This window comes from Peromyscus californicus, unplaced genomic scaffold, assembly GCF_007827085.1.
Source record: "Peromyscus californicus insignis strain IS unplaced genomic scaffold, ASM782708v3 Scaffold_3__1_contigs__length_106647218, whole genome shotgun sequence".
NCBI classification, from domain to species: Eukaryota; Metazoa; Chordata; class Mammalia; order Rodentia; family Cricetidae; genus Peromyscus; species Peromyscus californicus.
The window spans coordinates 18,787,207-19,075,564 of record NW_026294551.1 but is presented as its reverse complement, the minus strand read 5'-3'; the positions used below and the strand labels follow the sequence as shown (position 1 = coordinate 19,075,564).

The window sequence follows — 288,358 nt, the reverse complement described above, 5'->3', positions numbered from 1 at the left end:
ACAGATTTATAACCCACAGCCATATCTATAATAAAAACTTGTAAGTTTGTAGCAAACCAATTATGAGGTAAAAATTGATGAGTCTTCATTTATTACATACAGTGTGACATTTTATTGCCCCTTTCATGTGTCGTGTGCTCCCCTTATGTTGGAAATGTTGAATGACAAAAGATACATGAAATCTCCCTCTCTCTCTCTCTCTCTCTCTCTCCCTCTCTCTCTCCAAAGACAGGTCACTTTATTATGTAGCTCTGACTGTCCTAGAACTCTGTACACCAGGCTGGCCTCAAATTCAGGGATCCCCACCTTTCTGTCTCCCTAGTGCTGGGACTGAAGTTGTGCACCACCAAGCTCAGTTCATGAAACATAATTCTTTCTGAAAATCTAAAAAAAAATGTTCAAAGTTTAAGGGTTTCAAATAAAGGACTGTAGATCTATTCAGTGAGACATATGCAAATAATACTGTTAATAATATAATAACCACTGAAGTGTTCATCAAGAAAGAACTCAGATTAAGTTCAGCAGATTTATAAAAGCTAGCAGGGTTGGCAAAACAGCTCAGTGGGTGAAAGGGCATGCTGCCAAGCCTGATGACCTGAGTTTGATCCCCAAAACCCATATGGTGGAAGAAAATAACCAATTCCTGCAAGCTGTCCTCTGACCTCCACTCTTTGGTTTGTTTGCACCTACACACACACTAAATAAATTTAAATGCTAATAAATAAGAGCTTGATCTAGTCATATCAGTATGGACAATAAGTCTTTAAGATAAGATGATTGTAAAAGGAAAAAGGAGCCAGGCGGCGGTGGCACATGCCTTTAATCCCAGCACTCAGGAGGCAGAGCCAGGCAGATGTCTGTGAGTTTGAGGCCAGCCTGGTCAGCCTGGTCTACAGAGAGAGATCTAGGACAGGGACCAAAAACTACACAAAGAAACCCTGCCTCAAAAAACAACAACAACAAAAAGGAAACCTAGTATATTAAGTATCTGTTTTTGGTAAATTAAAAGCCACATAAAAGAAGTAGCATATGCTGTTCGTGAACATAAGAAAAAGAATAAAATCACTGATGTGAGGGTGGCAAGCTCTGAGGGTGAGAACAGATGTAGGCGCTTTTGATTCAGCTTGTTTATAAATCAATTATCTGAAGCACATATATTAATTTGAATCCTAACACTGAATGATGGTACTCTTTATTTTTATGTGTTTGCAATATTTCATAAATAAAATAACTAAGAAAAATAAGTTTTTTCCCAGATGTCAATAATTTAATGAAACTCATTACTTATTCATTCATTCACACATTCAACAAACAATAGGCTATACAATTATAATGGTCCATAGGAAATCAAGAAATGAAACCATGGGCCATCTACAGTGGGAAAGAACACAATGAGGGCTGTAACTGTAAATCTTGGCTGATTTAAAGATGTGTTGTTTTCTTCTATGGTATCTATGATAAATGGAGCCTGAAGACAGTACAAAGTGAGATTGGTCATTAAACAAGGATGCCAAAGGATGCTCTTCAATAACTGGAATGGACGTAAGAAGTAGAAAAGAGTTTGTCTCCTACTTCTGCTTAAGGGAGTCCCCAAAGCAAAAGGTACATGTTCCAAGACACCACATTTCAGCTTTACACAGAAAACAAATTACAAAACTATGAGTTGTCTTCTTGAAAAAAAAAAAAAGAAAAGGAAAGTGCCTCTACCTGTGCAACACTAGGTCCCTGACTGTCTAGGGTCTTACAAGGGTCTTCATGACCAAAGAGAGAATTGGAATGGAAGCTCTTGTCAGTCCCTTTCAAGTCTTGAGATTCTCAAGAACAGGCGAGACAATAATAATACCCCCCAAACACTCTTTGGCCAGTTTTGTTATACTAAGCTAAAAAGGATAATTTTAAGAAATTTCAGAGAAACATTACTGCCTTTCCCCATCTAAATTCTATTTATAAGTTCTGTTTGGCTCTAAATGAATTAGAAAAGATATAACCAATAAAGTAAGTCCAGTCTCTAGATTCCATGCTAGGAAATAAATGCAGACAACAAGGCAGGTGTGACCGGCATGGTGGCAGCTACTACTACAGCACCTGGAGAATCTGTTTCCATTCAACTCGCACCAGACAACACCTGCACAGCCAAGTGACATGTGATACCTAAATAGGATCTGGGGTGTAGACACAGAGAAAAAGAAGTCTCGGGCTTTTCTAGCATGGGGTCCACCATGAACTTGGGTGATAATATAGCTAAGCAAAGAGTTAATACACATTAAGCAAGAGGTATTGCTGTTGTTTACTTTTTTCAAAAAAAAGCTTTACAGATGTTGTAGCAAGAATTTTAAGTGAAACTGCTCTTTAAAGAAGTCCATGAATCGGGGCTGGAGAAATGGCTTAGAGTTAAGAGCACTGTCTGCTCTTCCAGAGGACCCAGGTTCAGTACGGAGCACCCATAGGGCAGCTCACAACTATCCATAACTTCAGTTACAGGGGATCTGACACCCTCACACAAACATACATACAGGCAAAATGCCAATGCACATAAAATAAAAATAAATCATTTAAAAAAAGAAGCCAATGAATCTGTTTGGGCCCGGTGGTGGTAACGTCTGTAATCCTAGCAGGAGGATCCTGAATTAGAGAATAGCCTGGATAACATAAGAGTGGGGCAGAAAGATCATAAAACTACCCACCCACCTCCACCATACACAGTCACTTTGTGTGCTGACTGCCTCTGACCACCATGAGCAAGACAGGGCTTGGGAGTTAAAGGACCTCAGTTGCAAATCTAGTTCACCGACGCAAGCTGACAGTCACTCCACAAGTCACTTAACTCAAGGGTGCCTGTCTCAACTGCACAACTGAGCTGCTAATGGTAACAATCATTTGAAAGATTACAGAATCCAATGCAGTATGAAAATGCTGTGTAACCAAAACAGCACCCAGTTAAACTGCTGTTATTTTTAAAGGAATGAGTGTGGTGGTGCACATCTTTAATCCCAACACTCAAGAGACAGATCTTTGTGAGTTCCAAGCCAGTCTGATTTTCATAGTGAGTTCTAGGTCAGCTAGGGATACACAGTGAGACTTACTTTATCTCAAACACACAAATAAATAAATAAGTAGTGGATTAACCGGGGTGTGGTGGTGCTTACCTGTCATCTTAGCACTTGGGACCAAGAGGCAGGTAGACTGTAAGTTCGAAGCCAGCCTGAGTCACACAGCAAGTTATAGGCAAATCTCAACTATACAGGGAAATCCTGTCTTGAACACACACACACACACACACACACACACACACACACACACACACACACACGCACGCACATATGCACGCACGCAGTGGCAGTGGCAACCACCTGGTGATTTTCACGTCTTCCACTCAACGTCTGTAGCTAGTCTTTACCTCATAAGGCTAACTGACAAACTGGTCTTGAGATAATAGTTCTTAATACTAACTACTCATTAAAACCACCTGGAAAGCCTCTTCACTAAAAAGCTCTTTGTACCTAAGACCTACTTAACCTGCACTTCTAGAGCTGAGATCCAGAATGACAGACTGGACAACACAAGGAACAAATGAAAACCACCTTTGCAAACACAAGAATCTCAAAAAACGGAAGCCTGGCTATTTGCTTCTCTCTAAAGTTCACCTTAGTGGACTATTACTGAAGTATAAAATGTCTTGTTTTTCATATGTTTTTCATTCACTTCATTTTTTTCCCATTCATTTGGTGCTCAGGACTTTTTCACGTATATGACTTTAAATAATTGATTTAAAGTCAGTGTACTTTCACAGTAAGAGATAATCACAGATTAGGTTCAAAGTTCTAGAGAGATGAGTGTGTTCTGATGTGTTATGTTTCGTCAATTCAGCAACTAGCATACTAACCTCAATGCACTGTTAGGCCCATGTGCCCTGCTAGGTAAAGGGTCTGTTCTTAGTAATGTGAGTGTGATTTTCTGTTTCATTCCTTTTCCAAGTGACTCACTGGCTAGTTTTTTGTTTTTTGGTGTTTTTTTTGAGCTCTTCCTACACTTTTTTTATATAATAAGCAAACTGTCATTATAAATTAGTTTCCTTATTTTCCCTCTCCCAAATCAAACACTTCGTTGCCAAAGTAAAAAGAAAACCATTAACTTAGAATATCAGAAAGAAAATAGCCACCATTCCTTTTGTTATGAGTTTACTAGGGAGGCCAGATGACTAGTTTATTTCATTTTCAGACCCAAGGAGTATGATTTTCAGTGTTGTCGAAAGATCAACAGAAAGTCCTTAAATTAGCATAGGTATGGCTCCTTACCATATGCCCAGCTACATAACACAGCAAGCTGCCAAAACACAGGACAGTATGAATAAAGGCAACTAATTTAGTTATGAGAAGCTAACCTAAACTTCAATTTCCCTAAAGCTAACTTGTAATCAAGTATGACTAACACTAATAGTCTATATTGCCTGCATTTCTTTGTGTCACAAAAATACGTTCTTTACTATCCAACCAAGAACACAAAACACTTTTTTTCATACAACTCTGACACCCCCACTAAGCAATGAACTAATGGGGCACAAGCTTCGTCAACGGCTTCTCTGTTCCCGAAGCTCTACCAACCCGGAGGACTAAGCTGCCAGGCGCTGGACAAAGTACTATAACCTGGGGGATGCTCCTTGTCCTTCCCAACAGGCAGTCACGGCTTGCAGCAGGAGCTACCCGGCCCAAGACTTCGCGCCCAGACCGGCCCCCTCCCGCGGCGGACAGCCCGCGAGGGGCTGAGAGGTGCGAAGCAGCCCCGGCGGAAACGCTCCACCTCCACAATGGCAGTCGCCAAAGCCCCGAGCCCCAGGGGCCGCCGCCCGGGCCGAGCCCAGCCCGCTCCCCGACGCAGCCCTCACTTGTGCGTTTGTTGGTACAGCGGCTCCATGACGCCGGCCGAGCCGGCCTGCGGCTTCCTCGGAACACGTCCTCACAGCCCCACTTCCGGCTTCCGACTTCCGGTCTCAGGACCCGCCCTTCTGAGTAGGGCGCCCGCGATGGCGCCTGGCCCGCGGTGGTTGTGAGGTCGGAGAAGGGGTTGAGAGACAGGAAAGCAGTACGCGGGGCGATGGGTGTGGCTCGAGGCTTGGCCCAGCCGGGAGACAAGCGGGGAGGCTTTTGCTGAAGCCCAGCTTCAGGTTTGAATCAGGTATCGGCGAGGACGGTCGCGAGGTACTGACGTCAGAGCCTCAGCAAGAAGTCGCAGGCGACTGTCTCTACAGCTCTCTTCAGTGCGTTCTCCGGCTTGACTTCGCCTTAAAGTGTGTAATTACGGGTCAGGGGATTTCGCTCCTCAACGCGAATGCTTTTCCTCTCTCGAACTTGTCCGCCCACTAGTCTTCCCATCTCCTTCTGTTGATTTCCGTTAAACCCACAGTGAGACAGTAGTTAGCATTTGTCCTGTGTGACGTGGAACAACCAAATTCCTCCTGTTCTTCGAGAGGTTGGACTAGAAAAGGAAATACGATCTGTGTGCAAATAAACAATTCCAAAAGGTAGAAAATCCCAATTAATGCAAAGATTATGAACTGAAAACTGGGGTTGTCGTCAAAGGGGAATTTTTAAAAGACATGAAGGGCGGGTGACATTTTGGATTAGGATTTGGAAGGGTTCAAACACTTGTCTTCACCTAGGCCCATCTCATTTCCATCCATCTAGGTTCTTATCTATAGTTCCTCCCAAGGGAGGAGTTGTTCCTCTTCCTTTGGTGAGTTGAACCTTCTATTTTCCTGTATCCTGCATCCCTCCCAGTTTTGAGTCCCAAGAGACTGCCTGCCCATATTCGTTCTTTCCCTAACATTAAATTTCCCACTTCCTCTCACATTTACTGAACATCCACTATGTACCATGCACAGATAATGTGGGATAGGAAAGCAAGCAAAACACATTACTGAAGTTTCTCTCCTTGCTGTCTGTTGAGAAGGTTCATACCTTGAATCTAAATTAGCAATCAACATTTAGGCTATCACTGATAGAAGGACCATTTCCCTGGAGAGGAGCAAGAGGGGTTCATGGATCCAGAAGCATGGGTATAGGGTCTTCAAGAATCAGTAGAGGGTTTGATGGGGGGCGGACTGCATTTCAACTATGGTTGAATGGACAGTGTGATTGGGGAGGATTAGATAAAGGGCTACTTTATTAGATTTTTAGTACTTCACTGGTGAGGAATGTGCAGTGAAGTATGTGTTGTACTTGTATGTATTGGTAGAGTTGTTCTTGGGTTGTGTGGGACCCCAGGTAAATATTTTTGTGGGCCTTGCTGTAGAGGCATTTTGATTTTAAGTTGTATTACAAAATTCATGACCCCCTATGAAGAACAGTATGAATAAATAACAGAAAAAAGGGGCTTCCATATTCATTTATTTTGTAATAAATACAGCAAAGACTCCTTGCAGTATTTATACATCACAAGTCCCTATTTGGGCCTGATAACTCTATCTGTTCTTGTCCTTTATTTTTGAATGTGCTATTTCTGGCCACCATGAAAAAAAAAAAAGAAAAGAACAAAGCTGTTATTTGTAATGTCATGGCTCTTCTGTCTACATTGGTCTCGGTAGCTCTTCTTGACTTTCCAGTTCCTCATGCCATTTGCTTAGTGCTGGCTACGATGTCATGATGCCGCGTCGTCCCCCCTCTGCTGGTGATTACTGACTCCGTTCACTCCTGTGCTTTGCTAGTGACAGCAGGAGTTGCAGGTGTTGCCTAGAGTCCTGTGCTTGCTAGTTTCTTCTCTCATTGCTGTGACTCACACCCGACAAGAAGCTACTACTTAGGAGAGGGAGGGCTGATTTGGGTTCACAGTGTGACGAGGTGCTATCCATCCTGGCAGGAAAGTCATGGGGGCAGGCAGCTTCATGGTGCTGGGAATGGGAGGCAGCTACTTGCTACATCTTAGCAGACCAGAAAACAAAGAAAGGAGAAGGCTAACACTCTGTTGGCTTTCTCCTTTTTTCTCTTATTTAGTTTGGGATCTCAACCCATGGGACCGTGACACTCATATTCACAGGGAGTATTCTCCTCTTCGTCAGTCCTTTCTGGAAATACCCTCACAGACATACCCAAAGGGGTGCCTCACTTGTGTCCTCGGAGTTTCATCTTTCTCATTTATATGTGTGTGCCTGGCTATGTGCTTGTGAGTGCAGATGCCTGAAGAGACCAGAAGAGTGCATTGGATCCCCTGGAATTGGATTACTGGTTACTGGTGGTTGAGTCATCTGATAGGGGTGCTGGGAACTGAACTTGGGTCCTCTAGAAGAGCAACAAGTAGTATTAAGTGCTAAGACATCTCTCCGGCTCCCTTGAATGTTTCTTAATGCAATCACGTTGGCAATCTAAAATTTGCCATAAGAAATATTCACAAACACATCAAATTTAATTAGGAATTTTGTAGGATTAGTGTACAACAGTGTAGTTTCCACTGCATTCCTAGAATGTGATTTTTTTTTCCCCCAGCGTTTACCGCATCCTGGCTTCCACACACTGAAACCCGTTGGTAGAGGCAGGGGGAAGATTGGTTAGGGTGGCTCTGGAAGAGAAGTCCTATTCATTTAAGAAATATCTGACTCATACCTGATGCAGCTTGAGACTGACCCCATAGCTCGTGAAGGTATCACATTGATCATAAGGAGCAAGCCGGGTGGCAGTGGTGCACGCCTTTAATCCCAGCACTTGGGAGGCAGAGCCAGGTGGATATCTGTGAGTTCGAGGCCAGCCTGGTCTACAGAGTGAGATCCAGGACAGGCACCAAAACTACACAGAGAAATCCTGTCTCGAAAAACCAGGGGGGAGGGGGGAGGAATAGAGGAGATTGACTGCAAAGGCCAATTGGCCTTAGAAAGTAATAATATCAAATGGAAATAGACATGGCCACTGCTGGAGGGCTTCCAGCACGTAGTGAAAAGCTGTAGAGGCCCAAGTTCCTGTCCTGTGACACTGAGGGACACGGTAGAATGGATGATGTTTAAGCTACTGAATCCTGGGGAGAGGCATTGAGACAGTGTCTCAGTGCTCAGGATGGCCTCTAACTCTCCATCTTCCTGCCTCAGTCTCCTACATGCTGGGATTAAATGTGAGTTGTCATGTCTGGCTTAAGACCCTTTTGTTATGTAGCAAAGCAGTTATTTGACCTGAAGGAGTTCCTTATCTAGTCAGGACATATGAAAAACCAACAATGCGTGATAGCATATAAATTTGCCATGGGGGTAGGGGCTGAGGATGCAGCTCAGTGGTAGAGCATCTGCCTGACTTGCATGCATAGGCCCTAGACTCTATCCAGTACTACAAAGGGAGAGGTAGTGAGAAGATACAGGTAGGGAAGAGATGTTCTTGAACCGTGATGGGGGAGGCTGTTCAGAGAGATAGGATTTCAGCAGGACCTTGAAGTACATGGATGATGTGTAGTGAGGCAGGCCAGAGTATCCAGGCAAGTGGGGGGTAAAGTAGGGGTATCCTCTCTGGCCGTGCTCCCATCCCAAATGTAGTAACCTCAGCTCTCTTCACAAGGGCCTCTGTGTCTTCTGGCTTTTGCATCTACTGTTCCCTGTGCCTCTGACACATTTCCCTCTGCCTCAGGCCTGAACAGTCCCCACTTATTCTTCAAGCCCCAGCTGTGACGTCACTCCCCTGGGGAGCACCTTAGAGGCCCAGGCTGTGGATGCTCACTAACCCGTGTTATTTCCCCTTGCACCTTGTACTTCCTCTTGGCTCTCAGAAAAGGTGTCTCAATTCTCTGTCCACCATCCTCAGGGAAGGAGATGCATCTATGTCTCTGCATAGCTCAGAGCCTAATAAGAGGCAGTGCTCATTAAATATCAGCCTCCTGGGGTGGGGATGTAGCACAGTGGTAGAATATTTGCCTAGGAAGTCCTAGATTCAATCCCCAGTATCACCAAAACAGTCATCTTAAATGGATTTCATGTAATAACTCATTCTCCCAAGTATTTTTCATGGCTCTGTGTTACAGAAACTGAATTACTTGAAAATTGGTTTTTAGGTGATTAAAAACTGCCCACATCACAAGGCTCTGGCCTCTGTCCCAGCACTGCAGAAGCATAAAACAAAATCAACAACAAAACTCAATCCACAGTAGGAGAGCCATCCTCTATGCAAAGTCAAAACTTAACAGGGTGCAGTGCTGGATAAATGCCTCCTTTGACTTTAAACACAGTCATAGTCACTTCTCATTCCGTGCCCTCATCCCCTGCTGGGAGGCAGGACCAGCATCACCACCCTGCTTGTCGTCACAGAGACACTGAGCTGCAGAGAACTTAGCCTGATGGCCCGAGCTGACTAAAGGTGGAAGAGTACAAGGACCAGACTAGAGTCACATGCCACCCTCCAGGCAGCCGCTGTATCATCCTCCTGCCTTATTGACTCAAAGTGCTTGTCACAGATAAACAGGACACCTCTGGATCGGGTCTGCTTTAGACAATAGCTTTCATCACCCCCTACCTAAGCCAGAGAGACATTGCCTGGCCACCTCTGGGTTTGCTCTGACCCCTTGGATTGAAGCTGAGCAGACAGCGGGGTTGACAGATCTGAATTCAGAGACTGCAGCGAGCTGAGAAAAACATTCATCCTCTCCCCAACCTAGGACCCACCAGGTGGAGGAGATGTTGCCCCAGGTGCTGTAGAGGTGGAACTCAGTCTCCAAGGAAACTGCCCTCTCTGAAGAGTCTTTCCCCAAATAGTCTCACATAGCCATAACAGCCAGAAGCAAGGCAGAGAGAGAAGGGACCCGTCTAAGGAAAGCCAGTGTATTGTAAACAGGATAAAAGGCATTGGGAAGCCCCACTTACCACAGGCTAATGTGTCCCCAGGTCACCAGAGAGCTGGATGACCTACCAGCAGCCCTGAGTGAGGGAAAGAAAATTCCTGATCAACCCCCTTACCTGTGCACAGGACGAGGGCAAAGGTCTTGCTTTTTATTTTTCTAAATGATTCCCGTGGTCCTTTGGCGTTCAGAGGGACCACACCACAGCTTCTAGGAGGAGCCCTCTCCTGACTAGAGAGATGGTCTTTGGTGTCTCCTGGAGCAGGCAGCTGTCTATATGGCGTTCTTGGAAAGAGTGCAAGTCTAAGGAAAGGAGGCTTGACTTGGGCCTGAAAGAGAAATGTCAATCAGGGTGCTTAAGCGTAATGCCTTGGGCCTGGGGAGTATGGCTTCATGGTAGAGTACCAGCACGCACAAGGCCCTGAGTTTGATCCCTAGCACTGGGGTGGGGGTGGGGGGGAGGCACTGTCAATTCATTCATTACAAATCCTTACTGTTAGTGATTGTATCTTAATAAAGAAGGAAACAGGCTCAGAGGGACTGAATAAGAGATCCGAAATTGTTGATCTCATGGTCCTAAAGCACACTGCCTAGCACTAGCCGACAGCCACAGGCGGCTGCTGAGCACCTAACCTGTGGCCAGCACAAATCAAACTGGGATGTGCTGTGCCCCGTCCCCCCCAGGAATCAATGCTCACCCAAAGCCTTGTTCATACCAGTGAGCGCAGGATCTACTACTGAGCTCCACCACAGCCCTTACCTTCTGATTTTCTTTTCTTTCTTTTGTGTTTCTCCTAGAAATGTAAGGATACGGCCCACCTTTGCAGCTCCTGCTGCCTCAGCCAGTCAGCCTCCACTGGCTTGGAGCACACTTTTTTTAGGATCGATTTATTTTTATTGCATGTGCCTGGGTGTTTTGCCTGCATGTTTTTCTGGGCACCAAGTGCATGCCTGGTGCCCACGAAGGCCAGAAGAGGGCATCAGGTCCCCTGGACCTGAAGTTACTGGTTGTCAACCACCATGCCAGCACTGGGAACTGAACTGTGGTCTTCTGCAAGAACAGCAGATTCTCTTAAAATGGCTGAGCCAGCTCTCCAGCCCCACCTTTGGCTCCTGGAAGGCATAATGCTATCTCTCTTCTTGCTCTCCTGCTCCCTCCCTTCCAGCCTCACTGAATCACAGACTTTGCCCTGAGTTCTTCAGACCCCGTAATCTCTACAGCAGGCTCTTTCGAGATCAGGGTGGGGTGTGTGGGCAATCAGCAAAGGTTTCCTGTTGAACATGAATGAGGCGTCAGGGTAAGACCCAGAGGAGGGCAAGTGCATAAATAAAAGTTAAGAATGGCCTCAGTTGGGGTGGTACAGGTGGCACAGGCATAGGACCCCCACTTGCCTCTCCCTGATGCTGGTCTGCTTAGGTTTCAACATGGCGCTTTCAGTGATAACTCTGCAACTGCAGGGGTCCAGAGCTAAAGTCTTAGCAATCCCAGAGTGGTCTAACCCCCCTGCTTCTGGGGCAACCCCCCTTTCAACACCCACGGAGACAGCCTGTGCTCCCCAAACACTCAAGCCCCAATAAGGCAGTTGCAAGCCCTGGTAGTGTTGGCCAGGAGCAAAGTCCTCTTCCTCCCTTGCCCCATGCCCAGCCGTCGTCCCTCCAGGAGACAAGCTGCACTAACGGTGATAATCTTGCAGCTTTGAAGGAAGTACCCTGGACCCAGAGGCATGAGGCCCGAAAGAAACCCACTGAGGAGAGGGCCAGACAACAGCTATCCCTCAGAGGCCTCCTTCTTGCTGCAGGCCATGGGGCCAACATGTCCCAACACTGTCAGGCTTCCTTGCACAAGCCAGACCTCACAGAGTGAGGGGGACACATGAGGAGGGGGACATGAAGCTCGACAGGAGGATCGGGACTCATCCATCAAGAACCGTCAAACAGCAGGGCCATAGCCTGCCCCAACGCTTGCCTTCTTAAAGGAGCCTTCTGCGGCTCACCCACCCCCAGCACCTTAGCCTCCTGGAATCAAGCACATTCCATAAGGGGGGATTAGAGGGTCGGCAACCCGGACTGGCCCCCAGCCTGCTCTCCCACAGCGCTAGAACCGAATATCCCCATACCCCCACTCTCAAATGGAGCTGTGGTTAGGAGGCCCAGGGCAAAATAGAAATTGATGGGGCCTTTCTGTCTGCCCCTGTTTTAAAGAAAATAGCAGACTTTGAAAGGTAATCTTTATTACCTTTTTGTTGTTGTTGTTGTTGCTGAAATCAGGAAAGCTGAATTCTACTGAGGGTCTCCAAAACCTTGTTTTTGTCAGGAGCTGGGGCTGGAGAACAGGAAGCATCCCTTACAGAGGAATAGAGGGCAGAGGACCAGCTTGGGGTGTCCTCCCCTCCCAGCCCAGCACCTGTACCTGCCGGTCCTCCTGAAGCTTGTGGGCAGCCAGCCACAGGTGCATGAATACAGTCCTGTTTTATAATGCTGTTTCACCTGCCCTGACTTCAGTTACACATGGACAGCGATGGCCACAGAATATTAAATGGAAGATTCCAGAGATAATTCATGCTTTAGTTTGCCTTTATTATAGTATATCTTATAATTGCTCTACTCTGCATTTGGTTATTATTGTTCATCTCACTAGGCTGAGTTTATAAATTAAACTTCACTTGATCTCAGCCAAAAGGCAGTTATAAATTGAACTTTATGAATAGGGAAAATACAGCCTACGTAGGTTTCAGTACTCTGTTTCAGGCTTCTATGGAGGACCCTCCCTGCCAGGTAGGAAAAGAGAAGCCTTGATTGGGAGTATGTCACCCTGAGAACAGTTTGATCCCAAGCCTGGCGCTTGCTCACTGTGACATCAGAAGGGTCTTGGGTTCAAATCCTGGCTCAGCCTGCTGCTGCCTGTTGACCTTGACAGACTACTTGGATTATCTAGACCACCCTCCGCCAGCAAGGGTTTCTAGTACATTCCTGTATAGGGAAAAGCCACCTTGCCTTGCCACAAGAGAGACCCCTGGTTTGGATCAGTGGTTGTTGGGGCATCCTTAAGCAAGTCTCATGACTACTCCTAAAGATTTGTTTTTATTTTTTATTTGTATGTGTGCGCAAAAGAGGGTTGGGATCTCCTGGAGCTGGAGCTACAGGGGTTTGTAAGCCATCTAACGTGGGCGCAAAGAACTGAAGTTGAGTCCCTTGGAAGAGCAGCAGATGCTTTTAACTCGTAAACCATTTCTTCCGCCCCTGAATGACTACCCTTGAGAAATTTATTTCTTCTCTCTCTCTCTCTCTCTCTCTCTCTCTCTCTCTCTCTCTCTCTCTCTCTCTCTCTCTCTCTCTCTCTCTCTCTCTGTGTGTGTGTGTGTGTGTGTGTGTATGTGTGTGTGTGTGTGTGTGTGTGTCCTGAATGAAAACACGTATTTGACAGTACTCATCTTAATACAAGGTTGAATAGACTATGAGATGGAATTCGTTACTCCAGCTCCTAGTTCTCTCCTCCATTGCTCCACCTCTCTCGGTGTCACAGTAAGAGCCCCAGTGGTCCTCAGTGCAATGTAGCTGCGCCATAGTTACAGGCGGATCTCCCAAACAGTGGACTCCAGGGATGTGCTGGCTTGGCACACCCGTGACACTCAAGCACTGCTTTTGGAGGGGAGGCTACATGGTCGCCTAGAGCACCAATGCTAGCTTCTGTATGTGCAAACCTCTGCCTTTCCGCTTCCTGGATAGATGATCTCAGAGTAGCTGCTTAACCTCTGTGTGTGTGTCTCAACCTTCTCGTCTGTACCCTGGACTCAATGATGGCACCTTTACCAAAGGGCTGTCAGGAGGTTTATAGTCATTCATACATAATAATGAAGGACACCAGAGATGTTCACAGTCTGTCAGGCCTTTTGCCTTCCCAGTCCTGTTAGGACAAGGAAGTCCTTGCTGATCCTATGCCTCTGTTCTTATGGGAGAGGCAAAGGAGCCACACTCAGAAGGGGCCAGTATGAAGAAGGTCTCTTGCTCAGCCTCTAGGCCTGGTCTCCTACCCCACCCATTAGCCCTGGTCCCACGCCAGGCCTGGACTGGCCCTCTCAGGAGTGGGGGCTGGGCTGGGTGAACCACACTGCTCAGGAAGGGGACGACAGGCAGGGAAGGGCTTTTAACGCCCAGTGGCAGCACAAAGGTGGCGCAGGAGGAGCTTCCTCTGCAGGAGGAAGGGAGAAGGTCGGGACCCATATCCGGCCCTGCCTCTTCCTCCCTGAATCTGTGGAAAGATGGCCTGGCTGCTACAGTCACTGCTGGGCGGGGCTTTCCTTCACCCTGGGGCAGGTCCCTTGGAAGACCCTTGTGGACAGGCTGAGGCATACAGTCACAGGCTCGGATCCTGTCCTCCCTCTTGCTAGCACCAACACGTATCCACATGGACACAGCACAGGGGCTGCAGGATGAAGCAATTGATTAATGGCTTGACTGACCTACGCTGCAAAGCTTCACTATCTGGAGGCACAGAGGGCTGCTGGAATGATGCTTAGCCAGTGTTCACTGTCTGAGAGTCAAGGTCCAGGCTCACTCTTTCTTTGTGCTTGATATGTGTAAAATCACCCTGCAGCACAATGCTGTGGCTTCTAAGTGTTGTCTATCCTTGCTGGAATCAGTTATTCCAAGCACTATCTTCACAGGGGACCTCTGGATTCTGTAACAGGCTGGTTAAAAGTCATGATCATTCCTCTAAGGCCAATGAAGTATCCCTCTTTATCCCACATAGAAGTAGGCTTTGGGACAGTGTAGAACTATTCCAGGACTCCATATCTACATCTTTTATGATGGAGTTGGGCAGCATCTGCTTTGTGTGTCAGGAAGGGAAGGTTCATGGAGAGGGTCTTCAAAGCGATGGGCAATCCCATCACCAAAGGAGAGGCAGAGTTCTGCCAGAGACCCAAGGCAAGGGTACTGTCTATAAGATCTTTGCTGGGATCCAGTTTTTCCTATCAGACCCAAGGGGGAGCAGCCCTATGTTCATGTGAAAGCTTCAGGCATTGCGTTTGGAACTAAATGCCCTCCAGTCCACTCTGATTTGATCAGGGATATAATGAGAACCTGAAGAGCAGGTTATAGAACTCAGTTCTATCCACTCACCCATTCATCCACTCACCCCTATCCACCCATCCATCCATCCATCCATCCATCCATCCATATATACATCCATCCACCAACACATATTCATCTATCCATCCATCCATCCACCCACCCACCCTTCTATCCATCCATCCTCTCCATATACCCATCCATCCATCCATCCATCCATCCACCAACACACACACCCATCCATCCATCTATCCACCCACCCACCCACCCATCCATCCATCCATCCATTCATCCATTCATCCATCCACCCATCCATCCATCCAGTACCCACAACCTGGTTTCTTGTTGAGTGCTGGAGATGGCAGAGAGAAGAGACCTGTAGCCCTTACTTTCCAATAGTTTCCCAGAGATAGACAGTATTGCTTAGGATGCAATGCCTGAGATGACTAAAAAATAAGAAAAATATCCTTCTGTCTTTTTGCTGGACTAGCCTCCTAAGTCATAGTGTTATGTCATGGTGTTGAGACGGTTGTCACACATTTGGAGACTGTATGTAAATAGTCAGTAGTTTCTTCTTGTGAACCCCTTGGAAGAAGAAGCTTTCTCACAGTCCCCTACAGCTTCTCCATTAGCTGGCTTTGGCTAGCATGCTCCATATGCCCATACTTAAATCCATTTCCTTGAAAGAAAAGGGATGGCCACACCTGACCTGAGTGAGTAGTTAGGTATGTGGTCAAAACTGGGATTCTTTTTATCAAGAGTGGGGAGCTAACTATTGGGTTGGTGACTCATGGTGTCTGTTGGCATCCAGACTCAAGATTGATGTGTTTTGTGTTTCTTCCCTTTCCCAGAAACAGCATGGCTAACACATCCCTCACTTTCTGGGTCCCCTACTCTTCCTGTTTGTTTTTTTTGTCCTGGAAGGTCTGCTTGGCCCCAAACCACTAAGTGTTTGTTGTTAAAACTTGGCCAAGTGAAAACTTCCTGCTATCACATTTTCACACACACACACACACACACACACACACACACACACACACACACACACTTCCCTCCCCTAGCTTTCCACTACATTACTATGAACCCTACATATAACCCTGCATATGCTACATATGCATTGGCCCCTCCCACCACAGATCTCCAGATCTGTTCCCCACAGTGTTTGTCAGAGCAGAACTCTGAGAATCTGTTTCTTTCTAGATAAATTACAACAGAGACCAGGTTTGACCTCAGCGTCCAGGTTTGACCTCAGCGTGGGCAAATAACACCCAAGCTCCCATGCCCTCGTCCTTGCCTGGCCCAGGTACAGAGGCTTACAGCTGGACACCATAGAGTGAACAAAAGGACTCGTGGGAAGTGACTCAGGCTCACTCAAGTGCTTCTGCACACAAAGGTCACACCCCCTTAGGATTCTTGGAGCAGCTTCTCTCTTGTAAGACATCTATGAATGCCCTATGCTGCACCAGAAATAAGTCCTTTTGTGTAGAGCCGCTGGCTCTGTGTGACGGGCCTGGTCACACCCTGTTCACTTCCCGGGCTGTCCCATGACAGCCCCACTGCCTGCCTGCTATGGTTTAAGTGGGCTAGCCTTAGTCTCCAGACCCCTCTACTGCACCCCTTCCTCTTGTCTTCTCTCAGAAGTCAGTTTGTTTCCTAAACCCTTCCTTGAGGCCGGAGTCATCCTTCCATCTTTATTTGATGTCTTTTCATTGCATCACACCTGATCAGAAAATACATTGTTACACGCCCTTTCCCCAAGAACACAAGCCCGTTAAGACTCGGGACTGTCTTGATCCTCGGTGGATCTCAGGGCCAAGAGGACAGAGTTTGGCTTGTAGATGGTGCTCAGTTGTGCGTAAGTTAGTGAATTTCTAGTCCATCCACTTTTCTAGGATGAATTAGGAAGGAAGGTTATAGAAAGTACCTGCTGGGGATTAATTGTGAGGCCATCCTCCTTCCCCTCGAAGCCGAACACGCCAGAGGAATGCTGGAAGAAGCAGAAATCGATCATCTTGTAGATGTGTCTTCTTCTTCTCCATCCTGTTTTTGTTTTGTTTTGTTTGTTTGTTTTTTCGAGACAGGGTTTCTCTGTGTAGCTTTGCACCTTTCCTGGAACTCACTCTGTAGCCCAGGTAGGCCTTGAATGCACAAAGATCCACCTGCCTCTGCCTCCGGAGTGCTGGGATAAAGGCGTGCACCACCACCACTCGGCTCCTTCCTGTTTTTTGAGGTGATGGTGCTTTCAGGAGCTTGGGAAGCAGAAGAGGATGAGAAGAGGTTGTGAAATCATAACCCTATTAGATATCCATCACACCAAACCGTAGTGCTACTGTGCCGCTACTGGGCCATGTGGGTGCCATGCACATCACTGGGCTCTACAGATGAGGATGCGGAGTCTCCTGGAGGTCAAGTAACTAAGGAATGGTACCTGCCTTAGCAGGATGTAGCCAAGGTTGTACTCTCAAAGGGAAAGTCAATGCCTTTAACCATCTCTTTAGACTATTCTTACACCCAGTATAGGGTTACTGCAAGAATTAAATGCACTAAGAATCTACCCACTAAACAGCTTTCTAGCATTCACTAAACACCACTCTATTGAGCTAACACAGGTACATACATGCACTCTATTGAGATAACATGGGTACATACATGTATGTGCATGCATACACATACATACATACATACACACACACACACACACACACACACACACACACACACACACACACACACACGGCCACTCTTGAAACACACATCTCAGTCATTTTTAGTATCTCCAGAGAGCTCTACAGCCACCACCACTGTCTACAGCATCACCTCTTCAAAACCCCCATACCTGTTCACAGCCCTCTATTTCTTCCTCCCCAAGTCCTGTGCAGCCACGTATCTATTTTCTGACTCCGGGCAATGTGGATGTTGGTGAGTTTGTAGTGTTAAGCATTGGCCCTATGATGTCAGTCTCCTGGCACAGGGCAGACACTGGAGCTGGACGTGAGAGGGAGGAGGAGACTGAGTTGTCTCTGATTTAGCTGACCCAGGTTTTCCGGGACCTGCAGCTGGCTTGACTCTGCTCACACTTCTTTGAAGTTCTTTGTCTGTGGACCTCCTCCCTTCTACACCAAGAAGCTGTGGGTGCTCTGTAGTCTCCTCAGGAACTTCTTTGGGAACCAGTCTGGGGCATTTTACTTGAAGCTGCAAAGCCAAGTGAGGGCAAGAGGTCCAGGGTATCCCTAGGAAAGGGCTCTGCCCTCAGCCAATTCCTGAGTCGTGTAGGAGCTGACAGGGGTGGTCAGGCCAATGTTATGCATCTGTCTCTCTACATACTCCCAAATGGGTCCTGAAATCTAGGAAAAATAAGGAACAGTGCATGGCTGGGGCTGCCTTGCAGCAGGGAGGATGTCAGAAGGCATCACCAAGTCTGAGGGTGGAGTAGCAGACAGAACAGGAACTCATAACTTGGACAGCCATCTGGCTTTTCTGTATTTGCACAATTACTAGGGCATAGTGGAGACCAGATTGATGGGTGCCCCAACTCCTGCCCCATTCCCCACTCTCTTCCTCAGGCACCTGTGGCTTCTAAAAAGACAAATGTCGGGGAGGGACATTAAGCATCATCTGTGTTATGGATTTGAGGCTCCTGTGCCAAAGGGGATCAAAGAGACCTGCTTGATATATCAATATACTGTTAAGAAAATAAGATCTGGGGCCAGCAAGGATGGTTCATTGGGTAAAGGCACTTGCCATGTAAGCCTGCTGCTGTGACCCAAATTCAACATTCAGAACCCACCTAGAGGTAGAGAGAACCAAGTCCATGGAATTGTCCTCTGACCTCCTCACAAGTGCTGTGGCATGCATGCATCAGACACTCACACTACACACACACACACACACGCTACACACGCCACACACACACACACACACACACACACACACACGCTACACACACAGTGTGGGGGGAGGAGGGAGAGGAAGAGAGAGAAGAGAAATTTAAATAATAATAAGGATTAGGCATGATGGCACATGCTTCCAATCTTATCACTTGGGAGGCAGAGCCAGGCAGAGCTTTGAGTTCAAGCCAGCCTAGTCTACATAGCAAGTTTCAGACTAGCCAGGGCTACATAGTGAGACCCTGTCCAAGAAGAAGAAGGAGGAGGAGGAGGAGGAGGAGAAGAAGAAGATCCTTTAGAGAACTCACAATCTTCCTGAACAACTTCAAACAGGTGCCTATTGAGGGAATCAAGCGTACCATCCAAGACAGGAACCAAGAGTACAGCCAGGCCAGGTTCTTACTCCAACCTGCAAGGTGGACACAGTTGTAACCATCCCCACCTCATGGCTGAAGAAGCCATAGTACAGAAAGGTGCCATTTCTTGTAATACCCTATTTGCTTGGGGTCAGTCCATCTCGCCAGCCTGCACTGGTGGATCCCTGGGCTGCACTTGTGCCTAGTTGAATTTTTTAGAAGCACTCTGTAAGGCATAGACTGTGTGTAGAAGTTAGTTATTATAAGTTGTTGATGGGCTGGGGAGCAGGGTATCCCAGTCAGCAGCCTCTGAATTGACCGATGGCTGAACCCAGTCTGGGCGCCCTGCCCTGGGAGCAGGGCGGTGCCTGGAGATGGATGGCCCCATGTCCTCTCGGCCTGGTCCTGCGGAAGCCTAAGGCCACCTTCCAATGGTACAGGACTATGGTACAGGCGGGGGTTGCTACAACGGAGGTGGGATCCAGCAGGTCCAGGCAGGTCTACTGTGCTGAGGCCCAGTTGCTCTTGGTGGCTGGGACATCCCAGAGAAGGCAGGCAAGCACGTCCTGAGCCCAGGCCCCTGCCCGGGAGGCCCCGCTAATGACCCTGTGCATTCCGGCCTGCATGGCCCGGGAATTGGCTGAGGGCAGAGCCATTAGCTGGAATCCTCCCAATGCTCACACATCTGAGTGGAGGGGTGGGGGGAGGAGGGAAAGGTTGAAAAAGAGCTAATTATCGCTTTTATCAGAGCGGTGGGTTGATGGGTCCTGCCCGAGGGCAGCTGGAGCTGCATTAAAGATTAAACGCCAGGTGAGGGGGGAAGCAGGGCTGTCATTCCACAGGAGGGAGGCCAGTAGGCTGCCCCACGGAGACCTGGTGGCTTTCGGCAGCCTTAGATCTGTCAGCCGAGCCCTCTGTCCCAGCGCCCACCACCTCCACATTCCATCAGGGACCCCCACGGCGCTCAGTGCTTCCGCCACTGTGAGAAGGGCCGCTGAAGTCCACGTCTGCTCCCTCAAGGGATGCAGGGTCGGGGCAAGCCTAATTACCCAATTGGTAGGTTTCCTGGCACTTGTCTTGGGGGACTTAATGACTCCTGCACGTCATCTAGTGACCTCGTGTGTCAAACCTACATCAGAATTGTATGGGGCCTGAAAAGGACCTGAGAACAGGTGGTCTGACCTTCCTTGTTTTTACAGAGGACTGTGGTCCAGAGAAAGAAAGGTCCTGGGTCAATCAAACAGTAGGAACTTAGTCCCATGAGACTCTGAGTCATTTCAGAATGGAGCTGCATCTTCATGCAGCACTTCAGTGAACTGTGGTGATGGAATTAGGGTGGTCAAGGCCAGGGACTTCGTCATACCATCACAACCCAGCATTGTTTGTGGACACTGGGCTTTCAGTGAGTGTTGCTTGTGTGAATGATCTTGATGGTTAAGAGAGCAGGGCAAGCATTCTCCTCCTTATGAGGACTTCCTCACTGGCCAAGACGAATGATAGTCAGGAGCCGGGGCAGGATGATCTCTGTGAGTTTGAGGCTAGCCTTGTCTACATGGTAAGTTCCAGGCTAGCCAAAGCTACACGTGAAACCCTGTTTCATTTTTTAAAAATGAAAACAAACAAACAAAGCAAAGCAACAACAACAAAAAAAGAATGGATGAAGGTGGGTATCATCATTTTAAGCTCTCAATGTGGAGGTGGACACTGGGCTGCCCGCAGAAGGGTGGCTTTCAGGCTGAGGGCTGTGATAACCTGGCTGAGTTAGTCTTCACTGTGTACTCAGTGAAGATGTCCACCAAGGGCTGGGAGTGTAGTTCAGATGGTAGCAGGCTTACCTAGCATAACAACGCTCTGGATTTGCTTCTCGGCTTCACATAAAACCGGGAGTATTGGTGCTTGCCTATAATCCCAGGATCGGGAGGTGGAAGCCAGATATTAAGAAGTTCAAGGTCACCTGTGCTAAATAGAGATTTCAAGGCCAGCCTGAGATATAAGAAGGGGAGAGAGGGAGAGGAGAGAGGGAGAGAGGGAGAGAGGGAGAGAGATAGAGAGGGAGAAAGAGACTTCTACATCTACCAGAGGCTCTTAACACTAGCTCCACCAGGGACCCAAGCCCTGCCTGGCCAACCCAGCTGTTCTGAAGACTCTTCTGTAGCTCAGGAGGATGAATCAGGCTCCTCTTCTTGTCTTGCTGAACATTATGCTAACCTCTCTAGAAGGCTCTGGAAGAAGCCTGGACTTATACTAGTTGATGATTTGGGGCTTCCAACCACAGTCCAGAACTTAAAAAGAAAAACTGTAATTAATTTTTTTGAAAATTTTATACATATATCATACATATATCCCCCCCCATTATCTTTCTCTAGCTACCCTGGGGGTTTATCTCCTCCCATTTCTCTCCTAACTTCATGCTCTCTTCTTTCCAAAAACAAACAAACAAACAAACAAAAACCCAAACCCCACCACTAATTAGTATTGCCCATATATGCCTGGGTGTGGGACTATCCACTAGAACATGAGAAACCTACCAGTGGCCACACCCTCAAATACGGAGGATTCTCCCTTCCCTAGTGGCTTTTGATTGTCAATAGCTCCTCAGAAAGGGGTGGAGCTTTGAGACTCCTCCCCCACCTATGCTGGAATTTTGGTTGGCTAGATCTTGTGCAGATAGCCACAGTTTCTGTGAGTTCATGAGTATATAGTGTGTCAAGAGAGCATTTCACAGCATTTCTCCCCATTTTTTGGCTCTTCCACACTGTTCCCTAAGAGGATGGGGTGACAATGACGTCCCACTGAAGGCCACTCAGTCACCAATTCTTCAAACTTTGACCAGTTGTGGATTTCTGCACTGACTGCTGCACACTGAAAAAAAAGCTTCTCTATCCCAGGTTGAGGGAAGCCCAACTCTATGGGTATAAACATAAATATTTAGAAGGCAATTTGATAACATGTACCAGGCAGAACTTGTTGGATTTTCACCTCTCCCCATGGTGAGATCTCACTGATAACTTGTAGGTAAATACCTACCAAGGAAGGACAAGAGGATCTTGGCCTTCCCCACCTCCTCACATATACTGTCCCATAGGCAGATACCTGCAGCCCACACTGATCTGAGCTAGCCCAGGAATTGCCTGTCAAACCATAATGAATAAGTCTGAGTAAGGAGAGAGAGAATAAAAGGAGAAGAGGTACTAGCAACATGGATGGTCAGGGAAGTCAACCAGCATGATGCAGATGTCTAAGAAAGCTTTGCTTTCTCATGAGCATGTGCCAGCATCCTGGGCTGCAAACTTTAGCTCTTGTGGTCCCTCCAGAGCCCTCACTGCACAGGTAATTAATCTTTCAATTGCTCACAGGAGGACTTGATTACATGCACTCTCCTACTATATTGTAAACGCCGAGAACAGTTTTGCTTACCTCTAAGTCCCCAGCACCTGTCCTGGCATATTGAGGGACAGAATAAATATTGATTGAAGGTTAAAAAGGGAGGAGGGGGCTGGGCGGTGGTGGCGCACGCCTTTAATCCCAGCACTCGGGAGGCAGAGCCAGGCGGATCTCTGTGAGTTCGAGGCCAGCCTGGTCTCCAAAGCGAGTTCCAGGAAAGGCGCAAAGCTACACAGAGAAACCCTGTCTCGGAAAAAAAAAAATAAGGAAGGAAGGCAGGGAGCAAGCAAGCACCTTTTGAGGAATTGAGGCTGATGAGAGGCAGTCCTGTGGAGAGAGGAATGGACAGTCAACAGGCACCTACTAGGAAACTGGACACTAGGGGAAATGGATCTGATGGGGGAAGACTGGATGAGGACGCCCTTTTCTCAGGGAGAGTTGGGACATCTCCTGTGGCTGGGTCCAGAAGGTTTATCAGGAAGAATCAGGTGGAAAGAGGGGGAAAGGGGACTACATTTTCAGCAGACTGACACACCGAAGGCACAGAGGTACCGAAGGCACAGAGGTACCAAAGGCACAGAGGTACCGAAGGCACAGAGGTACACGTGTAGCCAGTGTGTAGGACAGATGAAATGGCTCAGGTGGCTAGGGTGTGGCTGTCTTGAGGAGTGTTGGAGATGCAGGCTTGGGATACTGGTTGGATGGTCAGGAATTGCTGAGGAGCTGGGGACAAATGATGACTCATGGTTTGTTTTTGAAGCAAGAGTGTGACATGTCCAGCTATGGAGAGTAAAGGGGGACTTTGAAACCCTGAGGCCTGACGGGAACCTCAGTAGAAACGGGTGTTACTTGGTTTGCAGCCAAACTCTGGGTTCTCTGAAGCCCCTGCAGAGGGTAGTCCTCCAGCTGACATGATCAAGGCTCAGAGGAAGACTGCCACTGTGGTAGGGATGCACTCCACATTGTGGAAGACCTTTCTGGATGCATGGCCATCAGGGTGGGTGGCAGGGGACGCATCTCAAGGCAGGCGATTTCTTGGTTCCCTGTACATGGAAACTGTCAGTCTCTCAGCTGGAAGGATGGCTTGAGATGAGAGAGATTGGAGAGGCTTAGATGGTGTACCCACTTCCCACTTTCTAGCTTGTGACTCTGGGCAGGGCACTGCATTTTTCTGTTACCGTTTCCTAACCTGTAAAATGGTGATAGGGAGATCCATCTCTCAGAGCTACAGAAAGAATTCAACAAGAGGAGGTGTGTAGACATGCATACAGATAAAACACTCAGGCACACAAATGTTAAAAACAGATTTTTTTAAGCCAGGCAGTGGGGGTACACACCTTTAATCCCAGCACTAGGGAGGCAAAAAGGCAGGAGGATCTGTATGGGTTCAAGGCTAGGCTGGTCTATGCATAGAGAAGAACTTGTCTCAAAACAAAAACAAAAGAAGAAAAGGTCCATGTAGTCCTCCACACAGTGGTGGGTCCACTGGATGGTGGCCCACAGGGTGGTGGCCCACTGGATGGTGGCCCACAGGATGGTGGCCCACTGGATGGTGGCCCACTGGATGGTGGCCCACTGGATGGTGGCACACTGGATGGTGGCCCACAGGATGGTGGCACACTGGATGGTGGTCCACAGGATGGTGGTCCACAGGATGGTGGTCCACAGGATGGTGGCCCACAGGATGGTGCCCCACAGGATGGTGGCCCACTGGATGGTGGCCCACAGGATGGTGGCACACTGGATGGTGGCCCACAGGATGGTGGCCCACAGGGTGGTGGCCCACAGGATGGTGGCCCACAGGGTGGTGGCCCACAGGATGGTGGCAGACTGGATGGTGGGTAGCCCACAGGATGGTGGCCCACTGGATGGTGGCCCACAGGGTGGTAGCCCACAGGATGGTGGCCCACAGGGTGGTGGCCCACAGGATGGTGGCAGACTGGATGGTGGCACACAGGATGGTGGCCCACTGGATGGTGGCCCACTGGATGGTGGCCCACTGGATGGTGGCTACAATGACAACTGTCTTCCTCTGGTCCCCACATTTGATGCTCTCTCTCTCTACTCTTCTTCCACCTACTTCTCTTCCTATGAGCTTTGCCCAAGGTTACTTAGGGAAACTAAGGCTGTCCAAATCGCTGTCCAAATCGTGTGTTTCTATACATGTTCATGTACATGTACATATGTGTATGTGCACATGATGGCTGAAGTACAATCTCTTCCATTCCTCAGAAATCATGTATCTTTTTATCTGTTTCTGAGAAAGAGTCTGGCTAACTCAGCTAGATGAGTGGCTAGTAAGTCCTGGGACCCTCCTGCGTCTACCTCCCCAACACTGGGATTACAGGCTTGTGCCACTGTGCCCCGCACCTCAATCAGACATAGATCCCCACACTCACGCAGCAAGCACTTTGCCCACTGATCTGTTTTCCCCGGATCCCATGGCAAGAGTCTTGAAGCTTAGTCCCGAGAAGGCAGGCTAGTGGCAAAGTCTGTAAGGACTCCCTGTGGGCAACATTGTCCAAAAGATGTCACATCTGGGTCTCCAATAAACAGCCTCAGGTCAGGGACTGGTTTTTGCCAAGAGTCTCCCTAAGGCAGAATTCCACAACTTGGGACTCCTTTCAGATTGGATGTCCCAAACATGGTCCCCAGCGGGGTACTGTCTGGGAACTCTGGGCTAAGTCTACCCCTGGCAATATTGCTGTGCTCCCAGGAGCTCCCTCCCTGTTGTCAGCCTCAGTTGTTGTTGGCCTTCTGCGGAGGGTCTGCTCTCCTTCTCCCACAGAGCGGTCCTTGCTTTCACTGGGAATCCCACCACTGCAGCAATTCTCAACCTGTGGGTCGCGGACCCTTTGCCAATCCTCTATCTCCAAAAATATTTACAATATGATTCATAAGAGTAGCACAAGTACAGTTATGAAGTAGCAACAAAACACTTTTAAGATGGGGGGCGGTCACCACAACAGGAGGAACTGTATTAAAGGGTCACAGCATCAGGAAGGTTGAGAGCCACTGCACTAGGGGAACACATAGATCTGCATTTTCCCTCTCCAGATCACCCTCCAGCTGGGCAGGCCCTGCCCCTCGTGGAGCTCTTTAGGCAAAGATAGGAAACCACAAAAATGTTAAGCTGAGATGAAGGAACGTAATGGGCTCTAATCTGAACTGACAGCGGCATTATTAGCCAGCAAAGGGCCGCAGGAGCAGCAGGGATAGGCAGGGAGGGAGGGGGAGAGAGACGGAGGACAGAGGGGGGGGACAAAGAGACACAGCAGACTTGAGGATGAGGCAGAGCCTCGGGGCTTGGAAATGCAGGCAGGGTTGTGGCTACTGCATTTGGCGATCCCAGCGATGATGCAAATAATAGCAGCTGAGAGGCTTGGTTAGATAGGACCTTGTGCCTGGCTGTTTGAAGCTGTTGCACTAGCAGATGCGATTTGCATGATGTAGGTGTTAGCACTCACTTCCATGTTTTATAAATGGTAGAGAAATTAAGACAGAGGGACCCAGCAATAAAGAATGATGATTCAGGTATCAAGGCCATGGGCTGGCTGCTCACACACAGTCAAAAACAAAGTCCCTCTCAGGACTCAAGGAAATGCACAGTGTGTGTGTGTGTGTGTGTGTGTGTGTGTGTGTGTGTATAGGGTGCATGCATGTGTTTGTGTGTTGTGTGTTTACATGCACAGAGAGACCAGAGGTCAACGTCAATGCCTTTCTCTTCGATCTCTCTCCACCTTATTTGCAACAATCTCTCATTGAACTTGGAGCTCGTTCATTCAGCTGAAAGTGGCTGGATGGCCACCTGCAGGGATCCAGCTTTCTCCTGTGCCCAACACTGGGGTTACAGATGTAAGCCCTGTCCAGCTCTCACATGGGTGCTGTGGAACTGAACTCCGATCTTCTTGCTTATATAGCCGGCATCTTACAAACTGAGCCATTTCCTCAGCCCCAAGAGGGGAACTCAGAACCAAGACGAACTGAAGGAAGGGCTAGATGGAGCCCCTGCCTCAGGTTCTAGAAGGAAAAAAAAGATGCCCTTCCTAGCCACAGCTAAGTATGGCTCCTGAGGTCAGGAACATAGGGGTCAGAGGTCTCAATTAACCTTTTGGAAGGCAGAGGTCAGAGGTCTCGTTTAGTCTTTAGGGATCAGAATTCCATTTAACCACCACTATCTAGGGGCCATGGTCACTGATAGTTGTTGGCTGACTCCTGAAGGTTGGGATGGAGTTGTAGGTTAAGACACGACCTTCAGTTGATCAGCTCTTCCTGCTGCACAAAGGTGGTCACAGCCTAGAGGCTAGGATCCAAGAGGGGAAGAGACCCTACCCTGTAAGGAGTGGCACTCTCCCACCCATCACACTTCTGGATGTCAACACCTCCTGACCATCTGGCTGGCTTCTAACTGACCTCTCAAAACTGAGGGGCTCCAAGCCCAGGACCTTGGTTAACTCTTGTGGCACTTAGGTCTCTGCTGGGGCAAGAGGAATGCTTCTCTTCCTGCTGTGGGGAAACACTCCAGGAGGGATCTTGTTTAGAAGCTGGGAAAGCCAAAGCCTGAAAGTGTGAGCTCATGATGATCCCTTCACTTTTATATGCCACTGTTTCCTTATGTGTGAAATGGGGGCCGTGATTGTAGTATGATGCTCCTGGTAGGTGATTGCCAGAATCAGTCCATGGAAAGCGTTTTCGCACAGCTCCGGGGACCTTTTCTGTACTCAGAAACTGATTTTCATGGCTACTTGTCAAGCCTGCAGCAGCGTGGTTCTGCCCCTTCCTGACATGGGGAGGTTTCCTGGTCTATGACAGGAGATGAGCAATCACATGACTGAGGTTTTGGTCCCGTGTTTGATGGATCACTGATTTTAGATGGACCGGGAGCTCCTCTAGCAAGAACACCCTGACCTCCTCTCTACCTTCCTTCACCGAAGGGTACATGGGTGGAAAGTGCCCATGCTACGCTGTGATGGGAGCTCCTGGCACCAGGAATGTATCAGTGGAATGGACCCCACAGCATTTGGGGCCCCTCCAGCTTCCCCCAGCCACTGCCAATGACAGAAGCTGTAACTAGGGGAAATGATAGCACTGTCCACCATACATGAAGGGCATCCGCTGTGCCAGACACTTTCTAGGAACACTCTCTAATCCCTAGTGACCCCAAGGCTGGTTTTATCACCCTATGATCTTCCACCGCCTCCTGCTTCTCGCTCCCTCTGCAGCTCCCTACCAAGCCAGTAGCTTCTACAGCTTCAGGCCGTGACTGGGCCCTTGAACCTCTGGGAACCTGTTCTGACTCCCCTAGGCCAAGTCTGCACCCCACTTCCCCTCCAGTGTTCACATAGCCCCCTCTTTTCTCCCTTTGCTATAGTTCATCATACACGTCAGTAACCCCGGAACTCAGGAGGCTGAGACAGAAAGATCATGAGTTCAAGGACAAAATGAGATAAAAAACAACTCATCAAACTTCGTTTTTATTTGTTTTATTTTATGGTATGTAATCTACTCACATAGTTTGTGATTCAGACACAATGACAAGGAACACAGTGAAAGCCGAGGATCTGCCAACCTCTTCCCCAGCCAGAGCTCCGTTGCCCCAGGTGGCAGGCTGTCAGTTTGATTACACCGGGTAGCCATGACTTGTTTATCTGTCTCTGTCCTTCAAGGGAAGGAGTTGTGCTTGTCCCATTAACTGCTTCATTCCTCATCCCCAGCACCTAAAGGACACACCACGTATGCCGTCTGTCCACCCCTTTATTCACCCGCCTGTCTCAGAGACCCATGTAGAGAGGTATTGAGGCATATCATAGGGCATCCCTGTATGTCTAGCCTCAGCTACAAAGCAGATTAAAGGCTAGCCTGGGCTAGGTGAGATGTGGGGAAGGATCTGAGGCTTTGAGAAAGTAATTTATCTGCTTCACTCTGTCTAACTTCCAAGTCTCTGATCACTGGGGACTGTTTACCTGATTAGTAAACCTGTCCCATCTGGGTGTGGTGACTCACAACTTTAATCCCAGCATTCAAGAGGCAGAGACAGGCAGATTACTGAGTTCAAGGCCAGTCTGGTCTACAGAGTGAACTCCAAGACAGCCCCCTTTCTCCCTTCCCCTCAATAAACTTCCCACATGGGCCCTGTTGAATGGTGTGACTCCTTCCCGCCGTTTTTAAAATACAACACCCTGTCCCTTCCCCTGAGACATTTGGTCATTCTCTGTGAACTGGACTCTGATTTCATTTTTCAAGTGTGACTTTTAAATTGGGAACATCCACAGTACCCTTCATTAATTAGTGTAATGTGAAGAGTCCTGTGTCAAGAAATAGACTATCGTGTCACCAAAGACCTCGGAGACCCTCCAGTCCACATCCCATTTCAGCAGCACCCCAACATGGCACTAAAGAGCCATTGCTGCAGCTGAGCACCGTCAGGGCCTCTCTTTCCTCTTGACCGGTAGTCTATGGATCTGTGATGGCTTCTCTAGCTTAACCTCTTCCTGGCCAGGACTGTGTGCAAGGAGACCTGGCTGCCAAAGCTCCGTCCGAATGAACACTAAGGCTCCATACCAGCACAGCGGGTAGGGATGAGGATGAAGGCAACCTCTCCCTACAGCCTCCAGACCAGCTCTGTCCCAGGCCAAGTGATAAGTCCACCTTTCTGTGGCTCCTCTGAAGGACTGGAGGAGGTGGCGGCAAGGAGCCCATTGTCCCAGGGAGGCCGGAAATGCTGAGAAGCAGGGACAAACCTGGATAGAGTGCCTTGGCCTCTGTGTCATCCCTGCCAGGGGCTCCGCAAGCTATTTTCTACAGTGCCACCCCCACCCCAATGTGGGAACCCCAGGCTCAAGCTTTGGCCTGGCTCTGCTCCTGGTACTGGAAAAGGAGGCATGAGGGAGCCAAGGGAAGGAAAGGGAGGAGGGACAGGGGCAGGGAACAGGGCAGTGAGGAGCCAGCATGTCAGGCGGGGCCAAGGTGTCAGTGACAACAGCTTGGCCTGGATGCCGCTAAGGGAGAAATGGGGGTGGGAGGGCAGTGTGGAGAAGATTCATACACGCTCACCTGTGCGTCTGTCCTTCCCAGTCACTCGTCCATTACGACAAAGAATGCCAATCATGAGAGATGAATGATAATTGAGACATATGCAAAATGCTAAGGAAATATAAAAGAGGGAGCAATATTGTGGTGGCACAATCCTTTAATCCCAGCACTCAGGAGGCAGAGGCAGGCAGATCTCTGTGAGTTCAAGGCCAGCCTGGTCTACAGAGCGAGTTCAAGGACAACCAGGGCTACACAGAGAAATCCTATCTCACAAAACCTAAATATATAAATACATTAAAAAAAATAAAAATAAAAGATAAGTTTCAGCTCTGGGGAGGCGGAGACAGGAGGATTCCTGGAACTCATTGGTCAGCCAGTCCAGCAGAATCAGTGAGACCCAGGTCCAGTAAGAGACCCTGCCTCAAAAAAATGAAGTTTGGACCTCCACATGCAAGTGGATACACGTGCATGCTCATCCACATACATGCCCCCTCACACACGTACATGAAAATGGGGAAAAAATAGGGGCTGGAGTGATGGCTCAGTGGTTAAGAGCACTGACTGCTCTTCCATAGGACCCGGGTTCAATTCCCAGCACCCACGCGGCAGCTCACAACTGTCTGTAACTCCTGTTCCAGGAGATCCAACACCCTCATACAGACATATATGCAGGCAAAGCACCAATGCAAATGAAATAAAAGTAAATATTTTTTTAAAAAAAGAAAAGAAAATGGGGAAAAATAAAATGGAAGACAACTGAGGAAGATGTATGATGTTGACCTCTGGCCTTCACATGCATGGACACACACATACATAAAACACGTACACACATACACATGCACAAAAATAAAGAAAGTTGTTTTTAAAAAGACGGGCTGCAGAGATGAGGACTGTCATGGAAGTAGGTAGATTTCACTGGCGAGACTTAAGCCAAGACATGAATGGAATACAGAAGTAGGTGGCCCCTGGTGCTCTGCTAGTTTCTTTTTTTAAAGCTTTCTTTCTTTCTTTCTTTCTTTCTTTCTTTCTTTCTTTCTTTCTTTCTTTCTTTCTTTCTTTCTGTTTTTTGAGACAGCGTTTCTCTATGTAACAGCCCTGGCTGTCCTGGAACTCACTCTGTAGACCAGGCTGGCCTTGAACTCACAGAGATCCACCTGCCTCTGCCTCCCAAGTGCTGGGAGCAAAGGCGTGCACCACCACTGCCCGGCCACCTTGTCACAATCATGCTATGTGACCTCAGGCAAATGATCGGAGCCCAGTTTCCTCAGCCTTGAGGTAGGAATGATATCAACTTGGAGGGTTATCACACCATACAAACACAATAACGGACTAGCGAGGCACCTTGCAAGGTGCTTGGCGTCTGTGCAGAGCATGCTCAGTCACTTCCTGTTGCTGCTGTCAGCAGCTGTAGCCACAGCGGCAGCTTTCACGTGCAGAACTGCAGGCCCCTTGTCTTCCAGCTGGAGAGAAGAGCCGAGGCTGTTCCCCACAGCATCCCCCATCCCTGGCCCGCCCTGGCCCTCGGAGAAACATGAGAAGCTGAGCTTGAGGATCTTATGTATGCCCCCCACTTAATCCTTCCTGAACTTGGGGTGGGGGTGGGGTGGGGTGGGGGCGGCACCACTGCCACACCTGCCTGGCTCTGACAGTCCCGCCTCTGGGCAGAGAAAGCAATTTCAGAAATGACATGTTGCCAACAAGCAGAAATCAGTTTGTGAATTAAAATGTGTCGGCATCAGGTGACCTCAGGCTCAGAGGGCTGGCTGCATGGCTGTATGAAGACAGCTGGGATTAGAGGCTGTCAGCCATGGGAGGGGCTGCTGAGGAAGGGTGCTGAGACCCGGGGCTACCGTTCACTCTCCCCGGGCCTTGGCTGCTCTGGACTTGTTCAGACAGTGAGGCAGGAATCCGGACGCTGCGCCGAGTCCGCCATGCATCTGACTAGCTCTTATCTCTCAACTAGCCACTCTTTGGGGGTGAAGGCCAGTGTGCATAGGGGGGTCTGGCTTGGTTCCCTTGTGCCAGCTCCAGCATAAACACACTAATGGGTCTGAGAAAGTCAGGGAGAAACATGGGCCCCAGAGCCCTTGGGCACTTAGGAAGGATGGCAGTGGGGTGGGGAGAATAAGACACTTAGGAGGCAACCAGTCCGGGCTCTGCAGGTATGCAGAGCAGAGAGGAGGAGAGGAGCCCTGCAGGGGTGGAGAGAGGTGCTATCAACCATGCGGAGTGCTTGCAGCTCCCCAGTGCCCTTTCTGTGCTCCGGGCCTTGGCTCGGCCATCTCTGCATTGATGATAAGTCTCTGCTCTTCATTGTGGGACCCTGCAAAGGCATGAAACCTTTCTAAATTCAGTCTCTAACAGGCATGTCCTGTCTATTGACTGCATACACCCTAGAGTAACTATCAATATTTCCCCCAGCTGGAAATGGAGCATGTGAGACTGTTCTGTGCATCTTCAGGATTTAAGGTCACCATGGTGGCGCTCCACAAATTGCAAGCCATAGCAAGGGCTGACAAGGGCAGGGTCCTTGGGGACAGTGGGGATGGGCACTGACGTGGGGGGTGGGCTGATTGAGAGCAAGCTTGGCTCGTAGGTTCAAGGAGCGACGTTCTTGCCGCAGCATCCCAACTGTTTCCCATCTTCTGCACCTGTTATGGGAATCCCACTGGGAATTCTCCTTGTCCTGTCCAGTCATCTGAGAATCTGAGGAGATTCCTGAGGGAATGGGCCCAACTCCAGGCACAGGAAGCCCTGAATCTTGGCCCTGACAACTCAATCAAGAAATACTTCAGGCTCCCTGGACCTCAGTTTTTTAAATCTGTAAAATGGGAGTGATGGTTCTTACCCCATGGGGGTGACTGTGAAGATGAAGCAGACTGTCACATGGGAAGGAGAGAATGAAAAGCCCTTCTTTACAAACCATCAACTAAGGGCTGGGGAGGAGGTTGTGCGAGCATGAAGGCCTGAGTTCAATACCCAGAACCCACATTTGAAATGCCAGGGACAATGACCTGTGCTTGCCATTCCAGTGCTGGAAGATCTCTGGTGACTTGGTGACTAGCCAGCCTGGCTTACTTGGTGAGACACAGTCTAAAAAAAAAACAACTCTTAAGGAATGACAACATTTGAGGTTGTCCTCTGGTCTCCAAATGCATATACATGTGCACACTTGTGCATATTATGTAAAAAAAAATCATTGGGGGCCACCAAGATGGCTCCGTTGGTAAACACACTTGTTGTCAAGACTGATGACTTAAGTTTGATTCCTAAGATCCACATGGTGGAAGGAGAGAACCAACTCCTGCAAGTGGTCCTCTGGCTTACACATACACACCAACGAAGAAGTGTAATCTTAATGATTTATTTTTATTTATGTGTATGCATGTGTGCTTGCTTGTCTGTATGTGCACCATATGCATGCAAGTACTCTCAGAGGCCAGAGATGTGTGGGATCCCCTGGAGCTGGAGTTGTAGGCTATTGTGAATTGCACTATGTGGGTGCTGGGAACCAAACCCGGGTCCTCCATGAAAGCAAGTGCTCTTAACCACTGAGCTATCTCTCTATCTACAATAATGTAATAGTTGAAAAAAAAATGTTTCCAGGCAACCAAAATAGTCCCACCATCTTGAGCTGCCACTCCACAAAGGAGTTGTGAACTTCAAAGGGAAAATAGTGGCTTCTCACTGGGGAGCTCTGGCAGACGCCACACAGTCAAGAAGAGCTGAGAGTGAGCATCGCCAGCCATGGAACGGAGCATCCGCTTGTAGCCGCTGACAAAACGGACAGGGAAGAGCATACACCACCCACACAGCTTCGTGGAAAAAGTTAGCCTGAATCATGGTTTAGGAGACAATCACAAACCCCTGTTGGAAGATGGAGACATGCAGCTTGAGGGTTGATACGAGCATCACTGGGAACAAGCAGGCAGGGAGTGTGTTCTAGAGTACAGACTGCAGAAGCACCACACTGAGTCGTGAGCGTACCCAAGAACAGGAAAAGTGTTATAAAGGACGTTTGAGGTGTCAAAAAGGACACTCGAAAAAAGTGTGAGCATAGATGGGTATCCTAGATAGCATCACAGCTATCAGATGTGATGATGGCTTGGGCTTCTGTTGGTCTTCGGGGAGCTGTAACTACTGGAGTGTCCTAACGACTGTGAATTTACAAATAAGTGAATGAATATGCAAACACACACACACACACACACACACACACACACACACACACACACACACACACGTGCATGTGGGGGGGATGTTTGTCTGGATATTTATTTGTTTTGGTGTGTGTCTGTATGTACAGGTGTGTGGACACATGTGAGTGTGGAGACCAGAGGGGGATATCAGCCGTCTTCCTCTATCACTCTCTTCTGCCTGTTGTTTCAAGATAGGGTCTCTTGCCGAACCACAATCACCGTTCAGCTAGGCTAGTTGGACAGTGAAACCCAGGATCTGCCTATCTCCCCCCGCCCCCCCCCCCCCCCGCCCCAATACTAGGGTTTCAGACACATGCAGCCATGTCTAACTCGTAAGTGGGGACTGGGGGTTAGAGCTCAGGTCCTCAAGTCTGCACAGCAAATGCTCTTACTCACCGAGCCATCTCCCCTGCCAAGACTAAGTGTTTTGTTTTGTTTTATATTTAACATGATTTCCTTATTGACTCTTTAGGAATTTCACATCATGCACCCCAACTCCGCAACGTGGGGGCAGGAAGGACACAGGCGACAAAGAGCCCCGAGTCTGCCTCTTGGCAGAAGGGACAGACCTCTGTGCACCATGTAACCATTCCAGCCTCACTTCCCCTGGCTGTGAAAAGGGAAGAGGCCAGGCCCCAGGTGGGGCTCAAGTGAGAAAGTGACAAAGCCTTGCACAAACTGAAGCCTGCTGCTGTGTGTGGAGCCATCTGTCACTTGCTCAGAACCAGCTGGAATCCATGCCCAAGAGCACAGGGCCTCCGACATGTTAGAACGGGCGGGATACAGGGGAAAACATGGGTACCCTCGGGGCTGTCTCCCTCCCTGAGGACCCCAGGTGAGACAATGTAGCCTTCAGCAGGCCTGAAGAGCTGGGACAGGGCAGGTCTGAGCTGGGAGAAAAGAACTGTTTGCTCCCCTTGCCCTGACTCGCTGCTTCCACCACCCTTGCACCGGATCCCCAGGAAGTGGTGGCGGTCCAGCCTGTGCCGGGGAAGCGGTACACCGGAAGCAGAGAGCACGGAGCTGATGTAGAAAGGGCCCGAACCATCGCGTGGCTGTACTTCTTGTTTGTCCTTCCAGGTCACAAGTCCCTGAAGGCTCCCGCTTTGCTTCACACTATTCACATCCTTCCCATGTGGCAGGCCACAGAGTGGGGCCTCTGCGAGTATGTTCAGCCTCGTCTGATTTGATGGGCAACCTGGATTGGATGATGACCTTACTCTAGGCCTCAGTTTACCCAGAATTCATAACAAGGGATGCGTTCCTGCCCTACCTAGAGGAGACGCGGAAATGTCAGGAGGAAAGAACCCCTGTTTTGGAGGCTGGCAGATCTGTGTTGAGCCTGGCACTACTGCCTGCTGGTGGCCATGAGAAGCATTCCTATCTTTCAACCTTTATTCTTTAGGCAGGGCAGGTGGCAGCGTCTACTGGGTAAGATGTTGCAACAAACCAAGACGAAAAGATTACAAATAGGCCTGGGGAGATAGCTCAGTCAGTAGAGTGTTTGTCTTGCAAATCTAGGACCTGAGTTCAATTCCCAGAACCCACACAAAATAGCCAGGCTTGGTGGTGATGCACACTGGTAATTCCAGCACTGGGGGGCGGGGCAGCAAGCCTGGACTACTTGGTGAACCCCAGGGAAGGGAAAAACTTAGACAAAACAGAACAAAAGGGGAGGACATCTAGACTTTCCACATGTGTGCAGACCCACACCCACATACACTTGTACACACTCATGAACACACACACACACACACACACACACACACACACACACACGCATCAATGAAAAAGAAGCACAAATAACTAGCGCATAGTTTATTGGCTTGCCAGCTTTCTGCTCTCCAGCACGTCAGCCCCATGAGGCTGGGATTTGCTCTGAAGCACTGCGGCATCCTACCAGCCAGAGTGTCTCCCTGGCATTCATTAGGAGCTCCCTAAATAATCGCTGGAGGTGAGATGGATGTGTGGCAGCACTTGACAAAGAAGGGCTTCTGTAGCGCTTCTCCTATGTGCTCAGACAGGAAGCATTGGAAGTTCATGGTCATTGAGAGAGGACACTGGAGGGCAAGACATGATCTTCAGGGCTGGCATAGTCTGCGGTCATCCGCCTGTTAGACAACTAGGGTGCAGGAACAGCTGACTTTGTCTAGGCCAGGGGCCATGCTCTGCATGCCCACAAAAGCCAGATGGGAGCATATATGACTTGAGAAAGGGCAGGGGACACTGGGCCAGTTGGGGAGCCCCATGCCTTCTGTCTGGTGTGGCTCCCAGTGCAGCCAGGTCAGGATATAAGTCCCATTTGCCAGTGCAACTGATTTTCAAAGAAAAAAAATTAGAAATCCAGTGGGAAACAATTCATTTTTAAAAACAAAAGAAAGCAAACAAAACTCACCCACGGGCTGGGTGCTGTAGCCTGGTCATCTTGGGTGAGGTGGGCTGCAGGACTCCCAAGAGTGACCTCCATGGAGTCTTTGCCTCTCCGGGCTTCTCAGGAAGTCCCAGTCCTGAGACATGAGACTCTGCTTGCTGGAGAAACTAGCATGTCATCCAAGGGGAGGCCAGGGTCACACACAGCAAGGACCTCCCTTAGTTTCTAGGTTCGGAGGGAGACTGATGGCTTTGGCTCTCAGGTTTAGAGTAGGTCCACTGCCCCAGTTCCTGGGACATGTTCAAGTCAATATTCCCTCACTCTTCTCTTCTGTGTGACTTTGAGCACAGGCCTCCGTCTCTGGGTCAAAACTGGAAAATGGGTACAGTAGTTTGGCCTCACCTAACCTAACCACACAGGGAAAATGAGGAAATCAAGGGAAAGTAAAGAGAAAAGTGTTTCTAAAAATGGAAAGTGCCCATCCTTTTTGTCCTTTAGGAGAAAAACCCTTCGGACAGAGCAGAAATGCCCCTGGGGCCCAGAGACAGAAAATCTGCAGACTTCACAAGAAAGATTCTGCTCAGTCTCAAGGGGTCACCTCAGGAGGGACGTGTGCTCCAGAGCTCCAGAACAGACTTCCATGAGACACAAGGAGCTGTGACCACCCTCAGCTACCTGGTATCCAGCTCCTCGAGTGCCCCTGGCAGACCCAGCTGTGTTTCCCCAGAGGCTTCTGGGTAAACACGTGAACCCCACATAATGGTGCCCAAGAAACAGAGAAGCTATATAAATAACATAAATACTTTCCCATATATCTTAGCTATATAAATTATTTCCTAACAACTATATGTATGAGGTAGGCAGAAATACCCTGTGAACATCTCCCTTAAAGTTCCAGTCTGAGGGGCCCCAGCAGGACTGCGGTGGGATTTTAGGGGGAATAGGAAAAGACAGACCTTGGAGAAAGAGAAGGGAGGGAGAGGGCCAGACTGAGGGTGCCCTGGGGCACCAGGGTTAATGGCCAGCCACAGCCTAGGCTTCAAGTCCGACTTTGACCCTTCTGCACCCCCAGCCCTCCTGACCAGGTGGTATGGTGGTAGGTCAGAGGGTTCTGGTCCCCAAGTTGTTTTGGGAATCCCTTCTTGCCTGTGTAGCCTCCAGGGAGAGCAGGAGTAGGGCTCACAGGGGAGAAGGATGCCTCAGGTTATCAAGGAACAAGTCAACCTTCAGTAGGGAAGTGGAAAACCAGCCTTCAGTCTGTGTTTCCCCTCCTGCCAAGCTGTGGGCGGGCTTCTTTCGTTAGTCAGCAAAGTCATTCCAGGGAAGGGTCTCAGGTCCTTCTTGGAGCTTCTGCCATCAAAGATCCTTCCAGCATCCTCACGCTGGCCTGAGCCACCGAAGATAGGGTGGCCCCTCTGGGCCATATAGCCTCCTTCCTGGAGCTGGTGTGGGTGATGTCTGCTGAGCACCCACTGATTCCGAAGCTTCCTGTTCCCGTAGAGGGATAGTAACCCCGACAGGGTTCAGAACAGAAGGAAGCTTATAGGAGGACTCAGTACAGCCAGCCAAGTGGCCGCAGGCTTCCCAAAAGAGGTCACTTCCTCCTGGCTGGCCTTGGGCTCTGCTCTGGGGAAGCATACAGCCTCCAGCAGAGTGACCCCAGTGAGGTCTTTGTCCTGGGCTGGAGAGACGTGCGCGGCTTCATGGGGAGCCTGTGCCTGGCCAGGCTGTGTGTGTGTGTGCATCAGTATAGGCCTGTACCTGTGCACTGGTTTCTCTTCCTTCACAGGGGGCCTCGGTGGGGGACATTAAAAATGGCCACTTGATCCATCAGTAGTCATTCTGTTCCTCTGGTAGGAGCCCAAGTGAAGGGGGCATTAGTAAAGGAACGGGACCACTGAGGAGGCAGGCTTAGCAAAGACTTCAGGGCATGGGCTCTGTGACCTGATCCACCCACACCTAAAAAGCTCTCCTTGCTCCCAATAAACATTCTGAACAGTCTCCAGTGCGCAAAGCGGCCCCCCCCGCCACCAAAAGCAGGACAGGCATGTGGTACCCAGAGCTCTCTGCCATCAGAGTGGGGCCACACAAATTGGCCATGCTCAGTTGGATGCTACACGCACACAAGCACGCATGCACGCACTCTAGCTGGTTCTGCGGAACTTCCTCTTCCATATTCTCCCAGCTTTTGTTGGCCTTGAGACAGGAAGGTGTTTCTTTCTCTCTTCCGGTATAGCATCGTTCCTGCCCTACCCTGATCCTCATATATTTCCCTCTCTTCTCCTCAGTCTGTTTGCTGCTCCAAGTCCTCAACCAGATTGGTGATCCTGGGACTCAGAGGCAGGGCTTTGTTTCTCTCTGCTGAATGGGGAAGAAGGCAGAAGGCGAGTGGCACCCCCTCGTGCTGCGTGGCGTGTACATCGGCAGGTAAGTGCTTGCCGGAGTCGTGCACGGTGGGAGCCCCGGCAGTACCACCGTCTCAGCTGGTGGAGGCCTAGCGCTTGCAGGTGTACACAAGCTCCTGCTGCGCGCACTGCTGGCACTCCACATAGCAGCACCACTGCACCTGGCAGTGGCAGGAGAAAGCCACCATGCGGCTCTGGGTGTCGTAGCCTCGCCCGCAGCAGAGGCTGCTGCAGCTTGCGTCCCGAGAACACACCCTGCCCGCCGTGCCTGGGGAGTACTTGCTGGGCCGGCAGAAGCTGGGAGAGTCTTCCATGTAGACCAGATCCCCGGGGCGAGGTGCCAGGCCCTTAGCGGGCCCACCTGGCTTAGCAGGCGCCCATAGCTCCAGACGGCCCAAAGCCTCATTGGTGGCACTGGATACCTTGACGGCGGTGTCGTAGCGTAGCTTCAGCACCTGGCCGGTCTCACGAAACGGGGACAGCTGTTTCCAACAGGTACGCACGGCACAGGAGCCCGACACACCGTGGCACTTACAGGTTGTTCTCAGACCACTCTTCACAGCCTGCGGAGAAGGGCAGAGCGGAGGTCTGTCAGTGGTCTGAGTCTGTCCCACATTCCGGTTCTGCCAAGGAGTGTCAACAGAACGAGGAGGCAGGAAGGCTCATGTGAAGGTGACAAACAGGACCAGAGTCACAATGACCTGAGACCCTCAAGGTACCTTCGTGCATACTAGGAAGAAGTTTTCCTTCCTCCAGGCAGTGCGCTCCTGGGCGAAGGCAGTATGGGTCAGATCTCAGCCCAGAGCTCTTGTGCACAACTGCACACGGCAGCTCAGTTTCCTGATAGAACTGAAGCTCTGGTCCCTCCCTGCCTCCTCACCCCAGTAGACCTAGAGGCTTATTACTCTCAGTTCTGTCATGGCCGTGTGACCTCAGCTAAGTCCCTCCCCTCTCCGGGCCTCCTCTCTCTTCTACTTACAAAATGGAGGCGGCCCAGTGGTTGTCATATTGAAGTCATCAAATGATGCTGGCTTTGTTGTTGGAATGGAGACTTCTTTCCAAACACTCCTTTCCTGCTTTATCAAGGCATGAAGCCAAGCCTGGCTCCACTGTATTGATGTCTGGGAGTCTGTGCCCCAGTGCCCAGTAATGTGCAGAGAAGGTTCACTGAAGGGGATCGGAAGTTCACCCTGGGACATCCGTGTGTTGAGGGCAGTTCACTGCCTGCCATGGATCTTGCTCTCTGCCTCTGCACCCTGCCTGGCGTGGCACTTTGGTCAGTAGGGAGGGTATCACTCACCTTGATGCCCACATGGGTGTTGTGGGCGTCGGCTCGGGCTCGCAGGTCCTTGCTTCCTCTCTTGGGCCCCAGGAAGTTGCTTAGGAACTTGGTGCTGTACTTGAGGTTGTCACCACACACGCCCCACTGCCAGGCCTGCCGGCTCTCCAGGCCTGGAGAGTCATCACAGGTGCAGCGCTCCATGCGCCCAGCACTGCAGGCCCGGGCCAGCGCATGCGTGAGGGCAGCTGCAGACACCGCATACAGGAAGGCTGTCTCCTTGAAGCCTGTGCGGGAGGAGAGGGAGCTCAGAAGCCATCTGCAGCCCTTTGAAGGTAGGAGGCATGTGGGGTGGATAGTGGGTAGGGTGGGGGAGAGTGAGCTGTGTAAGGCCTTCCCATTGCCTGTCCCTCCGACTCAGCCTGAAAGCTGCCCCTTAAACGGCCTCCAGATTTACCCTGAAGCATGTGCCCAGTTCTCAGAGGGCAGCAGGACAGGGCTGCTAATCTCAGTAACTTATGCAAAAAGTGGCCTGGGCACATGGGCAGGACTGAGCTAAAGCTAAACAGTCATCCCAACTTCAAGAGCTTATGCAACAAGTTGGACAACCTGTTTCTATGGAGTTCTAAGCTGTCTCATGTTTCTCAAATGTCCTCTGCCACCATCTGTAGGTGACCCAAAGACAGAATGGTCTTGGGGGTCCTGCCTGACATCATCCCCACACTGGGACAACCTCTGTGCTCGCACTACTGGAAGGTGACCCAACCAGGCCTCCCGAGTGCTCTGCTCTCAGGGTATCTGGGGCACTGGTGACAGCTGAGAAGAAAGAGAAGCAGGCCACTAGCTCTGTCCCCGACTCTCCCTGCGATAGAGAGCAGCTGGCCTAGAGAGGGGCTGGCCACTTCTATAAAAATTCCCCACTGGAGATCTAAGCGAGGTGAGTGACTCACACCTACAATTCCAGAACTTGGGAGATTGAGACAGGACGACTGCTGAGCATTCGAAACAATTCACACAGGGAGTTCCAGGCCAGCCTGGGCTACAGAGACCTAGTCTCCCAAAAGGAATAACAACAACCATAAAAGTGCCTATGTCCCTTCCACATGGCAATGAAGTCATGCTATGGCCCATTTCCTCTTTCTAGAAGGTGCACTTTCCAAGGGCAAATGGGTCACATTCAGCCTGTGCCTCTGGCCCCTTGCATAGTGCCTTGCTCACTGTGAGCCTCTGCGGATGCTCAGCAGATGGATGGGACAGGAGAAGGATGAGGAAGAAGGAGGAGTCAGGTGGGAAGGGAAGGAGAGAATGACGCATCAACAGATGTGATGAATGGTGACAGATGAATGCGTGGACAAAGGAATCCGCCTGACTTGCACATTTGGATCACTTAGTAGGTGGTTGGGGCCACCCACCTCCTCTGTGAATCTCTTCCAGGAATGCTTTGTCCTTTTCTCTCTTGTGTTATCTTTGGTCCTCTGTCTCCCCAAACCACGAGCCTTCAACAGACCTTACTAACACCCCAGGTCTCTTCTCACTTGGGACTGTGCTCAGGTAGTCAGCACAATGAGGCCTGGGCATAACCTCCTCACCACCCACAACCTCCCGCCAGTCCTCTTCCTCCCTCCCTCCCTCCCTCTCTCCCTCCCTCCCTCCCTCCCTTCATGCTGGCTTTCCTTGTCTTCCTCCTCCCTCAACATCCTCCCTGCCATCCTCCCCACCTCTCTGGAGCAGGCCGGTCCTCCCCTCCAGGCTGCAGTTCCAGCGCTCCTGCCTGAACTGGAACTGGCATTCCAGCAGCCCCAGGTGTGCCGCGTCCCTCAGGGTCTCAGCCAGGCCAGGCTCCCTCCTGCAGAGCTGCTTCTGCCTCCGGGACAGCTTCAGCAGGTCACACTGCTTCAGGTGGGCACCAGCCTGGGCCGGGGCTGCCGCTGTGCCCAGGCCCGGGAAGGGTGTCAGGACATCACGCCCTGTCAGGCTGGAGAGCGTGAGAAGGGAGATGGTAAGATTGGGGTTCCTGCCTGTGGAGGGCCAAAGCTCATCCCACAGGGACGGCAAGAGGTTGTCTTCACATTTTTACCCCCATGGACGGCAGGCCAGTCTCATAGGGGTTATGCCCCCATCTTACAGAGGAGAAGACCAAGGTACCAAGGTAGCAAGGATTGGTGTAGAACCCCAAACCCAAGTTCTCTGGATTCTAGTCTGTTCTTATCTATCTTAGTTTGCCAACTTGCCCAATTGGGAAAGTCATCCTGAGTGCTTAGAAATACAGAGCCAGAATGAGTGTGCTGGCACATGCCTGCGATCTTTGCACTTGGTGGGGTCTAAGGCAAGAGAATGTTGTGAGTTTCAGGGCCAGCCTGGGCTACACAGCAAGATCTGTTTCAGACAAACACACATTTCCAAGGCCTGCATTGAGTTTCTATAGCTCCGGAGCAGGGCCTGGCAATCTGTACTTTTGCCACATCCCCTGAGCAGTTGTTGTGCTCAGGTAAGTGTGGGAGATGTTATATGTAGCATCGGTCACTTCCTGGAGGGGAGTGCCACCTTGCTACCAGGGTTAAGCACAGGAGGTGCAGACTAAACAGCCAGCCAAGGTCCCTGGATCCCTGTCTCCCTTGTGTTCTATTGCTGCCCAAGTAAGCCCATGGCAGTCTAGCTTGTTTCCCGGATCCCAGGTAGATCATCAACCATCTGGCTATTTGGTGCCTGGTACAAATAGAAGCTTGGGAAAAAGGAAGAAGGAGGAGGAGGAGGAACAGAGGGATGGAAAGAGACAGGGGGAGGGAGGGAGGGAGGGAGGGAGGGAGGGAGAGAGGGAGGGAGGGAGGGAGGGAGGGAGGGAGGGAGGGAGGGAGAGAGGGAGGGAGGGAGTCTCAAATCCCAGACTTCATGATCTATATCCAAAGCCATCGATCCTATAATAAGGCTGCCAAATTCTAACCATAACCCTGCCAAGTCCTAACCACAACCTTGAAGCCTTGGCTCCCTCCTTGGCATCACGAACACTAACACCCTCGCCTCCCAGAGGTGCTGTGGGGATTGCAGAGAAAGCACAGGCTGGCCAGGCAGTCTTGCCTTCCTGCTGGCTGGCAGTTCCTTCTCTCCTCTTGCAAGATGCCTTATATTCTAAGTCGCCAGTGTCTCCCTTTGCCCTGCCAGGTATCGGCGGCTTTGTGTGGAGGTGACAAGTGGTTCAGATGGCAGGCATGGCAGGTTAGTGGCAATGTGGTCCAGAATTAGAACCGTTCCTTCTCCCTGAACCTCCCTGTGACAGTGATAGATGTTTGTTGTCCCCCACCCTGGTGTACCCCATGTGGATGGAAGAGACATCCTTGTCAGACCCGAGCTAGAGAAAGCAGCTCCCTTCTTGAAACGGCAGGCTCTCAGCTGGAGTAAAAGAGCCAAGGTGGGACCAGATGGGGGCTGTCAACATACCCACCTGGATGTGGCACTTGCCACCTTTGCTCACGTGCTACTAAGTCCCGGGGCCAAACCCTGAGGGGTCAGAGAGGCCCTTATCCCACAGAGTTGAGGGCACGGTTTGAGTCGCCTGCCTCAGTCAGGACATTTGGCTAGATGCCATAGCCTCTCTGTCTGCCTGAGAAATAGGAAGCCTCATTGGAAGGTGGGGGTCCTGGCGAGGTCCCAGGTGCCCCTGTAGATTCCAAGTCTATCAGGTGTGCCCAACCCGGCGTGGAGCATATCTCCGAAACATTGAGCACAGACAGATGCTATCGGCGCCCTCAAGCCCAGCCTGGACCCGGCTCCCCTCCCAGACACGGTGAGGGCAGGGGCCCATTAAACATTAATCAGGGGGCAAATGGGTAAGTTTCCAGTCCACCAGGCCTATACCCAGACCCCTCCCTGCAGCCTGGCAGGAAACCCTTGGAGCTTGACCCTGGGCAAGCAAGGAGCAGAGCCTGAGGTCAGGTCCTGCTGGTGAGGCCCCACCTTAAATGGTTTCCAGTGTTGGAGGGCAGCTCCAGGGCTACTGGGAACACAGCTCATGTAGCCTCCGAAAATTTCTCTTCTTCACACCCAGGGCTGGTGTGAGAGATAACTGGCTCACACAATTCCTGTTTCAGAAACTAGGACTTCCCCTGTAGATGCAGATTGACACACTAGAGAAAAAAAATGGGAATGATGGGCATTTTGGCCAATGGGGCTACACATCCTTTAAAACCTGATTCATATTCATTAAAAAAAAAATGCTAGAGGGCTGGGGAAGTGATTCAGTAAGTAAAAGTGTTTGCCATGGAAGCATGAGGACCTGAGTTCAAGTCTCTTGAACCCATGTGAAGGCAGGCATGGCAGCACGCGTCTGTCACCCCAGTGTTCCTTACAGTGAGGTGGGAGGTGAAAGCAGGAGACTGTTATAGCCAGTTAGCATGGCACACACAGCAGCAAATAACCAAGAGACCCTGGCTCAAACACAGTGGGGGCTAAGACCACTGCCCAGGGTTGTCTTCTGACCTCCATGTACACACTGTAGTACACATCTGCCCATACACACACACACACACACACACACACACACACACAGAGAGAGAGAGAGAGAGAGAGAGAGAGAGAGAGAGAGAGAGAGAGAGAGAGAGAGAGAGTTAGTTAGGTCTGGGGATGTAGCCCAGTTGATAGGGTTCTTGCCTGAATTTAGCTCTGGGTCTTTTTTTTTTTTTTTTTTCTCCAAGACAGGTTTTCTGTGTATAGCTCTAGCTGTCCTAGAACTCACTCTCACTCTGTAGACCAGGCTGGCCTTGAACTCAGAGATCCACTCACCTCTGTCTCCCAAGTGCTGGGATTAAAGGCATGTGCCACCACCACCATGAGCAAAAACATTTTTAATCTGAGCATGGTCCACATTAGTCATCCTAAACTTAACATCCTAAGTTGCAAGACTGGTATGCAGCTCAGCTCAGTGGTAGAGTGCTTACCTAGCATGAGTTAGGTTTGACTCTCAATACTAAAAAAAACTAATTAAAAGAATAGATATTATTTTACCATTATGACTATATTATATATTATATGCTATAATATATCATGCATTAAAATATTGCATTCATTATATTGTTGTGGTACATATAATATACACATGTCAGTTTTTGAGTACCTATTACTGAGGACTTCAAAATACCACGAACATGTGATTGGGTTTTCTGCCACTCATTCTTTCTATCATGGTTGCCATATGGTCCCTGTCCATAACTGTATTTCACATGACCAGGCTGGCCTGGAACTCAGCTGCTCTGGTCTACCGATTGGATCAGTGATGAATTGATGACCCTATGTAAACCAGCCAGTCTTTTCCCTGGGAATTTAGACTTTGGCTAATGAGAGCACGTTCTTGATTTCTCTTCCTTTCTCTCCTTGCATGACTGGACCTGAGACCCAGAAAAGAAACAGAGGAACTGTAAAGAACCAAACGCTTTGGGACTAGCAGAGGAGAGAGCAAGGGAGGATGCAGGGGATACTTCCGGCCTAGGTCCCAGAGTCTTCCCACGGCTCGCCCTGCTCTTGCCTGACACACTTACACTGTAGAGTCGTGGCTGGGAGTTGCTCGGTCTCCCTAAGGTCGTTGGCCTTTGTTAGCACGTGCTGGGCCTGGCTGTAGAGTAACAGAATTCTCCAGGCTGCGGCTGTGGCTCGGCCAACGCTCTCCCACTCATCAGCAGGCACCTGCCTCTCTAATTTCATGTAATGGGCCCTGAGATTGATGGCTCCAGAAGTCCAGTATAAAGTCCGTTAATTTTATTAGTGGTAATGACACTTAGTAGCGATTAATGGTCAGGAAAGGCAGCCAAGCACACAGAGGCCTCGAGCCTCACTGGGCCCCAGTCTACCCAGAGCTGCTTTCAGAAAAGGTTCCCCATCATTTTCATGGGGTTCTCACAGGCCCTAGGAGGGCTCCTAGGACTTGGTGTCACTTTTGTAAATCTTTTTTTTTTTTTTTTTTTTTTTTTTGAGACAGGGTTTCTCTGTGTAGCTGTAGCCCAGGCTGGCCTCGAACTCACGGAGATCTGCCTGGCTCTGCCTCCCGAGTGCTGGGATTAAAGGCGTGTGCCACCACCGCCCGGCCCTCTTTCTTTCTTTCTTTTTTTTTTTTTTAAGACAGGGTTTCTCTGTAGTTATGGTGCCTGTCCTGGATCTCGCTCTGTAGACCAGGCTGGGCTCGAACTCACAGAGATCCGCCTGACTCTGCCTCCAAGTGCTGAGATTAAAGGCATGTGCCACCACTGCCTGGCTCGGTGTCGCTTTTATATGCTTCCCATGTTGCAGTTTGGAAAACAGTATCTTTGAAGAAATAGCACCACCACAGCCAATGCGGAACAGCTTGGCTATTTCCTTACCAGGGCTAGCAAGGTCTCTGCTCACCTGTCCCATCGCACCTGATGTGTGTTGTGTGATAGTTTGATTGTGTTCTGACAATCAAGTTTGCTTTGAGTCAGAGGGCGGAGCTAGCCACTAGCTGACCAAAATTAACCATAGAGGTTTTGGAGGACTGAGGGCAGATAGGAGACAGGAAGTGGTAAGGCGTGGCTGAGAGAGGTTCTCAGCCTTTTGGATGGAAGAACAGAAGAGAGAGGAGGTCATTGGTGGCTTCTCCATTGCTTCTCTGATCATACAGGTTCTTACCTCAATATGTCACTCCCTGTTTTTTTTTAATTGATAAAGAATAATTAGATAAACACATCAGATGTGGAAAGTTTTTTCCAACTCATAAGAATCTTGAGCATTGCAGATTACAGCCTTTTCAGTGGCTAGCTGGTATGGTATCTAGCACCCCGGGTTCAAGGACCCCACCTTCCAATAAACCACATGTTAGTTGAGACACTTGGGAGTGAAACGGAGAACCGAAGAAACAGAGACTAAAGGGGTTTGTAAGGACGACACTGCTCTGTGACAACCAGAAACTCACACACAGGTCACACAATGTCACCCGTGACCAGGATGGAGATGACAGAGGAGGTGGAGCTTATGAGCTTGCTAAGTAGCCTTTAGGGCAGTGGGGACAGCAGTTCCTTAGGACTTCTGCCTGATTCCACACCCCTGAGCCACTGGGACCACAATCTGTGCTCTGGCCCAACGAGACTCCCCACTCTGTCTCCTGCCACCACCCCGATTCCTGACCTCTCTTTTTCCTTACGAAACAACAACCGAGGTGAGCAGCTTCCTCCTCTTCATCGCCAGTGTGCTGTGTCCCCTGGGTCACAGCCTGGGTCCACGGTCCCTCGTACTCAGCTGGTGATAGATAAGAAGCCCACAGGATGAGACATCCTCGGCTTTCACTTTCAGGCAAGACCAACCATTCCTACCCCCAAATCTCCTCTGTCCACTGCTGGCCCTTCCTGGCCCTCCCTTTTACACCTGTCCCATCCACAGGTCTGGTTAAAGCTGCCCCGTCATGATGTCCCTTCAGGAAGCAATAGAAGGCTACTGATGAACCCCAGGGGCCGCTCAACACCCCCCAAAAGAAGTGGAACACTAACCAGTACTCCGGTGTGGAGAACCTCAAGACCTCATGTCCCCCCAAACCATTCTGCCTTGAGTAGTCTGGTACCAGGCTTTCCTCTCATTCAGAGGTGACCTCAAGGATGTCATCCCTGGACTCATTCCATTTCATACACAAGTATACACCCTGGCAAGGCCCTGTGCCTCTGGGTACCTGGTCTACGAGATGAAGACAGTAGCAGTCTCTGTCTCTCAGGATTGTTGATGAGATCATGCCAGCTAATGTTTGGGGAATTCCTAGAATGGTCCCCTGCACACAGTAAGCTCCAGGTTAAGTGTTTTGCTCTTAAGCACCAACTGTGTAAATGGTGATGGATATAAGGACATGATCCTGCCTTCCAGAAGCTCACAACCTAGAGGGAACTTGGTTGGACTAAAGAGTCATCTAAACTCTCTAACAGCTCGAGGAGCCAGAAAAAGAAGAAAGTTTTGCATCAGCCTGGCTGCCTGAAGAACAAAAAGTTGCTGAGGAGCTCTCTGTCTGTGTGACAGCCTGACCTTGGCCAGGTTCATCTTGCCAGCTGGAGAGGGAGGCAGGAACATTCCAGCCTAGGGAAGACAGCTGTTCTTCCAGCTGTTTCTGCTCCAGATGATCTGTGGGTTCCAGTAGAGGCTGTCCAAGGCTGTGGGTGGCTGGGTGGGATGGGAAGAGGCAGGTGGTACCCATCGCGTTAGATTAATGCCAGGGCATCTGGACTCTTGGTTGGAGGGACGAGGAGTTGAGCCTGGTAGCAGGGCCCATGCCAAGTGCAGGCTGCTGCTGAGAAGCAGGAAAGCCTGAGCTGCCTGGGGCCTTGGTCTCGGCCCTGCAGAACCCATTAGATGCTCCTGATAACGGCTTCCGCTGTAGGGCCGTTTGCATGGTCAATGCCCCCTTTGTGCTTCCAGCTTGAGCACCTTGGGTCCCCGTCCTGGCCCTGTCTGAGCCTCAGCACACTCCCTCACCCGTGTGTACACTCCCACACCTGTATGTACACTCCCACACCCGTGTGTACACTCCCACACCTGCACACACATTATCCCCCCTTCTCTGTCCTCTCTCCAGCAGGGGGCAGCTCTGTGGGGGCAGTACATGCCTGGACACTGGCCAGCCCCTCTTAAGAGAGAGTTTCCAGCAGCCACCTCAGGCTTCTCCCCAGCTTTGTTATGCCTTCTTGGGCATCTTCATCTTTGGACACCTTTTTCTGAGGCTCCTGGGTCATCTTGCAGATTCCCTCATGAAGACATCTGTACTTCGAAGCCTAGTGCCACAGCTCTTTCTGGCCTTCCCTCCCATGATATCTCATTCCTTCCTTCACCAAGCATCCTTCATGGAGGGCCCACCCACAGGCACAGGACCACTTGCTATGCCTCTCCCTGGCTCCACTCCCTGCTCCCTCCATAACTTTAACCTCATAGCCCAGAAGCATAATCCTAGGGAATGGAGCTGGCCACAGCCTCCTACCTGGAACTCATGCCGATCCAGTTCCCCACTCTGGTCCCTCTTCAGAGAGGAAAGAGCCTGGCCCAGCTGTGGCCTTTGCCTCTACACTTCCTGCACAGACAGGCTGTGAGCTGAGTAGGGCAGTGGCAGCTAGCCATACAGATAGCATTTTACATCTCAACAGTCTCCTGATTTAGAGCCGCTGGTTCAACATCTGCAGAGGAAAGACTCCCACACCCTGCCCCTCCCTCTGCACAGATGGAAGCTGTGAAGAGAGACCTTTGTTCCTGGCAGGCATCGCTCAGGTGGCATAGTGGCCATAGAGGGTCCCCAAAGCCAGTCCTGTACAGAGGGATTCTTGGCCTCTGAACATCTGGAATTACAAGCATCTCCCAGGGCTTTGGCTGGGCACAGACTGACATCTCTGGGACCGTGACATGTCAGGAGATGCCTTCTCATCTGGACCAAAGGTTTTGCCCAGGTGATTCCTGGGAATATTGCAGAATCTGATGGGGAAGGAGGGTCTGATGCTCATGGAATTCATATAATATTTATCATCCAGGGTGACCACGGCAGGTGTGGGATATGCTCCACATTTCCTGGAAGTTTCTGCCTAATCATAAGAAGGTTTCTAGCAAGCAAAACGAGCCATTGTTGTGGCCAGTGCCTGAGGTTCTGGGGACACAAAACACAAGGTTCTGGATGTTCAGGAAGGAGGCCTCTCAGTGCCTTCCCCGAGCCTCCTGGGTAGCTGGGAAGACTGGGGAATGGGACCTTGATTAGGGAGAGGAGGACCCTCCATTTAAAAGGCAACTTTCCTGGTCTGAAATTCAGTCTCTTCAGCTGCAAATCAGAATAAGGCTTTAGCAGAAGTGGCCTGCCTTTTTATACTAAAGTGTGAGAGTGTAACACCAGTGCTTAAGAACTAAATTTTGGAGAGAGAGAGAGAGAGAGAGAGAGAGAGAGAGAGAGAGAGAGAGAGAAGATGAAAGGGGGAGAGAAAGAGAGGGAGAGTAAGAAAAGGAAGGAGAGAAAAAGAGAGAGGGTGGGGGGAGAGAAATAAACTCAGTCTTTAGCCTAGCTCTGAAGACAAACTCCAAACTCCCCCAGCTTCTCGGGTTCACAGGCCCATGTAACTCTGGGACACACAGGGTGGGTGCTGTGCAAGGGTGGAGGGCAAGGAGTACATCCCCTTCCCCCAGCTCTACTCCAACTGTGGGATCCTGGCTCCTAGGCTGAGTGGCTCAGCTAGGACATGTTGACCAGCTCACTAGCCTGGCAGGCTCCAGAGTGTTCCCTGACTCCGGCTGGTACCCTCTTCCCACATGCTCAGGCTGGGGAGATCCAGGCCTGCATGTGCTCACTTATGGGTCCACAAGAGTCTGCTGTCTGTTGGCAAGGGCTCAGGTAGAGTTGACACTTTCCTCCTGTGGGCCTGAGAGATGGCTACGGCCACTGCTTTCTTCCCTCTTCCCCAGGGGGAGGAGGGGCTCCCCACTCCCGGCCAGATAGCTACCCCTAAATACTCAAGCAGAGCAAGAGTAGCCCAGGGAAGCCCAGAGAGTTGGGGGAGTCCAAGATGCTCTCTCGGGAGTGGAGCAGGACCCCAACAGTTTCCTACCTCGGCCTGTAGGCCTGTACTGACTCCATCCAGGGCTGAAGCAGAAGGCTGCTCCCCTTGGGCCTGGCCAGGATAGGCTCTTCCCATTTTTCTGCCAAGCCTATCTCAGTCCAACCTCCACACCCCTACTTGCAAGGTCTTTTCCTGGGTTCAAAGCCCTCATGTCCCCTAGAAACTTTTCTAGCCACTGCTTTTGAGAACACATGATTCAAGAATGCAGGAAGAGAAAAAGGTGACTCTGGGGCGCTGTGTGGCACCCAGGCCTCCTCCAGGAAGTCCTTGTTTGACAGGCCCGTCCTCCATCTTTGTCTTTTACCACCTTCACGCATATAGTGCCTTTGGTTCTACATGGCTGGCTGCGTAGTTTCTCCAAGTCATAGGTGAACTCCTTGGTAGGGGCTGGCATGATTCCTTGGAACCTTAGTGGCTATCCCTAGCTCGCCATTCCCCCAGTACAGATGTTCCTCGGACACCTGCTAGCTACATCATCCCCTGTTGCTCAGTGTAGTCCATGCTCACCCTCAGCCTCCCCAGGACTCACTCTGATGGCTTCCCCCATAGTCTTGCTCACAGGCTGCAGGACCACCATCTCCAAACATGCAAACCTTTAGGGAAGACATTGGGAAGGGGCACGGCTCTGCGGGAGCCTGTCTGTGGCCGTACCCTCCCTGCCCTGACCCTGATTATTTCTGCACCCTCTTCCCAACACCATACTTCAGGGCCCTCTGGCTCTAGACACTCAGACCCCAAGTGCAGCCCCTTTGAGGTCTCAGAGAGCTGGGCCAGGTCCCTCTGAACTTCAGATCTTGGGGTTGAGATATGCTTAATCTCCCTTTGAAACCTGCTGAGGACCAGCTGAGAAACTGGCCCATGTCTTTCTTTAAGGCAGCTTGCACAACCTCTCATGGTGACATGATACCATGGGTTCACAAACCTTTATCAGTAACCCAAACTCCAGAAGGCTCAGTGAACCCCAGGGCTTTGGCACAATTGGGATGAACTGACCCACCCAGAGTTCAGACCAAAGAGTGTTATGGTCTTTATCCCAACCTATCAATGTTCCCTAGGAAAATTAACCAAGTGTCTAGCTCTAGGTGCTGTGCTCTTTGGGGGCAAGAACACCGGATGACTTCTCTCAGCTCAGAGGCATTTTGAACTGCAAACTCTACCTGGCCTGGAAGCTATTGTGATGGCAAAGCAGACCCTCTGATCGTGCCCTACCTCCAGCCTCCAGAGCTTTCCTGCACTGACCAGAATGTGCTGGCTGAAGTCTGTCCTGGCTCCTTCAGCTCCCATCCTCCCTTCAGTCTTCTCTCTAATGAAGAGTCCCAGATGGAGGCAACCACCTGACCTAAGTTCTCATCCTCCTCCAGCTCATCCACACTGCCCATGAAATGCCCAGAGTGGCCGATTCCAGGCTGCTCTTCTTCACATCCCATGCTGACAGAGAGGGGTCAGGGAATCTTACAAGCCTGGGTGAAGTGCGAGAAGCCAGAGATCTACAAAAGAGCACTTGCAATGGGCATAGCGGGGGCACACGGGAAGGGGAAGGCCAGCAAGAAAAAATCAGCACCATCCACCTAAACATTCACTGCAGGACAGGGCTGACATCAAAGGCTGTAAGGACAGGACCCTGCTAACAACAGCACCCCAAGACCTCTGGCCACAGGCAGCCTGAGAAAGCTAGAGAAGTGAGCACAGGAAAACTCAGATAACAAAAGTTGAGGACACACTGTGTTGCATATATGGAAGTAAGAGACAGTGAAGGAATCAGAGGCTCCCAACTGCTGGGTGGAGACAGGCCTGCTGAGCGGGAAGAAGGAAGCAGGGGCAAAGAAGTCACTCAGGAGTCTCACAAACTAGACAGAGTTCAGTCTTGGCACAGCTAGCCACTTGCTGTGTGACTTTGGGCAGAGCACTTGGTCTATGTAAGCTTTTTCCGCTTGGCTATGTAAGGTAACAGAGAAGCAACAACCTCCTGGGGTATCACAATGACTAAATGACATCTTACATAGAAACTGACAATTTGTTCCCAGTTATAGGACAGTTGGGAGAACGATGTAAATAAGAAGGAACAGACATTGCCAAAAACACTCCTTAGTGGGATGTGCTAAGGCAGGCCACTAGACGTCTTGCAAGCTTTCTGTAAGGTATGAGATGTGCAGTGACATTTCAATACTTTCTATGCTCTTCTGAAGGTAGGCATTGCAAGGGAATGGAACCCAGGCCCTTGCCCATGTTCTTGGCAAATGCTTAACCCTCACAACAACCTTGAGAGAGAAAGATTAGCCTGCTTTCTGTATTAAGGTCAAGATGGCCGACTTGTCCTGTGTCATTCAGTAAGTCTCAGTGGAGGATTTGAACTCTGATCTGTATGGCCCAGAGTCCAGTAACCCTGGCCGGCCTGGAACTAGCTCTGCAGACCAAATTGGCCTTGAACCACAGAGATCTGTCTGCTTCTGCCTTCCAGGTACTGAGAGCAAAGGTGTGCACCATCACATCCAGGTAACTCAATTCCTCTTACATTGGAGCAGTGGTTCTCAACCTTCCTAACACTGTGACCCTTTAATCCAGTTCCTCATGTTGTAGTGACCCCCCAACCATAACATTATTTTCGTTGCTACTTCATAACTGTAATTTTGCTACTTTTATGAATTGTAATGTAAATATCTTTGGTTTTCGATGGTCTTAGGTGACCCTTATCAAAGGGCTGTTCATCCATAAAGGGGTCGTGACCACAATTTGAGAATCAATGTACTCGAGCCAAGCCTTGGCCATTTTCATCTTGCTTGGGTTGCTACCAGCATAGGAGTAACCTTGGTTGATGATTTGGCACATTTCCTGAGACCAGCCAACTCCCAAAGGCACTAATATCTCATGCTTAGATGATTCCAGCAGAAGAGGATGTCTGTTCAGCACCCCTCCCCCCAGTCCACTTCTCTCAGAGAAAAGCTACCACCATTCACTGAGGTGACTGGTTTGACCCAGAGCTCATGCCTAAAGCACTTGTCTTCAGGAATCACAGCTCAACCAGGAGCGGGTGACCTAAAGTCCTTCCCCCAGACACAGTGATTCTTATCAGGGAGACTGCCTTTAATCCATCACTCCGCAGCTGCAAGTTTTCCTTTACCCTTTACCCTCTTACCCTGTCTTACTCAGGACCCGATTCCATTTCTAAAAGTATGGGAGGTGAATTAAATCGAAAAATAACGCAATCTGAACACGGAAGACACTTCAAAAATATTTGTAAGACCCAAGCCAGGTGTAGTGGTGCAGGGCTGCAACCACAGCCCTTGGGCGGGGAGGTGAGCAAAGGATCAGGATTTTATGACAGACTTAGAAGTATAGTGAGTTTGAAGCCAGCCCAGGCTCCTGAGACCCTATCTCAACCCCATATCCCTGTCCTTCACATAAAGAATGTTTCGAGAGAGCTATTCACCGGGAGCCACAAAATATTGTTGAGAGCAACTTACAGAGCCCCGCATAAACAGACAAGGATTGTTTACCAAGCAGCCTTCTTGATCATCTGTGAACTGGTTTCTAGATTCAGTACAGTCACAATCAAAATCCCAGCAGGCTTTTGTGTAGATGCTGACAAGCTGATGCTAAGATATATGTGGAAACACAAAGGACCTGAGTAGCCAGAACAACTTCTGAAAAGAAGGACAAAGTTAAGGAATTTGCAGTACTTCGTCTCTGACTTACTATAAAGATCCAGGTGGAAAGTGGCATGCCTGGGTCTCTACCTCACATCATGAACCCATATTCACAGATTTAAGTATAGAAGTGGAGTTTGTGAAGAAGCATCTAGAAGAAAACATAGGAAGAAAAGGCATACAAGAAAAAGTGGACAGGGTGTTGGATGTCATTAAAATTCAAAAGCTCTGTCTGCCCCTACCCCTCCTCCTCTTTCTTTTTCAGTACTGGGGACTGAACGTAGGGCCTCTCACATCCCAGGCAAGTGCTCTAACACTGAGCTATATCCCAGTCCTCTTTTTGAGACAAGGTCTCACTAAGTTGTTCCATTAGGCCTTGAACTTGTGTATCCCCTGCCTTAGCCTCCTGAGGAGCAGGAATCACAGGCCTGGTCCCCTAATCCTACCTAAAACTTCTGCTCTTTAGAAGTATCAAACCAAAGACAGTAAAATATTGCCAATACTTTTTGACAAAGGACTTGTGTCCAAAATATGTAAAGAACACCTACACTTGATTAATAGAAAGACAACCCCCCAAAAGTGATATTCTAATGACCATATGAAAAGATGTCCAACACATCATTCACCAATAGGACAATATGAATTAAAGCCATGATGAGATACCAATAAAATAGCAACAATTAAGGCTGAAGAGGGCTAGCCACATAGAGCAACTGTAATGTTCAGATATTCCTGTGTAAATGGCATAGCCATGTTGGAAACTGTTTGGCCATTCCCTATAAATTAAACACATACATAGTAGGTGACCCAACAATCTAGTACCCCAGACAGCCACTAAAGAGAAATGGAAATATATGTCTACAAAAGAGGTGTTCATGGATGCTCACACCAGCTTTGTTGGGAATATCTGAGCACTAGAACTAACTCAAACATCCATCAATTGTGGAATCAATAAAAATTTATGGTATGCCCACTACTTAGCAGCCAGGTAGTGGTGGTGCATGCCTTTAATCCCAGCACTCAGGAGGCAGAGGCAGGCAGATCTCTGAGATTTCAAGGCCAGCCTGGTCTACAGAGCAAGTTCCAGGACAGTCAGGGCTTCAGAGAAAGCCTGCCTTGAAAAACTAAACAAAACAAAACAAAAAATAATACTACTTAGGAATAAAAAGGAAAGTGCTATTGAAATATGCAACAACACAGATAAATCTCAATAAACAATATCTACAAATGTATAATAATTGTGGTCACCTCAAAGGAATTATAAAGGTGTACCTTTGAAAGACCTAGACAGTGTTCTTAAAATGAATGCAGTATATTATATGTAATGAGAACCTGGAGAAAATATAGGTGATGTTTTGTTTCTTCCACGGACCCACAAGGACATCACCTGAACAGTCATGTAGAGAAACGGCCTGATGAGCTGGCCCACTGCTGGTCAGCCAGTTGGGCTCTCCCAGGATGCTGTGACAACAGGGAGTAGGCCAGAGCTCAGAGGCCAAGTTTGTCCTGGCTCTGAGATGCCTGTGATGTGTTGTTTTGATCAAGTCTCTTGTACACAGAGTCCTTAACACTGGGAGAGTTCACATCTCCCCACCCTGACAGACCTGGAAGTTCAGGGGTTTCTAATGGTGTGGTGACTGACCCTGGATTGATAGATAAGCATACAGCTTACATGATAGGCTTTACACATGCTACATCCCATCACCCAGCTCAGTGCTGAAGTCACCCCCGGAGCTCTCCTGTGTGTAAGCATTTACAGAGGCCAGAGGGACCACCATGGATATCGTCCTTAAGAATGCTGTCTTTGAGATAGGGTCTTTCATTGAGCTGGAGTTCATCAATTAGGCTAGATTAGCTGCTCAGTGAGACCTGGGGATCCTCCTGTCTCAGCCTCTCCAGTGCTGAGACATGCCACCACATGTAGCCTTTTTACATGAAGGCTGGGGATCCGAACTCAGGCTTTCATTCTTGCAAGGCTTTACTGATGAGCCATCTCCCAAGCCTGGAGATGAAACTTTCTAAAGCATAGTTGACATCAGTGGTCCTTTGCAAGTGTGTAGCCTCTGTTCTGGTGGAGTTCCTTTCTTTTCTAGGGACAGATAGAAAAGGTTGTGAAAGCACAAGACTTGGAGTCCTGGGTCTGAACCCCAGCTTGGCTCTCTGCTGGCTGTGTGACTCCAGGCAGACACTTTAACCTTCTGGGTTGTCAGTGATGATAAGGCCCATGTTAAAGGCAGGTAGGTGTGCAGCTTGGGCAATGAAGGTCCGACAAGGTGCCTGCCAGGCACTAAGAACTCAGTGTAGGCTTGTTCTTGGCATGCCAACCACCTCCTGTCCCATTGCTGTCCTCGGAGAGCCCACCTGACAGGTGAGAAGGTTCATGGAACCCTGCCTGTCTCACTGTTGAGGAATGTGTGGCCTCTCCCACTATGGCCAAGAGGGTCTGAGAGAATTCACCAAGCAGGAGAGGGAGGCTGCTCTCCAACCCCCACCCTCTGCAGCTGCTGTCCCCCTGGGGCATCACACAATGACAGCTTACAAGGCTGTTCCCTATACAGCACGAAGAACAACTCTGAGGCAGGGCCTGGTTTCTATCCTGTCCCTCACTCATTTGCTCTGTGACACCGGTTGACTTCCCTGGACCTTTCTGGCTGTTTTCTACTTACCTAGGAATTGCTTTGAGCGTCTATGGGAGAAGGGGTTTTGTGCAGAAGTGATTTATAGACTTCCACTCTGCTTTGTTACGTCACCATTGCCACCACTGAATCAGGCTATAGGCAGCAAAAGCCACTGCTTCCTCCCTGTGGCTTGGGAGGGGGACACCTGATCTGAAAAAATGGGGATAATATGTGACCCTTTTGAAGCAGGGGGTTGGTCACTTCTCACTCTGAAGTCTTTGCCTGCAAAGATCTCAAAAAGATTGGTACCAAAATTGCTGTCACCCGCTCTCCTCATCGTTGAATTCCCTTTCATCAGGAAATAAAGGAGAGTATTTCATGTTATACTTAGAAATGAGACTTCAAAGGCAACTGACCTAAGGAGGGATAAGCACATTGCTTCACGGTCTCACTAAAGTGTGGGTGACTGATATCAGAGATGCTGATGGGAAGCTGGGCAACCTGGTCCAACTAAGTCACTGGAGAGTTTGCCCCCAGATGGGTGCTGCCCATTCCCTGGACTCAAACACATGACAGCATGAGGCTTGTGTGTACCTTTTCAACTCTTCCAGTGAGGGGTTCCACTACTCACCCCCTCACTCTTGCTCTAGATGTAACTAACCATCTCCCCTCTTATTTCCAAGGCTGTCCCTTGCTCCTGTGCCCCCAAATTCATTCCCTTTCAACACACCAGCCAGGGTAGTCCAGGCTTCCTGGGACCCCTCTCCTCCCACCTTATCTGGCCTTCTTCACTCCATCCTCCAAACATAAAACCCAAGGAAACAAAAGGATCATGGGAAAGGTCTGGTGTCACTTCCTCCTCTATTGCTCAGAGGCTGTCGGGTCTGGGATACCTGGAACCCTCTTGGTTTCCTATACCATCATCCTCAATACCATTGGTTGAATGTTCACTTCATGCTAGCCACTGCTCAAAGAGCTTTATATATGCTAAGTCAGGTACTGTCACCCACATTCTACAGGCCAGACACCAAGGAGCAGAGTAGTTAAGTGAGGCAGCCAATGCCACCATGCCTTGAAAGCGGCAGGACCGAACTCAGAGCTTGTGTCCTCTCCCTTCAGCCATGCCCACTGAGGAAAGTTCTTTCCGGCTGAATCTATGTCCAATGCTCTGGGGGGGGGGGGGGTCTGTGAGTTCGAGGCTCAGCCTGGTCTACAGCGCAAGATCCAGGAAAGGCGCAAAGCTACACAGAGAAACCCTGTCTCGAAAAACCAAAAAAAAAAAAAAAAGAGAGAGAGAGATACTGGGTCCCCAGCAACTGAGTGGTTCTCTCAGGTCACCATTACCTAGGATCTGCACTAGAGTTGGGATTGACAATCCCTCCCCACGTATTTCAGGGGAGGTTGTTGCTTATAACCCAGGCACATTTTAGCCAGGGGTCGTGACCTGGAAATTAACCTGCAGCCCTTAGTTCAGCCTGCGATGTTGCCCCTAGACCCTCATATGCCCTCTGTGACGGCTTCCTGAGAGCAGCCTCGGGCCTCTTGCTTGCTGTGCTCACACTGTGAGCCTTGCCTGGCTAGGGCTGAAGCTGTCAGAAAAAGGCAAAGTTTAAAGTTAAGTATTTGGAACCTGCTTTGGGTGGAGGTCAGGAAGGTGATCTTAAAATCCGTGATCCCAGGCATCCCAGCCCTCACCAAGTATCTGCAATTCAGGGTCAGGGAAGACATTTGCAGACAAATGCCATTTTACTTCCCTTACAACAATCTCCCTCGAGATCCTTCCCTACTCCCCAGGTGTCACCACAAACTATCATCATTTTTCTAGACACGCACACCCCCAATGGGCCTCTTTCCCTCTCTTTGTCATGAGCTCTAGAATTCACGTCCCCACTCCAGCTTGGGGTTTAATTTGATCGCTTTTCCTCAGAAAACAGTTCTTTATACCTCCAACTGACATGCCCCGCGGTCCCGGGATCTCCCATGCCCTTGGATCAGCAAAACTCTCAGCGTCACTCTCCCCCGCCTCTACCCACCAATCCCTCCACCCGGCCAGATGTCCAGGTCCCAGATCTGCGGAAAGAAAGCGAAGGATACAGAAATCGCAGGCAAGGAGTGTGGCTGGACCGAGCCCAGGATGGAGACAGACGGGGCACAGAGAAAGGACCCGAAGAGGACACGGGAGCCCAAGCCCACACTTGGACCAGCAGGGACGGGGCGTACCGGGGGCTGTCAGGCCAGGATCCTAGGCGCGAGCAGAGCTCCTGGCTTAGGTGGGAGTCTGACAGCCGCTGGGCTGAGGAACCGGGAAGGGCAGGGGACCGGACCGAGACTTGGATTCGGCAACGGGAGGTGAAGTCTGAGCTCAGAGAGCCAGGGGCCGAGAAAGGGGCGCGAAGTGCGCACGCAAGGCGATCGGGGTCCTGTCTGGGCAAAGGGCTGAGTTTTCGGGGCTTCTCAGGGACTGGAGCCGGGGACTGGGCACGCGGAGAGCGGGAATGCGACGGGCACTGACCCGAAGTAGGTGGCGGCGGCGGCGGCGGCGGGCAGCGCCAGCAGGCAGAGAGCGGCCAGGGCCAGCGCGGGCGCGGGGCGCATGATGCCGACTGCGGGTGCACTCTTGCATCTCCTCGCGCCACCGGGCGCTCGCAGCACCGCCACCAGCCGCCCGTGGGGCTTTAAACCCGGGTGGGGCGGAGCGCAAGCCGCCGGGGAAGAGAGCGGCTTGGCCGGCGAGCCCCCCCCCGCCGCCCGATTGGCCCCGCCGCGCTCGGCCCGCCTCATTGTGGGAGGGGCCAGTGACAGACCCCGCCCCACCCCAGGTGAGTGCTCACCTGGAGTCGCGCTCACTCCAGGACAGAGGGCGGGACCCAGGGCCTGGAGAGACAGGGATGGGGGTTCTGGGGGCCAAGGAGATGTTGCCTGTCCCGAGAGGGATGCAGGGCCACGGGAGCTCTGCTCCAAGCTGGACGTGGGAAATAGGGCGACTCGCCTGGGCTCTACGACAAAGCCTCCTGGTCATGGCGGTCCTGCTGGGCGGGTTCAGCTTTCTCTGCTCAGGGATTTAGAAGGCGGTGAGTCCTTCTCCAACAGTAAGAGAAATTCATGTCCAATGGCTAGGAGAACTCTTGGTCAGAAGACAGTATACAGAGGGCACCTAGTCTTAAACACAAGGCTGGTGGTCATCGGCGGGTGCCAAGGGCCATGTTGACAATGCTGGCCAGAAATTCAGGCTGTGTGGAGAGTGAGGTAGAGCCACAGAGGAAGGAGGGATTGGCCTCCCTAGCGTAAATGCCAGCTCTCCATCAGATAACACGTGAGTCTCCCCAGTGTTGGGCCTCAAAACTCCCTGTTGCTTCTTTATAAAAGTTTGACTCCAATTCTTGCAGTGAAGCAGGAGGTGATATCAGTCTAGGGAGGAGACATACAACCAAATGAGCTTTCAAACTCGTTGGGAGTCTTGAACGTCGGGCCAAATAAAGAAAAAAAAATCTAGCTTGTAATGAACGTCAAATCTTCGTGTCAATTTTCAAAGAAAGGAAGGAAGGAAGGAAAAGAAAGAAACCAGACATCGAGTTAGAACATTGGGTGACAGTGACCTTGGCTTTTGGGTGGATATCAGCATGATGGGGGCTGGAATTAGGAAGATTTATGTCGGTTCTGACATCAAGTAGTGGCAACAGAGGAAACTCCGCTGTCGTGAGCCTCTTGGAGCTGATTCACTGTGGAGAACCCAGCAGCGCTGTGGTCCTAGCAAATCTGGCAGGCCTATTTGTCGAGGCTGCAAGGCCCGGTGTGGGCTTCAGAGACCTGGAATTCAGTCACGTGAACTAGAAATTCCAGATGTGAAATGGGGAAGCAACAAATAACAGACAAGCTGTTTGTGCAGATGAGACGTCAGGTACAGAGGACGCGAGCAGGAGCCTAGCCGGGTGCTGGTGCTAACTCTGCTGGGGGGATGAGGGATGGGTGAGGGATTTCTGTGACTTGGTTTCTGGGCTTTGGGTGTAAATGTCTGTTCCAAGGCTGATTTTACACCATCACTATGGTCACTAGTTACGACAGCATGGAGAAGACGTGTGCACAGCCAGCTTGGCAAGTTGGTTCATCACTTGTAAAACTGTCCCAGCACTCCGGAGTCAGAGGCAGGTGGATCTCTGAGTTCTACATAGAAAGTTCCAGGACAGTGAAGGCTTGTCTTGAAAAGCAAAGCACACCAAACCCAAAAGACAAGACAAAACAAACAAACCAAAACCTGTGAACTGGCATACAGGCATGCAGGAGGCTCGGAGGAAAAGGGATCTCGGTGGGATCCCTGTGAGTCCAAGAAGAGAGTGCTGTGGACTGGAGTAATAGAAAGATACCAGCAAGTCTCAGTCATACCCACCGACACCCTAGTGTGGGTGGAGGATGAGGGATGAGCTTAGCTTGGGCTGCTCCAAATGTCCCTCCTGCCCTAAAGCCCACAAGTACACATATGTGTAGAAAAGGCGCGGTGGAAGCGGGATGGAACAGTTTTCCCCCAAGTGATGCGGCTACCTGTTGCTGTCCTGATGGGAGACTGTACTGGAAGGGGGTTGGAGGAAGCCTAAGGATTCAGTGCAGACCTCAGTGACTAGAGAATGAGACACAGAAAGTGCTCATGCCGTGCTCTTGAGCCCTCAACAGCCAGGACAGTGGTCCCCACCCCAAGGCCCCTTCCTTCTGAAGTTGGAGCCTTTGACTCCTGGGTGTCTTCCAGCAGCTCACAGAGAGCTCTCAGTGCTGCTTCTGTTTTGTGGCCCACATGGCTCCACACAACACCAGGGACAGCTTCTCATCGCTGGCAATAGGAATCCCTACAGCAGATTCCCTCCCTGTGTGTACATGGGCCTCCGTGGGTGTTTGACCCCCAGCTGACGTCTCAAGTCCCTTGGGAAGCAGGGGCAGTCATTGTCCCAATGGCACAGATGAGGGCAGAAAAACTAGGGGACTGAAATAGTCAGTGCAGGTAGCCTCAGCTCCCGGAGTGGAGGCAGGAGTAGAGTCCAGCTCTGAGCACTTGCTGTGGATCAGGATGGTTGTGGATGACTTAGCAGTACCAGCATGGCCTGATTCTTGGCAGCCTTGGCATGAGCCATGTTTTGAGTGTGGTGTAGCTCCTAGGAGCTCACCCTCAAGGGATGCACGTATGGTCTAGAGGCAGAGAAGGGCGATGAAGCGGATCACCTCATAATTGCAGTCTTGGGAAAGGACCTGAGGGGTGGCTGCTGGAGTGCACAGCGTTGTGCTGTGAATGGCTTGTTGCTCTGCTCCCGCCTGGCTACCCTGCCTGGCAAACTCAAGGGCAAGGCTGAACTTTCCTGCTCTCTCCAATGTCTTCGGAACCTGGCACAGGCTCTAGCACAGCGCGGGTGCTTAGGATGTTGTTGCCAGCTCATAACCTTGGTCCATTGCTCTGCAGTCTTTTTAGGAAGCTACAGAGATGAAGTGTCACGCTAACATATGTGCTCACAGAAGCACTCTTTCCTATACTGACACGTGTTCCAATGAGCATGCAAAAAGCTTATGCACACACGTATACAGCCAGACAGACAGACAGACAGACAGACAGACAGACAGACACACACACACACACACACACACACACACACACACAGCACAGCACAAGTCCAGGCATTCAGTGATACAGACCCCCTTCTCCTTCATTACCCGATGGATGTCTAAATTCCTAGGCAGACCTGCAGCTGCTCTGGGATCCACACGTTCACACAAGTATGCAAGAGAGACATTCTTAGCCATCCACAAGCAGCTACCTGTCTCCATGAACCAGCCCAAGGCAGCCACTGCTCACGGATAGAGTTTTCCCCTCCCATTGAACACACACACACACACACACACACACACACACACACACACACACACACATCCTGGAGGTGACGAGCATACAGCAAAAGCTTTACTGCTCTGCATCAAATCCAGTTAGGGGGAGGAGGGTCTCTCCAATTTGCCTTCCTCTTCATCCCACCTCTTCCCAAGCAGACTACCTGCCTGATACAAAGCCTTGGGAACCACCCTTGTCTGGCTCCAGTTCTCTGCACCTCCAAATCCTAGGCAGGAGCTCATCCAGAAGACCCTCTGAGCCCCCACCAGATCCTAAGCAAGCAGAGATTTAACAGCCCAGGTAGCCTGCTCCCTGCAGCACACCCCCCACCCAGCTGCTCTGGAAATGGACTCTGAGCCAAGAGAAAGTGGGCAGTCATGCCCAGAGGCCTGAAGGAAAATGCCAGAACTTGACTCAGCTGCTAAGGCGGCTGGTCACAGGAGGTCCAGAGAGGCCCAGGGTAGTCTATGGACCTGTCTCTCTCCTTGTCTTTCCCCCACCCTCCCTGGCTGCTCTGCAGGACCTGACTGTGACCTGCTTTGTTCTGACCATTCCCACCAGTCCTGACCCCACAAATCTGAACCGCATCGGCCACATCCTTGTGACACCTCACTTGTATGTGACTCTGGAGCACCATGAGGTAGCTCATCTGTCATCCCCATTATATGGATGAAGACACTGAAGTCCTTGAAGGTCATGGAACTCACTGATGTTTCCAGAACATCTGCCTGAAATAAGACTAAAGCTAAGTGGGAACAAGGGTATGAGAATCCCCACATAGGACACCCACACTTGGGCCTGAAAATGATGCTCCCACAAAAGAGAAAGGACAGAGAAAGAGACCAAAATGTTAATACTGGATGTGTTGGAGGTTGGAGTATGAGTAAAGACTTTTTAATTTTCTTTGTGTTCTCCAAGTATTTCAGTGCAATTGTGGCTGACATTCATATTAAAACTGATGTCATTTAAAAGAGGGAGGTGGCTTGGGGGTATGGCTCAGTTGGTGGAATGCTTGCCCAGCATGCACGAAGCCCTGAGTTTGATCCCCAGCACTGCATAAACCAGGCTTGATGGTGGCACACCCCTGGAATCCCAACGCTTAGGAGGCAGAGGCAGGAGGATCAGAAGTTTCAGATCATCTTCAGCTACACAGAAGCCCAAAACCATTCTGGGCTACATGAACCCAAGATAAAAAGAGGAGCGAGGAAGAGAAGGCGGAGAGGATCAAAATGAATCTCTGACAGTAGAATTTTGATCCCCAGCACTGCATAAACCAGGCTTGATGGTGGCACACCCCTGGAATCCCAACGCTTAGGAGGCAGAGGCAGGAGGATCAGAAGTTTCAGATCATCTTCAGCTACACAGAAGCCCAAAACCATTCTGGGCTACATGAACCCAAGATAAAAAGAGGAGCGAGGAAGAGAAGGCGGAGAGGATCAAAATGAATCTCTGACAGTAGAATTTTAAGCACTGGTGAGAAAGCATTTGGGAAGGGGCAATGCTGTGGTATTCATTAATCAGCCCTTCAAAGACTCTAGTCCTTCCTTGAGGTGCTCAATCCAGAGTCCTGCCCCCAGCAATTCCAATTTGAGACATTATGCTCTTCCTTTTCTTACGATTTATTCCATCCTGATCATTATACTGGTGTGTGTTTGCAAAGAGCAACACCACATGCCCTCTCTCACCTGCCTGAGGCCCTTCTCCAACCCTTGAACACGGCTATATCTTTACCCTCAACCAGGAAAGGCTGAATGCAGAGGGGGGTCCTTGAACACCCCTGACACTGGTTGCTTCCTTCTCCAAAGCAACAGGTTTCCTCTTGGAAGTCTTGACCAACTCCAGCTGTGGCTCATTCATAACTTTGACTCAAGAAACTTTATTGGTGCATTATACCAGTGACCACTCATACAAGGTGCCCTTGAGTTTAGGAGATGTTTGGAATCCTTACTGAGCTGAGAGCCTGTGCCCTGTTTTTCCTTCCTTCCTCCATCCTTCTCTCTATCTCCCTTCCCCCCTTTCTTTTATAATGATAGGGAGCAAACCCAGGGCCTCACATACTAGACAAGCGTCCTACCACTGAGCTGCCCCCTCAGCTTCCTCCTGTTTCTTTCATACCCACCAGCTCCTGTAGAGGAAGATTTGATCTTTGGCTCCAAGTTAAGAGATCATTAAGTATTAGAACATCAGTTCTCACCCTGTGGGTAGTGACTCTTGGTGGTCACACACTAGATATTTACATTACAATTCATAACAGTAGCAAAATGACAGTTATGAAGTAGCAATGAAATAATTTTATGGTTGGGGGTCACCACAACATGAGGTCACAGTGTTAGGAAGGTTGAGAACCACTGGACTAGAATGGATTAATGAATGAGTGACCCTGAGCAGTCAAACTTGACTTACTGATGTTTAGAAATCCTGCCCTGCCCAGGCTAATGGTGCTCACCTTTAATCCTAGGACTCTGGAAGCAGAGGCAGGCAGATCTCTGAGTTTGAGGCCAGCCTGGCTTGTATAGGGAGTTCCGGGCCAGCCAGGGCAACATAGTGAGACCCTGTCTCAAAAAAGAAAAGAAAAAAGAAAGGGAGGGAGGGAAAGAGAGAGAGAGAGAAGGAGAGAGAGAGAGAGAGAGAGAGAGAGAGAGAGAGAGAGAGAGAGAGAAGGAGAGAGAGAGAGAGAGAGAGAGAGAAGGAGAGAGAGAGAGAGAGAGAGAGAGAGAGAGAGAGAGAGAGAGAGAGATCCTGCCATGGCCTTCATGACACGAGACAGAGAGAGAACCTTCTCTTCTGAAATAGGTGAACGCAGGCAAAATGTTTTTAGCCAGCCAATTCCGTAATCATGGACACACATGAAGGTGTGACCCGGAGGGAAAATCCCAGTGTCAAAGAATCTGCTCCATGGTTGCCAGTGGGACTCATAAATGGCAGATCATATATATGTCTGGCCTCTGCCTGGCCACTAGACTCACTGGGGTGTGAATATCCCACCCCATCCTTGGTGGCCACTTTTAGAAGTGTCAGAACACAATAGGATGCCTGGGCAGGCAGCATGGCACAGCAGACATCTGTCCTTCACCACTGTGAACCCCGCAGAGATGCAGGGTACCATGGCTGACTCTGCCCACAGGAAGGAAAGAAAACTGAAGGAAAGAAGAGGAGGAGAAAGGCAAGGGTACCAACCACCTCGGGAAAAGGAAGTAAAGAATGAGGCCAGAAAGTACCATAAGTAACACCCGAAACGTGCAGCTCTGCATATGGGCATCCTCAACATCATTTGATTCGATTAGCATCCTCTCCACAAAGGACAGGTGAGAGGAAGGGGTCCCATCTTGATGCTCAGAAAGTCCCAGGAGCAATGCATTTTCTTCCTGCTTGCCACCAAGGCCATTTCCTCCAGGTCGTTGTAACTGCAGGTACAAGAACATTTGCAGGAAGTCTTGTCAACCATCCTGTTTGGTGGGTGGTTCAGTGCATATTTCTACACTCAGAGTCAGGACATCAAGGGTGTAGCTAGACTTCCTTCTTTTGAGTGGGGGGAACTAAAACTGGGAAATGGTAAACTTGGAACACACACATTCACACCACACACACACACACACACACACACACACACACACACACACACACACACAGGCCAGGTGGGCCTATGCACATCCTCAATCCCAGCACTCGGGAGGCAGAGGCAGGCTGATCTCTGTGAGTTCGAGGCCAGCCTGGTCTACATAGTAAATTACAGGCCAGCCAGGGCTGCATAGAGAGAACCTGCCTGAAAAAAATTATATTTTTGTAACTATATAGCATATAATTTTATATATTGTATCTATAAATTGTAATTTTATGTGATTATGTATAATTTGTAACATTTAGTAGGGTGAGACCACCATGTAAATAGCTGTTATACTGTATTATTTCAGAAATAATGACAAGCTGGGTGTAGTGATGCACTCCTTTAATCCCAGCACTGGGGAGATGGAGGCAGGCAGGTGGTTATCTTTGAGTTCAAGAACAACCTGGCCTACATAGTGAGTTCCAGGCCAGCCAGGGTGACATAGTGAGATCTTGTCTCAAAAAAAAATTGAAGGAAGAAAAGAAAGAAAGATAAGTCCATACATTCAGCAAAGACATTTTAAAAAAGTCTTCCTAGTCAGCATCTCCTGCTGAGATGGCTAAGCCCATGACTGTCTTTGAAGGAATACAGTCTATCAGGAAGTTATGTAACAAATACTTAATGACATCTGGTATTTCTATGTAAGATTATTAGTTATTATAATTAGTAGGCAATTATAATAATAAAATAGTAAATTAATTAGTGAGCACCCACTATGTGCTAGATATAGTATTAACTCATTTATTTATTTGTTTTTTTTGAGACAGGGTTTTTCCATGTAGCCTTGGCTGTCCTGGAACTCACTCTGTAGACCAGGCTGACCTCAAACTCAGAGATCCACCTGCCTCTGCCTTCTGAGTGCTGGGATTAAAGGGATGCACCACCACCAGGTGGCCATTATTAACTCATTTAATTCCTACATTTTACACACGAGAAACTGAGGCAGAGGGCTGGCCTGTTTGTCAGCCTAGAACCATGAACCTAGAACCCACGGAGCTGGTGTCAGAGACCATGTGTTTAATTACCTACTACAGTAAAAGAGAAGAAAGTACTAAACAAGATTCGAAACTAGGTAGGAGGACCATCACTGTCTCAGAGGAGGACCATTGACTCACTCTCGGAGAGGCTGTATAAGGCAATACTGAGATGCTGTTGTGTTTTTACCTGGATCTTGCAGGTGACTTTTCTGGTCCTTCTTTCCTTGATTTACCCACTGAGACAGCACATCCTACTTTGCCACAGAAGTACTTGAAATAGAAGATGGGCTTCTTTGTTTGGGCTCCTGATAACCGGCCTATCAGTGTCTACTCTGACATAGTTGTAATTGCACATGCTTCCAATAGGGGTCACTAACTCCAACAGGATAGAGCCTGGGATTACATTGAGAGAAACTTGGACCATAGCAGCTCCATCAATGGGTCATTCTGGTATCTCAGTTTCCTCACTCATTAAATAGGTTAACATTCTCAGTCAGCCGCCCTCTAAGAATGGTGAGAAATGGTGAGGACCAGTGCCATCGCTTTCCAATGTGACTGAGAACTTTCAGCTCCTACTCATGTGTATTCAAAACCCCACTCCTTCCACAATGTTTTGAGCATCACTCACCGACAGATGCCATGCACGACCCAGAAATCATGTCTACCTTTGCATAAAAGGACCTTGAATAACCATATAAATCAGATCGTACTCTGACCGTGCCTGCAGGGTCTGGCTCTTCTTTGAGGGAGGTAGACGCAGCCACTCTTGCCCTGCTAAAGAAAATAACTATGAAGCAGCATCATAGCTACCTCCTCTGTGGCTGGAAGACCCACTCACCCCTATTTGGCTCATGGGGAAACGGAGGCACAAAGACTCAAGGATCTAGATTCAGAATTTCGCAGCAAGCTGATTCCAGAACAAGGACTAGAAAGGACCAGCTTGAGAAGAAAAGTGGCTGGAGTGGGCTGGGAGAGATGGAGTAGGTGGAAACACCTTTCTGTTCTAACAACCCTGCAAGTAAGATCTGAGATCAGCGACTGCCTAGGGCGGCCAGGGAGGGCAGCCTTCTGCAGGAGCGCCCCCTGCTGGTCAGCGGGGCCGCGGCGATTGCGTGGAGGGCGATTGCGAAGAGGGCGGTTCAGAAACTCCCTTAGGGGCACAGGTGGAGGAGTGGCCTTAATGCCTTCATTTTGCACAGGGCAAACACAAAGCTTTAGGGAAAGTGACCCGTTTAAGGGAAAGCCGGTACATTTGGGATTTTTCCAGAATGCCTGTCTCATTCTGTCTCAATGTAAAGCCCTCCCTCTCTATCTCACTCCCCCAACCCCGGAACCCCCACAGCCTTTTCTGCTAACAGACTCTTCCTGTAGTCCATTTGGCTTCCCCAAGAACCCCTTTATATCGCTATCTTTCACCAGGGGATGAAAGGGAAAGGCAGGGAGGCCAACCTAACACAGAAGACGCCGTTTATAAAAGGGAACAGGCCGGAGACTCCGAGCCCCCTGTAGAACCAAGTGGCCCTTTTTCTTCTTGCACTCTGCCGGGCCCAGCGTAGGCCCCTGCAGTCCCGCCGCCTTCCTCCTGCAGGCCCTGAGCCCTTCTTCCTGAAGTCTTACTGTTTCCAGTTCCCCAGCTGAACAGGGCCTTTAAGGTTTTGTTGTTTGTTTTGGTTTTTCGAGAAAGGCTTTCTCTGTGTAGCCCTGGCTGGCCTGGAACTCACAGATCTCGGGAACTAGGGATTCCTCCACTCAGAAGTGTGGAGTTTACTTTTTCGGGGGTGTGTGAATATTGATGTGTGACTCCCCTCATCCCATCCCCCACAAGGTGGCCAGCAGGACCTTTCCGGACCGGCCAGTACTAGCTTGGCTTTCATCCCTTGTTGGGTGACCTTGGACGATTAAAATCTCTGAGGAGTGCATCGGTTTTCCCGACTTTAAAACGGCTGCTGTTTGTGCTGACTGTAAGGGTACAGGAGCGCAGGGTGCCTGGCACACAGTAGGGGGCTTAGTCAGGAGCAGATCTGGTCAGTCAGGTTTCCAAGGAGCTGTGGGATGATCCCTCTGGGTTGCTCCCTCTCCGCCATGACATCCTCTTTGTTGGATGTGAGTCTTCCTACCTTAATGGTACGAACGTCCCTGACTTCCACTGAAGGCAGGCAGCACTCTGGGGGAGGTCACGGTGTCGCAGCAGGGACCACAGGAAAGGAAGGCGCTACTACAGGGTGTAATTGGGACATTGTCAGCTCATGTTCCTGTAAATGACACGACGTCCAGGTTTCAGAGTCTGGATTCTCCAAATTTGTTTTTGTTTTTGTTTGGGTTTTTTGTTTTGTTTTGTTTTGTTTTTTTTTTTTGAGACAGAGTTCCTCTGTGTAGTTTTGGTGCCTGTTCTGGATCTTCCTCCTAAGCCCAGGCTGGCCTCGAACTCACAGAGATCCTTCTGGCTCTGCCTTCCGAGTCCTAGGATTAAAGGCATGTGCCACCACCGCCTGGCTGACTTTTCCAATTTGAACTGGTTTTCTCACCCTGTATTCTTTCTAAACAGTCGCCCTGCCTCTCTGAACTGTGCATGGCTCACCATAGCCAATCTGGCATACTCTCCCTGCTGCAACCATTCAGTGTCGGGGCTCAGTGCACCCCAACACATACGACTAAGAGGAGAGGGGACCTCACATGCATGTTGTCTGGACCTGTCAAATGCTTTGGGCAGCTGAAGACTGACTTTGGAAGTATCATGTGTTCGAATCTGCTCCCAGGGGACTTCTGCCATGGGGACAGGGTCAGTGCTGTGAAGCATGGCCACAAACATATTTATCCAATAAAATAAACAACTGATAAGCATTGTTATGAGTAATATTTAAAATCCATGAAAATTTATTTGAAATTCTTAGGAAAAGGAAATCACCTTTGTAAGCTGCTATGTGTGGTAAATAATCCCATTTTCCCAGGCCTCTTGGTCAAATTGTGCCAATCTCAAGGTTGAGGATGTAGCTGAGTTGGTAGAGTGCTTGCCTAGCATACACAAAGCCCTGAGTTCAATCCCTAGCACTTTGTAAACCAGGTATGATGGCATATGCCTGTGATCCCAGTATTGTGGAGAAGCCAGCAGAAGAATCCTAAACTCAAGGTCAACCTCAGCTGTACAGTAAGTCTGGGGCCTGGACTAGAGAGCCTGTCAATAAATTGATAAATAAATGATGGCTGGGGAGATGGATCAGTCAGGTAAGCGCTTGCTGTACCAGCATGAGGACCTGTGTCGGATCCCAGCACCCACAGAAAAGTTGGGTCCAACAGCAAACAGCATGCTCATGGAATCCCAGATCTGCTGGGGGTGTGGAGCCAAGAGGACCCTTGGGGTTCTCTGGCTATGAATTGGTGAGTGTCAAATTCTGAGAGAGCTTATCTCAGAAAATAAGGTGGAAAACAGCCAAGGAAGAAGCTCAATGTTAACCTCTAGCTTTTACACACATTTGCACATTCACATGAACACACACACACACACACACACACACACACACACACACACACACACCACAGAAGGGGTGTTGGGGAGAGCAGCTGTTTCCTTCCCGCTGTGATCTCTGAAACAGGATAAGTTTTCTGGGGTTTGTTTGTTTGTTTGAAAAAGGATCTTACTGTGTGACCTTGGGTTTATGGCAATTCTCCTGCCTCAGACTCCTGGGTGTAGGAGTACAGGTATACATATGCACCACTTCTGCTTGTTTTTGTTACCTTGTTTTTAAAAAGATTTATTTTCAATTAGGTGTATGTGAGTGTATGTGTTATGTATGCATGTGAGTGCATGCTCCCATGGAGGCCAGTAGAGGGCGTCAGATCCCCTGGAGCTGTAGTTGTAAGCCCTTGGCTGTAGGTACTGGTAGCTGAAAGAACTCTCAAGAATGGTATATGCTCCTAATCACTAAGCCAGCTCTCCAGCCCTACTTTTGTTGTTTTTTTTTTTAAGGTAGTCCCCTGTGGTCTCTCCCCCCTCTGGCTCTTTCTTGCCTCCTCTCCTCTGTCTAACGCTCCATCACCACCAGGCTAGCCTGAATCGTTACCAGATCACCTCGGAGAGAGAAGAGCCAAGGGCAGGGACTGTGGTACCTGTGTCCCTACTGTTTCTGTGACACATTTGGTGAGATTTCATTTGGTTAGTGTGTTTTGTTTTTAAAGATTTATTTCTATTTTATGCAGGTGAGTGTTTGCCTCATGTGTGTATGTGTGTCATGTGCATGCCCGGTGCCCACGGAAACCAGAAAAGGCCATTAGATCATTGGAGCTAGAGGTACAAATAGTTGTGAGCTGCCATGTGGGCCTGGATCATCTGCAAGAGCAGCCAGTGCTCTTAATTGCTGAGCTATCTCTCTGGCCGCCTCCCCTTTTTTGAAAGTTTTTTTTTTTTAGAGTTTTTAAATTTTTTTAAATTTTATTTTATGTGTATGAGTGGGGTTTTTTTTTTGTTGTTGTTGTTGTTTTGCTTTTTTTGTTTCTCGAGACAAGGTTTCTCTGCATAACAGCCCTGACTGTCCTGGAAATCACTCCGTAGCCCAGGCTGGCCCAAACTCACAGAGATCTGCCTGCCTTAACCTCCCAAGTGCTGGGAGTAAAGGCGTGCACCAACACTTCCTGACGTATATGAGTGTTTTGCCTACACGTAGGTAGGTGTACCACCTGTGTGGTGCCTGCAGAGGCCAGAAGAGGGTTCAAATCCCTTGGAACTCTAGTTAGAGATGGTTGTGAGCCACCATGTGGGTGCTGGGAACTAAACGTGGGTCCTCTGGAAGAGCAACAAGTGCTCTTAAGCACTGAGTCTTTTTTTTTTTTTTTAGACAGAGGTATAGCTCAGGCTGGCCTTAAACTTACAGTGTAACCAAAGATAGCCTTGAGTTTCTGATCCTCCTGCCTCCACACCCAGAGTGCTTTGATTACAGTCATACGGCACTGTGCCTGGATTTGCAGAGCTAGGGATTGAACTCAAAGCTTCATATGTGCTAAGCAAGAATTCTACCAAGTAAACTACACCCTCGGCCTCCTCTGATGACGTCTGAGACAGTCAGAGGGATCAGAAAATGAGAACACTTCCTCTATGGGGAGTCAGCTATGGCTTGGGGTTGCCGAATATATGCTTGTTCTCCTGGATGGAGGCAGATAGGTGATACACATGGACAAGGCTGGCGGACCGCTGCCCTCTGTATAGCCCCTCAGAGTGATTCAGAAGCAGGTTTCCCCCTAGGCACATCATTTCCAATTGGCAGATGATGGCCGCTGTAAAAAATGCCCACAGTGTCCACAGGTTCTCCTCTGCAGAGCGACCTCCAGAGGTGCTAAGTGTGCAGAGCTCTGTGTCCACTCTAAAGGCATACACTAGCTCTGTCCTCTGCAAGGTGAATGGAAAAGCAAGTCTTTAGCACCGTTAGCTGTCCCCATGCACATGTCCTGAAGATGTCAACACCTTCTTGGGAAGCCAACTTCAACCCTTTGGAATGACCCCACACTCCCCGCTTTGACACAAAAGGAGGTCTGGATTCACATCTCAGCTCCTGAAGTTACTCGGACGTTGACTTCCGCCAGCCCTCCAGCCTCCCTGGGCCATATGTCCCTTGTTTGTGAAGCATGAATGGCACCAACCAGCTCTTAATTGGGGCTGTATTGTGAACTGTGAGGAAACAAGAAGAATACAGTGAGACCAGGGCCTGGTACTCACTGGGCCCCTCACATGGGTCTCATGCCTCCAAGATATTTCTCCCATAATGGCTCAAAGCTCCATCTGAGGGATGTCGGCACTGGGCTCCAGGACAGCATGTGTCTGGGCACTCAGGCATGGTAGCAGGATTAATTCTATATCAGAAGGGAGAGGTGGGAAACAGAAGTGATGTGACACACTGGCCAAGGGTCCTTTCTGCTAAGGCCTTCTGAAAGTGGACGGGTTCTTTTGTTTATGTTGGCACAAATGGGTATGTAGATAAGGGAGACAGTTTTTTTACAAACTCAAATCCTCGTGTGTAGGTTTCTTCATCCACACATCCCGCTTTCTTGTTTGTTTGTTTGGTTGGTTTTTTGGTTTGTTTGTTTGTTTGTTTTTGAGACAGGGTTTCTCTGTGTAGCTTTGGAGCCTGTCCTGGAACTCACTCTGTAGCCCAGGCTGGCCTTGAACTCACAGAGATCCACCTGCCTCTGCCTCCTGAGTGCTGGGATTAAAGGCGTGTGTCACCACTGCCCTGCTCACACATCCTGCTTTTAAATCATTCCAGTGATCAAGGAGCAGCACACCTGGGTGTCGGGGCAGAGGTCATCAGGATAGCACCTTGTGGTCTAGACAAGCTCACCTCCAGCCTGGCTCGCCAGGGAGGCCAGCCACTCTCCCCAAAGACTTGTGTATGAATTGCACCAGCACGTTGAATATGTCAGGTGACAGACAAGTTGCTATTCATCTCATTACCCTACTTATTCCTCCTGGTTCCTTAGCAGTTGACATTTTTAATCATTGACGTCTGGACAGTGACAATACTGAACTTTGCTCCCCCACCCCACCCCTTATCAGGGCAATAAAACGCAAAGGCATACAAAGCATGTACCAGATGTGTGTTTGCCCTTTGCCCTCAAAACCTATCACATACAAAAATACAAAGAACAACTGGTCCTGCTTCTGGGACATGAAAAGTAAAGCGGGTCCTGAGACTCTTATTTCTTGAATGAAATACAAAAACCAGCACCAATGCCAAGGATACAATAGGGACCCTGCCCTTTCCTGAACTCCCAGATGGAATTCTAGTGTCCCTCCCTATGCACCCACCTGAGCCTCTCCCTAGGGAAGGAAAGCGGGGCTCCAGATCTATGGTGAGTCTCGGGATTCCTGCGAGGTACTATTATTAATCGCCCCCCTCCCAACAGTCTCACGCAATGCTATTTCTGGAATCTCCAGCAGGTGTCACTCTCATCCTTACCATCCACCCAGACCCCAGCCTGTTAGGGCACAATACCCAGGAGGGCTATGGTGGCTTTAAAGGTGGGACCTTTTCACCACTTCACTGTCTCACAGGATGACTTCAGGGAGGGGCCATGGATCGGAGACGGTGGTTCAAGGTGACGGTTTCAGAGCTGGGCAGAGTGCAGAGTGCAGAAGGAAATTGGCATCCGGGACCACCCTCCCTTCCTGCCAGCCCAGCTGATCTCTCCATCCTGAATTGAGAGAGACATTCCTGTCACCACTGCCCCATTCACCTGACTCCCAGCCCCGAACTTTGGGGGACAAACCTTGGTGACTGAGCAGGGTCACTCGGGGTTAGATTTGAAAGGCAGAGAAAGTGGCTGAAGTCAAGGAGGCTTCCTGGAGGAAAAGACTTATATCTCAAGATATGATCCTGGCCCCACTTAAGACCCGGAAGGGAGGTTGCAGTGCGTGGCTCTGTGCTACAGCCTTTGCCCGAGAGCACAATGTCTGAGTTGGTTTAGCACTTTCCCCTGCCGCCCTTCTCCTCACTCTCATTTTCCCCATGGAGCAACGCCTGGGAAAAGCCAGAGAAGCAGGGCTGTGGGGGGAGGGGTACACGCAGGGGTGCCAGCTCATGGCAACCTCCAGCAATGCCCCCAATGGTCAAAGAGAAGTCAGTGGTTCTGCTGGGGAACCGGATGATGGCTGTTCATTCCTTCCCAGCACCAGCACTGAATCTCAGGGTATTGGTGATGTGGCCAGAACTAGAACCCGGCTCAGTGGTCTTGGCCCAGGGGACTCCTGCTCTCGGCCAAAGGAACCTGGAAGGGCTTCAGCCCAGCTCCCATGAGCTGCTTTAGGCTTGCTGATGGCCTCCTAAGGCCCCTGAGCCATGGCACCTGTCCCAGTTTACTTATCTCCCCATGGATAGGCAGGGGTCTGGGATACTTGAGGCCTCACTTTGTCAACAGTCTTCATCTGTTCACCCTCCTGGCTGTGGGGTGGACCCCATCTGGCCATAGACTGACTGACCACTGGTAGCTGCAGGTAGAGTCTCCAAATATTAAGACACAGCCTCACTGACTTGTTTTCTCCATGGGAGTCAGTATGTCAGTTCAAGAGCCACCCCTTCTGAGCTCTCTGTTGAGGATTCCCGGAGTTCAGACACTCCCAAACCCCAGTGTTTCACCAGAACCGACGCAAATACATTTCCGTGGAGAAAGCATATCACCAACCCCTGGTCTCAAGGCGTCCACACTGCTGCCTTCCTGGGGCCCTGCTAGTGGCCGGTCACCTCAGAAGTGGCTGGGACATTGCAGTAGCCAGGACCACCGCCTTCTGAGTCTTTTTCAGTTACTCTGCAGGCCAGCCCCGTTCTTCTGTAACCTTCGGGGCGGGGGGGGGGGGGGGGGCTGGGGCACAAGAGGCTCTTGGGGCAGCAGGTGGGGGGGCCGGGGTTCCCCTAACTGCAGAGGCTAGCTTTACACACCCAGCAACACATGTCCCCCTTTATGGCCCGGGCTTTCTCTCGGTGCTTAAAGGGGACTGTGAAAAGAGCAGGGCTGATTCTGGCTGCCTGGCCGTCTCCTGGCAACAGACCTGGCAGGAGGTCTTTCTTTCTCCCCCCCCCACCTCCCTTCTCTCCTCCACCACCCCCCTTTTCCTTTCCCCCCTGTGTCTTGTGTTGTGTGTCATTAAAACTTCCCTCCCAGCCACTTGGCAGCCAGCAACCAGGCCCTTCTGGGGCCAGTTCCCTCAGGGCAGATCAGCTGGCCCCAGGGGTGCAGGATCCGAGGGGTCAAGCCCCCAGAGTGGCGGCTTTGTGTGATGGAACGAGGTTTAAACTCCAGTTGGCAACCTTCAGCACACTCAGAGAGGCGGCCACTACTGTGTGCACGCAAGCGCGTGTGCATGCTGCACCTCACTCTCTCTCTCTCCTCCCCTCTCCTCCAGGCCCCCAGTGTCTCCCATGAGTGCTTGGAGTCTGCCAAGAGGGCCACTGGGCACTGCCCAGCCCTGTGAGTACCTCCTGGGGCTGGATACAACCCTCACCTAGGACAAGTGTCCATAGAAGGCTGAGGCGGCCACCACCAGGAACCTAGCCAGTGTCCTGGTCTGCCCTGAAAAGCAGGGGCATCAAGAACAGTGGCCATTAGGAATGATGGAGAAGTAAAACGTCCAATCACCTGGTATCATAGCCAGAAGGACACTCTTCATTTGACCACTTCAACTTAGACAAACGGTGACAGTCACAGAGGGTAAGCACCTCACCTGAGATCACACGGCCCATCAGCAGAACACTGGGCTGGACCCCTTGGCTTTGCACCCCTACCTGTCTACCTCTAGAATGGTGTCTGAGGTAAGTATCTGAACTTGACCCAGCCCTCTTCTTCTTCCTCCTCACCCCACTCCTGAAGAAAGCCTCTCTTAGACCAAAGGGGTGAACCAGAACCTTGCCCAGCTCCTCGGGACAGCTGAGAGGCAGTCAAGCTTCTTGCCCTGCTAGGAATATCTGGGTCCCAGAGGCTTCGAGACTGACCCATGCTGTCACCCAACTCATTCATAAGGCTGGATTTGTTGCCTCAAAGTGTCTGATAGGGATGATGCTCGTGACCATGGTGATCCCAGATACTACTGTAGAGGAGCTCAAGGCTACCCTTAGTTGCAAAGAACAGCCTCAAACGGGACTAGGAAAGTTCATCCTCCTGTATCACAAGAAGTTGCCAAGGCAGGATTCTGCGGGCAGTTATTGTCTTAGCAACGGCCTGAGAGGCTCTACATCTTTCTTCCTCCTTGTCTATGGTCTCTTCTTCACTCTCTGTTCTCATAGCATCCCACCAAGACCTAATAAGACCTAACAATGTCTCAAAGCAGGAAACCTCTCCCTCTGCCTCATTTTAAAAGTCCCCCAAAATGCTTTCTAGAAATCTCAAATCCTCTTGCTGGCTTCCCTTCGTGTCTTTTTTGAGTCAGTGTAGCCCAAACCCTTGCAAATTGACTCAGACTAGTCAAGATTTATCTCTGAGCCAGGCGGGGGAGAACAAACTTGGGCTTCTGCAGCCTAAATAAATCCTTTAAATATGTGTATTTGTATTATATATACTTATGTATGTATGTATGTATGTACTGATTTATGTATGTATGTACCAGTGGCTTGTAACCATCAGGAACTCCAGTTTCAGGGTCCTGACCTCTGCAGGCATCGAGCATGTAGATGGTACACATACATACATGCAGGCAAAACACTCATATACATAAAAATAAAATAAATAAATTTTAATATTTTTTATTAAAAAAGGGAACTCAAAGGAAGCTTACTAGTCACTCAGCTCCTGCCAGGTGCCACTTCATAGACAGCGGGCACCACCATTGCAAATGAGGGCACAGGCTCAGAGAACATAGGGAACGGCCCAGGCTGGCACAGTAAGAGACGCAGCTGGCCTGTAAGGCAACCATTCAGGTAGGTAAGGTCTCCCTGAACAGACAAGAGAAATCCCAGCAGGACAGAGCCGGCTGGATGTGAGCAATGCCAAGCAGGGTTTGGAGCCACAAACACAAGGAGCCACCCACACGTGTGGCAGCCACAAACACCTGCTCTGGTGAGGCAGCCAGGGCCCCAGTGACTGCCCACTGAACCTTTTGCTTGTGTTCAGGCTTCCAGGGCCCAGAGCTCAATTCTGGTCCAGCCTCAGGTTCCAGCAGTGGCTGCTGGCCATACTGGTGTGTGGAGAAATGATTGGTCGGCAGAGCTCTGGAGGGTGCAAAGCAGAGCATGCTGGGACAATGTCTGCGCCATCGCCTGGGATAATAGCAGGTTTACTCTACTCCATTTTCCTATAGTGCCCCTGTCAAAGTCCTCTCCCAAGAATCTTTCCAGCTCTTAATTTTGCTGGTTAGAAACACTTAATTTATCCTCTGGGGCATGACTCTCCCCAGCAGATGGCAAGCGTCATATACTCAGAACCTTGTTGGGACTCAAGAATGCCTACCAGGAGGCTGCCCACATTGAAGCCATGAAGGAGGCACACACACAAAGCACCTATGCAGAACACCTATACACAGAACATCTTGGAACTCTGTAGCAGCACACAGCCACTTTGCTGATTACATTCCTGTGTGCAGAGCCCAGGTAAAGGGCTAAAGCTCCGGTTGGCTGAGGCTAGAGACCGCAGAGACCAAAGATGGCTGCCACCCACCTTGGATTGCAAACAAGGGAGCCAGAAAAAAGGCTCTCACATCCCAGCCAAGAAAGACTATAGCAGACTTACACAGCCACAGGAGGAGTGGCTGTGCGTGATCTGCCGCTGCCCCCCTAACACACACACACACACACACACACACACACACACACACACACACACACACACGTACATGATGGAGCCAGGAATGGGCCTTGGCTCATGCCCAGAGCCTTGGGCAGCTGAGGCCTGCAGACCTGAGGTTCAGGGTTCTGGGTGAAAGGCAGGAAACGGAGATGGAAGGAAAGAGAAGGGGAAAGAGGAGAGAGAGAGATGGTACAATGTACCTGGAGCGGCCTCCAAACCTCAGAGGCCTCCAGGTGGCAGTGATTTCCAAGGTTGCCAAGCCTTCTCACCTCAAATCAGCAGGCAAGGCAGCTACTTTACAGTAGCTGGGGTAGACACATCTCCAGGGAGCATTAAGTGCCTGGAAAGACCCCAAGGAACATAAACCCAGGGCCCTCCCATCGGAGACCTCAGTGCCCTCTCTAGGCCTGTCACCAATGTTTATACAGGGCCACCATGAGCCCATCCTGTTCTCAGGGTTAGAGTTCTCCTGATTTCAGAGCAGTAAAGAGAAGCACAGAGAAGATGGGCTTGGTGTGGGCCGTGTGTGACTTCACGTGGGTGTTAGGGGCTTCGTGGAAAAAGTAAGTTGCTGGCTGTCTTAGTTAGGATTTCTGTTGCTGTGAAGAGACACCATGACCACTGCAACTCTTAGAAAAGAAAAAAATTTGTTTAGGGTGGCTTACGTTTTCAGAGGTTTATTCCATTATCATGGTGCGACAGAGTGGCGTGCAGGCAGACATAGTGCTGGAGAAGGAGCTGAGTATCCTCCATCTTGCAGGCAACAGGAAGTGAACTGAGACACTGGGCTGTATCTTGAGCATATATGAGACCTCAAAGCCTGCCTCAGAGACACACTTCCTCCAACAAGGCCACACCTCCTAATAGTGCCACTCCCTTTGGGGGCTATTTTCTTTCAAACCACCCCTCTGGCTCAGAGGGTCAGAGCCATAGGGCAGGAGTGGGGAGACTCTCCAAAGAGATGCTGAGGTGGGTGTAGTGTTGAACAAGTCCTGCCAGAGAGGGCTCTGGGCTCCTCACAGATACTAGGTCAGGATAGGAGGAGAGAAGCGTTCCTCATCCCAGAGAAAAAGGAAGTCTGAGTCCTTTACCATCTAGCTCAGGCAGCCTGTTGCATTAACATTTAATGTTATCAACTCCCTGGGAGACATTTAAGTTCCATCTCCACATCCCAACTAAGGGTACACTCTAGGGGCAGCTACTTCCATTAGTGAGGTTGCCCTTCATTTCACAAGGACTCAGGCTCAGTATCCTTTTCCAAATTACCCCAGGCCCTGGGGCTGCTGCTGGACGATCACTGGGATAAGGGGGCACCTGGCATCTTGAGGTCTGGTAGACCTAGACCAAGAAAGAACAGCTGTTGTGGTGTGAAAGGCACCAAAGCATCACAGGGTCCACTCCCAGAGATGCCAACCTGTGCCACCTTAGCCAGTCTGCCAACTGTCTCTAGGATCTGCAAGTCCTCCAGGTGACTCCCGGGTGAGGAGGAGAGAGGAACCAGGCACACTTGATCCCCAGGTAAGAACGGGGATTGCCTAGCAGATTAGGGTAATTCACTCACGACGATGTCTCATTAGCCAGGATTCCCAAATATCTAGGCTGCTTACGACCCAAGGCGGCCTGACTAGCCTTCTTTCAGAACCTCCTCTCTGGGGGACACGGGAGGCAGGAACAGAAGAGGCTCTGAGCTTTTGGGACAGACACCGCATGGGGGGGGGGTGTTCGGGTCCCCTACTCTGCTGTCTCTATGCAAGTCACAGGCTTCCTGCACACAGAAAGCACAGACTTTCTGCCTGTCCACCTCCGAGGATGGGGCCTGCGTGAATGGGATCGTGCCCAATTAATTTCTGCTTCTGCCGGCCACGCCATGGTGCTCCCACTTCCAAGGCCACCCTCTGCGGTCCAGTATCCCAGTGGCCTCCAGGAGGCTCCTAGTGCTATTAGGAGACCCCCTTTCTCCAGGTCAGAGGCCTCGGAGTCTCCCAGTCCCTTTGGTGCTATTCTGAGAGAGTCTCTCCGCTTCAAGTCCCTTGACCTTCGCACTCGATGCCTCCCGGCTTGCCCACAGTGGTTTTCCCTTTCTTCCATCCTCCCATTGGGCTGGGCTGGTTTGAGCCCCCACCCCCATCCCGCAGGGCTCCCGAGAACAGGCCCAGCCAAAATGAAGGGCAGTCAGTGCCTGGGCGGAAGATTTCCTCCTCTCTCCTCGCGACAGACTGGCAGCCGCGTGAGGGCGGGCGGGGACCTGGCTGCCGAACTCTTTGTCTTTCGAGGTGGCTCGGCAGGGGTCCGGTGGAGCCGCGCAGAATACACAGCTGCTGACCGAAGGCTCCTGGAGGGAGCGCACTTCAAAAGGAACCTCCGGGCAGCTACAGAGGTGGGGGGTGGGGGTCCCCATCCCAGGTCTGAAGTCCCTGTCAGTCACACACAGCACGCAGGCTTCCCACGTGCCACATCTTTTGCTTGCGGGTCCCGGGTCCCGGTTGCCTTTCCCTCCCTTAGCCAGGAGACCACCCTTCCTGTCCAGGGCTGAGCCTCAAGTGTCCACCCTCACTAGCTGGTTTTGGAGTAAGATTAACCCTTTCCCGCCATGGGCAGCCTACCCTGAGGTTGGGGTGCCTATCAGGTTTCTTTGAGATACTCGTGGCAAGGGGGCTCCCTCATTGCCTGGGCAGGGTCCATTCCTGCGTTACCACCCGCAGGCAGGAGGAAGAAAATTAAGCTTGTGTTGAAGGAAGGACACCTGGCAAGAGAGACGAAAGGACTCCGGAATCCCCTCCTCTGGGGAGCTTTCAAGTGGGGGGAAATCCCCACGCAGGCCTCGACTCTCTGCGGCGGCAACATGCGCGGCCACTCCCCGCTTCTGGTCCCCTCCTCCCTTACTTCTTGCGCTCTCCCCTCCGTTTCCTACCCGCTGAACAGCACCTGGGGCTGCCTCCGGCTCTAGGATGCCTGTAAGAGGCACCTGCATACACACACAGCCCTTCAAGAAACGACCAGTTTTAGCCCCGCCAGGACAGCTTCCCACGCATCTCTCAGGCAACCAACATCTCACCCAAAGCCACCAAGAGCCTTTGCCACCACCTTCTAGGGCTAGCACCTGTGGAATGAATCTCCAGGCTCTCAATGACCCTCAGAAGTCATCCAGATGAGCTCCTGCCTCCGCGCTACGGTAGTGTGTTAGAGGCAAGGGAAGGCAATTTCCCGGTTCTCAGAAACACTAGTGTTGGGTTACGGAACCCCAAGCTGTGGTGCAGGGCTTGAGAGCTAACCCACATCGATGTTCAGCAAACTATGAGGACCCCCTCTCATGGGAGGAGCCGCAATCCGGTACTCAGCTAAAGGGTACCTAGTAGCCAAGAGCCTGTGGAAGCTCCCTCTTGACTGAAGCCTCAGCCCTGGGGCTCTACATTCCCGGATAGTGGGCAGCCCCCTCCCACTACCCTCCCAGGTGAACCAGAAACGGGACTTCAGCACCTAGGGGGCATCTTTTGGGAATGCCCAGCCCCTGGGGGGCATTTCTAGGGGTGCTTATCATACTACCATCTACCCTGCAGGTGGGGGGTTAGCATGCTGCTCCTTAGCCCGCTTTACTTCTCACCTTCCTCTTTCTCCCCCAACCCCCCTTCCTCTGTCTGGGAGCTCAAGCTTGTCCCACCCCACCCCCGCCCCTGTTTTCTGTCTCTGTCTCTCTCCACTTGTCTCTCTCTATCTCCCCTTCCTCCCCTCTTTCATCTCTCCCTCTACCCCCTCCAGCCGTGGATCGGGATAGGAACGCGCAGAAGCAGTGACAAGCCCAGGCGGCTCTCCCGACCCTTGGTGCCCCCAGGGGCCAGTTCCTCGCTCTCCCTACACCAGAAGCAGCCGCGTGCCGAGAGCCGACCAGCAGGGGCAGTGGATCCGAGCTGTGGGCACCAGCCACTCGGATCAAAGGCTAGGAATGTCTGCTCCCCTGTAGGACTTCCCCCAATCCTGTCCACCCCTATCAGCGGGGGGGGGGGGGGCGGGGGGGGCATTCCTGGTCAGGCAGGTTTGGGTGGGCTCCTTCTCTAGCCCTCTACACAGTTTGGGGAGCAAGTCCCACCAAGGCTTCTCCTCAGGCTTGTTTTCTTCATCCCAAGCCAGGAGCATTTCAAGGGTTGAATGTCTCCTGTAGCCCGGGAGAGAGGCTGAGGGCAGGTACCGAGGTGAGGGGACTGAGTCCTAACAACCTGGCCATCATCTAGGCATCACTCGGGGTTTAGACCTAACTCCCAGGCATTGGAGAATAGGAAAGAATGCCCCTTTGAGGCCTGGACGCTTCCCCCTGCATATGGGCTACAGTAGGTCATGGGGTGAATCTGTGTCTGCACGGGACAACGCTTGAACACTAAATACCAGGTTCTATTTTCTCCTCCGCAGAAGGACCAGGAATGCAGGTCAGAAGACCTGGACATAGGGCATGGCCCCAAGCACTACCAGCCAGGGCTGCCATGTTTCACTGGTCCCAAATGGTTCCATCCCAAGATCCGAAGGAGACTGCAGGTGCTCCTGAGGTCCGGCCTGCAGGCCAGCAGGAGAAAGTGACCGAGTCCTCCCGCAGGAAATGCTAACGGCGGCTGGTGTCAGTTGCAGGAAATGCAAAGGCTGCAGGAGGTCGCGATACCAATCTGACTCTTGACAAAAGACTCAAATGACACTAGTTCTGTCCCCCGGCGCCGCCGGCTGTCAGACCTTCGAGCCTCCGCGGACTCTCCCGTGCGCCCCTCGGACACCCTGGAAGCGACCCGCGGCGGCTGGCCCGGCCGCCAGCTCGCGGGCTCGGAAAGGCGGGAGGCTGGGAGGGGTTGCATTTCCCAAGCCCCTGATCCCAGCCGCGCCGATCTGCAAACAACCCCTTGCTTTCTAGTCTTGGTTTCTTACGGCCCCAAGTCCCAAGGGATCACAGTTCCCCGACAGAAAAGGGAGCCACCCATCAATACCCAAACCGACCCCTTCACCACGTGAACGCCGGGTCAAAGCCCCAGCTCCCTAAACCTGGCTCTCGTGGTCTGGGGAGGGAGCGTCTCGGGCCGCCAGAGAATCCAGCGTGCCGGGTCCTCCCGAGGCCTCCGTGCGCCCGGGGCGCAGGCTTTGCCCAAGTTTGCCGGGAGATGCCCTTCCCAGAGCCGGAGTTGTGGGCCGGGAGGGAGGGGCGCGTGATTGACAGGCTGAACTACAGACTCATCTCTTACCTTAGGCCGCGGGCGCTGATTGGCTGCTCGCTGACATCCTCAAACCCGGCTGCTCGGCGCTGGGCTCCGGAGGGGGGCGGCTGCGGGTGGAGGTGCGCTTCTGACAAGCCCGAAAGTCATTTCCAACCTCAAGTGGACTTTGTTCCAACTATTGGGGGCGTCGCTCCCCCTCTTCATGATCGCCGGCAAACTTCCTCCTCGGCGCTGCTTCTAATGGAGCCCCACCTGCTCGGGCTGCTACTCGGCCTCCTGCTCAGTGGCACCAGGGTCCTCGCCGGCTACCCAATTTGGTGGTAAGACTTGCCTCCTGTCTGCCTGAGGCCCCGACCTCTCGGCCGCGCCCGGGGACGGTGGGGGGCGCTGGCCGGGTCTGGGCAACCGCAGGCCTAGGGCTCCTTTCTCCTTGCTTCTCTCCAGCCCCCCAGCCGTCCACCCCTCCTGGATTTTCTGCTGGTGTTGCCTACCGAATCCAACTCCTGGCTTCTCCGATAATCACCATTTTCCCTGCTATCAACTGCAAAGGCGGGAGGGCTCTCCCTACCCCTGAAGATCTCTCATCCTTAGTCTTCACCCTCTCCCACTCTAATTTGGGGGGTCCGGAGACCCTTCGTTTGCCTACATTTGGATTTCTGTGCTGTCCCTGGGGCCCGGCCACTCCTCTTCTCCATTTTAGGGTCTATACATGGGCAAAATTATCCTGTCCTTTTTTCCGCCACCCCACCTCTTCGGTGTCTCGGTCAAGAGATTTCTCCCACAATACTCGCGTTTGCCTTCCTATTTCAGACCCTAAGGGCTTTGGGGATCCCAAAAGGGGACTTGGGGGGCATTTCACCAGATTCGCCCCACTCTTGAGCCTCTGAAGTGAATGTAGAATTTGCTGGTCCTAGATGCCATTGCTGATCCGGGTGTACTCGTTCTTTGCCTGTCCATCCCGGAGAAAAGGGATCTTTGAAAATGTAGTTGTTTGGGAGGGATGGGTTTGTTGTTCTTTGAGCGAAAACCCAGTTCTCCATGTCAAATTCGTTGCTTTTGGAAGACGGAGAGAGGAGGAGAAAGGGAGAGGGAAAAGGGGAATTCTGTCCCTGAGAAATACGGATACAAAAGGCATTTTAGTAAATAAGGCTGGGAAAGCAGGCGGAGCACCACGGGGCTGTCGGTGTGTGAGGGGACTCACTGGAAGACAAACAGCCTTTTGGGAGCCCCCCGGCTCCAGGGACTCCCCTGTTTTACAAACCCCATTGCTGCTCCCCCTCTGCAGGTCCTATTGGGGAAGACACTAAAACCAGTTTTCTAAATTACACCCCAGCTCTCCCAGTCTCCAGCCCCCTGCATTCCGGAAAACTTTAATAAAAGAACCCTCCCCTCCTGGACAGCGGCAATCGGCCTGGGGGTGGGAGGTGAGGAGGAGGAATTTGGGACCCGGGAGTGAGAAGGAGACTGGCCCCTGGGGTGAAAGTTACAGAGGAGTGCCACCAGGGTGACTGTGCTGCCTGAATGCCTTGCCTGCTACCTGCAAGCCTGCAACATGAGGCCCAGAGCCTACAAGATGCCCGGCCACACCCCAACTCTTCCAGCTGCTTTGGGGGATATCTGGGGGCTAAGGGAGGGGACAGTCATGAACCCAAACGCCCAAGCCATGGCCTGGCCAAGGGTCTATTTAGAGGGACTAGGAGTTGCTCCTTAGGCAGACACCCCAAGGGCAGACAGGCTTTCTTTCCTGTGGACTTGGGCTGGTCTGAGGCCTCCCGTGTGGTGTATACAGAGCCTGTGCATGCTGGGGACAGCCAGGAATTCCAGGGTGGGGTTCTGCCAGTTAGAGGAAGGTTGCCTCTTGACTCTTTTTCCATCCCCCAGCCAAGGCGATGCTCGACCTTCGCTGGGAGCCTGGGGATGCACAGGAAGAAATGGTTAGAGTCCTAGAAATGTCATGGATGAAAGAGGAGAGTGGGCTTCCTAGTTCTGTGAACTGGGAGAGAGCACTTCCTGGGGCAGTGCCAGTGGGTTAGGAGGTGGTCGCAGTGGGGTTTGTGTGTGCTGGTGTCCAGGAGTGTCTAGATAAGGTTCCCAACCAACAAGAAGCAAAACTAGGAGAACCTAGAGGGCCGAGGCAGGCCCTAACTTAACACTACACACATGGCCTGTTTGAGGGTCGAGGGGGGACCAGGTGGTTGCTTTGTCTGAGCCAGAGAGAGAGAGAGGATTTTTTTTTTATAGGGATGGCCGGTTTGTCCGTGCCTCTGTGTATGTGATGCCGTGTGTGTTCTGTGTCTATGACCCTAAGAAGTATGTCTGCACCAGTGTGTCTCTGTGGGTAAGAGTTGGTAGTGCCTGAGACCCAGGCAACTGTGCATGTGAAACCTTGTGGCCGGTGCCTAGTGGATCAATGGCCCATAGCAGGGTGAGCTGTGTCTGCACACAGGTATCAGCAAGTGGCTGATTCGTGCTGTGAGACAGAAGTCTAGAAGTATCTTTGCTCGTGTGAAGGGGACCGCCTGGCTTCTGCTTGTGATGCTGGATGTGACAATATGTGTGTTTGAATCTGTGTTTTGTTTGTGCGTGTGTTGATGTAAGTCCCTGCACATGAAAGCATGCCTTCTTGATAGTGTAAGGGAGGAGGTTCAGCAAATGTCTTTGTGCATGATATTAGTGTTTGTGACATGACCTGCTTGTGGTTGGAAGTATGAGGGTGAGCCTTGTATCGATACCTGGGAGAGGGCTGTGTCTAGGCCTGTTTCTGATCTTGTCCCCAAGCGCCAGTGCCATAGTTTTGTCCCAGTGGCTATGTGTCTGTGGTCATGTTTGCAGACACCTGACTTGTGGGCGTGAGGAACACCTGAGATGGGGTACTTGGTGGACATCCATGGCCCTGAGGGGAAGGACAGGCAGGAAGTGGAGGTCTCAGAAGGTGGCTGCAGACACAATTGGCCTGGGCTCCCAGCTGGAGTGGGGGCAGGGCCTTCCTTGGCACCAGTGTGCCCTGTCTGCTTGAGGACTATGGCCACTGACCCTCCTTCTTCTGCAGTTTCCTTTTGGAAAGTCTTGGAGCCCGGGGTGGGGCATGAATCACCTTCTCAGGGCTGGAGCTGGAGAGTGGGTAGGCCTCAAATTCTTGATTTCCCCCCTCTGCCTCCAGGCAGGCAGATTCCAGTCCTTTTAGCATTTGAGTCCATCACTGCCTGCCCTCCTTGGCCCACCCAGCTCACACATTCCCCAGGAGGGATTTACAGGGGAAATCACTTAGCTGGGATTTCGGTCCACATCACCTCAAGGAAGACACCCCCCACCCCCAGTCACCTATCTCCACTCTTCCTTGCTTGGGCGCCAAGACTGACAGAAAGCAGATGAGGAAGGGGATCTGAGAGAGGCCCCTTAGTCCAGAAGAGAGCCCTGTGCTGCAGAGCCTCCCAGCCAGGTAGTGGCCTCATACTAATTAGCTGGGGGTACAGAAATCTGTCCTTCTCTTTCTTGGGAAAACTATCTTCCTAGGACCTTGCCCTGTGTCAGCTGTGTTCCACAGGAGACGTCTGATAAAACGCTGGGTGGCTCGTCTCACTGTGTGACTGAAGACCACGGACCCCTCCCCTTCCTGGGCCACTTTTCTCACATTTTACCCAGGATCACCAGCCCACCCAACCTTGCAGTTTAAAGATGTTTCCTTGAGGACTCCAAGCCTGTTAGGACACCTGGGCTCTTATTCCACCACCCCAGAGCCCATCCCCCACCCAAGCGCCTCTCTTAAGCCCTGCCTCAGTTTCTCCATGTGTCACATCCTGCTGCCTCTCCCCTGCTCAACACCCACCCAACAGCCTGCTGTCTCAGAGGCATGAGAACGTGTTCAGTCAAACCCCAGTGGGGGTCAGTAGGCTGGGCCCAGGGAGGCAGGCACCTGGAGACTGCGGGGGAGGAAGGCCCCAGGCCAGGTGTTAACACTTGTAACAGGCAGGAATTACAGCTGGGGCTTGGACTGGTGAGGAGTTGAGCTGGCTGGAGGCTGTCGATCCCACAGACAGACAGACAGATGGGAGATACCAGATCGAATGGCCAAGCTTTAGCAGGGTGGTCGCCCTTCCAGAGAAGATCTTGCCTTGGGGGATTCGTCTGGGGGAAATGAATGCAGGTCCCTTGAAAATGAGTTCACGGCCCTCCTACCCAGCCCACCTCTATTGTGGGCGGGGCCTCAAGCTGCAAAGGGAGGGCAATTGGTGGTAGATCTGTTGGTATCCTTCTGAAGGCATTATACATTGCTAAGCAAACAAACAAACAAAAAAAGAAAACAGGTCCAAGGCTATACTAATACCGGGAGCTGTGTCCTTGGGAAGAACCTATTGGAATATACAGGGAGGAAGGCATGGGGTTTGGGGGGGAGACACAGCCGTCAGGGGAAAGTCTCCCCCAAATCTCCAAGTGTCTTATCGACAGCTTTGGGACCAAGAGGTAAAAGTTGGGCGTGACCTGCTTCTCCACCCAGGAGGTTCTGAGGTCTGGGGACCCTGGGTGTCAGAAGTGACTCGGGAGTCTAGGCCTTTATAAAGCTGCCCTGCTGTAAACTTAGCTAGAGCTCTCCAGGGCCCACACTCCCTCACATCTGGGCTCCTGCTCCACCCCTGATTAAAGAGGCCAGAGGCAGACAAGGGGTGAGGTGGGGGTGGGGGTTGGTGGGAGGGGGTGTCCCAGGTAAGAATTCCCAAGGAACAAGGTCCAAGCAAACTTCTCCCATCCTGTCACTACAGAACTCAGTGTCTGCTGGAGGATGCAGAGGCTGGGGGATGACAGCTAAATCCAGCAGCCTCCTACAAAGCTGCTGAAGAGAAGGGCCTCCTTTACCTCTACCTAGCACCCCACTTCGAAGGCTGGGTCCCCACATATTTTCTTTTTTGGGGGGGCATCGAGACAGGGTTTCTCTGTGTAACCCTGACTGTCCTGGAACTCACTATGTAGACCAGGCTGGCCTCGAACTCAGAGATCTGCTTGCCTTTGCCTCCCAAGTGCTGGTATTAAAGGCATGTGCCACCACCACCACTGTCTGGCTATATATTCTATTTATATATATTCACACTGAGGTGCTGGAAATTGTTCAGGCTGGGAGTGGAGAGACTCATGTCTAAGTTCTGAGCTTACCACCCATTGGTTGTGTGACCTAGGGTAAATCTTTGTCCTTCTCTGTGCGTTAGGTTCCTGCCTCTCTCTGGGCTTCATGCCCTTGACTATGCTGAGGGGTGTTCAATCCATCTTCTCAGTGTCCCAGGCATATGATGGGGACTCCACAGCAGACATTTGGGACCTGCCTAGACAGTGCACCCCTTTACGGCTGTAGCTGGTGTACTTGCCCTAAAGCCCAAGCCCATGCCCCATGACTGCCAAGCCTTTTTGATGCACCTCCAAATCTCTCCTAAGCATTCCATTTCTCCGTCTCCAGGCTGCTGGCTCACATAGTAACCAAGGCCAAGTGGCCACTCCCAGACTCAGTTTCCCCATATGAAAAACAGAGTTATAGCCTCTACCCTGTGAACATTGGTGATCGAATATAAGCTCCTAGAATGCTGCCCATAGACAGGAAGTACAGTTCAATGTTTGAACCTCTGTCTGGTCCTGAATCCGGGCTTACTTCTTCCAAGAAACCTTCCCAGGTTGGCCTGCATGACTCTTATTTCTCCTTGTCCCATAATGCTTGGCATTAGAGCCCACAGACTTGTAACTTTCATCAAAAGTAGAGGAAGTTGAGCTTTTTGCTGCCCAGGGAAGGAAGGGTAAGGTGGGCAGAGGTGCTGGGTCTCCCCTAGACCTCCTGACACCCCACAGTCTCCCAAACTCTGAAGCCACAGGAAGAGAGCACATGAGCCTGGTGGGGAGGGGTAGGCTTGGGCACTGGCTGCTGGAGCAGCCCCAGCACAAGGTGAAGTCGCTTCTGGAGCTAGGGGATGACTCAGGAAGTGATTTATAGACGGAAGACAGAAAACTAGGCTCCTGGCCGAAGCCTGCTGCTTAATTACATTCTTTGGGGGGGGGTGGAGGTATGTGGGGTGACAGTAAAGAAGAGACTTCCACCGCGTCCCCTCCGGGCCTGGTACCTGTGATGTCCCAGCTCCAAATAGGGTTCTTTTTAGTGACTCCTCTGTACTGAATGCTAGGTCACTGAGAGGGGGAAGGAGTGGGAAAGAGGACTAGGGTCCCATGAGGACTCCCCCAGGACAGGCTGATGGAGCCGAGTAGAAGAGGGGAATGCTAGGAAGGACCATTGGGTCTCCACACTGCTTCCACGGGAGAATAGCTAAGTCATCTGGGCTGAAGACTTCTAGAATCTTCTCTCTGTAGCAGCTCTCCGCTTTCCCTCAGTGCCGAGTCCTATGGTTGCTTGTGAAGACCTTCCAGTTGGCTTCTTGTCCTGTGGTTTGGGTCCTGGTGGTCAGTAGGGGCAAGAGACCAAGACTGCTGTTCGGAGGCTGAAGTCTCTGTGTTGGACCATCTTGCTTGGAAGTGTGACTTCCGCCTTCGCACCGCAGAGGGTTCTCCTGGTAGGATCAGCCTTGTATTAGAGGGCGGGAACCCCACAAGGCCTCCCTTAAACTAATTTTTCTGGGTGCCCCACAGCTCACCTGGCTGCCTGGTGACCGGCGTGGTGACTCTGACAGTCTCTATTGCATTTTCGGCCCCAGGTACTTTACTTCTGGTTCAGGGGCCAAGAAAGGTATGGGGCAGGCAGGGGTAGGGGTGCGGGGCAGGCAGGGGTAGGGGTGCTCATGCCTGCACCCCCCGTTTGCTTATTTGAGCTTGGTTAGTAGAGCTGGCAAGAGTTGGCAGGGGTCAGGATGGGGACAGCAGACAGTTCTCTGGTTCCCCCTGAGGCAAGCCTTCTCAAAATGGCCTCATTAATGTATGTGGAGTGAATTCCAGAAATGTCAGGCACACTCACAGATCTGAAGGAAGGATGGGGTCCCAGAAGTGTGCTGTGCTTGAGGAGAACAGAGAGGATTCAGAGTGAGAGATGGTTTCCAGGTAGGGCCTGGTCAGGGAACCTGAGATGTTGGACGTAGTTTTCCTCTTCCTAAGTGATGCTCTGTGCACAGAGTCAGCAGATATTTGAGGTGTCTGTGCCCGGTGGAAAACTGTAAACTGATTCCAGGGCAAGGTGCAGACCATAAACTCTACACTCAAGCAGCTGCAAGGTGCTGACTGAGTTGCCAACCTTTCCAGACCTCAGTTTTCTCACCTGCCAAATGGGCAGTAACACACCTTCCCTGCCTATGGGGCTGCTAAGAGCTCAGAATGTCAGTACCCCCAGAGTCAGCAGCTACCATTGCTAGAAAGATGACCGGAAGCCCCACCCCCCACCCATAGGAGGTAAAGAGCAGCTGCAGTGGACCTCTAATCTCTGGGTAGAATCTGTAGGGAGCAGAGCCCTTGCTTCAGTTTAAGACCCAGTGACAGCAGGCATGCCCCAGTTTCGGCTCTGGAGGTCCACTCAGAGCCTACAGGCCTGATTCCCACTGAGAGCTGGGGTAGGAGGTCTTGATGGAGGTGAGGGATGTGAGGGCAAGGTAGGCAGCTGGATGGGCTCTTTTGAAGCCTGAGGTCATCAAGAAATCTAAACACCCCCAGGGAATACCAAGAAAACCCACAGCAGCCCGGCCCTGTTCCTCAAGCTGGGCTGCAGAGGCTGAAGGAGAATGTGCGTCCCTGTGTTGGCAAGGGGGATGGGAGTAACAGGACCCCGTGCCCAGGTCTGCTGGGAGGGCCTTTCTGCCAAACCTGCCCCTGGGCGCAGAGTCCCACTTATCTATCGGAGCCAGCTGGATCGGCAAGGAAAACCAATCTTCCAGTGCCTACTATGAATGCAAATGGGAGCTTGCGACCATGTGAACCAGCATGCGGCCTCTCTCTAGCTTCTCCACACTTTATAATGTGGCTCTCTGAGGGTGTCACTCCACTCCTCCGAAACCTCCCATGGCTCCCCACTTCCGGTCTAGACTCCTTTTGTTTTGTTTTGGCCTATACCTACCTATACAACATGCCTTTCAGAAACCCTGGCCAATTCCTCCCTCCAACCCGACATCAAATAGAACATGAGCCCCTGTGCTTATTCGCTGGCTTCCCCCACTTCCTCCTTCTGAGATGGAGAAGGCAGGAGGACTCTGTCCCCCAGGTTGGCCAGGGCTTATTTCTGCTGTGCTCAGCACGGGTCTAGCCTGGCTCGGGTCACGCAGCTGACAGCCCTGAAGTGTAGAGGGCCATCAGTGTCTCCTAAGTTAATGGGACCTTCCTTCACCTGAGCAGGCTGCTGCTGCTATTCTAGATGCTGGGATGTCTCCACCATGTCCATTCTCCTGGCCTTTGTTCGCTCTCTCTGTGTTCTCTCTCAGCTAGATTGCAGAGTTTTTCTGTCTATGTGCCCTTCCTCCATGTTCACCCAGCCCATGCTGTGCATCGAAAGTTGGCAAGACCTAGATGCAGGTGCCCTTGGGTACTGCATGCTGTGTGGTGGTCTATGCAGACCTACAGGAGCTAGAAGATATTCTTCCGAGCTTAAAGAGGAGCAGCTACGTCACCTAGGCCACACACGGTGGGAGGAGGGTTGGAGCCCATGCCCTTTCTCCTGCCTCCACTCAGGTTTGCAAGAGGACTTCCTAGTCAGGAAGCTGTTTATTCCTGTAATACCTTGTTCTCCAAAAGATCACTCTGAGGCCAGATCTCAAATGACTTTCAACTTGAGAACTGCTACGTGTGTGTGTGTGTGTGTGTGTGTGTGTGATCCCACTCTAAGGAGTCCAGGACCTCTTACTGGGGACAGGGATGGTACAGTGTAGTCATGTGAGCATTTTGTTATCCTTGGACTAAGTAGGGCTAACCTTGGTCAATCATTGGGCCTTTGTTTTCTTAACTGGAAGGCAGTCAATGACCGCCAGGGTTACTGCCTGCTAACAGTACCATCACCCTCCTGGTTCCCCTTTCCTCCTTGGTGCCTAATCTTCACACTGTGTGGGCCAGAAGCAGTCGTGTCTTTGTGTGTGTGTGTGTGTGTGTGTGTGTGTGTGTGTGTGTGTGTGTGTGTGTGTTGGGGGGGAAGCTATGCATGCATATGTGGGGGGGAGTATGTTCACGTGTGCATTGGAGTGTGAGGCCAGAGTACAACCTCAGGTGTCGCTCCTTAGTCACTCTCTTGGGTGTTTGAAACACAGCCTCTCCCTGGGACCTCAGGCTCACTTATTAGACTGGGTGGGCTGGCTAGTGAGCCTCAGGGATCTTCCTTTTCCTGCCTTCCCAGCTCTGGGGTTACAGGCACACCACCACGCCCAACTTTTCTCGGTGGGTTCGGAGGAATGAACTCAGGTCTCGGATAAGCCATCTTGCCTCCGCCGCCTCAGAACTCAGGTGATGTTTCTGGGCTGTTGATCTTCCACCTGACTTTCACAGCTAAGTATTCGGCATTATTTCCTGCTGAGAGACCTGACTGCTCTCCCCTTTCTTCTCGAGCATGCTTCCTTTATGTCCTGGCCATTAGGAACCCAGAGCCGCATTTGGTGCCCGATGCTGACACCTACGCTGACCTTGAGCGGCGTATCTGTGCCCTCCTTTGCTGGGTCCAGCTCTTCAGTCTGCACTCTGCTATTTATCCAGAAACATTTTTGTATTCTAAACTCCTTGCAGGCAGACCCCATGCCTAGTGCATCTAGAATTCTCCATGCTTGGTCTCTGTGTAGTGGTTACTGATGCTCCATAAATATTTTTTGTCTTCAGACAGGATGTTGGCTGCCAGCTGTGCTGAATTCTTTCTGAAAAGAGGCAAGGCACACAAAAATGAAAAAGCAAAATACATTTTCTTTCTTTCTTTTCTTTTTTTTTTTTTTAAGTTTTTTTTGAGACAGGGTTTCTTTCTTTGTGTGGTGGCCCTGTCTGTCTTGGAACTCGCTTTGTAGACCAGGCTGGCCTCAAACTCAGAGATCCCTCTGCTTCTGCCTCCCAAGTGCTGGGATTAAAGGTGTACGCCACTACTGCTGGGCAGCAAAATATGCTTTGTCAGTATGGTGGTAGTGTGCCTGTAATCCCTGAGGCTGAGGCTGAGGCAGGAAGATTGAGGCCAGCTTGGGCTATACAATGAGATTCTGCCTCTATAAAAGAAGGAACGGAGGAAATGGGTGAATCGGGGAGAAAAATTGCTGTTTCCGAGAAGCAACTCTGAGCAAACAGTTTTGGGTTGGAGGAAGTGTGTGTATTCAGTGTCTATCATCTGCTTCCCGCATGTCCTCAGAAACCTTGTCTTTGGGGATGCTGTTTACAGGGATGCCCTCATGATGTGCTTTAGTCTAAACTCGAAGACGGCATCCTACCTCCTGGGAACCTGTTTCTCTTTCTTTCAAGACAAAGTCTCCAACATGATAGCCAAGGATGATCTTGAACTTCTCATCCTCGGGATTCCACTCTCCCAGTACATAGCATGCACTGCTGTGCCTGGTTTTCTTCGGTGTTGGGTAGGCAAGCACTCTACCAGCTCTTCGATGGCTGTGCCTTCCCTTTGCTTGGTCCCCAACACACCTGTTTTGTCCCACCTCCCTCACCTTGGGAGCTAACTGGACTCTTGACGCCATTTCACAGGTGACACCCAGTGCCCAAGGAACCCTTCCCCTCTCTCCGGCTCAGTTGCCGTTATTCCAGAAGCCACTGTAGGAAAACACCCTGCAAGGTTCAGGGTGGCATGAGGATGAGGGGGAGCAGAGGAGACAGGCTCAGGATCACACAGGGTGGCCTCCCTTGGCCCAGGCTTTCCTATTAGCAAAGCCCTGGGTGAGAGCTGGCCTAGGCCTGGGCTGAGCCTCACCACTGCTGTCCCGTGGTAGGATCTTTGTCCAGAAGGAGAGGAGAGCCGTGCATGTGATGCCTTTGACTCCGACACTCAGGAGGCCAAGACAGGCAGGTTTCTGTAAGTTCAAGATCAGCCTGGTCTACATGGCAAGTTTCAGGATGGCCAGGGTGACAAGAGAGACCATGTGTCATAAATAAATAAATTAAGTAAATAAATAAATAAAAATAATAAACCTAAGAAATGAAAACAGAAGCAGAAGAGAACTTGGGAGAGGAGGGAGGGAAGGAGGGCAGCCTACCCACTACCCTGCAAAGCTTCAGCTTACCTCTCAACTCCTGCCCTTGGTTGGCACCTTAGAGACCGCCCCACCGATCCCTTGACTTCAGCAAAGAGAACATCCAAATCCAGTCTGGGTGGCCCTCCATCTCGGTGGAAGCTTTTGCAGGGTGAGAGATTCTGGAGCCTTCCAAGGATGGCCATGACTCTGGCATGCAGTAGTGCCCCTGACTTCAGAAAGTGAACATCCGGGAACGGGATTTAGTAGTTAGCAAGTCATCAATCCAGATGGTCCAGCCTCAGCCTCATGTGCACAGAGGGAATATCACACACATTATCCCCAATGGTCTTGGAAGCATGTACTCTTCTTCTCCCCATTCTACAGGTGACAAACTGAGGCCCTGAGAGAACCACACTTAAGTGCCCAAGACTTCTCAGCCAGTAGACCTCAGCTCTAGTTATAATGCTGACTGCTGGAAGCCAGGCCCTCCAGGGTTTCACAGCCTCTCAGTGATACTACACTCCACCCCAATAGCCAGGAAGTACCCTAAAGGTCAATCTATGGACTTAATCTAAGCCCAGATGATTTCATTTGGTCTCCGGGGATATAAGCATCACTGAGAGTTCTCAGTTTGCATTTGAGGACTGGATATATTGCTCCTGGAGTCTCCTTTCTCCAGAACAGTCCTTTAGAGGTAACCTGCCTTGAACCACTGCCCTTCAGGTCTTTCTTGGCATTGTTCTCTAGTCCTGTGGTCCATAGGATTACCTTTAGCCCAGGTTATGCGGGGTCTTGCCCGGGCCTTTGAGGCAGAGGGTTCCACTGTCTGACAATTGCGCCCCTCTCTATGGAGCCAGGAGTCTGGAGTCCCAGTGCTCATACCCCCAGGATCCACACCCACCTTGGTCATGCTCCAGGCATCCCAGTGTCTCAGGACTCCTTCCCAGATGACTGTGAATCTCCTTTTGAGCTCTGCAGGTTTCTGCCTGAGGTTTTTCCTACAAGGGCAGGCCACATTGCTGATAGCCCAAAAAGAGGTCAGGCAGGCTATTTGCAGGGGCTGTGGCTATCTGGAGGTTTGGCCAAGTGTCCAGCATGGGACGATGGAAAGATGAACACTCTAGAGGCCAGGGGCCTCTTTCTGTCCATGTTACCATTTTCTAGAATGAACTCTTTAAAGAATTAACTAAACCTAACTGGTAATTTTCCCAGATAGGAAGCTAGTATTGTACACACACACACACACACACACACACACACACACACACACACACACACACACACAGAGCACATGGCTCCTGGGAGTTCAGGTCAATGAGCTCAGTAGAATTCGAATATTGACATTTGCTAATCCAAGGTAAAGATTTTTAGTCTCTGGTACTTAATGAGTGAGCCTTCATTTAGTAGTCCTATCCCACACACTCTGGCCAGGCTGAGGAAGTTGGATGGGAAAATGGGTCTATCTAGGTTCTCCCAGCACAGAATCTGGGAGAGGACCTGGTCCCCACTCCAGCCTTGCAGCTAGGCTTCTCACCTTAGCATGTGAATCCCTTGTTCAGCAGCAGTGCTGGGGACTGTCCCAGGTCTGTTCCCTCCCCCTTCAGGGCCCTCTTTGCTAATCTTGGGTCTCATCTTGGCACTCTGTTTCAAATGGCCTTCCCTGGTGCTTAGCCAGTTTTGTGGTTTTAGATGGTATGATCAGAAGGACAGTGACATCACCAGGTAACACACCTGACTGCAGTGTTTTCTAACCCCGAGGCTGACATTGACCCTGCACCATCCAACCCTTGCCTGGCTCTCCTCCTGGCTACCCCAACTCCACCTACGTCTGCTTTTCTTCTAGCCTCCTTTCACTTAAAAGGAATAGAGCAGAGCTCCAGAGGACAGTCCTGGGTTTCTGTCTATGTATCTGGGTGACCTTATTTTCTCTGAGCCTCAACTTTTCCCTCTGTAAAACGGGGATCATGAGGATTAAAGCATATAACATATGAGACAGACAGGGTCTGGCGTCTACACAGTGAGTAATCCTCCCATTTGCCATCATTAATCTCACTGGACGTTTTGTGGCTCTTATGATGCATCACCTCCCCGTGCCTTTGTGCATATCCCTGCCTTCTCCTGGGGAGGCTGCGAGGACTCCTGTCCGCTCTGCAAAGTGAAGCTGTCACCGCTGCCTCACTGAAGCCCTCCACCAGCACCTGCCCCACCCAAGCCCCTCCTCAAGTCTCAGTGGGTCCGGGTCTTCTTCATCTCTACCCATCCCTGCCAGGCAGGACAGAACACAAGACATCTTGAGGACAGGTCCTAGGTTGAAGGGATGGTGCCGAGTGTGCCCTGCTGGACAGAGGCTCAGTCTTTCTGCTCCAGGCGAGTTCCCTCCTCCTCCCAATGTCCTCCTCCTCAAGACTGACTGATACTATCATCTGTTTCTTGGCTTCCCAGTCACATCTCATGGGCATCTCTCTTATTCTCCCAAAGAGGGGCTCGGATCTTGAGGATATAGATTCTGCTTTTGTGTCTCTGTGACCCAAGTGAGCCTCATATTGTAACCTGAGGGATGCAGGGCACAGCGGGGGGGGGGGGGGGGGGGGGGGGGGGGGGGGGGTGGGGGGGGGGGGAAGCACTGTCATTTTAGTGATGTTGGGCCAGTGACTCAAGGTTCCTCCACAGAAGCTCTAGTGGGGATTAGCTGCTTTCCACCCACTGAACAGCATCTCCCTCACCCACAATCTATCTCATCAGGACCCAGTCTTGAGCTTCTAGCCTTTCATGGACACACACCTCTTGTTGCATTTGAAGAAGAGCTGTCCAGGGAACATGGCATGTCTCAGACCTGTCACTTGGTAGCTCCCAGACTTTGGGGGGAAGGGTTACTTGAAAATGTCTGAGCCTCTACTTCTTCCATGTAAAACAGGGCAAGAGCAGTGTGATGTCAGGGAAGTTGAGAAGTCCCCGCTACACAGGAGCTGAGCTTACAGGGACTGATCATGGGTGGTGTGCAGGTCATTCCGGTACAGCGAGGGTTGTCCGAGTACTCAGTACCAGGAAGAATGCGGGTCATCCTGCTCTAGAGAAAGGGCCACGCTTGGGGAAAGCCATACACCCTGTGATGGTGTGTCCCAATTATCACCTTATTTGAAAACCAGAGTGGGAGTGATTCAGGGCAGGATGCTAGTGATTCAGTGAGGACACTGGCCTGACCCTGTGTCCTGGTGTCCTGCTCAGCCCCTGGCTCCTGGGAACAGGTGGGCATGTCAGATGTGGCTTCAGGGAGTTTTACTGGGGCTCCTGGGCTGGTCTGTGCAGGTTTAATACGGCTGAGGCACCGGTCATTTTAGTTCTGCGAAGTGTGGTGAATAAGCCTGGCTAGGACTCCTGGGAGTCTGGGCTGCTGTGCACATCCGTCTTTTAGGGAAGAGGGCCTTGGTGAACTGCTTGGAGGATCACAGACAAGAAGAAATGATATGCTAATAATGTGGCTGATATGTATCCTACCCAGACACCAGCTGTTCTGCTGAGAACTGGTGAATAAATATTCTTTTTTTATTGTACAGCACTTCACACACACACACACACACACACACACACACACACACACACACACACAGAGCAAACACATCATATATGGGATGTCATAACAAGATGAAACCCTGAACTTCCCCACACCCTGAAGAACCAGAACTTCTACATCTGTCCCACAGGCTTCTCCCTCCCCACCCCACCACCATCTCCCTCTGGATGGGACCACATTCTGAACTTCACCTTTTTTGAGAGCGGGGAGGGCAGGTGTCTCTCACCCGGTATGGAGCTCACTAATTAGGCTAATTAGGCTAGACTGTTCAGGAAGTCCTATCAATGCATCCCCAGTGCTGGAGTTACCACCACACTTGGCTGTTGCTTGCAAAGCTTCCTGAGGGAGCAGTCGTCCCAGCCCCTGCACATTTATTCCATGACTAAGATTAAAAAGCCAACTGAGCCGGGCGGTGGTGGCGCACACCTTTAATCCCAGCACTTGGGAGGCAGAGGCAGGCGGATCTCTGTGAGTTCGAGGCCAGCCTGGTCTCCAAAGCGAGTTCCAGGAAAGGCGCAAAGCTACACAGAGAAACCCTGTCTCGAAAAACCAAAAAAAAAAAAAAAGCCAATTGAGTGTGGCGGTGCATGCCTTTAACCCCAGCACTGGGGAGGCAGAGGTAGGTAGATCTTTGAGTTCAAGTTCCAGGACAGCCAGGACCACACAGAGAAACCCAGTCTCAAACAGCAATAACAACAACAAAAGATAAAAAGTGTCTCCAGGCAAGAGTGCCTATACTACATTTTTCACTTTGTTTATTTTTAGAATTTTTTAAAAAATGGAGTTAGTTTGTCTGTGGTCTTCTGTGATTTTTCTCTTCTTTTTGAGACAGAGTCTTATGGTATAGCCTTGGCTGGCCTGGAATTTATTATGTAGACCAGGCTAGCCTGGAACTCACAGATATCTACCTGGCTCTACCTCCCAAGATCTGGGTGGGACTAAAGGTGTGAACCACCACATCCATCTTTGTTCTTACTGTATTATGTTTCTAAGTTGCATACAGTTGCTGAATCCTTCTGTATTTCCTTCACGCTCACAGCTGTGGAGTAGACGCTATATCTGCTCACTTTCTTCCATGGGCACACATCTTTCCGTGCACTTGGAGGAGAGTTCTCTGAAGACACTTGCCTAGGAGTAGAGCTGTAGGTTGTGGGAGGTGTGGCTATCGAATGTTCTTCTTAGATTGATGTCCAGCTGTTGCCTTAAACAATGATCCTGTCTTCTCATCCTTCCTCTTTTTGCCTGTGACCTTCCAAAGCCTTTTCAAATTCCATCTCAAAGCCTCCCTTATCCCAGGTCTGGTCCCAGCTTGGCTTCTGTGCCCCACCCCCAGCCCCCCACCCCCAGCTCTTCTTAGCATCATTTGGGTCAGAGCACTATGTCTTAAAGTGTGTCTCATCACACCAGCCCTACATGATCCTGCTGGGAAAGGCTTCTAGGCTCAAATAAATTTAGAAGTCACCCCTGTTCACTGGAATCTCAGTGGTACCAGGTGAACTGCAGAAATTCAGTTCCTTTTATTATTATTATTATTATTATTATTATTATTATTATTATCATTTGTCTAGTCTGTTTCCCCAAAGTAGCTAGCCTAGGAGCCTTTTCTCCCTTAGGTATCAAGCGTTACTCGTTTTGGAAATTCCAATCCTAGCAAACCCTTCTGCCCCTTTCGGCTTTCCGTTTGCTTCTGTGGTCTTATTTTCCCCAGCGGGAGGCTGCAACTTTTCTTTCAAGCTTTTTTTTTTTTTTTTTTTGGACTATCCTGCATGAAGCATCTCCATCCCAGAGGGGCTTGAGATGAATGAATGATGCAAGGGTGAACGGTGAATGGAGCCAGCAGCCATGGGCTCACTGCTCTGTGGTCCAGCTGGGTCTCTTGTCCTGGGAGGAGTCAGAAGCCAGGGACACTTGAGGCTGTCTGGCCAGGGTCCAACCCTGCCTACAGTATTTCTGCAAAGCCTTCCTCCAACACCCACGTGGAGTGAATCACTCAAATTAGGCCTCCTGTCACTGGCTTTTAGGTATCTGTTTCACAGGGAGGCCTGGAGCCCTGGCAGGGCAGAGGCTTGCTTCCATACGCCCCTCCGGTTCTCAAGAATGGGTGCTTACTCCCTGGCTGCTGGGTGAACGCAGGCTGGGGAGGTCTCCTGTTTATCCTTCCCAGGGACTGGAGTGCACCATGATTAAGTCTGCAGACTCTGGAGCCAGACCAGATGTGTCTTTTACCTGCCAGTCTCTACCTCAGCTTGGGGCCTGGACAGCTCCCCTCTTCTTCCCACCCACAATTACCTTGACCGACTGTGCAACCAGGCTTTTATTTTAAATCAATGAGATCGGGTCTCGTTTCATAGCTCTGACTGGTCTGAAACTCAGTCTGTAGACCAGGCTAGACCGACTCAAAATTGTGACAACTTCCTGCCAAGTACTGGAATTACAGTCATGTGCTACCACCCTGGCTGGCTTCTTGTTTGCTTGGAGTCTTCGTTGTTTAAATTGAAACAGGCTCTCACATAGTCTAGGCTGGTCTGGGACCCACTGTATAGTAGAGGATTAACTTCTGACCTTCTTGCCTCTATCTCCAAGTTCTGGGATCACAGGACCACACTCAGTTTATGTGACAGCAGAGATGAAACTCGGGGCTTTATGTGTATGAGACAAGAGTTCTACAATCCCAGACTGTTTGCTTGCTTTGAGACAGGCTCTCACTATGTAGCTCTGGCTGGCCTGGGACTCACCATGTAGGGAAAATTCTCCTTGAACTTGTAATGACTCTCTTGCTCCAGCCTCCCAGATGCTGGGAGTGCAAATGTGCACCACCATTTACAACACTGCTGGGCTTTGTTATTTGGATCCTTTATTCATCCCAACAAACTGGAGTCCATAACAGTGCCTGGTTGGGTTTTGTGTGTTGGAGGGAGAGAACACATAGGCAAGCAAGCAGGAAGTTGGGAGGTCCTAGGGTGGCCAGTGCTTTCCTGACAGACCCAGGAAGCTAAGGATACTGAGACAGAGATCTCTTTGACATGGTGTGGCTGGAGTGCCCTGTGCTGCAGCAGAGTCCTAGAACGGAGGGCTCACAGAGTGTGGCTGACTGCCATGGTCCTCAGCCTCCTGCACAAGGCTGTGTGTGCTGGGAGATGTTTGCACACAGAACACTAGGACCACTTCCCTCTAGGGTTAGAAGCTCCAGGAGATCAGACAGTAAGCACTGAGGTCGCTTGGGGTCACTTCTCACTCTGAGGCACACACCGCAGGATCCCTGTCTTGGCCTTGAGCTCAAGGAAGCTTGTCAGAGCTCATCCTTGCCCACTCCCCAGGGGAACCCCACAAGCTGCAGAGCAGCTGCCTCCTCCTCTTTACACTGGCCAGCCTTCGTTCTAGACCTGTCTTAGCTCTGGCCACCCAACAGAAGTGAGCATGGGGGCTTTGTAGACAGGCTGAGGTGAAGGGCTGATGCCTCACATGGACACCAGGGCTGTTCACTGGGGAGCAATGAAGGCTGGGGGCTTCAGTAACAAGCTATGGTCCCCTCAGCAAGGAAGGGCAAAGACAAAATGGTTGGCGGGGGGGGGGGGGGGGGGGGGGGGGGGGGGGGGGGTGGGGGGGGGGGTGGGGGGGGGGGGTGGAGGCATGTAGATGAGGTTGCTCAGCAGGTGATCCAAAGATGCTATTGAGCTGACAGAGCCAGAGAATCTGGTGGAGAAAGGCTGAGATCTTTGTGGCCCGGTAAGGAAGGAATTCAAAGCCACTCACAGACCCCTGCCTGGTCTGCTGAGAGCTTGGCTAGTGTGAGGAGCAGGGGAGGCGGAAGCCATGGGTTTTTGTTTTCTCTGCAGTGATACAGGGTAACAAGTGGTAACCAAGGACAGTCTGAATTTCTCAGAGATATGGAAGGATCCTGTTCAGTGTTGACTCCTCTGCCTCAAGAGATACTTTGTCAGGCAAGAGTGCCCAGGATCCTGCCAGTCTCCTTCTTTCAGACACACAGATGGTCCCCACATTGATGCCTGTGGGATCTGAACTCGGCAGCTGGCCATCAGCTCCTGCCTTCATCTTCCCTTGCCCCTCTGAGGTGGTGTGCTGCTTACATCTCTGTGTCTGAGGTTTCTTTCTTCTGAGAGCAGAAGCATGGAGCACCCCCTCTCCCTCTTGTCTCCTGGTCCAGGTCCTACCCTCTGGTGATACCAGATTCTGGCTGAATGCATTTATTCTGTACCCACTGTGTGTACCACTATCAACGGTTGTACTTAGTTGGAATGAATAAAAGATTTTAAAAACAACGGTGCCAGGTATGGTGGTACATACCTGTAATCCCAGCTTCCAGGAGGTGAGGGCAGGGTAATTTCCATATGTTAGAGGCCAGCCTGGTCTGCATAGTGAGTTCCAGGCCAGCCAGGGCTACACAGTGAGGCCCTGTCTCAAGGTAATATAATACAATATACCAACCCCCAATGGGTTATCCATCCTATCCTGCCCTGTGGCCCCCTTCTCTTGGTCTCCTCAGCTCTGTCTGAAGCTGGCTGTGTCCTTGCCACTCTCCTCTAGCCCCGGTGTGCATACCCCACTATTAGAGTACACAGTCTTCCAGGTGAGGGACCGTGACAGCATCAGGTTAGTGTGGGACACACATCGAGTGCCGAATAAATGCATTCTGTCAGAATGAGTTATTACCAGAGGGTGGATCTAGACCGTCAGACAAAATGGCATCAGTGTAGGAGGAGAGAGCAAACCGTTCCAGGCCCTGTAGTTCCTTTTGAGCCTCTAGTTTCCACCATGCAGAGGCAGCAGCCTGAACCCCTTGGTGCTTTTGAAAGAATGCATCTGAATCCAGAGGTTCTGGGGAACAGCTTTGCAGTCTCAAAGGTGCCCAGCTCCCCTGAGAACCTCATGTCCTCCCTGGTTCTGAGAACCCACATCTTCTGGACTTGGTATCTTGGAAGAGGCCTGGTAACCTGGAATTTTCTGTGGTTACTTGAACTCATGTATTTTACCCCTCTGATCCTGGAATGGGGGTCTCTTATCCCCTGAGGATGCTTGAGACACAGCCCTGCTTTGATGCAGAGACACAAATGTCAAGGTTAGAAGATCCACATCAACGTTCAAGAGAAGAAATATCAGGAGGCAGAGGCCCCCAGTGTGAGTCCGATGCTCACCCTGAGCAGCAAGACAGGCCTGAGCGCCTCGGCTCTCCATTGACACACTGTAGAGACCTTGTCCCAATCAATGTCTCTTCTTGTTTTCTTAGCAACTTCAGTACCACCTTCCATGACCCCAGACATGTCACCTAGCCTCTAAACCCATGCCATCACTTGTCAAATGGAGATAATAACGTCATTGGGTTCTTTGGCAAATTAAAGGATGTAGTTCGTGTAAAGTGCTGACACAGAGTCAGGGCTCAATAAATGCTATCCTTTACAAATAATAATAACCATCGTGAGTGCCCTGGAAGTGGGTTCCCTCATTCCCTTACACTAGAGCTCGGGAAATTATTTCTTCATGGTCTTATTAACTACTGTCTCCCCAGACAAGTGCACCCTGTATTATCTTATTCACCACTGAGAATGCACCTGTAAAAGCACTCCCCTTTATTTCATTTATAGCTGCTTCCACAAAGAGACCCCTCATTATCTCATCTCCCCTGTTTTGTGGGCTCCTTTTGTGACCACTCAGGGCCAGAGTGACTCCTGAGGAATCCTTAGCCATTGTCTGTGCTGACATCTTCCCTCATCCTGAACACACAGCTCCTTAGTAGAAAAATCTACAATTTGCCCAAGCTTCATGGTGCAGGCCTGTAAACCCATCTATTGAAGAGGCTGAGGCAGGAGGATAGAAAGTCCAAGGTGAACATATATCTTTAATTCCATCACCGAAGAGGCAGAAGCAGGTGATTCTCTGTGAGTTCAAGGCCAGCCTGGTCTACACTGTGAATTTTAGATCAGCTAAGACTATATAGTGACACCCTGTCTCACCAAAGGTGATTAAAAAAAGGAAGCTCAAGGTGGGCTCCAGAACTTAGCAAGACTCTATCTATCTATATCTATATATTCGTATCTATATAATAGGGAAAGGGCTGTTATATATTGTATCATATTATATATATATATATAGTATTGTATTATATACTGTATAATAGGGAAAGGGCTATTACATATTACATTATATATAATATATTATATATAATGCATTCTATCATATATAATATATATTATATGCATAGCTCAGCAGTTGAGGACTTGCCTAGCAGTGTGAAGCCTTGGGTTTAATCCCCAGTATTAAAAAGAAATCTGTAATTAGAATTTCTTGTTAAATATGTGTGTGTGTGTGTGTGTGTGTGTGTGTGTGTGTGTGTGTGTGAGAGAGAGAGAGAGAGAGAGAGAGAGAGAGAGAGAGAGAGAGAGAGAGAGAGAACAGAGTCTTTTGTGCACAAAGCCTGTTCTCCTCGAGAAGAAATACAACAAAGCATGAGACTGTAGAAACAGAAATGCCTGTGTTATGAGCTGGGCCCTGTGGCCTTCTGGGATGACAAGGTTGGGCACACTGAGAGGAAATGGGTCAACAGAGTGGACTCAGCCTGCATTCCTGTAAGAGGCAAGTCTTGAGACCTTAAACCCCAGGCCTGTTTGTGGACACCCAACATGTCTGAGTTTCTGTACTCACAGGCATGTAAACCCCCACCTCAAGGCTCGGCAATCTGGGTGGAGAAATCAGGGAAAATTGCAGAAGAAGAGAGATACAAGGAGGAATGTAGTATGGACAGGAGTTGGGGTTCCTCAGCAGTGCCTAAGACAAAGTTTCTTTTCAATGTATTTTTCATTTCGTTTTCATGGGACCTTCCTTCTCCAATGGATGTTAGCGGCAAGGCTCTTAAACGCCGAGCTCAGAGGCGCCTGTGATTTATACCCGGCCTATGTAGATGAGGGACATGCCCAAACACTTTTCACTCGGCGCTGCTGATCAAAACACAGTTTGGCTGCTGCGGCTGTCAAGATGGAGGCTTGAGAAACCCGGAGCGCTAGGATGAGGGCAACACCAGGGGTTGGGAAAGAAAGGCAGACCCCCTCTGGGTACCAGGAAAGGATGTGTGGCGTGGGGCGGGGCGGGGCAGATAGAGCCCACCAGTGGAGCCTCATGAGTGGGCCCCAGTCTCCTTTGGCTCCTGGCCTGCTCCTTGAAAGGCAGGGAGGACCCACTGAGCACCCAGACCCCTCACGTCCTATGGATTCAAGGACTACCAGACGTCATTACTGTGAACTTCACATGTAGTCATCATTGAGACCCAGTGGCCCTCCTGAATGCTGGAATTCCTAATGGGGTCCTGCTTGGGTCTGCAGGCAGCTAAGAGTATGGAGTGGGCACTCACAAACCCAGAGAGGAAAGGCCAGGTTCAGTGGAGGAACTGGAGGCAGGAGCCCAGGACTGGTGAATGTGATGATGTGGGTGTGGGGCAGGGGGTGCAAAGGAAGGTGTTGAGGCTCGCTCCCGGGAATGGGCCCGGGAGGGAGGAGCAGGCAGCGCTTTGAACTTGCGCACAGCCTCCAGAAGGAGGGCGGGGGAAGTCCAGGTGCCGACCAGGCTGCCTTCACCTGCGGATCCTTGGCGCTGTGGGGGACGAGGCGCAAGGGAGACCTCCTGGGAATGCGGTGGAAATACCCACCTTGAAAGGCACGGAGCGGGAACGTAGCCCTGAGCGCCGGGTGTGGCGAGGCGCCCGCCCCCATCCCCACCCGCCCCTGGCTGCAGCCTGCGCACCTGCTGGTGCTGGTGCTGGTGCTGGTGCTGGTACTGGTGCTAGTGCTGGTGCTGGTGCTGGTGCTGGGGTGCCAGTGTCGATTCCAGGGCCCCGACCTGGTGGTGCTCCCAACAACTGGGCCATCGCAGGTCCAGCCCTGCGCAGATTACATCCAGAAGTCCCCACAAATGAGTTGGGATCTTCTATTGTTCTTCAAAGTTTTATTACGAAAATTGTAAATGAAGGCTGTGGGTCTTGCTCAGAGGTTTAGGGCTGGCAGAGCATGCTACCAGGGCCTAGCGGGGAAACACACACAACACAAGGGGGAAAGTGAGCCAGAAAAGTCGAAGCGGGGCAGGAGATGTATGTAGCTGAATGGGTAGAGTGCTTAGCTAGCATACCCAAGGTCATGGGAGCCAGGAGGGGTCATAGCTAGTCCCAGGCCAGGCAGAGCTACATGAAAAGCAGACAAAAACAATACAAGGAGCAAACATCTACATGCTTCCCAGTGCAGCCATTTCTAATGTTTTACACATGCACGTTTGTTTTTGCTGAACAATTGTAAAGTAAATTCTATTCATCACGAACTCTGAGATTCTGATATGTGAGGTTGGCTCTGAACTCAAGACTTCATGCTGCTTAACAGAACTCCTAAGGATTCCCAGTGATTCGGGTTTCTGGTGGTGACCTCTACTGCCTTTACCCTAAGGGTTTTCAACCTAGGCTCCAGTTATTTGTTGCCTCTTGCCTTCATTTTAACCTGAAAGTATTTCTCCTCGTGCCCAACGCACTTTTCAAAATGACGTTGGCTCTTCAGAGAGCTACGGTCTGTAGTCGTTCATCACGTGGCCTATTCTCAGCTAGTCTGCTTGCCTCTGAAGCATCATATGGCTTGTTCTTCTGCCTCTCATTTCCCTGACAGCTGAAGGTTACCTTTTAGGTCAAAACGTCTTTGGCAGTGAACTTTATAGAGGAGGTTGGGTACCCTGCATTGCACCATCTCCGGCTATTCGACCATCCTACTTCTCTGGAGGTGTTTAATGGGGTTTCCTAGTCTCCTTCCCAGATGGGCTGGTCCAGCGGGTTAACGCTGGAGTCCGTGTGTCTGGGTTTTCACATCTGCCTGCTTCAATGTCTCACCTGCCTTCCTGACCCGAGCAGCCAGCTGGGCAGTGATCATCTTCGGCCCTCCAAAGGGCATGGTATGGGAGGTATGGAGAAAGGTGAGCTCTCAAGGCTCTGGTCCCAGCAGTAGCTGATATTTGGATCTGAAATGGGCAGGGAGGCACCTAGGTCCCAGTCAGCATCTCTAGGCTGCTCTTGGAGTCCATGGTTCTTGTAAGATTATAACTATACCCACAAACATCTATATGCTCTCAATGTCTAGCGCAGGGCTGGCCCAGGGTAATTGCCTCTGAAATGAAGATATACAGCAGGCTTGTGGCCTTCATGGAGCCCCCAGAGAGACGGTCTAGAGTGAGTTTCCAGGCAATAGCTCAGCTTTCTGCATCCAACAACTCAGATAAGGATTTCCCAGGCTGTGCAGCAGCTGTGGAAAAAGCCCAGAGAACCAGCAGGGTGGCTTCTGCCCTCAGCTTGTCATGGTGGCAGCCTGAGTGATCGGGCAGGGAGGAATGACAGGGGAAGTCAGTGGGAGCCACTGGGTCTAGTCCAAGGAGGCCCTCCCAGGGGTCCTGTGCCCATTGGGAAGCCAAACTCTCCACTTAGCAGTTCCCAGTGGCAGAGACAATTTGTCAAATGAAAAGCATCACCATTTAGCAGCAAAATGGACTCTGTAAATGGCTCAATGGAGGATGTTCAGGGTCATGCCTCCTTCTGATAAGCTCAAGAGATGACCAGAAGGAGCAATCTAAACTGGACACAGGAGGGGATTTTAATCTCCAGATCTTGAGGGGTGAATAAGAGCTCAAAGTGAAATGAATGGCTGGGCAGGCTGTCTTCTCTTTTTACGAAAACTTGGCTTGAAGGGAAAGCTCCATGAGAACCCAGAACAGTTCAGACCAAGGAACTGGCCATCTTCATTTCCTGGAACAATTAACCAGATCCTGTCAGGCACCCATCTGCACGTGGGAGACTGTCTCTGCCATCTGTAACTCTGATTTAGAGGGTCAGCAAGGAGGAAGTGGATAAGGTTCAAAGGTGCCAATGAAGCCAACTGGGCTTAGAGGACATGTGTAGTTCTGATTGGCAGGTTGGTAGGTAAAGAAATAAACGGCTGAGCCCAGAGAGAGAGAAGGATAACCAGACCGAGCTGAGCGCTCGGGCCCAGAGCACAGACCGTCTCTTTGACACCCCTCTCAGCCTCTCTCCACTAGACACTCTTGTTTTTAGAATTCTACCTCAAGTGGGACTCCTCACACTTGCATAACGTGAATTGTTAAATGGTCTTTTTATAAAACACCTGGAGCCTGATATTGAGGTGAATGCTGAAACAGCAGAGAGACAAAGGAATAAAGCCACCTCTTACCTCTAGGACTCCTCAGCCTGAGAAGCTTTCCCCAGGCAAAAGTGCTAGGATTAAAGGCGTGTGCCGCCACTGCCTGACCTCTGTGTTTGATTTAGTGGCTTGTTCTGTTCTCTGCTCTTCAGACAAATTTTATTAGAGTATACAATATATCACCACATTTCCCCCTTTTTTTGTCTAAAATAATAAAAGATTATAACTAATATAAGAAAAACTATATACAATTATACAATAAGTATATACAATACATATAGTCAAGAATCACATTAGCAATGTCTAATCCATTAACATTTGACAAATTCAGAGAAAATACTCCATTATCTATCCTATTTTGGTGAGTGCAAAGTGTTGTACCTAATTAACTATCTATCCTAACTTGTATTACCCACCAAAAACTATCTTTTGATGTCTTTCAAACTTTTACACATTACACCTCTTTAGTGAGTTTCTTTTCTGAATATGTTAACAAGGAAAACTATAACTATCTAGTCTTCGACTTCCTTGGAGACCCAAGAAGGAAATAATATTACCTAAGTAAGTAGGAAGTGCAAATAAGCAAATTCTGAAAAATGTGAGAAATGACAGAAACAGCTGGCTGCCTGGACAGTCACCCAAGGTTCCTCTGCAATGTTGGGGCATCCGTCTTCAGCCAACAGGCCTAGCATATCTGACAGACTTATCTGTGAAGCAGGATTTTCTGAAGGGCTGTCCTACTTTGTCTTGGCAAGGTTTGGCAGTCTTTTCTTTTGTGTCCTGCTTGTCCATTTTGTCAGCAGTTGAAATAAGGGCATTTTCTTGCCCGGAGACTAACTTGCCACGAAGAAAGTGAACACCATATGAAGTTTTCTTCAATGCCCATCATCTTTTCTGAAGTAAATTATTGCTGCCAGGAGCAGACATTTCCCATTGTCATAAAAAAAAAGAATTATGTTATTAAAACATCTTAAATGCCATATTCTGTAGATCTCTGAAGTGTTTAAAGATGACCTGTCTATCTAAAATATATCTGTTTGACCTTGAAAACATACCTAATATGACTACAAGTTCGATTGTAATAACTACTTTCATTTCTTTATATCCTAATTAGTTGGTAATAATAACTTTTAAGGACTAGCAATTTGCACTACATTGTTAAATGAACTATATAGGTACAATACCTTGAACAAGATTAGAAATGTATGTACAGTGTATTCTAACAAAAATAATTTCAAATTTATATCAATATACAAAATTTGTATATAATATACAAAAATCCAATCCAGTGCAAAATATTTAAAACTAGTAGTTGCTTTTTAAAAGTAGATTCAATAATCTACCTCTTTATCTTATCATTTCTATATAATACATTCTATATCACACCCTCCTCCAACCAGCCAGAGGCCAGCAAGGGGCATTTTCAAGCAGAAACTTGTATTCTACAAGCCTTTATTATCTATCAGCCTTGTACCCAGAGACCCCTACTCTTGACAGGGTTTCAGGGATGCTTGACATCTTTCCCCCTAGAAAGCCTAAATGCATCTGGAGGGAACTAGGAGAGTCGTTCCAACTGCCAGGCAGGGATGATGTGACCCAAGCAAGCCTTGGTTGTCTTGTCTGTGAAACAGGGCCTAACTGTGGTGTCTGAGGCTAGAGGCCAGACCACGGTTTCCAAAGGCAAGGACTGCCCTGCCCAGTGGGGGTGGGGAAGGGAAGATCACGGGATTCACTTGGGAACTGCTTGGTAGGAAATGACTCAGTTCTTGACTTAAGTTCCTGGAAGCCATGTCCCCGAGACAGCTGGCACTTCTCAGAGAGACCTTCTAGGGGTCTGAGGTGGGAGGTCCCTGGTCTAGCCCTGACACCCTTGGATATCCTGGGTTGAGTCTTCCCCCTGATAAGTCTAGAGAAAGTGAACCAGGCCAGGCTGCAGAGCAAGCCATGGCTGCCGGAACCCGTCTTTTCCTTTTTTCTCATCTGCCACCTTTCCCCTTCCAAGTCTCTGGATTCCTCCTTCTCCCCCACAGTTATTAACCCTCTTCCCTCCTCTTCAGGGCCCACCAGCCTGCTCCAACCCCCAATTTAGCCAGGAGGGACAGTCCTTCTGCCCTCCTCCCCTCCCCACTCTGATGGACTCCACCTTCCTGTGAAATGGAGGCGGGGGTGGGGTGGGGGCTGGTTCATGCTCACAACACCTCAAAAAACAGGTTTCAACATTTCACAGGTTTCAACATTTTTCAGGCGGCCTTGTCACACCTTATCAGATCAGGGCCTGCAGGCCCGCTGCGGCAGCGGCAGCGGAGAGTAGACATTCCATTGAGGCTGGGCTGTCTTGGGTGGAAAGGGTCCACCCGGCTACCACCTCCCTCTGATAGGGGCTCCCAGTGGCCCCTCGGGGGCATGCTGCTTCTCATATCATTTTCTTCCTTCCATGGCTGCCCAGCATCAAGACTCTTTGGGATCCCAGGCAAGTGCACTGCTTCCTTGAAGGCCTCCTCTTGGCCCTGAAAGGAGCTTCTAGAAATAGGGGGTGAAGATGAGTTATTGGAGTTACTCCCAATGTAGGCAGTCTCTTGGCCAGCAGAGCCAGTAAGTTCTGTTGCTTGAGTTCCATGGGAACCTCAGGGAGAGAGGAAGAAGAAGAAGAAAGCCACCTGCCCTTCTCAGTGGCTGCTTCCTTCCAGAAGGAATGACTTTGACATTGGTTTTCTTTCTTCATGCCTGTGGGTTTCACCCCATGATGTGGACTGCCAGCCTGGAATCCCTTTTCCTTCATATTCTCCAAGAGGCTCTGCCTTCTGTCTCCTGCCATGCTCGTGGTGGTCTTGGTGACATGGGAAAGTCTAGCCAAAGCCCCAAACCCAGAGTTCAGCCGAGCCAGCCTGAGAAACAGACACAGATGCTGGTTCCCAGGCAGCTCTCACTGGGTGGAGAAGGGTCAGACTGGGGATAAACCCCACTGTGTGGGCCAGAAAGGAGTCTCCACAGGAGGAGGTGAGGTGATGGCTTCACCTGGCTGAGGTGATGGCTTAGGGTGAAGCAGAGTTCTCACTTAGGGAGAAAAGAGCAGACAAGGTCAGCAGAAGGACAGTGTGATGCCCACCCACACATGCAGACTGTATGCCTCTGTAGGGACCATGAACAGAAACCAAGGATGTAACCTAGGGTCTTACAGGTTTTAGGCCTATCTGTGTGAGGTTCGGGCTGGGCCAGTGTCGAACCTCCCTCCCTGCCTGGGTACCCATACGGTATCAGTGCCCCAACATGAGGTTTCCAGTTGGCCCAGCTCCCCCAGGTGCCTGTTGGGGAGATCAGGTCTAGAGTACCATTCCACTCTACCTTCTGAATAACTGTCCTCAAGTAGGAATGTCTGCCTTCTGTATTCTTCTTGGGCTCTGTGCTCCCCACAGTCTGTCTATAGGGTCTGGAGCTGTCACTGTCCCCAAGACTTCCTTTTCCTTAGCTTCTAGCCTTGATGGATGCCGTCTCCATCTTCCTGGTCATCCTGGTTCAGACCCTCACTCCTTCCTCTCTTTTTGTCCTTATCCACAGCCTTCTCTCTGTCCCTGAAGCCCTTGTCTTGAGAAAGATAGCATGCCCATCCACTGCCACAGCCCCGGATAACCTCTCTGGCTCACCTGAGGCCAGTGGCATTGAGGTCTCTGGCTGTGGCAATGTGTTGCCAGATCCCAGAATCTCCTTATTGCCAACTGTCACATCAGTCTCCCAGCTGCTTCCCAGCTTTTGATCTCTAGGGCTGCCCTTGTCCCATGGCATATGTGACTGATAAATCAACAGACCAAAGTCCAGCTTCGGATGCTTCAAACTCTGCCAGCCTGCCCGAAGGGGTGTAAAGCTGGGCAGGTGGGTCCCTTACCAGCCTTTCTCTTCTAATCTGTTCCTCTGAATAGCCCAAGACTCTTCAGGTGAGAGATAAAATGGTTACCCAGGTATACCAGCTGTTCTGAGGCTGCTCTCTGTTCCAAGTGCTTAAGAGAACCCGGATCTAATTACCAGGTGCAGAGCTGCTCCTGATCACGGCAGCAGGGACCCATTGGTTCCACTCTGGAAGACTAAGTGACTTTCCCTATGCTAGGGCAAAAATGACAGGAGTTGTAAATGACAAGTGTCCAAAGACCATCTCCTGCCCTTGTGTGGCATCCACAGTGCCCTGAGCTGGTAGGTACTTGAAGAGGGCTTGTTGGTCTGTCGTTGATAGATGCCTCCTGGCCTGGGTGCTGTTCTGTGGGGCTTCATTCATCTCTGTGTTCCTAGGACCTGGAGCTCTGCCAGGTCTGGAGTCATCATTCAGTAAGTGATGCCGAGTGAGCAGGCATTGAGTGAACGTGTTTACCAGGGAAGGACGTGAGCCCAGCTGCTGGGACCAAGCCTCCGTTTGCTTATTCTCTCTGGGCCCAGTCTGCCGACCCAGACTCGGGCAAACTGGAAGCCCAGCCCTACCTTGGGCTCCTCCCTCTTCCCCTCAGTCCCTGTATGTGAGCTGAGTGGTCTCTGTTGCTGCTGGATCCAGAAAGGCAGATGCTCCCTTGGGCCTGTGGGGTGGAGAGAGGTCCAGGGGCTCCCCACTTCTGTGAAGGACAGCATCTAGGTTTCCTTTGTGAATTGCCAGGCATGGCATCACTCAGAGACGACGTCTCCTTGGCCATGCACTGTGCTGCTGGGAAGGGTATAGTAGCTGCTCAGCTTGCACAGGGTCCTTGTGTGTCTGAGGTCAGCACGTATTCCAGGAAAGGTGGTAGCAGATGTGCATCTTGAGTTTTGTGCCTCCACTCGCTTTGTCAAAGCTTCTTGACGAGGTGCCAGGGCAAATGTCCCCTTCCAGGGCCCATGGAGGATCCAGGAGTTGAGAGAACTCTGGCCCTTCCCAGCCCTCAGGCACATGAAGGAACTTTGTCCCCTCCCTCATTATACCCACCAGCTCTACCTTGTCTAAGTGGAAAGGCAATATCTTGGCTCTTTCTGCTCATGTCTCAAGATTTTCTTTTGGCTTCTAGAAGTTTCCATATTGCCCAGACAGGGTAGAGTTCTGCTGGACCAGATGCAGGTTAGGTCTCTGTCTAGAATTGCCTAGAAGCCAGCAGACAGAGTACCTGGCTGTGTGCCTTTATGGTCTTTTAGAAACCCTGTGGTCTGTGCAGGAGAGGAGTGGAGCCTTCCTCTCCCTCCCAATCCCTGGGTGTTTATTTTATGAGGTCCTAGGTTTGTGGATCAGAATCTCATAGTGATCCCTCTTTGAGGCTGGAAGGATGGCTACTTAGCTCCATGAGAAGGGAAGGGCAAGGACTCCCATGATCTCAAGAAGAGCAAGATGGGGGTGGCTTGACCTCAGAACTCCTCCCAAGACCAATGGAGGATCCAGAGAGCTTTCTGCCTGTGCTGTGGCTCTGAGATTCATTCTGTCCACTCCTCCAAGTGCTAGAGTAGCTTCTGAGAATGTGTCTTTATCATACCCTGGGACTCACAGGAAGGGACAGGGGTGCAGGGAGAAGAGCCTGTTGGTGATGGAGAGCTGTGGCCACAGCTCCTGATCTTTCCAGTTAACTGAGTGACCCAGAAAAACAATGAAACCTCTTTGAACTTTGGTATCCCCATAAAACTAGAGTAGACCAGTGATTCTCCAAAAGTTTCCTAGAAAGTTGAGGGACCCAGGTAGACACAGTCCCGCTCATTTTAGCTATTATTAATTGTGTAAGTCGATGTGTTAAGTACATTCCAATGTCACGCAACTACCACCATTATTTCTGGAATATGAGCCTAGGCTGGGGCTGCTGGATCTTACGGAAATTCTGTGTTCATTTTACACACACACACACACACACACACACACACACACACACACACACACACGAGCAAATCCCTCTTTTTTTTTTTTTTTGGTTTTTTCGAGACAGGGTTTCTCTGTGTAGCTTTGCGCCTCTCCTGGAACTCACTTGGTAGCCCAGGCTGGCCTCGAACTCACAGAGATCCGCCTGGCTCTGCCTCCCGAGTGCTGGGATTAAAGGCGTGCGCCACCACCGCCCGGCTGCAAATCCCTCTTTTAAAATGTTTTATATATAGGGAGAGGAGGGAGGCTGTGTTTGTGTCCATTTTCAAACAAAAATAGTTAACAGTGAAGACAGCAGCCTGGCCTGGACCTGGTGACTCCCAACACCTCCCTAAGCTCTAAGATCCTGTATTGGGAGACTCTAAACTTAAAAGCAAACAAAACAAGCCAGGCTTGGCTACAGGAGAGGCTACCTGGTAGGATGAGCCTGGTGTTGACAGGCACAGCCAGCCGGGCCCCAGTGGGGGCTCAGTCATGCTGGGATGCAGAGTCTGCAGGTATTTCAGGTCACAGGGACACTTCCCTTTGTGAGTCAATGCAGCAGCTAGGCTGCCCTGAATTCTCTGACTGGGGCTAAAGGTATAGCTCAGTTGGTGGGGTGCCTTCACAGCAGGCACAAAGGCCTGAGTTGGATCCCCAGCACTGTATTAACGGGGTACGGTGGCTCATGCCAACAATTCTCGAACTCAGGTAGAGGCAGGAGGCTCAAAAATTTAAGATCATCCTTGGCTACATGGGGAGTTCAAGACAGGCCTGGGGTACGTGAGATCCTGTCTCTAACACAAAAACAAAAGAAAGAAGTCTGTATCTCACTGTGAGAAGTATTAACCAGCCACTCGCGCTTTCTTTGGGAACGGCTGCAGATCTTTCCCCCATTTTCCTTCTAATTAATTATATATGTAAATAAAGAATACAAATTAACTCATTAAAATTGTTGCGTCTGAGTTGGATATGGGGTGCACGCCCATAATCCTAGTACTCAGGTGTCTGAGACAGGAGGATTGCAAGGCCAAGGCCCAAATGGGCTACAGACTATGGTCTTGTCTCAGAACACCACTATCTAGGGCAGTAGAGCCCTTGCCTAGCATGGGCAAGGTCCAGGCCCCCTCTCCAGCAAGAACTTTGTGTGTCTGATCTTGTCACCATGCACATCCACCCACAGCCCTCTATCCACAGATGACAAATAGGTGACCAAGAACTAGTGGCAGTGGGAACCTGAGAAGGCGATGGGGATGTTTTCAGTCTGGTCTAATTGGAGAGCGGTATTTCTTCCTTAGGGCCAGCACTCGGGTCTCTATGATGGGCCTGTGGCTTGCTGCCAACTATGGCCCATTCATCTGGCTGCTTGTGTCTTGCCCGAGTCCAGCTGGATGGTGGGTAGTTGGGATGAAGGATGAGCTGTCCCTGGGGATGAAGGCAACAGGGCCTTGGGCAGAGCAGGGCAAGAAAGGGACAGGAGCTGGGTATAAATAGCCGCTACCCAGCAGGGCAGGCCTGGCAAGCCCTCTGTCCTCCCCCTCACCAGCTGCTGGTGCCAGCCATGCCCCAGCCTCTTTTGGGAGCCTGGCCATCATCTCAGATCCTCAATGTAGGAAGTCCCTCAGCGGAACTGAGGAGTCTTGTCCTGTGTGTGGGTGAAACCTCCGGCTGCCTGGAACCTGCCGAGTGGGGGCATCAGGCTGGCTCTTTGGGGGGCATCCTCTGTTTCTTGCCTGGAAGCCCAAGTGTGCTGGTGTATGTGTGGGGGGAAACAATAGAAGACAAGCCCCTTTGTGTGACAGGCTGCAAACTAATTAGCTAGCCTTCTGTAGTGAGAAGGGGTGCATGAGGTGCAGGAGAACTCAAGCTAGGAGGGGTTATTTCTGCCTGGGAGTTCATGGAAGTCTTTAGAAATGATTCAGGATGGGTTTGCCTTGGGTATGGGCTGCAGAGAGGCACTCAGGTGGAGGGCTCAGCATGTGCAAAGGGTGTGAAGCAGTTTTAGCAGGCCTTAAGGCAAATCTAATCAAAGCCACTCACACTGGGGAGAGAGAGAGAAGAGGAGGATCTCCTGTTGACTCTCCCAGGGGGACAAGCTCTTCTGTAATGGGGACAAGAAGTGGGTTACATTGATATGTCTGCGATGATGGAATGTCAGCCATGCTGCGTGGGCACAGCTCAGGGCCGGCAGGGCATGTCTGGGAGGGCAGCTGTCTGTCCCACAGAATTCAGTCCCAAGGCCACAGGCTGAAGAGCCCAAAGCCATCCATTGATCTGAGCCCCATCCCCAGAGGCCCTGGCTAATTACCACAGGATGTCCAGATTCACTGAGACCTTTGACCAGAGAGCATCCTGGAAATGCTCCCATGCCCTTTGGTTAGCTTGAACATTCATCCAAGTCACACATGGCTTTGCTCAGCTCGGCCTGTCTGTCAGAGGGCTTTGCTCTGCCAGCCCTGTCAGGACTGCTGGTGAAGGGTCTCCGTTCTGTCCTGAGGCCTGTTTAATGGGAGGTGGCTTTGGAAATTCTCATGTGTTGTACCAAGTCAGGGAAATGAGGACGAGAGAAATGAGGGTGGTGGCATGGCAGGGGCAGAGTGCTGAGGGCATGGCCACCACTCCTTGGGGGGTCTGTCTCACAGAAGAAGAAACTGGGATGCAGGGACGTTAAGGAAATTGCTTGGCTTGGCAGCGTGATTATGAGCCAGGCTAAGAGGACAGGTTTGGAAGAGGAGGGAGCATAACTCAGGGTGATGAGCTGTCCACATTAAACCCTTGCTACATTTTCCTTTCTAATGACTGCAGGGCTTGGGAGGTGAGTGCAGACCAGGGCTGTGTGCTGGGAAAAGGGGCATGGTAAGGGTTAAAGAAGGAAGAGAGAGAACACAGGCCATGAGAGAGGCCTGCAGATCCTTGCCTTGGTTTCCTTGTCTGTGAAATGGGATGATGGTGATGACGGCCGTTTCTACGTCACAGACCTATGAGGATTAAACAGGTTAATGGCATAAGTACTTAGAGCTGTGCCCAGCCGAGGTCAGACCTATAACACATATTAGGTATTTTCTTCTATACACAGAGTGGGGCTCCCTCCAGGGCTTCATGTGCTGTGTGCCATCAGGCTCTGGGCTTACCATTGTCTCCCACTTAGACATGAGCCCACTAAGGTGTAGACAGAAGTTACCCCAGCTCCCTGGAGACCCAGCAGGCCTCACATAAGGCAGAGGTAAGTGGCTGGAGCTCTGGAGCCAGGCAGTCTAGTTTCTAACAGCAGTCCCTTGGCTCTGTCTGTGGTCTGCACTGCTAGTAAAGTCCCCACTGTGTGCTGGGGCGCTATCAGGAAAGGGCACTTAGTGAACCGAGCTGTAGTTAGCCATGATGGTGCGACATTAGTGCTTCAGTGGCTACCTCTTTCTTCCTCACTCTTGTTCTGTCTCAATGAGACAGAGTCTCTTGTAGCCCAGGCTAGCTTGCAACTCCTGATCCTCTTGCTTTTCCCACGTGTTGAGATTACAGGAATGCGCCACCAGGTCTCTGGATTTTCCTTTTCAAAAGGGCTCAGGGCTTTGGGTTGGGGAGAACTCAGTGGGAGATCACTTGCAGGCATGCATGGGGCTCTGAAAGGCGAGGCTGGGGACTCTCAGATCTGGACGTGACTCCTCACCAATTCAAAATCCCCCAGTTCTGCGCCCCCCTCCCCCAGTCTCTCTTCCCAATCAACAAATGGGAAAACCTGGACTTCTTCCCCTGACAGCTGAGACCAGAGGCTGCCGGAAGTGGCGGTGCTGTGTGCCATGTTGCCCTGGAGTCTCTGAATTGAGCAAGACTCTGAGCGTCTAATGTGGGGGAAGGGTCCTGGGAAGGCAGCTTATTGCATACTCTGATTGGCCACATACTTGTTCCCAAGAAGTCTGGGGCAAGCACTCTGGAAACCCTGGTTCTTCATCAGCAAACAGAGATGTTCAAAAATGGATCAGGTCTGTTTTGTGAAAGGTGCTGAGCAACAGGAATCCATAAATGTCCCGTGTTTGGTTCACCCATACCTAGTCAAGAAGCTCTGGCATGCTTTCTGACCCACTCCGGAGGCTCCAAGGCCCTCTTCCCAAGCAAGGCTCCTGAATCCAGGACTTGACCTTGGCCAGTGCCTAGGTCACCTTCTTCTAGGACACTACCCCTTATCACGGGGCTGGCTACCATTGACTGTGAAGTCATTTCTGCTGTCCCTGTCTTGGGAAGAGGGAAGGAAAAAGTAGAGGGCAGCTCTGGCAGTACCTTGATTTGTCTAGAGTATATACCCCTGCCCCCCACATGTACTTCCCAAGGGTTGAAGAGTGGGGGGCAGAAGAATGGGGTGACTTGACTGAAGAACAGGGTGGGGGGGGGGGAATGCCTGCTGAGACTTTTCCTTTTGCTCTTGAGTTAAAACTAGTCATGACACGGAGCCTCTGTTTCTGGTGAGGGGAGGTGGCACTCCAGAAACTTCTAGGGAACAAGAAAGATGGAGGTGGATGCCCTTGTAGACAGAGTGCTTGACATCAGAGGCAGACAGGCTCTTGGTCAAGTCTAATCCTGGGGAAGGGGCTGCGGGGTCTTGTGGGGTGTGTGTGTGTGTGTGTGTGTGTGTGTGTGTGTGTGTGTGTGTGTGTGTAAGCTCTGCTGAGACTTATGCTTCTGTTTTGTTTTTCCCTAAGATGGAACTGGAGCCACAATGGCCTCTGCTTCCTTTGTCCTTTATGTGGATTCCTCCCACAAATGGCTGTTAGTCTCCGCATGGCCCATGAATCCTAGAGTCCCTGGGAGATAGCTCAGCGGGAGTCCTGCAATTCCCACCAGGGCAACTGGGCCCAGGCACCAGGCAGAACTTGATCTCGGCCCCAATTCTACATTTCCAGTCGAGGGTTATTTTCATGACATAATACAGACCCGCAAAGTCCCTCCTCCCCCAGAGGCGAGGCTGCTCCACATACCCTGCAAGTCAGATGTGTCCATGTCAGAGGGACACTGCCTAAACCAATGCTGTACCTTCATGGGACACCATGTCCCCAAGGGAGCCAAAGAAGCACATGAGGTGCCAGGCTTCTCAGAGCCATGGATCATCCCACCCCCACCCTACTCCCTCCTCTGTGAAGAAATGACATCCGTACTGGGCCAAATGTTTTGTATCTACAGTGCCATCCCCATTGTCTGCCTGCAGGTCCCTGGCCCTGGGCCAGCAGTACACATCTCTGGGCTCCCAGCCTCTGCTCTGCGGCTCCATCCCAGGCCTGGTCCCCAAGCAACTGCGCTTCTGCCGCAATTACATCGAGATCATGCCCAGTGTAGCGGAAGGTGTGAAGCTGGGCATCCAGGAGTGCCAGCATCAGTTCCGGGGCCGACGATGGAACTGCACCACCATAGACGACAGCTTGGCCATCTTCGGGCCTGTCCTGGACAAAGGTACTTGCCTGGGGCTGGGTGGGAGGTGGCCGGGCAGGGTCCCAGGACCCTGCCCGGCTTCCTCCCATCGTGGGAAACTCTGAGTCCAAGATCTCCCTAGGAGGGCAATAAAGTTGGTGGAAAGTGGGTGGGGTCCATCTCTGGACAGACTAGGCTGTCTCCACATCAGCACATCTTTTCCAGTGCTGCAGGGGGCTGGGTAGCCCTGAGATGCAGCAAGGTCCTGAGATTGGAGGGCAGGCACCAAGAAGCCCGGAGCCTTCCTTCCTGGATGACACAGCGGGAACCCAGGCTTTGATGTGGACATGTGTGACATTTCCCGTATGCTGTGTTAAGTGCTATGCAAATACGGCTTTGGGGTGGGGGTGGGATGGTACCAGGCCTAGGTGTTGTGACATGGAAAAGCCTCCAGGATCTGAGGAAGCTGCCTGGTGCTGGTAGCAGCACTTCATGGCCTCCAAGGGTCCCCTGAGAGTTCCTGTTGGTTCCCATGTCCCGAAAGCAAGACATGCCCATAAACTGGTGGCCTGTAGATTGCTCTCAGCTATCTTGAAACCTGGAAATGTAACCAGCTGTGACCCCGGTGGATGAAAGTAGCCGCATTTGACTTTGAGCATGGGGTGTAAGAGAGGGAGGGATGAGTGCGGCCACCGCTCCTAGGAGGGGACTTTGGCTCCAGAACCTCCTGTGTTCAGGAATTTAATGACCCTAGCTGGGCTGGCCTCGACTGGAGTTTTGCCAGCCGATTGGGGGTGGTGGCGTTGCTCTTCCTCTTAGAAGGAATTGATAAAAGCTGGATTCACAGCCAGCAAGAAGAGGGGTGACTGAGAGTCGGCTGTTTGGGAGATGGGAGCTGACTACCCTCCCGATTGGAGAGAATTCCGCTCCCCCCCCCCACCTGTGCTCTAGTGCGAAGGGTCTGTACAACCTACAGGCAAAAAACGCTGGCTATTGTCATGGGACAGGAGGGCAATTAGCAAATCAATGGATGATGATTCTGTTTACGCTTCTATTATCAAAGCTAATTATTCCTTGTTTACATAAAAGGTTTAGCCTCTAATTGGGGCCAAGTGGCGGCGGCGGCGGCTGGCTTTTCAAACCCGATCTCGCCCGCCTGTTGGTCTCACCGCCTTCCGGCGCCCCACCTCAGTCCAGGTAGCGCTTAATCAAACAGCCCGGCGTCCCGACGCCTCCCCAAAAGCAACACCGGCCTTCTGATCATGCCTCCCGCCCAGGACATCGTCCACCCAGACCTTTCAGCTTTATACCGGTTCGCTGTGGGTCTGCTGTTTAGATTCGCCTCAGTGGGTTGTGCCACATGCCTCGGTCCCACTGCAAGAGGGCAGTTTGTGTCCGGGTTGTGCAGGGAATATGGGGCTGAGACACTGGGATTTGATGAAGGTGGTGGGGTGAGGTTCCGGGAAGGCGTACCCGCGCCCCGGTGCCCCGTGAGCAGGCGGTGGGTCCTGTCCACTGTTGCTCACGTCCCAGTAGGTGCGGGGGTGGGCTGCCGGAAGGCGCGAGGCCGCGGTCCCCCGCGGCTCCCCGAGGGCGCGAGCGCCGCCCCCCGCCGCGCGCCCGCTCCGGTCGCCGCGCCATTCACACGCCCTCTGGCCGCCGCCTCCCGGGGATCGCGCGGCCCGGCGCCGGGGCTGGGGGCGCGGCCCGGCCGCGGGAGCCGCCCGTTGCTACGTGGTGGCGGCCGGCCCGGCGGCCGGGGCTCGGCGGCCGCATTATGCGGGTAATGCGGTGTGACACCGCGCGAACAAAGGCGGATTGAGCGGCGCAGCGGGCCCCGCCGGACGGGGACCGGCACAGCGGGGCTGGCAGCGCCGCTCCCAGGCTAATCCCCGCCCCGCCCCCGCCACCCCCGCGGCCCCGGCGCTGGGAACCGAGCGTGGCGGGGCCGGGTCGCCGGAAGCCAGGGGCGCCCTCCCCTGGGGCGCACGGGCCCGGAGGCCCGGATCACCACCGCGCGCAGCCCCCGGGGCCCGGCCCGTGCTCCTGCGGCAGCTCCCTCTCAGGCTACAGGGAAAGTGGGACACGCCACCGGCGCGTGAGGGCTTCGTGCCAGCAGAGGCTGCTGTGGCCATGACCTAGGAATGGAGACCTGGGTCCGACCACCTGAGCAATATGGCACCACCCGCTCTGGGGTCCTATAAGAGATGGCTGGGCCTCTGGCCTCGCAGTGCTCTGTCTATAAAACAGCGTTTAGAACATTTTAGGGAATAAAGCATCCGAAAGACAGATCTGTGTGTTCGCAGCGTTCAGGGGGTAGCTCTTATTGTAACAAGGCTAGAGACACCCCCTGAGAATCTCCTCTTCCCGGGACCCTGGGGCCAAAGGCAGAAAAACTACCCTGTGTCTCGACCCTTGTGGCTTTGAAGGATGTGGACAGGAAATGGGCAGCTATGGCAGGAGAAGCTGCACCCATTTTGCAGAGTGTAATGCGAAACTCAGATGAGGAATCTGCCTTCGGGGAACCGAGATCTGGGCGGAACATAGGTGGATTAATAGGTTGAGGCTGCAGATTCCAGTTTCCAGAGTAGAGGGCTCAGAACTGTTTTGGGAAGGTGTGCTTGTGAAGGTGCAAAGTTGGAGACAAAGAGCCAGGACAGGGCGTGGCCACCTTAGCTGCTCAGTGTTCATTCCCGTCCCGTCGTAGACCCTCCTATCAGAGCAGCGTTGCAGCCCGGGCCTCAGTTTGCCCATCTATAAAGGGAGAATACCAGCTAGGGTCTGAACTCACTAATGAGGAGCAGGAGGACACTTGGCTCTTCCCTCGATAGCTAATGGGCCCTTGAGTTCCTTCCCAGCCCTCAGAGGCCAGGCTTTGTACCCTAGACTCCAGCCTGAGCGTCTTCTCCCCGACATCCTTCTGCAGCCACTCGCGAATCAGCCTTCGTGCATGCCATCGCCTCGGCTGGTGTAGCCTTCGCGGTCACGCGCTCCTGCGCCGAGGGTACCTCCACCATCTGCGGCTGCGACTCGCATCATAAGGGGCCACCTGGAGAAGGCTGGAAGTGGGGCGGCTGCAGCGAGGACGCCGACTTCGGGGTGCTTGTGTCGCGGGAGTTTGCAGATGCACGGGAAAACAGACCCGATGCCCGCTCGGCTATGAACAAGCATAATAACGAGGCGGGCCGCACAGTAAGTCAGCTACCCACAACTCTGGGAGCCCCAGCAGGGATTCCTGGCCCATCCACACCCCAGAGTACTCCCTTGAGCACCCTCCTTCCTTTCCCCCAGCTGCTCCTGAGTAGGTTGTTATTTTTTTAAATTTAAGTACATTTGCTTATTCATTGTCTCTGTGGACGTGTCACGCTGTGCGTGTGAAAGTCGGAGAACAACTTGTAGGAGTCAGTTCTCCCCAACGTGTAGGTTCTGGTATCAAACTCAAATCATCACATGTGGCCCTGTTCCTGGTTCTCTGGGGGATATAAACCTGCCAGGGAGTGTTGCTGCCCGGTAGGAGCAAGCACCTGCAGACTATACTATAGTAATGCTGCTTGGCAGGCGGAGTCTGTGCAAGCCTGTGATGTGGTTGTGGGGTGGGAACTGACTTTATGAGTCCAGCCTTCCTTCCCGCTTCCTGTGGTTGTGGAACCTTGAGCCCACGGCTTAGCTCTCAGCGACAGCATTGAAGGGGCCTAACAGTCAGTCCCTCCTTAGCACCACTTGTGTGAATGCGACGTGAACGTGAAGCCTGCCAGTGCTTGGGGGTGTCCCAGTGCTAGGGACACTGGTTTCCATCCATTCTTCCTGGCACTGAGTAAGCGTAAACGAGGGTGTGGGGCAGGGGGGCGGGTGCCCCAGGGGGGTCAGTCTGGGCTAGCTGCTGCTCCTTTTCCCCAGACCATCCTGGACCACATGCACCTGAAGTGCAAATGCCACGGGCTGTCGGGCAGCTGCGAGGTGAAGACCTGTTGGTGGGCCCAGCCCGACTTCCGTGCCATTGGCGACTTCCTCAAGGACAAGTACGACAGCGCCTCAGAGATGGTGGTGGAGAAGCACCGGGAATCCCGAGGCTGGGTGGAGACCCTGCGAGCCAAGTACGCACTCTTCAAGCCACCCACCGAGAGGGACCTAGTCTACTATGAGAACTCCCCCAACTTCTGTGAGCCCAACCCAGAGACGGGCTCCTTTGGCACCAGGGACAGGACTTGTAACGTCACCTCCCATGGCATCGATGGCTGCGATCTTCTGTGCTGTGGCCGCGGCCACAACACGAGGACGGAGAAGCGGAAGGAGAAGTGCCATTGCGTCTTCCACTGGTGCTGCTACGTCAGCTGCCAAGAATGCATCCGCATCTACGATGTGCACACCTGCAAGTAGGGAGCCAGGTAGGGCGCAGGGCGGGGCGCAGGGCTGCTCTCCCCTCTTCTCTGTTTCTAAGCTTCCCAAGACAGACAAGTTCCCCCAGCCGTAAGTGGGAATCCAGGGCTTCCCCACGCTTCCATGGGAACCGGTCTTGGGCCTTGACGTAGCAGATTTACACTAGGCTCAGGTAATAACCAACGGTGTGCACATAAGCCACAAGCAATTGATTAAAAATCTTACACAAATTAGCAATGATGAGCTAGACCAGATTTGTTCATGGCTGCCGGCTGTCATTATTGAGCATCTGTGCAGCCAGAAGAGAGAGGCTGAGGTCTGGTCCCAGCTGAGCCCCTAATTTTCATTTCTTAGGGCCTCAGTGTCCTCACTGTCCAATGAAGAGAGGTTCAGCTACCAGAAACAGGATCTGGGTATAGTGGTACTGGCTTTTAATACCAGCACTCAGGAGGCAGAGGCAAATAGGTCTCTGTGACTTCGAGGCTAGTCTGGTATACATAGAAAGTTCCAGGACAGCCAGGAATACATAGTGAGATCCTGTCCTAAAAAAAAGAAAAAAAAAATGCCTGAAACAGTGGGTTGGAAAGTCTCTCATACCCTGGGGCAGAGTCATTTCACATCAACCATGAACTAAGAGGGCAAGCTTTGGCCTAGCACAAATCCTCCAGAGCTTGGGGAGGTGGGTGGGGGAGCAAGATCTGAAGCTTGGGTGGAGCAAGGAGCACTCTCACCAAGTTTATGGAGGGAGATGGGAAGGAGAAAGGATCCCAGTTCAGAGTAACTGTGGTGAGTAATCACGGGATAAAAGGCTGGTGGATTATGCTCCCAAGCTTCCCAGAGGTGGTCTGCGTGGGAGGACCCCAGGGAAGGTCAGCCTAGAAGCAGAGTGGTCCTAAAGTCTCTGGCATGGGCGCTTCCTAAGGCCAGCGTGGCCCTTCTCTCCGTCCCTCTCCCCTGAGAAGGGTCTGCCTTGCATCCCAGGCTTTACAGTTAGGTCCTATGATCAGCCGGCTCACCCCACTTGTCAACCAATAACCCTGACTTTAACACCTGTTACCCTTCCTGAGCCGCTGTGAGGAATGAGGGGAAGAATGCCGGGGACAGTGCTTGACTGATGGAAAAGCAGCTCTCTGTCCGTTTATGGCTGGCCAGGGCAATGTGTTCCACCCAAGCACCATGGAGCCAGCCGGTGACACACTGGAGCTGGTAGCTCACGTTTGCACTGTGCAGGGCTGGGACGTACCTGACATCACAAGAACTACCTCTGATTGAAGGGTGACACCTTTCTCAGTCCATCTAAGAAGCCCCTGTAGGGTGTACGTTCCATCCCGGCAGGGTCTAGAACCACAGAGGAGGGGGCAGTTTTCTGTATCAAGGTCCAGGGTGGGGAGGACAGCAGTGGAGCCCCAGCACTTCACTTGCCTGCTCTTGAACCTCGGACTCCTTACTGACTTCCTCCCATGCACAGTGATGGCGGAATGGGCACCTTTCTGGATTTTTATAAAGCTCAAGTTGGCGGCTGTGTGCTAACTCTGAAGCTAGCTCTAAACAGCAATGTCAGAGAAGGCATCAGAGCATCATCACGGGGCTGCTGCAAAGGGACAGCGTGTCACCTTGGCAGTCTTTCTGCTTTTCGAAAGGACAGGAGAAGGGTCAGCAAGTACGGAGACTCGCAGGCTGGTGGGGTGGAAGGAGTGTCAGAAAACCATGGGTGGTCCCTTTGTCTGAGATCCTCTGTGGTAGGATGGAGCCCCTGCCACCACAATCAGATGACACCAGCTCTGGCCATTTTGAGGAGATATGTAGGTGTAGTCTCCTTCTGGCCAGGTAGGAGGACCATTTGTCTAGCCCGCCCATTTCACTGAAGGACAGACTGTATTTAGTGGCCTCAACAGACTCATGTGCTTGCCCCCAGAAGGCCCCTCTGTCGTCTTGCTAGGGCCACAGCACCTCCAGCCCAAGCCTCATATTGGACCCACGGAGGCCGTGTGGGTCCCAGATACAGATCCTGTGACTCAGTCCTTGCCCATATGGGTCACTGAGATCCTCCAGGCCAAGAAGGAAGTGCTGGGTTGGTCTTTGAAGTCCAGGAAATCGCTCCGCTCCAACCCCTGTACTAAAAATCATCCCCTAAGAAGAATCAGGTGTAGCTGGGTAGTGGAGCACCTGTCAAACCCTGGGTTCACTCTCTAGTGCCGGGGAGGAAGGAAGGAAAGCAGCCCCTTTCTCCATGTTTCTGTGATAGACACTTGGTGGTTTTCCAGTATCATGCAGATATGGTTTCAAGACCATGTAGATCACAGCCTGGGTCGGTCACATAGTGGAGCTCTCAAACTGACACCTCCTGATAAGAAGGGAGCTCTCTCCCACTGTGAGGTCCTTTGCCCCACTGAGCCCGGGTTTCCTCTTGATAAGATCTGTGTCCTGCTGGGCTGCTGGGAACTAGACACAGTCATGAAGAGCCTGGCCCAGTGCTCAGACTCTGGGGCCCAGCAGGGCTGGTCAAGAGTTCCTTTCTCCAGACTCTTGCCGCCTGCTTTGCCCGAAGCTGGTTGAGACCGGTTTCCTTCCCACCCTCTCACCCCTGTAGGTGCTACTACTACTGGTGGAACCCAAGAGACCATCGGACAGGGAGACAGCAGGCAGAGAAAGTCTCTGGCATTTTTCTTGGCAGAACAGGCCGAGAAGGAGCCGCAGAGCAGGGCAGGGCAGGCCACAGGCCCTCCGTACCCTCTGGGGAGAGCTCGGCACAGTGGCAGCATCCCCGCCCTGCCTAAGTGGGGAAGATAACTTTCTCCATTGCTTGGGTTTTGTCCACTGTCTCCAGTTAGTTGCTGGCTTGGTACCTGAATACCTGCAGTTTACAAGCATTGGGTTTATGCTTTTTATCGCTATGTTGGAAAAGCTATGGACCCAGTCACCTCATCTAACTGGCCATGTGTCCTGGGTCTGCCACTAGTCTTTTGTGGCACCTTGGGCATATCCAGGTCATCTTGAGCTGCCTGTTTCAGCTCTGCCAGCCCCACAGCTGAGGGTTGGCTGGGGGTTCCTGGGAGGTGATGGCCGTGGTACCTCAAATCCTACCGGATAGGACTGTACAGAGGAATCAACATTCTCAGTAGAGCGAGCATTCTGGGAAGGGATTCATCATAATTAGTTGATTCCCTTTCTTTTGGACAATTCATAGTGAGCTGCTGGTGCCTGAGCGGAAACACAGACCGTGTGGCCAGTGGCACTAGCCCTGCTGGTCGGTCCCTCAGACTACTGGGTTTCTCCATCTCTACATGGAATAGTGCTGCCATAGTTACTTACAGTGGGCTTTCTCAGCTAGAAGGTTTGATTTTGTGTGTGTGTGTGTGTGTGTGTGTGTGTGTGTGTGTGTGTGTGTGTGTGTATGCAGGCCCCGCTGTTCCTGCTGATGGCATGTCCTCCCTCCACAGCAGGCTCTGAGGTTAGGAGAGAGAAAGACCAGCCGAGTCAACAGCCTGTGATCTTTGCATCCCAGGGGGTGATGTCAACAGCAGTTACTAGGTTTCTGACTCTTCCTGTTTATTTCCCAAAGGGCACTGGGAAGGGGTAGATTGTGCCGCTGGATCCATTCATCGAAGTCCCATGGGAAGCAGGATCTAGATCTGGGGCCAGCCTTCGGCACTGGCCAGCAAGGAGCGTGGACTGTTTGCCAGCTGCATGTGATACACGACCTGGACCCAGCCGGCCTCGGACGGGAGGCCTCTCCTTTCTCATCTAACGTTTCTCACCCTGCTCTGGATGGTGTGTGGCTTTACAGAGGGGCTTTCTTTTTTGGTTTTCCAGGGTCTGCTGGGGACAGACCTGAGGCTTACCTTTGCACATGTTAAAGAAAATAAAAGTGAAAAAAAATTCTACTGCAACAGAACAGGCTGGGCTAATGCGAGCTCTTGGCCTGGTGGTAAAGACAAGAGCATGGCAAGAGTCTGTCTCCAAGCTGCCTCTACTCGTGACATTCCAAGATGCCTCTGAGGTGGGGGTTGTGAAATAGAACAGAGCCCTGCAGTCCCTTTTGTCCATCTATTCCCATTCAATTTGACACACTTTGCCATTCTGAGAAAAGCCATAGGGATAGCCAGGATGTAGTGGCGGGGAGGCCCTGGGCCGTTGTCGGAGCAGGATCTTGAGTTTTGAAGAACTCAGAATTCTGGACGGCCTGGGAAGCTATTTGAAGAATATCTGAGTTCCTCTTAGGCTCATTTTTTTTTTCTATAGCCCTGCTCTGCATTAGAAGTAGTCAGATCGCAACATCTTTTTCTGTCATTTCACAGCTTCTACTGTCACTGCATCTGTCTGTCATGGTGGCCCTTGTAAATAGGTTAGACGTGCAGGCAAGTCTCTTCCAGCTCCATGCTCTACCTGCAGAAAGAGGGGGGCTGCTCTGCCCTTCTCAGTCCTGCTCACCAGCAGACACTAGGGAGAACAGCTGGACACCTTAGTTAACTAACAGCACCAGTGTGGAAACAATCATCTTTGATCCCAAATTTGCGGCTGGCAGGCGGGGAGGGTGAAGATTACCCTTTCCCTTGTGTTAGGAGGGCAGGCCTCTCCGAATCCTTCCCTCCCTTTGGCTTGAATAACCCAAAAGACAAGAGAACCTGAACACAGCGCTTCCCTTCCCCCACCTGCAAGTGAGGTAGCCTATCTTGGTTCCCAAGATCTGGAGTCGATGCTCAGAGGAGGCAAGCCAGAGAATGAAAGCATCTCCCAACTGAGTTCTGATGCACGGTGGTCCTGGCTGGGGTTAGGAAGATGGGCGTGGCATCATGGATCAATCCATCAACTCTGTCTTAAGGAGAATCAGAAAGCGGAGATGCGACCGAGCAAGGATTTGTCCTTCCCCACTTCTGTCTGGGGTCTGCTAACTCTGACTTGGCATCCGGGCAGTTACTTAACTTTCCTGTTGGGCAGTTGGCTTGCCAAGTGTAGGCCCTTGCCTGCACTCCCCACCCTGTGACCGTGAGCACTGCTCAAGGTACACCTCCCACCCCTTCCTAGCATCCCAAATGCCCCCTCCCATCTCTCCTTGCAGAAGTCTGAAATCAAAGTCAACCGGATAATGCTTGCTTATATGAGGACACTTCAGCAGAACGGATACAAAATTTAAAAGTCTTTTCATATCTATGTATTCTATATTAAAAGTGATAAAGTCATGTCTCTGGGGTGTATTCAAGTAGCTGACAATTATTTAATAATAGTACATGAGTGCATTGTAATTATCCTCGCCATAGTCAGGTAATAGTATCCAATGGGAATTTCCTACCAACCTGCTGTATCCAAAGTTTTGTAAAAAGTTGTAGAAGTTGTTGATCTTTTTGATTTTATATTCAAAAAGTCTCTTTTTATAAATATTATTTATTATACAATGTATATACCTTTGAGTTAACTAAGATTATATATTATATAAATATATATATATATATATATATATTTGGAGAAAATCTATTTCATCATACAGTTTTTTTCCATTAAGTCATTAAAGAAAAGGTAAACTTCAAACAGATACATTGTACAATGTGTGGAGTCTCCAGATTCATCCTTAGATCAAGGGTATCTGAAGGTCGTGGCCTCTGCTAATTAAATGGCCACATTACGGTCATTTCCTCTGCTCTCTAAGAGAGATGAGATGTCATGGACAACAGATGTGACATGAGACTTAAAGGATTACTTGATACTAAGTCAACATCAAACAAAGAATTTCCAGTATGGGGAAGAACAAATTTGGTCAGTAATTCATTCACAGACTTGAACATTTTTAACATGTATGTTGATGTCTCAGATATTTCTAAAAGTTTTGGCCCAGGTCAGCGGGTCATAGGGCTGGCCAGCCATTATCTTACTCCCCTCCTCACCACATTGTCCACTCTGTTTGTTGGGGAATGAGGAATTGCTCTACTGAAAACGAAGCTGGACCAGAAATGGCTGCCCCCCACCCCCTGCCAGCTCCATATAACAGCTGAACTGTGGAAGAGGTAAGTAGGCTGGCAAGATGGTGTGTCCCACCTGGGCTCTGGACCACTTGACATTGGAATTGTAGGTTGGTTTGGACAGAAAGAACCTGTTGGGAACTCTGGGAAGGGCACTCTCTCCTTGGGCTGGAGTTTCAGGAAGACTCACCTGAGGCCCTCATCACATCAATCTTTTTGTTTGTTTGTTTGTTTTGGTTTTTTTCGAGACAGGGTTTCTCTGTGTAGCTTTGTGCCTTTCCTGGAACTCACTTGGTAGCCCAGGCTGGCCTCGAACTCACAGAGATCTGCCTGGCTCTGCCTCCCAAGTGCTGGGATTAAAGGCGTGCACCACCACTGCCTGGCCACATCATCTTTTTTGTTGTTGTTATTGTTTTTGTTTTTCAAGATAGGGTTTCTTTGTGTAGCCTTGGCTATAGAACTCGCTTTGTAGACCAGGCTGGCCTTGAACTCACAGAAACCTGTCTACCTCTGTCTCCTGAGTGCTGGGATTAAAGGCGTGCAGTTTTATGACTTCAGTTCTCAGACCTACCTGCAAAACATCCCTATAACGAGAAATCCATGGAGTCTGTTTAAAGAGCAAAGAATTTATTAAGGGGAGAAACTCACTGTACAGAACAGAATTGACACAGGTTCTGGATCCAAGTCCCACGAGGGAGCGAAGAGAGCGATGCCTACCTGCAGCTCAGGTCTTAAGGGTCACTGAGAGGCCACGCCCCAGGGACATGTGGAGCAGTTACCTGCTGCATCTCTAGGGGTGGACCTTCAAGATCATAGACAGAAGAGCTACCCACTACACGTCCCCTTCAGTGTTTCTGGCACACGCTTCAGAGAAGAGCTAAAGAGTTTGTTTGTTTGTTGTTTGTTGTTTGTTGTTTTTCCTTTCTTTCTCCTGGTCTACCACCACTGGGAACAACAGTTACTTGCTCTGCACCGTCAGAAAATGAGGTCATCGACTTCTGATGGTGGAGATGGCTTGCCAATACCAGGCCCCCTGCCTTACACCCCTCGGACCACAAGAGCCTCCCTTTGATTTGATGCATCTTTCACCCCTAGGAATCTTGTCCCACTTGTGAGAAGCACCACAAGGGTAGAGGCAGAGCTCCTGGCTGGAGCAGTCGGCCATCTTTTATTCCATTTCACTTTTCCATGAGGTAAATCCTCTTCTCTCTCAGCATTCTGGGTTTTATTTATTTATTTATTTATTTATTTATTTATTTATTATTTATTTATTTATTTATTTATTTATTTATTTATTTATTTATTTATTTTTATTTTTATTTTTTTGGTTTTTCGAGACAGGGTTTCTCTGTGTAGCTTTGCGCCTTTCCTGGGACTCACTTGGTAGCCCAGGCTGGCCTCGAACTCACAAAGATCCACCTGCCTCTGCCTCCCGAGTGCTGGGATTAAAGGCGTGCGCCACCACCGCCTGGCCCTGGGTTTTATTTTTTTATTTATTTTATTTTATTTTTTGGTTTTTCGAGACAGGGTTTCTCTGTGTAGCTTTGCGCCTGTCCTGGAACTCACTTGGTAGCCCAGGCTGGCCTTGAACTCAGAGATCTGCCTGGCTCTGCCTCCCGAGTGCTGGGATTAAAGGCGTGCGCCGCCGCCGCCGCCGCCGCCGCCGCCGCCGCCGCCCGGCTTACTTTTTTTTTTTTTTTTTTTTTTTTTGGTTTTTCGAGACAGGGTTTCTCTGTGTAGCTTTGCGCCTTTCCTGGAACTCGCTTTGGAGACCAGGCTGGCCTCGAACTCACAGAGATCCGCCTGGCTCTGCCTCCCGAGTGCTGGGATTAAAGGCGTGCGCCACCACCGCCTGGCCCTGGGTTTTATTTTTTTATTTATTTTATTTTATTTTTTGGTTTTTCGAGACAGGGTTTCTCTGTGTAGCTTTGCGCCTGTCCTGGAACTCACTTGGTAGCCCAGGCTGGCCTTGAACTCAGAGATCTGCCTGGCTCTGCCTCCCGAGTGCTGGGATTAAAGGCGTGCGCCGCCGCCGCCGCCGCCGCCGCCGCCGCCGCCGCCGCCGCCGCCCGGCTTACTTTTTTTTTTTTTTTTTTTTTTTTGGTTTTTCGAGACAGGGTTTCTCTGTGTAGCTTTGCGCCTTTCCTGGAACTCGCTTTGGAGACCAGGCTGGCCTCGAACTCACAGAGATCCGCCTGGCTCTGCCTCCCGAGTGCTGGGATTAAAGGCGTGCGCCACCACCGCCCGGCACTTTTTATTTTTTTAAACCGACAAGATTGCCAAATATTTAAACAGTCCCTAGTCATACTTAGTAAGGCTATCTGTATCCTATGACCATCGTATTCTATTAAGGAGAATACAATCTATAGCTGAGCTTGAACATTAGTTAGAAACACTGGACAGAGGATGCTTTAAGTTGTACGTGGTGGTGCGTGCCTTTAATTTAAGCACCTGGGAGGCAGAGATGGGTGGATCTCTGTTCTAGGCCAGCCAGTGCTACACAGTGAGACCCTGTCTTTAAAAAAAAAAAAAAGCCAGGCGGTGGTGGCACACGCCTTTAATCCCAGCACTCGGGAGGCAGAGCCAGGCGGATCTCTGTGAGTTCGAGGCCAGCCTGGGCTACCAAGTGAGTCCCAGGAAAAGGCGCAAAGCTACACAGAGAAACCCTGTCTCGGAAAAACCAAAAAAAAAAAAAAAAAAAAAAAAATTGAGTGAAGAAAATGGGACAATATTGTGAGGCTTTATTCAAAGCAATATTATTCTGAAGACAGGCTGCTGAGTTCATGGATGAAGCACAAATTCAGGGAGAAGAGCTGAGGAGAAAGCTAGGAGAAGCAAGGCAAATGGAGTGAGGCTGTTCTGGGTGGACCTGCTGGTTTTCTCGTGTGTTGCTGGGCATATCTGCATGAATAAGCGGGTCTACACTCAGGAAGTGAGTTCAGCAGAAAGTACGGTGTTCCACTGCCATGCCTGGCTTAACAGAACTTGGCTATCTCACCACTGATCAATCCCCAGACAGTGGCTGTCCACTATGGAGACTGTGCTAGAGAGTCACAAATACACGCCATTGCAATTTCAGAGTGGACACAGTCTCATTCTGCAGTGATGGCTATCCTGGCACTGTGTAGATCAGGCTGGCCTCAAAGTTGCGCTGATGCTCCAGCTCTGCCTCTGGAGTGCTGGGGTTATAGGTGTGCACCACTACGGCCCATCCTCCTTGCAAATCCCACCCTCACCCCCTTGGGGCTCCTGCGGACCACAGGTGTCTTTGGTGCATCCTGATGCCATGGCGTCGGTGTGCTCGTGCCCACCTGGATGTCACTGGGACGCAGCCTCAGCAGTTGCCGGTGGCTTTTCATTCTGCACTAACTTCTAAAAGCAAACCGAAATCCTGCCTTCCGTGTCTGGTCAGGTGGCTGTGGATAGTTGACTCTGCTTCCGCAGGTCTGTGGATTAGGGTTTGATTATTAGACATAACTGCATCTCCTCCATAATTCCACGATATATGGTCAAAACTTAGAGGCTGCTCACTGTAATTTTTAGGCTACAATAAGACAATCTTAAAACACATTTTGGATATGAACTGCATACATATACATATATAATACATACATAAATACAAGTGCTGAGATTAAAGGCATGTGCCATCAGCTTGGCCTAAAACTTAGCCTATGTGTTTTGCCTGCATATATATCTGTGTACCACATGTGTGAGTTAGAGACAGCTGTGAGCTGCCATGTGGATTCTGGGAATCAAACCGGGTCCTCTGGAATAGTAAGTGCTCTTAACTATTAAGCCATCTCTCCAGTCCCCTTAATACTATCCATTTCCTGTGCTAGTTGTAACAGAACAAGGAGGGGCTTCTCTCCCGAGCCCCTTCTTCGTACAGTCCTGTCAAGCGATCGGTGCTATTTGGTAAAAATACGGATCTACACAACATTTCAAGTATATTTACTCTTTATTGCATTCCTTCAATTTGCATTACACAATATAATATTTATCTTTTTCAATATAATTTTGGACAAAAACACAAGACATTAACTTCATTGAACAAGAAACATAAGTTAATTCATACACGGCTTTGTTGGGAGGAGAAAGGCAGGACCACAGACAACAGGGACCATGGTGATGGACGGGGACCACGGCACTGGCCACAGGCATCACAGTTTCACAACACAATCCACTCTTCTAAAGCCACAAAATAAGCCAGGGATGAAAACCCAAAACGAAGCATACAGACAGCAAGATTAGGAGATGATTTGCCTTCTACTGTGGGAACAGTGTCAGAGTCATAACCAGGTGCCCCTGCGGCATCCAGCCTCCTGGATGACTACGGATCACTGTCTTTGCGTTTTTAGCAGCAGCGGGGAGAGGGGCATGCTCCCTAAGACTCATCACCACAAATGACGACCTAATTAAATTTCTTCTAACCCACTGATTAGACAAATCACCCTCCAAAGGGCTGGGTGCGTTCCTCCTGTTTTGGAAGAACTGAACACACTGGAATGGATATTCAAGGACTGAGAGAGGACTAGGAGGTGGCTTGTTTTGCTGGATAATAGTGTTTTATTTATGTGCTTTAGACATTACAGATCACTTGAGATGCAGGGAGAGTAAATTATAAGCCATCCGGCTGAGGAAAAGGAAGAGGATGGAACTAACAAGCCTCTGACGTCATCCCAGGGAGCTGACCCACTTACAGTTGGACACTAATTAGAGCTGAGAGGCTTGTAAATTATTTTAATATTTTTTTTCTGTTTAGAGATGTACAGCTTTCCATATGTATCTTTCATAAGGTTTTAACAGCATCTACCAAGTGGTAATGATTAGCATATCTCTTACCACAGAACCAATTAATTACACTCAGGGCATATCACAGCCACCACAGGAATGATGGGACTTCCGATTAGGAAAGCTCTCCTGATTGCAACTTGGAAATATCTCTGAAAATGATTGAGAACAGCATCTTAGACATTCAAAGCCTGCTTCTTCAGGCAAAGATAATAACCCATTCTGTGGAAGAACCTCTTAACCAGATACCCAGCTGTTAGCACGGAGGAGCGCTAAGTGAATCCCTCAGAACTTCCACCTTCGCTCTTGGTCACGTATAGAAGCCTACCTTCCGGTAGGCCAAGTGTTTGCTAGGGGTGGGCGTGGTGGGAGCAGCGTGCACAGGTGCAGCATGCCTCCCATGTAAGCAGGAATCATCTTAGCTAGCATGGGCGGTGAGCACAGTGGTCTAAAGTAAGTTTACACCTTCCAGGAAACACTAGGATATCTCAAAAGCACGAGGGAGTTCACTGCACTAATCATGCAGAGCAAGTGTGTTGAGCGTGGTGAACGTGTCACTTAGTCCGGTGTCTTGAGTACGATGAGTGACCATCCCAGGCCATCTTTACCTTGGTCACTTCCCTTGGTCACTGCTGTAAACAGTCCGTTTTTAATCAAAGTCCAGAGGGCTACTGCAAAAGAAATTCCAAAGCAGACACAAAACCATGAGCTCTGTCAAAACATTCACCAAGAAATCACTAAAAGCTTCCTGTTTTCTCTACATTTTCCAACATGCATTTGCTATTTGATGGGCATTTTCTAAAAGAAAATGGTCACAGCTCCATGCATTTTAAAAGCAGGTTCCAATAAATATGTACCCTCAAGTTTTCCCTGCGCTGTGACAAGGAAGCTTTGAGAAGCAGGACAAGGAGAGCAGACGGACAGAACAGCCCACTTCCATGTTTGGGCCCTCGGACCTACAGCACAGGAAGATGCTAATGCATGGGAACAAGGTTATGTAGGAAAGAAAGCATCAGACTCGTGCATTGCAGTACATCAGTGCTCAGGGCAAGCCCTGGGACCTCACAGATGGGTACCTACAGTGGGTGCTTCTGAGCACGGCATATACTTACGCGCCTTCTTCTCTCAAGAGGGCCAAGAACTTCCTCACTCGGTACTCAGGATCCATCTAAAATCATCAGAAGAAACAAAGAAGACATGTCGATGGCACTTTTCATTAAAAAAAAAAGCACTTTTTTCACACCAGGGCAAGGTCATTCATGGGCACCTCAGCCAAGTGTCCCTTGGCTATTTTGGTGTGAGGAGGAAAAGCATACCAGTAGGGCATCACCACAAACTAGACTATGGTCACTCATGGGTGTGCAGACATGCTTGGATGCAGTCAGGGTGCTAGGACTCATGGGAGTTCAAATGATATCTAATTCATGCATCTTACTGAAGGAAGAAGACAGAACTTGAAGAAGCCAAATTGAGGCTGACTGAGTGACCAGAATATAGTTATGACTTGCACATACTCAGTGACCTGGCTGCAGTGTCCTTTTGGGACTGGTGGAGATGCCACCACACTTAAGAGAGCAGAAAGTGTTGATGGGCTCTTGGGGCACCTGGCCTCTGGCTGCCAGTGGGCCACAGGCCCAAGACAAGATGGTGGGTTTTGATCCAGGAGCTTGGTTGAGTCATTGTTACTAATTATCTCTCTTAGTTGTCGTTTTGTATCCAATTTACTCCACTTTCTTAAGTGTATGGTATTCTTAGTAAATAAGGTATTCTTACTGAGATTTGAGGTGACCTGGAAAACGATCATTACAAACAAACACCTCTAACTCCTTAATATGAGTTTTTATTGTCAGAACCACCTCACTTTTAAAGCATGTTGTAGGGCAGAAGTCTGTTCCCAAGAGGAACTCCCTGCCCTCTAGGAGCAGCTTGCAAATGCTACGCTGGGCTGTGCGCAGCTTCGGGCAACTGTGCAATCAAATTCCCCTCCAACCACTTCGTGAAAAAGATTCGTCCCTCTGTCCCCAGCGCAACATTGAACAGAAGTTTCAAATGTATCAAAGTTAAGGGGTCAGACTACAAAGAACTAGGAAAAAGTGCGAACAGCTAACAAAAGAACCATTTTTCCTCTTTGGGACTAGAATTACACATGAATCAGTTGTCAGAGTTCTTTCTAAAAAATGGAGCTGGCTGAGCTCGCTGTAGTCAGCACATGCAGGTCCTTGCCCATTAACTATATTTAATATGTGTGAGGAACGACTGACTGACTTGCCTGTAGCTATGGAATTAAAAGTCAAGAGAAAGGGAGGAAAAAAGTAATCTAGATAAATGACTTTATTCCCTCAGGTGACATCCAGTCAGAGCAGATCCTCAACACTGAGCAAGTTTTAACAAAATCGGGTATGGCGAGCCGAGTGAGCATGACTTCCATTCTGCTGAACTACATGCCTCTCTACTTGGGCTCAGCTCCTGAGGCAGATCTAAAGAGAAGTCACTCAGCTGCACGGAATCCATTTGACGTGAAGGGGTTCAAACCCCAGGCCTATGAAGTGTCAGTCCCTGAAGATTAGGCCGAACACCCCACTCTCACTTTCTACCCCACACACATAAGAGGTATTAACTTGATCACTGAGCTGCAGGCATCCCAGGAAGAGGAGGAAGGGGGGTGGGGAGAAAACCTCACATAGTTTCTTCTATGCAATTATTTTCAAAGATCGTACTGAAACTGAAAAAAGAAGGTAGTGTTGACTTTCTGACAGATTTATCTTGTCTCAGGGACAGAGCCAATACACCTGTATGTGCGCCTTCACCAGGAATAAGCCCGAGCACAGCATTCAGTCTATGGTCTAATTTACTGCTCATAATGGAAAATACATAAATCCACTTAAAAATAGTCAGTGGAAGCTCGGGAAACTCTTGGTGTCTGAAAACCACAAAAATTTAATTTTAAATTAAGTTTATCAGAGAGAATTAAAAGAATTCTTTCCATATTTCTTATTTATTGGCCCTAGAGCTTCCTTCAGCTGTAAATGTGAATCTAAGAAACCCCACTGCTCACACTGGGAAGGGAAGGGCTGCCCAGTGACGCACAATGCTTAGAATAACTCCAATCTATCTACTCAAGTCTGGGGATGGATCACTCATTCACTCATTCACATACCCATTCATTTGTGCGAGGGAGTGCTGAGCTGGAGTGCTGAGCTGGCCCTGGGGCTGTGCACAGTGGGTGGCAGCCGAGGTGTGTGAATACACAGACCTTAGTCTGCACACATGTATGATGTACATGTGTGCATGTGTACAGGCACATGGAGACAAGGGGTTCCAGAAGAAGGGAGGGAGTCCTAGTAGATACCAGGAAGTTCCAAAGTAGTCTCCTCTGCCTGTGACAGGATGTGTAAGGGCAGTAGGCTTGGGCTGAGTTGTTTATGGCAGCCTGGATGCTTTAACCGTACAGCAGTCTGCACGGGACTTCTAGGGAGCTAAGCATGGTGGTGCACGCCTTTAATCCCAGCACTAGGGAGGCATAGGCAGGCAGACCTCTGAATTTGAGGCTAGCCCCGTCTACATAGAGCACTCCAGGACAGCTAGGGCTCCACAGAGAAATCCTGTCTCAAAAAACAAAAACAAACACAAAAATAAAAAATGAAAGAAATTTCTAGGAGTTCAGTCAGGGGACATAGATGGAGGTCACATCTAACCTGTACAAGTCAATGTGTCTGTCCTTACACGTCTCCCAGGCTTTTGCAGTCTCTTGCTGACTATGATGTAGAGTACCACAGCACAGTGTGTGACCTGTGCTAATTCACTGATAACCTGTGGACATGGCCTTCATATTTTTTAGATCACTCTTTGAAGTCCTTTCTAATTTTCAGACCTAATAACTCTCCACATTAAAATTAAGAGCCACACTATGCTGTTCTCATTTGTTTCTGAAGATTAAGGATGGCACCAGTGTCCCTGGGCCTTGGGAGAGGATCGAAGGTCCTCTTGGTGTGCCACCACCGTTCCTGTGACTCACACAGAGAAGGAATCGCCTTACCTGCAGGGACATCTCAATCAACATTAGTAACTTCTTGATTCCTATCCAGACCTTCTTCCCTTTGACTTGCTGAGCAATCGTGGTGCGTTCCTTATCTTTGAAGTTGCCCAAAAGCTACAAAAGCAATAAACAATAATAACGACACTTATAGTGCACACACCAACACACCCTTAAGTGATCAGTGGGAGAAGCTTCCTGAATGGGATGGACTGACCTTCCTAGCCATGCGTGACCATACAAGGGCAAGGCCTTATTCCATAGCCCAGACTCTCCTCAAACTCATGGTAATCCTCCTGCCTCAGTCTCCCTGGTGCTGAGATTGCCTTGTCTGGAAGAGACATATCTTAAGCTGTTTTTCTAGAGACCTCCAGTAAACTTAGAGACATATTTGCTGGGGGAAAACAGCTCCAAGCTATGATAAATACAAGTTAAATGTGTTAGCCTTCCTTCATAGGAACAATTTGTATATGTCAAAGTAGACTGACTTTTTCTCTTACCCATCCCAGCTACAAAAGGCTGCTCAAACAGGTGACCCTGAACTACTTCTCATACCGACTTCTGCTCTGTGGGGAGCACATAGCAACTCTTAAGTGATGGGACCTTTAAGAAGCCTCCCTGACTCTCCCACACCGAACAACTTACATCACATTTTCCAACAGATCTCATCCCGTCATTTGTGCACATTAATATTAATCAACACTTAATGAAAGACTCAGTGTTTAAATTAAAGGCTTTAAAAATTAAGGAAACATTTCTATGTTATAAAGTTGTAAAGTTTGGGTAGCTTTTTTTGTAGTTTTAAAGGATTTAATCATTGTTCTGGTTTATTAAATGTAAAGAAATGTGCTGCCAGCCATTGGGAAGAGACAGTGATGACCCCCTACACTGCCCCCATTCGAACCCCTGTCATGTAGTCTGGAGGTGTCACCTGCTGGGAAGAGAGTGACAGACCCCTGCAGTCTATGTGCTGCCCACACCCAGGAATGAGAAGTTTATCCACTCTCCTTTGTGTCCGTCCTCTCTAGCTTCTGAAAAGAATTGAAGACAACATCCCAGGGCCCCACATTCTAGCTTGATGTGCCACTAAATGCCTGTTGCTATGGTTGAGGATCCTTCCTTAATTATCTCAGACCTCAACTCCTTTCTGATAAACAGTTCTAACAGCGACTCATCTTTACCTCCAAAGCTTCCAGCAGCTGCTCTCCTGTGGCAATGTTGGGCACGTGGATGGTGGTGCTGAAGGCATTAAGCATCTCCATTTCCTGAAGGACATCTTTGCGGCTGGTGGTCCCGATGATGAGAAGCTTGCGGCCCTGGTTACCGAGAGAAAGATGTGTTACAGTGCACAGAAAAGGACTAACAAGGAGACTGGAGGAAGCTTGAATGATATGAGCAGAATCTACTTATTTGTGTATGTAAATGAGCAGGCAAAATACACAAAAAAACAGAATTTTCCAATTAAAACTAAATAAGGCACAGATGCCACAATTCAGAAGCAGTAACAATGAAGCAGGTCCTTCCCACTTATGCCAGCAGACAAGGGACCAGTAAACTGGGGAACACCAAACCAAAGCTAGAGATACCGAAGTGTACGGTATGGTTCCATCCTCAAGTCAGGATGGCGAGGGTGTGATCCGAAGTAAGGCTTTTCTTTAGATAGGGTCTCACTATGTAGCTGTGGCTAGCCTGGAACTCAATATGTGGACTAGCTGGCTCCTAACTCACAGAGATCTGCCTACCTCTGCCAGCTTGGTCTACATAGTGAGTTCCAGGCTAGCCAGGGCTGCATAGTGAGACCCTGTCTCCAAAATAAAACAATCCCCTCTGCCTGTCCCCCAAACCTCCAAAAACTTCAACTTGGGCTTTGTATACACTATACCACCAATCGTCAACAAAGCAAGACAGCTTTTCTCAATCGTACTCATTGCTTTTGTCCACTATATGCCAAGAATAAGAACGCACCATCACGAAGTCCGTAAGGAACAAAGTGGAAGGCAGAGTTGCGGCTCACTGGTAGAGTACTTGTCTACATACAGAAACCAGTTCAAGTTCCAGCACATGTATGTGTGCACACATAAACACACCACACACACACACACACACACACACACACACACACACACACACACACACACACACACACGCAGAAACCCTCCTGACAATATTAACTCCTTGGTTCAACAGATGACTGTATAAAGATTCCATGGTAGAAATTTATTTATGATAGATACAAATTAAAAGCTAATCATTATTACTGTGCAATAAATCAACTAGAAAAAAGCCTATCAACCAAAAAACCCAAATGCTCATCAACAGACATTTGCCAAGTTCCTGAATGACTGTGGAACGACCTTGTATAGAGAGGCAGAAAGATAAAAACCACAACGAACCCCCCCCCACACACACTATGCCATGTGGAAAGGAGGCATATCCTACGCCAGGCAGAACCTGGAAGAAGCAGCTGTGCTCTCTGTGGGGAGGAGTCCACAGGCCAAGTCTGCAATGGGTGAGCTGAAGAGGAGCAGGAAAGACACTAAGTCAGACGGAGCAGAGGTCCAAAGGCAAAAAAGCTAAAGCTGGGTGCTGGGGTAATCCCACACACGAACACAGTTATATGTATTTCAACTATAACAAAAAAGGCTTCTACGCTAAAAAAAATACATTAACAATAAATTCTAATGCTAACTTTGGAAAGTTCCTCAAAGCTAACAGATATCAAAGCTGGAATAGTCTCATTACAATTGTGACTGTTTTTGACAGTATCTGGCTATGTGCCCAGGCTGGCCTTCAACTCCTGAGCTCAGTGATGCTCCTGTCTTGGCCTTCTGGCTCATAATAACTAAGGAAATCAGCTGCTTTTCTCCCCTTAGGTTCCCAGCATCCTCTGCCCAGCTACCTCATCTCTCTCCTCTCACAGAGGGAAACATTGGTCTCCCTAAAAGAGAGGCTTGTAGATGCCTCTTGCTCACTACAGAAAGCTGGACTTTAATGGAGAGTTCTTCTATTTCCCCTTCCCAGGGTGATCCATGTGTCCCTCTTAGGGTCCTCCTTGTTAGCTAGCTTCTCTGGAGCTGTGGGTTGTAGTCTGGTTATCCTTTGCTTTACATCTAGCATTCACTTATGAGTGAGTACATGCTATGTTTGTCTTTCTGAGTCTGGGTTACCTCACTCAGGATGATATTTTCTAGTTCCATCCATTTGCCTGCAAATGTCATGATGTCTTGTTTTGTTTTTTTGGTTTTTTTACTGCTGAGTAGTACTCCATTGTGCATATGTGCCACATCTTCTTTATCCATTCTTCGGCTGAGGGGTATCTAGGTTGTTTCCAGGTTCTGGCTCTTACAAGTAATGCTGCTATGAACATAGTGTCCTTGTGGTATGACTGATCATTCCTTGGGTATATGCCCAAGAGTGGTATAGCTGGGTCTTGAGGAAGATTGACTCCCAATTTTCTAAGAAACCACCATACTGATTTCCAAAGTGGCTGTACTGGGGATGAGGGGGGCAATGGAGGGTGGGGGGGGTGGGGGATGATAACATGAGGGAATGAGATGGTCCAGCTGGAGCAGGGACAGAGTGGAGGAGTAATGAGGGAGATACCATGATGGGGGGGAGACGTCATGCGGATGGGGAGAGGCCTGGGGCTGGGGAGGTTCCCAGGAACCCACAAGGATGACCCCAGCTTAGACTACTAGCAATAGTGGAGAGGGTGCCTGAACTGGCTTACCCCAGTGATCACATCATTGAGTACCCTAACTGTCATCAGAGAGCCTTCATCCAGTAACTGATGGAAGCAGATGCAGAGATCCACAGCCAAGCACCAGGCTGAGCTCCAGGAGTCCAGTCGAAGAGAGAGAAGAGGGATTCTATGAGCAAGGGGCATCAAGATCATGATGGGGAAACCTACAGAGACAACCAAACCAAACTAGTGGGAACTCACGAACTTGAGACCAACACCTGAGGAGTTTCCATGGGACTGGACTAGGCTCTCTGCAGGAGGGAGACAGTTGTGTAGCTTGATCTGCTTAAGGGCCCCCCTGGCAGTAGGATCAGGATCCATCTCCAATGCATGAGCTGGCTTTTTGGAGCCCACTACCTATGGTGGGACACCTTGCACAGCTTTGATGCAGGGGGAGGGGCTTGGACCTGCCTCAACTGAATGTACCAGGCTCCGATGACTCTCCATGGGAGGCCTTGCCTTGTTGGAGGAGAGAATGGGGAGTGGGTTGAGGGGGAGGCTGGGGGGAGCGGGATGAGGGAGGAGAGGGGGATCTGTGATTGGTATGTAAAATGAATAAAAAAATTCCTTAAGAAAAAAAAAAAGAAAGCTGGACTTTCTAATCACCACCATCTTCCTCAAGCAACTTTCTCCACAGCCACTCCGATGGCTTCCGAGTGTTGAAAGATCGGGAAGTGTGGGGTAACTTATAATGGAGACGCTAATTTATGTTTTGCCTCTCTTCTTGTTTAACAAGACTGCAAACACTGTGGAGAGGTCACGACCCAGGCAAGCTCAGGCCTTGACTTGTAAAGCATCATCTTTAAGAAAACACTGAAAAACATTACCAAATAATTAAATTGTGCTGGATCGTTTTGTGTATTAATTAGTGGTAATGTTCATCTGGAAGTGTTCTCATGGAAAAACAGTTGCGGACGTACTAATGTAAGAGCCACACTGGGTCTCATCTGAAGGACAGGAGCCACCGGCAGTTACAGAAGTGGGGCTTTAGAAGAGGCGGGTTCCGTCCAAAGGGGAAATCTATCTTGCTAATGTGTGGCTACGGGTTTAAAGCCCACGGTGCCCAAACATGTCCCATGGAAGGGGGAAACAAAGCAGTGGTAACCTATTTGGGGGCAGGGAGTTGCTCCCAGCATCCTCTACTAAGATTTGCTGGTCCTGAGGAGACACAGAAAAGGCCTAAATAAAATGACTATCTGCCAATCGGATTACGGTGAGCATTGTTCCAAGGTTAAATAAGTATTAGTTAACTAAGTCTTAGTACTATAAGGGGTAACTCAGGTGAAAACATTACCATGAAAAAAGCAGGGCTCAGTCAGGTGTTGATCCTTCAAAAACCCACTTCTTTACAGGCTGAAGAAAGAGCCAAGCGCCAAGCAACATCTAAGCCTTTTGCCACACAAAGGGCTAACCAGATAATCCACACCCTTTCAGAGATCTGCCATTGATTGGCCCCAATCAACTGATTTGTAACAAAAGTTCATGTGGAATAAAGCTTTTTTTTTCTTTTCCTAAATAAAAAAATGCCACCAATATAATAACTGCAGTGAAATGGAAGGGCTGGCCTCAACCCGCCAACAAAAGTGAAGTCAGTTATGCGGGAAAGAAAGGCTGTTCTTTCTTACCATTCAGTGCCGCAAATATAACACACCCTCGGTAAGAAGAATTAACCCGGAACAATCGGAAACCCTGGGATGGATTAAGAAGTGAGTTTAAAAGCGAGGTTCAAATCTGCCATGTGTGATGGGCCTTAACCTCTATTTTCTGATGATCACAATCTGATGTTTTTGTAAAAGAGTGAAAAAGAAATGTCAGAATACTAGGAATTTGTAAACCTAGTGAGAAAAAGATGAAATTAACATTCACTAATTGGAACATTAACAAGAATTTATTCTTCTTAGGTATGTGAAAGATGAAATTTAGTTTGCATCTCCAAAGTGACTGCAGTTTAGCTAGGAAACTGGATGGTCAGCACAAAGGGGCCACTACCAAGTCACATACCCAAAAACATTCTGTGGCAATGGCTATGGAGCCTTGGAGGAGCAGGGGGTGTCTCAGAGTGGGGGTAACCTGGAGCAGCAGCATAGGGCACTGACACGGCCCTGGAGGAGCAGGATAGACCTCTAATGCTACCAACCCCCATGTTGGTGGTGGGAGCAGCTGAGCCACAGTACCAAGTCTCTCTGGAGAGATGAGGGCAGCCAATGGCAGGAAGACTTGGAACACTAAAGGAAGGAAGAAGAATTAACACAGAAAGCATCAGGGGAAATGAGAGAAGGGTCTTATGGAAAAAGGACTGTGGTGGAGAGAAGGGACCCTGGCAAGTGTCTGCAGGATGCCCTCCTCTTGTGGCCTGGAACATGGCAGCCACATGGATACCATGCCAGTTCTGAGTAAACCTCCCCCAAAGGAGAAGGTTTACTTACACATAATGGGGGTGCTTTTGATGCCAGCCTGAGAGGTAAAGCGGGGAGCAAGGGAGTTCTCCTGAAGGCTGGGTAGCCTGTGCAGTAGAAAAGGGACTAGCACCATCATTGGCAGCTGTGTGACAGATGTTGGGGGTAGATTATCTCAGCACCAGACTCCTCCTCAACCATTAAAACGGGGTTAGAAAAATCTTACCTACTTGTGAGACAGAGCATGAGGCAAAGAATGCTGGGGAGGGGCTCTCCAACATCACCATCACACCAGCAAGAAGGAGAGGAAGCAGGAGTGTGCAGGCATGGTTCTGAAGGGATCCTAGAAGGCGGGGTTCCTGTCAGGTCAGGTGAGTGAGCAGCAGGACCCAAGGTTCTTTTCCCAACACCGAGGCCCTAGCAGTGACATGGGACATGCATATGCCCGGGCACCAGGCTTGCTCTCAGAGGGATGACAGGGTCCCAGTATTCAGCCTACTTGGGGTGACAGTGAGGCCCAGGGAGGCAGAAGGCTCAGGCCACAACCCTTTTGGGAGGCATCACTGTAGTGGGGTCTGAGGGGCCTGTGAAAGGCAGGCCAGAGGCCAGCAGTGACCTCACCTTTTACCTTCCTGGGTTCACTCTTGGGAGGGTCTCTCTCTCTCTCTCTCTCTCTCTCTCTCTCTCTCTCTCTCTCTCTCTCTCTCTCTCTCTCTCTCTCTCTCTCCCTCTCTCTCTCCCTCCCTCTCTCTCTCTCTCTCTCTCTCTCTCTCTCTCTCTCTCTCTCTCTCCTCTCTCTCTCTCTCTCTCTCTCTCTCTCATGTCATTTGCTACCAAGACCTCAAGAACAGTTCTTCCTGACCCCATTGCTTCCCTCCCTGCACTGACGCAGAGATCTGACACTTCCTCAGCTGCCCAGGCGCTGACACACTTGGACCCAGCTGCCTGGCACACGCACACATGTGCACTGCACTTCCAGTCCCTTCCCTGTCAGCATGGTGCTTCCCCTCCGTCAAGGACTTGCTTGAATGCCCACTTTTCCACAGTTTCTCAAGCCGCATACCCGCCCTGCGTCCTCTCCCTTAGTCTGCTCTGTCGCCTCACGGTCAAATCACCTTTTATACACGATCTACTGACTCATTCTCTGTATTTGCTTATTATTGTGTGTCTCATGGGTCTTTTGTGAGGGAGCTGAAGTGTGTTTGGTTTTACTCAACTACCCAGGGATACCACAGGGCCGTGTGCAGAGGACAGTTAATAAATATATGTTGAAGGAATGAATGACGACTCGTTCAGTTCAAGGGTAGTAGATCGCTCTACTGTTACAATCTCTCTTCTCGCCCTAGAAAAATGTACATTACACCAAATGTTTAACAGGAAATCATCATTTTAGGACATCTATGGCCTCGAGCCCTAAGTGTTGAATGCTATGACACACTAAGTTTTAATGAAAATATTCCAGAATGGGTGGTGAGTGTGCTTTATTTACAATTTAAGTTGATGCCAAAGGCTGTCAGAACATGTTTTTAGCTGACCAATCGCTTAGCTATTGACTGTATACTATCAGCTTCACTAGCAAAGGAAAGAGATTTATGGGAAGCTACGAACCCAAGTTAGTGAGATGAGAGGTATTATTGCCTCCTTCAATTCTTGGTTTGCCGTACACCAAGTGAAACCCAGCCAGAAGCAGGGCCGAGTGTGGCTCAGTGACAGGGAGCTTGCCCACAGGTGGGAAACCCTGCCTTTAAGCCCCAACACTGAAAAAAACCAAAAAAACAAAAACAAAACCACACACACACACACACACACACACACACACACACACACACACACACACCACACACACACACACACACACACACACACACACACACACACACACACACACACACATGGAATCAGGGCAGCAGCAGTGATGGCCTCTTGGGTTTCTCCATGTCCAGCCTGTATTTCGGATCATGGCTCAAGTGTCTGGCCCTGCAGTGGCCCCGTCTTCTCTTTTTACTCCTTCTCCCCTTTTTTCTCCTTCGGTTAAATGCTGAAGTTGAATACCAAAGGAAGGATGTCTCAAATAAATCACGCTCTAACTAAGCAGACAACTACACTTAAATTCCCCATTAGACACTCCCCTGGAGCGAATTCTTTGCCTCGTCCTTTGTAGCCAACCTGGTGCTGCAGGCAGAGCAGGGGACAAGGGAAGGCTCTCACGGCTGATGGGGTAGAAACCAGAGCCTGGACAAAAGCAGACAACTTTGTGATAGTAAAGAATCTGTTGCAGCAATTCACGAGAAAGATCCGGGATCACGTGATCGTACACTTGGAGCAGCACCTAAGGAGGCTCCCTTCTCCCTGTCCTCTCATTCCCTTCCTCATTTGGTAGCTGAGGAACCTGAGGGGAGGTGATGTGTCTTGGTCTTTGCTCCAGAAAGGGCTGAACCTGGAGTTCATGCCCGCTGACTTTCCATTAACCTTACCGGTCCATCGTTGGCTGCCTGTTTTTGTGATGCTGGGAACTGAACCCGGGGCCTCATACACAGTAGCCAGGAGTACCATCACATGCAATCCTATTTGTTTATTTGTTTGTTTGTTTATTTTGAGACAGGGTTTCTCTGTGTAGTACTTGAACTCGCTTTGTAGACCAGGCTGGCCTTAAACTCAGAGCTCCTCTGGCCTCTGCCTTCCCATGCTGGGATTAAAGGCATGTGCCCCACCACACCTGGCATCATGTGCAATTTTAAACCCATGTCTACAATAGCTGTCCTACTAATTACAAGTTTGGGATAGACATCTGTTAGAAATGACCTCTGAACTCTTAGGAGAAAAGGTTAAATAACTTAAGAAAATAAAGTTGTACAGACCGTGCCACACTGTTCTTAATGCCAAGAGGAATGGCTTATGTGGACACCTCTGCCCCAGGCTGTTTAGCCGGTCCAGCCCCTGATGCACCTAGCTCAGTTTTCAGCTTCATAACTGTAAATTAACTCCTGTTCTGACTTTATTTCCACCTCTGTGGTTTGCACCCCAGGGAACCTCTCTTTTTGCACAAGCTGTTGGGAGGTTTACACCAGTGGGCATCTGTGCCATGTTCATATTTCAGAACCTCCCTTCCCCCATACTCTGTCCACATTTAACCACAGAACATGATTCAGTGTGTCCCGTAATAACATCTCACCTCTGAAGAGGCAACTTGCTAAACAATTTCAATTACCCAGAACACAGGTAAGGACTAAGAAAGAAACAAAATCCTCTACTGTCTAGGACTGAACACAACGAGACCAAGGTTCAGTCAACCTTATAAACCAGCCCACTAGGACACTGTCTGAGGCCCCTAAGACTTTGAGGGGCCCACAAAAACATTTTAATTTCTTTTACAATTAAAAGTGGGGGACTCAGGTTGAAGATGTTTTTAACACTATGGTAACATACAGCAATAATAAAAAGATAAACTCTACATATTTGTCCATGGACAAAGCTTCCCTCGTCCCCAGTTACTGTGTTCTTGTTCTAACACCAGAGCCTTGTGACTCTTACTGTAAGACACCCCTGAGCCCTGGTTGCTGCTCTCCTTAGTTCTTCAGACAGAAGCACCAAACTAGTTGAGGGACCCTTTAGAGACGGGCCCTGCAGATGACCTCACTCCCTGGAGTCCTGCAAGTATCAGCTGTCAGCGGTGTCACCAAGGAGCTAGGAGGCACAAACCCATTAACACACAGGGCATGTGGGTCTCTCTGTTGACAGCTGCACACAGTCTGCACGTGCCAACATCCCTTGCTGAGCACACTGACACATGGTGGAGAGGACAACCCTTATCCATTAACACCGTGTTTAGCACATTTTGCCTCAGATACCAAAGATATACACAGCAAACTTTTTAAAAGCATGAACACATAACATTTGAGAAATAAGAACACACTTTGGAAACTGGAGAGATGATGGCTCAGTGATAAAGGCATTGGCTGCTCTTATAGAGGACCCAGGTTCAAATCCCAGCACTCACAGTCATCTGTAACTCCAGTTCTAGGGGATCCAATGCCCCCTTCTGGTCTCTGAGGGCACTAGTCATACATCGACACAGACATACATGAAGGCCAAACACCCAATGCTTCAGTCAAAAGTGAAGCCCATGCTTTCTTATGAATCCCTGTTCTTACCCCCAGTAAAACCTGAGATGGTTTACTGAATCCAAAGCATCTCCTCAAATTCCCAAGAATCTTTGTATGGAAGGCTACGGCGCCCACCCTGCTGATTTGGGTACAGGCACATCCCTGTCACCGGTGTCTGAGAGTGAGGACTGAGAACAGCCAGCGGGGGCTGTGCAAACCCAGTCACACCTGCACTGCTTCCACACTAGCACCTCGTGTGAAGAAGCAAGTGCCTCTCTACTTCTTCCTCATGCGTGGGGTTGCCACAGAACCCTCCAGAACAAGAATGCACTGCCCATGCATGGGATACAGGGACACTGAAAACACATTTGATATTTAAAAAAAAGTCAAATTGAATGACACATCCTGGCAACCATCTTAGGGTTGCCTCAGCCCCATGCCAGGCTCAACAGTGGGTGTCATCTGCACTGCACGGGTGTACAACTTGCCCACAAACCCCACAACTGAGCAAGCATCATACTCATCTTCACTTTCTATACTGTAGAACAGATATTTTTTTTTTGTTTTTTTGGGTTTTCGAGACAGGGTTTCTGTGTGTAGCTTTGGTGCCCGTCCTGGTTCTCGCTCTATAGACCAGGCTGGCCTCGAACTCACAGAGATCCGCCTGGCTCTGCCTCCCGAGTGCTGGGATTAAAGGCATGCGCCACCACCACCCGGCTCTTTTCTGGTTTTTCAAGACAGGATTTCTTTGTGTAACAGCTTTGGCTGTCCTGGAACTTGCTCTGTAGACCAAGCTGGCCTCAAACTCAGAGATCCATCTGCCTCTGCCTCCTGGGTGCTGGGAATAAAGGTGTGCACCACCACTGCCCAGGGTAGTAAGTACTTCAACCTCAAATGTCTAAAGACATGTTCCAGACGGAAAAAACAACCTTTCCACCAGCTGGACCATAACAACTGTCATTTATCTTGATCACCTTGGGCTACATGGGTGCTCAACCACCATCCACTCAGATGGGAAGCACAGCACTGAGTAGATGAGGGACAACTGTCAGAGCCAAAGGGCCCCCTCACTACCACAGAGCATCTTACAGACAGCACAGAATTCATCTTAGAAGAAAAAGCAAGGTTAGAAATACACATCATACATACTCCAACAGGCGGACTCATCTAGTGCTTTTGAGGCCATCCTGGGCTACATGAGACCCTATCTCAACAAAGCAAACAAACAAAATAAAACAAAGAGTTACACTGCTAGGCTGTATATATATATATATATATATATATATATATATATATATATATATATATATATATATATACATATCTCAGACAGCTCAGGTGGTAAAGCGCTTTCTATGCAAGTCCAAGGCCTTGCATTCGATCCCTAGAACCCACGGGGGCGGGGGCAGGTGCAGCTGTGTGCGCAGCCTACTTTCCCATATCAACACTGAGAAGGGGGACACAGGCTGATTCTTGGAGTTCACTGGCTGGCCAGCCTGGCCTACTGGCCAGCCCCAGGCTAGAGCAAGAACTTGTTTCAGCAACTGAGGAAATACCTGGAGCTGTGTTCTGCCCTCCACATGTGCTTACACATTCGTGCACACATACATGTGTATGTGTACCTGCACAATGCACACACAGAGACCATTAATATGGTTCTTATTTCCCACAACTCGGACACTTTTGAAGGTCATTCTCATTTCACAAATGAAAAAAACTGAAGCTCAGAAGCTAAATGACTGGATTCAGATTTGTCGTTTGATTTTTTTTTCTGTCCTCTTATTTATATTACCAATAACAGTTCTATGTGTACTTAAGACCGTGGTTTTCAAAATATCCACCCCTAAAATGGTATCTCCAGAACTGAGACAGCTGTACACACCTATCGGCCTCAGGCACCTGGGAGACTGAGACATGAGGACTGCAAATTCCTGGCCAGCCTGAGCTATGTAGAGCTCGTATTTCAGAACAAAATAAACGTGTGTGTGTGTGTGTGTGTGTGTGTGTGTGTGTGTGTGTGTGTACCAGGTATATGGCAGCCTGGAACACCCAGTGAAAAGGACTCTGTGTGACAAGGAGGGCTGTCACGGTGTGCGGTTTACAGACAAACTGTGACTTAAGCCATCGGGTTCCAGTTCTATTTACTTTCCAATAAACACCAGGAATCTCATAGATAGACTGTCCTAGTCTTTTCGTAAGGTTGACTCTTGCCCAGCAGCTGTTAGGCACACAGCTTGGCATAAAGTCCCAGGGAGCTCAGGGACTGCAGGGACTCACGAAAGAACACGAATTGTCACTCAGTTGTCCTGGGAGTGGGGAGGAAGAACACAGGCCACAGCCTCCAGGGGCTTCACGGAAAGGCAACAGGTGGGTCAGTACAAGCGCAACCAGCACCAGATCCTCAGGGAGCTCAGTGGCTGGAACCCCCCTTCCCCCATCTTATTGAGCTCTGAAATTCTTGTCTCTGTTTCATTCTTTTATCACAATAATCTCTAAAACCCAGACAAATACGTTTGTCTTAGGACTTAGCCTGCAAATCTCACTGAATGTGCACAGAGGCGAGAAGCCCATTTCCTTCCTTAGTACTGCACAGCAGGGGACAGAAGCTAGAACTCTGAGCTTACTCTCTGGTGACATTTCCTCTACACAGAGTTGCACTCTTCAGGTGTCTACCTCACCAGCTGAAAAGGTCCCGTGGATACCTAAAGAGGTTTCTTTGCTTTATACCTTATATGGTTGTAGTTCATACTTTTTTTTTTTTCCTTTGAGACAGGGTTTCTCTGTGTAGCCCTGGCTATCCTGGAACTCACTCTGTAGACCAGGCTGGCCTTGAACTCAGAGATCTGCCTGCCTCTGCCTCCCAAGTGCTGGAATTAAAGGCGTGTGCCACATTTATAAAGACCTTTACTATATAATATCTTAGTTGACCCTCAACTGGATAGGAAAAGAATTCTTTCCACCTACATAAATAAAGAAATACACATAGACACTAAGATCCCAGTCTAAGGCAATAATGTCTGAACTAAGACTTGAATTCAGGATTTCTAACTGAGTCCATCTCAAAGAGCAAGTTCTGCAGAGAAGGTACTAGGAAGTAAATGGTGCCAATGAATGCTAGGTGCTGTACACAACACCTCCAGAGCTGGTGTCATAGTGGGGTAACCGACCTAGGATAAAAGAGGTCAAGGCCAAGTCCTAGCTGGGAGGCAAAATTTTCATTAACATTTCTCTGCTGATTAAAATTGAGATATTCTGCGTTACTGGAAAATGGTGTATACACCACACACATATGCACGCTCACACACATGAGCACGCTCACACACATGAGCACACTCACACACATGAGCATGCATACACAACCCAGAATTGATTTTGGTATTAATCAATGCCTATGATAGATGTATTCTTCCAAAAACAATTTAAAAAAGTCAAACCCTTTGAGATATTTGCTGATTTTACTCAGCAGATATCTGTAGCAATGTTTTATAAAAGGGTTCATCAAATATCTTTTACTATTTTTGATATATTTGAAACTATTCTGCACTTATATATTTTATTCAATTTACATGTGACCCTCCAAGAAAACCCATTCTAAGAAAAGTGCATATAAAATAGTCTTATAAAACACAGTAGCTATATTATATCATTGACATTTAATAAACGGAAAAATTAGACCACTGCCCTGTCAGTCATTATTATTATTATTTTTTTTAAAGGAAACCCACTGCAGAAGTCACCCTGCCGAGTGGTTACATGAATGTAATGTGTCAGGCCAAGTGAGCACGCCCCTCTCCTGAAGTGGTTATACATCTTACTGAGTCACACTGCAGTCATTAGCCAGCATTCATTTTAAACAGATCGATGGAAAGATTCTCATGTTTAGGCCTGTAGGGCTTGGAGTCTTCCATCATCTGTTTATTCACTAAAGCAACCCAAAGCCTGAAGAGCTGCCCAGTATTACCAAGACCTTCCCAATGACACAGCCACTGTAAGACCCTATGTACTGAAATGTCCTATGGGAATCACATAAAAACAGTGCCGTCTATAGACAGGCGCCATTAAAACAAAATCCATGGAGAAGCACACCCACCTACCCAGAGATCTATAGTTTTCTCTTTTTAAAGAATATTTTATTGACTACTCTCCCAAAGAGCAGTAACTAGATTACTATCTGCCTAGCTATGGTTTTTTTTGTTTGTTTTTGTTTTTGTTTGTTTCCGGAGCTAAGGACCGAACCCAGGGCCTTGCACTTGCTAGGCAAGCGCTCTACCACTGAGCTAAGTCCCCAGCCCCTGGCTATAGTTTTTATTGACCCATTTATGCCCTGACAATACCATCCCTCACATATCTTTTTTGAGACAGGAACTCATGTAGTTCAGGCTGGCCTTGAACAGTCTATATAGCTAAGGATGACCTTGAACTTCTGGTCCTCTTGCTTCTTCCTCCTAAGGGCTAGGATTATATGTGTGAGCCCCACCACACCTAACTTTCTTTTTTTTTTTTCTGAGACAGGGTCTTACAATGTAGCCCAGGCTGGCCTTGAACTCAATCCTTCTGCCCCTGCTTCCTGGGAGTTAGGATTACAAGCATGCCCCAGCACATCCAGTCTCCTTTCCTTTAAAAAACAAAGAACATTCCTAGGCACTAGAGCAGTAGAGTTCTTGTAGTTAAATTCAGTTTAAATTCTTAATTATTAGGTCTGAGCTTTACTTCAGTAACATTGTTAAGAATTTTCAAGTTTATAATTTAAGAGTATACTATTGCTATGGCACAACTGAATTATATGTGAATTAATGTGTTGATTCTCATCAGCTGAGGAGAAAGGAAAGGGCACCTGGGGCATGGGTCCCTGGCCAGCTTTGAGTGTCCTTGGCTACTCACACATGCAATCAGCTGCCATTTTCTATATGCCATGATAAAAGAAGGTTGGGAGGCACTAAAAAGGGATTGGTTTTCCACGAGCTGCAAGGCTATTCTGTTCTATCCTATCCTATTCCGATGGGGCTTCCAGTGGGACTCCAAACAATGACAGCAACACCCAGAATTAAGAAGCCAGTTCATGACTTGAATGCCCTTAGACTTGTTGAGGAAACTGGGAAATTGTGTTGTTTTTAAGGCCTGAATAGCTCCTTTTGGGGCACTTGTCTTCCAAATGATAAAGCTATTTCTTTAAGCATGGCATTAGATACCCAAGGGGAAACATTAAAGCTACGGTTCTGCGGGTACAGGGGGTTCCCCTGTCCTTCCCGCTTTACTGGGGCTCTTTCCTGACATGGAGACTCCGGCTTTCATCCTCTTGATCTGGAGAAGCACACCCCCACCCCCCAACTTCCATAAATCTGCAAACCTTGAAAAGAGCCCCAGTGTCATGGAGTAAAAGCGCCGGCATTAGGAGCTCACTGCAAGGAGGGGTGTCTTCAAGCCTCTCACTGCTAAGCCGGACATTTCCTAACACTGGACAAATTGTACGTCCAGCTCAGGGAGGGTGAACCGCAGTGGTCTTTTACCCTCCAAGCCAATTGTTAGCTTTTCACAGGAATCAGCAGGGAAGCACATGTGAAACCTCTGTGTGCCGGGGAGCGCCTCCATGCCTTGTGTGACTCTGCATGTAGATGAAGCCGGCTGGGAGCTTTCGGAGCTGCTGCGGCTGAGTTCTCAGAGAGGCCTTTTCTCCGGCTCGGCTCCCTGCTGGGACAGCCCTTTTCAGGCTCTCTATCCCCCCTCGATCTCTTCTCCCGCAGAACACAGGGAAACTTGATTGAAATAAAGACCTAGGGAACATGTTTTATTTTCTCCTGTTCAATCCATTTTAGAAAAGCTTTTAATTGGTTTTAAAAAGATGCTAAACAGAATGTGATGATGTTTCTCAGTCTTCATGAACTACCGATACCACTTTTTATACTTTCAAAGGGCTAATAAATCAATCATGAAAGTAACTCTCCAGATAAATTTAAAGCAAATCCACTGAATACCAGGTTCATTAAAAATCTATGCATTTGCTTAGAAAAATTTAAAATTCAAAGAAAATTATCCTAGTAACTGAAATCCGCCTTGAATTTTTAGTTCTACACCGAAAATCCAAGACCCAGGCGATCACAAAGGGAAAAAGGAGGGCTCGAGACCCAGTTTTAATAAGCCAGTTTACAAGAGGGAGGGTGGGGGAGGGGAAGTGGAAAGGGAGTATCTGGATACATAACAACACTGGCCCCGGGGGATTCTGTCATTGGAGCATGTGCACACACGCACACACAGTATTTCTGTAAGAAAGCTGGAATTACGACAAATGCAAAATTAAGACTCCTGTGACTGATACGACTGCTGTCTTGTAAGACGCACGGTGCTCTCTAAAGAAAGATGCCCATGGCTTTTGTTTTCTTGCCAGAAAGAACAGTTTCCTGTGACCCCCACTCTCTACCTGACTCAGTGCCTCTAGCTTTACTATTAAATAGAAAAATCCATGCAGCCAGTTTGCTCAAGTGGATGCTCTTCCTCTAGTCACCAACATTCTCCACACTGGACCAGCTTAAAAATGATTTTCCTTTTCTTGAGACAACGTACAATGCATTTACAGAGCAAAGTGGTGTAGTCAGGGCATATTTTTGTTCTGTTAAACTTGTGCCAACTAGAAATATTTTCACTACTAATTTCTTCTGCCACAAATTCACTTACACAGTAGGTCACCTGGCAGACGGGGTCAGAGTCACCAAGTTCTGACTAATGACAGGCCAGTGTTCCCTTAAAAGAGAATCCCTGCCATTCCCTGTCACTAAGGTAACCAGGTTTCTTACTTCTTACATACATCTCTACTTCTTAGAGAAATTCATTCCACGGCCCTTTTTAATGATCCAATTGCTGGGTATAAGATTGCTCCCAAGCTGGGATTTCTCCATGTACCCTGGTGACTTGCCCTTCACTTTTAACCCTCTATATAATTCTTCTTTCATCATTCACATGCCTTGAGAAACTACATTTGAAAAATGTGACAACTTTATTGAGATATAATTTGTAAAGCACACAGTTCATTAAAGTGTGCAGCTCAACAGTTTTCAGTCCGTTCACAGATATGGGCAGCTCTCACCACACTTGATCTTAGAATATTTTCATCTTTCCAGAAAGAAATCCCACCTTCATTAGCAGTCGCCTCTTATTCTCACAATCCAGCCCTCCTAGCCCCAGGCAACCATTGATAATGGACCTTCTATCTCTACAGAACCTCCAATTGTGGACACTTCATAGAAATGGAATCATACTGGGGCTGGAGAGGTGCCTCTGTTTAGAGCGTTGGCTGTCCTTGCTGAGGACCTGGGTTTGATTCTCAGCACCCACATGATGGATCACAACCATCTGTAACTCCAGTTCCAGGATATCTGATGCCCTCTTCTGGTCTCTGAGGGCATCAGCCACACACATAATGCACAGACATAATGCAGTCAAAACACCCATACATATAAAATAAAATGAATAAGTCTAAAAATAAAAAGAAATGGAATCATAGTATGTGGTCTTTTGTGATGGTCTTTTCTCACTTAGCACATTTTCAAGGTCCATTTATGTTGAAGCATGTTCTGAGTGCATTTCCATTGCTGAATAATATTCCATTTCATGGCTATGCTATATTTTATTCGACTAAGATTCACATTGTTTTCCTTTTGGGTTTCTATTAATAATCCAGCTATGAACATTCATGAAAAGCTCTTATGCAGATGTGTGTTCTCCCTTGTTTTGGGTGGATTCTAGAAGTGGATTGATGAGGCTCATCTGACTTCCAGTTGAAACTTTTGAGGAACTGCTAAACTTCCCAAAGGCAACACGATTTTCATATTTTTACTAACAGTTTATATGCTTTCCAATTTATCTAACTCTTCACCAGCACTTACTTCCACCCGACTTTTGATTCATAGTCATCTATAATCCAAAATATAAAGTACTTCACTATGTTGGTCTTGGTTTACAGTCCCTGGTGAACACGAAAATGAATGCTCTACTCAAGTATTAACTGGTCATTTGAATTTCACATAAAATTAAAAAAAAAAACAGTGTGTGTGTGTGTGTGTGTGTGTATGTGTGCGTGTGTGCGTGTGTGTGATGGGGGACAGCATGTGCCATAGTACAAATGTGAGGTCAGAGGGCACCTTTGTGGAGTCAGTTCTCTCCTTCTATCTTTTCATGGATTTGGGGAACTGAACGCAGGTCATCAGGCTTGCACGGCAAGCGCCTTTATCTGCTGAGCCATTTTGCTGGCCACTGGACTTTTAAAAATGTTTTTACACTAAACACATCTTGTTTTATAACCTAAGACCATCAACATAAGAAGATGCATATGTAGTTATAAATGTGTATTCAATATGTCTGCTGAATAAACTATGAGGGATGCGTGTGTGCATGTGTGCTGTGAGATTCAGAAGCATGAGATAATTTTCCTTCCCTTAAGACATTACAATTATTTGAAGAAACAGAAACAGTTATTCTTTAGTCTCTAATCAAAATGCAGCAAGATGTCTTGTGCTTTCAAGGAAGCCTAACCACGACCCAGGTTCAATCCTTAGAACCCACAGAAAGGTGAACAAAGAGAAGCAATCCTTCAAGGCTGTCCTTTGACCTCCACAGGGCCTATGGCATGGAACCCCAATTATAAATACAATGAAATGATATTTTAAAATATGCCATTTGTTAGTATTTTCTATTTATGTTTATTTTGGATATGAAGAGCTTTCAGAGAAGAAATGCATCTTTACTTAGACTCACATGGATAGCACATGATCAGGTAAAGGAAAAATTTGAAAATAACATGGAAAAGCTATTCATTCTTCTCCTAAGTGAACTTTTGCATACATTCTGTTTAAACAAAAAGCTGACTATTATAATATTTTTAAATGCCTGAAAAATATCTCACATTCTAAAAATTTAAAATATGCTAGCTTAGTAAAAATAGATTGTGTATGGGTATGTAGAAATGTTTTATTTTGTTTTAGCAACTTTAGACATATGTATCTATTTACTTATTTAAAAAACAGAAGGAATCAAGAGAAGCCAAAAATATACTCACTTCTCTTAACTTCAGCCTTAGCATAGGGGAAATTTCAAAAGGCTGAGGCAGGAGACTCACTCAAGTTCAGGAATTTGAGGGAGTCTGGGCAACACAGTGAGAGTCCCATCTCAAAGTCAAACGAAGACTATTGAGAACCTGCCTAGTATGCGTGAAGCCCTGGGTTTGATCCCTAGTAGGTAAAAAAGAAAATCCTTTCATGTTCCATAAGACTGCAAAATTTCGACGACGACGACGACGACAACGACGATGTTATGTATCTTTTATAACTTTAGAAAATTTTTAGGAAGCACTAAAAATCTAGAAAATCAAGATCAGTCTTTAAGTGTAAAATATGCATGTGTGTATGTAACTGTTAGATTACATATTAGTATCACAAACTAATTTTATTATTTCTTTCTCCTCATAGTGAATCATATATGAGACTCCCATACAGGCACTAATTGTTTTCAAATAATTGCTCACCCTCTTTGTGTCTCCCTTTGATTGGAATTTTTTCAATGTTCTACCACATAGAATTAACCTGGAAAATTAACCTGTGACACAGCCAAGCATACCCTGGCGACCTGGACATATGTAACACTCTTAACGAATCCTCACAGGATGCTTCGGCATTTGTTAAGGGGTCAGGATCAGTAACTCCAGCAGCCATATCAGTAAAGATTCGAGCAAATGAAGGGTGATCCCAGCTCTGTTCCTAAAGAGCAGCATGTGGCACGGGAGAAACATCTTCACGTCATCCTCACGAGCTAAAACTCAACAACAAAGCTGCTGGCTTAGTAAATGCACGTGTAATTCTCAAATACAAATCCTCAGGAAAACTATGAAATGCTCCAAGAAACAAATGGGAATGCGTATTTAATCCTGCATCTGTATCACAATCTCCCTCTGAAGAGGACGGGGTTAGGGATGTGGACTATGATGGAGAACTCACAAAACAAGATCTAAAACTAACTGAAATGGTCAGATCTTGGTATTTTCAGGAAAGGAAAAAGGAAAAAAAAATATGACAAGAAAACAATTCACCTTAAGACAGAAGGCTAGACCCTTCCAGAGGCCTCTACCACAGAACTTTTGTCTGTGATGAGCTGCATATTTGGAGTATAAACTTCACGGGAAGATCTAGAAACGTCCTTCTTATTACTAATTTACCTGAGGAGGTGCCTTTTTCAGCAGCACAAGAAGAGCCTGCAACACCAGGTTAGAGAACCGGGGGCCGATGGGTACATAATCTGAAAGAGAAACATGGCTGGGGTTCAGGATTGCGATCTTGGGGCGCACATCCAAACACGCAGATCTGTCTCCATCAACTAAACATCAGCTGTAGTAAGAGGCAGGCGGCTCTGCCATGAAAAAGACATCCTTAATAATCAACATTCTCAAAACAGTACATAAGAACTTAACTGTACATTAAAAAAAAGCTTCTCAATATCCACTTTGAGTCATGTAGACATATTTTCTGGTCTTCAGGGACTAATTTTTCCTAAAGGAGAGAATATTTAGGTGTAGTTACCAGACATTTCTAAGACATGACTGGAAGCCATCATAGTACCTTCACATATAGGACACAAGAAACAATAGGGAGAAACAGCTGGGATGTGGCTGAGCCGTAGAGATCCCAGGAGGAGAAAACGATATGAAAAGAAGTGATAATATAATGACAAGGATAGAGAAGCGTTCAGACTGGCCTTCAGCAAATGCAGGTAATAAGGATCTCTCTACCCAGGAAACCTGAGCAGGAAAGCCACTTCCCCAGCCAGCTCCCTCTGCATGGGAATCTAGTCCCGTGCTGGGAGCCTGAACACCTGGGATACAGGCACACTCTAGTTACATTACTTCTCATCATAAAAGACAGGCAGTGTCATTTCCTTCTGAGATCCTTCGAGAACAGTTGTGATTCTAGTACAGTGGTGATGCTTGAATAAATGAACAAAGTACAAGAAAATAACTATTCAGACAAGTGGAAATATACGCAGAGGGAACAAATTCCTGACACAGTGTGTTGCTATGACCACATGCCTTAATTGTGTTCGGATAAAAAGGTTTACACAGAGCTGTGAACATAGCGAAAAGTTCTTAAAGAAATAATCCTATAAACTGGACCGAGATGTCCCAAACATGGCGCACCCCAAATCCTGGCCACTAGGTAAACACTGTTAACTTAAGGAGGCCTCATGGGTATTCCCGCTTTGTTTTACAATAAACACTATCAAAACGTAACAAGCCAACAGCAGAGGACAAAGCATAAGGCTGAAACATCACAGCGGAGTGAAGAACAGTTAACTTGAAATCATTACTGCGCCAGTGCTGGGTGTTCCCGCCAGTGTCTATCAGGTCATCAGATGCTCCTGATGTCCCGTCCTAATCTACTGTCATAATGATACACACCAGACTGACTTAATTTATAATGAACAAAAATGTAAAAGTAACAAAACTTTCCTGACATTTACTTCTGAGTTGAGAGCAGGGACTAAGTCTCACTCATCTTTGTAACCACTGTACTTCAATCCAAAAGATATTTAATTAGTATTTTTTAAAATTACTGTAGAGCACCTTTAATTTTCAGAATTTTATCATTTTGACCCTACATTCCTCATTTATTATGGACAGGATATCTCATCATGACTACTGTTTCATATGAGAGACACTATTATAGTCCCTGTAACACAAGGTACTCTATTGCTTCATAGTCTACAAATTCCCACACAAATATTTTTCTCCTGTAATTTCAAGATTTCAGTTGTCACATGGCAGAGTAGAATAGCCGAAGTTACAACTCACCAAGCAGTCTTTCAATGTCATCCACAACCACACAACTGAGTTGAGATTTGTACGCATCATCAAAGATCTGGAAGAGAGAAAACCACCATGACGTCACCGTCCTCCACAATAAGGACTAGTCCAAGAAGACTAAATTTGGTTAATTTTTTCCCATTGTTTTGAGACAGGGTCTCACTATCTGCACCAGGCTGATCTTGAACTCACAGAGATTCGCCTGTCTCTGCCTCCTGAATGCTAGGATTAAGAATGTGTGCCATGATGATGCCCAGGTAAATGTTGGTAATTCTTGACCAACACCTAAACAAAGCACAGCGTCACACTAATTGCCCAGACTACAGTGCATTAAGAGATCACATGACCTTAGAACTTAAAGAGCACTTGCGGGAAACGGAGAGCGGTTAAATGACTGGTCAGGACCACACAATAAGATGGTGGTCAAATACAGTCAGTAAATTAATGCAAGCTGCTACGTCCTGCTAACAGAGAGCAGCAGTTTCAAGTGAGACAGAAGAGTCTGGTGATGTCGAAGCTGAAGACCAGTGCCCATGGCCTTCAGGCCAGCCTCTTAGGAATGGTGACAGGTCTGTTCTAGACACTGTAAATGGTACTCAGTGCACCCACCAGTGCCATAAATACAAATTACTCTCTGCATCCAGCCTAATCTCTCTGGTTGATACATAACCTTGGTGAACCATAGTGGCAAAAATGGCCCAGCCTCACCACATAATGCTTTCGGCGGAACGGTATTCCCTGGTTGGTGTCCTTGAACCATAGAAGATTTAGAATTAAGTATAGAAATAAAGTAATCAAACTAATACTAATATTTTTCATACTAAACTTAAATTAACCTGCACATAGTTGGTCCTTGAAGAATCCTTAACAGTTAAGAAAGGCTACCATGGAGAGTTTCCCATGGTCACCATCTTAACTCTGTTCCTGGTTACTTCTTCTGTGGTGTAAAAACCAAACATGTTCCATCTCCATGTATTTAGTCAGATCAGCCCTCCAGTAGAAATGCTTTCTTTTGGTTCACATCCTTCACCCATTAATCACTGTTGTGTAGCAGTTTCCTACCAGATTCAAACACTCAATTCTGTGGGAAGGTTCTTAAGAAAGGAAGGGAGCCAGGCGGGGGGTAGTGGCGCACGCCTTTAATCCCAGCACTCGGGAGGCAGAGGCAGACAGATCCCTGTGAGTTCCAGGCCAGCCTGGTCTACAGAGTGAGATCCAGGAAAGGCACAAAGCTACACAGAGAAACCCTGTCTCGAAAAACAAAACAAACAAAAAACAAAAAACAAAAAACAAAAAAAAAAGAAGGCATAAAAATTGGGGCTGGAGAGATGGCTCAGTGGATAAGAGCACTGATTGCTCTTCCAGAGGTCCTGAGTTCAATCCCCAGCAACCACATGGTGGCTCACAACCATCTATAATGAGATCTGGTGTCCTCTTCTGGCCTACAGACATACATGTAGGCAGAACGCTGTATACATAATAAATAAATAAATCTTTTTTTTAAAAGAAAAAGAAAGGAAGTGAACAACTCAATACAGCCTCAGAAAGTCCCTGAAACTGACCAGATTTGCTAGGCCCCTCCCTCCCTGAAACTGTATGAACAGGAAAGACCACTGTGAATCACTCTCAGGCAAGCCAAGCTGCAAAGTGGACTCTGAGATAAGTCCAGCCTCCAAGGAGCAAAGACCAGCTCAGCTGCCTGAAGAGGCCATCCCAACTGGACCACCTGGAAAGGACACTCTCCAGCCTGCAGAGCTGCTGCAGGCTGTGCAGTGTGCCCCAGGTCCCAGCCCCAGGTCTCCAGCCTGCAGTGCAGTGTGCCCCAGGTCCCAGCCCCAGGTCTCCAGCCTGAAGAGCTGCCTGCAGAGCTGCTGCAGGCTGTGCAGTGTGCCCCAGGTCCCAGCCTGGTGAGCTGTCGCCATGCTGGAGTGGGCTTTGGGGATGCAGTTGTCTTTGAGTTACTGTTGCTCCTGTAAGGAACCCCTTACTTTTCTCCTGTAAATAACCACAATACAACTCATAGGTTGGAGTGTGTGTGTGTGTGTGTGTGTGTGTGTGTGTGTGTGTGTGTGTGTGATGTGCTTGTGTGTTGTCTTCCCAGAAAGAGTCTATCACACAACACTGTTCCACACTGTGTCACAGCCCCACTTAGCCTTTTCTCTTTAGCTACCTGTCTCCCCACTGGAATGAGAAATGTATAAACATATCACCGTGTTCATACCATCTTTAGCACCCAGCACACGGCAGTATTCAGTACCGATGTCTGCTTAGCAGGTTCACTGGTTAAGACAACACAAGCTCCAAGTCCATCTTGTCCTGCACCATTTTTCTTTCTACTTTGTTGGCCCAGCGTTTGCTATACGATGTATATATCGTAGATTCACTGTATTTCCCTATATATTAAACTAGACCGTAAAAACCCAGAAGGCAAGTACTGTTTCATTATCTCTAGATCCTCAGATCAATTAATTTAATGCCAGACCAGAAAAGTAACGAGCGTTTGTTAAAAAAATCAATTAAAATTTGTGTATTGTTTTATATTCAAGCAGAGTATCAAGTAAGTAGTTGGAGTTGTCCGAGTCAGGATAAGAAAACGCTCTCAGCACAGTGGCAGGGGAAATGGCGGCTGGATGGGACTTCCGGGAAGAACGGTAAAGGAAGAACACAAAGGAAGGGCCAATATGGTGGAAATGTCAGCGCCATATTCATTCAGTCACTTCAGTCCCTCAGTCACCAAATGTTTTTAATTCCTATCACGTGTCAAGTGCTCATGGAGCACGCTGGAGAGAGTAATGAGGCAGATGACTGCACCCTGTCGGAAGTTAGAATGGGAAAGGTCCCTGTGACTGTGAAGACGCCTTCCTGAGAGAAGAGCAGTCAGTGTAGGAGTCACCTACATATTACCTACTCGCTGGAGTCTTTGAGAAGCTACAGTGAGCAAGGGTCACCTTCGGAGCCATGGTGCCCACATGTCCTCTGAGTAAGAACAGTGCAGTGTGTTATGGCTTTGAGATTTGGGGGCGCTTCTTACTGCTGCACAACGGAAGCTATCCCAAGTCACATAGGCGTGTAGGGGACAAGGGTGGTCCCCCCCCCAAAAAAAAGACATTTAAGCCAAAATTTAAATAAGGAGGAGAACGTATTATGAGTATACTGAATGTCAGGGTCCAGAGAGAGGAAATGCAGGAAGGCTGTAGGAAGCAATCAGCTGATAAAGTTAAAATGCAGACGTGAGGGTATAATGTGGGCAGAGTGGTGAGTGAGCAGTGAAGCAGAGGAGCTTACGAAGAGCACTGGACACACAACATTTCTCCCAAAGCAAAACAAAACAAAACCCCGGGGTCTCACTATGTAGCCTGGCTGTCCTGGAACTCGCTCTGTAGGCCAGTCAGGCTTTGAACTCAGAGATCATCCTGCATCTGCCTCCTGAGAGCTGGGACTAACGAGATGCACCCCCACTGCCTAGCTTGACCGAGAGGATCTTAAAATTTTCTGTGAGCTAAAAATTTATTGTAAAGGTAATTTTTAAAAAATCCACTCTAGAGTTTTAAACAATGAACTGAAATGTCCATTTTTACATTATAGAAACATTTTCCAGGTTGACGTCAAGAAAAGCAAGAGAAGAGTTAGAGTCTGAGACTGTGGGCCTTCAGGGGAGAAGCGGTGGCTGGGAAGTGAACGTATGGAGAAGAGAGCAGCTACTGCAGGTATCTGGGGGGGGGGGGGGTGCGCGGGGCAGAGAGGAACAACTTAGGGAAGCGTGAGTGTGGCGATGCCGGAGAAACAGGAACCGAAGGATCGGTCTGGGACTGGATGGTGAGCACATCTGAACGGGAAGGGGAGGACTGCTCAGCTAGCCCACCCCATCCTAGCTCAAACAAAGGAAGAGGAGCTTTTTGGGGGACGAAGAGCTGTTCAGTTTCCTGATGGCTACTTTTGGCTTTGAGTTAGTTAGTTCAAGACTACGGGAAGGCCTGGGAGCAGTGGTTCTTTGCTATTTCTGAAGTCTGAATTGGTATTAAAGCCTTTGTCATATTGTGTAAATGCAGGGAATCACTAAAAACAGTGCTTTGCAAAACGGTTTTGAGGCAGGCACATCATTCTGGCACTCAAGCTATGAAATCACAGATTGGAGTGACTGAAACCTGGGGTATCAGGGCCTGGCCAGCTGTTTAAAGTTTACACTATCTCCCCGCACCCCCCCCCCAAATTGGCTCTTCTCCTTTCTCAATGCAATGTGTAATTTACATAGCAAATTTTTTATGTGTGAAGTGCGAGTGTGATGGCGCCCACTTGTAATCCCAACACCTGGGAGGCAGCAAGCTCAGATCTGGGCCTGTCTCAGCTGCATAAGAAAGTCTGAGGCTAGCCTGGGTTATGTGAGGGCCTCTCAAAAGAAAAGAATAGACGGTTTTGTGTCAAGTAGCAGGAACAACTTAGGGACTACCTGGAATTTTAGAAGAAAAATAGCAATGGTATTCATTTAATGTAAAGTATTTTGTACTTTCATTTTTTTTTAAAAAAACAAACAGCTCCCGGTGTAGTAAACGCTACAGAGGTAGGAGCACTCACAGCTGGCCCTGTTAACAATGTCCTCTCCACAACAAGGGCTGTGCCAAAGCCCTCCGACTTGACTAGCTAACCCTGACGCCTCTGCTCTAATCTGAATGTGCGCACATGCCCCCGTTCACTCCCTACACACACAGGCCCTCTATCTGGTCACCAGTCTAACGTGAGGTCTTCCCTCTTCCCCTGGATCCACGATTCATGTGTAGTCTTATCAGAAACTGCTTCCCGGCCCGGGCCCCAGCGGGGCGCTCACTAAGATGAGACTCAGCCTTGACGGGCAAACACAGGAGATCAGCTGCCAGCCTAAATCTAATGAGATATTTACATACCAAGCTGGAAAGTTCTACCATAATTTTATGTAAATCAATTCAAAAGGAGGTGAGATATTGGAAGAAAAGATACAGAAAAACAAAAATCATGCAAAGTGCCCCAGTTAGAATGCCATCACATCTCGCCATCAGTAACAACACAGCGGACGCATGGCGCCTGCTCTGGATCAAATATGCCACCACCCTGGAGCAGTCAGGGGGGCAGAAGCTGCAGCTAGGAGCTATCCCTCACAGACTCCAGAGAGATTAATCTAAGGAATGTGCTCATTCTGGAGTCATCGGGGAGTGTCCTGTAGAGCAGATGAACTGTCAGCAGATAGGCATGGGGTCCAAGGAAATCAGTGGGAAGCCTGAAGAAGGCTGGAAGGAGGAAAAGGAAGGATTGAAGAAGGAAGGACCAGAGGGAAGGACACTATGGGTGTGTGTGGAAATGATGGTATTTGCTCTGAAGGATGAAGATAATCTCTAGAAAACGGACTCCCAGAGTCTGTCCCCAGCCACTGTAAAGCACGCTGCAGCAGCACCTCTCCTCCTTGTAAAGGCAGACAGGACACAGACAGACCTGAGGGTCAGAGAGACAACCAGACCACGGGTAACCCGGGCTCCACCGGGGCATGCTGCAGTGCAAGCACTGAGGCAGGGACAGGGCAGGGACTGGGGCAGGCCGGCTAGGGGGCAGGCCGGCTCGGGGGCAGGGCACTGCAAGTGCTCAAGGCACAGAGCTCACTCAGCCTTGGACTCTCAGACAAGCTAGAGCCACCTGTGAGGGGCGGGGCAGCAGCTGCTTCTCTGGTCTGCCATGAGCGCTCCAGGGAGGATGCCAGCATTATTAGCTCCATGTTAATCCCAGTCTTTCAGAGTCACAAGCCACAGCAAAGTGTGCTCTAAGGAGCTTCTATCCTTCATTTCTATAACCTCTTTAGTGCTCTTCGCTAAGTAAAGCTAAGCTCTCTCTTTCGGTGACGGGAAGGTTCACTTCAATTCTGGAGTAGTTGGCGTGAAGTACCTCAGCCTAGTTAGCAGAAATCTAATGACAGGAGGAAGCTCATGGCTTAGAAAATCCTTAATGCAGTAAATCTGTCAACAATTAGTGGAAAGCATATGCTAATGATATTTGGTAGCATATAAAAATGTAAATGAGCAAATTTCAACTGGCACTATCAGTAATAATCTCTGGTCTCTAAAAAATAATTTGGGAGCAGACCAAGCAAACAGGCTGTGCAGGAAGGTGGACCTCAAGTTTTGGCAAAGCACTAAAGCTTCTTGGATTGACTTTAAAATCCCTTATTTGTTCTCCCTGCTTTTCAAGAAAAAGCCTCACATTTTTCACTATCATGATCCACAGAGAGGGCGTGCTTCTCAGTCTCAAAGCTCTGCTCCTCCTTTCCATGCCCAGCCAAAGACAGTGTGTTCATCCAAAAGCCAAGGGACGTCCACCAGAACTGGAGCACCCACACTGCTCAACTCATACATGCTCAAACTTCACCGCATCAGCTCCATGATATGTTAGGATGTCAACCCAAAACATCCAAATTCTGTTGCTTAGTAACTGCTGTCAGAAGATCCAGTTTCCAGCTCTGCTCTTTGTACGGACTAAAGCATGAAAAGAGGGGGATTAGGCGCCATGACTGTCTGTGCAGACTACAGTTTGCTGTGGATTTACAGTAGGATATTCACAGAAGATTATTTCTTTCTCCAAAAGCTGGTGGGAAGGAAAATTTCTTCAGCTAATTTTCAAACCTTTGAAAATAAGAATAATCATGCTATTAATAGAAGTTCCATAAATTGCCAATGTTTTTTATTTAATTTTGTCTAAAAATTTTAGTAATATCTGGCTTGTCTATTTTATCTCCATACTAAATGTGTACTCAGAAGCATCATGATTAGGTAATTAGTTAAAATCAAATTCTATTGCGCTGTTCCCTTATTTAATGTCATTAACAGCCAGCAAAATAGATACTACAGTATAGATGCAAAAATGGATAAAAGAATTAAAATTTTAGAACAGAATGAAGTTTGGGAAGCAAACATAAAATAGGAGAAAAAAGAAATATCTGCAAATATTTCAAATATCTTGGTGAAGCATATGGCACTCCCCCTCCCCACCCAGAGCGAGAGGATAACGCTTACTAAGTGCTTGACAGTGTTGAGTTGATCCACGCAGAAAGGATTTACTGGAGAAATAACAGAAGCACATGGCAAATTTTAAATGAACTGAGAATAAACTATTTTCATGTGTTTTTGCACCATCATTTTGGGGAAAAAGCAATAGTATAATTATGGCCCTCTTCATAAAAAGTATCTGTTACTATCGGTTATATCCAAGTAATAAAATGATAATAAAGATATTGAATGAACTAATATAGACCACTCCTATTTGACAAAATTAACATATTGTGTTATCTTGGAACTTATAAACTATGATAACTATAGAGTATTTGGACACACACACACACACACACACACACACACACACACACACACACACGCTAGAGATGGAGTACCAGGCCTGGCACGTGCTAAACAGATACTCTACCAGAGGCATTAAAATGTAGCTCAAGAAAGAATTAAATGCCTAACATTTAATTTAAATTAAAAACCTAACAAATTAGAGAAGAAAAATTTCATTAAGCTGGGGCAAAAATCCAAAGAAACTCATCCTTTTCACATTTTTTTCAAGTATGAATTAGCACAACTTTCTGAAGGAATGGGCCATGTAAAATCAGTATTATCTTTATATAAAAGGTTTGATAGCAATACATGTAAAAATCTTCACAAATATTAAGATTTCTTTTTTTCTTTTTTTGCTATGAGAATATGTCTCCTAGAAATGTCAGAGAAGCTAAACCCATCAAGTCTCACCAACATGGCTGCCTAAACCTGACATGAAGAGGGAGGACACCAGAAAACATGCTAAGGTGGAAAGAGAGAAGCCCACAGGGCCTCAGCCCGAGAAGGACTTCAGGCAACCAAGGAATGCTGAGTTTAACAGTCTTCCCCAGAAGAGCACACCAACTGGTTATCCAGTACCAACCAACTGGTCAGTCCTGAAAACATACATACAAACAATATTATATGCACTGAGCAGGTTGTGTTTATATATTGAGGAATACACACACACACACACACACACACACACACACATAACAACAATTAAAGAAAAAAAGCCATGAATTTGAGAGAAAACAAGGGGGTTCGTGGGAGAGGCTGAAGGGAAGAAAGAGAAGGGGGAAATGGTGTAATTTTATTATAATCTGAAAAAATAAAAATTTATAATAAAATATTAATAAATATTGGCAATCCAAATCCTGAAGATTTATCCTAAAGTAATAAGGAGAAACCTGCATAATAATAAGTAAAATCAGCCACTATTATTAAGTACATGTATTATTAAGTACATGTTCTGTCCAAGAAATGCCATGTTACTTTAAATAAATTACTACCTCATTTAATTCTCACACTGCCTCTATGTGGCAATCCTACTGTCTCAGTCTACTGAGTGCTGGGATGGAGGTTATGCACTAGCATGCTCTAAACAGACATTACTTCAAACATGAAAAAAAAAAAAGACTTCAAGGCTTTTAGAGAAAATCACTCAAGGTGACAGAGACCACAGTGTGACAGAGATGGGATTCAAACTCAGGTCTATTTGAATCAAAACCCAAGTATTTAGTCACATGATGTAAATCAACCTAATAAAAAATATGGGGCAGTGATTTCTTTAGTTGGGTAATTATCTATCTATCTATCTATCTATCTATCTATCTATCTATCTATCTATCTATCTATCTATCTATCTGTTTTGAGATAGGGTTTCTCTGTGTCCTGGCTGTCCTCAGTAGACCAGACTGCCCTGGAACTCACAGAGCTCCACCTAGCTCTACCTGCCCAGTGTTAGAATTAAAGGCGTGCACCACCACTGCCCAGTTAGAATATTATTTCCAACTGTGAAAAAAAAACTTGGAAATAACCTAAAACAAAGTGATTTTTAACAATATTTTTATTACTTTTAAATTATGTGTATGTGCCTGGATACACGAATGAAGGTACCTGTGGCGGCCAGAAGCATCAGGTCCCCTTAAAGCTGGAGCCTGGGTTATAGTGGTTGTGAACTGCCTGATGTGGGTGCTGGGAACTGAACTCAGGTCCTCTGCAGTACACACTCTTTTTTCTTTTTAAAAAAACATTTCTTTCTTTCTCTCTCTCTTTCTTTCTTTCTTCTATTTATTTATTTATTTATTTATTTATTATGTATCTGAAAGAGGGTGCCAATCTCATTACAGATGGTTGTGAGCCACCATGTGGGTGCTGGGAATTGAACTCAGGACCTCTGGAAGAGCAGTTGGTGCTCTTAACCTCTGAGCCATCTCTCCAGCCCTGCAGCACACACTCTTAACTTCCCAGAGGGTACTATTTAAATGGGTATTATTCAACCATTAATAACACTGAGATAAGCTGCAGTTATGTTTCATTTATTTATTTATGGTTTTCTTTTCTTTTCTTTTTTTTTTTTTTTTTGAGACAAGGTCTCACTATGTAGACCAGGCTAGTCCCCAACTCATAGAGATCCACCTGCCTCTGCCTCCTAAGTGTTGGGATTAAAATGTAAATACAGATTATTTTCCTTTTTTTTTGGTTTTTCAAGACAGGGTTTCTCCATGTAGCTTTGGTGCCTGTCCTGGAACTCACTCTGAAAACTAGCCTGGCCTTGAACTCACAGAGATCCGCCTGCCTCTGGCTCCCGAGTGCTGGGATTAAAGGTGTGCGCCACCACTGCCCAGCAAGAGGACACTTAAAAGGAAAGAAATGCTTTTTTCAGAATAAAACATCACAAATTATCTGTGGTCTGAAAAGAACGTTAAAACACCCTTTTCCCATCCTCACACTAACATTGTGGGGACAAGAACATGGAGGAGGCAGTTAGAAGGACTGAAGCATGGCCTTTTCACTTCATCTCAGAATCAACCTGGGAGACCTGGAGTGTTCAGAGCAGTTGGAGCCCTCGGGCATTAGTCAGCCAGCCATTAGGTAACAACTCGGAACTGAGTGCTGGCAAAGCTTTAGAGTATTTCTAATGTTTCTGAGACACCAATGGTGCATTATTTTTCTATTCTTAGTTTAGTTAAAGGAAATAATATTCCCCTACTCCAAGGAAAACAAAGTCTAATGTGGATTTATTTATTATTCTGCTGAGGCAGATTTTTTTTTTTTGGCAATTTTAAGAGCACACGGATGATCCAGACAGTGAATCATGAATCAGAACAATTTTGAATAAGCTGGTACGGACTCTTAGTTTTATATTCCATAGCTTTCTGCTCATCTAAAACTCTACCTTAAAAGGCTTCAGCAATTTAAAGATTAAATCATAAGTTATTAAGTCATTAATTTAACCATTTAAGCCTCTAAAATCAGCACATATTACCTTCCCCCCCCCAAGTCAATTTGCAAGAGATTAAAATAATAAAAATGATACTATCTCACACTCACAAGGTGGCTTTGATCTGCAGAAGCCTAAAGTCCTTTTAAAAACTTTACAGAGAAGCAAGGGCCATCCACCCACATCTCAGAGCACTTCTGAGGGAGGAGCCGGCAGCGGCTGGAAAGCAAAGGAGTCAGCTGCCATCTGCACAGGCTACTGATTCTGAACAAGGACAGAAGTAAATGGTTTACGGCAATGTAAATATAACCAGCTTTTCCCCAAGCGCCAAGTTCAGGGACTACCAGTTCCAAGGGTTACCTCAAGTTTCAACACAAGTAGCTTAAGGGTCGCCTTTAGAGGGAAAACACAAGCTTGAAACGGGGGAGTGGGGGGGGGGGAGCTGGAGGAAGAGTTCAAGTGTAAGTACTTGGCTGGCATGTGCCAGGTTCACTCAAACAAAACAAAACAACAGTCAAGGTATGCAAAATTAGAATATCAGCATCAACACAGGCACCAAGTGAAAAGAGACAGGGTTTCTCTGTGTGGCCCTGGCTGTCCTGGAACTCACTCTGTAGACCAGGCTGGCCTCAAACTCACAGAGATCCACTGGTCTCTGCCTCCTGAGTGCTGGGATCAAACACGTTCGCCACCACCACAGCGGCCATTCCAGAGGTCTTCCTCGGTTCTTGCCCGGATACAGGTGAGATGGACCAGATAGTCCCAACTCCACTCTGTGTCACTCTAACTTCACTAATGGCTCAGAGTGGCATTCAGAAAGTGACAGACAATTGGAGAAAGGGAGAAGGGTGAGGAGGGCATTAACTTGAGAATCAGGTTCTTCTTTATCACATGATACACAACCATCCTGTGTAGGGGTTCTTGAGAAAAAGCTTCAATAGACATTTTAATTTCTGTTCTTTTCCAAACTATAGTCAACTTAATTGAACCTCAACAGTTTGGCTTTGTATGTTGATAAAGAACTAAAGAAACAAAACAGAAAAGAATTTATTCCACTCTACCTGACCCTCTTAAGTGATCTTTCTTTAATCAAATTGATATAGACAAGAGGTGAAAATCACTGTTGATACGTACTAAGACAGTAAAATTTGGAAGGCAAAGAAACTCTCAACACACATGCACCACAAAGCTGGAGAATCTGAAATGGTCATCATCTGCTCTCAAGTTCTGCTGACAGTTCTGTTTGAGGCCAGAGTTGTTATGGTTTTGTACGCATGTGTATATAGGTACGTGTACGTGTGAACATATGTACACACTCATCTGAGACTAGAAATTAAAATGAAAATCAAGATCTTGATACCTTCTTCATGGCCTGACACTTGGCCGTCTCAGAGAAGCCAATCATCTTATCCGGGGAGCAGATCTTGATGAAGGGGAAGTTGGATTCCTCTGCAATCTTTGCAGCTAGGGCAGTCTTCCCGCTGTGCGGAGGGCCTGCATGAAAAGACAGGTGGAGGGAAAAAGGCAGCCTAAGCACAGAGCATCAAACAAGTTCAAACTTTTCTCCACAAGGCTCTGAGGCCTCAACTAGTTGCTCATTAACATTTCCTGACAGTTTCACAGCAGACATGTTTCCTTTTATTTATTAGCAACTAAACTTAATGAACTGATTAGCATTTCTCAAAAGGACGGTGAAATGCATGCCTTCCTGCTTTCTCACATACCCTTAATCTTCCAACCTTCTGACTAAGCAAGAACACAAGGATTTTGCTTCTGAAAGAAAGAAAATGTATCCAAATGCATATCAGTATGTGAATTATTAGTTGTATCAAATATTTTTCTCTCTTGGTAACAAAAATACAGCTTTCTTAGATGATACTGATGCAGGGGAAAACTGCTTTATTAGAAACAAAAGTGTCATAAGGCTGGAATGCTGAAGACTCATTTGTTCTCACAAAGGCAATCAAATCCATAGTCACCTGCAATTAGACACACACCACCACCTCTTCTGTGTATTGGAAGACATGTCCTTCCTTCTAGTCATAACCACATTTCCAACGGCATTTAAATAAGTTTTGCAGATCTGAAAGCTCGATAAATAAGCCAAAACTCTCTTTCTGGATTTCATACTTCTCAACCTGACCCCTTCATTTCTCTCTAGAGTGGAACTTCCCTACGTATCTCCCCGGCGGCTTGACCTTCCATCTCTCAGCCATCCTCACCCAGATGTTGGGCCGCCATCACATGGCCAGACTCCTATCAAGGTCACCAACTCCACACAGGTATTCTGGCCTGTGAGGAGCGTGCAGCTCCTCTGTCCTGAAGCGCCTTTCTTGGCTTCCTGACAGCACACCCTCTCCCTTCTTCCTCCCCTCCATTATTCTTAGTCTCCCTTGTCATTTTTTCCTGCTCTATTTAGTCCCGAACTGTTAACGAGTCTCAGATAAAAGTTCCAGACCCTGTCTGCATCTCATCCACCCCTTTCTTTAAGGACTGTCTCCACTCCTGTGACTACAAGGGCAGATCCCGATCTCGGGCAGTCATACTGCTCCCATGAGCTTCAGACCTGCAAATCAAATAAGCTAGTCAACACTGCTAATCACATCATCCTACAGGAACCTGGAATTCAGCTGCTCCAGAGTGAGTTCGTGAGCTTTCTTTTCTCTGCCAGAGTTCTCTGATGAACAGCCCCGCTGTGACCAGGCTGGGGGTCATGTTTGACACTTTGCCCATATTTATTTATCTTTTTGTTTTTTATTTTCATGTTATTTTATTTTATTTTTTTGCTTTTCGAGACAGGGTTTCTCTGTGTAGCCCTGGCTGTCCTGGAACTCACTCTGTTGACCAGGCTGGCCTAGAGATCCTCCAGCCTCTGTCTACTGAGCGCTGGGATTAAAGGCATGCACCGCCGCCGCCACCACTTGGCTTACGTTTTTATTTTTAAAAGACTTATTTTCTTTTAAAAATTTGTGTGTGTGTGTGTGTGTGTGTGTGTGTGTGTGTGTGTGTGTGTGTGTGTGTGCAGTGTGTCTGAAGAGGCCAGAAGAGGATGTCAGATCTGGAGGTGGAGTTACAGCCTGTTGTGAGATGCCTGTCACTGGGTTGGGTACTGAACTCAGATTATCTGCAAAGCAGTAAGCAGCCATAACTACTGAGCCACCTCTCCAGCACCCTGCCAATATTTAATCTAACCAGGATGTCTATGCTTCTGTTTCCCTGTGTCTGACAGGGGGATAAAAACAGTACCTATGTCTAGGTGTGGTGGAACACACTTTTAACCTGGCACTCAAGAGACAGAGGTAGGCAGATCAAGGCCAGCCTGGTCTATAGACAGAGTTCCTGGATAGCCAGGGCTACCCAGAGAAACCCTGTCTTGAAAAACTAATAATAATAATAATAATAATAATAATAATAATAATAATAATAACAAACAGCATCTGCACTCACAGGCCTGAGGTGAGGCCTAGGAGACAGTGCCTGTGAAGTACTGATGGACTAGCTGGCAAGTAGAAAGGACCAAAAGAAAATGTAATGATAACTCTCATCAGCATTTAGTCTACCTCCTTCATATTTCTCAGATGCTTCCGTTACCACGCTGCTTCCACCCACAGGCAGTCCTCACTAGGCCAAGTCACCTGCTTCTACCCAGTAGCTTTCTGCAACTTTTGCTGCTCCTATCCATTTCCCATCATCATAAAGCAGCCACGGTTATGTTTTCAAAATACAAATCTGCTTATGTGACTTCACTGCTAAAAAGCTTCCAAGTGGCTGCCCAGCGCTCCTAAGACATGATCGAAATCTTTTCTTTTTTCCCCTCTGCTGCTGGAGATCGAACTCAAGGCTCCCCACACACCAAGCAAGCACACACTCACTGAGCTACAACCAGCCCTAGGTAGGACAGGTCTTTAAGCTATCCAGTTCAATTTTGTTATTATTATGATGATGATGATGATGATGATGATGATGATGATGATGATGTGAATGTGTATGTCTGCATGCCATGGCATGCCTGTGGAGGTCGGAGGACAAATCGGCAAAGCAGTTATCTTCTTCCTGTGGGCTCTGGTGACACCAAACTCGCACAGCATGCAGCCCTGCAAGTCATTTCACCGGCCCCTTCCATCTACGTCGTCAATCCTAGTTTAGCTAATCTTTCTGCTTCTAGGTCTTTCCTGCCAAGGGACTGTCCACATGCAGGTCTCTTTTGGTAGACTATCTTCTCAGTTCTTTGGCCTGGCTAGCCTCCACGAATCCTTTGGCTCTTGACTCACCATGCTTCTTTCAGAAGCCTTCCCCTCAGACCTTAGACGGAGCGAGGCTCCCCTGTCATCTGGCCTCACTGGACTTTTCTGCTGTCAAACTAATGTTAAGCTAACTGGTTGCAAATGGCAAGTCCTTCCCTTTGTTGACTTGATAAAATACGAAGCATCACTCAAGGCCTAAATGAAGCATCACCTCCAGCTCTCTGACCACTCCTGGGCAAAGCAACTTGTACCCCCATGCACCTTTGCACGTGTATGCTAAAATTAGGGATTTCTTTCTTTCTTGTCTTTTTTTGGGAGGTGGGGGGGGGGGGCAGTTCAAGACAAGGTTTCTCTGTGTAGCCCTGGCTGTCCTGAAACTCACTCTGGCTGGCCTGGAACTCACAGATATCTGCCTGCCTCTGCCTCCTGAGAGCTGGGATTAAAGGTGTGCACCACACTGTCCTGCAGGGTTTCTTTCTTTACAAGCTTTCTCTATGCCAAGACTGATGCTTGGGACTGTCCTTGTCTCCACATCACAAGTTCCTGCACTGAGCTATGCAGTCTCTAGGACAGTTAAGTCCTAGAGAAGTACATTCTTGTGAGAAAACTCGCTGCAGTCATGTGTCTGTGACATTCTACTCCCCTATTTCAATCTGCCCAACATGGGCACATAGGCTATTTGCCTATCATGAACGAAGCTTAGAACTGAAAATCATTTACCTTTCTGAAAGGTATGGAATAGCTTTTTAAAACAAATGCTGCCTTCTCTGTATTTTTCAAACCTTTAAGGCCATCGCATCATCCTCCTTACCTTCCAGAAGGACGCTAACCAGTGGGGTCCGGTCACTGTTTTTAGTCTGCTGGACCAGCAGCTCTCCGTCATCCAGGACACGGGTCACGGGGTCGCCCCACTTGATGATTCCATTCATAATGTAACTTGCATAGTCCTCTTGGTTCGTGCCAAATGCCTATGGAGGCAGAGGGAAGGATAGAGTATTTCAGTCTTTAGTACTGAAACTAAACACTCTCATCTCTTTTTGTCTCTGTCACTGTGCTGTTTGGGTCACACAACCCATTCCTTGCCATGTCCTCTTGGCAGACATTTTGGATTAAATGATTTCTGACCAAGAAACAAAAACTGTCTCATTCTCCAATGCATTGGATAAAAACTGGCAATAAAATCAAGTCTAACTCCACGAAGACTTTGGAGAAGGACCAAGCTGAGGCTTGAGACTGAGCACAGTGGTAGGGAGCTCAGGTAGCCCATGTAAATCCCTCTGCACTGTGGAGGCAGAGGCAGGCAGATCTCTGAGTTGGGTGTTGGGAACTGAACTCAGGTTCTCTGTAACACTTAACCATTGAGCCATCTTTCCAGCTCCCAAGGGTTCATTTTCCATGTCATAGAGGCTGACATGGAAAGGAAGGATTGAATTTAGGTTTCCGTAGCTTGAGGTTATGTAAAAATCTATAAAGTTCAATATGAAGAACTAAGAAATAGAAAGTCTCAAAACTGAAAGGGCTGCTTTGTGAGAAGGTAAGATCTCTGTTACAGGAAGTATTGGTCAAAGACCGAGCAATCAGTGTTCACTGATTGCTATAGTAAGATTTTCGCATGTGTAAACAGGTCCTGAAGCACAGGGTAGAAAGGCATCTTCCCTCTTCCATAGCAGCCGTCATCACTCGGGGGGCCACACCCACTCGGGGGCCACACCCACTCGGGGGCCACACCCACTCGGGGGCCACACCCACTCGGGGGCCACACCCACTCGGGGGGCCACACCCACTCGGGGGGCCACACCCACTCGGGGGGCCACACTCAACACTGCATACTCACTGGTTTGATGTCGTTCTCCAAAGAAGCCAGGAAGTCTCCCCTTGTCACCTGCAGACTCTCTGCTTTCTCCATGTCTACCTCCACTTTCGTACTGGCCTGAGAAGAAATAAAACAAAACCAAAGAGTTCAGAAAACTTAGCAGTATTCCCAGTTTCTGAATAGAGGAGTTAAAAGAATATTTTCACATATGAAATTCTCAAATACCTGCAAATCACATATGTTAAAGAGGTTAATAGCTGGGATATATACCGCTCCTAAAACCCAATAACAAAAACTAGGTACTTGAACAGACATTTTCTCCAAGGAACAGAGACAATGATGGTCAACCTTGGCCAAACATCAGTGTGTCCTCTAGAGCCTTCCCAGACATATTGTGACTGTCAACAGCACATTAAAAGATGGCCAACACCACTAATTCTTAGAGAAGTACACAAAGTGAAGTGTGGTGCACACCAGTAATCAGGAGGTTAAGGTAAGAAGGTGGAGAAACTAGACTGCTGGGTTGTTGATAGGAATGTAAAACACAAAAGCTCCTCACAAAAATAACACCAGGACTGAGGCCAGGCATGGTGGTTCATCCCTTTGACCTCAGCACTGGGAGGCAGAGCAGGAGGATCTCTGAGTTTGAGGCCAGCCTGGTCTACAGAGAGAGTTCCAGGACAGCCAGAGATATACAAAGAGACCCTGTCTCAGGGAAAAAAGAGGGCGGGGGGGGGGGGGGGGGGGGGGGTGGGGAGGAAGGAAGGAAGGAAGGAAGGAAGGAAACTGGATTGCCTATAATCTAACCATGTCTCCTTTGATATATACCCCAGAGAGCAGAAATTGGGTCTTAGGCATTTTACAGCCATGTTTGTTCACAAGGGCATGGAAGGGGGCAGTTGAGGTGAGGAAGCAGCCCAGATGTTCACCGAAAGATGAACGGACAAGCAGACATGTTATGGACACCCAGGAGAGTATTATTCAGTCTTAGAAAGAAGGAAATCTGAGCATCACACAACACAGATGACTTGAAGACATTGTGTTGATGGAGGCAAGCCAGTCACAAAAAGACACACACTGTATGACTCTACTTGAATGACATAGGGTACTCAAGGTCCTACAGAAAACAGAGCTATAGTTACCTAGGATGGGAGGAGATGGTTACTTTTTTAATAGATACAAAGTTTCAGACTTACAAGATGAAAAGAGTTCTGAATGTGGGTGGTAGTGATGACTACATATTATGAATGTGTTTAATATCACTAAAATGTACAATTATAACAGTTAAGGCTACATCTACTTTAACATAACAAAGAAATACTCAGGGACAATGATGTCCAGCCTTGGCTGTGTATCAGGATGTCCCCTAGGGTCTTTCCAGACATGCAGATGCCAGCAGCTCCACCTTGAAGGACGCTGAACAGCTCAGTGGAGGGCCCAGGCACCTCTCGTTTTAGAAAGTGCCATAGATGACTCCGGTACTGAGCTGAGTTTAAGAACCATGAGTTACTCCAGGAGACTAAGAACTTAAAACTCTGATTTGTACTCAAGAACCTACGTGCCAGCCCCAAATACTCTGCTCCCTGCACCTGGAGCTCACACTCGCACATCTGGAGAAGCATCAAGGCCTCTATCAGCACTTGGAGCTGCCTGGACCTGATGAGTGATTAAGATAGCAACACATTTTTTTTTCTTTTTAATGTGACTGGGCGCACTCCCAATAGCACAAAGCAAGAGAACTTCATTTTTAAATTGATATCACGGCTTTTTAAAAAAGGCATCTTAAAAACAGTGACTATAAAACAAGACTATGTTAGGCACACATCAACCTTCCATGGATATTATAAAATATGACTCATGTTCCTTTAGGAACAGACTGCTGAGACATAAAAAAGAAAAAGAAAAAAGTAAAAGAAAAAAAATAGACATTTAAAACGGAAAACTCAGCCTTGAGGGATAAAAAGAACTATGTCAGGAAACTGGATCAGGATGGCAAACAGAACACATGCATTTGTTTCCTTTTCTGCTCCAAATCCCAGCAAGTTTCAGCAGCAGGAAAGATGAAAAATCATGACAAATCTGCCATTCACCGGAACAGTCTTCGGAGCAGAGGACAGAGAAACTGATTAACACAGAAGAGACGACAAAAGGGAGGGAATTTTCCCCAGCTGGAGAAAGGTGTGTCTTTGCAGTTCAATGAGTGCTGATCGGGATCAATAGAAAGAAATCCAGCCTGTCTAGACACACTGGGGCAAACCCACTGAACATCAAAGAAGAAGGTGAAGTCCCAGAGCCTTTCTGAGAAACAAAAACAAGCCCGTAAACGTGGACTAGAACCGGAATGATGGTTCTGGCTGGCAGTATCAGGAGACAATGAAACCAGTAGTCACACACACAACTAGACAGCCACTCTAGAAAACAGTTCTCTTACTGTACCAGGAGACACAGATGAGCACTGTTCAACAGCATTTTTAAATAGCCACAGCCAGAAATAATTTAATGTTAAATAAATTATTAGCTCATTCATTCAATATATTTATCAAGTGCCCCAAAAAATAAAAAATAAAGCATGAAATAGTATGTGCATGTTCTCTGGCCTCATGGCTTGTACAGGCTGGCCTCAAACTCCTGGGCCCAAATGGACTTCCTATCGCTGTCTTCTACAGAAATTCACTATCATGCCCAGTCTAGCTAGCTTGTATGTGGTAGTTTACTAGACTACTGGACATCAGTCCAAAATAATGGAGGGACCTTACAAGTGCTAACATGCAATGCTTTCCAAAATATACTGGAGAATGAAAAATAAAAATCTCAGTACAATTATACTTATGCCCCTTTCTAGAAAGTATGTGTGTCTATGAATACAAATGTGGAGAAAGCAAGTAGCAAAGGTATATCTCAAATGCTGGCTAGCTCTAGAAAGGGGAAGGGAAGGGATGTTTGAGCGATTCTCATTTTCCCTGTATATCTGGCATCCTTGAATTCTTAATACCTTAAAACCTCTAAAAAGAGGTTTATTGATCTCGGTTTAGGATGCTGAAAGTCTAAACAACATGGCTTAGGCTCTGGCAAGGGCCCTGGAGTAAGGGCATGTGTAGGAGAAAGAATTCCCATCTCCAAGCAAGAGGCCAGAGGGCTTGCTTTTCTAAGAACCCTCTCTTGAGCACTAACAGGGCCCATGGAGTGATACTTCAGTTTTTCCTAAAGACAGTACTCACAGGGACCTAGCACCTAAAGAGACAGAGGCAGGAGGCTCTAGAGTTTGAGGCCAGCCTGATCTACTGAGACCTTGCCTAAAAACACAGATACAAGTGATTAGCAGAGGCCTTGAGTGTAAGGGGATGGAGAGGGTGGTTCCCACACTGGCACACTAGTGTTTATTTCAAAACTGCTAGTAAGAGATTCTGAATGTTCCCCAAACCAAGAAGTGTGTGAGTATGCCAGTTATTCCAAACTATTCATTATATATTGCATATATGCATTAAAATAAGCCTACATATATGGCTAATTGTTATATGTCAATTATAATTTTTTTTTGAAATTTAAGCTGGATATTGTAGCTTGTATGTGCAATCCCAGCACTTGGGAGGCTGGGGCAGGAGGAGGGAGTTCTGGGCCAGCCTGGACTACACAGTGAAGACAGTCAGGGCTACACAGAAGTCTGAGTCAACATCAACAGACAATTATAATGAACTAAGATGGCTAGGAGTGGGGGAGGAGAATAAAGTGTTTCTAGGCACTCTGGGAATTTTTAAAGTCACCTAACTGTAAATAATATTCTAGTGCTGAATTATTCTGCTTGGTCATTAATGTTGGGTTTTTCCCAGTTAACACCTACTATTTTATCAATATCAACACAATTTTATTTTAAAACTCAATTCTGAACTTCTACACATTCAAAAGACCTTTTTCCCCCATTTGGTTGAGTTAATAAGCTATTTTCGGCATTTTATTTGTATCAGCTAATCAATACAGAAGCAGCAACACCTACCAGCTTAGACACGAACTCATAAGCTCGTATTTCAACACCAGCAAATATCAAGTGGTCACCCTTACGCTTTGTAACCTTCTAAACCTGACCTTTCCAGGCTCTTATCATTCCTCCGAAATTAAGGAAGAATGACTTTAATCAGCCAACAGGTCTACGGAAAAGAAGAAGTAATTTTATTGAAGTTCACAAACACAGCTCCCAGAGTTGCTCCAGCTGTAACTCCTGCATTATTCCTTTCAACAGATCAGGGAAGAAATTTGGGTTATGAGTCTTCTCTACCTGAAGCCGAAATTCCTCTCAACATAAAAACAACCGAATGTCACGTGAGGTTCAGCTGACCACGAACACAGGCTCAAGTATAATGACACAAACACCAGGTAGTTCACGACTGGATGTCTTGCTTGTTTCAGAAAACCTAAAACCACTGCCCACCAGGAAGCCTGTCTTGTTGACCCAGCTCAGTCTTTGCTTTGACCCCAATGTTCTGAAAACCCTGTCTCTAATTAGAAAAAAAAAAATTATTAGTGTGTGTGTGTATGATGTGCATGTATGGGTGGGGGCATGCATGACACTATGTGCTTGTGGAGGTCAGAGGACAATTTACAGGAATTACTCCTCTCTTTCTTTTTTTTTTTTTTTTTTTTTTTTTTTGGTTTTTCGAGACAGGGTTTCTCTGTGTAGCTTTGCGCCTTTCCTGGGACTCACTTGGTAGCCCAGGCTGGCCTCGAACTCACAGAGATCCGCCTGGCTCTGCCTCCCAAGTGCTGGGATTAAAGGCGTGCGCCACCACCGCCTGGCTACTCCTCTCTTTCTACCAGGTAGATTCTGGGGGTAAAACTCAGGTCAGGCTTGGCAGCAAGCACCTTTACCAACTGAGCCATCTCACTGGCCTCTTAATTTACACTGTTTGTAGCAAGGAGGGAGAAGGAAAAGAACAGGATGAAGAAGTGGACTTATAGGTTAGAATACGGACAAGCAACCCTGTTCTGTAAAAGCCTTTTCAGGCCACAAAGACTCTGCTGCAAAATAAGCTCTGCCATTATAGGACAAACACAGCCACAAATAAACACAGTCACGGGTATGACTGTCTTCTTTTAAAGCTTTATGCAGAAGAACTGGTTGGCTGGGTCTGGTCAAGTGTGGTCTAGAACCAAAGATACGATGGCCCTAAATAAAGACCACATGCTCAACCTCACTCTTGAGGCCGTTACTTCCTGCCTGATCTGTTACAAAAGTCCCCCTCTCTTGTCCAGTGTCACCAACTGCACTCCCACTTGACACAGCCGCCAGAGAGACCTTATGTTGTAATACTATGTCACCACTATTCTTAAAGCTCTTCAGGGGTTTGACATGACTCACAGGAAAGTCTGCACTTCTCTGCAGAGACTAGAAGGCTCCCTGTGCTCATCCTCTGCTGTCTCCTGACTTGCCCTAACCCTGCCTCTTCGCATCCTCCTCTTCCATGCTGAGGCAATGTGAAGTTACTCTAGCCTACCATGCTGTTTGTGTCCCTGTGCCTCTGCAAACATCCCTGTTTACACACCAAGAGCTACTCACATACTTCTGGAAAATTCCTCTGTGAAGGCTTCTCTCACCCCACAGTTGATCCCATCTGACGTCTCCTCATTTCCTTTATCATGCATTATTTTTGTGTTTGTGTGTTTGTTTTCAAGACAGGGTTTCTCTATGTAGCTTTGGAGCCTTTCCTGGAACTCACTCTGTAGACCAGGCTGGCCTCAAACTCACAGAGATCCGCCTGCCTCTGCCTCCCAAGTGCTGGGATTAAAGGCGTGCGCCACCACCGCCCGGCTTGTTTTCTATTCTTGTATACGGTGTGTGCTGATCAACAGTAGGCAATTAAGTTCTTTGCAGTTATAGCTTTAACTGCTTGTACAGTATATGACAAATATCTGGTACTAAATAAACTTGTATTTGAGACGGGTATTGAAGCAGAGTCTTGTTATGTAATCCTGGCTGGTCTGGTACCTGGTCTGTACCTCAAGCAGGCCTTAAACTTAAAGCAAACCTCTTGCCTTAGCTTCCAACTACTGGGCTACAAGCCTGTACCCACCAGGTCCAGTAATAAACCTATTTTTTATTTACATTTTTAAAAGAATTTATTATTTATTAGAGTGTGTGTGTGTGTGTGTGTGTGTGTGTGTGTGTGTGTGTGTGTGTGTGATGGGGGAGGGGCAGCATTGTGACAGTCCACGTGAACTTGTGGACTTGGTTCTCTCCTACCTTTACATGGGTCTGGTGGTCAATTCAGGTCATAATGCTTGCACACTACATGCCTTTACCCACTGAGCCCCGCACCTGCCTGATAAACTATTTGGAGTCAAAGTCAGCTGGAGGAATCACACATGCCATGTGACTAACTACTTCAGGAAGGAAGGCGGTCGAGCATTCTTGAAAGGGAAAGGGAGAAAAGGTTTAAGCAAAGCACAGCATACACACCAGGTAAACAAAGCGTGTTGAGGTTCACAGAAGAATAACAACAAAACACAACAGCAGGAGCGGAGAGGCTGAAGACAAAAGAGTGTGGTAACCAGTGAGTACTTCAGTTTGGCTGGAATACGTAGAGATGAACTGGGGAAGACCCGGAGGAGCCAGTTAGTCGGATCTGAAACTAGGCGAGGAGCTAAGAGCGTGCTTTGCAGACATGGCTGCCATGAAGATGAAATGATCTGAGCCACGGTAGTTAGTGAGGAGGGAGTGTGTGGGGGCAACCACGGTGGAACACTGCCCCAAGACAGACCCCTTCATGACAGACGCCCTGACTAGGACACAGAGGTGACTCTGCAATCTTAGCCTGGGGGGCTGGGATCAAAAGAAACAGGAGCAAGAGGGAAAGTAGCTGGAGAATCTTATATCTGAGAGCAGAGAAAACACCCAAGTGGTATTCCTACACGTCAATCAGAGGGTTAGGAGACGGGCACTGTCAGGAGATGAGACGGGAGACTGGGAGCTACAGAATTACCGGAGTAACTGCGGCATGAGGAAGAGCCAAGGGCACTTATTTCTCAGACTTCACTTATCAAAATACAAGGACTCGATACATATTTTTACCACTGTATCTATAATGTGGCTGTACTAAGCCAAGCACAGTGGAGCACGCCTACAATCCCAGCTATATGGGAACCTGAGGCAGGAGCATCATAAGCTCAAAGCGTGTCTGTGATATGTCACAAGCTTAAGTCCTGTCTGAGCAAATTAGCAAGACCAAAATAAAAAGGATAAAGGGGCTGTAGCTCAGTGGTAGAGTGCTCGCAAACCATGCATTAAAGGCCCTGAGTTCAACCCTCAATAGCACACACACCGATCAGAAACTAACACATCGTACTAGTCCATTTTCCTGACTGAACCCCTTAAGGGAAAAGTTCAAGATTCACATCTTGTGTCTCCAGCCCCAAACTTGAAAACTAGCAAGTATCCAGTGTTTGCACATGCAGCAGCTCCTGGATGAGGAACTCAGCTTCTTCAACAGAGTGTACCTTAAGAGAGCACAAAGGTGGAAAACAACGATCTTCAGAATCCTCTGTCTGCCGGTTGGTAGTGACTAAATAAGCTGGTGGTCACCACTGGGCAGACACCTTCAGTAGAAAACTAATCCCTACTCCACCTCTCTTGACACCAAAAGTCAGCATTACTCTACTTGACCCGTGTGGTAAAGAGAGACAGAATGGCAGCCTGGCACTCCCAGGCCGCATGCTCCACCTGGTCATCGGTTTTCCTGACCTTTATGTGTCTGTTCATGGCGGTGGACTGCGCTGCTCGCACCAGACCTTCCAGCTCAGCACCACTGAAGTTCTTAGTCTCCACAGCCAGTTCCTTAATGTCCACGTCTGCAGACAGTAACTGATGCCCTCTCATCCTCGCTGTGTGGATATGAAGGATCTGTAGTCGACCCTTCTCGTCGGGCAAGCCTGAGGAAAAAAACCAGACATTTTCCTGGTCTTCAGAGTCCATCAGAAGATACACTTACAATCCCAATGCTTTTCTTCTAGGCAATGAGACAGTGAGCATTTAATATGACATTGCTCTCATTATGAACTCTGAAACCACATGTGAAAACACAGGTACGCTGGCAGACTACATACACGTATGCTTGCACACACACACACATACCACACATGCATACATGTTCACACACACACACACACACACACATGTACCACATACATTCACACATACCACACACAGACATGCACACATGCTCACACACACAACACACATGCACACCATGCACATGTACACACATACACACACTGCACACAAACACATGCACACACCCACCACATGCAAACATAAACACACACCCCACACACATGGATACACACATGCACACAGACACACCAGTGACCTACTTTACTTACCTATCTCCATTTTCACTTCCAGTCTTCCAGGTCGAAGGAGAGCCTCATCTATTAAATCTGGTCTATTGGTCATTCCTGAATGCAGATATTAAGAACAGTGAGCAAATGATCAGAAGTAAAGGAAGATAAAATATAGTTCAGTCTATGTAAAATCAGTAACCTCCCAGCTGGGCAGTGGTGGTGCACGCCTTTAATCCCAGCACTTGGGAGGCAGAAGCAGGTGGATCTCTGAGTTCGAGGCCAGCCTGGTCTACAGAGTGAATTTTGGGACAGTCAGGGCTACACAGAGAAACCCTGTGCTGAACCCCCCACCAAATAGTAACTTCCCTAAGGACATTTTATAAAAGCCAAACACAAAGCAAATAACACTAAACTAAAAAGAGCATTTATTTTTATTTATTTATTTTTTTTTTTGGTTTTGCGAGACAGGGTTTCTCTGTGTAGCTTTGCGCCTTTCCTGGAACTCACTTGGTAGCCCAGGCTGGCCTCGAACTCACAGAGATCCGCCTGGCTCTGCCTCCCGAGTGCTGGGATTAAAGGCGTGCGCCACCAACGCCCGGCTTATTTTTTTATCTAGTAGAAAACACTGCAAGACTTTGTAATGAAATGCCTACTTAAAAAGAGAACTGTTTTTTTAAGGTTCAGCGAGAGCAAGTAAGTGGCTGAAAGGAGAGAGAGTGACGGCTTCTCCAGCTCGCAGGTCTCCCCTCCTGTAGGCAGGGGTTTCAATGTCCATAAAGCAGTAATGTCTTTCCCTCTTTTTTTTTTTTTTTTTTTTTTTTTTTTTTTTTTTTGGTTTTTCGAGACAGGGTTTCTCTGTGTAGCTTTGCGCCTTTCCTGGAACTCACTTGGTAGCCCAGGCTGGCCTCGAACTCACAGAGATCTGCCTGGCTCTGCCTCCCGAGTGCTGGGATTAAAGGCGTGCGCCACCACCGCCCGGCATGTCTTTCCCTCTTAAAAAGCAGCCCAAGCAGCAGCTCCGAACGCACAACAGTTAAAACGCTCTGGGAGAGCAGAGCAGGCACCGAAGCCCAGATGGGTGAGCCAGAGGTTAGTGTGTAGGGTCGCCCTTTACTTCAGACGTACCAATAACCAGGATGTTGTTCAGCTGCTCAACGCCATCGATCTTGGACAGCAGCTGGTTGACAACGGTGTCGTGAACTCCTGTGCTACCAGCCATGCTTCCTCTCTGCTTGCAGATGGCATCGATTTCATCAAAGATGATGATGTGCAAGCCACTGTTAGCGCCAAGCTATGAAGGAAGGAATTCTGTTAGAGGTCACAATCTGAATGCATTATTAAACAAACTAATCAAGAAAGGCAAAACAAAGCATTCTACAGGTTGATTTTGTGCATTTTGACTAATAAATATAGATGAGTGTAAGTTAAATCATGGTTGTTGCCCTCTCAAAGGTGTTTGAATTGCAAAACAGCTAATAATTCACTAGCTTAAATTAGCATGGGCTTTCTAGCAATTTATACTTAGTAATTAAGCTTCCTGTGAGGACCAGAGGAGGAACACACTAGAAAACGTCTTCCAACTTTAACTGATATGGTTATTATGGGATGTGATGACATTTCAATGTGTGCATACAATGATCAGGTCAAGGTAACATATCCATCACTTCAAGCATGCAACACTTCTTCATTTGGGAGGCATCAAAATCCTCTCTACTATTTTGAAATATAAAATTAATTGATGTCAATCATGATTCTTTTACTTTCTATGTTTAACACTAAAAAGAACAACAAAAAATAACAAAACAGAGGAGACTACACATAATCTAAACATAAAAATATATAAATGACATAAATTAAGTGATGAGCACAGTGAACCTAAGGATTAGATATGGTTATATTAATCTCTGGTAAAAATACAATCCCTGTTTGGAGGGCATGAGACGTGTGTTTTGTTTGAGACGGGTCTCTCTATGTAGCCCTGGCTGGCCTGGAGCATCGACTCACCCACTTTTGTCTCCACACACCCAGCCTGTAAAAATGCAACCTTTCAAAGAGGCTGACGGGGCCGCTGAAACGGCTCAGCAGGTAAAGGCTTGATGACCTGAATTCAATCCCTGGGACCCATACGGTCTAAGAACTGATTCCCACAAGTTTTCCTTTCACCTCCACATACATGCCATGGTACATACATATCCACAGTCACACCCATACTTACACACACAAACATACATACACACATACAGACACACACATACGATTTTAAAAGAAAGGGTCAGGGATGAGCCATGGTTCAAGCTTGATGCCCCGATCAGATCCCTGAAATCTCCATGGTGGACAGATAGCTCCCAAACAGGAGGACCTCTAAAAGGTCAGTCCTTGCACACAAACACATACAAAATAATTATAATCAATTAAAATAAGAGATGTATTTTTACCTTAGGAAATATGTTAACTTAGCAAAAGTTATAAAACAATTAAAAATAAAGTTAAAACTACTCATCACCTAAAGATAAATGCTATTAATGTTATAACAAATTTTTATTTTTTATATTTACAGTTATTTATGGTGGTGGTGGTGGTGTGTGTATGCATGTGTGTACATTTATGTGTGTGAGTCATGGATCAGAAGAGGTCAGAGTACATCTTGTGGGAGTTGGTTCTTTCCTTTCACCATGTGAGCTCAGGGGTCCTTTACCCACTAAATCATCTAGGTGGCCTCTACAGATTTCTACACTTTATTTAAAAAATGGGAACTCATCACACCTTGTATTCTCTTAAACATTTACTGTTCTCTGAAAACAATTTCAAATACTTATTTTTGTTTCTACTTGTTTTAAAGTAAAATATGTTGCTTTTATTTATTAAAATTATTTTCATGAAAAATATTTTGATTGTGTTCTTTCCCCTCCCCCAACTCCATCCAGATCCTTTCCACCTCCCTACCCACCCAACTTCACATTCTTTCTCTCTCTCAAAACAAAAACAATACAAAAAACAAGTCAAAACAAAATGCCACCAACAAAAAAACAATAAGGAAAAAAAAATACCAAGACAAAAAGCATGCATGCAACACAGAGACACAACCACAACCACATACACACACACACACACACACACACACACACACACACACACACACACACACCATGGAGTCCATTTTGTGTTGACTAATTCTCCTGGGTATGGATCCTGCCCTGGAGTGTGGTTGATATATTCAGTGACGATCAGTTGGAGAAAACTGATTTGTTCTCTTCTAGCAGGTATCAACTGCAAATAGCTTCCCGAGTAGGGATGGAACTCTGTGTCCACTTCCTTTTCTCCCAGTGTGGTTTTGTCCAGTTTGAACTTGAGTAGGTCTTGTGCACACTGTCATGGTCTCTGATTTTATATGTGCATCAGTCCTGTTGTGTCTGGAAGACTGTTCCCTTGGAATTATCCACCACCTCTGGTTCTTACAATCTTTCTGCCTCTCTTGCCTATTGATCCCTGAGCCTGGAGGAGAGGGGTTTGATTACTGTGGAATAATTCTCTTGCACACTGTAAAGATTTGTCACTTGAATTGGTTTAATAAAATGCTGATTGGCCAGTAGCCAGGCAAGAAGGATAGGTGGGGTGACCAAACTAAGGATGATGGGAAGGAGAAGGGCAGAGTCAGGAGTCACCATCCAGATGCACAGAGATCAGCAGATGAACATGCCATGCTAATAAAGGTACTGCTATGTGGCAAAGTATACATAGAAATATGGGTTAACTTAAAATGTAAGAGCTAGTTAGTAATAAGCCTGAGCTATTAGCCAAGCATTTATAATTCATATTCAGCCTCTGAGTCGTTTTTTTGGGACCAGGCAATTGGGACATGAAAATGTCCATTTACACTGATAAAGATATTCCATTTAGGGCTGAGTACGCCAAAATTCTCTCACTCTCTCTAACTGTAAAATACCTAATTGCAAAATATACAATGTGGGAAAATATATGAAAACATAAAGAGATCATAACCACCAAAGTCAACCAGCCAAAATATTATTACTGTGTAATACTCTCAGCCTGCTTGCTTTTCCAGTCTAGTTATTACCTTAAATCCAGAACTACAATATGATTATTAGTAGCTCTCTAATATTTCATCATGACTGGTTTCACAGTTCAACCCCCATACTCTACATTAATTCCTTTCTGCTAGATATTTAATTATTTCTAATTATATATTTCTAATTATATATGTTGCTGCAATTAACAATTTCATACATAAATCCTTGACAAAATACATAATTATTTCCTAAATACAACTGTTAGGTTAAAGGGTACACTGGATATTTTGAAGACCTTAAAATAGAGTGTCAAATGCTTTTCTAAAATAATTCGTTGTTGCTGTTTTGTAGTCCTGGGGATAAATTTAGGGTTACATCACCTGTCCCCTCAGAAAAATTTTTTAAATGAGTTTAGAATTCCACAATGCATGACCGTGCCTATTTTGTTATGTTCTCACAAATAAGAAATATCAGAAACTTTAAAAAATAATTACTAATGTGCTAGTACCTTTCTCTGTGTGTTTCATTGGTTTTAATGGTACTAGGAACTGAGTTTTCTACTTCTAAATCACATTTTAATAATTACTGAAATTGTATTTTTTGTTTGTTTTTCAAGACGGGGTTTCTTTGTGTAGCTTTGGAGCCTGTCCTGGAACTTGCTCTGTAGACCAGGCTGGCATTGAACTTAAAGAGATCTGCCTCCCAAGTGCTGGGATTAAAGGTGTGTACCACCAGGGCTTGGTTAAATTATATATTTTTGAGCTGGAGAGATGGTTCAGCTGTTAAAGGCTAGGCTCATAACCAAAAATAGAAATTATATATATTTTACCATTGCTAAGTTTTTCTTATTTGATTTGTCTCCTGTATGTTTCTTTTATTACTGATTTATAAAAAAAATGCTTTTTAATTAAGTCTATCAATATATTTTGTAAATATTTCATTTCAGTTTGCCCTTTGTTATCTTAATATTATTTATAGCATACTTTTTGTTAAGTAGAAGGCGAGTGTTCTCTTTGGTTTTAGTATTGAAACAGTGTCTTAGTTAGGGTTTTTATTGCTGTGAAGAGACATCTTGGCCTGGCAAACTCTTACAAAGAAAACATTTAATTGGATGGTTTACAGTGTCAGAGTTTCAGTCTGTTATCATTATGGTGAGGAACATGGTGGCATGCAGGCAGATGTGGTACTGGAGGAGTAGCTGAGAGTCCTACATCTTATAGGCAACAGGACACACTGGGCAGTATCCTGAGCATAGGAAACCTCAAAGCCCACGCTACACTGACACACTTCCTCTAACAAGGCCATACCCACTCCAACAAAACCACATCTTCTAATAGTGCCAATCCCTATGAGATTATGGGGGCCAATTACATTCAAACTACCACAAATAGCCAATATCAGTTTTTATTTTTATTGTTTTCTGTTACTTTTTAAAAATCCATCTCCATCATATAAACTGATGATCACCTACATTTTATTCTCTTTAAATTTTTACAATGCATATTAATTTTTAGCTGGTGGGGGTTTCTGTGTGTGTGTGTGTGTGTGTGTGTGTGTGTGTGTGTACGTGTGTGAACGGTCTTGCAGAGGACTCAGATTGGACTCTTGGCACCCTCACGGCAGCTCACAAACAACTGTAACTCCAGTTCTATGGGATCCAATGCCTTATTCTGGTTCTGAGGGCACCAGACATGTATACGGCACATGTATATGGTATGTTCATGCATAAACATACAGGAACTTACAAATACACACCAAATAAAAGAAATAAATCTTTTTAAAAACTATTTTGAACCACGTTTACTTCTAAATGGACATCAGAATCATTCTAACAGAAGAAAACCCTCCACCAATGACAACCAAAAGGAAAACGGAAAAATACAGTGAAGAACGGGGCTGGGGAGATAACTCGCTGGGCAAATGCTCACTGCACAGAATGAGGACTCAGTTCAGATGCCCAGCACCTGCATAAAAGGTGGCCAGTGGCATGCACCTGAAACTCCAGACTAGGTGGGCAAGACAGGCAGATCCTGGGGGCTGCTCAGCCAGCAAGTCTAGCCAAATGGCAGCTGTAGGTTCAGTAAGAAACTTAGAAAATAACAGGCTGTGGTGGCGCTCGCCTCTAAAGTGCTGTTCTAAATTTATCGAGTTGACCTACATGGAAGCACTCATCTCTGTCAGCCTGGACTGTCCAGAGTCACAAAGGGGAGGCTTTTGTGACACACATTTACCCTCCATGGGGTCATTAGCTGGGTATACCAGAAGAGGCTGGGTATGATTAATATCCATCTAGAAACTCTTTGCCAGTGCAGTTTTATCATTAGTAGCGCCATGTTTAAGCTTTGAGTTTAAAAACAGTACCAAAATTATCTCTTCAACTACATGGAAACTCTCACAGTGAGATTTTATGAGCTGTCCCTCTAGACTACGCTTCAACTCATCTGTGTTTAGTGCAGAACTATCATGGCTACCATTAGACTCAATTTGACCTTTCTAGGTATTTTTTTTTTTTAGTTGACATTATTTATAGGGACTGTTGTCTCATGCTTTTTCTTTTTTCTAAATTTCCAAAGAACAAAGAAAAAAAAAAAGAAAAAGAAAACCACCACGTATTCTTAAAAAATACTAAACCTCATTTTATCTTTCAATAACCACAAAGTCCGCTGGACCTTTTCTTAACTCTAAGATGGATTGTGCTATTTCATCATCTTTGAGATGACAGCATTAGCAATTATTCCCTGCTGTGTTCAAGAAGGTTATGATGGTAATACAGTGGAAGAATGCTGGAGTTATGTGAAAAACGATGCAAGAGTTCGGTTGATATCATAACACCGTTGTTGGCCATACAGAGCAAAGAAAACTCAACAGAGAAGGACCATCCTGACCTCCTCAGACCAGGAAGCACAACATCATTCAAATGTTAGCGTGAATGAGAAATTCATTCATTTAATTTTGCAGTGCTGGGATTGAACCTAGGGCCTCACACAGTGCGCCACCACTGAACTATACTCTTAGCCCAATAACTCATATTAAACTAAAAAAAAAAAATCAATTTTTCTCTCAGCTCTTACAATGTAATTCAGTGGCTTCTAGGTCCTTTGTATCTGTTTAGAAGACATCAGCTCAAAGTGAGAAGACAATCTGCTTTACTCAGCTGAACAATTCAAAGTTAATTTTACCCAGAAACACTTTACAAACACACCCAGGATGTATAACCAAACATCTGGGCAACTTGTGATACAGTCAAAACAATACATCAAACAACTGTCACAGTCAAGAAACTCAGGTCTGGCTTTTAAATCATTTTTTTTCTAAGGCCCAAATCCAGCTTTTGAGTTTTTAAACTTGTAGCCAATTTAAATATAGCCCTTGGAGCTCCAAATAACTTCCAAATTCTTTCATTTCATTATAGGTGGGAATAATTGGTAATGCTGTAATTTGAAAGATGCTACTCCACAACTGAGCTGACTCAGTGTGACTAAGGTATTTACTTCATGGGGGACTTTACACATAGAGGATTCCTACAGTCTATTCACAGACTTAACTTCCCTCCTTTCCCAAAAGACAAATGAGTTCAACTGTTTGGAAACAGTGTGGTCCAAAAGCACCACTTGAATATATATCCAAGATCTGTTTTTGAACATGTGAGTAATGGCATTTCACATCATGTAAACCCCACATAACCTCTAGGCCAGGGGTTCTCAATCTTCCTTATGCTGCAACCCTTTAATATAGTTCCTCATGCTGTGGTGACCCCCAACCACAAAATTATTTTCATTGCTTCTTCATAACTGTAACTTTGCTACTATTATGAATCGTAATATAAATGTATGCTATGCAGGATATCTGATATGTGACCCCTGTGAAAAGGTTGTTCAACTCCCAAGAGGTCACAACCCACAGGTTGAGAACCACTGCTCTAGGGCAATGTTGTATGTAACTAAATTTTTCCTGCAAGAGTTGTTTCAAAATATAGATCACAGGTCAGCTCCGTGTCTCTGGGTGTCACTCGGTGCCAATCATCATGTAAGCCATACGAAGTTTTTAGTATGTTAGTCTTATATGCTCACATACCCTCCTTTGCTCCTCTTCAGCATCAGCAAAAAGTTTACGAATGTTGGCCTCCGATTCTCCCACATACTTGTTAAGGATTTCTGGTCCATTGACCACCTTGGGTTCTCTTGCATTCAGCATCTTGCCAATCTGTCTAGCCAAGAGAGTCTTACCACAACCAGGGGGTCCGTACAACAGGATGCCTTTAACATGTTTACAACCTAAAAAGGAAAGAGAGACAGACTTACACTAACTGACTGAAATCAAGGAGGACATCTAAAGGAAGTCTGCCTTCTTCACATGCACCTTAGGACAAGCCACTGATGTCACTTATATACCAATGTCACTTACATACAGCAATATATGCTTGCTGAGGACAGACAAGAATTTTTTTCCCCCCAGAGCTGAGGACCGAACCCAGGGCCTTGTGGTTGCTAGGCAAGCGCCCTACCACTGAGCTAAATCCCCAACCCCAAGAATTTTTAAAGTCAAAATTTTAAACAGAAAATCCAGAAACCAGGCCTAACCGTGGCTATATTTGAAGGGGGAAGGGAAGCTGCCAGTTACCGATTTTTGGAAAACTCTTTAACACTTAGAATGAACACTTTTACTCTGGAACTGTCTCTTTGACCTAATATCTAACTAGGAATTATTACTTGCTTCATTATCCTTTGAGATTCAGAGGAAAGTCTGCCTTGAGAAAGTCTAATGGAAAACACATCAGTTACAAAACAATGGGCTATGGGAACTACATCTTCGTCACAAGGTAACAATTGGTTGACCAGCCCAAACAAACTTGGAGAAGCAAGTGTGTCTGGGTTGGACCAGTGCGAAGAGTTCTGAGGTCTAGATAGACGGCACCAACTTGTGAACAAAGCTGGATGTCTGCACCTGACAAATGTCCAGTGACAATGTATGTGGCCTTTTAGGGCCATCCAGATGGAAATGAAGTTTCAAAAATAGTATTCAAGACTTGTCACTGATAAGCCAAACTGAGACTGATGATCTAGACTTCCCAGAGCATCTCCAGCAGACTACAGGGCTGTTTGCTCAGTTTCCTGAGATGAAGATGACATGTGATTCTCTTTACTCTTCTGGGGACACTAAGCTTCAGTGTTCCGCTGTCATGGTCCATGGTTTCTGTGGAACACAGTTTTCCTTTATACTACACTGAAACAGCACTCTATGAAGTAACTCATTATCAGACTTCAGTGCTGTTCTCAGAACTACAGGTAAAAACGCTGGAAGTGCAACACAGTGCGTTCCTGTGAGAAACGGCCTACCCTTTTCTGAAATGAGAGTCTTAAGAAATCTATCTCGAAGGGGAAAAAGTACAATGCCACCGTTGACAGCAAGTAAAAGAAATCACACGATACAACTAACTACTCCGAGGGGGAAGGTCTTTGGGCTGACAGTGACATCCATATATAACATCTTCATGTCAAGAAAAGACACCATCACAACTTCTTGAAAACATGAGAGCTATATTCCTGGGTAAGCTTGCAGGCAGAAAGGGAACTTACCAGAGACTCATGAAGGCTTGGTACCATAACCTTTTTCATCACAGAGTAAAAGCTCTGCCCCAAGAACCTAGGCAAGTAAAATGTCTTTGACCTCTGGTCCAGCCCTCAAGCAAGAGGTTCACACTGCATTACAGGGTAAACCTGGTTCTTCTCCTAGAAGCTGGCACCACCGATCACAGCCCACATTCAAGCCTCAAGGACAACTAGGCTTTGGAAGGTGACTCCTAATCGCCCTGTTTAAGCCAGCTGTTACCATCTGACTGTCGTATGCACAGACCATAGGTAGGCGGTGGCGGGAGTGAGAGAAAGGCAGTGAGGGCTCAGTGGTTGAGAGCACTTGCTGCTCCTCCAGAGGACCTGGACTCAGTTCCCTGCGCCCTCACAGCGGCTCACAATCATCTGTAACTCCAGTTCCAGGGGATTCTGCTGTCTTCAGGCATGCACATGGTGCACCAACACATGCAGGCAAAACCCTCCACATACGCACACACAGAAAAGTAAATAAACATCAGGAGAAGAGGAGGAGGAGCCAAGTTTGCCGAGGACCTACAGGGTCCAGGCCTATTCTCCTCTGGTCTTGACTTTCTCCAAGTCTGTCAGCCTCCTCTTATGGAGACCTCTTCCAGAACAGGCCATACTTCCTGTGAGCCCTGGGCACAATATGGTCATAGAGCAGAGCGGGAGCAAATTACAGCGCTGTGCTGACTGATGGAGCCTCCTCCCCCACACTCTCCAATTTCAGCTCGGCTCTCACAGCTTTCTCGTACCACATGCCATCCTTGACTTGTCTTTGTTATCTCTCCTAATTCTCCTTATGAATTATTGAAATACTCAGTTCTTCTCAAGAGCTACCTCATGCCACTAATTCTCAGAGATGACCTAGATTCCCACTTCGCATATTTAAAAAAAGAGATTATCAATTGTGACCTCCCTTCAGCTCTCCACTTCGCCTGCAGACCCTGGTCTGCAAACACGTCCATTCTTAACCCCAACCTTGGCTCTCAAAGGAGGAGTTTTCCTTTCTCTTCTCTGAGGTTTACATTGCAGTCATTTGTTTGTATACCTTCTCTCTGGGATGGTGTGCTGTTTAAGGAAAAATACTGTTTTATTGATCTTGAATCACAACTAACCCAGCATAATGCCTAGACCAAAGCATGCACTCAAAAAAGGGCCAAATAAGCAAATCCTTGATTCCTTTTCTTAGAAACTCAAAGAATCTGAGGGAGAAAAATACCATTTTTCAAAATTATTTGAAACCCTTAATTTATGAATCTTACTACTGAACTAATTTAAATCTGTGAAAGTAAAATAAATAAATAAATAACCTATTTGAGTGACCAAGCCGTTGCAGATTGACAAACAAACTATACAGGAATACCAGATTCCAAACTTTGGCGTTCTGTTTTTGTGTCTGGAAAATGCTTAGTTTAGTGTGGTTTGATTTAAACTAACTTGGACCTTATAAATAGTCCACAAAATATTGCCATGACAATGAAGAGAAAGGGCTGAGATGCACGCTTATGAAAGGCACTGTATGTTACCTTTGACATGGCAGGACAGCCAGTGCAACATCCACAGTGCATCTGTGCTGCTTCGAGGCCGTATCGGTCCTAGATTCCTGTCTAGCATATCAAAGAAATACACATCGACAAAAAGATTTTCAAAATCCAGCTCCACAAAAGAATCAGTTATTTGGATAAGCAGTGGAAATGAGACTTTGTTATTACTATTATTACAGTCTGTCCTGACTTATTAAATAAGCACTGGTCTCTAATTTTAAGTGAGTCATATAAACTGATTCCATTCAACAAACGTGTATTAAGCTCCTGTTGGGAAGCACTGAGGGAGGTGTTAGGGATACAGACACGCAAGAAGCAGTCCCTACCTGCATGGAATTCCTGGCTTAGCAGGAAAGACGGAAGTCAAGTATCCACACTATACCATAACCTATCAGTGAAATGTAAGACATATCTTTGGCATCTACCCAAGAAAGACTGATTCCACGGAGTTGACAGGAGACAATTAGGACTGGACACTGGGACAAAGAGATCCTGAATCTAGCCCAGAAGGATGAGGGGGGTCATATTTGGACAGTGGAAAGGAAATGATACCAGGAAGAGAGACTAAAGAGAGCCACAGGCACAGAGGTATGGATACAGATGCCAATAGCGACTTGCTATGGCCAGAGCCTTGGAGGTGCCTGGAGACTGACAGGTCTATGGTGGACCTTCCCACCATACCAGTGAGTTAAAATTTTATGTATTTATTTGGTTGGGGAGGGTGCATGCATGCCATGGTTAGAATATGGAGGTCAGAGGACAACTAGAGGGAGTTGATTCTCTCCTCCCTCATGTGGGTCCTGGGGATTGAACTCAGGTCATTGTGCTTGGCAGCAATCACCCTTAGCCACTGAGCCATCTCATCTCGCCAACTCATCCACAAGTTTTGAACTTACAGAGGACGGAAGGGTCGCTGAAGGGATACTCAGCCTTTTTCTTCAGAGACTGACTCACTAGCTGACTGGATTTTTCCCACTTGAACTTTCATATCACTCCAAGTTCTCTGGGACCGGGCACCTGGAGGCCTCAAGAGGAAGCCCCATTCCACCCCGGATGCCCAGCTTTCTCCTGAGCTTTTCCCGGCTCTGATTTTGGGGCTCTCTGATCCCAGGCTGTAGAACCATCTGCTGCCACTTTTACCCCTGCTTGATGTTGTATAGGCTCCTCTGTGATCAGTACCCTGGACCAGTAAATTAGATATAAAAAGGAAGATAGAGAAGAAAAAGAGACTAGTAGAAATTATTGAAGCTGACATATTCTTTCAATTCATTCTCATTTCCATCCCTCCCCCACCCACTGTGTGTGTGTGTGTGTGTGGTGTGTGTGTGTGTGTGTGTGTGTGTGTGTGTGTGTGTGTGTGTGTGTGTTGATTTTGTTTGTTTGGGACAGGGTCTCATCCAGCTCAAGTTAGGCTTGAACTCCTGACCCTCTTGCCCAAACCTCCCATGCTGTAGAATTACAGGCATACAACTTCATGCTCAGCTTCTTCCTCCTTTCTTTCCCACAGACAGTCTAATGGAGCTCCCTAAGGAAATGCACACATGCATCTCCACACAACTGAGGGATTCCTAGACTCTCGAAGGTTACCCTGGACACTAAATGAGAGGCTCTGAGGATGCAGCTCATTCAAAGCACTGGCCTGGTGTGTGCAAGGACCTGGGTCTGAGCTGAAGCATTAGAAGCACAAACAAAAGCAGGATGGCAGTGGTGGACGCACGCCTTTAATCTCAGTCCTTGGCGGGCAGAGGCAGAAGGATCTCTGTGACTTCCAGGCCAGCCTGGTCTACACAGAGAAACTCTGACTCAATGCCCCCCCCCCAAAGAAAAAGAAAGAAAGACAAGCCAAATATAAACACTCTGTAGGAGCCAACAAGACGGCTCAGGGGGTAAAGGCACTTGCTGCCAAGCCTGATGACATAAATTCAAGCCCCAGAACCCACAATGGAAGGAGAGAACCAATTCCAGCAAGTTGTCCTCAGATTTCCATATGCACATGCACACCCCCATCCCCATCCCATGTAACAAATGAACCAATGAGGGAGGGAGGGAGGCAGGGAGGGAGGGAAGAAAAGAAAACTCTCTGAACACACTACTGAATAACCTGGATAAGGAGTGGAAAGGAATGATAATCAGGGGCTGGCGAGATGGTTCGCTGGGGAAAGGCTCCTGCAACCAAGCCTCATGGCCTGATTTCTGAGTTCAATTTCCAGGACCCACATGGTGGAAAGCAAGATTCTAAAGATTCTAGGCTACTGGGGAAGCTGGAGGGTGGGGGCAGGTAGAAAAGACCCAGTGATCTCAGAGAACAGGACAACAGGCTGCCTGGGTGAGACCCAGGAACGAAACACCCAGGGACCATCTGAGCTGCGGATCCTAATTTTAAAGTGAGATCCCACACCACAAGTGTGGTTTTTTTTCTAAAGTCAAACTTACCAGGCAGATACTGGCACAGGCTGGGCAGGCTGAGAAACACTGGAGACTGACACGTTGTAGCAAGGCTACAACGGAAGGGGATGAATCTGATAAAACATGCAGTGCAGGCTGGGTAAATCGGGACAAGAGGACAGTTAAGGCTGGAGACTAACTGAGGCTCCAGTGGAATCTAACTCACTGGCATTGGGACGGTGTGTGTGTGTGTGTGTGTGTGTGTGTGTGTGTGTGTGTGTGTACACTGGAAGTAAGGGGAAGAAAACAAAGCTAAAGAGGAAGACGGCAGGAAGCTGGAATCTGAAGTGGTTACTGGCGATCCAAAGTCTTGGGTGTAATCAAAGAGTGGGTGTGTGAGACGGACCAAGAGCGAAGTTTAGTGGACAAAACAGTATAACAAGGGTAGTAAAGTTGCCAACAGCACACAGCTAAATAGAACACACAGTGAAACTGCACTTAGGAACAAGTAATGCAGACAGCTTCTGCTGGGCTCTCCTGCCTGCTCTTCTCTAGAATGGCTCCCTTCACGCTCGTTGTGTTACCTGAACACCAGTGACAACACTCCTAACGTTCACCGATTCAACACGCACTAGCGATTACAAAGACACAAAGAACACAAGATACCAAACAAACAGCATGTCTTGGGTTTCTACTGCTGTGAAGAGACACCACGACCATGGCAACTCTTTTGTTGTTGTTTGTTTTTCAAGACAGGGTTTCTCTGTATAGCACTGGCTATCGTAGAACTCGCTCTGTAGTCCAGGCTGGCCTCAGACTCACAAAGATCCACTTGCCTCTGCCTCCTGAGTGCTGGGATTAAAGGTATGAGCCACCACTGCCTGGATTCCCTCCCCACCCCCCAACTTATTTTTTTTTTCATGGCAACTTTTATGAAAAAAAGTGTCTAACTGGGGCTGGCTTACAGTTCAGAGGTTTGGTACATTATTATCATGGCGGGAAGCAAGGCGGCATGCAGACAGACATGGTGCTGGAGAAGGAGCCTAGAGCTCTACATCTGGATCTACAGGCAGCAGGAAGAGAGACACACTGGACCTGGCTTGAGCATTTAAACCTCAAAGCCCACCCCTAGTGATATACTTCCTCTAACAAAGCTACACCTGCTCCAACAAGGCTACACCTCCCAATAGTGAGCTCCCAGTGAGCCTATGGGGACCATTTTCATTCAAACCACCACAAAGCAAATGATCACAGGCTGCTTTAGTAATGATTTAAGCAATGAGATACTGGAAGACTGTCTAGAAAGAACCCAGTTGAAAACTGATTGGCATCTCACTCCAGATCCTTTAAAATAAAGCAGTTCCAGACATTTCCTAAACTCTGCAGCACAAAAGCTCCATCTTAATTATGTTTCTCAGAAGACATTTGTCAAAAAGACAGAGGGTATGATTTGTGTTAAGGTGCAAGATAGGTTGAAGATTGATTGGACTAAATAGGAAATAAATCAAGTGGAGATTTCTAGAGAACATAAAAAATTACTATGCATTGATTTTTCTAACCAGTTCTTAGACTCGGATGTCACAAACTAGAAAGCAAAGCCAGACATGTTTTAAAACAGGTAAGGAGCAGGTGGGGTGGTGCATACCTGTGACCATAGTGCTCAGAAGGCAGAGGCAGAAGGATGGAGAGTTCCAGAGCAGGTTGGTGAGATGGCTCAGGAGTAAAGATGCTCACCAGCAAGTGGATGACTTCAGTTGGATCCCTGGAACCCACATGGTGGAAGGAGAGAACCAACTCCTTTGCAAGTTGTCTTCTGTCCTCCACTTGTGAATTATGGCATGTGCACATGCATGTACATACCCATACACACAATAAATAAATGTAATAATAATTCAAAAACCACTCCCCATAAACAAGAGAAACACTGCCCTCCAAACTGGGGAGGAATGCTGTAATAGTGTTGGTTAGGGTTTTTGTTCGTTTGTTTTTAATTTTGTCAGGTAAAGATTTCTTTTTAAAAAAGAACTAAGTAGCCTTTAATCCCAGGACTCAGGAGGGAGAGGCAAGTGTAATCTTATGGGTTTAAGACCAGCTTGATGTACATCATGAGTTCCAGGACAGCCAAGGTGACACAGTGAGACAATGCCTCAAAAATAAATGAATAAATAAGAGATATGACCATTATTTCATATAAGAAAACACATTTAGTATCAAAAGGAATGACAGAAGTAATCTCAGAATAAAGGACAGTCTTTTGTGTTAAACTCAGTTATACATACTGTTAAAAAAAATAGGGGTTCTAGAAAAGGAAAATCATGTACTTATATTATAATCTCAAAACTAAAAGAAAAAGTGGGGGGGGGAGGTTCTGCAATTGGGAAAGACACCTCTGGCCTCCACATACATTTGGACACATGGGCACCATGTATATACACACATACACAAATGCACACACATACAGGAGAGATGCTGGAATCCGCTTGTCTAGATTAAAATCCACTCACTAGGTGGAAATAACAGTAAGTACCTGAAGGTCACTGTGATAATCAAGCATAACACACAGAAAGCAACTGCTGATTCTCAGTGACAATGCCTAGATGTTTGTTGCTAAGTAATAGTAGCTCACTTTTATCGTCTGGCTATGGACCAACAATGAAATGAACCAGACCTTTAACTGCTACTTAAGAATTAGATCACGCCGGTGGTGGTGGCGCGCGCCGGTAGGATTTGCTGAAGGAGGCAGAGGCAGGAGGATCATGAGTTCGAGGCCAGCCTGGACTACACATTTTGGGGGGCTGGAGAGATGGCTCAGAGGTTAAGTGCATTGACTGCTCTTCCAGAGGTCCTGAGTTCAATTCCCAGCAACCACATGGTGGCTCACAACCACCTCTAACGAGATCTGGTGCCCTCTTCTGGCCTGCAGGGGTATATGCAGACAGAACGCTGTGTACATGATAAATAAATAAATAAAAAAAAAAAAAAAAAGAATTAGATCACATTAGATGCAATCGTAAAGCTTGAAATAATTAACTACTTTGCTTACGGCTCATCACTTCTGAGCATGACGAGGTGGCCATCTTGCACCTTAAAACTTTTCCTAGCACTACTATTGTCATGGAATGCTGAGAATTACAGTGTCTGTTGCATTGAAGAAACTCAAGCTCCAAATGAACACAGCAGCACATACACCACACCATAGCATTTCCCCAGAGATGTTCCTAGTGGGTCAGGGAAGTCAGGATTTCCCACAGTGTTAGCTGTTCTTCCAGCTGGACTATTGGAATCAATTCTCTTGCTTCTCTGGACCTCAAGCAGAGCCCACTCCACCAATTTCTCAAATTCCTAAGCTCATGTAGCATCAGTATGTAGCCCCCTCCATAAAAGCCAAGCCACCACGATGATCAATTCCACTGGTGCACATCCCTCTATCTTTTCTCCCGTTTATCTTTAGTAGGTTTCTTTTCCAAAGTTCTCTTCATTTCCCCAACTGCAAGCCCTCTTAAAGTCTCTACCAGTATTAGAAGGGGAACACTGGCTCTATGGGGGCATAGTCTTTGCTCTGCTTGAGCTCACCTGACAGGACCTGATTCTACTGGGGACCACATGAGCCATTTCTCAGTATCTGCCCAAAAGTGTATTACTGCAGTCTACACAAGCACAATACATCTTTCCTGTTAGTTTGAGGGGAACCAGAAATACATTATTTCCCCTTCTAACTACTAGTCTCTTAGCTAAATCAACAATCCTTCAACAACATACAAAATCAGGATACACACTTAGACCCAGGTGTTAACATACCTGTAAAAATTTTGATGGGATAAACTTCAAGAGATGTTAAGGTGTACATTACAGACAGCATGAAGTGATTGCTGGTCTAAAAGTCTACATAGAACAAGGCTTCACCACAATGACAAGCATTTCTAGCCCCACTGATGAAGACAACACACAAAAATATTTATAGGTCACCTAATAAGTTCATTATGATGTCCTAAAATAGAGTAATAAAAATTACATAGCCTTAGTTCTGCAACCCAAGGAATAAACAGTAATGTTTGCTGTTTAGAATCTTTGAAAATACCATCCAAAATGAGACATGTCAATGTGAGTCAAACAAACATTTTTTTTCCTAGATGTCACCAGAGGCCAACTGCATCAAGGAAAAACTGTCAGCAAAATCACAGGTATTCAAAGGGGGAAATTCACTGTCAGGATGTCAATAAATTAGAAATGATCTCTATCAAATTAGCATTGAGATAGGAGTGTCTAATTCATTTCAAGAGTGGGGGCAGGATATGAATGATTAGTGATATTTAAAGGGGAATCCCAAGTGGCTTGCAGCTCAAACACAGACAACGGCGCTTGCCAAGGAGGAGTCTGTCGAGACCAGTGCAAGTCAGGGCATTGTCACAAGTCTTGCAAGCTTCTCTAAGCAGGTGTGCAAACCAGCTCTGAATGTTTAACACTAAAAAGTGCATGGACTTGTACAAAGTACAGTCCCAGTTATTATTGATATCTGATCTCTAAGTTTTCATAATTTTGGCTTCTGTGTCTTTAAAAAGTATGAATTAGAACTAACAAATATAGTTCTACTTGACTTCCTCTTTTCAGAGTGCAGGATGATTAGGTTAAGAAACAGGCTTTTTAAAAAAGTTTATTTATATTATCTATTTATTATGACACAGGGTCCATTTATGTAGTCCTGGTTGTCCTGGAACCTGTTATGTAGACCAGGCTGGCCTAGAACTCAGAGATCCACCTGCCTCTGCATCCCAAGGGCTGAGATTAAAGGCATGTGTCACCACCACCCGGCAAGATTTACTTTTGTATGTGTCGTTATGCACATGTGAGTGCGAGGCTGGTGGAGGTGAGAAGGGAGCATTAGATCCCTGGGAGCTGGAGTTACAGGCCATTGTGAGCTGCAGGACAAGCTGGAAACCACTCTCCGGTGCATGCTTTAAACATCTCTCCAGTGCCAGTTTTTCTAACCAGGCAGGAAAAATTTGGAGCACGACTTTCATCAACTTCTGTCTCTAAGAATGTTGATCAGCATGGAAGGGAGGTCACCCTCACACTCCTGCATCTGTGTGCTTTCCAAATCCTTAAGGAGACATTTAAGATGAAGACCACTCGACTCCAGCCTCCATTCTCTTTACAGCACTTTTATCTGGGCGGGGGGGAGGGGGGGGGAGGGGGGGGCACTGCTGCAAGGACACACTGAGCTGTGCTGTGAGTAGAAAGGGACCCGGGCCTGAGCACCAAGCAGCTGTGCTAGCTGTCTACCATCTGACTGGTCTAGATCCAAATTAGTCAACTGAAATTCAGTATAGATCTTCTCATCAGATAGCCTAGAATGAGAGATGGCTGTGTGGGGCAACCTTCCCAACTAATCTGTGCTGACACCCCCACCCTTTCACACTCCCTCCTAGGGTGTTGCCTGGTATTTCACGAATTCTTGATGACAAAGATCATGCTCTTCTGTAGCAGGTCCTGCCTTGCTGCCATCTGGCATTGTCTGCTTTCTGATCTCAGCAGTCTGCAGTTTGCCCTTCTGTCTCCTCCGTCCCTCAGCCTTTACGTTCTTGCTGCTCTACAGGACATCTGCTTCAGCCAACCCCACGGTCTGCTCTGGCAGACAACTCAGGCCTGGCTTCTTTTCCTCCACCTGGAACCTCTTCCTCACTCTCATTCACAGTCTTCTGTTCCTCAGAAACCACAGCCTTAAGCCAGGCTTGGTGTTAAACGTCTGTAACACCAGCACTCAGGAGACTAAAGATTGTTGTGATTTTAAGGCCAACCTGGGCTAAACAAGTGAGTTTAACATCAGCCTAGGCTACCAAAGGGGGAAAAAAAAATCACTTCCTTAATTAACACTATTTGACTTTGATCACATCTTTGGACTCAATTCTTCAATACCTATAGTAGCAATTGTCAAAACAATGTGTATCAAGGCCGTACGGGGTTTATTTAAATGCGTATTTCCAGGCATCACTCTAAGAAACATGAATTCATGAAGTCTGAAGGGGACCTGAGATAGGCGAATATGTAATATGTGCCCTTCCATGCCTCTAAAAGCAGGGCAGAGGACACACCAAGCAAGCGTAGTTAGAACTAATAATGTGCCAGCTGCCGGAGCATCCCTGGCTTCTTATTTCACTTCGTGTGTATGTTCTCGGCCTCCACTGAGTCACAAGCTGATAAGAACACATTTCCTATCCTTTGACAATTGTAGATGCAGAAGACAGTAAGTCTAGAGAGATCAAATTATCAGGACTACATGGAAGTTTCCTCTACAGTGCAGCGGGAGCAATAAGAATTTGCAAGAGATGGTTTTCCCCAGTGGTAAATTCAATGAGAGTGAAGACAAAACGATGTCTAAAATGTTAACACATTTAGTTCTAGCCTGCACTGGGAGATTGATGTGTCTACCAAAGGACCCACACTCGCAGTACTCCCCTCAACCCTGGGTGTCCAACTTAAAGTAACTATAAACAGACGTTAATGTTCAGAAAAGTGGACAGGAAACAACCTGATTGGGAAATGAGCCTTGGAGAAAGATGGATCTGAGGAGGTCTGAGATCAGCAGAACTCTTTTCTTTACAGACTTTAAGAACTTTCACAAAGAAGGAGAAGTAGGATTATTCTCCTTCTGTATGGTCTCAGGAAAACCAGAGCTGGTCACAAAGACATCTCACTTAACCTAGGAAGCGCCACCTGGAGTGGCAGAAGTCACTCAGGAACAGAAGGCAGGAGTGTGGGCTAGCAGAACCTCAGGACCCAGTGCAACGTGGAGCTGACGGTCTCTGGTGGGGCCAGCTAGTCCTGCAGGGATCTGAAGTAAGCACTCCAGGATGGCGTCTCAGTTATGTGTGACCAGTACCAGACAGAAGTAACTTAATGCAGGAAGAGCTGTCTGGGCTCACAGTGGGTGTCTGCTTCAGTCACTCTCTACCTGTTTTTAAAAAGACTTATTTATTTCTCTTATGTGTATGGGTGTTGTCTACATGTGTGTATGTGCACCACATGTGTGCCTGGTGCCTGAAGAGGCCAGCAGAGGGTGTCAAACTCCCCTGCAGCTGGAGTTACAGATGGCAGTAAGCTGCCATATTGGTGCTGGGAACTGAACCCAGGTATTCTACAAGACCAGTAAGTGTCTTAACCACTGGGCCATCTCTCTAGCTCACTACCTTATTTTTGAGGCAGGGTCTGTTGCTGAACCTGGAACTCACTGATTCCATGTGGCTATACTGACTGGATGGTGAGCCCCAGGGCTACCCCTACCCCAGTACTGGGGTTCCAGAAGCCAAACTTTGCACAAGTGCTGGGGATCTGAACTGAGGTTCTCATGCTTGTGTGGCCAACACTTGACCAACGGAACCATCTCCCTGGCCCCCATGTTAAGCATTTTCCCAGTCAGTTCAAGTCACGTCTCTGACCTGCATACTGTTCAGTCACAGGGTGGTAAAGGAGGTGGAAACGGAAAGGTTCCATTTGTTTTTCTTAGATAACTTCAGACTATCTACTCACTGGTCTGCGAGGGCACCAAGTTAGCAGCGGCCTATGTAAAGCACAAACTGGTCCTCGGTGCTGAGACACAGTAGTAGGATGGCTTAGAGCTGTTCTTTCGTTAAGTTAGGAAGGCTTGCTTTCGGGAGCGACCATTATTAAGCTAACAGTTCTGCACTTTCACACTGAGTACAGGGAGGAGGGAGAGGAAGGGCAAGGGGAAGCTCTCTGTTAGCATCTTCACACCCACAGACACTTTCAGATAATAACCTACTTCTATAGATGTCATTTGTTCTGGTAATGCGCCTGTGTTTACCAGTCCTTATTTCACAACACGAAGCTTTAGATACTTACAGATGATAGTGTATGATAAAAGTGGAGCCAGTGAATTAAACAATTAGCAAATTCTTTTTGTGAAAATTAAGAGAAAAGAAACATCTGGGATGTGGCACTGTTAAACTATCTCTAAGCAGTCTTATCAATACTCCCTAGGTTGTTAAGAAGCAGAGATGCACTCAGATATATTCACATTTACACTGTGATTATAACCACTGATACATGGTGCCTCTCTTTTGGCTGGAGTATAGGAATACAATATTAAACAATTAAATGAAAACATTGCATATGCAAATATTATGACAGTGCAAATCTGATACTGAAGTGTCTAAAAATTTCCACTCAAATGCCACGCACCTTGTTTTAAATTAGGCATTATATGAACAGAGTATGTAGCTGTCCACCTGCCAGTATGTACCTCCAGAGGTCTCATGGCATTTTGATTTTAAGATTTTTTTTTGTTTTCATGAAAGATAATAAAATACACCTTCAATTTCATTGGTATTATATGCTTCGTTATAAAAATGCTCAAGGCTTTGGGACTTGTATATTAGTAAATATTCATGATATACGGGAAAACTGAGATACATACATAAGCTCAGCCATGTAGAAATGTATATTTGTTATATAAGGAATAAAAGGATACGTCAGAATCGCTGGTTGTTAGGCAAGTTTTCTAGTGCTTTGCTTCTTGAAATTTTCAGTATTCTCTGAGCATGCTGACCCTCAAAAGTTGAAAAAATATCAACATTACTTTTAAATAAGTAAATAAATAGTAAATGCATACAGGATCCAGGAAGCTAGAGATTAAAGTAACTACAAAATGGAAGGACTATCCTAAATGTTTTAATATAGTCTTTGATTTATTTTATTTTACTTAAAAATTAACCAATATGCAGACACATGAAGTTGTACCTATTAAGGGATATGTAGTGTTTGAAATGTGTTGTGTAGTGTTCAAATCAGGCTGAACCATTAGTGTGTTCTCTCATGCAGTTACAAAGTTCTACGACAAGGCACTGTTTTTCCTCTCTGTAGGAAAGAGCATGGAGCCTAAATGATTTCCTCATGGAGACATGCAGAAAGAGGCAGATTTGGCTCTTGACCACCAATCTATCTAACAGGGCTGAACCCCCAGGGAGGCCCAGCTACTGCTGGAGCTGGGTCTCAGCTCTGCTTGGTCCACATTCAGTGCACTTGAGGCACAGCCTGGAATCTGTATTCTTTTAAAGCCTCAAAAATTCTTATATATACCAGAGAAAGAGATACCGTGTTCCTGAATAGGAAAAGCATCAGAAGAGATGGGAGACACTTGGAATAACTCCTCAAAATGAAGAAATATGGTGGGTGCTATGCTTTGAATATGGTATGTGCCCTCCAAGGCAAATGTTGAAATGCTGAGAGGTGAGGGGATGTTTAAGAGGTCACTGAATTGACAGGTATGGTGGCACACATATTTAATCCCAGCACTGGGTAGATAGGTCGATCTCCGTGAGTTCAAGAATAGCCTGGTCTACATAGGGAATTCCAGGACAGCTGGGGCTACATAGTGAGACCCTGTCTCAAACAACAAACAACAACAAAAATAAACTAATGTTACCAAATACACATTTGGGGGATAGAGATATGGCTTGGGGGATAAAGAGCACTTGCTGTTCTTCCAGAAGACCTGAGTTTGAGTCCCAGTATCCACGTGGTGGATCACAACCATCTGTAACTCCAGTTCCAAGGAATCCAATGCCCTCTTCTGACCTCTGTGGACACCAGGCATGCATGTGGTGTACAGATATACATGCGTGCAAAACACCCATACACATAAAATAAAAATAAATAAATCTAAAAAATGTTTAAAGAGGTCACGAAGTTGTTAAGAGGGAGCAACGGCCCCCTCGAGGAAGTGGGCTAACTAACTGTATTCGCAGTGGGTGACCCTCACTTTTGTGGAACTGATTAGTTACTCTACGAGCTGCTGCAAGGAGTGCCTGCCTGTGCATATCAGCTCTTCTGCACATGTCTGCTTGTCCTGCCTTTTTCCTATGTCAGGATCCAGCACGAAGCCCTTACCAGTTTCATCTGTCTGATCTCGGACTTCCAGCTCTTATACCTGTGAGCTGACTATACTCCTTTTCCTTTACAAGTGGACCAGTCTCAGGTATTCTGTTATAGCAACAGGAAATGGAGCAAGAAGTGGGGTCTTCAGAAGAGAAAATGGGTGGGGTATCTGCTTTCATATGCTGGGGATATGGGGTCAAGGTATCACACTCAGCTTCCCTAGATATCTGCTCAGTCTCTAGTAAGTAGTTCTAAACCTGTGGGTCGTGACCCCTTTGCTGTCACATATCTGATACCCTACATTTCAGATACATTACGATTCACAGCAGTAACAAAATTACAGTCGTGAAGTAGCAATGACATCATTTCATGGTTGGGGATCCTCACGACATGAGAAACTAAAGGGTCGCAGCGTTAGGAAGACTGAGAACCACTGCTCTAGTACATAATCAAGAACTGTGCTAAGCAGAGTTCTTCCAGGACACAAGATGGCCTCTGTGAGAAGTAGCTTTGTACTAAAAATCAAAGCTACAACTATGGGAAACAAGCTTTTAAAATGCCGAGAAAGCCAAAGGCAAACAACTGCCTCTAGTGGGAGCATGTCTGTGTGAAAATTCTTGCAAAGACAGTCAAGCTGTGCCGATGAGAGCCTGTATGTGTGGCCTTCGTGTTTCACCAGAATGAGGCACTTCCATGATGGCAATTCCACCAAGATGATTCCTGCTCTACCTTCCCCTCTCCAGTGATGAGGAAACTGAGACCCAAAAGGAAACACTTACTAGTTTAGTTTGAGATTTACTTTGGGTCTGCCCATCAGTGTGCCTTGACATTTTTAACATTGCCACTTCTCTTCACTCCCTGTTGTCTGCTTTCATCCATGTGACAGCTTGACTTTAAAAAAGGAAATCTAGGGGCTGGAGAGATGGCTCAATGGTTAGGAGCACTGACTGCTCTTCCAGAGGTCCTGAGTTCAATTCCCAGCAACCACATGGTGGCTCACAACCATCCGTAATGAGATCTGGTGCCTTCTTCTGGCCTGCAGGGACACATGCAGGCAGAACACTATATACATAATAAATAAATAAATCTTTAAAAAAAAAAAAAGGAAATCTAAAGTTGTCACAGTGGTATCAGCCTGTATTCTCAACACTCAGGAAGCTGAAGCAGGAGGATTGCCATGACCTCTAGGCCAGCCTGGGTTACAGAGTGAGACCCTGTCTCAGAAAACCTATAGTAATAATGATAATAATACATAAAAAGGAAGGCTAACTTTGCCAAGGCATACAAAAATGGGTATAATTACTAATGCTCTCTGATTCAGCAAGTCCACTTCTGGGAATTTATCTGAAAGAACTACGGTTAGGCCGGGCGGTGGTGGTGCACACCTTTAATCCCAGCACTTGGAAGGCAGATGCAGGCGGCTCTCTGTGAGTTTGAGGCCAGCCTGGTCCACAAACAGTTCCAGGACAGTCAGAGCTGTTACAAAGAGACACCCTGTCTCAAACAAAACAAAACAAAACAAACAAAAGTAACTATGGTTAGGCAGAAATACATAACTCCAAGGGTGCTTGTCATAAATGGTATATAATAGTGAAAATCTCAAAAATTATAGGAGGCTGATTAAATAACTGATGTATTAGCATTTTATGAAACAGAATGTTACCTATTTTAAAAAAAGTCAACTTGTTGTACAGGGAGAAAAACCAATACAAAATGAAAAAAAAAAGTGTGTATATAAACTCACGCACAGAAAAACAACAAAAACTAACAGAATGATACACTGAAGAAAACTAACCTCTTCACTTTCTAAAAATAGTTATTCTCTTACTTTTCTTTCTGGTCATCTGTGCCTTTGAAACATAGTGAACATAAATTACTAATGTTTTCAGAAACAGATCTAAGTGATCCATGAAAAGTCAAGGGACTTTTTATGACTAGGTTAAAAATGACTAGGTTAAAAAAAATGTCTCCCCAAACTTGTGGGCCCAACAGGGAACCTGCAGTGACTGACGGGCAAGAACGGGCTCTGTGAATCAACCTTAGACTCCAGAAGACTGAAGCTTGCTCTCAAGAGTTTCTCAATCAAGTTGTGAAATCTGAAATTTAAAGAAGAGCCAACAATAAATCAGATCGTTTACGTGTCTGAGTCACCAAGCCTAAAGGGCTCCAGACTGGGGGCCAGGCCTAGACTCTACATGACTGTGACTTTAGCCTAAACAAGGTGCTGGGTCTCCTGGGAGCCTGGCGTTGCCAAGAGTGAAATAAAAATGAAAAGGAGCCCTTCTTGGCCTGGTGTCGGTGGAACTCGAAGGGTTGTGTCTTTATGTCGGTATATTTGCTAATCAAGGCAAAATGCCAGACTAGCGATCTCTGAGGTCCCCACTCCACTACAGTCTAGATCTGAGTCAACGCTTCAGCTCCCTGATGCACTGAAACCTGTATGCACAGATACATACCCACTTTCGGTTTCTTCACAGAAAGGGAGAGGAGTACTAAGTAACACAGGATGGGTAACAAGCCACTTGAAAAAAAAAAAAAATCCCCACAACTTGCCAGCAGCCACGGAGAACAGAAAGCAAGCGTTTACTAGTAAGAGGTTGAAACCATGTCTGGTGAAGATAACAGAAAATATGAATCTACACAGTGTCTTTCGATCAATTTCGGTCTGTTCTTCCAAATCATATTTTTCTTCAAATTCATGATTTTCTGAAAGCAGAATTATACCAATACCAGTTCAAAACAATTTTTAAACAATGATTTTCTTTTTAGAAAATATACAGAAAGGGCTCAGTCTTTGAACTGCAGCTATAAACTACAGTCTTTCACTCCAAAGATGGATCCCACTAACGCTATTCCCACTTAGGACACACACAAATCTTCAACAACTGAGTACCACAGCCCCCTTCCATCAGTGTGCTCAGCCTGCTACAGCCAGACAGAGAAGAGCATCTGCAGAGAATTTGTGATGCAGGTAGGTAATCCTGACCCTCTTTTTTTCTAGGCTTATCGAAGCCACAGTTGGGTCCTAAATAAGATCCACGGAGGAAGTGACGTAATTTGGTAGCAGAAAGAAAAATAAGAAGTCAAACAGCATGTGGGGTGGCAACATACTCATGATGGGCCTGTCCTGTTATAACCACACATAAATCGTCAAAAGGCTCTTAAGTCTAAGATTCCTCTCATGGCAGAGTACTACACAGGTTTTTAAAACAAAGCACTTTAAAAATCAAAGAAATTGTGGACAAATTAGAATAGATACGCATGTAAATAGCATAGAAGTTTAAGGTATAGATGCATGGTCCTTTCTATAGACCAATGTTTAGTCACTGAAGTAGGAACAGGACTCAAACTACGACTTTCTTATACTGCATTAAAGCAAAGTCAATGCTGCAGAACTCAAAGTCACAAGTAAATCTCTGAGTATTTGATACATTACTTAAGCATTTCTTTCAAAGTAATATTGCACAATATTTGTAAAATGATATGTAAAAGGGATTAACCCCTGTCTAATGTCTCTAAATCCTTCTCTTCCCACACACCTTAGCATCACATCCAGCCCATGTTAGTTCTTATTTTTTTAACACGTATTTGGTGTTGTGTGTGTGTGTGTGTGTACGTGTGGTGTGTGTCAGAGAAAACTGGCAGCAGTTGGTTGTCTCCTTCCATCACATGGATTGCATGGATCCAACTCAGATCATCAGGCTTGGGGACAAGCACCTTTACCCATCTCACAGGCCCATGTTAACTCTAGAAAACAAGGAAAACCCAAGTTCCTTGTAGGCCTTTTTAGAGTATGAGCATATTAAATATATCAAAGGTAGATTGCTCTAATAATAGATTGTATGGAATTCTGGGAAAGTCTTATTGAATCAAGGTAGTACTCTTTGACTGAGCAGCTGAATCCCAGGCCACTTTTGTTAACAGGACTAATTCTTCGACCTCTTTTTCTGGCACCGTACTCTCTATATCTACCAATGTGTCTGTTGTTTTTCCAACTCAGTATATCACATATAAGAAACACACAAGATTTATAGCAGTGGCAGAGCATTTATCAGTCTCTCTGATGAGATGTGACAAAGAGAATACAAATCAGCCCAGCTTTGAGTTCACAAACAGACGAGGATTGCCAAGTGTCCCCTTGACTACCTATCAACAAACACTATTCAGAATGGGTAATTACAAAACAGCCTAAGACGATAATCCCAGGTGTTAGCTTTTCTCAACAGCAAGGAAAGGTTAAGATGAAAAGGAAACATCTCAACACCTGATTAAAAGGATCGGGCTCTACATTTTTGCCCTTTATAGAGTTACAACTACAATGTTTGGCAGTGTTGTTAAACCAAGTATTGTCTATGGAGTACAAGTAAGGTACCAGGTTAGAAAATGTTCACGTTAATGCCACTCTGACAATGAGCCTACCAAGAAATACTTTTGTGGGTTAGGACACAAGGCTCAAAGAGTTTGGGGACTAGTGTCCTGAAGTATTTCCTGGTCCAGGGTCACACAGGGATAAGCAGTAAAGGAAGACTCTAAGGCAACCTGCTGCTGTACCCAAGGACTTTCTCACTGCCGAGGATCGTGGGCTAACTTACCGCTGAAGGGCATGCAGACAGACAATTTTTCTAGTGCTGTTTATCTTTTTAAGAAAATAAAATGCTATCCAGGTTTTATCATGGAAAAAAGACCAAGATACACTATTAGAAGTCACAGAACAATAGCTGTTGTGATCTTATTTAAAAGAAAAAAAAAACCCAAAAACATCTATACATGAGTAGACAGAGCCAAATATGCATGTGTGTATAAATATTCATGAAAGGGTCTAAAAACACTCACTGATGTTACAGTGACTACTTCTGATAGAAACTGGGAAGGGTACAATGGAGATCTTATTCTTTTACTCTGCATATTGGCATTGCTTTATGAGGCTAGGTTACTTCTTATAATCTGTAAAGCAGAAAATACAAGTGTGTACATACAAGTAATGAGTGCTGTGTCCTTCCCCACCCCTGAGCTGATGCTTTGACCCTTGAACTCTGTTCTTCTAACACCCATACATATGAACAGCCATTGTCAAACCAAGAGCAGCCGAGCAACAGCAGCTGAGCAATGCCTAAGAAAACTTGCCCCCTTCCTATTTCTAGAATGGAGATCTAGCTGGAACCATTCCAAGAAGTCTTTCCTAGAGCAAAAATGAATTGAAGAGTACCTACTCAGACTTAATAAGGAACCAGAACCACCCTCCCTGCTCTGACTTGTAGAAGACAGGGTTCAGCATCACTCTTCCTATGTACGTGTGCTTTATCACATGGCCTTCCCCATTAGCCTGGCTCCCAGGGTGTCTCGTGTTTCATGTACTGCTCTGGGATATACAAATGCAGTGTTGTTCCCAGAGAGGCTGTAAGCATCTTGAGGGCAGAGCAGGAGTGTAAGTGTTCTGTTTCGTTCAGATTAATCAAGCTCCTGGCGTTTACTCATTTCTAGAAAATGTTTAGCTAGGCAATAAGCAACCATCACAGAGCAGAGCAATGCATACAAGGACATATGGGATGCACAGGAAGCATACTAAAGCCAGAACACTCTGGAAAGTGTCAGATCAAAGCCGAGGCCTGAAGGATGAACAAGAACTGAGCAAAATGATGGTCAAAACATGCCCCAAGATACAAAGGGAAGAGACAGTAGCATAGCAAATTAGAGGCACTGAAAATAGCTCACTCTGGCTGGAACCCAGCGCAGGGGGGAAGGGTGCAGGCCCAGATGAGGCAGGAAAGTTTGGCAGCTGCCAGAACACTCAGGGCTTGTAAACCGTGCAAGGAGTTACGGATTGCTGCTAAGGAGTTTGAAGCAGTAGAAGGACAGGCTCAGACTTGCCTTTTTATTAAAAAAAAAAAAAAAAAAGCCCTCCAGTTACAGTGTGGAGAATGGATTAGAGAAGGGCAAGGCGACGCTCCTGCAGCGACTCAGGCCAGAGATACCGGTGTCCTGAAGAGTGGCAGGGTGAGGAGGAGAGAAGTGCGAGACCTGATCGGTGTCTGCAGCACGGACGGTCTGTTCCACGACTGACTAGAAATGGCATCCCATTTCCAGGCAGAGAAGGGGAGTTAAGAAGGGGCCTCAGCTTTGAGCTATCATCCTTCCAGGAACAGACAACTCAAAAGTGGAAGTATGCCTGGGGAGGAAGGCTGCATCAGGATGAGTTTAATTTAGAACTTCCTGTACGATGGTGGAATAACCAATAATAGGTTAATGTCGACAGAAACCCTGAGCTCTAAACTGAGGCAGAGAAAGAACTCACATGTTCTTTAATAAGAGTTAATAGCACTAAGACACTAATTAACACTATGGAAGTGGACACGATCCATTTGAGGGAAAATACAAAGTAAATAAAGAGATCTAAAACAAACCCCTGAGGACCTCTCACTCATTCACACACACACACACACACACACACACACACACACACACACACACACACAATCTTAAGGGACACAAAGGGGATGGGAAAGGGGAGGCAAGGAGATAAAAAAAAAAAACCTGGAGAGAAGCCAAGTCAAGGGGACAGCGCAGTGCCAACGGGTGCTTCCTAAGTACGTGTAGACTGACTGACGGACACTGGCCAGATTTAACTGTCAGAATTCTGGCTTTCTCCAGCTCCGCTTCCTGTTCCTTTTAGTGTTGAGAAGATGTGCCATGGCATCTTCCCACTGCCCTACAAGTAGAACTTTATGACTTCCTTATTTCCCATATCTTCTCACACGGCCTGGCTGTCACTTCCAAGCCCGTCATCCACATGCCTCATCACTCACTTCTGCCAGCCTCGTTTTCACCACCATCCTGTTAGTGCCATGATAGGCAAGGTTCTGCACCCTGCATAGACAACCAGCACCCACCACCTCCCAGACCCCGAGCCTCCACCTCCTTTCCAGTGACCCCTCGCACAGGATAACTGTAACAACTCCCCTAAAGTGTTAACTTGAATTGCATCACTCCACTGTTGAAAAGTCTCTGCTAACTTCTCCTTACAATCATTTGTTCAATTATCTCATTTATCTGATAACTGTTTACCTATATTTGTCCGTGTTTCTCAAACCACCTAAACTACCTATGGTCTACACGTTTCTTTAAAACTTTCAATCTATTACAATATTTTTATAAAATACAATTTAAAACATCATAGTAATGTCAAATTGCCATAAGCATTTCCAATTGCTTACTCTCAGTCTCTCAATATTTATCTTATCACAGCCTGGTAACAGTGGTTCCTGGTCTGACAATGGCTGGTGGACTACATTCCCAATAACCCGATGCTGACAGTTCATGGACAGACGACAGTATGGCTATTTCCTTCAAAGTCTTTCAGCATATGCAGTCTGATTCTGCCAGCCAGCTGAGACATTATTTAACTGACACTGGGTGGATAGCAAGGAAAGAATCTCAAAAGGAGGATAGATGCTGCTAACCATCTGATGACGTGTGATGTACAGGGTGAGTTCCTTATAGCAAAGAGTAACACAGCCTGAAGTATGCACTGGGCAAAGACCAGGAAACCTTGCCTTAGGAGTATGATGCAAACAATTAGAGTTACATTAAGAATGACAGCCAGGCCGGGCGGTGGTGGCGCACGCCTTTAATCCCAGCACTCGGGAGGCAGAGGCAGGCGGATCTCTGAGTTCAAGGTCAGCCTGGGCTACAGAGTGAGTTCCAGGACAGCAAGGTTTAAACACAGAAATGCTATCTTGAAAAACAAAAGAAAGAAAGAAAGAAAGAAAGAAAGAAAGAAAGAAAGAAAGAAAGAAAGAAAGAAAGAAAGAAAGAAAGAAAAAGGGAGGCCAGTCTGGAAGGTTATGTCAGGGACAGAAAAAGTCTCACTGATTCACAATCTTCCACAACCCAACTCCAACTTGACACCTTGACTTTCACATCTTGTATTGTTTCCCAACACCAGGACTGCTACACTGCTTTGAGCTTCGAATTCTCTACCTTCCTTAGCTGTTTCTCTATATGGACAGCCGTCCTTTGCCTCCTGCTATTAAAGGTCACTGGCATTTAAGCTCTCGCTCCTCCACGAAGCCTTTCGTGAATTTCCTTAAGTTCCTGGATGAATTCCTCTGTCTACACTACTTGGCTGGTGCTTAATCACATGCTGGCTTTGATGTCATCTAGTAGGTTCTGTTGTTTAACTTTAAGTGGTCACTTGATGTTGATTATGTTTTGTGTCTAGGCTGATAGCTTACTAAAGACAATGTCTCAGCATTATAATTGTAAAGACAATTACACAGCATAGTAATCACTTCCTGCATTATGCAACAACTGGTGCTAAAAACACACCTTAAAAGGTGGCATTACATACAAAGCATTACAGTCCTACTACCTGCTCTTTATGTGTCCAGTTCATGACAATCTGAACATATCAGATTACTAGAAAGAGTAATTTACAGTGTATAGGTCAGCTAGCTTCTGTACTGAATGATTATCTGGCCCAACAGATTAATGATACCATGGCTGAAATAGCTGTGGCCAATGCAAAGATCACCTCCAAGGTTGCTCCAAACTGGGTTCAAGAAGACCCACTACAATGATCTCACATGGTGGGCTTTCATGAGAGAAGAATATAGGGGTCAATGGCATGAACTCTGAGGCCATGCCGGGTTCAAATCTGCCCTTACCATTTACTATGGGTCTTGGATTAACTACTTCTCTGGGCCTCAGTTTCCTTCTCCATAAAATGGGAACAATACAGTACATGCCCCATAAGGTTGTCGTGAGGATTGAATAAGTTAATATACAAAGTACAGGCCAAGTATGTAGAACAGTGTCTCCCACTTCACAAGTACTGGTTATCATCGCCATCAACAATCTAAGGTGTGTAAGACAGAAGAGGTAGGCGCTGTTTCACGTGGGAGTCACAGAGAGTTGAGTCTTCAGTATTAAAGAGTCTTTGAATAGTGAAGATAAATTTGGGCATAGTTCTTCAGGTGTCAGAAATTCTGCTCTCCCAAGTAACCCTTCTGCTCTCTCCTCACATGCTTCTTCAGCTGTCCACCTAAAGGCCTTGACACAAGTGCTCACCCCTTTAGAGGGAGGACAACGGACTTAACACTCATCATTCCGTGGGAATTACCAGGAGGAAGCAGTTGACAGGAAGTTATTACCTATCAAGAAACCCTTCCTCCTTCAGTAGAGCAGGACAGACGTCTCTGTCCGCCCTCTGTCATGCTGCCACCAGGGTCCTGGGAATCCAGCCTAGAACCCTATGCGCTTTGTGAAAGCCAAGGACAGACCTGTGCTCAGTACTGAGGGCCATCCTGAAATAGCCTGTGCTAGGATCTGTTTGCTTATTTTTCAAACTGTATATTAGAGCTACAAACTCCCAATAAAATACACAAAGGGAAATAGAAAAGAAAGATGATCTCCATTTGGTCCTCTCCCCTTCTCCTAGAGGTAAACATTTTCTTCCTATTCAATGTGTCCTAAGGGGCTTCTATATGGCATTTGTTTGTTTGTTTGTTTGACACCTTTTTAATAACATAAGCACATCTGTGCATCTGGAGCAAATCGAGTTCACACGGGTTTGCCTGTGGTTTACAGGTTGTACACCACAGCTCAGCTGGGATTTTCCCTACTGGTGGACATTCAGGTCAATATTGTAGACTTCAACTTCGGATTTTTGTCTGTTTGTTTGTTTGTTTGCTGGTTTGTTTGGCTGTTTGCTGCTATTGGGGAAGGAACCTAGCACCTGATGTATGCTGGTCTAGGCCTCTACCACTGAGCTACATCCCCCAGAGATCAGAGGTGAACTTTGTAAAGATCCAGTTATTGGCCCATAAGGCACACCACTGTTACCAGGAAATCTGACCCACTGTGTACTCTACCAACTGTACTGTTTTGCCAAAAGATTTAGTTTCAAAAGTCTGCTTATAAACTTTAAAATGCCAGATGAATTTAAATATAGTCTGACTTTGAGATATAGATACAACTACATTATTACTATTCAAATATAAATGTAACTTAAAAGTTAAAAATCAGGGGGATTAGGTGTTGTGGTACGTGTCTCTAATTCCAGCACGCAGGAGGCTGAGGCAGGCGGGTCAAAATTGTGAGGCCAGCCAGAGCTACACAGTAATTTCCAGGCAAGCCTGAGCTATAAAAGAAAGGGAAGGAAGAAGGAAGAGCAGGGAAGGAGGGGGAGGGGAGGCAAACAATGGGGAATCAACCCGAGGTAAAAGGAATTTCTATATGCAAAAGGCTACCTTACCTATAGGTGTTTTATTTTGTTTTGTTTTAAGCGTATACCCTTTGCCACTTAAATCCTGCTGTAGAGACTTTGGAAGTTACCAAATCATGAACTATTTTCATTAGAAACAAACAAAATAAACCTTTCTAATGCCTCTGACCTGAAGAGAGAATTAGTAAGTCATTGCATTCCTCATATCCAGTGCAAAGGCAGGAAGAAGAGTTTGCATCTCCCAATGGCGAGCAACTGCTCTCTCCCTTTGCTAATAAATTACAGGCAGACTTGAACAGATGTCAGGTTGGCATTCGAAACCTAAAATATAGCTGAAAAGCAAGTTATGACTAATACAAGGAAAAAAGATGAATGTCAGAAACCTTCATTCCCCCCCCCCATTTTTTTTCAAATTTCAGATAAGCTCTTTAGCCTCAGGGCTCTGTTTACAGAGCCCGGAGTTCGCTGAGATGTCTTAACCCCCATTTAAATTGCAAGCTCTCCTCGTGAGTGGGGGTGTGAAAATGCATTTTCAGAGTGTCAGTGTTTATGTTAATCTTAGCAAGAACTCCCTTTCTCCCAAAGATGGTGTGCACAGAACCCAGTGCCCTTTCTTCCCGGTTTATTTGTGCTGGTCTTTGCATGTGAAAGATGTCTGGGTGTGACTGGAGGCTCCGTATCCTCTCTCCTGAGGAACTCAGTCTCACTTAGAGCACACAAGAGCTGCTTTCCTCTTTAATTTCAAAAGAAATATTGAACATGAAGGTTGGAGACGGGCTTAGTCAGGGAGGGACAGGGAAAGGGGGACAAAAAGAATGCAGTGTCAGTTTCAAAGAGTGGGTCACAAGTCCTTAGGAAGGGGCTTTCGCCTTGGTGGCCTGGACACCCAGAGTCCACCCGTCCCTGAAAGGCAGTGAGTGAATCTGTAACCCTGGGTCCCTCCAACCTTTCCCCAGCTCTCCAGACACAGCACCTGCCCATGGGGAGATGTGGTCCTACTCCCAAGACGAAGTCCAGCCGCTGAGTAGCCTGTCAGCCTTTATTCCAGTGTTCTTAAAAAGGATTTGTTCTTTGGCTCTAACATTTACAGTTTCGAGGTTATTGCCAGGGATGCTGAAAAACGAAGTTTCTTTGTAGAAACACCCTTTGCCAACATAAGAGCTACCGTGAGAAGTGGCGTGATTCGTCACTCATTCATCCTGAGTATTCTCCACGAAACTGCATTCAAGGAGTAAGTGCGGTAAAGGTCTGGACAGGACACTGAGAACGCTCAAGGGCAGCCAGCCATTAACCACTGGGCCTACTCACCTAACCTTCCAAGGCTAGCTTCTGATGCTCACACAACTATGCTAGGGCACAAATGGTGGCACTGTTATCCCGCGGAGGAAGGACTAAAAGGAGCTCTCGATTAAGCATCATCGAGGAGCTGGGAGACAATCTAACTATTGGATGTTCACCGGGGGTCAAATAGAGGTTTAGTTTTCACCATTTCCAACAATGGCCTACCCCGCTTGTGTCTGAGTTAGCCTAATTGCTACAGACAAGACAAAAAGGAAATGGGGGTGGGAAATAGGCTGATTAGACACAGTAACAGAAATCTCAGCTGACACTGGCCATAAATGAGGCCTTTTCTATCCCCACACACAGCTATCATCCCCAGTCTCTAGAATTTTATGTGGCTGATTTTCTCTTTAAGGATTTCCTTAGTTTTAATTCTATAACAAACGTTTTAAAAAGCAGGAAGGTATATACCATGTACTGGAAAGTACCTGAAGACAGAGATGCTACTCCAGACTCAATGATGGCTGTTTTCATGTTTGCTACTCATCCGCTCTCTACTTTTACCTCACAACTGTGTCTCAGTTAAACCCCTTAGTCACTTCAAATCCCATCACAATATTCTGTATGCTTCTAGTCTCTATTTTCAGTTTTTAAAAAGAAATACGAAATTTTACAACCAAATGAAAGACATAATTTACCTAGAGACATGACCATCAGTATCATAAATACGATGGCCAAAGAAAAGAAAATTAATGACATCTCACTTTTTAAATTAGAAATATTAATATACATATATGTACATATGCAAAAAATCCAATTAACATTCTTATTTCAAAGGAAGTCTAACTCCAGACTTTACAGGAAAGACAATATGTTAAGCCCAAAATAAAGTTTTCTGCTTACAAATGTCTAATAATCTACATAATTATTTTCTAAATATTTTTCTCATTTTAATTGATTTAACTAATCATACACTAATTATTAAAACCAAGAAGTATATTATTAAATCTACTTAGTGATCAAGAGTGAGAAAAAAAATCAGCCAATTTTATTTCTACCTAGCAGATTGAGGAACACAGACTATCCATAAAGGAACATGCAGAATTTTATTTATATTTGGTTTGATTGTTTCAGCCTTTTGTCAAAGATCAAGTGTATATATGATTCCTATGTAGCACTTTTCACTTTTTACCAAGCCAATTGGTAGCTGTGGGACCAACTTCTTCTGGGAGGGCAATGAAATACTTTATTAATTCCCCCAAAATTTAAAGAAAAGAAATCTACCTAGAAGATAACTATTTCTCCGACATAAACCCTGAGCAGCAGAGCTTCCTTTTTAAAAAAGATGCTCAGGCACTTCCTTTAAAATAAAGAAAACAGCAATTTTTTTGTTTTTGTTTTTTGTTTGTTTGTTGTTGTTGATTTATTTTTAAATCAGCTCAAAAGCCAAGGCAGCTTTACAGCAGGCTGTCATTTGAATTAAACTGATAATACGTGCCTCTTGACAGAAGAAAGTCATGGTCGGGTACTTTTAAAAGGATAAAACTTTTTTTTTTTTCTGTCTTAAAATAGTGTAAGTGTAGTAAGAAAACAAAGCCATAAAAAGGGCTCTGGGGAGAGGCACTCAAAATTCAAATTTGCAGTCCTTGGTCAGCAAGTACAAACACTGCCTCCAGTTCATTTCATCTAAAACCCATCAGCCACAGATCAGATTCCAGGGTAACCGTCAACTGAGAGGTGGCAGAGTCACAAACCCGCTGAGGGCTTTGCAGCCTCGGTCAGAGGCCCGTGAGCAGGGGTCACATAGGATGCCGGTGCCTGAACAACGGGCTCCTCGACACTGGGGAGACATTTACAGTAGCACCCTCACGGTACAGCACCCTTCAGGAGCAGCTGTTTCCTGCTTGTTGCTGGACCCCACAAAAGGTCAAAGACACACAGCATCCTTATCCTCTCCCAGGCCTCAGTCATGAAACCAGTAAAAATAGTCCACAAGAATAACTTGTAACATTTAGAACCATCCATTTTTACCAAAAATATATTTAAATAATATTTCCATGTCTTGATCAAAACACCTTAAGTATTTATTGGTTCTCAAAATACACTTTAAGGGACAGTGACCGGCCACATTTCTTCCAACTTTCGAGGTTAGTGGTTTGTTTTTTTTTTTTAATGGGTTTGGCCTTTGTGTTTTCCAGATAAGGAGTATGTCACTGCCATTTCAAGGTGCATAAAACTCAGGTGATGAGGGTCTCTGTCATTTTGACTTAATCCAATTCTAAACTCGACCTTTACCCAGTGAACAGGTGTGTGTTATGCTTGTAATTTACTAGAGCGAGCAACAGGCAGAAAAGCGGCCGACCTGGCCGGCTGATGCAGCCCAGCACTCAGTGCCTGGAAAGCGGCTCTCATGCACCATAATGAATATGCTATTATCTCCTGGTAGCAATTTCAGGAGAAAGAACGAGGGGGAGGGGGCAGGACGCTGGTCTTCCTCCAGCTTTTTGGATCTGATCCTGTTTTCACTCTTGGTCTGCATTATAAATTCCTTTCTCAGATACTCCGCTGCTCACATTCCAATCCAGCGAATGATACGGATATGAAAACCATCCTGACAGTATTTCCACCGGGCAAAGAGAATCACTTCACACAGATAAATTAAATAAACCTTCAGGAGGAAAGTGACAAATGAAGACAGTGAGTACTTCTTCACAGGCAGTATGCAAACTCCCATGTGTCTCCTGCATTTGTCTTTGGGGATCGGACTTATCTAATTAAAAACCTTGCCAAGTATCCATTTACTAGACTCGAGGAAGTGCTGATGGGGCCCATAAGGCATTATGACGTGAAGCAGCAGCCAGCATCCGCGCGCAATGTCCACACGGATGGATAGTGACAGTTTGACGGGTGAGCCCGACCCACAGTGGGTCTTCAGAATGAGGTCCCATTTCTAAAACTGCCCACAGAAAAACACTGTAAACTAAACAAATAAAATGGAGCAACTGTAAGTATTACTTCTATTATTTCCCCCATAAGAGTAAATATTTTGAGAGTTTTTCATGAAACTTAAGGTATTTTTTAATAAGTAAAAATTAAAAATACTTGGGTGGATTTAAAAAATCATTTCAGAACTATTGAGAACTTCTCGTCAGCTGCATGCCTTCTTAGTAGCCCCAGAAACTCACCCATCTGCTCCACGATCTCTGGAGGGAACACCCGAGAGGCAAATGCGCGTCGGAAGATATCTGAAAACTCTTTGTCCAGACCGCCGATCCCCATTTTCTCAAAGTTCCAGTCAGGATTGATGATGGACTGGCGGTTCTCCTTGGTTTTAGCTTTGCCTGGGTAGACACACACAAATTGTGAAGAAAACGCTGAGGTTGAGTGTAAGAAGGACATATGCCCTCTGGACCTCCAGAGTGAGCTGACACACAGGTGTTCTGTAAAGGTGGACAGCACACACTTGGCAGATTTTTCTAGTGAGAAGGATAAGACCGACTTACCTACTTCGTCTGCTCTCCATTCATGGTCCGTAACAAACTTCCCAAACCAACTAAACTTATGCTAGCCTAGTCTATTTGTAATCAGTCCACAGAACTCCGTTTCATTAACTTTTAATCCAACCAAATTAACTTAGTTGATGAAAGGAAACACCATACATATATCTGATGCAAATTCCACTAGCTCCAGAAATGTCGCTCATGGCGAGCACTGGCTCACAGCTCCTGGTAAGTGTATATGAGATACATGAATTCGCCCAGGGTAAGCGTATGATGGTAGATAACTCCTCAGCCTAAGTTGTGTGGAATGAGTGTGATGTCTTGTCACATGTACACAAAAGTCTAAAAACATTCTAAAGGCTTTAATGACTGCAAGTTACACTTACAAATTCTCTCATAAAGACAAAAATTGTTTAATTTAAATGTCAGAGTGCCACCTAAAGTACCTCAAGAGAACCACACCTATGTCAGACACAGAGAACAAGGTGCCTTAGCACACTCTAAACAAAGAGGGGAATAGAGATTTTATGAAGATGAAGAAGAAAATATCACACTAAAAAATTTGCAGGTAATACTTTTCTGGTTAGAGTTCTGCGACTTAAGATTTTCTTTAGAAGGGGATCAAAAATATTTTGCTTATACTCTACTGCCCTCTTGTGGTCAAACTTACTGCATGACAATTTTTTTACTACAATTTCATTTTTCAACTGATATCACATCTCATAAGTTACTTGAAAACACCTACACTGTTCAAAAGTTATAGAATTGGGATAAGATATTTATTTAAATTTAAATTGCCTTGGGATTAGATATTTAATAAAAAGCAGACAAAAATAAAAATACAAGTAAAGCACATCATAAATATCCCATGTCAGTAATAGAAAATTACAATACATCCTTCATAAAATTGGGATATATGTGGGTGTTAAAATCATATTTTAGAGATATATTTAAAATCCTTGAAATATGTTAAACTAAAAAAAGCAAATTAGGGGTTATTGATGTGGCTTGGTGAAATAAGGCACTTGTGGCCGGACAACCTGGGTTTGATCTCCATGACTCATAGAGTTGAAGGAAAGTTGTCCTCTGTCCTCCACACATGTTCCATGTCACACGTGCCCAAACACATATAGCCACACAGTAACTACATAAGGTACATTATAAAATAATATAAACATAAAATCAAATTTAGAATGTGGGTTGTGTTTTTGGCATGGTGGCATATGCCTCCGATCCTAGCATGCCAGAGCACTAGGAGCAGGAGGTTTTCAAGTTCAAGGCATGTCTGGGCAGGCGAGATGGCTCAGCAGTTAAGATCATTTACTGCTCTTGTAGAGGACCTGAGTTCGGGTCCCAGCACTCATGCCGAAAGGCTCATAACCACCTGTACCTCCAGTTCCTGGGGATCTGATGCCATCCTCTGGCCTCCGTCCACTGTCCTCATGCACAGACCACACACATACACAGACACACACATAATGAAAAAGAAAGGCTTTTGCTAAAAAGGTAAAAGAAACAGCAATAGAGACTGGTAAATTACCAATTTAAAAAAAACAACCCACATTTAAACAGTTAAGTAACTTTGGACACGATCGTGCAGCCAATGAAAACCTTCTCTATTCTCTTGGGACAGACTTGAACATAATTATGTCAACCATAAATTCGAGTTAGTACATCATTATTTAAATGAGTTGCTATTCTTGGAGATTAAACTGCATCATTTTAGTTTATCAAAGTAAGGCTAGTAAACGAGAACCAAATCTGCACCCACTCATCACTCCATCACCGGAGAACGGTGATGGTATTTCATTTAACACAGCAGTTAGCTGAGGGGCTGACCAGCGCTGAAGGTCACAAAAGATAGTGAATTTTGGAGGAGGTGTCAGAGATGGGAAGACTCACAGAGAACAACTCTTTTTTTTTTTTCGTTTTTCTTTTTTTTCTTTTTCTGGAGCTGAGGACCGAACTCAGGGCCTTGTGCTTGCTAGGCAAGCGCTCTACCACTGAGCTAAATCCCCAACCCCACATAGAACAACTCTATGTAGTGTGGGATCACCTGAATAAGACCCTGGGACAGAGAGAAGCCATAATGGAAAACCTGGTGAGACCCAAGGAAGACAGCACTTTGGGCAACAGCAACCAATCCATGTGAACTTGCCAGCTTTAGAAACTTTGGTATGATGTTCACACCAGGGGAAAGTGGGAAAGGCCGCAGGGATCCTCTGAGCTACTTCTACAAATCTTTGTGAGCCTAAAATTATCTCAGAATCTCAAAACTGAAAAATGTCATTGTTCTTTTCAATCACTTTTGACATGACTACAAGAAAAGGAAATTAAAAGGTGCCTGTGTGTTTCACATTCTATTTCTGTTGGACGAGGCGCTCCAGGCGAAGGTCTCGTGTCAGCACATCTGACAGCACAAATGCCCGGATTCGGGGATAAGTCCAAGGGAGGGGTCCCTCTTCTTCCCCACGAGTCATATGTAACATCAGAGACATCTCAGCTTCATGCATAGTTTTCTAAAACTGTAAATCTTACCAATAAGATTGAGCGATGAATTTTCTGCTTTTTCAAATGCAACTTGACTGTTTCCAACAACCAGTCCTACTTCAATCTGCACAGAAAGACGAAAATGAGTGAGTGGGCAACAGACATTTCAAAGCAGGTCTTTCTGCGCAATGTCTGCGTCGTCACAGTTATGTCCTCCTTGATTTATAGTAAGTATCTGTATTCAACTAAGACTACAAGTATAAATTACAGGAGCTGGAGAGATGGATGAGTGGTTAAGAGCACTGGCTGATCTTCCAAAGGTCCTGAGTTCAGTTCCCAGCACCCACATGATGGCTCACGACTATCTATGATGGGATCTGATGCCCTCTACTGGCATTCGGGTGTACAAACAGACAGAGCACTCATGTAAATAAACAAATCTTTTATAAAAAGTTAGGCATGTTTTAATTTCTATTTCAGTAGCAATGATAACTAGAGCCAAAAGTGAGGCCTTAGTACAGTGGTTCTCAACCTGGGGGTCACAGAGCAGATACTCACCATTTCTAACAGCAGCAAAATTACAGTTAGGAAGTAGCAATGAAATAATGTTATAGTTTGGGGTCAGCACAACATGAGGAACTGTATTAGAGGGGGCAGCATCAGGGAGGTTGAGAGCCACTGGGTTAGTAGCTCAGAGGGAAGAGGGTACAATATGAAGAACTTCTGCACCAGGAGAACAGCCAGAAACACAGCAGCCTGCCCAAGTCACATCAGGAAGATTCCCCAGGAAAGACCAGGAATAAAGCTTACCTTCTGCCGTTTACCTGACGCAGGCTCTCCCTTCAGGATGCTAGGGTCCATGGCTTCAATGTCCTTCACCAGTAATCCAAAGAGCTTATCGTTGAAGCTAAAGACAAGCTGTAGAGAGAAGAAGTAATGGCAGCAAAGTTACCTAACATCACCATAGGCTTCTTGTCACGTCACCAAAACTCCAAAGGTGAAAACCAGTTTTCTTCTGAATCTTCCTGTCAGTTTCTGCTCCTCAGTCACACCACTCACAGACCCAAAGGACAGGAAAAGGAAGCCACGTGCATTCATTCGTACAACGGGAGGTGACATAATCAACACTCAAACACTTCGGGAAACCACTAGTAAGAAAGCTGAGATCTGGTGCTCTCTGCTGACCTCCACAGTGCCAGGTACACACAGTACAGGGACACATGTGCAACAAAACGCTCACATGCATAAAATGTAGCTTTAACATTGTTTATGAGGAGCTGGGCGGTGGTGGCGTATCACTTTAATCCCAGCACTCAGGAGGCAGAGGCAGGCAGATCTCTGTGAGTTCAAGGCCAACCTGGGCTACAGAGTGAGTTCCAGGAAAGCCAGGGCTGTTACATAGAGAAACCCTGTCTCGAAACAACAAAAACAACAAGCAAGCATCGATCTAGAAGGATGGTTTTTTTTCTCTGTTTTCTCAAGTATTTTCTTTCATAATGTTATTGATATCTACATGTTATTGGATTTTAAATTATTATAAACATCAGAGAATGTCTTAAGTTGGTATCTTAAGATACCAAAGCTGCCGGGCGGTGGTGGCGCACGCCTTTAATCCCAGCACTCAGGAGGCAGAGCCAGGCGGATCTCTGTGAGTTCGAGGCCAGCCTGGGCTACCAAGTGAGTCCCAGGAAAGGCGCAAAGCTACACAGAGAAACCCTGTCTTGAAAAACCAAAAAAAAAAAAAAAAAAAAAAAAGATACCAAAGCTAAAATCAAAGGTTAAAATTCATAACCTGAATACAAATATACTCAAAATACCTAGGAATCCAGAAGGAAGATAGCATAGCCCAAAACAAAACAAAACAAACAAAAAGACCTCGACAGTGGACAGTAGTCAACATCTAGACAGCTAGGTGGAATCTAGGAGTGTTCTAGAGCAGCTAACCCAACCAGCAGCGGCTTGAGCACAGTGGCGGTTTCTTCCATCTGGTGGCATTGCTCGATCCTGTCTTAACTAGAAAGTTCTGCAACAGCAGGAACTGTGTGTACTCTGTGCCCCATGAACCTGCCATGCCCAAAATAGTGACTGGGACGTACTTTATGCTCTTAAATACCTGTTCCATTCATCTTTATGTCCCCAGCTGTGCATCCGTGGGCACAAGATTGACCTTCTCTGAACCTAAAACTTCTCGTTTGGGAGGAAGTCAGACAAGTAAATCTAAGGTTCATTCTAATTCCAATATTTTCTTCTTTTAGGGGTTTTTTGTTTGTTTGATTTTTGTTCATTTGCTTTTTTTTTTTTTTTTTTTTTTTTTTTTTGAGACCTGGTCTCACTATGTAGCTCTGGCCTTGAACTAAGAGATCTTCTTGCTTCTGCCTTCTGAGTGCTGGGATTTAAGGTGTGTGCCACTATGCCCAGCTAATTATAATGCTTTCATTAAAAAACATTGTATTTTGTTCCTGTACATCAGTAACTCAGGTTCTGCCTGAAAAAGTCTGATACTATAATATATGAATAATCTGGGCTGCTAGCCTTCCATATTTATCAGGGAAAAAACAAAATAAAAGTAACAACACTCCATTCACCTCAACCATTCTTGCCTTCTGCTCTCCCTCCACGGCAATCTCCCAAGACAGAGACCTCAGGGCAGTCTAGGTATATCGGTGGCCATGGCAGTGCTGGCAGCCAGCAACCCCCGAGACTTTGCTCCCAGGATTCCACTATTTATTTTTATTTTTATTTTTATTTTTATTTTTATTTTTGGTTTTTCGAGACAGGGTTTCTCTGTGTAGCTTTGCGCCTTTCCTGGGACTCACTTGGTAGCCCAGGCTGGCCTCGAACTCACAGAGATCCGCCTGGCTCTGCCTCCCGAGTGCTGGGATTAAAGGTGTGCGCCACCACCGCCCGGCCCACTATTTACTTTTGAGGACCCAAAGAGTTTATGTTTATATGGAATGTGACTACTGAGATTTACCATACTAGAGATTAGAAGAAAAAAATTAATGTATCAGCCAGACGGTGGTGGCACACGTCTTTAGTCCCAGCACTCGGGAGGCAGAGCCAGGCAGATCTCTGTGAGTTTGAGGCCAGCCTGGTCTACAGAGCAAGATCCAGGACAGGCACCAAAACTACACAGAGAAACCCTATCTCAAAAAACCCCAAAACAAAACAAAACAAAATAATGTATCCATTTAAAATAAAATCACTTTCTAAAACAAAAAATTGCAAGGGCAAAAAGCATTTTTGCAAATCTCTTTCCTGTCTGGCTTACTAGAGACAGCCGGATGATTCCATCTGCTTTGGCAGTCAGGGTGCTGTGCTAACACATACTAAGTCTTCGCTGCAGAACTGCACCAAACTCATACAACAGAGGGGCAGAAAGAGGGCAAACAACCACAGTCCATTATAAAAGCCGCTTTGACTTTGAAACTCCTCTGAAAAGGACTTGCCCACCCAGGTCTCCCAACAACATCTGAGATTGTTGCTATGGAGCTGTGTGTGATATGAGAACGGAGTGCAGAGTAACTGAGAAAGACACAAAGGCAGGTGTGGTGGCTCAGGCCTGTTAGCTCAGCACTTGGGTGGTTGAAGCTGTTGGCTTGAGTTTAGGGTCAGCCTGGGCTACATAGGAAGAGCCCTGTTTTCAAAACACAAAATCACAAATAAGACAAATATAACAGTAAGGGCAAGAGAGCTACAATTATTTACCTGTATAAAGAATGTATGAATTCACACTTTCTTTTTTTATTTTTTTGAGACAGGATCTCATGGAACCCTGGCTGGTCTCAAACCTGCTGTGTAACTGAGGATGACCTTGAACTCCTGATCCTCCCGCCTCTACAGTCCAAGTGCTGGGATTACAGACAGACACCATCATGCCTGGTTTTAAGTGGTGCTAGGGCTAGTGACAGAACCCAGGGCTTCATGCATGCTGTGATGCACTCTAACAACTGAGCACACTTTATGGCTAAAAGAATGTTTCTCCTAGATTAATCAGTTGATATTAACTGAAGCATAGAAAGAGGCAACACTGGCCAATGTTCCCAGCGAGAGGCTAAGTAAGCTTCAGGGTCTCTACAATGAACTTGGTAATATATGCACATAGCTGTCTTAGAAATCCCGGGAAGTCCACCCCCTACCAAAAGTTAAGACATACTATGTGTGTGCATGTCGACATGTGTGCAGGTGTGCATGCATGTGTGGGTGGAGGCCAGACGTCAACTTCAAGTATTGTTCCTCATTGCTCTCCATCTTGTCTTTCTTACCTGGTCAGGGTCTCTCACTGATGGCTAGGCCCGCTGGCCAGGGGCCTCCAGGGATGCTCTGCCCCTGCCTCCCCAGGGTGGGGTTACAAACGAGTAGGTTCATCCCATCACTCCCAGCTTTTTGCCTGGGTGCTGGAGGTCAAGCTCAGTTCTTCAGGCTTGCTTAGCAGGCACTTTATTGACTGAGCAATCTCCTCAGCCCCAAGTGCTGCTATTCTTCAGAAATATACTAGTGACACAGGAAGATATCCTAGAAATAAATCTCATGTCCCACAGCAAGAAAAGAAAAAAAAAAATTCAGACCGTATCTCTACTGTGTTCCCAAATTTGCAGGAAGAAAAGCTGTTGTGACTCTGTGTGACATCTTAACACAATTTAAAAGATGTTTTGCCGGGCAGTGGTGGCGCACGCCTTTAATCCCAGCACTTGGGAGGCAGAGGCAGGTGGATCTCTGTGAGTTCGAGGCCAGCCTGGTCTCCAAAGCAAGTTCCAGGAAAGGCGCAAAGCTACACAGAGAAACCCTGTCTCGAAAAACTAAAAAAAAAAATGTTTTTAAATTTATGTCTATGTGCATGTGTGCCACACACAGGGATCCCTGGATGCCAGAACACAGCACTAGCGCTGGAGCTGGAGTTACAGGTAGTTGTGAGTTGTCTGAAATGGGAGCCGGGAACTGAACTTGGATCCTGCAGAAGAGCAGCCAGTGCTCTTAATTGCTGAGCCATCTTTCCGGCTCCTAAAGCTGTGAGAAGGCTTTTCTGAACAGACTCCTATTGGTTCAGGAAACTCACTCCTCAGTTTCCTATGAAAAGTTCCTCATTTGGATGCCTATAACGTATCTACCTGCTGCCCCACGGAGAAGGCCTGGTTGTTGAACTGCTGGATAAATTCTGCCGCCATCTTGTCTGTGTCGTAGGGGTTGGAGTCGATGTTCTTTTTCTGCAGAAAGTCAATCTCGATGGTCATTGTGCCGATGCACTGCTTGGCTTTGTCGAACGAATACAAGGCAACTAGGAGGAAAAGGAGCATTCTTTAAGAACCACAGGAACACCAAAAACTTAGGTTTCTAGTTACAAAGAGCTCAACATGAGGGAATACAGCAGCATTTGACCAAAAGGGAACTCCACGTGGGTTTCCCTGGAGCAACACACAAGCACAGACTTGAAAATCAAGAGTCAGACATTTCCTTCCTTACTCACCTGAGTTAAGAAGAAAATATTAAACGACACTCTCCCTCACCTTTGACCCCTCATCCCTCTTCACAGTCCCTGCACCTCCCTCCTCCTCATTTAACAGAGGACAAAGCGACAGTATGGGTGGCCTCCGTGGAGTTGGCCCAGCATGTGGTTACCAAAGATGATTTTTGTTTGATCTAAGAACGTGCTACCGTGAGAGAGGTGGGAAGATTCCTTGCCCTAAGAAAGTTAAGAGGCAGTGGGGGAAAAAAAAATGGGGGATGGCAGTTCTCAGAAACAATGTTTCCAGGGGTTATTTCCTGTAATGTAAGTTCTAACTTACACTTCTCTGTAACATTGCAAGTGTGTTCACTGAGCACCCACCGTATCCAGGTGTGATGATATTTTGTTTGTGCTCTAACAAATAAAGCTTGCCTGAAGATCAGAGTGTGGAGCTAAGCAACTAGTTAACCATAGAGGCCAGGCAATGGTGGTGCAAGCCTTTAATCCCAACACTTGGAAGGCAGAGGCAGATGGATCTGTGAGTTCAAGACCACCCTGGGCTACACAAGACTGATCCAATCTAAAAGAGAAACAGAGCCAGACAGTGGTGGCACACACCTTTAATCCCAGCACTAGGGAGGTGGAGACAGAAAGTGATACGGCTGGGTGGAGAGAGGAAATGATAAGGCAGGGTGGAGATAGGAGTTTGGTCCTTTTTGGTCTGAGGAACTGGTAGAAGTAAGAAGTCTTGCTAGTGGCTGGCTGCTCTGCTTCCCTGATCTTTCAGCATTTACCCTGATATTAAGACCAATTAGGATTCATGCTACATCAAGGAGCGGTAGCCATATGCCTCCAATCCACAAGACAAGCATATATATAGCTCGAGTAAGAAAATTCCTACTTAAACCTTGGGAAGAGTTTTAAATTGGCTTTTAGACTATAATGTCATGAACTTAAACATTAAAGCACTACATGTAATTTTATATTATGTAATAACTATTCAGCCTCAAATGCTTAACTGTACAACACAAAGTTTATATATCATATTGGTAGAAATGGGTATCAAAAGAAAATTTCTCAATGATACATAATTGTGAGGAAGCATGTTCAGAGGGGAAAAAGGCTGATTTTTAAATCAGCTTGTATTTATTAATATGTTCCAGTTTCTAAACAAACTTTTAAAGCAAAAGATATTCCACTACGGCATCTGATACTGGGAGCACCAGAAAAAGCAGAAAAGCTGCCCAGGGAAGTCCAGAGAAACTTCTGCATTTGACTTTCCCCAATAGGGCAACTCGTTCATGTCCAGTGAGTAAGAGCCCAGCCCTGCTCTTCAGTGGGGCTAATGCATGTGTAATTCCTCCTCGTGTTCCCTGAAGGCCCGTTCTAGAGTGCACTGATGCCTTCCTAATGCCCTGAGTCTGCAGGTCCCCGGCCCCAGAGCTGTGCACACCATGAGTTAGCCATGCTCACTCTCTAATCTCTTTATGTTAGTTATACTTGGTAGAGTAATTATACAATGTAATTAAATAGTTAAAATATGAAGTTTTGACATTCTACTTTGAGAGCCAAAGTTACATTTTAAATTTTAATTACTATGTTAGAGAGATCCATGAAACAAAAATGCCTCTTATCTGCAAGCCCCTTGCCCAAGAACAAATAGTTCCTAAAATGCCGGAGGCTATTATTTATGGGAGATAACAAGCCACAGGTTTTCACTCCCTAAACAAGTTTGTTTGACCCATCTGCACTGGGTGTGCTTGATCACATGTGGGCAGGAGGTTCACAGGCAGGGGTATGTCTGGATATATGCATGCCCCTGATTGGATCTGATGGGAAATGCAATGAATTGTGGGTTTTCCTTCTTAAGTCCTTGCCATATTTGATTCTAGGCCATTTCCCAGGCACCTGAGTTTGGACTTGGCCAGAGCCCATCCACCTGGCCAATATTTAATTAAAGCTTGCTTCAAATGTGGCTTTAAACTGAGGTAGTGGTCTTATTCTAAGTTGGTGGGATTAACATTTTCTAGAGGTCCCATCGAGATTCAGACCACCCACCCAAATTCTAAAGCTGGAACTTCACTCCAGAACTCTGGGGCTGAAGGGCCACTTCAGGAGGCACATGCCTTGAAATGTTCCAAGGCTGCACGGTTGCCTTCAGTTTGCAGACTATCGGAGTGAACTTTCATGCTGAGAAATGCAGCAAGCATCTATGGAGGCCTCCTGGTGAGTCATAATCTGGTTCTGTTTTGTGGGATTCCTTTCTGGGATGTGGAGGGGTTTCTATGAGACCCCAATATTCTCCTGGGCATATTGAGACATCTTGCACCCGTCTGGTTCTGGTTGGAAAGTTTCATTTCTAGGAGAAAGTTTTGTTTGTCTTGTTGGGAAGTTTTGTCTCTCTGTGTTTTCTCATGGTCTGTAAGTTTTATTGCATTATTTGTCTTGTTGGAAAGTTTTGTCTGTCTGTTTCTCATGAAAATTGTGTCTCCCTGTTTTGTTGGAAAGTTTTGTCTGTGTTTTCTGGTGTATCCATAAGTTTTGTTGCAAGCATGGAGCTGAAACAGAAATGGTTTGGACATTTTTGCTGTTCCTGCTGCCGAGAGCAGTCAGTCATCACTACTGCCGTGGCTGCATTTACAGCCAGGGCTCAAAATCTATCTCTGAGCTCTCTGGTCACTGGAGTCAGGTTAGTAGGAGTTCGGATGTCTTTCGAGTGTGGATAACATTTAAATTGTTTTATGTTGTTCTATTTTATTTGAAATCTGGCTTTAGAGTTGGATTATGGCTCTTCTTTCACTAGACCCGGGCATATTTGAAAGTTTCCTCTATGTCCTGTGTCAGTCTGAGCTCCTGACACAGTGACAGGGGGAAAGACAGCAAAGCAGAACAGACAAAAAGTTAGACTTGGTTTATGTGAACATTCTGTACCTTGAGATTTGTAAGTTTATTTTGTTGAATATGGTTAAAACTCTGTAAAATCCTGAAAAAAAAAGTTAAAACTTTTAACACTGGGAGTTGATAGTTAAAAATCTATGCATGGGTAATTTTAAAGGAACCATGTGGCATGATTCCATTTTGTGATATAAGCAAAATATGGATTGCCATCATCTTTGGGCAGCCATGTGTCTGGCAGTCATCTTCACTAGAGTTGGAGAGGACAGAAGTCATGTGATTTCACTACCATCTTCATTAAAGGTGACCACATGGAGTGGGCCTACCAAGGAGGCAACAACAGGTCTCCAGGACATTTTGGATTAGGATGGATTTTTGTATGATAATTCTTGTCCTGTCCTGAAAACAAGGTTTATGAAAGATAGAATTTAAAAACAATGTTTGTTTAATAAGGTATTGAAGCTGCACCTCCGTGCTTTTATATGCAAGAATGTACCTTTCTCTGGCAGCTAAACTTCGTAATTGAAGAGTCACCCAGGTGATAATAGTTTTAAAGACATGAAGGATCATGGAGAAATGCTGAGGTTTGCAAATGTGTGGCAAGGCTAGAGTTCCTAAAGAGAGCTCAGTTGCAAAAGTGGACCTTCGCAGTTTTGGAAATGCTGGTGCCATGTGATAGTCACCAGAAGCACCAGTCACAATGAAATGGAACAGGCTGAGATGTATAAGGCAGGCTATGTATATGCTGCTGAGGGTAGGCCAAAGAGGTGATCCAAGCCTCTGGAAAAACCAAAAGGATTGTGAATGAATCCCAGACACTGAGCTTTGAACTGCACTACTGGAGCTTGGTTTTGCCTTACGCAGTTTTTGGCTATGCCTTGTTTTCTCCCTCCTGAGGTTAAAAAAAAAAAGTGTGTGTGGGGGGGACTTTATTTTCGATATTGTAGGAACACACAGTTGAGAATTTTTTTTTACACCTTTTTTTAGTTTCTTGAGATAGAGTTTCTCTGTGTAACTGCTGTGGCTGTCCTGGAACTTACTTTGTAGACCAGGTTGGCCTTGAACTCATGGAGATCTGCCTGTCTCTGCCTCATGAGAGCTGGGATTATAGGCATGCACCACCACCACCCTGTCAGTTGAGGGATTTTAAACTTATTTAAGAGGAAATTTTAGAGTTTTACAGAAAGTTAAAAAACTGGGTTAAAAAAATACTTATCTATTTTTATGTGCATTGGTGTTTTTGGTTGTGTAAGGGTATCCAGTCCCCTGAAACTGTAGTTACAGACAGTTGTGAGCCACCATATGGGTGCTGGGAATTGAACCTGGGTCCTCTGGAAGAACAGTCAGTTGTGGTGATATATTGTGTCCCTCAATATATTGTGCATCCTAATAAAGCTTATCTGAGGATCAGAGGGAAAAGCCAGCCACTATATTAAACATAGAAGTCACACAATGGTAGCACATGCCTTTAATCCTAGCATTCAAGAGGCAAAGATCCATCTGGATCTCTGTGAGTTCAAGGCCACACTGGGGAACAGAACCAGGCATGGTGACACACACTTTTAATCCCAGCACTAACCATAGAGGTCTGGAGGTCTGTAGACAGGAAGTGATGTAGCTGGGTGGAGAGAGGAAGTGAGATGCAGAATAGAAAGGCAATAGGTGTGGGTATACAGGAAGTAAGTCCCTTTGGCTGAGGATTTCCAAGTGGGAAGAACTTGGCTGGCTTCTTTCTGCTTTTCTGATCTCTCAGTTTTTTTACCCCAATATCTGGCTCTGGGTTTTTTATTAATAAGACCATTTAGCAATTCGTCTTACAGTCAGTGTTCTTAACCACTGAGCCATGTCTCCAACCACTTACACACATAAAAACTGGCTTTTTTTTTTTAAGGAACAGCTTTTAAAATATTTAAATTTATAACACTGTGGGACATTTTAAGTTTATAAAATGTTTTATATTATTAATATTTGAACTAAAATAAATAAAAGATTAAAAATTAAGGCTACAACTATGTACACCAAATACTAAAGACCAGAAATTGGGATGTACCTATCTTATGATACAGCAAGACAATGAATGACCTAAGCAGTACAGCAAAGAACTTGAAGTACCTCCTCAACCTCTAAGTCTGATCCCTCTGGGACTTGAAAGACCTTTTTATGGGGTAGCCTAGCCTACCTGTTGGATGTTTGCAATAAGATTCGTAACAGTGACAAAAATGTAGTCGTGAAATAGCAATAAGAATGATTTTGTTGTTGGGGGGTCACCACAACATGGGGAACTGTATTGAAGGGCTGAAGCATTGGGAAAGTTGGGAACCACTGGCTCAGAAAATGTCTCTCCTTACCTAAGGTCTATTCATGCTTAAGAATGTCTTTGTCGGGCTGAAGAGACGGCTCAGAGGTTAAGAGCACTGGCTGCTCTTCCAGAGGTCTTGAGTTCAATTCCCAGCAACCACATGGTGGCTCACAACCATCTATAATGAGATTTGATGCCCTCTTCTGGGTGTGCAGGCATACATGCAGGCAGAACACTGTATACATAATAAATAAATAAATAATAAAAAGAATGTCTTTGTCTAGCCTCCTTGTCTTTGCTAACTTTGTTAAATTTAAGCTATTGTGATAAACTGAGTCATATAAGAAACTGTTATATTCTGAATTGGTGTACTACAAAAGGATTAGGAAATTTCCTAGTCTCTCTGTGGACTATTTTTATGAGTTAAAAGGTTTATTTTGATACTGAAGGAGTTTCAATTCAGAAATTGGTTTTTAAGGCTCAAACTTAACAGAGATAAAGCTATAAAGTCCTTTTCCCAAGGTCAGGCATTTAGACAAAAGACCCCATTCCCTCAGGGGTTTGAAGAAAGTTCCTGCTTGCTAAAAAGGGAGTCATTCTCCTTAACTCTGGCAAAAGGAACTGTGGCCCTTCCTTAACACATGGCTGTGGTGCCTATTACTTGTCGAGGGCAATGCTAGCCTCTAGGCTCCCCCAATCCCTGCTCACAAGCCCTACCCCAGGAAGTCCTAGTCTTATGAAAGCTAGTAAGTTATTGTGAACTGTTAACGATAACTAAGAAAAACTGGACTATATTTAGTGCCCAACATGGGGCATGACCACACAGAAGTCATGCAGTCAGCACTGCTGCAGTCGCCACCTGGGCCTCTCCGAGAGCATTCACAACAGTTGGCTGTCGCTCATGGGGACTCCATAAAGTGGGCTCAACAACTTCCCAGAGCTGGGGCAGTAAATGCAGCTCCTGTCCATACCACACCAGCATGAGGCCAGACTCTCAGGGAACCAAGCGGGGCAGAGCCAGCTGCTAGAGCCACTGGGCAGGGGGCCTAGCTGCTGCCTAACAGTTTAAGCTTTGGCTCATGCGTCAGAGAACACTACAGACTTGAGAAAGAAAAGAAAAAAAAAAACAAAACAGGTCCAGGCCAAGAAAACCTTTGAACAGGTTACAATGTACTTGGAAAATGTGATTAGGTGCTAAAGAAAGAAAAAAGAATGGGTATAGACAGTCAAAAAACTAAATAAATAGTTTAAAAAAATAAAGTCTTTAAAGAAAAAGAAAGTAATATAAAATAAGCCACATAAGGATGGGAAGTACACAGGGCGCCTGAATCCTGCATGCTGCTTTGTTGATTTTGAGCTGCTGAGAGACACTGGATTGTGGAAGGGACTGCTGAATTAAACCAGCATATATGCTTTAGAGATGTCTTAGCTCCAGAATGGAAGTCTGGAAATGTGTTGTGTTGTGGGAGACGTTTGTTTCCACAAAGCTATGGATTTCTTCAAAATTAATAAAGATCAAATTTGACCAGGGAGACCTCCTGAGGATCTTAGCTGCAAACATGAGGGAGGAAGCCAGAAAAGACTACAGGACGGGTGACATAAATGCTGATCCCTCTACATGGAAACAGCTCTGAGACTGGATGAGACATGATAAATCTTGTTGGCTACAGAGTCCTCATAACAGTTTGGTTATACAGTCCAAATGGACTTAAAAAGTTGACAGATGTCTTTTACCTGATCAAACATAAAACAAATAATTTGTTTTGCGCATACCATATATTCCATACTTGTGTTAATACAGATATGTTTGTTACCTTTGAAAGTCTGTAAGTTTTCAGAACAAAAGGACCAGACATGAATAAAGACAAGTAGCCCAAATGATCCAGCTTCTCAGAATGCCTCAGTTACACTTTCCCCAAAAATCTGTATCTTAAACAACTTCAAAGCTGCTAGCTGAGATGGTCCAGCCTCACAGACTACTCCAGCCAAGACTTCAGATAAGCTCGACACTTTCCCATCACACAGAGACTGGACAAACAAACAAAAAAACACAGCTAGCTCTCCCAGGACTGGACCATTATCCCATTCCAAGGGTCCCCTAGAGATTCTGTCACCCCCAGACAACAGGAAACAGTCCGGAGAACATGATGCCCACATTCCCAAGAGGTAGGATGGATGGTTTCTGGTCATTCAGTGAATGTTTGTCATTGTCTAGGGGGGGTTGGTTGCAAGTTGTTATTGATCATAGCCAGGGAGGAAACGAGACAAAGGAGCTTAGATTCAGGGATCTTTAAAAAAAAAAGAAGGGGGATATTAGGAAAGGGTAGATTATTGAATCTACTTCAAAAATAAAAATGATAGGATAAAAGCATAGATTTTTGAATCTACTTTTAAACTAAAAAAAAACAACTACTAGTCTCAAACATTCCATATTGGTATGGATTTTTGTATATTGATACAAATTGAAGATTATTTTTGTTCTCTCTCTCTCTCTCTCTCTCTCTCTCTCTCTCTCTCTCTCTCTCTCTCTCTTCTATTATTTAAGGTATTGTCCCTATGCAGCTCATTTAAAAATATAAAGTATAATTAAGAAATATAGGTTAGTAGTTAGTCATCTATAATAATCAAATTTGTAGTCATGTTAGATATGATTTCGAGGTTAAGCCTAGGTTAGCTCAGATATACTTAATAGATAATGGTCCTCAAACTTGTTAGAGATCTGATGAATATGACATTTAAAATATTTAATGGAAAAAGCTTACTATGACAGAGGCTTCCAGATCCTAGCAGTAACCTCAAAGTCTCCAAAGGAGACAATGGGGCACCCTGATGTCTCTGCCTGGACTGTGGTAATAGTAACCATTGGGCAAAACTGCCCCAATGCAGCATCTGCCCCCAGGACCTGGCCCAAACTGTGGACAAGCAGGGCACTGAAGAGTTGATTGCCTCACTTTGCCTAGACAAAGTAAGATCAGTCTCTCCCATGTTCCTACTCCACAGGAAAGCCTCTCACCTTCTGGACCTGGCAGCTGAAGACTGATGCTATCCTGGTACCTCTGCCCCCAATGCCATGGAGACCACAGGGGCCTGGGATGGCTACCTAGATAATGGACTAGTCTCTGCCATTTTAATCAATACATAGGCCATTTGGATTACACTTCATTCTATAATTTATCCTTCTCAGATCTTTGATAGTACTGATGGCTAGACTAACCATAGCTTTGTCAGCTTAGCAGCAGCAGACAACCAGGTTCTTACCCCAGGCTGCAGCCAGCTTGTTAGCTTATTTCATATGTAAAAATCAAGCCTTGCTTTTTCTAGAGCTACTAGGTTTCCTGTAGAGAAAAGGTAGACAGGTTTGCCTTGCTAACAGGCTTCATATTAAAAGATAAACAGGTTTCAGGTATAGCTTTCCACTAAAGAAACATGATTTGCAATGACTGTTCTCAGTAATAACTGCTTATGTAAATGATTAGAAGGAAAGAAAAAATGTTAAAGTCTATGTAAGTTCTGAGGATCTAAGATATATGAAGGTCTGAGGATGTAAAAGTTTAAGTAAGTTTTGAGGGTCTCAGAAAGTGATTTGAGATGTATAAATGCAAGTTGTAAAGGTGTAAGTAAATGATTTAAGGTATGTGAAAATGGGAAATGTTTCAGAATTCTTTCCCCTTCTATGCTGTTGTTACACTAAGATTTCAAAAGTTCAGAGTTTTAACACTGGATCAGTGGAGTTCTGATAAGTTGGTAGAGCACTGACTACTTACTGTTCAGTCACAAGCTCAGGATTTTAAATTTCCTTTTGTTGTTTTCTAAATATAGACTTAAAGATGCTGCCCATCAGGCCAAAGACATCTCTGTCCAATCTATATCTAGCCCTCTGGACAGAGGGAAAATGTTAATGCTTTTTAACCCAAATCTACAGCTATAGCTAGGACTCAAAGGTGTGAGTCTACTCCTGGTGTTTTATAGACACCTGTTACCTGCTTTGTCTACAATACGGATTTAAGTACAGATTGGTAATGCTAATATGTCTAAAACTTTTATGTCTTTTTGTAAACTAAAAAAATTCATGTAAGCTTCAGAGAATCGAGGGAGTCATAAGACTTGGATTCACAGGTCAAAAGGACTCCAGAGAAGTACAGCCTAAATTCTCCCACCTGTCTATTCTCTCTTTCTCTCTTTCTTGGTCTTGGGGCTCCTCCCCTTCCTTCCATTATATGCCTATAGTGCCTACTGGCATACTAAGAACTATGGGCCTCAAAGTTCCAAATATAAGATTTTCCTTTAAGTTCCTAAATTTTAACTTCTGTCCCTAGTCTCAGCAGATTTCCACTTGGCTGACAGACACATCTAAGCATCAGCTGCTGACTACAACACACTCCAAATGACCAGAAGCCCTGAACTTGCTGAAAGCTGATGTGGACTAGTCCAGCCTATGTGAATGCTCCCTGTCTCTTCAGCTGGGTCAGCGAACCAGATGCTTCTGATGAATGCCCCATTGCCTGAATTCCCTCCTGGCCTTTGACTAGCATTCCAGCTTCCTGGGCCCTGACTACAATGGTCTAGTTTAAGCAGGAAGTAGTTACAAAAGAGAGTACACTGTCCCTTATCCCCAAACAGGCTGGGATGTTAGATCAAAAGGAAACTCCCTGACATAGGGGACTATAGCTACCTATAGTGCCTACTGGCATACCAAGAAAGGTACCTGTTAAAACCAAATAGACCCAGATCTATCTACAGGTAGACTCATTAGCTGAAATAGTTCTACAATATGATAGGGCACGCAACCTGCTCTATGTAAAACAGAGAAGTTATTAAATAGCTTTAAGAGAAAATTGTTGTTTCTATATAAACTACTCAGGAATCATTAGAAATAATCTGGCTGTATTCAAAAAACTCATTGCAAAAATAGGGACCTGAGATGAAGTAAGTAACTGGTCCTCGTTTTCATTTCCAGGTTCCTTCTAGATAGTAACTCTGATGTCAACCATCACAGGGCTTTTGGCACATCTGCTTCTGCTAATTGCTGTTGGCTCTTACATCATTGCCTTAACTAAATAATAATTCCTGTCTGGGTACCATTAAGCTGATGTTTATTAGATCCCAATATAAACAGTTACCCATCACAGAGTCAAGGATTTAATTCAGGATACAACTCAAGGGGGAATGTGAGAGCCAAAGTTACATTTTAAGCTTTAATTGCTATGCCAGAGAGATCCATGAAACAAAAACGCCTCTGATCTGCAAGCCCCCTGCCCAAGGACAGATAGTTCCTGAAATGCTGGAGGTCATTGTTTGTGGGAGATAACAAGTGTCTTAGTTAGAGTTTACTATTGCTGTGAAGAAACACCATGACCACAGCAACTCTTATAAAGGAAACATTTGAGGGGGCTTGCTTACAGTTCAGAGGTTCATCCATCATGGCAGGAAGCATGGCAGCATGTAGGCAGGCATAGTGCTGGATTAATAGCTGAGTGTCCTAAATCTTGCAGGCAATGGGAAGTCAACTGACTCACTTGGCAGTATCCTGAGTATGTGAACCCTCAACTCTCGCCCCCTACAGTGACATACTTCCTCTAACAAGGCCATAGCCACTCTAACAAATCCACACCTCCTAATAGTGCCACTCCCTATGAGGTTATGGGAATATGGGAGCCAATTACATTCAAACAACAATAAGCCACATGTTTTCACTTCCCTAAACAAGTTTGTTTGACTCATCTGCACTGGATGTGCTTGATCACACATGGATGGGAGAGACATAGACAGGAAATACGTCAGGATATATGCATGCCTCTGATTAGATCGGATGGGAAATGCAATGAATTATGGGTTTTCCTTTTTTTTTTTTTTTTTTTCCTGTTTTTCGAGACAGGGTTTCTTGGTGTAGTTTTGGTGCATGTCCTGGATCTCGCTCTGTAGACCAGGCTGGCCTTGAACACACAGAAATCCACCTGGCTCTGCCTCCCGAGTGCTGGAATTAAAGGTGTGGATTAAGGCCCGGCTGGTTTTCCTTCTTAAACCCTTGTCATACTTGATTCTGGGCCATTTCCCAGGAACCTGAGTATGGACCTGGCCAGAGCCCATCCACCTGGCCAGTATTTCATTAAAGCTTGCTTTAAATTTGGCTTTAAACTGTGGTAGTGGTCTTATTCTCAATCAGTGAGATGAACACTACAATTGACGTTATAAAATAGTGGGAAACACTTTTAGTTTGCTCTTTAAAAAGAAAAAAAATCAGCTAGGCATGAGCAAGAAAATTAGAAAAGATTATGGATGAAATCTAGACAAAATCCAATAGGGGGACTGGAGTGATAGCTCAGTGACTAAGAACACTTATTGCTCTTCCAGAAGACCCAGGTTCAATTCCCAGCATCCACATCATAACCATCTGTAACTCCAATTTCAGGAGATCTGATGCCCTCTTCTGGCCTCCACAAATACAAGGTACACACATAGCATACAGACATACATGCAAGTAAACATCCATACATATCAAACAAACAAATAAATAATGATAACTTTTTAAAATCTAGAAGTATTTAAACATTTTCTCCCACATGTTTCAAATGGTCTAAGTTCTCCTTGCATTTCAAAGAAACCCATTAAGAAATTATGACTTGAGCTGGAGACATGGCTCAGCGGTTAAGAGCATTGGCTGCTCTTCCAGAGGTCCTAAGTTCAACTCCCAGCAACCACATGGCGGTTCACAGCCATCTACAATGGGATCTGATGCCTTCTCCTAGCATGCAGGTGGTGTACATGCAGCTAGAACACCATATACATTAAATAAATCTTAAAAAAATATTTAAAAAAAGAAATTGTGACTGAAATTTATACATAAAAGACATACAGCACTCCAGTCCACAGACCAAAACTCCTAGAAAAGGCCTTTAACCAGCCTTGCAACCGACTAGCTTCCTGCCCCAGTCCTGCCAAATATTTGTTTCTATAGTGCTCATAACAGGTGATAAAGGGGCTGGAGGGGGGACGAGGCAGCTAAGCAATCTGCTTTGAGTTCAATTTCCAACACCCATATCAGATGACTCACAACTCTGTAAGTCCAGCTCCAGGGGATCCAATGATCTGGACACCGGCACCTTCTCTTAGATTTATGTACACACCCACACACTGAGACATACACATAAACATTAAAAAACCTTTAAGTAATTTTTTTTTTGGATTTTTTTCCCCAGAAGATGGGGTGGAAAGAATGAAAGAGCCAGAGGACGTGGAGGTACACTGCAAAAGACCATCTGGGCTAGCGAGGGAGTTCAGGGGGCAAAAGTGCTCACAGCTAAGCCTGACAACCTGAGCGCGATCCTCAGAACCCACAGGGAGGGGAAAAGAACTGAACCACATTAATTCTCCTCTGGCTGCCAAATGCACACCATGACAAACACTTATACAAATATTAAATAAGTAAATGTTTTGTTTTGTTTTGTTTTAAAAGACATCTTCTGGACATGACACGGCTTTTGAACTCATGAACACACCATTATCTGTTATCCACACAGACCTACATAAGCTTGGGCCCTTGAACCTTTCATCATGGAAGAGGGAAGGGTTCGCAGGGTCCCCACCCTTCTTGGAGGAACTACGACAGTTCATGAGAGCTGGGGGAAGAAGTGTCACTTTCTTCCATGGTGTAGCCATGGATAAGATGCCCATGCTCCAGTAACTAACCTCCCACCCATGCTCATGCAAACAATCCTAAACAAACTCAGGTAGACACACACACACACACACACACACACACACACACACACACACACACACACACACACACCAGAACGAAAGTAGAAGAGTTGTTGGGGAGAATGGTTTCATTAAAAAGAGGGAAGAGGGATGAGAGGATAATGGGAGGGCAAGAATGACTAAACTTTAGTATATACATGTATGAAACTGCCAAAGAAGAAAGACACACTCTTTAAGATTTATCTACTATGTGTGTTTAACTTATGTGTATAGTGTATGTGTGTGCATGTGCATGTCAGTGCCCTCAGAGGCCGGAGGTGTCAGATCCTGGAGCTTGAGTTACAGACATCTGTGAGAGGGCTGAAGTGGGTCCTGGGAACCAAATTCAGGTCCTCTGCAAGAGCAATGAATTCTCTTAACTGCTGAGCCATATCTCTTGCCTCAAAAAATAAATCTTAAAAATATACAAAAAAATAAAGCCAGGCGGTGGTGGTGTACACCTTTAATCCCAGAATTCAGGAGGCAGAGGCAGGCAGATCTCTGTGAGTTTGAGGCCAAGCTGATCTACAGAGGAAGTTCCAGAGTCACTGTAAGGCTTTGAAATGACTCATCATTACTGAACACCCGACACTAAGACATCAGTGGTTCACGAAGACGTTCTCTCCAAAAGAATTCTGAGTCTGTGTATGGACAGATCCTACTGGAATCTAAATAAATTATTTAATCTCTCTGTGCCTTCAGCTGTCACAGCTGTCACCAGGAAGACTGGATTAGTAAGTTTTAACAATCAGTAAACTCCAATTCTATTCTAAATTTACTTCATAGATTACAGCCACTTGAGTTGTATACAAAGACTTTCTGTAATTTTTTGAATGAAATTGCTTGTGTAATTACATTTTTATACTTTGGCTTGACATCTTAAATGGGGGCAAATATATTTTAAATATTTTATAAACAAAATAACAGAGCCCCAGTAAGGGCCGGAAAATGTACTAAAGATGGAAGAGTAAATTCAAGTTTCAGTCAAAGTTTTAGAATACTCTCCTGCTTCCAGTTCTGATGTTTTGTTCCCTTGTCACATTTTGTAGCAATTGTAAAATACTTATAGTTTGAAATATTGTGAAAATAAACAAGTAGGTATTTCCATTACAGGCATCTGTCCCGGACACTCTTGAACATTTGTCCACAGAGAGATCTCTAGGGAGACTCAGCTACAGCATGATTTGCAATGGCCAAACACTGAGAAACACTGATCAGTAGAAGAACAAGGAACAAGATGCAGTAAACTCATAACATGGAACACTGTATAGCAATTTTATTAGAACAAAATCTTGATCTAATTTAATAAAGATAGTCTCTAAAATACATATATGCACTATCTTCAACTTGAGAAATATGAATATGTATGTTAAATGTCATCACTAAACTGTAGTTACTAAACACATTTTAATTTAAGGTCATGTTCCTATATAGCCAAAGCCAAGCAGGTACATTTTCCAAGGCTATGGTCAGCACCACGGACAGTGTCCCAGGAGGTCAGCACCATGGCCAGTCCCAAAGATTCAGGTGCCTGAAGGTTTTCAAAAAGGTGCGGAATTTTTCAAAGAGATTGTACTAATTAAAGCTTTTACAAATGCTGGAGAGATGGTCCAACACTTAAGAGTACTGGCTGCTTGCAGAGGACCTGCACATGCTATATCACAGTTGTCTGTAACTCCAGGTTCAGGGAAGTTGAATTAAATTTGATAAAATATGACACTGTCAAACAGAAAGAAGACACTTTAGGTGATCCTTCCAGGAAACACTCTCACACTAAAATGACTGATTTACCTATAAAGCCTCACAGCCAGGACTCCACTCCATAACTCCTGAATCACCTTTCTCCAAAGCACACCTGAATCACCATTGACACTGATGAGCAGTTCCTACCTTTAGGACCACACCATCCACATCAGTCAGACCCCAGTCCATGCTTCACACAGCTGCCCCACCTGCCTTAGTCTGGATCAATCACTTGACTTACTGTTTGACCCATAAAGTCTCCTTGATTCACCTCTCTAAAGATCTGACTCTCAGGTGGGTGGTGGTGGCATACACCTTTAATGGCAGCACTTGAGGCAGAGGCAGGTGGATCTCTGTGAGTTGGAGGACAGCCTGGTCTACAAGGGCTGTCTCAAAAAAACCAAAAAGATCTGATTCCAGACAAGAAACCATTTCTGGTAGAAGGAAACTGTTTTGTAACATACTGTCAGCCATAAAATATATTTTTAACCCACCAAAGTTTACAATCTACTGTCTTAGTTACTGTTCTATTGCTGTGATAAGGCACCATGGCAAAGACAACCTATAAAAGAAAGCATTTTATTTGGGGGCTCACAGTTCCAAAAGGTTAGAGTCCATGACCATCATGGCAGGGGACATGGCAGCAGGCAGGCAGGCATGGTGCTGGAGCAGTAATAGAGCTTACGTCCTGGTCCATAAACACAAGGCAGAGAGAAAGGTAACTGGGAATGGCATGGGCTTTTAAAACCTCAAAGCTAGCCCCCAGTGACACACCTTCTCCAACAAGGCCACACCTCTTAATCCTTCTCAAACAGTTCACCAACTGAGGATCAAGAATTCAAATACATGAGCCTATGGGGGCCATTGACATCCAGACTACCACATATACCTTTTCAAACAGAAAACAATTATATTAAATTATATATTTAAATTATATAGTTATATATAACTTATATATAACTTCATATTACACTAATTAATCATAATATTAAATTATATAAGTTATTATATTAAGTTAAAGGGCTGGAGAGACAGGCAAATACCTGGGTTTAGTTCCTAGCATCCACACAGGGCAGCTCACAATTGCGTGGAACTCCAGTTCCAAGGGCATCCAATGCCCTTGGCCTCTGAAGGCACCATCATGCATGTAGGTGAACATATACTCACAAAGTCATCCAGACACACACATACACAAAAATTAAGTCTTTTTGAAGTTAAATTTAAAAACATTCTTGTGCTTCTATTTCAACAAATAAATGTAACAAAACTAGAAGCTGGTCCCACATTCAAACGTATCCTCATTATTTCACCAAGTACTTGCTTTCTCCCTGCTGAACAGGGAACCCTGGCTTCACGCGCTGACCTACTTCGCTTTGGTGCCAACTCCTCCGCTTTCCCAGCTCAGCGTGATGCTTCAGGTGAAGAGGTGATAGTTAAGGGAATCACTTATGTCAGTGTTTCCCAAAATGTTCCTGAGAAGAACCACTTAAAGGTGACACAGACACGTGAATCCCCCAAGAGCCTGTGAAACTGTTTTTAAAAAGAAACTTTCCAGGCAATCCTTTTAGGCTAGTCTGGAAAGCACTGACTATGCCTTCCTCTCCATCCAATTCTAAACGAAGCCCCTTCATTTCACCCCATTTTCCTCATCTCTCTTATTGATGCCACAATAACTAAAGGTAATCAAAATGCTTACCTTCCCTCCAACTCAGAAAACAAGGAAGCTGTCGTGTTTCTAGGCAAACACTCCCACTGGGATTCTCCCACAGTCCTTTGCTGTCACTCTGCTGAGAGAGATGACCAGTGTGCTACCACTTAACCAACTTCTCTCAAATGCTATCTTCTTTGATCCACTTTAAAGCTACTAAATCTGAGAATATCCTCAAAAGCGCTGGGCTGACAGATAACAGTGGCCCCATGATAGCAATGAGGACAATCATACCGCACACGGTCCCCAGTCACAGAACACCATGAAAACCGAATTACTTGAAAAGAGAGGTGAGTATACAGAGCTCCCACTGTGGGAAGAGGGGAGCAGAAAAGGAGGGTGGGAGGGATGACCACAGATAAAACCCAGGCAAAAACATCCCCCCAAAAGATAAATATAGCACCAAGTGACAGTAAAGCAAAGATTTGGAATTCAGCTAGGCATGGTGGTACATGATTTTAATCCCAGCATTCAGAAGGCAAAAACAAGAGGATCTCTGTGAGTTTGAGGCCAGCCTAGTCTACATAGAGAATTCCAGCCAGTGAGGGCTATATAGTGAGACCGTCTCAAGACAGACAGGGGACGTGGCAGTCTACAGCTCCAGATATAGAGAAATTACTTGAAAGTAAGACTAGAGGTAGCAACATCAATCTTTCTTCCTTTTTTAAAAAGTATTTTGGTTTTGAGCCTAGCCTTTAACAGCTGAACCATTTCCCCAGGCAATTGTTTCCTTATTTTAATTTTAATGTGCATATAGGTATTTTGCCTTTATGTATGCCCATGCATCAATGCATACAGGGCCCTTGGGAGCCAGAAGAGGGCATCAGATCCCCTGGGACTGGGATTACAGAGGGTTGTGAGCCTCTATTTGGGTACTGTGAACTAAACCTGGGTCCTCTGAAAGAGTAGCCTGTGCTCTTAACCACTGAGCCATCTTTCCAGCCCCAACATCAATTACTTGGAAGGATCAGATAAAGAAAGGCTGGTGCTTTGAGAAATGTGGCAGTGGAGAAAAAGGAGCAGTACAAGGGGCTGGAAAGATGGCCGAGAGGATTAGAGCACTGGCTGCTCTTCCAGAGGACCTGGGTTCAATACCCAGCAACCACATGGCAGCTCACCACTGTCTGTAACTCCAGCTCCAGAGGGTCTGACACTCTCACACAGACATACATTCAGGCAAGACACCAATGTATATAAAATAAAAATAAATACAATCTTTTTTTTAAAAAAGCAATTAGAAAATAAAATTAAGGATCATATGAAACCAACAGAGAAACAGACCATGTCAAGCAACCTTTCCCTTCCACCTCAAGTTATCCACAGTGAAGATTGCATTTCTCCAGAGTAACAGAAAAGAATGTTCCTAGACCAATAATATTAACCATAAACCACGAGAAAGATACTTGCTTGCAAAATCACTATAAAAAGAAAGCAACATATAATAAAACACCACATTTTAATTGTCTTCCCCCAAACATCCATGAAATAGAAAACAAAATAAAAACACACACACACACAAAACACACACACGTCATAATTTAAATCATCTATCCTTAGACAAATCTTTGGGGTTTTTTGTTATTTGTTTTTGCACGTGTATGTATGTGTGATGTCTGTATATGGTCTGAGCATAGTGTGTGTGTGTGTGTGGGGGCACGGGCATGCACATATATGTGAAAACCTACCTGCATAGATTTCCACCCTATATAATTGAGGCAGAGTCTTGTTATACCTGGAGCTTACTGATTCTGCCGGTCTAGCTAGCCAGCTCGCTCTACTGTCTCCTCTTCCCAAATGCTGGGATTATAAGCAGGCTACCACACCCATCCAACATTTATGTGGGTGCTGGGGATCTGAACTCCTGGTCCTCCTGTGTTCATGAGCACTAACCCATCTTTCCAACCTGTGAGTTTGTTTCTTCTTATTTGCTTTTTATGATCTGGGGATCCAATACAGGGCCACATACACATACTGCCAGGTGTACCAGTTAGTTGTTGTCAGCCTGACGTGAACTACAGTGATCTGGGAGGAGCGACCTCAGTGAGGAAGTGCCTCCATTAGATTGGCTGTAGGCAAATCTATGGGGCATTTTCTTGCCTAATGATTGATGTGGGAGGGTCCAGCCCACTCTGGGCAGTGCCACCACCAGGCAGGTAGTCCTGGATTGTATAAGAAACCAAGCTTAGAGAGCCATGGAGAGCAAGCCTGTAAGCAGTATTCCTTGGTGATCTCTGCTCTGGTTCCTGCCTCCAGGTTCCTGCCCTGCTTGACTTTCCGCCCTGGCTCCCGCCAAGGGTGGACTGTGATAGCAACGTGTAAGCCAAACAAACCCTTTCCTCCCCAAGTTGCTTTTGGTCATCTTTATTGCAGAAATAGAGGGCAAGTCACTACATGAGGCAGCACCCACTGAGCTCCACCAGCCTCCTCACAGCTAAGTCAGGAGACTAAAACTGAGAACAGAACTAAGTATGAGAAGGCAATGAAATCCCTCACGAGAGAATAAGTTCAAATGAATTGACTAAGGTTCTGTGAATGAAGACAGGAAAAGATTTTTTTTAAAAAAGATAAAAATGATCAGGGGCCAGGGAGACAGCTCAGCTGGTAAAGCGCCTGCCCTGTAAGCACGAGGGCCCGAGCTCGAGCTTGAGGAACCAGGTGGAGAGCTGATGAACTGAAAGATCGTAGGACACACTTTATTGAGAGGAGAGGAAGGGCTGGCTGCAGGCAGCACGCCTTTGCTCTGTTTACACAGCTGTCCCTGGTACTCTGATGGCGTGAATGGTTAAGGCCCAATAATCACCAACTATACAGATCTTAATAACGGTGAGAAAAATATGGAAACCCAGCTTTCGATAGCTAAAAAATACCACCTACCTTCTATTTCCTGCCCAATAGAAAGTCCAGCCCATTTTCGCTATAAAATAAATGAGAGGGAAAAAAAACAAGTTAAAATCAAGTCAATCAGAATCAGAGAAATAAAGAAAAGATGAATAGCCATGAATTTCAGGAAGACGCTGTAAAGCCCAGACACAGTGTGTTGTTACGTGCTGAACTGTAACCCCACACCCCAAATGCCAGCCTTTAGCCCCCAGGACCTGTGGGACCCACTATATTAGGGACTTTGCAGACTACATGAGGATAAGCCCTGAGCCAACATGACTAGGGACACGAGGAGAATGTCTGTGACGACAGAGGTAGAAACTGAAGTGGAGCCAGTCAGGGGCTGCCAACACCACCACCGGCTGGGCTCTGTCAGCCTTCCCGAGCCCTCAGAGGCAGCTTGCCTCTGTGATACCTTTTCAAGTTCCTAGCTTTCAGGACTACTAGAGAATCATATTTTTTCATTTTTATCTACTTTTGTTTTCTTTTTAACAATTTCTATACTGTTTAAAATTTCTATTATTTTAAGCTAACCAAATTGTGGTTCCTTTTTTAACAGATAATCCAAAAATGAATGTATATTAGACCTTATAGAAATTTTCGAAGCTCGACTTTTTTGTTTTGGGGATTTGGTTTTTATTGTTGTTGATGTTTGAGACAGGGTTCCTGCTGTGGATGTATATAAATAAAATGCTGATTGGCCAGTAGTCAGGCAGGAAGTATAGGCAGGACAAGGAGAGAAGAGAATTCTGGGAATAGGAAGGGCCTAAGCCTTCCAGGACCCTGCAATAATTCCTCTGTTCTGTATCATGAGTTTCCCTTCTCTAACAAATTCCTTTGCCCATTAAGCAGACTCGGTGGACTGCTAGCAATATCTTTACTCAATAACTTCCGGCTGAAAACTCACAGCTTGCCTACTCGTGTGACCCCAGTGGATTCTGGGGCAGGTGGTTAAAAAGGTGCTACACCATGAATATGTGCGGTGAGTGCTCCCCTTTCAACTTCTTTCCCACAGGTCACATTCCTTCCTCTGCCCCACATCCCCTAAAATTCCCTCCGTAAAACGCCACCTTCTATCTGGCCAAGATGACACTTAATGATGCTAGTTAAACTTGACTGTGGATTCCTCACACTCTGCCCACTGTTACACGCACCATCTTCCCAGCTCTAGAGAAGCCCAGAAAGTTAGGTAGTAATCTAAACAACTACTCTTTGCAGGCTAGGTCTGACACTACAGCATTATAAAACCTCTGTCGGGGGCTGGAGAGATTGTTCAGCAGCTAAGACCACTGTCTGCTCCTCCAGAGGACGGAGTTCAATTCCCAGCACCCACATGGAGGCTCACAACTGTCTGGAACTCCAGTTCCAGGGGATCCGATACCTTCATACCAATGCACATAAAATAAAGTTAAATAAATTCTTATAAAAGTTCTATTATTAGATGTCAATTTATTAAAAAGTGTTATTTTATGTTACCCTGGGATTCAGCATCAAAAGAACATCACACCTTTTCCAAGAGCTAACTGATATTATCTCAGACATGAACTTGAGACCCAGGACCCACATGATAGAGTGGCTCCTACCAGTTCTTGTTCTCTGACCTCCACTGTGGCACGTGTGCCCTCCCCCGAAACAAAATAAATAAACACTTTTTCAAAGAAGAATGTATCTTTAAACTCTTTATGTTACATCTAGGTGTTTTTCTTCAGTATGAGTCAATACAGTTACTTAGAATGAATGGACTCTGCTGCAACTTTCAGGCTATAAGAAAAACACATTGTCATTTGTTACCTGAGGCAAGCTGAATGCAATGCTTCCTGGAACCACTGATGGGTGAGTCCTCAGTGTAAATATGTATTTATGATTGGGAGACGTCCTCACGATCACATGCCTAAAAGACAAGAGCACAATCAGGACTCCAAATCAATAAGAACATGTCTTCTAGACGTGTTCTTCCCATACACAGGTAGAAACATGGCATCACATGAGCGTGCTGATAGAAAACCACAAACTTAGTTGCTAGAAATTATAACTCAAAATGTCTTCTAGACATAAAGACACCTTGGCCTATACAAATCCAGCTAAGCACATTCAGCTCAAAGCATCAACTTTGTGACGTTTCCACTTTACAGGGAACTGAAGCAGCAATTCAGAGTCCTTGTTAGTAAGTAAAAGAAAGATGAATTTCCTTTCCTGAGAGTAATTTCACATATCCCAATAAAATAAATGTAGGAGAACCAAAGGTAGATGAGCTAGGATATAGATGATACAGCTGTTAGTTTTTAAGGTTGTTTATTAAATCTTTCATCAGACTCTCAAAGCTTGAACATTTATGGTAGCAATATATAAAATTGCTATTAAAAATGAAAATTTCCTCAAATACATCAACTTTCATACAGATGTCAAAATTTCAAAGAACTCTGGACCAATTCATAAGTCATCAGACATTATCCACAACATACATATTACATAAATTCATCTCATGATAATCTTCTACCCCAGGAAACTAATGAGTCCCTTGAGATAGACTCTTCAAATTTTGTTATGGGCCAGCACTATCTTTTGTATATAAAGGATGGTGGGGATGGGGAACAGCTGCAGAAGAACCTACACATGCCAGGCACACACCATGCCATGTGTTACCACCCAACCCACTATCTTTCAACAAGTAGCTTTTTTACAATGTTATACTTTTCAATGTTATAGTTAGTATTTACATATACTGCTTAGCTGCTAAAAACACAAGCCCTTTATATCTACTATATTTTAAATGGAAAGTTTATGTGAAAGAATTCCATAAAACTCTCTCATTGGTCACTGACACTTCAGTCCATTTGTTGAAAATCTTATCTTTAGTTTGGCATCAGAGAATGTTTGATGATATCTCCCGCTCATGCTGTGGCTAATTCCATAAGACCCCAGAGAGAGCCTTTTGATGGAGATGGTACTGAACTTACCAAGAGCCTTTGGAAGATCAGTAGGAGATGTGAATCAGGATAAATTATAATAAAAATTCCTTTAAAGATTTGAGGGTTTTGTAAACCTTCAACTTTTACACCTCTTCCATTATCACAGTAACAATGATCACACTAGTGGAAATTATGGAGGACCTGCTAACACGCTGGGCACCAGTGCAAATGTTATAGTAGAGTAAGTTATTCCTACAACTCCCCCATTTTATAGATCAGGACACAGGAACACAAAGGTGGCAAATGCCTTATCTGTGGTCACCAGTTTGTGACTGTCAGAACAAGGACCAAACTTGAACAATGTGACTTCAGAGCAAGATGACTACCAACCACGCTATGTGATCCCTATACCAACTGTGTCTATGCTAAGAAAATCAGCTTCTAAAGAGGGTCTATGTAGTATGTATACTGTGTCAAGGCTTGACATAGTAATGACTGAAATATATAATTCTCATCTCCATTTTCCAACTCTGCAAGAGTAATAAAAAAAAGGTAATTTCCCAAAGTTTCCCTACACTGAGTCTTTGGAATTTTGTGTAACAAATCTTAGCAAGTTCAAAGAATCAAGTCATACGGCTACTCACTGGCCAGACTGGTAATCCTTCTCGTTCACAACCGCACAGTTACTTAAAGACAGTTCATCAGTAGGGCATCTCGCAGCTTGCATACTCTGTAAGATCAGAAACACAAGATTAAGTCATGTTTTCTAACCTGAAAGAACATGGCATGCCTCCTGCTCTTTACTCTCCATCACCATAAGCACTGCAGTAAGCATTCCTCTGTTCTGACTCCTGCCTTTCTTCCTCCTGGGTAGCAGCAAGCCCTTCATTTGGGAAGCTGCCCATCTCTCATTTCCTGTGGCTTGTGTGACTGCAGATACACACACACGCCTATCTTCTCTCCCCCATGGCACTAGAAGAAAGCACTCTTCCTTGACACACTACTACATGAAGACTTTCCACTTTAAATGACAACAGTGTCCTGGAGAAAGCATAGGCCACAGACAAGGTATACACACTTGGAAACAGACCTGACAACTGACTCAAAGACTATTGCGAAGAACCAATACATTCTTTTTTTGCTCAAGCTTATTTGAATTGATTTTCTATCTCTTTCATAGAAAAGAATCATGACTGGTAAAATGAAATAAAGTCAGGTAGTAAATTTGATAAAAGGTGTCATGAAAAGCATCTTTTTATAAGAGATCCCAAGTGGCTATGAATTGTATTTCCTATAGATGAAAGAAAATTATCTTCCAGCCTGAAGCAGGAAGATTACTGCAAATTTGAGGCTAGCCTGGACTACAAAGCAAGACCCTGTCTCGAAAGAGAAAACAAAACAAAAACAAAACCACAAAAAAAACCTTCCAAACATTTCTCAACAAAATAATTATAAGATGTACCCACAAAGAAAAACAGCAACCGATGGCCTTTTTAGTCAATACCTACTAGCCAAATATTCTTCTAAATAATGAATTTTGTTTTCCTAGAAGAGACACAAAGTCCTGAAGTGCAGAAAAACACTGCAGTTACTGCCTTATTCACAGGTTGGTCAGAACCAAAGAGGCGTGCAGGATGTCGTTGAGATCAATTTTATGTAAACAAGGTCTTTACAACATTGAGTCTTTCCTACACTCCACATGGACAGAGGAAGTAGCTATCAAAAGATTTCCTTTTTAAAAACTATTTTATAGTTTGTGTGACATAGGCCATGTGTTGTGGGTACCTAAGGGGGCCAGGACAGAGTGTCAGATCCCCTGTAGCTGGAGTCAGGGTCAGTTGTGAGCCACCCAGTGCGGATGCTGGGAACTAGTCTGGTCCTGTCAAGATCAGCAAGAGCTCACAGCTACCGAGCTATTGCTCCAGCCTGTCTTGTCTTTTCTTTCCTTTTTAAAGATCATACAGGGATTACTGGTAATTACAAAATACTTGAAAGAGCTTAAGGTGTTGGTGCACATCGGTAATGGCAGCTGTCTTGAGGCTAAGGCAGAAAGACCACAGCTTCCAGGCCAGCCTGGACATCACAATGAGTTCCAGGCAGCCTAAAGTACAGTGGGACCTCGTCTCAAAAACAAAACAAAACAAAAAGGGTTTCAAAACAGAAATGAGTTACGTAATTATTTTATTAAAAAAATGAGTGTTTCAAACATGATAACTATTTCTAAAGAGAGTACAGTAGCACATAACCAAAAAGATACTATATAGACAAAAACTTGCCCTGCACTTCCCCATAAAATAAAAATGTTTTCCAAAATGGAAAAAAAGACACTGTTCTAAAGCATATTGCATTTCAAAAGTGGATATCTGCAAATGGTGCTATTGCTAAGTGTACTATTGAAAAGAGCATCTTCAGAATGAATGTGAAGGCACTGGCTGCCAAAGCTTGGCAACCTGAGTTTGATCCCTCGGACCTGCACAGGAAGAAGAGAACGAACTCCTGAAATTATCCTCGACCTCCACGCCCATGAATACATCCAACCTAAAAACAAACTCCAAACTCATGTGTGTATGTTTTAAAGCCAGGAACAGAGCAGAGCAGAATAGCTTCTAAGACAATCATCCACCTGGCGGCTTTCAGGGGTTTTTCTGAACACATCTATTAGCACTATGAAAAGTGTAATGCATTTTGATTAATTTGCAGAAAAACAAGTAGACAGATGGAAATGTACAAGCCACATTTCAGGAAAACATTTCCATAAATGGTGATTAGCTTGATTTAAAAAAAAAAAAAAAACAACACAGACTATTATAATTTCAAAAGTGCAGCCAAATTCCCTTACTTTGATCTAGGCTTTGATTGCCGCTAAAATGGAGTGTCAAAATAAGCTAAATTTAGGAACAGGCCTTTGAACAGATGTATTGAAAAACATTTAAGCAAGATCTTAAAGAACAGCCAGATGGTGGTAACGCCCTTCTTCAATCCAGCCCTCAGAGGCAGAGGCAGGATCTCTGTGAGTTCGAGGCCAGTCTGGTCTACAAATCGAGTTCCAGGACAGCCAGAGCTGTTACACAGAGAAACTCTGTCTCAAAACAAAACAAAACAAACAAACAAACAAAAGATTTCAAAGAACAATGACTCACCATTTTATGGGTTACTAGTAAAGTAAAAATATGAGATTATACATTTGATCATTAGCTTGCTTATTCTTTTCTATATGTTTCACTATGTATATAAAATCTTAGTACATCATCAGTGAATACACAATATGGACATACTGGAGTTATATAAACACCTTTTATGTGTGGGATTCGTGATCAAATGTTTGGAAATCACTGATTTCCCATGACATGAACAGAGTGAAGGTTACAAGTTCACCTTCCAAATGAAACAGCCTTTTGCTTAAGGTCACACCTTGACCAGCCGGCCGTCAAAAACACATCAAGCTATTTAAAGTTTTCTATCTTCCCACAGTCTCTTCACCTTCAAGTTTCTTCCTTTTATGATATTCCCCTTAAACTTGCATCCCTTACTTGGCCAGTTCCTATATTCCCAGCAAAGGCAATACTTATTCCAGGAGACATCCTGGACATCTGCCCCTCCCATCTAAACTGATGAAAGGTAACTGGAAGCCCTGAATATGTCCTTATGGTCTTCCTGCATGCCAGAATCATACATATGGCAAGTCTTAAGAATATGTCTGTCCTTCCTGGTGACTGCTCCTGGGCCTGGCACACAGTGAGTGCTTTTGAAACATTATAAATTAATACAAACCTGTTTCAACTGCATTTTAAACCGCCCAAAGAACAAGCATACACAGCACAAGATCATTTAGGATATGATATAATCAGACTCAAATGACTTAACAGTTCAAAGTTACAGAGCTTGGGGCTAGGAAGATAGCTTGGGAGATGGGGACAGGAGATCCCCGGAGAAAACTGGTTAAAGCGTCTAGCCATATCTGGGAGCTGAGTTTGGCTGAGAGCTGCTACCTCAATGGATAAAGAGGAAGAGCAATTGAAGATGAATCTTGACATAATCCTTCTGCTTTACATGTACATGCAGAACACATGTGCACACAAACATACGCACCTACACACATGCAAAAACACGCATATACAAACATGCACCATACACAGATACAAACAAATGGAAAAACAGAAAACAATAAATAGAACAAAAATTACACAACTGATAAAGCCAACACAATACAAAGTTTACAAAATGTAACCTATTTAACTATCCATATCCTTTAATAAGGAGTGGGTGGGGATCTGCGGATAGCCTCTGGCTGGCCAATGGAAACAGATGCTTTGACTGAAGGGCCTCCCTATTAGAACCCAGAAGCATCTGTGTTTATGGTAAGCCACGCAGGGGATCTCCTTTTTAAACAAAGTGTAAGTCCCTATAAATAGTGGCGTTGTCTACTTACCATAGAAGTGCCAAGGGAAAATTCTACAATTTTTCTAACACTGGCTTTGCCTCTAGGGAACAATAATAAAAGCTAACCACTACAGACCTACAGCCTTTTAAACATGAAATCACAGTCAGTGATGAGTAGTTTTATTAACTTGAGCTGTTTGAGCTGCTGGAATACAAAACTGTTTAAGGATATAAATATGTCTTCATTGTAACAACTTAAATTCCCAAACATTACATTACCACTATAGACCGCTCACTATTTGAGAGCCTTTAATCCCAGCACTCGGGAGGCAGAGTCAGGCAGATCTCAGTGAGTTCGAGGCCAGCCTGGGCTACAAAGTGAGTTCCAGGAAAGGGGCAAAGCTACACAGAGAAACCCTGTCTCGAAAAACTTAAAGAAGAGAGAGAGAGAGAGAGAGAGAGAGAGAGAGAGAGAGAGAGAGAGAGAGAGAGAGAGGCAATGTCAACAAACCAAAGGGAACAGTGGTGCAAGTAATTATGCCATTGGTTATTCCAGAAGCTTTAAACTGCAGAGAATTTGCTTCTCTTCAAAAAAAAAAAAAAGAAAAAAAAGTGTGTGGAAGGAGGCACTTAAGCAAGATTTCTCTGGACAGTATTTAAGTTTGGGAATTTAAATAACACACTCTTGTGAAAAGGTTTCCTGAAGAAAATGGATTACTTGAGTGAACTTTTAAAACAAATAACAGTACAGCAAAATAAGCAGAGAAAAATACATATGAGGCAGCAAGTGGTAACACTCCCCTGTGATCTTAGCACAAGGGAGCTGGAGACAGGAAGATCAGGAGTTTAAGATAATCCTCAGCTATGTAGGGACTTAAAGTCCAGCCTGGGCTACACGAGACCCTATCCCGAAAGGAACTGGAAAGAAGAAGAGTGTGCTAGGAGACTAGAAAGGGTTCGTCACCAAACAGTCCCTCCTACCCTGACTACAACCCTTAAAAACACACCGCCTTTCCTCTGGCGCCTCAAGCCTTGGTTACATTTCTCTAGAGATGCGCATATTCCCACAGGAGAGAGGAGAGCAAAATATAGAAACTGGCCCCAGGGCCAGGCCAGATGACAAGCCCCACTCAATTGTTTCTCCTAGAGGATCATTTCTGAAGAACTAATGATTTAGAATTGCACTTGCACTATGTGTCTGTGTGTTTGAGGGGTGAGGGGTGGGGTGCTCACATCTGTAATGTAAGCATTGGGGTAGCTGAGGCAGGAAGAAGACGACCACAAGTTTCTCCCCAGACCGTTTCAACGTGAGACGGTCTCAGAGAAAGACAAAGAGAACCCTTCACTTTTCAACAAAGTGACCCCCAGACATACAACTGGTAACGTTAATGAAAACTTAGAATTCCATTTTGGAGTACCACTACCCACATTTCAAGTGCCACAAGTGCCTGATCACTAACACTGCAGACAGTTTCAAGGGATATGATTGGTCCAGAGCAACACAGAGATGTCATCATAAATGCCCACCTGCAGGGCTACAGAACCTCCAATGCTATAAACTCCTACCATACCTTCTGCTTTAAAAAAAAAAAAAGCGTGCTTGCTTTGGGGTTTTGTTTTGTTGTTGTTCTTGAGACAGCTTGTTCACATGCAGGCCATTTTCATGCAGACACCTCCCCACCCCCCAACCCCAGACATAAAGAAATGTAATTTGTTTTTTTAAAAATTCTGAAGATGTAGGGTACTAGAAATGATGGGATAGGGGGTGGGAAGTATGGTGTGCCAGTTATTTTCAAGTCTCTTGGAATATCCTTGGCATTCCCTAACTCAGACAAACACTCTGCACATGAGTGGAACCTATTGACATCTATCAAGTCCTCAAGATTCTTCTTTTTTTAAATTAAGGAATTTTTATTCCTTTTTACACACCAACCACAGATTCCCCCTCTCTTCCCTTCTCCTGGCCCTCCAGCCTTCCCCTTCCCCAACCCACCTCCCATCCCCTCCTCCAACAAGGTATGGCCTCCCATGGGTAGTCATCGGAGCCTGGTACATTCAGTAGAGGAAGGTCCAAGCCCCTCCCCCTGCATCAAGGCTGTGTAAGATGTCCCACCATAGGTAGTGGGCTCCAAAAAGCCAGCTCATGCATTGGAGATGGATCCTGATCCTACTGCCAGGGGGACCCTTAAGCAGATCAAGCTACACAACTGTCTCCCTTGTGCAGAGGGCCTAGTCCAGTCCCATGGAAACTCCACAGCTGTTGGTCTAAAGTTCACGAGTTCCCACTAGTTTGGTTTGGTTGTCTCTGTAGGTTTCCCCATCATGATCCTTGAGATTCTTTTATAAATTTAAATTCTAAAAAATTTTCAATTTGGTCTTTCTGGGAAACCCATGCCAGAAAACAGGAACATCAAAGGCTGACAACATCAAATACTGGCAACTGTATGAAGCAGTTTCATAAAGTTCATGTGGCCTAGCAAATGTAACCCCAGGTCTTTGGCCAAGAAACCTAAAAACTTATGTCCACACAGACACTAAACATAAAGGTTCATAGCATCTGTATTCACGATAGACAAAAATGGAAACATCACAAAAGTCCTCCAAAAGATGAGTGGGTAAACAACTATGTCATAGCCGTAAAACAAAATACTACTAGCAATTAGAGAGAAATTAATCATTGGTATATGTTTACTGTTCTAAAGGCAGTGGGACCTGGGAGAATGGAGCCAGTCAGTGAGATGGATTAAAGCCTCACGCAATAGCCAACTTTATTCCGAGCATCAGACAATTTACACTCCAAGGGTCAAAAAAATCACCTGAGTTACGTTCTCGTAAGTTCAAGCTGTATACAGTCACAAGGACAAGCTGTGCATACACATGTGTAAACATTTACTAAAATAACAGCAGCAAGCAACAATGAGTAATCTGAAGTAAACCCACCCCTATTCACAACACCTGGGAGGAGCATGAAAACACATTCCAAGAACAATTACATGTTTTGAAGAAACTGAGATCACAAGACTGTTTTCTTGGGATTTTTCTCACAAGCACTCAGAATTCTCCTCACACTACTTCATTCTTGGGTCGTGTTCTGACAGGTATATACACGGTGAACTTCAAAAATGTAATGTTGAGTAAAAGAAGCCATCTGTGGAAATGCAATCATATGGTGTTTGTGCTTTGTGTCTGGCCTATTCCTCTTAGTGCGATGTTTTCAAGGTTCAACCAGGTTGGAGCACATATCATCTATACTTCATTATTTTCTACAACTGAGCTACATCCCATCATATGGACAGACCACATTTGTTTATCATTTCATCTTCAATGAACATTCAGGTTGTTTCCATGCAGGAATTTTAAGAATAATGCTGCTCTGAACATCCAAGCAGAAGAGTTACGTGGAAAAATGGGGGTTTTGTTTGTTTGTTGAGACAGGGCCTTGATACACAGCCAACTGTGATCTCTACCTTGTGATTCTCCTGCCTCAGTTTTGGAGTGAAAAGATTACAGTGTGCACCTCCATGCCTGGCTCTACACCCAAGTTTACATATGAACATACGTCTTCAATTTTCTCCTATGTGCTAACCAGATATCTTGTTTACAAATGCATTCCCCCATTCTGGAGGTTATCTTCACTTTCTTAATCATCTCCTTTAACATATGAAAATTTCAAATAAAATCCTATTTTTCCTGATTGCTTATGTTTTTGTATCACATCTTAAAAAACCATCACAGGCCAGGCAGTGGTGGCACATGCCTTTAATCCCAGCACTCGGGAGGCAGAGGCAGGCGGATCTCAGTGAGTTCGAGGCAGCTTGGGCTACAGAGTGAGTTCCAGGAAAGGCATCAAAACTACACAGAGAAACCCTGTCTCAAAAAACAAAAAAAACAAAACCAAAAAAAAATTGCTTAATCCAAAAGCATGCATTTTTAAAATCTACCCTTCCTTGGAAGAATCACAGTTAGGTCTTTGAACTGTTCAACTTATTATTTCTGATGCTAATACAGGGAACTGTTGCCTTATTTCCACTTCTAGATCGTCCATTGCCATCGTATAGAAACGCAGCTGGCTTCTGGATATTGCTCTTCTCTGGTAAGGCTTTGCTGAACATAGTTACTCACTCTAATTCATTTTTTTTTTCAGATAGATACATTTTTTAGGACCGTCATCTATGGCTGGAGATGTAGCCCCAATGGATGAGCACATACCCAGCATGCACCGAGTCTCTAGGTTCACTCCCCAGTTCAACCCAAAACACCAACAAAGGAAAACCACCGTATAGTGGTGGTTACAGGTGCCTTTATTCCTTTCCTTCCCTTGCCCGTTGGCCCCACCTACAACTGGCAATGGTGGTGAACAGAAGGGGCCAAAGGAGACATCCTAGTCTCGGTCCTGATCTCCATGGGAAGCTTTTACCAACTTCACCATGAAGTATGAAGACGGCTGTGGAGTTTTTAGTTGGTCGAGTTTTGTTTTGTGAACCAAATTTTGACAGTGCCAACTCATAAGGTTGCTCCGAGAATCTAACAAGAAAAGATCTGTGAAGGTGTTTTCAAAACTGCAAGATGCCGGGTTCATTTCAGGATTGTATTCCACAACACAGTGTTCCTACTCCAAACAAAGTTTACTCCAAAAGTTGCTAAAGAAATCAAAACAGGCCGGGCGGTGGTGGCGCACGCCTTTAATCCCAGCACTCGGGAGGCAGAGCCAGGCGGATCTCTGTGAGTTCGAGGCCAGCCTGGGCTACAGAGTGAGTTCCAGGAAAGGCGCAAAGCTACACAGAGAAACCCTGTCTCGAAAAACCAAAAAAAAAAAAAAAAAAAAAAAAAAAAAAAAAAAAAAAAGAAATCAAAACAAATTGACCCCAATTCTTCAAAAACAAATGAAAATACAGAGATGCACCTAAAGACATCACAAAGTCTGAGGTCTAGTGAGTACCATTTCTTCAAAACAGCAAAATACATTGACAGGCCTCGTGACAGTTACCTTAATTGTTTTTTTATTTTTTTTTTTTTTTGGTTTTTCGAGACAGGGTTTCTCTGTGTAGCTTTGCACCTGTCCTGGAACTCACTTGGTAGCCCAGGCTGGCCTCGAACTCACAGAGATCCGCCTGGCTCTGCCTCCCGAGTGCTGGGATTAAAGGCGTGCGCCACCACCGCCCGGCCTTAATTGTTGTATTGCTCTGAAGCTCTGTAATTACACACACACACACTCACAACGTATTTTTAATACTTAGAGGTTTCTCACTTAACACAGCTTAATAACAAATATAAGCACAACATAATGGTAACGATTACATATTTTATAATTCAGAAATTACTTTTAAATGTCCAAGTGGCTGATTTTCATCAGTAAACAGGAATTACTAGCATACTTCTGTTCCTTAGATAGGATCTTTTGGGCAAGCTGGGAGGGAATACAGGGTTAGTACCTGAGTGTTCACATAGCATACCAAAAAAGAAAACAAACAAACAAACAAAAAACAGGGGGGGAAAAAAGAAAGGAAAGGGGGAAAGGTCGGCATCCAGCATGGCTCCCCCAGGGCCACATAGAAAAGCCCCCCTTTTCTCTAGTCTTCTGTCTCTACACTCTAGCACCTTCTCTGGATTCTGAGGCCACATACACTTAGGGCAGAACTGCATACAAATGGCCGGGAAGAGGGGCTGGCACACAGTGAGGGGCAGGAGGCCTGGCTGGTGTGAGGAAGGGGCAGCTGTTTTGCTGAGAGGGCAGTGCTTAGAAGATAGCGGCCCTGTGGGATGCTAGTAATATCGTCTTTCTTAAACTGGGTGTTGATTACCTTAGGTGTGTTTATTTTGGAAATGTGGAACCAATGCCAGGCGGTGGTGATGCACACCTTTAATCCCAGCACTCAGGAGGCAGAGAAAGTTAGATCTCTGTGAGTTCAAGGTCAGCCTAGTCTACAGAGTGAGCTCCAGGACAGACAGGGATACCCAGAGAAACCTTGTATTGAAAAAAATAAGAAAAAAAAATACAATGTCTGTGTTTCTGTGTGCATATTTTGGGACGTTACAGGTGTTTCCAAAGGGGCTGCACTGGTTTGTCTTCATTCCTTCCCACAGGATGTTAGGACTTCAGCTGCTCCACATCCGTGCACTTGGGATCTTGGTGCTTCATCTACTTCCTGGTGAGAGTGCAGCACTGCCTCCCCAAGCTTCAGTTCCTGTTTCTCTGATGATGAATGAGGTCAAGCACTTAGCAAATGTTACGGACACACTCTTTCTGCAATGCCTGTTTGAGCCTTCTGTCTGTTTTTCCACCGGCTCTCTGTTGTTTCTTTTTATGATTAGTTGGCAGGGGTTTGGTTTGGTTTGGTTTGGTGGTTTGTTCATTTGTTTTTGTATTTTGTATTCTAGGTACAAGTTCTACCAAATACATGTGCTTTAAGTGTGTTCTCACACTCTGCAGCCTGCCTGCCCTCTCTCATGTGGTGTATGCTATGGAAGGACTTTGGTCATCTCCCACCCACACACATTTATATACTGAGGTGCTAAAACCTAAAAGCTGCACAGGTACCCCAGTGGCTACTCTGGAGACAGGCTTCTAGCCTTCTAAGAAAAGACATCTCTCTCCCCACAATGTGGGCACACAGCCAGAAGGCTGTATCGAGTCCAGATAGAGAGCACTTACCAGCCTATCATGCTGGCACCCTGATTTTGAACTTCCAGCCCCCTGAACCAGAAGAAAATATGTTTCTGTAGTGGAAGTTTTCTCCAGTCCCACCCAGGCCCGCAGCCGCTCAGATCCAAATAAACACACAGAGGCTTATATTAATTACAGACTGTATGGCCTAATGGCTCAGGCTTCTTGCTAGCTAGATCTTACATCTTAAATTAACCCATTTCTATAAATCTATACCTTGCCACATATCTCGTGGCTCACGGCTTACCGGTATCTTTACACCTTGCTTCTCATGGCAGCGGCTGGCAGTGTCTCCTGACTCAGCCTTCCTGTTCCCAGAATTCTCTTCTGGCTACTGACCAATCAGCATCTTATTTATTAACCAATCAGAGCAACACATTCACAGCATACAGAGTGATATCCACAGCATGTTTCTGTTGTTTAAGCCACTCCATATGTAGGATTTTGTTATGTCAGTCTGAGCAAAGTACAACAATGCCTTCTGATAAGTAGTCTTCAATTTAATGGAGTCTGTTTTTACTCCTTTATAGCAACTTCTGGCTTCATTCTGTTTAAGAAATCTGCTGCTGGGTGGTGGTAGTGTATGCCTTTGTCTGCTGCTGGGTGGTGGTGGTACATGCCTTTGGGAAGCTGAGGTAGCCAGATCTCTGAGTTTGAGGCCAGCCTGGTTTACAGAGTAGTTCCACAATAGCCAGGGCTGTCTTCATTCTCTCTCTCTCTCTCTCTCTCTCTCTCTCTCTCTCTCTCTCTCTCTCTGAGAGAAAGCCTGCTGGTCTCTAGCTTTTCAGTCACTTTCTGGTCTCACTTCTAGTTTACTTACCCTGCTCAATAGAGAGAGCTCTGTACCTTGAGTATGCTGCTCAGTATTTACCCCTTATAAGACTGTTAATTTAAGCCTTCCAAATCAGAGTCATGCAGAAGGACTTTTTGTGCTGTCAGATCCAGCAGCCATTAGTCATATGTAGAGCTTGAAATGTGGCCAATTCAACTGACAAACTGGATATTTTTAATAAACCTACCACCCCATAATGGGGCTAAAAACCCATGCAAGCACTCTACCACCGAGCAACAGTACCTGGTCTTGTTTTAAATGTTTAGACAGAGTCTTAACTCACTCTGCAGTCCAGGTGGGCCTTAAAGTACAATTGCAACCTTCCTGCCTCAGCCTTCCAAGTAGCTAGGATTATAGGTCTACACTACCAGGCCTGGAGAGAAACTGGACTTTTAATTGGCTTTTATCAGTTTACATGACTGTTCTGTTTTGTTTCTTTATCAGTTACTAAGAAAGGCCTGAAACCCCACCATCACCATTTCTGTCGGAAGCAGCTGGATCAGAGGCAGCTCCACCCTGTGGCCACCTGGAGTAGCCAGGATGGAGTCTCTGAGGGACCACTGTTCAGGTAAAGCCAGGAGTCTTCCTTTGCAGCAGAAAACAACTTCGAGACAAGACAGTCTGAAGTGGAGCTGGAGTTGATTAGCACACACCTAAGCGTGGTCAGAGTGGTGGAGGAACTTCAGAAAAGGACTACACACCCCAGTACTGGCATGGCTTCTCAAGAGAAAGTGCTGGAGTTCTTTGTAACGGCCACGCGTGCATTTGGGGCATCTGAAACTACACCTCAAAGGGTTGCTAAGAGACCTTCTCACATTCTTTCTCTCTTCAGTGAGTGAAATCATGGGGTCGTTCCTAAGGAGCACTGAGGAGGACTGAAGCTGGTGAGGTAAAACCACAGATCGCAAAGGTTATAAAAGGAATTCAGACTCTTTTTAAAACTGTAAAGGAAGTTTATAGTCTTGTTTGGGAGATTCTTGGAAAATTTCAGGTTTATATGAGAGAAAGAAATAAGACCACACTTGAAAGTCATGCATGCTTAGGCCTTAAGCAAGGGTCCTGCAATTGTAGCATTATCTGTAATATCACTATACGAAAGGCTTTGCCTCTGTGTAGGCCTTCACTGAAAATTTTATTAATTGTGCTGGAATTCTTGACTCTCTGCTGGTAAGAGATGACAACAGATTCTGAGGTGAGGAGGCTCCCTTCCTGTCCTCTGCCCCCTTGGTTTTCCCTGTCCCCCTATCCTGCTCAGCTCCATCACTTTACACTTTGTAAATGGAGGCAATGATTAGGTTCACACACATTTAGAACGGTCTTCTCTTTATGGATAACTGAACTCAATGGTGCCTGACCTGACTCCTTTCTTCAGTTTTAAAGTTCACACTGTCTGATGTCTGTTGTGATCACTTTACCTCTTTTTTGTTTAGAAATTATCTCATCAGACTTTTTTTAAAAAATCTTTTTGCTTTCTACCTGTATCTATAGTGACTATCCTAAAAATGAAGGCTTGGAGCTAGGCATAGGGGGTGCATGCCTTTCATCCTAGCATTGGGAGGTAGTAGCAGGCCGATCTCTGTGAGTTCAAAGTTAGCCTATTCTACATAAGCAAGTTTGAGGCCAGTCAGGGTTATATAGTGAAATCCATCTTAGATAGATAGATAGATAGATAGATAGATAGATAGATAGATAGATAGATAGATAGATAGATAGATAGATGGATGGATATGGATGGATGGATGGATGGATGGATGGATGGATGGATGGATAGATAGACAGACAGACAAATGAATAAATAAAAGCAAATAGTTTCTGGGTTTGGGAGTTGTTACTAAAATGATACTCTTTTTCTGAATGAAGCATTTAGTTCTCTGTTTATTTGGTTTTGGGTGTGTGAGTGTTATTAGACACAGAGTCTTGCTACATAGCCTAGACTAGCCTCAAATTCCCAATCCTCCTGCCTCAGGCCCCAAGTGCTGGGATTACAGGAGTGTACCACCACACCTGCTGCTGCTTCTATTTATTTCTATCATTTTGATTCCTCTTAATTGCACTTTTCTGTTTATTTTTCACTTTCTTAAATGTTTAAAGTTCAATTTCCCATTATTATTGCTATTTTTATTATTTCAGTAGTTACCCTGGAAATATGAATATACATATCAAGTAGCTCTAACTCCTTCCTGAATACAACAAAATTCATAAACTACTTTGAGTCTAAGCCTACCCATACCCCACTGAGGTGCAACTGCCATCATACAGTTAGTTCCACAAAATTCCCACAAGACATCGCTGATTTATTTTGGGTACTATTATTGCCCTTGCTCTTATTTGGAAACAGGGTCTTGCTGTGTAGCCCAGCCTGGCCTCAGCTCACAGGAGGTCTTGCTGTGTAGCCCAGCCTGGCCTCAGCTCACAGGAGGTCTTGCTGTGTAGCCCAGCCTGGCCTCAGCTCACAGGAGCCCTTCTGCCCTGGCGATGAGGGGAAGAGCCTCCACATCCGGCTACTTCAGACTTTCTGAATTGGCAGACAGGTCAGTTCTCCAGGCATTCTCTCTTCAAACACAGCCTTTGCCTCCTCCTTCTCCCCAGGAGCCTGACTAGAGGAGACCTCCTTTCCCATCTTTCATGCTCTCCTCAACCCTTCTACTGCTTTCCACTTCCTTGGAACTGAATTCCAAATAATTTTTCAAATTTTTATTTTCTGGCCAGAAGTAGTTAGCCAATACGAAATTAACTCAATGGTATTTTCATGGACTTTTTGTCTAATTTTGTTTCGTTTAGGCTTTTTTTTTTATTAGTCTTTTGCTTGTATATTTTGGTTTCTGTTTTTGTGTTTTTGTGGGGGTTTTGTTTTGTATGTTTTTTGGGCTCTTTTTGTTTTTAAGAGAGTGTGAAGTTGGGTGTGTGGGAAGGTGGGAAGGATCTAGGAGGCGTTTGGAGAGGGAGGAAGTGTGATCAGAATATATTGTATGAAAAACATTTTTTTCAAGCTGGGTAGTGGTAGCGAATACCTTTACTTCCAGAACTAGGGAGGCAGAGGCAAGTGGATCTCTGTGTTCATGGCCAGCCTGGTCTACAGAGTGAGTTCCAGGATACCCAGGGCTATACAGAGAAACCTTGCCACTAAAAACCAAAAAAAATTTTTTTTTCAATAAAAAACAAATTTATTGCCTGGATGGTGCACTCCTTTAGACCCAGTACTTGGGAGGCAGAAGCAAGTAGATCTCTGTGAGTTCGAGGCCAGCCTGGTCTACAGAGCGAGTTCCAGGACTGGCTCCAAAGCTACACAGAGATACCTTGTCTAGTGAAAAAATTATTTTTCTAAATCTCTTCAAATCTATCATTTCATACTCTTCCTGTTCATTTTTTTTTCCTGGAGCTGAGGACCGAACCCAGGACTACTACTGAGCTAAATCCCCAACCCCTCTTGCTGTTCATTCTTAAAGTCTTATTTCTATAAGCATATTAAATGCATATATTTACTATGTGTCTGCTAATTTCAATATCTGAAGCCTTTGGAAATTCCAACTCCTTTTTTGTTTGTTTTTGTTATTTTTGAGACAGGGTCTCACTATGTAACCGTGGCTGGTTTGGAACTCCCTCTGTAGAGCAGACTGGGCTTGCACTCACAGAGATCTGCCTGCCTCTGCCTCGCAGTGCTGGGACTACAGGCGTGCACTTATTCACTTATTAAGGAAAGGTGTGTGCACCTCCGCTTGAGTGTGGAGATCAGAGGAGAATCGTGCAGGGCTCGTTCAGCTCTCTTCTCCCATCATGTGGGTCCCCGGGACCGAACTCAGATCGTCAGCCTTGGAGGCCGTCGCCCTCACCCACTGAACCACCTCCCCAGGTCTCTAACCCTCTTCTTTATTGCTTCTGCTGACTTTCATTTGCTGAGTCTTGTTTGTGTCATTTGTGACTCTGTGTCTCTATTTTTTTCAAAACTTCATTTTTAGGAATTTCCTGAGTCCTGGAGTTATGCTTGCTGCTGCTGGGACATCCGAGGCGTGTGGGGGCACTGCCACTACTGTGCCACTTTACACCTAATTATTGGCTTAAGGGTTTTCATACCAACCGGGCAGTGTGAAATCAGAACCCAAACTTCAAGGTGATCCAGTGAATAAAAATATTTAAGAGGTTTTTGTTTTTGTTTTTGTTGTTGTTTTTGCGACCCTACCCAGCACCAAAGTGAAACAGAAAATTTTCCTTTTCGATCCCTGGGTGGAACAAGTTTATTCCTAGCTGACATTTATTATGAGGTGTATCCCCTGGAGGGGCCATCTTTACTAGGGGGAGTCTACCAAAACCACCAATGTTTATCTCCTGTTCTCTGAGCTCTAGAGGCAAAAGTGGAAATAACCCCCTCAAGGCAAAAACGCTTGGCTGACATTTTCCACTTGCACATAGGTTTTGGTCTGATTATTCTTTAAGCTCTGGCCAGCTACCTCTCTGAATTCAATTATTTTTAAGACTTATTTTTATTTTTATTGTTATTTTTGTGTATGTGTGCACACACATGTCCAGGAGCCTGCAGAGGCCAGAAGACGACATGGGATTCCCTGGAACTGAGAGAAACAGGTGCTTGTGAGCCACTTGATATGGGTGCTGGCAACTAAACCAGGACCTCTGGAAGAGCAGCAAGTGCTCCAAACCTCTAAGCCATCTCTCCAGGCCTGAACTCAGTTTTTAAATTTTTTTTTTTTTTTTGAGACAGGGTTTCTCTGTGTAGTTTTGGAGCCTTTCCTGGAACTCACTGTGTAGACCAGGCTGGCCTCGAACTCACAGAGATCCACCTGCCTCTGCCTCCCGAGTGCTGGGATTAAAGGCATACGCCACCACTGCCCAGCAGTTTTTTAATATTTTATCTAGCATTCTAAAATTTTTATGTAGGAAGATCGATGAGAGGACCTAATTCACTATATCGTAAAAAAAAAAAATAGCACAACTTCTCCACTATTTGAAAAATTGGGTGCAGGCAGAGGTCCTAAAGAGGAGAAAGGACAACCTGAAACATGAACATCAAGGTTGAATAGATAGTTTAAAAAAATAGAAAACCTTCCACAATCCACAGGGACCCACTCTGGAGAAGGGAGATACAAAGTCAACAGTTCTCAGCCCCACCATGCCGCACAATCAGCTGGAGACTGCTGAAGGAGACTGCCGAGTTCCAGAATCAATCCATCTGTCAGCCTGGAGCAAGCCTGAGTTGTCCTAACAAGCTCTCAGGTGACGCTGCTCTGCAGAAACACTGTGACAGTCCTTGTATCAGGGATACAGGGATACAAAAACATCATGAGAAATGCAATGCTAAGGGCCTAGAGAGATGGCTCAGTGGCTAAGAGCATTGGCCATTCTTCCAGAGGACCTGAGTTTAATTCCCAGCACCCACCTGGCAGTACACACTATAACTCCAGTTCTAGGGGATCTGATCCCCTCTTCTGGCCTCCTCAGGCACACACGCAGTACACAGAAAAACATGCAAACAAAACATATACACATAAAATAATGAATGAATTAAAAAAAAAAAAGACTGACATATATACAAACTAATAGAGACTAAGGCAGCCTGAACAGGCCTGCACAGGTTCAAGCCAGACAGGGTCCCAACACTGAGACAGGGAAGTGGACACAGGCTCCCATCCCTAACAAGACACTATCTCCAACTGACACCTACTTGCAAAGGAAAAATTAGTTTTTTTCCAATGGCATCTCAATGGGTATATTAATCGTATTTATGGGTAGACACTATGTGACAGTAGACGACCAGCACAAAATGAACTCAATGGTATTTTTATAGACTTTTTGTCTCATATGGCTCTGTTTGGGCATCTTTTGTCTTAACTGTCCTAAAAGCTTGTATATTATGGTTTCTCATTTTGTGTTTTTATAAGTTTTGAGTGATTGTGTGTGTGTGTGCGCGCACGCGTGTGTTCGCGCACGCACATACATTTACTGTCCTTTTTCTTTTTTTTAATTCTGTTTTGTTTCTTTTGTTTGACTGTTTGTTTTCTAAAGGAAGAGAGAGAAAGGGTATGAAGCTGGGTCGGTAGGAAGGATCTGGGAGGAACTGGATGAGGGGAAACCAGGATCAGAATATATTGTATGGGAAAAATTATTTTCAAATCTATATTCAAATATATGTGTATGTATCTGTAACATAGACTAGTTCCTTTTCTTCTTTCTACAGAAGAATACAAGCAATGTTCTGAGGCTTCAGTGTGTATACAGAGGCCTCAGTACTACTCAGTATACTGAATCATTTAATTTAGCAAACACAGATTAAGCTTATATTGTCGTTTAATTCACTGTAAATTGATTGGAAGGCTACATATTTAAAAAATTCAATTTATCTACAGGTAGAGAAAAAGAACTATTTTAGAGTCAAGCAGTTGTCTACATTTAGTTCTATGTTATTAATGGTTTGGATAACTCAAGAAACAACAGTATTACTTAGGATTACCCGACAGCTCAGTAGAGAAGATAACATTAAGACTGAACTGTCCTTCAAAGGTGCTGGCTTGCTCAGCAATCACTTAGTGAGTGCTATACATCCATTCCAGGCTCGTTCTAAACAAGAAGGAATTAAATCTGCTCTTATCTCACAAAATGTTATCAGAGTCATTCCTTAGGAGAAAATGTTCTAGAAGCTAAGGCTAATTAAAAAAAGAAAGAAAAGAAAAAGAAATCCTCAACAAAGAGGTTCTTTAGAAGACCCAGAACTTGGTGATAATATTGCCCTAGCTTGTCAAATCACGTAAGAACTTATATGTTCATAAGCTCTTAATACTAAAACCTCTTTACGACAAAAGTGACTCTCATCACTAAGTCTGTAAAACATTCTATTGGTCTAGTGATTTCAAAACTCACTACTATTTCTTACCCGAATGATTTTCCTATTCCCTCCTCTACTTCACTAGTGCAAATCCACGGACCCTCAGCACCTCATTCTGAATAAGGCAGAAGATGGAAATAACCTTCATGATTCATAAAGAGCTGGTGCTACGTCACTTGATTCAAATGTACAGCTTCAAGCTGTGATAAACTATACCTTTTGCCTTAAAACCAAAAACCAAACAAATTTTTTTTAGAAAAGGAGAAAATCGGTTTTAAAAGTTATTTAGCTGAATTTTGAAAGATGGCTCCATGGGAAAAGGCAGAGTTCAATCCTCAAGACTCACACAGTGAAAGGAAAGGACAGACTCCTTCAGGTTGTCCTTTGACCTCCACACATGTATGCGTTGACATATGTCCAACCACACACACACACAAAAACAAACAAGTACATAAATGGGATTTTCAACTGTGTTAAAGGAGGAGAGGTGCACTCCCTGAGGCAGCAGGGAGTAGTAAGGAGACAATGGAGTGCAGCCTCAGACGCACACATGCGGAGGTACATCACCAACCAGTGGGGATAGAGGACAGACTCAATAAACATCAGGACAGCTGTTCTCACAGACGGCAGGATAAAGTTAACTTCATAACTCACACCAAACACAAAAATAAGTTCCAGATGAATTAATCACCACAACAGGCAAAGCAAACAAAACTTTTTCAAGTAAGATCTTTATGATTTCAAAGTAGGGTAAGCTTTCTTGAAGATCGCATAAAAGTACAAACCACACAGGCAAAAAAAAAAAATGGCAAATTTAACAATAACAGTTAAGTCTAAGACTTTGTAAACAACATGAAAAAAAGATCATCTAGAAGCTATCTGCAATTAACAACTCGAATCTAAAGCAAATACTGCCCTCCTCAAAAGGAAAAAAACTATACAAGTAAGAAAATATGAATAACCCAACAAAAAAAATGAACAAAAGCTGTACAATGATAATGCACGGAAGAACTCTCCAGTGACCAACAGGAAAAATGCTTAACCTCACTGTGGTAATCAGGACAAAATGGAAATTACATTGATGAGATCAAGTTGCATTTCTTATATGTAGTATAATGTCAGCAACCCAGAGTATGAGCGTTTAGAGACTGCATTATAGGGCTGGGTGTAGCGGCACAAACCATTAGTCCCAGCATTCTGAGGCAGAGATAGGCAAATCTCTGTGAGTAGGTCAGCCCATTTTACAAAGTGAATTCCAGGCCAGCATGGGATACATAGGAAGACCCTGTCTCACAAAAAAAAGAAAAAACAACCAGCTTTACAGCAAGTGTTTGGTGTACTCCAAATGCAGGCATTTCCAATGGGTTACTCTTCAGCCAATTAAAGATTTTTCTATAATAAAATAATATACCTTTAAATAGGTGAGATGGTTCAGCAAGTAAAGGCACCTGCTACCAAGCCCGACGACCTGAATTCAAGGCCTGGGCCCACGTGGTGGAAGGAGGGAACTGACTCCTACAAGTTGTCCCCTACACATGCGCTACGGCACAAATGTGCACACTCATAAATAAACAAATAGATGTAAAAAAAATATACATTCACCTTTACACCTTCAGTACTTGAAAAAAGAATAAATCCATATATCAAATAGTGCTTTAAGGAATTAAACTTTATTTTCTAAAATTTATTGTACTTGATGATTCTTTTTAAATCTCTACTAAACTGATGTACAAAAGCAAGTGTATAAAAAAGATAATAATGAGTAAATATCTAGCATTGCATAAGCTTTCTTGAGGTGGAGACAAATAATCACACTAATACTTTATTTTTGAGTCAGGGTCTTATTCTATTGTAGCAGGCTTTCTCGGACCCCAGTCTCCAAATCATGACAGGGAGACTTATTAATTATGAATGCCTGGCCTTAGTTTAGGCTTGTTTCTTGCTAGCTCTTGTAACTTTATTTAACCTGTTTCTCTTCATCTAAGTTTTGCCTCAGGGCTTTTTGTCTTTCTTTCCTTCTGTATGTCCTACTTCGTGTCTGGTTGGTGGCTGCTTGGCAGGCCCCCGGTGTCTCCTTCTTTTTCTCCCTCATTTTCTCCACTTCTCAAGCCTAGACTCCTCCTCCTACTTATTCTCTCTGCCCGCTAGCCCCACCCATCCCTCTGCTGACTGGCTATTGGCCACTCAGCTTTTTGTTCGTTTTGTTTTTGTTTGTTTGTTTGTGTTTGTTTGTTTTTCGAGACAGGGTTTCTCTGTGTAGTTTTGGTGCCTGTCCTGGAGCTCTGTCTGTAGACCAGGCTGGCCTCGAACTCACAGAGATCCACCTTCCTCCGCCTCCCGAGTGCTGGGATTAAAGGCGTGCGCCACCACCGCCCTGCGGGCCACTCAGCTTTTTATTAGACTAATTAGGTGCCTTACGTAGGCAAAGCAACACATCTTTACATCGTTAAACAAATGCAGCATAAACAGATGTAACACATCTTTACAAAAGGTAATATTCCACAACTTAAATAAATGTAACATATCTTTACACAGTTAAAGTAATATTCCACAACATCCTATAGTTCAGGCTGGCCTAGAACTCAGTACGTACATCAGACTGGCCTCAAACATACTGTGATCCTCCTGCCTCTGTCTCCCAAGTCCTGGGATTAAAGACATACACACCAGGTACAGCACACTAACACAGTTACAATGAGAAACAGATAAAGCTCTAAGATAGGAACACAGGTTTTCAAGGCTGTGTAACAAAGTATCCTGATTTGCAGCGGAGAGATCAGAACCAGCTTCCCAAGTGTTCTCTGAGTAGGAGGTAAATGGTTGGAGGCAGAACCTTACAAAGAAAAGAAAGAGCCCAGCAAAGACCTTGTGGTAAGAGAAACTGCCATAGCTTCAAGGAATTGAAAGGCTTATATAACGTGAGAACAGACAGTAAAGGTGAGTGGAGGGAGAGAGGAGCAAAACCCCAAGGAGCCCTCAGTGGTAAGCAGCTGATCTTCTCCGCGAAGATGGGACGTTGCTGAGGAGGGGCTGAAGCAGCAGAGGGCACGGGAAGAACAAGCAGTGTGGAGAAGGGGAGTGGGGAGAATGCCAGAAGGCGGCTACGTGGGAACCTCCTGCAGTTATCCAGACCAGAGAGAGAAAAGGGTGGCATGAAGGTGCAGAATGGTGAGCTGACCAGGGGAAAGGATGCAGCGACGGCAGTGGGTGGTTTTAGTAGTGAGCATGGCTAAAAGCAACGACACTCCCAAGGCTGCTACCTTTTCTGGGCCCCAATCAAATACCTTTAAAAATTATTTTTGTTATCCTTAGTGTGTGGGTAGGAAGACAGGGATGAAATGTACAGAGGGTAGAGCAGGGGATGTGGCAGAGGTATAGAGAAGAGGGTTGGGGAGACAGCAGAGTGGATAGATAAAACACTTGTCCTGCAAGTGTGAGGACCTGAGTTCAAATCCCCAGAACCTCTGTAAAGCCGGATAACATGGCTCATGTCCACAATCCTGGGCAGATTCTCCAGAGGCCGGAAAGCCAGCTAGTCTGGCATAAGCAAGGTGAACAACAAAAGAAACCCTGTCTGAAGGAGGGTGTATAGCAGAGACAATGGGCTCAGTGTTGTCCTTTGACACAAACATATGACTATGCATGTGCGCACACACACACACACACACACACACACACACACACACACACACACACCATACCACCATACCCACCAGGTTTCCACCGGAAGAGTGATGGTACCATTCAACGAAAGAAAAACAGAAAAGTACCATGTAGTGGATCCTGGCTTTAGATTTGAACAAGACTTCAAGCTGTCTTGAATCTATTTATTTACTTATTCATTCATTCATTTATTTGTTTGTTTATTTGTTTGTTTGTTTATTTATTTATTTATTGAGACAGTGTCTCTCTATGTAACCCGGTCTATCCTGGAACTCACTATATGGACCAGGCTGGCCTCGAACTCAGAGATCCTCCTGCCTCTATCTCTGTGGGGATCAAAGGTACGGGCCCAGCCCTGTTCTTGAATTTAAATAGGCAGTTTCATGTATCAATTTGGAATTTAGAGGACAGTTCTGTGGGGGATGGGTGAAATCTTGAGAACCTCAGGCACATAGACAGTGATAGCTTTGGCTCAGAAGGGATTATGGAGGAGATAAAACAGAGTATGGGAATTGAATGACAGGGTGGAAACAGGCGAGTCTGCAAGAGAGATAAATTGAAACAGTAGCAAGGCATCACAGAAACGGGGAAGAGTGTCTCCCATTGAGGATGCAAAGGTCAGGCCCATCGGAGGTGGCGCTTGCCTTTAATCCCCGCACTAGGGAGGCAGAGGCAGGTGGGTTTCTGTGAAAACCAGGCCAGCCTGGTCTAAAGAGCGAATTCCTGGACAGCCAGAGCTGTTACACACACACACACACACACACACACACACACACACACACACACACACACACAGAGGAAGCAAGAGTCAACAATGTCAGATGTTGCTGAGACATCAAGTATGACAAAGCTTGAAAAATGTGTATTAATTTTAGGGGCCGGTTTCAGTCAGACTGTGGTGGGCCACGGAGGGAGCAGGTGGTAAATAAATGGGAGACAATAAACACAGAAAATCATCACAAGTTATTGCTGTAAAATAAAAGTGACGTGTGGGGGCAGAGGGAGGGTTTGTTTAAGACAAGAGAAGCTCCAATATGTTCCAAAACAGCTGATGATTCAGAAGAGGGGCTCCTGAGGAGGCAAAAATAGACCCTGAGGTACATTTGGAAGGGCCAGCCTGAGATAAATGGGGGATTATAAGAAAAGGAAGAGGAAGATATGGAGCTAGACTGATGACCTCTAAGGTCTCTTGGGAACTCTAGAATCTCATGACCTACAATTCTCTTTAGACAGGGCATTTTCATATGTGCATGCATGAATGCAAACCTATTCAAATATTCAGGGGTAAGTGAATCGGTCAAGCACCTCTTCAGTCTGTAATGACGCAGTTAATGTCCCCACGTTTTGGACCAGTGTAATCTCTGGGCCTGATCCATCCATCAGAGCTCTTAGCTCTAATACATACTGCAATAACAGCAGTGACCTGGTCCCATCTCTTCTCCCCAACCCCATCCTTACAAGCTTAAGGAAGAAGTAAAATGTAAATCCCTGACACTACAGCACTGCTTGCTGCATTCAAAGTGACTGTCAATTAGAAAAACAGAACGTGACACCCCGAATCCATCTGCACTTCAGGCTAAAGACACTGCAGTTTCACTCGACAGTTGACAGGTTTCTCCCCAGAGGATGGTCTGAGGTTAACCCTAAAAGTCATTTGCAGCCCCCTCCTCTTTTCATAACATCATTCATTTAGGACATCATTCATTTAAGAAGAACGAGAAACGGGTTCCCACACCCTCACCCTGACTGCAGCAGACTACACCCCGCGGGTATCCAGCAGTGCCACCTCAGAAACCCTCGGAGGGACGCGGAGGACACTCAGTGCTCGTCAGAGGGGGTTCGAGTGGTCACCACCCTCAGGGTGCCTGGAGGACGAAGGAAACGAGCCCCAGGGGATGGCACGGGAGGTGCGGGAGACCCGGGAGACCAGGAGACAACCCTCGGGGAGGACAGAGTTTCTGAGCAGAGCTAATCCCCTGCCGCAGCTGCCGGGTCTCGCCTCCAGCCCTACTCTGATCTCTCCTCTTTCAGTGTTCCCCGGGGCTCTGCCTCGCGTCCCCTCCCCGGGGCCCGCGTGGGCCTCGCAGCGGTCGCGAACCCCGCGATCCCGCCGCGAGCTGGGGTTGCCCGGCCGCCACTCACCCGGCCCGCCATCTTCGCGGACACGTCCGGTTCCGAGGCTGCAGCTCCGCACTCGGCTGAGCCCGCCCCCGCCGCGCGCGTGCCCGCCAGCAGCCCGCCCTCGCGCAGGCGCGCAGCCGCCGGGAGGCCGCGCCCGCGCCCGGCCGCGTCCCCGGCGCCCTTCCCCAGCCCGTGCGCGCGCGCGCAGGCCGAGCGGCGCCATTTTGGCTTGAAGACAAGCTGGCAGCCTCACTGCCACCCTGTTTCCACAGAAGCCATGGGCGTTGGCCACGTGGCCTTTAGTGGCCTTTTAGCTTTGTGCTTCCAGACCTCTTAAAAGGGAATGCGCCGAGAAAACCCTGTGTGTGTGTGTACGGGCCTTTCCCCCAAGGAAGGGCCATAGCCAGAAGCTGGTTCGGAATTCGGATTCTGTTTGAATCCAGGTTTTTCTTTTGCAGGAGCATTTGTTTTGAAAGTGAATCATAATTATATATGTGTTAGCTTTATGGCTCAGTAATTTCAGATATAAGCACAATTTATACCTTTAGTAATCTTTTTTCCAGTATTGTTTCATTTTTAGAGTATTCTGCAAATAAAGTTCAGTCTGTGTATGAGGGGTTATGTGTGTGCATGTATGTGTTTAGGCCAGAAGATACCAAGATGTCATCTTCAATCACTTGTCCACCTTATTTTTCAAGATAAGATCTCTCTCACCCACCATGTAGGCTTGGATGGCCAGCAATTCCCAGGGAATCCTCCTGCCTCTCCCTCCTCAGGACTGATGTTACAAATACCTGTTGCCATGCTCGTGGATGCCAGGCGTCCTAATTGAGCTCTTCACCTGCTGAGAAAGCATCTTACTTAGCATTGCCTTCTCCCCAAACCCAAGTTCAGTCTTTTAACCTCCATGTTGCCTTCCTTCATGACATCTCTTCACTGGAATATCAAAAAGGTCTAACTTGAGGCTGCAGGAAGAAAGATTCTCTATCAGATGCTTTAAATCCCCTTGTTAATATTTCTTTTCACATTTGCCGGAGACGATAAGGAATATTACAGCTTAGCTTTAATTTCTTATTGAAGAAAATGAAGATATGACCATATGGCCTCCCCATGGTAAGGTAAAGAAAGGTTTTATTGTAGATATCAGGGAGAACACAGCCAGAGGCATCTGGAAGAATCCAGACTGAACATGACCAGCAGGGTAGGGTGGGCTATGAGAGGAGAGAAGGGTCGGGAGAGCAAAGGAGGAAGAGAAGAGAGAGAGGAGAGGGGACCAGAAGAGAGAGAAGAACCAAGAGGCCAAGAGTGGGGCCAAGAGAGAATGTAACCAAAATGGCTGAGTTGTATGGGAATTTGAAGCTGGGGGAAGGGAAGCGAAGCCTAGCACTGGGTTTGAGAGATTTAGGGTAGGGAGTGGAGTGAGGAATGCTGGGAGGAGCCACAGGTACTGAGTGGGACTTGTCCCGGGTTTCTTTGGAACCTGCCACTTATAATAATTGGGGGGGGGGATTTTTATCCAATATGAAAGAAAATAAGCGAAGAATTAAAGCTTAGCATTAATAGGTTCTGCCTCTCGCACCTCCATAATAAGTTTTTCTGCCGACGCAGTAAGTCAGATCAAGTTGAATTGAAAAAGTACAACAGGTTTATTTGAGCAAAGCAGCTCCCAGGTGGGTTCTCCAGTCCTAGAGATGGAGACTGGAGAAGCCCCGCCCACAAACAAAGGCGGGGAGACTGCATAGGATGTAGGTGAGGCATGATGGCATGTCTGCCACAAGCTGGGTTTGTACCCAAGTATGGTCAAAAGCTGAGCACTTTAGGTGGGTTTTTGGGCAGCTGGCAACTTCAGGGGAGGAAACTGTTGTCGCTGACAAGAATTTGGAACTGGGCTTTTTGGCACCTTCCCTTTATTTAGAGATTCTCTGCGTGGTGGGGTTTGGAGAGGTGGGAATGGGGTTTCTCATACCATGCAGGAGTGAGCTGAATGGAACAAGCATGTTTAAGTTTAAGCAACTTAAAATTAAGAACTGATAAAAATCAAGACAGGTGTAGTGTTGACCACCTTTAATTCCAGCACTTGGGAGGCAGAGGCAGGCAGAGCTCTGTGAGCTTGAGGCCAGCCTGGTCTACAGAGTGAATTCCAGGACAGCCAGAGCTATTTAATGAGACCTTGTCATGGGGGGCAGGGACAACAAAAAGAACTGATAAAATCAAAGTGTGAGTTCAAGATGAACCAAGAACAGAAGAAAGTATGCATGTGGATCTCATGAACTGCCGGATCTGAACCCCTGGTGCTATGCTGGGCATCTCAAATGTGTAACTAAGTCATGAGTGGCCTTGAGGGTTATGAGGAAGGGGTGGAAAACAGTTGAACTCTGATGTCAACTTGGCAAAAAGCTGTTTAGGGACAAAAAAGAAAAGAAAAATATCCTAGATGAAATGAAGCTCCGGGAGGCTTCCTTGTCCTTCTCTGCCACTCCCCTGCTGTGGCCTTTCTGAACCTCAGCCCTCCTAATGTAAACTGAGAAGCACAGATGGATAAACTTAGTGAGCACCTCTTACTTTTTTTTTTTTATTGTTGTTACTTTGAATTCAAACCTATACATTACAGTGATTTTGCCCAATTACCAGATCCAGATGACACTGGCTCTCAGCTCAAAGACCTAACGTCACGTTTCAGGCTGATGTTCATCTATCTCTGCCACTGGCCTGTTTGTCTTACTTTGCTCAGTAAAAGAATCGCAAGGGGAAATTTCTTCCATGTCTTCAACAAGGACAAATGCTTTTCATCTTGGAAGGCCCAGCCTGCCTGCCTGTGAGTGGTTAAAAACTAAAAACAGATCCCAGCCCTGCAGGATCTACCAGTGATGCTTCAGGCAAACACAGCTTGTTCTTTCAACCGGAGGGGAAGAACTCGGAGACCTTGTTCCAGATTGTCTCTACAGCCCATCTGTGCCTGACTCTGGCTCATGTTCAAGGTCATTCTAGAAACAGCAAAGAGCTAATGGCGCATTACCTTCTCAACAGCCCTTACAGTGGTAGTTGATAGTAACAAATATCTTTGCCACCTCTGGTTCACTCTGTCTAGTTGCAGCTTGCTCACTTCATGCAGCACTGGAAGGATGATCAGACCAGGGCTGGCCCTGGTGTGAGCAAAGAACCCAGGTTCAATCAGATTCACTCCAAAACAACTGGCAAGGCCATCCTCTAGTTCTCCAGCACCCTTGAGGTTGCCTCTCTTCTGTCTTCTGCAAAATGTGATTGTCCCCTTTGCCTGGATTTGTCTAAGTCACTTACACACACACACACACACACACACACACACACACACACACACACACACACCACACACACTCATTCACTCACAAAATCAAAACCCTACATTCCCTCAACTCTCCATTGATCTCTGAAATTCTCTTAATATGTCTTCCTTTTACAGTGAGAACACAGGTAAGAAAACTATCCAAATGTTTTAAAGGTGCACTAAAATGGAGATGACTAACCTCACTTTCTACAGGCTGGAGGTCTTTTTAGGGAGCCAGGAGAAAGAGTTAAGAATAGGATCAGAGACAAAAGGTACCTGAAGGATGGGGAAATGTTCTGGTTTGCTTTTCTATTGCTGTGATGAAACACTAGGCCAGAAGCAACTTGGGAAGGAAAGGGTTTATTTCTGCTTACAGATTAGAGTCTATCATCGAAGGATGTCAAGGCAGGAACTCAAGGCAGAAACCGAAACAGAGATCTCAATGGAAGGCTGCTTATAGGCTTGTTCTCCATGGCTCACTTGGCTTATTTTCTTATACAATACAGGACCACCTGCCTAGGGGATGGCATTGCCCAGAGTGGGCTGGACCTTCTCTCAGCAATCATTAATCAAAAAACTGCCCCCACAGATGTGCTCACAAGATTAATCTAATAGAGGCAATCCCTCAGTTGAGATTCTCCTTTCCCAAGTGACTCCAGTTTGTGTCAAGTTGATAAAAACTAATGGGCACAGTAAAGAAGATGTTAACAAAAGACACAAAAACAGTTGGGCATAGTGGTGCATGCCTTTAATCTCAGCACTTAGGAGGCAGACACAGGCAGAGTTCAAAGCGAGTCTGGTCTACATAGTGAGTTCCAGGACAGCCAGAGCTACATAGTGAGACCCTGTCTCAAAAAACAAACAACAAAAGAAGAAAGAAAGAAAGGAAGGAAGGAAGGAAGGAAGGAAGGAAGGAAGGAAGGAAGGAAGGAAGGAAGAAAGAAAGACAAAACAAACAAACAAACAAAACAGAAAAATCCAGGATAAAGGACAGTGAGGCACAAGTAGGGACAGGGTTTGACCACAGTCATCTCTTGCTGAACATAACTATTTGTGACCCAGTGTGAGAGTTTGTTTTATATGTTTAGGCCATGGTATCCAAATACTTGCTCAATATTCACTACCCTAGGCTCTCTATGAGAGTGCTTTTGGGGTGAGAGTTACATTTAAACCTGTGGAGTTTGAATGCAAAGATCACCCTCCACAGTGTTGGTAGGCCCCATCCAATCAGTGGTTGGTCCTGGACAGAATAAAAGGCCAACCCCCAAGTGTTTATTTGAGTGCCTACCTTAATTTAGCTATGCCATGATTTTATTTATGATAAAATAATCTAATTTTTTTAAAGACCTACCTTGTTAGATGTGGTGGCCCACACCTTTAATCAAGCAGAAGCAGGCAGATCTCTGAGTTTGAGGCTAGCCTGGTCTACATAATGAGTTCTAAGCAAAAATATGCTTCTATGCTTCTCAAAAATAAAAATAAACAAAAAACCCAAGCAAGCAAACAAACAAAACCACGTCCACCTCTTTTAGACCAGGAGAAAATTCAGATGACTGCTGCACTAGATCGTCAACTTTGCCTTGGGAGACCCAAGGCCGTTCATTCTAGCCTGTCCTGTGACACTTGACTTTGGACTTGCCAAGCCTCCATAATTACATCAGCCAACCATAACCTCTTCCTAGCTGCACTCACAACCTTTCAGGCCTGTTTCTCTGAAGAACTCTCCAGAGTAGTCAGTCTCTTGTCAGTGAGGGACATGGAAGTAATTCCAGAGATTACCCCGTGACACCGAGTATTTCCACTTGCTTTTTGGCAGGTCACCAATCTAATGACAACCACGGCTCATGGATAAACGTTTATGTTCCAGTGAGGGCTCCACATAATGCCTAGTAAGCAGTTCAGTTAGGCTGAGGACGGTTTTGGTGACCTAGACCTTTTGATGGTCCTTGTGGTGAGTTCATTTCACTGGGAGAAAGAACTTCCTCCTATGCCCTGAGGAGGTGTGGTAGGTAATATCAACAACAGGACTTGAGCTGATTCATTGGGATACACTTGGCTTATCACGCTACATTTTGGGTTGTTTTGTTTTTTGCCATGCTGTAGTTTGATACTTTCTGCCCTAACAGAAGGGGGAAGTACCTTTGCTTTGTGGAAACTGTAGGATTAGAGAAATGGCGTTGAGGACAGAGATTAGGGTCGTAGGAGGGTGTGGGCTTCAAAGGTCTTCCAGCTGGCTTGTATGCAGATGATTCAGAAACCATTTCGTTTGGCAAATTCTCCACTGCGTCTTAATTTTCAGAGGCATCTGCAGTGGATGCGAGAGCCCAGGATCGGAGAATGTCTCGCTGGTGTCATTGTGTAGCAAAGGCAATCTTCAGAGTTCCTTTTACATCCTTCCCTCTGCGCCTCCCATCTTTCCCAAAATTATTCCACGTCGGTAACCTAATGTACTTGTAGGTGCAATTTTAAAGGATACTGCCGGGAAAAGTGGCTTCGTGGAGGAAACAAAGCTGTAATAGCAAAATGGCAGAGACTGTGACACTGTGTAGGCAGACAGCCTTATGCTTGTTGCTCCAGTCCTAACCCACAGGTCAGCCCACCCCGGAACAGCTTCACAGCCCCATCACAGCCAGGCTTGGGATGATGCAGTTGCCATCTGTCTGTTTTCTGTCAGTGAGACCTACTTCCTGAAATGATGCACACAGGGCTAGCAAAGGGAACAAAATGGAGAAAGGCTGTGGTAAAGGAAAGAACCGGTTGATGCAATGCAGCATTCCAGCTGTGCGGGGATGGGCTGGGGACGGGGAGGGCAGCTTTCAAAGGAATGGCTGTTTGCTCTTTGACAGATAAAGACAAACACCTAAAATCACAAAAATCAATCCATTCTGGAAAGTCTGAGTGGGCAGGATCCATGACAGGCTTCTCTGTGGAAGGGAAGGACTGTTGCTATGGAAACTAGATGATCCTTTTCTGTGATCGGAGTCCCAGTGCACTTACTTGCCATGCTGCCTAACTCTCTGTACATCCACAGTGTGGGGCCAGGAAGCTGCCTGCATCTCTTTCAAGGGAGTGTTTAGATATCAGTCTCCCGATGCTTTCCTTCATCTGGGTCAGTCTCCGGGGAGGGGCTGAGTCACTCTGAACCTTAGGAGCTTACCTCCTGCTGTGAGCTGGGATAACATCACTGACTGTAATGGTTCTCAGTAGATTCCTAGGGGCAAGTGGAGATGTGTCTTAAGGTTTTACCTAAGGGGTGCATGTCCTGTAGAGCTGTTTCTAGAACAAAGACAGGGTATAGAGGGGCTTCTCAAGAGGCAGAAGACAATCATTATGGAGAATAGTGCTTGGGGAAAGGTAGTTTGGATACACTACCTGTTTTGCTGTTGTTTTGTTTTGCTGTTGTTTTGTTTTGTTTTGTTTTGGTGCTGAAGAGCAAATCCAGGACTTCATACGTGCTATGTAAGCACGGGACCACTGACTTACATCCATTACTTGGCTTTCAAACTCTCTAAGCTCTAATGTTGTATATAAGAATGAGAGAACTGGGGCTAGAGAGATGACTCAGAGGTCAAGAGTACTGGCTGCTCTTCCAGATGTCCTGAGTTCAATTTCCAGCAACCACATCTTGGCTCACAAACATCTATAATGAGATTTGGTGGCCTCTTCTGGTGTGCAGACAGACATGCAGGCAGAACACTGTATACATAATAAATAAATAAATCTTAAAGAAAAAAAAGTAGAGAATTACCCAGGGAACCTTTGCACTCAGTAGCTGATACAGCAGACAAGCAGTTGAGCTAGTAGTGTCTATACCATTTCTTCAGTTATTACAACTAAGACATTGCGTTAATTATTTTTTCTCATTGTGGTGACAGAACCCCTGACAAAAGCGAGTTAAGAAGGGACGTGTCAATTTTGGCTCGCAGTTTAAGGGACACAGTCCACCATGGTGGGGACAGCATGGCAGCAAGCCTGTGAGGCTGCTTACTGCTCACTTGGGAGCTGCAGTCAGGAAACAGAGAGATGAATGCTGGCGCCCAGATGTCTTCTTCCTTTTTTCCTTTATATTCACTGTCTTCGTTAGGATTACCATTGCTGTGATGAAACGCCATGACCAGAAGCCACCTGGGGAGGAAAGGGTTTATTTCACTCACAGTCCATCATCAAGAGCAGTGAGGGCAGGAACTTACGCAGGGCAGAAACCTGGAGGCAGGAGCTGATGCAGAGGCCATGGAGGGGTACTGGCTTGCTTCGCATGGCTTGCTCAGCCTGCTTCCTTGTAGAACTCAGGACCACCAGTCCAGGGGTAGCCCCACCCACAATGGCTGAGCCCTTCCCCATCAATCACTAATTAAGAAAATGTCCTACAGGCTTGCCTATAGTCCAGTCTTAAGGAGACATTTTCTCACTGGAGGCTCCCTGCTCTCTGGTGACGCAGCTGTGTCAAGCTGACATAAAACAAGCCAGCACAGTCACCATCCCAGAATCCCACATTCAGGGTGTGTCTTACCTCCTTAGTCCTCTCTGGAAACATCCTCATAGATAAGCTCAGAGGTGGGTTTCCTAGGTGATGCCAAATCCAGTCATGTTGACAATGAAGAGTTTTTTTGTTTTTTTCTTTTTTTTGGTGCTGAAAATGGAACCCAGAGCCTTACACATAATTGGCAGGGCCTCCACCACTGAGCTACATGCACCCTCGGCCCAATTAGCAGAGGTTGAAGTCTGACCGGAAGTGGAGAGCCTTCCCCAATAACACATTCCTAGTGTGAACCTTTCTTCCTCTTTTCCCGAGAACACATTGTGTTTTTCATGCTTTGCAAGCAGCTGATTGACAGAAAGTGTTTTATTAGGGGAAATGCTTCTGCCACCACATCAATGTCACCACAAACAATTCATGCTTATGATAACCTACCTTTCTATCTTTCCTCCCTCTTTTGTGTATGTTCTGTGAATGGAATCCAGACTTTGCACAGGACAGAAAAACACTCTACCACTAAGCTACATCCTTAGTTCTCTTTACTTAAAAAAAAAAAAAAAGACGAGTTTCCTATTATAAAATCAGTACACAATTTTACTCTCAAATACTTTTTAAAAATCATAACCCTGTCTCTTGAATCCCATTACTGGTACTTTAGGCCTATTTTCTTCTAGCCTTCCCCACTCCACATCGACCAAGAACATCATTAAACAACTATACTGTTGTTGTAATTCAGATTTAGAAAGTTCCCCCCCAAGGCCCAAATGTTAAAGGCTTTATCCCCAGTCTGTGGTGCTGTTGGGCAGTTGTGGAACCTTTGAGCTGTAGGACCACATGGGAAGTCCTAAGGAGGGACTCTAGGTGGAGATTATGGGAACTCCGTGTTCGAGTTTCTTCTCTGCTACTATGATCGAAACGTTCTGACCAAAAGTAACTTAGGACAGAAAAAAATTTATTTAGCTTACACTTCCAGGTCACAGTTTATCATTGAGAGAAGTCAAGGCAGGAACCTCAAAGCAGTCCTGTTTGTTATGCCACACAACATCATCTCTAACCAGGGAACTCACTCACAGCTCCTCCGGAAGTGTAGCAGAGATGTCGGAGGAATGCTGTAGCTTGCTTGCATTCTCATGCATAGTGTGTTGGATCCTTCCACATCAATTAACAATCAAGACAAAACCCCACAGACATGCCCACATGCTCATCCGGTCTGGGGGAACCCCTCAATTGAGACGCTATCTCAGGTGACTTTAGGCTGTGTCAAATTGACAGTTGAAAGTAACTAGGGCATTTACTCTGTATGTGTGTTTGTGTGTGCGAATGTGTGAGTGTGTGTGCATGTGTCTTCCCAGCTATGACAAACAGGTTTTTTTTCACAATGCCATTCCTCTATGATGCCACCACAGTCCAAAACAATGGGTTTAGTCAACCATGGACTAAATCGAAACTGTGAGCCAAAATAAGCCTTTTCTCTTTTTAAGTCAATTATCTCAGCTACTCCGTTATAGTAATGGAAAACAGAGTAATGTATATGCATATGCATATATATACACACATACACACACACATACACACACACACACACACACACACACACACACACACACACACATGTACAAGGCTCTGGGCTTGATCCCCACCCCCATAAAAAAAAAAGCAAGCAAGAAAGAAAGCATATATAATATATACAAAACACATGCTTTCATGATTCCAATGGTTCAGTAATCGAATTTCAAGTGGACAGGGATGTTGTTTTAAATATTTATTTTTATTTGTGTGCATGTATGCCACATATGTGTCAGTGCCTAAGGAAGCCAGAGAAGGGTATCAGATCCCCCGGGAGCTGCAGTTACAGGAGGTTGTGAGCCACCTGACATGGGTTCTAGGAACCAAACTGGAGTCCTATGCAAGAGCAGGAAGTGCTCTAAACTTTGGAGCTCTCTCTCCAGCTCCTCTCCTTGCACATGATTTTTTTTAAAGGGTCATTTTTAGAGCGCTTCTAGGTTCACAGGAAAACTGAGAGGAAGGTGTAAAGATCTCCCATGTTCGCCGGGTGGTGGTGGCCCACGCCTTTAATCCCAGCA

At 46.7% G+C, this 288,358-nt stretch overlaps 3 protein-coding genes across 7 annotated transcripts in view; all 3 read right to left on the bottom strand.

Annotated features, from left to right (window-relative positions):
• The window catches only part of Gosr2 (golgi SNAP receptor complex member 2), a 19,928-nt gene extending 14,906 nt beyond the window's left edge, over window positions 1–5,022 (bottom strand). Inside the window, exon 1 of one of the 5 annotated variants that reach the window (XM_052757032.1) lies at window positions 4,883–5,022. In XM_052757032.1, coding sequence (XP_052612992.1) covers window positions 4,883–4,911 — 29 coding nt within the window. In that variant the 5' untranslated portion in view covers window positions 4,912–5,022. Of the gene's footprint in view, window positions 1–3,146; window positions 3,184–4,601; window positions 4,621–4,643; window positions 4,665–4,882 lie in introns of those variants that run through there. The other 4 variants (XM_052757028.1, XM_052757031.1, XM_052757030.1 and 1 more) reach the window with 4 other exon arrangements.
• A 30,504-nt stretch (window positions 5,023–35,526) lies between these two features.
• Window positions 35,527–59,226, bottom strand: Wnt9b (Wnt family member 9B). Its single transcript, XM_052757172.1, has 4 exons — window positions 59,115–59,226; window positions 41,497–41,753; window positions 39,800–40,065; window positions 35,527–39,062 (listed from the first exon to the last, which is right to left on the bottom strand). The coding sequence occupies exons 1-4, from the start codon at window positions 59,195–59,197 to the stop codon at window positions 38,589–38,591; spliced, it is 1,080 nt and encodes a 359-aa protein (XP_052613132.1). The 5' UTR covers window positions 59,198–59,226; the 3' UTR covers window positions 35,527–38,588.
• A 74,604-nt stretch (window positions 59,227–133,830) lies between these two features.
• Window positions 133,831–278,639, bottom strand: Nsf (N-ethylmaleimide sensitive factor, vesicle fusing ATPase). The gene is made up of 21 exons (XM_052755675.1): window positions 278,515–278,639; window positions 254,646–254,731; window positions 252,884–252,983; window positions 251,087–251,126; window positions 231,496–231,662; window positions 227,198–227,305; window positions 226,436–226,511; window positions 223,583–223,738; window positions 193,558–193,757; window positions 186,581–186,746; window positions 185,495–185,569; window positions 184,857–185,044; window positions 177,149–177,244; window positions 176,126–176,282; window positions 172,431–172,564; window positions 160,784–160,850; window positions 159,155–159,234; window positions 139,897–140,031; window positions 138,719–138,832; window positions 135,795–135,850; window positions 133,831–135,353 (listed from the first exon to the last, which is right to left on the bottom strand). The coding sequence occupies exons 1-21, from the start codon at window positions 278,524–278,526 to the stop codon at window positions 135,332–135,334; spliced, it is 2,235 nt and encodes a 744-aa protein (XP_052611635.1). The 5' UTR covers window positions 278,527–278,639; the 3' UTR covers window positions 133,831–135,331.
• Window positions 278,640–288,358: the final 9,719 nt, after the last annotated feature.

Excerpts from the sequence above, each read along its gene's own strand:
- Wnt9b (XM_052757172.1), bottom strand. The coding sequence starts at position 59,197 with ATGCGCCCCGCGCCCGCGCTGGCCCTGGCCGCTCTCTGCCTGCTGGCG. Across the intron at positions 41,754-59,114 it reads GCCGCCGCCACCTACTTCGG|CCTGACAGGGCGTGATGTCC; the intron begins GTCAGTGCCCGT and ends CACGCTCTCCAG. Across the intron at positions 39,063-39,799 it reads ACACCCATGTGGGCATCAAG|GCTGTGAAGAGTGGTCTGAG; the intron begins GTGAGTGATACC and ends CCTTCTCCGCAG.
- Nsf (XM_052755675.1), bottom strand. Across the intron at positions 223,739-226,435 it reads TTCATCGCTCAATCTTATTG|GCAAAGCTAAAACCAAGGAG; the intron begins GTAAGATTTACA and ends GTGTCTACCCAG. Across the intron at positions 193,758-223,582 it reads AGAGATCGTGGAGCAGATGG|GTTGTAAACATGTTAAAGGC; the intron begins GTGAGTTTCTGG and ends TTTCCTTTTTAG.